A 288,358-nucleotide genomic window follows, 5' to 3' on the forward strand; every position below is an offset into this window, starting at 1 on the left:
TATGCATATATAATTGTTTACAATATTCGAGCCAGGAAATATATCAACTAAAATTTTGATCGCCCAATTATTTAATGGTTGATAAAAATAAATCATCACATAAAATATAGGCTTCCGATTTTCTGACTATTTTTAAATATTATCGTATAACAACTTCTAGAAATTAGAATTCGAAGCTTTATACAAAATAAAGTTTCCTTGATGTAATTTATAAAAATTTTAATGGGAGGAAACCTCTAAACACAAAATCCATAATGTAATACCGAAGTACAAAAATTATTTATAAAGCAAGAAGTCAACCACAACGTACGAATAATATATCATTTTCATATTAATAATATAGAACTTCCTATTTTCCGATTCTACACAATACACATTCACTTAATTATACATAGCTAAAATAAAACATGAATTAAACAATAGCACACAAACAAAACAAAGAATATACAATTTAACATCAAAGTATAAAAAGTCTCTCACTAATTGTAACAAATCCACTACAGTTCCTGCACAATGTGCCATTAAAATATTAACAAAACACGTCTCGTTATTTTCATCTCGTGTACAATGCGTAATTCCCTCATCGTGTGCGTTTACAAAGAAACACTTGCACCGTGGCAAATAAAACCGAAGAACCATGGAAAAGGAAGCAATTGTTTTTAACCAAGCAAAGGCAACCGTAGAGGAGCGGTTAGAACAGGGGCGCCACGGATAGTTTCGACCCTGGTTCGCGGTTCTGCGGAGCGGGGGCGGCGGCGACGAAGTGGAAGGCAACTAGGAGGCACCGACAGTAGCTCCCAGACAGTGACTCCGCGCGTAACGGACATGTAACCGGTGGATAGAACTCGCAGTGTTATGTCATCGATGACAATTCTTCGACATTCAGGATTCCGACGTAAATGATTAACACAGGGTCAAGGATACGTGCAGTGTTTTCTTAAACTGAAAGAAATTACCGATGGGAATCTAAGGAAAAATCCTGTCGTTCCCAAGAAACTTTGACAAGAATTCGACAACACCTAGTGATAAAACGGATCAAAGAATTCGTCGAGTGGAGGAACACTCGGGACACGCGTCAGGACCGTCGCAACCACCGGGCAAGTCGAAAGAGGGAGGGACAGAAGCAGAGGGACCACGGTGGAGAGAGAAGCGGATGGTTCGAGAGGAAGCTCGATGGGTCGAACACACTCAGTGCTGCCAGCCGTAAGCTCGACGGAGTCGACGCCGCAAGCTCGATGCAAATCGACGTTGCGGATGTCCCGATGAAAATCGACGTCCGTGTCCCGATCATTCGTTGCTCCCACCGACGAGCATCGTGTCACGGTTCGATAGCCGAATGAGCGTCGACAACCTCCGGTATTGACGAACCACCTTGACGACCAACGGAATTATCCTCGCCGGAACCACGAGCCTGACCAGTGTCGACGAACTCTCGGAACACGTGCGGTGTACTGTTGACGGCGAAAGATAAGGTGGTGAGAGGAGAGGAGAGAAGAAGCGGAAAGAATTCCGCGGTGAACGGCAACGACGGAAGCGTCGCGGAAGAGGATAGCTGCGGCGTGGTCTGTGTGTCCGGGGTGCCTGGCTCGCGGAAGTGCCGGGTCAACAATGTCAATGCCCTTAAGATCGATCGTCGCCTGCTCGAAACCGACTAGTTTGTTAATGGACGGTGAGAAATTGACTTCGGGGTGAATCGAAGCCGGCCGTGGTGAGTCCCGACACCCGTGAGAACCGCCCGTGATCCGCGGCTAATTACTTAGTCGATGAAGCCGTGCGCCACGAGGATATCGCCGAACGAACGTTCGGGGAGCGCGATCACGATCGAGGTGACTGTCCGTCGCGAGCCACGCGGATTTCTGCGCGAGGGATAGTCGGAAGTACCTGGTGGTAGTTAGTCAGTTCAAGGTATCGCGAACGATTGGCAGGCTGAGGATTGTTGGCGGAAGAAGTCGTCCCGGTGGACGAGTGGCAGAATAATAACAACTCGTTGGATGGAGTGATGAGCGGGGCCCCCGCACGGGGCACAGCGCCCCGTCGTCAAAGACGTCATCATCATCACCATCATCATCAGAAACATCAGAAGCAGCAGCAACCACGGGAAGAGGAGCCGGCTGATCAGTCGGAGGAGAAACGGCCGAAAGTGAATCCGATTTTCCTGTGGGCTTCGCAGCGGGAGCAGAGGATCGTCGAGGTGAGATGCGAGGACTACGACAAGAGGAACCGTATCAAGCTGACCAAGACGGCGCAGGGATGGCGTTCGATACCGAGGACGGCTTCCAACATGTACTCGACTGGCTTAGGGGTCACGTTCCAGAAAGCGAGCAACAACGCGAACCCTTCGAACACATCCGACACAAGCGACGAAAAAGAAGTCGGGAAACAGACGGGCCACGTGGCGACGGGTCTTCAAGCGAAAGAGTTGACGAATGGTCGGACGAATGGCTTGGTCGCGACGAACGCTGTTGGACGGAAGAGGAACTACGATGAGATCAACAGAAACGAGCATCGACGGGATTATGGGTTTCCGTTGGATAACTCGCGGAATAATGGGAGAGTGACGTGGGACGAGGAACGACGAAGAGTGCCATGCTCCGACGACGATGAGAAAGAGGATGAGGATGATGAAGAGGATGAGGACGAGGACGAGGACGAGGACGATGACGATGAAGAAGATGAGGAAGAGGAGGACGAGGAAGACGAGAACGAAGAGGAAGCGGAAGACGAGAATAGATTCGAGAAAGACCCGACGAGTGGCCACGGAAGAAGTAAGCTCGAAAGGCTGCAGAAGGACAAGTTGCTGCAGCCGCGAGTGGTGCTGGAGCAGCTACACTTTTCCCAGCTGCCCGAGGGCGTTCATCAGAATGTCCTTCAGAGCCAAGGGAACGACGAGAAGGGGCGAAACGAGGATGATGTTATCGCTGCTGAAAAGAAGGCAGTCTCCGCGGATTGTGATAAAAGGAGACACGTGAACAAGGCGGGTATTCAAGACATACTCAACATGATTGACGCTACAGCCTCGCCAGTTCTGGCCACCGATACGCCTAGTGCTGATTTGCCGGTCGATTCCACGAAAACGTACGAGGTTCTCAACGAGAATCTCCACGCGAAGTCCTTCGACGGAAAGATCAAGGACTCTAATTCGATATTACTGGAGTTGTCCAGCAAAATTAACGAACAGTCGCGGACGAACGGGATTTCCAGCTACCAGCACGACAACGCGGACAAAATCAACGAAAATCTCGTCGATGATAAAATAGAGATACACGAGGAGAAGATTTTAGGCAACTGCGAGAGCGAAGAGGAGAAGAATCGTCAACTGAAGGAGGATGTGATCATCGTTTCGATAAAGAATAATTCCGACTCGAAACTATGTAAAGTCGTGGAAGCGGACGGTGGTCTAGACAGTCGATCGAAGTGCAGAACGAACTCTCGCGCGAAGTATCAAAACATGATGTCGATGTACGACGACGCGCCGTCGGAAGTGGAAGAAGAGCGACCAGACGAGCCCGGCGAGCCGATTAAAATAGATTATAACGATAGCTCGAAGATTCTAAATGCGCTCAGGAATACTCCAGGTCTTTCGGTGTCCATAACCAAGACTCACACACCGGAGAGTTCGAAGGTGAACAATGCGGTGCAGTCGACGAGACCAACCTCGAAAGCGTCGTCGTCGAGCAGGTCACCGGATTCCCAGGCAGAATGCGCAGAGAGGATGTTGAAGAGCGCTGACTCCGCGATGGAGACACAGAGAATTGCCTCCTCGTCGAAGAATCTGCCCGGTCTGTCTATCATTATACCCAGCTACCGGTACAGGAATCCTCACGCGGTCGCGAGCCACTCGGCCTCGCCGAACATGAAGGCGCGAGTCGAGTCCCCGGAGAGCACCGTGAACTTCACCAAGACAGAAGCGTATCCGGACGAATCGAAGTTGGATGGTTTTCCCCACGAGGAGGACCATGACGAAAGAGACATGGAGGAGGACGAGGACGACTGCGATTCCCAGGTGCTGGAAGATCTGAGACGACAAAAGGCGGACTCGTTGGCCTACGAGTCCGACAGAGATTACTTTCACAGACAGGGCATGGGTAACTCAGAAGATCGGAGGACACCTCTAGAAAGCAGCAAGAATCAAGCCCACTGGATCAGCTCGACCAGGAACAGCGAGGCTCAAGCGAAATGCAAATATCAGGATGTAGAACACTTCGACGAGCAGGTGCTCGAGGAACTTCGGACCCGTGGCACGGTCGTGTCGCCGCAGCCGAGTGGAATTCCGTGTTCCCCAGCCTCCAGGAGGCCGTCGTCTGCGTACCTCGAAAGGCTGCTGCCGAGTCCTCCTTGTTCGGTGTCCTGTTCCGAGGATGCAAAGAACGACATCACTTTGAAGGGTATTCTGTCGTCGCCAAACCAGCTGGAGGCTAGGGATTTCGAGAAACAAAAGGAGATGTTGAACCGTTGTGATCAAGTACCTGCTGAGCACCACGTGGTTCGGCTGGAACAGTCAAAAGACGTTGAAAGGACTAACGTGCGCAAACGAGGCAGACATTTCCAAGATCGATCCTCTGACCGCCAGGAGATCAGGAGCTCCAGCAGACCGTTGTCCAGTGGTGACATTCACAGCACGTATTACGTGACCGATCGTGTCGCGACGAAGCGTCCGATGTCCGCCGAATGGTCGGTCAACAGACAGAAAAGCCAGTTCAGTCCGTATCAGAAATTCCCTGGGAAGCATCGGGTGCAAACGTTAGAGGAAGCTTGCGCTACGTCCAGCAGCACTGATAAGCTTCTGGATCCTGCTAGTCAACTCAGAGAATTAATTGAGACGTCCGGGCATTTGATACCGGAGCCTCTTCTAGTGCCCAGAGACTATTTGCCAGGCTTGGCGGCAGCGCCAGCCACCGAAATCCCGAAACTGTTGGCGACCAGGCCTGAGCTGAGACTGCCAGAGGCGTTGGACAGGCCGGATCTCGTGAGAGATCCGGATTTATTGGTGATATCCTTGGCTCATCTTCAACACGTCCTCGACCACGGCGAGGGACCAGTCTCCAGATCGCGATCGTCGCATCCGAGGATCAACAACGGCGCTAACAAAGGGACCGGTCACGCGAGCAACGGGACGAGGAACGCCTCGCAAACGAGGCCTAAGCTCAGTTGCAAGCCGATCGGCACGCTCATGCCGGCGCCGATCGATCTGTCCAGCAGCCGGCGGAGCAGTCCTTACCCGCCGCTGCTCAGGGTGCGGAGCGGATTACTCAAGCAGGAACCGGAAGTGAGCTCCACGGCTAATTCACCCGATGACTCGCAACTCTGGCATCCTCTCTTCGGCAGGTAATTCGTGATTTTCTTTTGACTTGCACGGCTACGCGAACGATCGCTTCGTTTCATTGCATGCATTCGTGGACAATGTAATGCGGTTGGTGCTTTTAGAGGAATTGATAAAACGTGTGAAAGAAAGTCTGTGCGGTAATATAACAAGTGTTATATTATTCTTTGAGCCAATTGTTTTGTACAACAATTCTTTTCCTGCTTATTCGAAGCAAATCGTATGGACAACTGAATCATTTGATGTGAACGTTCGTACGACCCCTACGACCTCGATTTTGCATTTTCAATGAAGAAAGTCAAATTAATTTTATGCAGGTTGCTATTCGAAATTATAATGCATGGCGTGACGTTCGGAAAGTTAGTCACTGTCTTTTGTCAGATTTTTTAAATATACTCTGACGTGACAGAATATTGTTATTGGGAATATTATTATTAAAACAGCCGGCGATAGTATCTGCATTGGATCCGATAGTATCCTAATTAAAATAGCCGCTCATCCAATATCTTTATTAATGGATGCGCATAAAAGCTATAATTAATAGTGCAATAAATTCATAGTATAGAAGATTAAATACTTATATCGATACGTTAAGTGTACGATAAATATTCAAAGATGATGATTTTTAAAGAAAACAGGAAGATTTCTTGTGCAAAATAATTGATTGACTTAATTACGTAATCTTAATTATATAATGTTATCCCATTATATTTCCTATTATATAATCTTGCCATCAAGGACTGTCTTTCACACAATATCCTATTATTCAATTTTCTTGAGAAAGAATTATATGCGTGTTTTATGAATAAAATAAGAGGGTAACAAAACGAAAGAAACCCAAATAGTAAGACAAAAAAGAGTTTTAATAAAGAACTAATTGCTTTAAGATTTTCTATACTAGCTCATTAAATTTCTGCGATCATGCGTATTATAAAAATTAGTCCCTAGATTTAGAAGTAGTGTTATCACGCTATAGCATGAATCTTTAGGCTTTTATTTGCGCTTATATCAATTTGGAAAGTGTCATTATCCATTTTCAAAAGTAGAACCAATTAATTCAAAACAGGACTTGATTCGTAGTTTTTATATTAAAAAATAATTCATTCACAATTATACGTTGAGAAAGTTCTATTTCATCAATAACTTGTGAAACCCTTAACCCACATAAATAAAAGCATAATATTTTCCATTTATTTCATTTCTACATAATTTATCACATTTTATAAAATTAAAAAATGAAAATAATGAAATTAGTTAGTACAAAATCAGATACTTAGTAACAATTTCTTGTCCGCATCAAAACAAAAGGAACTTTAAAGCGACCTTAATCTTGTAAAGCATCAAAACGTCTCGTTGATTGATTCCCTTAAGGACACCGGAACCCTCATAATTAATTATAAAAAGCCATTCTTCGACAATCCTACACGTACAGAAGCATGATTTTCATGTTAAGCAGATTACGCTCGCCTAAATCAGCCAACTCACGGCACGTTTAACATTTGCCAATAATCAATTCTAAATGAATTATGACGTCGGAAAGTAGTTCGCAATGTACTGTGAAGTAGCTCGTGCAACGTTTCCATGCTTAAATTCATAAAGCGTGGGATTAAGCCTCGCCAAAACGAAACATACATATACCTACATATCTACCTACATACGTAACTCGTTCAAACGATACGAAGTTTCGTGACATCTTGACGGCCGGCAATATTAATATAAAACGTGACTTCCACTCGCGAGCATGCAAAGCAACATTTCATACAGAGAAATTGCGGTGCAACATGTTACGAGTGCCGGGTGTCGTTTATTTTATTCAAGACGGAAACGAACGGCACACATCGGGAAACATTGACGCATGTTCCGCGAGTTAGCGAACACCGCTACCAGTTGTCGCGTTTTTTTATCTCGTCGAACGCTTTATCCTAGGGGTTCGTTGCTCGGTATTGTAGATTATAGGATTAAGGGGAAAAAATTCTAAAACCATTTCTTTTGTTGGTCGCAGTAGTATTTTCTATGAATTTTTAGATTCTACGATGTAACCGGAATAAAATCGATACGATTATAGTAGCTCTATAGTGGATTTATTGTATAGGTAGGTCTCCATTAGTGTGAATATTAAATCCAAAATATTGATCGTATTACTTAAATTCGCATTAATCGAGTATTTGGAATGTAAGAATTGATTCTAATGTAACAAATATACAACTAACATTTTTAAATATACATTTTCACGTGTATTTTCTTAATTTATAATAAAATAAACATGTTCATTATTTTATACAGTATTTTAATCGTGTGGATTGCACTTACTTTTGCTTCTACATATTTTTTTGCATGGGATGATAAAACGGCAGTACTTTGTCCAAATCTCTTTCAATTCCGTGCTTCGATCCATGTTTAGATGATGCGATTTTTTTACAAAAACCGTATCGATAGAAAAAGTTTCGTAGTCTTGGTCACATTACAATTTGAACTGGATGAAATATCGCATTACTTAAACTCGAATTAATCAAAATGTACCTGTATAGTACTACTATATTTCAGAAATTCGTAGCTTACTAATGTTATTACCAATAGTGATTTATTAATAGTACAATTCACTAATGGTGATTTACTAAGAATACAATTCAGTAATAATGATTTACTAATAGTACAATTCAGTGATTTACTGATAGCACAATTCACTAGTAGTAATTTAGTACTATTTTCGTGATTGTTACTTAATGTAATACCAGAAATCACTATTCGTTTAAACAACTTGTACAACGTACGAACAGTTTACTGACACTTTACTGACTCTTTTACCTTCAAATTTGGACTTCTTTCCTCCTAATTGTACTCCTTAGACCACTGTGCGCCGTGTATCTTTTTCACCAGTGTCTACCGTGACACACCGAGCCCATACGGAACTTTTTAACCGCGTTTAAGTATACGGCGGTGGTACACGGCTGAGCAATAATTTGAATGGGCCAAAAGCGTAGGAGTGTTCGCATTGTCTTATAGCATTCGCGAACGAACCGGAATGGAACGGAACGAAACGAAATGGAACGCTTTTCAGCTACATTCTTTCTCCCACGGGGACATTATTCGATAAAGATAATTATGCACGGTTATTTTATTTACCTTCTGGTATGCAAACGAAGAGAGGAAAATATCGCATGAAATATGTTGGAATGAAATACGTCTGGTTCTGTGCGACGACGACTGTAATTAATGCGAAAGGGGGGTGGGCTGGAAGAGAGGAACGAAAAGGGGAAAAAACGCCACCATGAAAAGCATATAAAATTGAGAGTCCATGGATTAACCTCTCTCTCTCTTTCGCTCTATCTTTGCGTCTCTCTTCCACTGCATCAGCAATCTGCATCTAGAAGCAGAATTAACTTGCAGACGCAACGTTGCCAGTTAAAAGGAAGATGTTAAAGCCGGACTAGGGCTACTCGGGACCATTGTTTCTTTGCTGAAAATCTTTTCGTTTGACGACAAAGTAATAATTGTTAGTTTGGGATTTTTCAATTAACTTGCACGTAATTACTAGGAAATTTGTATTCGACAACAAAGTGATAGTTGTTGATTTAGGATTTTTCAATTAAGCATATATAATTGTTAAGAAATTTTCGTTTGATGACAAAGTGATAATTGTTAGTTTAAAATTAAATAGGGTATACGAAATACAATGCTAACACAATAAATCCATTGTTTCAGTAAAAAGATTATAGTTATTATCTAAGTATCAGGTGAAAGAAAAAAATATTTGTTTCCGTGTGATGTTTGTTCGAAAATGAAAATATACTTCATCTCAAGAAATCGAAGTAGTCTTCACCGGATCCTACGTTATACCTTCTGTAAAGAAAATTTTGATGTTAAATAATGTATATGAAAGATAATTCTACAAACTGTAAGTAACGGTTTGAATTATATCAGTCTACGAACTCTGGCTACACATTATGCTCTAAAGACATTTTTAGTGTATTATATTTTATATTTAATATAATATATATTTTATATTTATGAAACAAAGTATTTCAATGTTGAATTGATGTTAATTAAACAAACATTTGAACTTCATTTAGATGTAAACTAAAATATAAATTTCAACGTTTGAGTGAACTATATGACATAAAAGTTTCGATTCTTAAAAAACTAATGAAATAATAGCTTTCATACTAAATTTAAACCAGTGAACTCAAACATTGAAGAATATTTCTTCTAAAACGAACAAGGTACAAACAGTTTTGAAAAAACAAGACACTGTCTTGATTTAATTTAAAATTAGAATATTTAAATACAAAGAGTTATTTTCGTTCTCTTTATTCATGTTTTCGGTGAGAAAGGTTGAAATTCATACGATGACAAGCAATTTAATCAGCATAAAATTATATGTTATAAATGAACTCTAGACGTAGGTAGAACATTCCACCTGAAGTAACCACTTGTCACTTTCAACATAAGAAACATACACCGTCCACATGACATAGTTGCAATCAATAATTAAATGTTAATGGCTCGTAATGTAGGTATTATTCAAAGGATGATGAAATATTATTCACAAGAAACTGTAGAGTTCTATATGCCATTGCATCTATTGCGGAAGATGGCAATTAATATTTACTAAGTTATCTCAAGACTAGCTTCTGAACACAGGTGTAAACAACAACACATGTACAAATACAAATTTAATTGAAGAAAGGGTAAAAACTGTATTTAGCATTTATAAATATATGGACTATTTTTTAAGAAATGAGTCTTCGAATTACAATCTCAGGAAAATGCAGATACACACGCGCATGCATGTATACTCGAACACATGTTTCTTTATTACTTGAACTAGGTCCAAGTTATGTAACAATGTTCAACAAAGATTAAAAAAATGATTTATGCACTACATAGGAGATATTTATGTATATACATATATATATATATTTTACTTACTCAAAATAACATTTACTTTTCGCTTATTTCAATTATTCACATTATACTTTAAAGATTACATGCAATTAATTCAATACGAAATAAATCCATGATTACAACGTAATGCTGATTCTAATTTTTAACGTAGAATTAATACCGTAGTATTTTTAACGCAGTACAATGCTGACTCTGATTTTCAACGTAGTACTTACGTTTAATAAAGCCTTAATGTATCGAATTATTGATATTCTACTTCAATATATACTTTGACTTTATAAGTGAGTCCCGTAATTTTCTCTGAACTTCATCCCATAATTGCTTGACGGAATTTAAGTTTACATTTTGTAGTGTATGTATTCCGTCCATATTAAGGTATACCGTCCACAGCACATTATACAGTTATTTTTATAGCATCATACAATTTACGTCTGTTTTAATTACAAGTGTATCACGTGCATCTTCATAATCCTATTTTTTACCTTCAGTTAAATTACTACATATAATTTTCAAATAGTTTAGTGTACTTATATACATCTGACAAGGTTTAATTGTGCAAGTATCAATTAGTTTTTATTGAAAATCATAGACGCAAATATAAGTAGGTATTCATCAAATAAAATCCTCCAAACCTTTTACGAATTGGTAAATAAAAATTTGTAAAAAGTATCAAGTGCTCACGTGTATTTCTAACACTGTTCTGCAAAATTATAATGCTAAAAATATAAATTAATAGTCTATTAAATTTGAACAGAGTTTAATTGTGAAATATATTATCAAATTTGAATGTAGAAGTATAAGATACATTATAGTTATTCTACACTGTCATAACTTACTATCTGTAGATAATAATAAAAATGCTGTAGAAGGAATTTTTCAAATATTCTCGTAATGTGTACATAATTATCTTATTCATGGAAATTGTCCAAAGCGAAACAGTTGCACAATCATGATGCTTATATTCTGGTAGAAATTATATAATGGATATGCAGGCTATTCCACGTTTAGCAACGTAACAGTGATACAGATGATTTTATCAAAGGAAATGAGAAATTATAAAAAGACATCGTAAATATTTAGTTCTTCGAAAATAATATTTTATAGGAAGAAGTTTTGTTCTACCCTTTCGATTTATTTTTAAAGCTAAATACTCTATCTAGTATAAATCTATTGATTTTCATATAAAATTGCTAAATTCACTTTAGATTGACTAACTAATGTTCAAAAGGTCTTCACTAGTGATTACTGAGTTTCATGCTTTTATATAATACTAAAGATGTTAAGATATTACTAAAGATGTTATGAAACTGCAAAAAAATATTAAAGTATGAGTTTAGATAAAAATTCTATTTCAGAATATTTTTAACTCGCTAAAATTACCAGTATAATGAACGAAATTCTATTAATTTTAATTATATATATCTACATACAAACACATGCAAGTCTAAGAGTGCGTGAATAGCCGCAATCTACTACCAATTGAAAATGTGTGCCAAACTAACATTAATCATATGTGAATTAGAAACGGAAGAACGCAAGTTATTAATGATCCAGTCAAAAATATACAACTGCACATGCTTCCACTGTACCATGTCGTAACACGTTGCAATTAAGCAATTCATTCCCGAGTTAACACTAAATTCACGGAACTTAGATACTAATTTGACGTACTTCAGATTCCATGATTATAGTTAGGAAATCCATAAATTTCATTTCTTAGTATTTACGTTAACTTTGATTGATCTAGCGACACAAATACATGCCTTAATGTTTAATAATATTTTACCTGAAATCCTTCATATTGATGTATTGATCACATAATTAATCCTAATAAACAAGTTTTACTCATAAAATAACAAACTTACGAATAATATTTGCATCCATTACAAAGTATACCAAGATACGATTCGACAAATGCGTCACTGATTCACATCAGTATATGAGTCGAATGCTCTAAATCGTTCACGCTTGATGCATTTGTCAAATCACTTTGAATGGTGTAACTTCTAAAGCATCCAGATTATCAATTCCACGCATCGTCTGTTACTAATTTATACACGAAAGTAGTACTGAACAAATTTATATTTCTAAAAATCTGTTAACTTTAACTTCAACAAGCTAATATATGTGGTTATTAACCTTTAGCAACAGTAGTAGTGTCTAATGGATATATTTTCAAATTGATTTATTTGTACGAATTCACTTTCTAAGTAAATAATAGTGCTTATAACTTGTATAATACACTAACAATAAAATATTTACTTTTCTTTTGATATAGTATTCAAGATTTTCAGTGAAATATTCACTGGATATTACTGATCATTAGACAGCAAACTGTATGAGTTTATGGTGAATATGAGTGCATACAATTTAAAGTGGAGTAATATTACCAAGAATTTATTCAGTTTATTATAATTTTGAGGAGAAGAAATTAATTTCCAGTATATGCTGGTTTATTTGAATTGCTCTGCGATCCTTTTATTTTGTCCAAAAATGTCGGTGTTTACTGATTATTCAAAATGCGAAAGCATATTAAATTGTTAAAGGTTAATACAACACGTTGCACTGAAACATAAAAATGTTAAGTTATTATATAAACAATGTCATTCTTTTAATATTAACTTTTAATATAAAAAATTAATATGTACTTACGTTCGTTTTTAATCATCAACGTATTAACCATCGTCGTGTTAGATCTTTCCCATTTTTCGATCAATCTCTTCGAAACGATGTTATAGAATACCTCACAAAGTAAGGTAGGAAACGAAATTACTTATAGGATGAATACAAAATTAGAATCCATAAATCTATCATTAAATCGATTAAAGTGATTTTAACTCCTTGCCTTATGATGTCGAATCAGGTTCACAACAAAGATTTCAAATAAACTGTAATAAATAAAAATGTCACTTAACTCTTTCAAGTTCAAATTAAATATTATTTTTCTCTTATCAACCCTAGCATTTCAGAGCAAACGTAGGTTCAGTAGAATTTGTTTCTTTCTCTAATAAATAATGAACAATAAAATAGTTCTGTCATGTACAGTTCTAGAAAAAATTGTACTGCTAAGAATTAACGATAGAGTATCTCTTTCAAGCACAGTTATGAAATTATAGGGCAATGAATTAACCCATTTGTATCATTAACGTATATATACGCTCAATTTTCCTGGTCACTATCACCAGAGCGTATATACACGTCTAATTTTATTAATCATTACCACAAAAGTGTAACATTATATTTTCTGTTAGCTAAAAAATAAAATTGAGGGTGTTATCGGAAACAAAAATTCTTTTCTGTCATGATTATTTGAAAACGTTTCTATATTATAAATAATGCTATCCAATGCGGTGACATCCAGCTAGATGAATGTGCAATAATAACAATGCAATTCAATCAAATGATTTAATATTACACTTTTTCCATTTTGTGTATTTTGCTCTATAAAATTGTGCGGCATGTAACGTGTCAAATAAAATTTTTTAAAATAGTGGTGATAAGGACCTTCTTTTTCATACCTCCTTATGGTGCAAATAATTTGAGCGACAAATATCTTACCCTTGCCGCAATCGTCGTTTGATCCTGACGCGTCCGCGGTTCGTGATGCGAAGGACAATTAAATTTTGATCCACCCACTCGTAACTGGCATCCTCGGACAATTAAATTTCTATCGGGATCGGTACCCGGTGCCGCAGTACTTCATGCATAGGGAACGGGAAAAGAAGGGCGAGAAAGATAGAGAAATAGAAAGAGAAAGAGAGAAAGGAAGGACACACGTGTGTCAGGGTGTTTTGCGAGTTCGCGGCGACTCGGAGGTAGCGCGTTGATACGGGCAACACGGCCGGGTGATAGCGCGATCATTTGCATTTTAATACTGGTACCCCACGATAACGCTGTATCTTGCAGATTCTACCTCCGCCCTGTCAGTCCGCTTATAACGAGCCGATCGACGCGCACACACGACCGCCGTTAAATATTTAAACGAGATCGAACGCTGTAAACTGCTCCTCCGCTACCTCCTACGTCGAACGAGCGGACCGTGACCGTCGAGCTTCTTCCTCTCGCACGCCGTCGCGTCGCCAATTAGCCGGGACCATTGAATTCGAAGTTTTCCGTGAATCCCGCGACGCGATAGGCTTATTTGCTTGCCACTGAACTAGAACGATTTTAATCCCCGTGCTACGGGAATAACGATTTTAATTGCGGCTCGAAGTGTTGGCCGGTCGCTCGCGTGTGTTTTTAAGAGTTACGGGGGCGTTAAGCGCCTGTAAATTTGAAGTAACACGCGTTCTTATGGGTTTATGTTGTAGGAAGTGTTGCCCGTAATTAACTGCGAGGTATCTTGTTTGAGAAATTGGACACAAAGATGTTAGTCTTGCAACGTGTTTTATTTAAATGCCCGAGGAGGTTGAAAACGATTCTAAACTTGAGTTTAGAAGCGATTAGCTTCTTCGTTTATGATTATATTTCATTAAATAATGATTAAATATTGGGTTAGTTTTTAGAAATCTACGAATGTTTGATTTGATAACAGAAATAACATACCTGAACTTTGATTTACGCGAAAATCACGTGGATTCGTTTTGAGCGAATGAAAATTACGTAAATAGAGTCTATCGGTACAAGAAAAACAAAATAGTGGAAAAAGAAGTTATTATAAGTTTTCGGAAAACAAAAGTACATTTTATTCGGAGTTTCTAAAATCACCAGATGGGTCAAAATATCCCATTCCTGATTTCTTCTTTTTACAATAATTAAAAAGATAAAGATGTTTCTCTGAGTAATTATTAAAGAATTTGATTTAGTAATACGCAAACTGAATTATAGATCAATTAAAGTCTCAATGGATGCACTCTTGGAGTTTCTATAGAGGAATTTCAAAAAGTCAGTTTAATTGTTCGGTAGTTTTAGTATTAAGATCGCGCGTAAAAACTACCGCGTAAAAAGTGTTCTAATTTACCGCGTGAAAAGGTGACTTGAGTAAAACAAGTCGAAGGTCAGGTGTAGGTAAGACATTTTGCAAGCACACAATAGAATTTAAAATAGTATCGTTCGGGTGAACGAAGATTCTTGTTGTATATTGTCAGGTATGATAACAAATGAATTGGCAATAACGAAAAGAATGTTTTGCGGAATTATAAGCAATACGGAAGTTAAAATTAAAATAAGTTTCAATAATTGATAGTAAATCGTTAAGTTGAAAGTTACATATTGTTTATAATTGATCAGAAGAAAGAGAAATGCGTTTGAGGTCAGAGAAGAACTTGGAAAGAATACGGGGAAAGTATACAAAAAATGTTCCATTCGACCATCATGGTTAATTCACACGACAATTTTGTACCCTGTCGTTATAGATATTAAAGCAAGCAGAAGTTAGAGTTCTCAGGTTTGTTCTCATTAGTTATTTAAGGTCATATCAATTACTGATGCAAGTTGCCCATGATATAATAATAGTATGAGAACTTATAATATAGTTTTATATCGGAAGAAATTTTAAATATTTATTATATTTAGACAGAAAATAGTTAGTTATTAATATTATTAATTTACAATTATATATAAATATTGAATTTTAGACATTATTATTGTTTTGTCAGAATGTAATGATTGAAAAAAAACTTGACTTGGATAAACCTTTAAAATACAAGCCCAAATTTTATCCAATTTTTTCCAATTTTCTACTAAAACATATCTAGGAAAATGTATTTTTTGATGTATAAAGAATGAACTTTATTTTCGATACAGAATGTACCGTCCCCGCCATTTATTTGACTGTCAGAGGTTCCACCACCCGACAGTTAAAAATACCTACACATTATTTTTCGTTTAACCTTGAATAAATAGTACACGAAATAGCTTTTTTGCAGTTTTTTACTATTAAAACATAATACTTTCGCAAACATCTAAAACGTTTTGTTTATATCATTGTATTTCACTGTTCTCCTTTTTAAATTCAATTCAAATCAACAGGGTAATTTTTCTTTTCGTTAATTCCTATTATCACTGAATCCCATTAACTTATCAGAACACTACTAATAAGAAACAAAATTTATAATAATAATAATATATTTCACCAAAAAATGAAAAAAAACAGTTATATACTTGATCCACTTTAATTCTTTAGAAATTCCAAAAACAGTCTCGAATAAAAATTTCAAAATTCCTACAGACTGGTACAAAGACTTTGTACATAAATAAACATTACAATTTCAAGACTCCCCATCAAGATAACCACAATAATTTGATTTAAAAGCAAGGAAATTTCTCTAAAAATACTATTACAAAAAGTAACCGAACACTTATATACCTATTTTATTAAATAGAAGTAATCTAAAACCGTAAAACACATTTTGTAAGACAATGTAACAACTTCATTTCCACTTCTAGTTAACATGTTCAACAAACCCACTTCGCCAGCTTAATAGAATAATGGGTGAAGGGAAATGCTTCGATCTGATCATTCGTTCCAAGACGAAGAACCCGAATTCCGGAACTTTCTAGTGGCTAATCCTTGCGAGTATATGAAGACCGAAGTAGATCAAGCTATTGCCTCGGCAGCAATTTATTCGAAGACCCGAAACCGTCCACCATATTAATTTTCACGAAAAGTTGATTTCGAGCGACTGGAATAGAATCCGTGGGTAGTTCGGTCGTTATCAGCCAGACGTCGAGCCGTACAAGAAACCGTGCTCCGAGTTGTTCGGCGTGTTCTTCTCACGAGGTGGTCGAATTCTGATGACCGATCTTGTAACACACGACTTCTAATTGGTGATCGAGACTTCTCTAATTAGGACTGCGTGTTCCACGATCAGCAATTGGCACGACACGAAAGTGGGTCGTGGCTCCGTGTTTCTCCCTACGTTCGTTGTCTACGGTTGACTGTTGCGCAAGCAGACATTTCAAATTCATAGTCTTCATCTTGGTAGCGAAGAGTGACAAAGGTGTTCTTTATGTGAGCGTCGTCTGTTCTTCAAGGAAACGAAATAATATATCTGTTAATTCTTCGGGCTTCGATTGCGCTTCTTTCATTCTTTTATTCATTTTCTCAACTTCTCTACTACGTTGGACGAGTTATTATTGAAAAGTTTTAAATCTTTTATTCGTTTTGATGTGAAAATAAACAACCACAGAGATATTTTAAATACACCTTAAGGAGGACAATATTATCTAGAATTAAATACCAATCGGACCACATTTTAAATAAGCAAATGGAAAGGACCCCAGTGCAAAATGTACTTTATTCATAAATGAGACATAATCGTTGAATCAGCAGAACGTTGGCGTGCTCTTAATTAAACCTTAATGAAAATAATTTTGGAGTTTCAACTTGTCCTTCATTTCTATGGAAAAGTCGTTGCTTACGATTCACCGTAAGTCATTACCTCCCTGAACTCTTTCATTGTCCCCATTAGGTCTTATTATATCGCTCTCATTAAAATTACCTTCATTGTTGGCACAATAATGGGACTTATGGCCGACAGAAACCTTTATTTCGAATTATATATGCTCCATAAAAAAATGAAATTAAAATTCGATGGAAACTTACAATTGGTCTGCGACCCTAAAGTATTATTAATTAACTTAGTCCTGAAAACATTCTTGACTTTGACAACAAACACAAAATCTTAAACCAAAAAACTATATGGCAGTTGAATATACTCTAATAACATTATTTTTAGTACTTTATTGTTTTTTACTATTTTAACAAATAATAGAATTTTATGGCTTGTAAATACAATAAAAATCAGAAACAGTTAATAATCACCTAACTCATTTTTTTAGATACATTAACGAATTTTTTATACGTAATAATAGTTTTAATAATACGTATATAAATATATATAATAATATTTATACTAGTATTAATAATTTACAAGTTTGAACAGTAATATAACTTTCTAAGTTTAATAACGATATAACTTTTTAGTAGTTTATCTAATTAAACAAACATTTCCAAGTAAATTATAGATCTTTACATTTATTACTACAAACATAAAATTTAATCACTTTTATTTTAATTTGGTTGCTGTTTTCGAGTTATTATTAATTCTTTAATAATCGATTTGAATAATAATATACTACTATTACATGTATTTCTATTGGAAAGATATACAAAATATAATTCTCCAGCAAGTCTGATATTTGCGTTAAAAAAGCATTAAATTGAAACTATGCAAACTAAATATTGCAGTACAGTTTGGAGTGTTCAAATTTGAAATTGTATGATTCGAATAACATTCTTAACAAGAGTTATCAAACAGCCTTTTCCAACTTTTATCAGTTAAAGACATTCACTTTTCAAATGTTTTTTGCTGTTTAAAGGATAAAATGGGTGCTGTTGGAAATTCTTATCGAGTTAATCCTCTTCTACCCCGACTACAGAATTCTTAAAATATTCATAAAACGCATTCCTTACTAAAAGTGAGGAAAAAACCACGGCATAACATAACTTCCTGATAATAAGAAGATTTAAAAAATAATCGAAGTAAATATCTTAAATCGCTGAATTAAAAATAACCGCTTGACAATTCTTATTAAAAATAATATGCGAACAATTGGAAATATTTTACACAATTCGACGTTTGAACTACTTAAACAATAAGTTTGCATTTCATATAATTCAAATTATTTGAACAATAAATTCGTATTTCTGTTGATTCGAATCGTTCTTGTAATACACTTCTTTTTTAAATAGTTTAAACTCTTCGAGCTATAAATTCTAATACAAATAGTGCAAACTCTGTATGTAATAAATTCGAATTCGAATAATTCACTTTTCAAGCAATGCAAATTGCAAGCAATAAATTCAAATTCAAATACTCCAAGCTGTTCGAGCAATAATTTAGCTTGCTACTCTACTCTACTCCAAATTTCATTAAAATTCGGATAATTCACTTCCTAAGCAACGAATTCAAATTCGGATATTCCGAGTTATTCGAACAATTCGTCCACATTCGAACCACTTTGAACAGTTCACGCAGAACTATCAGAAGAAGAAATAACTCGAATCGGTCGATTCGATAACATGTTTGCATTTCACGGTGGTTAGACACGACGTACAGCAAATGGATATTTTATTGTGACACGCTGGTACAGCGTCGCGATGCGAGGCACTGTTCCGAACGCCCTTTCGCTCCGACGGAGCACTTGTGTAAATAGCATTAGGATGCTACACTCTGCGTTCGCGATGAGCGGACGGCTTTAATGAGAGGGAGAGGTATTAAAGGAGGGTTCTCATGTGACGACACGAACGTCCATCGATCGTGCCATCCATGGGAATTCGAAATCCGTAACCCGCTAACTGGGGGAGTGTATAGGAAATTAAAATCAGAACTCGTTTAACGTTTTTCCGGCGACTCGTTTTCTCTGACGAACGACGGAATTGTTTCCGTGTCGATGCGACGAAATTACGTCTATCTCCATCTGTATTTTACCTCGCGGCAAACGTTCCGCGGATTAAAACGCGTTCCCAATAAATCGTTCGCCGCCTACCCTTTCCTTTTTTCGTCCCGTAATAGAGGTGCAAGTGATAAACGATTTTCTTTTTTTCCTCCCTTTGCACGTCTATTCTCTCGCTCAACACGATTGCTGCGATTAATTTTTATACGCTCCAGAGGCGAAATAATCCTGCCACGTGTAATTACTGGTGCTTTACGCGATGACGATTTAAAACTTCATAGAAAATAAATGGACAAAGAAGTTTTCTTATATTTAAATGAAATTTAATCATAATTATTACTTTAAATTATATTACAAATTTTATAAAGATTTCTTCTTGTTAAAAGCAAATTGCTGAAACATTAAATAAAAAGGAGTAACATTGTTGTAGTATATATTTTTGCCATCTACATCACTATCTTTCACAGCATCACTAGCATCCAAAAACCATTTAAATGGCCACTGCAACATCATTATAATTCGTTCGACGTACAAACATTTCCAATTTTCTCTACACAAGATACAACAATAAATAAAAACGAAACCTTCCCTCATCACTTAAAAAAGATTGAACACCTACTCAATTTGATCATCTCTTATCTTGAAATCCATTATACCACTAATCAACGTAGATATTCATCACAACGTTGATACATCAATTAAACACATGCAACTTTTCCCAATCTACATCTTTCATCAACGCATAACACCAACCATTAAATCATGTAAACAACCGTATTAAACATTTTTGATCGATGCAATCCAACATGTCTGGTCGGCGATAACAATGGCCAAGAATCGGTAAATTATTTAGTGATAAATCCAGCGCGGAGTTTCTCACGAAAGAACCAGTTTCGTGATACACTCGACCTGCAACCACTGATTTACGTTGAACGAGAGACAGGGTTCGTTTTCCAAGCGGAGTTGCGCCATAATTTGGCTGTTCTACAATGAAAAATCGTATCGACGTGTCTATCAAAGGTAGCTGAAAATCACGAGGTTCGACGCGATTTACGATGCGTCCAGTTGGATCGGTCGATGCTCGTCGGCCCTGAAGGCTTACCTCGCCTACGTCCACGCCCACGTTTCCACCGCAGAAAGGGAGAAGAGAGACGGAGGGATAAAAAGTAAAAGACGGCAAAAACTTGTCTCTATCTCTCTTCTCATCTGGATCTGCGTGCTCTCATCCCTGTCCCCCTCTATCGTGTATTCTCCTTCGTTTATCCGAGCCTCTTTAAATTCTTCTTATTTTTACCTCACTCTCCGCTTCAATCTTACTCCGTCCTGCTCGTCCTTTTTTTCCCGTTTTCCTATATAATTCTAATTGGTTCTTTCCTGCTTTGCCGCATCGTTCAAAATCCCTTCTCGCTTTTTACACCGCAGGAAAAGTTGATTGTTAGTAACCTTAATAGAGACGGAAATTGCGAATTCCATATTAGCGAGCCATGAAAGTAGTCGAATGACGGAATGAATCCGAAGATTTATTGCAAGCTTGAAAATCGTGTGTAAATGTAACGTCGAGCCGAAGAAAATCGTGTATGAATTAACAGAAGCATATTAAGCATCGAGAAATTTGAGGAGTAATAATAATATACTCATTGCGAACAGTTTACTATATAATGTTATTAATATGTAATATCCTGTTGCTTTTTGAGAATTTTGAAGTATGATGTATGAATTTTTCTGGGGTTTTTAAAGTAATATTTGTATTGCTTGCTGTGTTTTTGGGTGAGTTTAACGATGAAAGATAGTTGAATCCGTCTAGATTGCGTTCGTAACTTTTGTGATTCACAGTTCATGAGAAGTAGTATACTTCAAGTATATTCTTACAGAGAAGTTAATATATAAATATGTCTACTTATTGTATATTACAGTTTCACATATAAAATATTTTGTTAGAGAAAATTAAAATCAGTTAGATAAGTGATGGCATTTATTTATTTTCTTGCAAATAAAGAAGTTGAAAATATTTAAGTGTAATACTATTTTATTTTCCATTCTTTATATATCTATTGCAAAATAGTTGTTATGTATTGATATATATATTATGAACAAATTTTTCTTTACAAATATTTCAATCTTTTTTTTAGACTTTCAATTTTTTGGAACCATTTAATAATTTAAGAATTTAATAGCAATAGCAATTTTGAAATGCAGATGGAATATTTCTCAAATTTAAGGAAATTATTGTAGTGGAAGAGCAATTAACTAGATCTACATCTTTATAAGATATACAAATTTTGAAACATTCAAAAATGAAATCTTCAACAATAAGTGAACAGAAAAGTTTAGTTATACTGTATAAGCTCTTTGATAGAAATTATTACATGAGAATTTGCATGGAAATATGCTTGTGACTAGATCGTAATTTTTTAAAATTTTAAGAAAACGATAAAATACTAATTTTAATATAATTTCATATATTCTTATCTTTGCTCCTACTGAAATCATTATTACGTGACATACGATTTCATTCAATTTTATTTCAATTCCTGAAATTTCCCTATGAAAATGTAAATACTGACATTTAACGAGAAATCTATAGTTGGACTGTGTAAAGCTTTAAATAAATTACAAAAAGGTCAAAGTCATAGAAAATGTGTAGTATATTTTGCGCTATCGTACAAACATGGCTTTCTTATCTCGACCATTCACACGAACACAGTTAGGCCACTCCCTTAGGGATTTTTTCGAATTTGATCTGTGTTGAACTTCTCGGCATTTATGTTACAATTGAATTACACATTGCCATGCTAATATCACGTTATAATTAACACTGTTTACAGGTAACGCAAGACTCTTGTAAACCTATAAATATCACAGGTGTATTAAAGCTTACGGAAAACCCTTCTATCGGTGAACTAAGTTTTCTTTGGCCTTTTATTGTAAACATAAATAATTTATGTTCACAGATAAGGGTTCGTTTGAGTAATAACCTTTATTCTTAGCTTATTTTTATTTTTTGTGATGTATCAAATGCGTGCAAACAGGTATATAACAGACACACTTCAAGGTTAATATACGGTACTCTTCCAATTTTTCGAAATTCTTTTTTTACTTATTTAATCCTCTATAGGCACGTGTGACTTTAAAATCACATACCAATATATTGGCATCTTGTTGATTTCTTTCATTTTGCATAGAAAAGTGGCGAATAAAATTATGTAATTAATTAACTTTTATACGTTCAGGCGTGAAAGTTCAACATCATTGTAATTAGGAAATTACATGGTATATTCGTTTTAATACAATTTTTAAAACTATTGAATACATTATTAATTTGTATTTACAGGTTGATATTTGTTAATTTTATACTACATACGTCTTTTTACAGTCACGAAAAATATCTGGCCTATAGAGGGTTAAAATCACATTCATCGTTCAATTATTGGAAATTGCACACACATTTGCATTATAAGTGTATATACTATGTATTCGAATATATCGATTATATATATTTAATTACTTTTAACATACTAAATTGTTTTATGTAATCTTATATTGCGATGAAGATGGAATTAAAATTTGTCTTATGCTTATTTATTGGATCTAAACGAATTTTTTATCGAATAGACATAATTACAAATTACAGTACTTATACATAATTACAGTACTTCTTCGATTCAGTTTCAGTTATTGAATTCCTATCTGTGAAAAACATCAGTTCAGTTGCCAATCTTGTAAATACTGCAATAAAAGATTGTATTTGAGATTAATGTTCCTTTTTATTCCATTTTTTATTCCATTGACAGTTACAGAAAACGATATTTTTAGGACATTTTATTCATTCCACATAGTATATAAAATTTTACGTAACACTCGAAATTGATTCAAAATTGGTTAAAATTACCCGAGACTGGTTTTCTTAAAACTTTGCATATTTGTAGCCCTTTAGGTCTTACATTGAAAATCATAAGAAAATCATGCTTTCCGGCGGTTTATACATTTACGTAATTTATTTATTGCTCACATAATTTTTTCATGTTTCTCGTATTTATCAAAATGGAAAAAATTCAGAGAAGTTGCAATTCCCCAAAAAAGTACCACCTGATGTTAACAAAAAACGCTGCATTATTTGTTTGTTTCATGCCCTTACGAAAGGTGTTTGTCAAACCTTAGGGAAATTATTCGTTTTTGAGATTTTTATAAAGTAAAACGTGAGTAGAAGTTGAGCCGCGCGGTTAACTACTTGACCTAAATATTCGTTTCAAACGTGGAGAAAACGTTTCCTATGATTACATGTACACTGTATATAACACAGGTATGATTTTGTTATCAATTTTACTGTTTTGGAACAGTGAAACACATTGGTTATATTTTTACAATAATTATATCAGAATGCAGATATTGTTTATCTTCTTTATACCTCATTATACACCTAACAGGTAACGTATCTTCTTCAATTTATTTCAATTTATATTCACAACACTATTTAATGGATTGAAACAAAAAATACACTATTTTAATATTTTCTGAGACGTAACTATTGTCTCTTTCATTGATACCCAGAATCGAAGGACTAAAAGATACAAACATTTTCTTGGGCCGAATCTGTCTAGAACTTGAAGGGAGAAATGAGGTACTGATGAGATGTGTGATATTGAAAGATTTGACATAAATTTTCAAGAAGTATTCAATATTTGTTTATATTTAATTAATTAATCGTTGTATGTATTTTAACTACTTTTCTTAACGAATTCAAAAGTAATTTAATATGTTAATAGAATTTATTTAGACAAATGGTGTTGTTCGAGCGTTCGATAGAAGAAATGACCTTTTGATTTCTTTATACTCACGCAATGTCAATGTGAACGCCCCTTTAGAATCCGATCGATAAATACAAGCGGCATAGTCGTCTCAAAGCAAAAGGAGAATTGGTTTGAAAGAGTTTTCTACTCCTTCAATCGATGAAATCCAAGGTTTCTTTTTCATTCCATAATATTGTTGAGCACATATTTGTCATTCCTTCGTTTAATCAAAGAAATTATATCAATTCCGACGATCAACACTTTGATGAGAATAAAATCTCTTTGGCTGATATATAATGCGACACTATCTATTATGTTTCGTGGAATGTGTATTATTAGCGAGAACTGACGTTCTGGCATTACTACGAATCCGGCTGAAATTGATGGATCAATATGGAACAATATAGAAACAAAACACAAAATTATATAACGTTATTTTGTAGTCATTATTGGCATTTTTTAACTCAAGTTTCTGATTCTTCATTTGGAGCATTGATAGAAAGAAAAAGATATATAAACAATAAATATAGATACTTACACTATTACTGCACTTTATGCAACTGCGTAAACCTTTCATAATTCCATATAGAAATCTCGTAAGTCTATTAATCCTTTAACCTACGATTTATTTCATAACTGCACCACCAAGAATTATTTGGCCATTAATAATTTACTAGAAAAAAGTAGAACTCCATATTCGTCTATATTACATGTTTACTTCTGATACAATATTGTATGGTAAGGAGTAAACACAAACGTTATAAAGATAAAAAATTTAACGCGTTTTAACTGTCCAATTTTGCATAAACGTGCTCCTAAATTACTAAATTGATGTTACGATATTGATCTCAATTGTATTTTCTGACAAAGGACTGCAATCAAGATCAATGTACTATATAATCTCCTTCAGCTATAAATTAATACAACAGAACGGAGGTTATTGATGTAATTACATTTGTACGATATCAAGATATACTTTTATACTGAAAACTTTCACATATTATGTACATTATACTCGTGAAATCATTAAGAACTCCTTTACTTTACTGTACTGATCTAACCAAGCATTGCAATAAGATTATTCATTATTAATGACAATAAAAATCCAAGATTTATATCCGTAAATATATCAACCTACCAATCTATAATTCAACGTAGAATATAACAAAATAAGGAAATGTATTGTTATAAGTAAACAGTGAATTCTCTGCATTTAACAATTAGTTTATAGTTGGTAAACAGATTTAAAGTTATTACTAAAAGAAAAGTTATTACTAAAGAGACGGCAAGGTGAACAATATGGCTTCATTATTTCGTTATTAAAAATTCAAATAAATAATAGAGTATTTCCTTTCTCATCTACGTATTCCTACGTTAACTGACAGTGATTGAGAAGGAATAAACGTGGTACGAAGGTACAATCATCTTATCAGTTCTGAATGATGCCAGTATATGGAGAAAATAGTACCTACTCTAATATTCAGAATTACGGTACAATCTAATATATAATAATGAACAGAGTGTTTAAATAAATCGTTTTTACGAAAATGGTTAAAAATGTAATTTCAGATTCGATGGAAATACATATTTAAATAGCAAGAATTAATATAAAATCATACATTTATGCTGATCATCATTTTAATTTAAAAATTATTTTATATTTTAATAACCAAAACTAGAATAAAAATTGTCTACTTATTAGAAATGGAAATTATGTTCATTAAAGGTAAAAATAATCACGACGTTTTTTCTTATTATTAGCACTTGTGTGTAAACGAAGAATAATAAGATAATTGACAAAAAAATAATTACCACTATAAATTATGACTATAAATACAAACAATAATAATAAAAAATAGTAGTGTTAAATACGTTTACGTTCAATTATAATTGTTGAATATAATAATAATAATGAATGATATAATTATAATAATAAAGTAAGGAATATTATTTGCAATATCCTTACCCATAAATTGTACAGGATTATGCTTATATTCATCTTATAAGCTTATATAACTAAAAATTGAATACAAATTTATTATTCCGTCTAATAAGTATATTGAACATTTTTATTTAATGTAAAGTATTTGTAAAAAAAATCTTTCGAATTTATTTACAGTTTGAGGATTTAGTGAAAATTTCATAATTTCGTCTATATTAATACATTATTATAAAGTAAAGTTAACAAACTTTTATTTCAAAAGTTATACGTGTATTTGTGGAGTCTTTAAATTTAGACGGCTACTCGGTAGGCATGAAAACAGCAATAGATCATGTCCAGCATTAAAAGATCAAATTTATTTTTATCATCCACATTTTAACCCTTTGCACTCGACAGTTTTTCACCAGAAATATTTTAACATTTGATGATGAGATAAAGACGATATTTTGTGACATTAACTCGAAGAGAAATCACACGTACATCGAGGACCATAGTTATTCCATTTAAATATTTCTCAAATTGGTGCATTATACGTAGTATAATATTAAATATCAAATTTTATAGTGTTACTATATGAAATCAAGTGGTAAGTGAGAGTCACTTCTCGAGTGCAAAGGGTAAAACGAGCAGCTTTCAAAATTTTGAAAATAAATAATAGCAATAGATATGTTAAACGAATAATTAAATTTTTCTTAAGAAAAAGATCGCTTTTTCCGTTATAACTAAAAATTGGAAACTCGAATTAAAAATAAAAACATCGTTTAACGATTCTGAATCTTATTAACACTATGTTCACGGACATTTATCGTATAGTTTATTCTATTGTTCCTAGAAAAATTGATGTTCCTTCATTTATATTTTAGAAATTAAAAGTATGAAAATAGACAATTAGGATACATACTCATGTAATTCAATCAAAATCAAATTAACACGATCCATCATCAAGAATGTAAAGTCAATTACTTTACTCAATTTTTTAACGCGCTTATGTATACAGAATTCAGTATGATATGAAGTTAATTATTTTCACATAGCGAAGTTGACAAACTACCTGAATTATTTCATTCAAAATACTAGATAATCCTCCTTTTCACATCAACCTTGCAATATCCTTAATTCATGCCCCATCTCAACAACTCTCAAATCCGTAAAATCACCAATTTAATCGCTACCCCAATCGGGTCTTCATTTTTTCGTTGAAAATATCCCGTACAAGTAGAACGAACGAACCCAGTGAAAAAACGAATCCCCTTACAGCGTCGTTAAGCGATTAAAAGGGGGACCGGTACTCAACAGGTCAAGCTGAACGCGATATCATTGGCCCGTCCGGCGATCTGTTCGCGATTGAAATTAAAGAAAAATGTGTCAAGGCGACGGAGACCTGGCGTTCGCATAAATGTATTTACACGTACGAGTACTACTCGAATACTCGAACGTTCGGAGTGTTGATCCCCGGTTGGCGGCGATGCCGTCTGGGCTACTTGAACACCGGGCAACGTGTGTACTATCGAGCAAAGAGCCGTACCCCACAAAGAGCGGAGACGATACTCGAGTTACGCGAGATACGTGAGATACTTGTCGATACTCGAGATACCCGGCTCGAGGACACGGACAAGCGCGGCGGGGACACGCCACCTGAGGTCGGTTTTAAAAACGTGCGGATTACGAGAAGACACTCGAATTACAGAAACCGCCGGGATGTGGGAGCACGAATCTCGGTCAGTGGTCACGAGAAAGTGTACGATCTAGTTTTAATGACGCCATTGGCATTCGGCACACACTCGGGCTCTATTTCTGGAGCTGTTACTTAACGACGCTTTATGAAATTATGAACTTATCGGACACCCTCGGGAACCGTGTTTCCTTTTGCTCGAGTTAGCACTGGGTTCTAGGTTACGGTACGCTCGCTTCTAGCCGTTCGCTTTGTTATCGGACTGGTCAAAGATAAACTTAGGTTTTAGGAAATGATGGGAATATTGAGAAATTATATGACTGAATCGATATTGACTTCCTCCGGTAATTCGTGTTGATCGTGAGGAAATAGCTCCGTGGTGATTAATGATTCTTCAAACGCACCTACATGTAGGATTTCCTGATAACTTTTCTTTTAATCGTCGTGAAATTCATGTCGTCATAAATGAGTTCTGCGTTAGTAATGTTTTTTGTAGGAGTTATGTAGACAACGTATTTTAAAAAATTGTTCTTGTAGTGTAATCGGTACTTATGTAATTAATACAAATCTATATATAGTTGTCGAATATTTTTTAGAACGGATTTAAATTTTTTCCATTGGTTTTATTATTGTTATAACTATTGTAAATAGATTATTGTTTTATGATTTTATAATTATAGTTAAACATTGAATTTTTAAATTAAATTTAGGAGAGTGTGGGTATATGTACAATTGTTGCATATTATAATATATCTATAAAGTTTCTTTCTACGAAGAAAGAATATATTTATGAGGAATATAAAATAATTTAGTACATTTGTCCTAGGTAACAATTTCGAAAATCATTAGATTTTAGAACATTTTTCTATAAATTTATCTTCTTTATTATTAATACAAATATTTATATCGCATCCCTGCCTTAAAAGTCATTAGTAAAATACTTCCGAAACTTTAACTAATTAATATAAAAATAATTAAAAATATTTATATACGCATCCACTTTATTTGTAATCATTTAGAATCGTAATGACTCCGTGATTTAATAATCTCAATTTTATGTTCGGTGTGTTCAATTCTAAACAACCTTATCTTTACACTAATACATGCAATTTGAATACGAGTTTGTTACTTATAATAAAGTTATTTAATCAAACGAGACTGTCGGTCTGATTAAGTTAATATTGTTCTTTATTAGATACCGAGTGCTTTAATTATCTCAATTGCTACCCATTAAAAGATAGTTAAGTTTCGTATAAGGCTTTTCACGATTCTTCTGGTATCTGTTATTTCTCAACACGATTAGCCCTAATTGATCTGACTAACGCATCTGACGAATGGGATTAAATTCCGTCGTATTTGTACATCGGAGGATTCAGGGAAACAGACATACTATAACACGTGCCAGTCACTTTAGGGCGCGGAGATTTGTACTCTGCCGGGAGCCATGAGCCTGTTCTCACGGATCGATATTCGTATGATATACTAGCTGCACAGACAATATGTGTTCCCCGTAGCTAGGTGGGTGGATTCTGCTCGATATGTTCGGTTCATAGACCCTGGTCAATGCTCCAACACGATTTTCATGTTTTAAGTGCTTTCGTGTGATCTGTCGATTGTTAAACTACTTCCAATAACACAATTCAGCATATACAAGGTATCCTGTTTTGACACTTAATCGGTGTCTAGAAATAGAACTACCGAACGTTTAATATGATTTATACGTAATCCTTGCAACAACTGTGACTTCCGTTCAAAAGTAAGTCAAAGGTTCTTCAGATATTCATTGCAGTATTCAAGTGAAACTATTTATTTTTTAAATCATTTTAGATATTTGACATTGTTAAGTTATCAATAATTAGGGAATAAGAAAACTGAGACTCGTCATTGTGACGGACGCGGTTGCAATTTATTCGACAGAGTAAGAAACTCTCGTTTTACTGGAAGAAAAACCTCTAATGCAATATTTTATCGTAAAAATTAGTATTTAGATTTGAACCAAAAATTCTATCATTCATGACAGTCAAAGAATTAATAAAGTAGTTAAGAAGCTACATTTATGCATAGTAAAAACACAACTTAAAAAATTTGTCGTGAAGTGTGTCTAATCAATACCGTAAAATAATACTTTAAGTTAATAGTATTATTAACATACCTAGAAATTAAAAGTCATATTCATTGGAACTTTCTATTTATATTGTGAATAAGTGATATTCCGCAAAAAAGTTATTATTAAGTTACAAAGAAAATGTGGCATTATTGTGTGGAATAATATTAACGTTGAATAAAGTTTTAATAAATGATTTGTACAATGATAAAGGTAATACACTGAATAAAACATCTTAATATTAAGAAATTAGTGTACTTTGTCAAATCCTTGAATAATACAACTCGAGTTAATTTTGTACGTCTGTACCTTTTCATTTCGATATAATCGCACAAAGGTCTGGGGACAAAAAACATATGTCACCAGTGTCACCACGTGGCTCTCTTCACAAATATTTTCCTCCCTTCTATCGTAATTCGTTGCTTGGAAAGGGGATGTTCCTTCAATATTATTGATTCCTAAAATACATATATCCTTATAAAACTACTATCCAATATTTAATATTTGACCACAAAATATATTGTGCACCGTCAAACGTAAAAAGTCTGAAAAAAGATTCTATTTTTGTTTTTGGAAAAGTGTGTTAGAATTAATCATTAAACATTTTCAAATAAATATTTAAAATGAGATACAATGTTAATATTCCATCAAAAGAATGAACTTAAATATTTGATGTCATTAAAAAAGAAAAAGTAGAATAACTTCAATCTTTTTTAGAAAAAAGAAATTCAGAAAAAAGCTGTAAAAAGAAACTTTCTATTAAACTTTCTACTTTAGAAAAAAAACATATCTTTTTATGAAATATTTGTTTTTATTAAATACTTTTATAATTAAATATTCTTCATGAAATATCTTATTTAATTATATTTTTATTAAGCTACTAAAACCAACACAATCCGCGATTTAATCTTATGTACCGGTATCAGCTAATGATGAATTGACTTTCTAGAGTCCGCGTTCCGTTCAATGCAGCCACCCCCCATAAAATCACCATAATTTTTCAATCGTAGCTACAATAAAGAATGAATGAACAAGTTTTTTGCAAAATTTATGAAATTCCCCCGTTCCCTTATCGAAGAGAAATCTGAAGGGATAACCAACCGAATGAAGGTTCAATATCCAAGGGAGGGCACGTGCGCCCGAAGGTCAAATGTCTTGCGAAATACGAATATCTTCTGACGTCACAAGCTTTAACGCAGTCGGCACACCCACGAGAGTTTAATAATCCTAATAACATGTATGTAGAACACGTAATGGTTGGTGAAACATACGAAGAAAAGTCGAAGCAACACATTAAGGGAAGCTGATAAAAGAATGCATGCAAATGCAGCAAAGGTTCTTCAAAAGCTTCCAAAATACAGAAGAGGATATTGAAACACAAAAAGCGGATAGAGAACATTTAATGTTGCTTAACTAATATAGTTTGTCATTTCCTTCATTGAAAAAAGATTATTAAATAATTTACTTATTAAATCCAAGGAATCTTACTTAACGAAACACTAATAATTATGAGATAAAGTATCATGTTAAATTGTAATCTACAACAATTAGATTTTAATAACTTTCATTAATAATCAAGTTACATGACAAAATGCTGTATTTCCTCCGCTGAAATTTCATTTCCTGGAGATATTGAACTAAACTTTAAGGAAATTGCTTAACTCCAAACTGCATTTAATGCGTGCACACAAAAAGGTATAGAGTCTCAAGTTAACAAAAATTTAAGCTGATCCTGTGTTAGCTCTCTCTCTCCTACGAATCACCACTTTCAAGAATTACAAAATTGACCTCAAAATGATAAAATATTTTCAAATGAAAACAAAAGTTCTACATTTGCGGTAAATCCCAAGAATTTATTTCAGGACTAAAATTACTCAAAAAGGGCGATGAACGTATGACTCACGTGCGATAGACATCGCGCGGGTTATTCGATTTCACCTTCGCGAATTCGCGAATGCGGCACAGTAATATGTACTGTATTTACGGAATCCTGTAATTCGATGGATTTCGCGTTTCACAAATAATATCGTACCGCGATTAGTTGACTTTGGTCGATACAATGACACGAATACATACTCTGATTTACTTCCTATAATTTCGAGCACCTGCATTCTACTATAATATATCCACTTTTCCTGAAAAAAATACAATGAAGTATATAATCAGCGACCATAAATCTAGGTTTAAAGACATGGGCTGTCGATCCATATGCACTTGAAGAATGTTGATATGCGTGAAAAAAAGTGAGCGGTAAACGCAGATGAAGTTTAAGTCTCGATCGATCTTGTTTCTAACGGCGACACAGCGCGCGTACACACAGCCAATCAGTGTCTTTCATTAGATCAGCAAATCGCCCCTATAACCGTTCATTAGGGTATCAATGTTTTTGCATTTGTACTTACTAGACCATCAGTATCCAGTAAAATAGAATGTTAAGCACCAAAAACTGGAGTCATCTAACTGCAAGGAATCTTACTCTTAAGCATGTCTGACCATTAGCTCACTACTAGAGGAACATATGAGATTGATTGAATGGAATAATAAAATAATAATGACTCGGGTAGAATATATTCATAGATATTCATTTAGAGTTCAACATAGTTACCGCCTCAGGGTTAGTATAGAGTTCACACATGTGGGATCACGACCCCCAAGCCCTAAAGCATTAGGAGACTGAGGAAAATCAGAATGGCACCGTGACTATAATGGTTAATTACAGAACATTTAATCAATGATTATGCGAATTACGTGTATTTATTTTATTTTTTAATACTTTACTTTAAAACAATTACTGATAAAGTAATAAATGTACTCTATTGTTGGAGTTATAGTAGTAAAATAGAATGAAGTGTATTTCTCGCTTTGAAACTTGCATTAACAATATTTAATTTAAATATAATTCGACACCTTACTAATTTATTTGAAAGTATTTAAAATTATATCAATAAACTGATTATGACAGTACTATTATGATATTATCATATCTAAAATTATTAAAATACAGTGTTATTGAAATAAAACTCTATGTTGAACCCGTAGCAAAACAGGACCGCGAAGGATTAAAATCGAGAATTCAAGTTATTCTCGTCCGGGCCCTTCTTTTTCTTAGGATCCCACATGCGAACAGAGATTTGAAACTGTCGCAAAGCTTAATTGACACGAGCGGCTTTATTTCCTTCATTGTTCCCTGTATCTCCTTAATGTAATCAGAGAAACGATCCTTCAAGTGAATTTTGATCTTCAGGGGTGAGAGATCTCGAGAATAACGTAGATGAGACGAGACACCTGCCCAACAGTCTGTTCGATATTGAACAGCTATAGAGGACTATGAGAGAACTCATTAATGTGCAGTAGGAACCTGTCGTCGGAGTTTGTTATTTCTGCCCGGATTCGAGTAACACGAGGCAAGTGTCGGTTTATCACAATTCTATGTAGAAATACATTATTTCTTACGATTTGTTTGAGGCTTTCACAGCCAGGAATACTGTAACAAATGTTTAAATGCTCCGGGTGTAAACCGCGTCCATTAGGAATAATATTCCGACGTTTTGCTACCATTACAGCTGGTATCATCAGGGATTTGAGAACCCATTGATACTAGATAGCCAAAATTTAATTTAGTTTCATTTATTTGGTCAGCTGGCCAATTAAAAACACCTGATTGGTGATCATGCATTTGCAGTCGAGCAAAGCATACGATTAACATTAGGTTTACGGACATTTATTGTACACTTTATATCATTGTTCCTAGAAAGGTCGATGTTCGTTCATTTCGATTTTAGAAGTTAGAAGTTTAAAAGTAGACAGATACACTTACCAAATAATATTTACAAAATTCAATATGCCTCAAATTGTCGCGTTCCGTAAACCTAGTGTTAAATAGGAAGCACTGATTCTGGCTAACCGGCATCAGTGAGTCCTCAAACCCCTCTTGCTGCCAGCTGCAATGCTAGCGAAACGTCGGGAAATCATTCCTAATGGATACGGATTACACCCGGACACTTTGAACACTTATCACGTTATTTCTTGTTTTAACCCAGTACGTATATACAGTGAATTTATATTCACTTATGTGCTTACTTCAACTTTTTCGCAGACTTGAGCTGTGCAGGGAGGACGGCTGCTTCGTTCGCCATCTTCCAACGATTCTTTTCCTTTTTTAAAACTTCGATGTCTCTCGAAAATTCTGACCGTGATGAATTTTTCTTTACGTATATACTTCTGTTGATATTAAAATTTAATGCTTTTTATAAACAATTTCTTTTGGTTCCTCACATAACTTTATTGCAGGGTATTGTTTCAACCCTTAACAAATTGTAAATGAATGAATTATACTATTATTATTATTATTAGTATGACTTAACACTCTATAAGTCCATGTAACTTTGAATTCATATACTAATATATTGACATCTTGTTAACTTGTTTCATTTTGCATAGCAAAGTGGCGAATAAAATTAAGTAATTAAGTAACTTAAACTTTTATACACTTAGAGTTCAACGTTATTGTAATTTCAAAATTACAAGGTATATTCGTTTGAAAACAATTATTAAAATGATTTGATGCATTGTTAATTTGTATTTACAGGTTGACAATTATTAATTATATACTACATACATGTTGATATAGTCACGAAAAAAATTCCGCCTATAGAGGGTTAAGTGTAAATGAAACAGAAATTTGTTAATTCTACGAAGAGTTTCATTAAATTAAAAATTGAATGAAACTTCATTGAACTCTTTTAAATTTATTTTATTACATTGTATGTACTTATATATAACAGAAAATTTGCGATCTGTGATAATATTTCGTGTATAGTTCGTTTTTATATTTGAAATTATTACATGTTTAATTTTTATGATTGATGTTTGTTAAGGAAACTCGTGAGGTTAGTATTATTATAGTAAAGAAAATCTTTTTTATATAATTATGACGTTTACCCTTCTCTAAAGGAAACATTTATCTTCTGATGTTTTTTGTAGGTTTTACTGTTTCCGTTAACCGATTCGTTAATTAGTTACAAGAAACTATAAAACAAAGATGTTAGTATGCAAATAAGGAAGATTATCGCGGTAAATTAAAATATTAGTAAATTGCTTATACCGACTATAAATGATTGAGTTGTTCACCTATATACTCCTTTAAATGCACAGTAAATGTAAATAGTTTCTAGTGATAATTATTACTTGTTATTATCTTTTTTCTGTTTTATATGCTTTCTATTACTTTCCTAATTTGTATATAATTAAAATAAAATGTAATAATACTTGTCATTTCAAATAATTATAAATTCTTTAATATTTATATTACAAATGTAATTATTATGGAACTTGATTTTTTTCTTTTTGTTATGTAGTGTGGAAACATAGAGTTACAGTTTAATTAGGGATTAATGATCAGAAATTTTCTATTTTTAAGATCATAACGATAAAATAGATAAATAAATGTAAATACAGAAATGTATAGCATGTAGTAAAATAATCTTATGAGACGTTGAATAAAAGTTTCAATTATTAATTGTGAATTTGTTTAAAAAAGATGTTTGCTTAAATATCGAACAAAGTAAAAAGACATCTGTATAATTAAATGTACTGTACAAAACAAATATTTAAACTATCGATTAAATTGCCATATCAAGTATTAATTATGATTAAAGGTCTGTTTTAATTAAGCAATGTAGTTACGCAAATAGTTGTTTGAATCAAACCATTAGAAACTGGTATCACAGTTTAAATTAAAATCTTGGAAAATGACAATAGTTATTTTTAAGTCAACAAAATTTTTTAACTTTCTTTGAAAAGTAAATAATTAAATATTACAATATGTTTAATAAATTGTTTATTAGTATTTGGAATAAATATTTAATGATATCGGAGTTTGTTCGAAAATATGTTTCAATGCTTCACGGTATTCGAAACACAGGTCACCGAGTTATGTGTAAAAAAGTCATTAAAATACTATGCTCTTGGGAATATGTATGTAAGTATGTGAGTACATTACATATGCAAGTATTACACAGTATAATTCTAGCATTTATGCCAGGCTATAATACTGTTTCAAGTGAAGTTGGAAGAAAATTATGAATAAAAAATTGAACAGTCGTGAACTTTAACGTGAACCTTACACGTGATTATCCCTTAAAATGCAATAGCACCTACTTTTTCAAGTAAAAACTTGATATTTCTTGCGCACATTGATCCCTGAAATCATTTTACATGTCAACAGTATAAGATAAAATACTTAATATACATTGGTACCGTGATAATAAGCGTTCACTTATAATTCATCACAATTTCAGTCATAGTTCTTGTATAAGAAAAATGCACGATAATTGGGTTATCAATAACCTTATCTTTCACCACTCACGAACAAAATGACTCGAGAAACTGATTCACGTTGAACAAAGTGGTATGTTCCTATTTAAAGAACAGGTACATACAATAGTGCCATATAATTAATGTACTGTTGATTAAATCAAACTTTGATCAAAATAACAGCTACTGTATAATTAGGAGTAATTTTTAATATAATCAGTTTATTATAACTTAGACTTTCAGTCGTGTGAACAGAATGGTAATATTAGTTTGGAGAGGAAGTAATGTATGTTTCGTAAATATCTAAATAAATTATTTTGTTATTTATTGTTTTATTTAACCAATGATTCTAAGTGGACCAAGTAAACGGAATTATATAAACATCTCCTACTTCCACGTATATATGATAAAATTATTAAAAACATGGTGAATATAGTAAAACACTCTTTTTTTAAATACCTATAACTATTAGAGTTTTTCGTGAGCTCATTTTCGCCATACATTTTGAGTAACATTTATTACTTTGAATTTATTACACCCTTATGTAAGGCTCTTAAAGCTGTTCTCGCCGAAAAATATATGAGCCGTATGAAACCTCTTATCCTAGCACATTCAAAATCTCTGCACTACTTTTCCACCAACCCAATTATTTGCTGCTTTGAAATAATTACAAAATACTTACATTTAAAACAACTGGAAGAAAATTATAAGAGAGGTAATTTCTGTTTACGACGAACCAACCGTCTTCTCGCAACTACAGACTGAACACGTTAATTACTAAAAGCTTGCTTTGTAGAATAAATGAGCACTAAAAGGTAATATCAACTCAAAGAAGCAAGTTAATTCATCATTATCTAACCGTGGAGATAGGACGATACTAAAATGAGTAATATTAAATGCAAGATTTCTCTTGTGACTGTTATTAAAAGTCTTGCTTGTTTATTAGAAATACAAACTTCAGCTTAAAGGTTACATTATTAATATACACAATTACAGTATAACAAAAATAGCGAAAATAAAATCATTTTACAATACTAAATCGTTTATTTCGTGCAATTGTAGATTGTAGGAAATTTAATAAATGTACATTTATGTTCTTTAACACAAAAAATTATGCTTTATGCGAAGTAAATTTTATATGATATAATCAGCGAACTGTATGTGTTGAACAGCGATAAGGGTAAAAACATGTATCAAATTCAAGTATATAGTCATACGTTCTTTACTTATGTTGACTAAGCATGAAAAGAACAAAGTGATTAATCAAAAAAAAACAAAAAGTAACAAAATAAATTCTGTGGTTATAATTTTCTGAATTAAATTATTTTTTAATAACATTTCGGTTTCAGTATAAAATATAATATTGTATTATGAGACTAAACGTTAAAAATAATATTGCAAGTAAAATGAATTATTTTACAATAAATTACAGAAATATAATAAACAGGTGAAATAAGAAAAATTTAGCATATAAAGTTTGATTGTAAATACTTTATTAGAAAATTGCTAAAAAAATGAAATATTTCGTTCCATTTCAGTGTCTATTTCGCAAAGTGTGGTGGAAGGTTTCGTAAGTCTAATAGACAATTAATTCTCATTTAAACGTACTGTTACTAGAGCATATACCTTGCTTAATAACAGTGCATTAGTGTATAGGGATAATTAATATCTGACAACGGTGTAATAAATATTTATTAAAACAGATTATGAAAATCTGTAATGGTCGAGTACTTTTACATGTCACATTCTTATTATAACTTCGTAATAAAACATTTATCAGTTGATTGTAACATGACATATTAATCTGATTCTAAAGAAATATTAAATCAACTCTGCTGTGTTCTTCGTGTATGTATAATTTAATCCTGTTTCCATCTTTTCAAATATATTCGCGTTTTCGTTATTAAGGATGCTTTTGATAATAACTGAAAATAACTGAAGATAGAGTAGAATATTTTTATTAGACTATGCATTTCTATTTTTACAATTTTGCAAATAAAATCATGACCACAGCAGAGTTAATGCCGTTTATTATGGGAAATAATCAAATAATAGTATGGGACTAATTTATGGGAAAAAATTAAACTATATTATAAAATAATAATTCAGTAGATAGAAACCTTCCTATTTTTACATATGATTCTAAGTACTTACATGTACAGTAAGACCAAAATAGTCCGGCCACAGTTACATTCGGCAAGTTTCGACATTTTTAAATATATTAATACGGAAACATTTTGCATATCTATAATTTAAATAAAACAATCATTGCAAACCAGTACAATACAGTTATAAGCTTAATTTTAATAAGCTTAAAATTTTATGAAAACGTAGTCGGACTATCTCGGATATATCCTCCAAAAACTCACGGAGGCGCCATTTGGCTTAATACAGTAAAATCATAAAATTTAATAATCAAAATACATTTAATACTCACAATAACACTATTTAAAAATTATTGAAGAATAACATAAAAATGAAAGTTGTCTTAAAAAAATAATAGAAGCAGAGACAGAAGTTGAACCAGTATCGGAAAAGAAAATTTAACGCGACATTCCAAAACGTGAAATCGCTATAATAACTACTATAATGCAATTAAGGTAAAAGCACCAATAGTTGACCAGTTAAGAAAAATTGTCTGCATGAATAATAGTAAACGCTTGTTTCTTTATTAAATAGGGAGACTCTGTGCGCGAAAATGCTGTTTCAAGCTCTTACATTATGTAACAAAGCGAACTTTTTTGAAACAGTTGTATTATCCAAATTTTATAGATTTTTTTGAAAATTCAATACTAGCGTCAGAAGTTGACCATCGTTTAAAACGATGAAAACTAGTAATTCACTTTATGCTAGTTAGCAGCTGACTACTTATAGCAAGACCAAAAACACTAAAAGTGATTACTTTAATATCGCTTATTTTATTAATGATTATGAAAATTACAAGTAAAAGGACAAATACAAATGAAGAGAAGTTAATTCCATGTTGGAAATTGGAGACACACAACCAATGTCAACGAAATAAATTGTTACTTTCTATGATAAAAAATTTTATTCGAGCAAAAGTTTTTCGGAGTTGAGTCGGTAGATGCTGCAGTATATCTATCGCGCCTTATCAAAAGATTAGTACTTTTAAAAACCTTATTCTTTGCGTTTTCCTGAAAAATGGTCAACTACTGATACCGGTCAATTACTGGTGCCTTTACCTTTGGCATAAAATATTCAAATAAAATAGTTCTATCCATTGATTCATCTATTATTTCTATTCAACAATATGAATACTTTAACACTAAAACTATCGAGCAGTGAAATTAACTTTTTAAAATTTCTCTATAGAAACTCCAAGAGTGCTTCTATTGAGACTTTAATTGATTTACAATTCAGTTTGCGTATATCTAAATCAATTTCTTTAATAATATTTCAGAGAAACATCTGTTATCTATTTAATAATTGCAAAAGGAAGAAATCAAGAATTGGTCATTTCGACCCGTCCGATAGTTTTAATGTTAATCAATGTCTCATCAGAAAATAACGAATGCACAACGAAAAACTTTCGAGTGCAAAGGATTAATATCCATTGCAATTAGCTCCATACACGTATTCCTTAACCTGAATCCCCGGTATCACCGTCGAACTACGGTCAACAATGTCCCACCCGTCTAATAGACAATTAATATCCATTTAAACGTGTCGTTTTCGGCACGAGTGACAACAATAATGCAGGTGGTCTCGTACTTTCGGCCAATAGTGCATACGCGGCTCGCGCGCACGAGTGGTTCGTATATAGGCGCGTGGGTGGCGCGGGTACATAGCCAGAGAAGGGTGGGTAGGTCGGTTCACCTCGATGTGGTGGAACGAGACCGAGGGGGTACGGGAAAAGAGAAAACCGTGAAAGGGAATAGGTAATAACGCAGGAAAACAGAAGAAGAGGGTAATCGTAAATAGATGCGGAGAAAAAAAAAGATACAGGAAGGGGGTAAACGAAGTGGTGGCCGATAGAGGGGGCGGGTTAGAGGGGTGGTGGAACACGATGATAAAGATAGGGAATGGAGAATGAGAAAAGCCGCGGCGGTAACGTGTGAGAGGGGAGGAGGACCGCCGGATGGACGGTTCTGCGCACGTGCGGGACCACAGGCACCTCGATCGATCCTCCAACGTTTCGAAGAGTCGTTACGAACGGAGTACCGGCACTCTACGACCCGGCATATACTAACAGCCGCACTGTCAGACGGCCATAGTGCCGCTACTCGAAAATTTCGCAGCCATATGAAACTAAAGAAACACTCCGTCTGTAATGGTACTCTTTTCTCTGTCTCTCTTTTGCCCGAGTACAATCACCGGGTACAGGATACGACAGCTCCTTTCAATTCTTCCGCGCGACTGCCGCCGCGGGAATACGCCAGAATTATCTGAACTTATTGGGGACCGCGATACGCGGATAATCGAATGATCGTATCTACTCCCAATGGAAGACCCTTTATTAGAGGATATTGGACTTTCGAACGCAGCGCCACGCCACCGCGGGTCCTCGGAGTGGAAAGTTTAGGGATTGTTAGCGTTCGAGCGTTCCGTTTATCTTTCATTATCTTTTCCAGATATTAACTGACGTAGCCTTTTTAAATTCCCTTTCTGTACACGGTTGTACGGTGATGCACAGTGGCTCTCAGTACTTTTACACTACGAGTGTCACTTGGGGATGTATTTTCTTGAATTGTAGATTCGTGGTAGAACGGTTTCTGGTGAATGAAATTATTGCCATTTTGAATTTGTACGTGTAAATGGATGATTAAGGAATGAAAGGCATAGTATATATATATTTTATAAAAGTGATATCTGTAGTACTTTTTTATAGTTATGAAGGACACAGCAAATTATTAGTATATCCCGCGAGCTTACAATTAATTTAAAACATATTTTTTTGAAGTCAAGTTCAACTGGAACTTATCATAACATGCAATTGTTAAAAAGTAGAATATAGAAAATATAATTGTATTCCCCAAAAATTCGACGTGGTATCCGTACGGGTAAATAGGTTGGGAACCACTGTCACATAGAGTATTTAAAAATTATTGATTTGAAACCATACCGTAAAACCAAAGGGATTCATGCTTACACAATAATGAAAATCTGTATAAACTGTCATTTCCTTAACGACCCTGCAAAAGTTAATGAATGCTTCTTATATCGTAAATGATACGGTAATGTTCCCACAATATTGTTTTCAGTTTGTACAGCTAACAACATTTTATTTATTACTATATTAAAAACAAATTTTGTAAATGTCAATTAAACGTTGCAATGGACATTTTAATAAAAAATTCAGAAAATTTTCATCGAGATTCAGAAGATTATCAGCATCAAGCAGATCTCCATTAATATTAACAAACGAAGACAAAGGAAACAATTTTTCAATTCGAAATACGGAAATCTATGTCTTGCAGTGCCCTACGATTATTCTGTCACGTTGTAGAGATAAGATAAATTTGCATGAGAAATGATTTTATTGATAAACATTAGGTGATTAATATGCAGTATTGAGCAGTCTTAAAGCTATTAAGTGAGAAACACTACAACAAGTTAGATGTTACGCGTATTTCCATTCTTCCTCACTTCCTTCATAAATATACAGGAGTTTCAGAAAACAAGACTCAGGATGATGTAAAATTACGAATTATTCATATAAACACTACAATAAGTGGTATTATGAGTTTAACACATAATTTAGTACAACATGAAATATTTATTTTCATTAAACAAAGAACCTTCAAATCACGATTAAGATCAGTAAAAGTGTTTATAAAAATAAATAAAATAACGTTAAAAAGTATTTATCAAGTGTTTATACTCAATATTTTTTACAACTACATACTATAATTTTGTAAATGAATCGTACATTTATGTTGCATAAACCTAAAAACGTCAAGTATAACACAGCGCCATTTCTTTTGAATTTTCCAATTTTTCATTCGAAACATTAGCTTTCAACCTTCTACACACAATGGGACTTGAACAAAATAATATAAAGTCCACGATAAAAGCAGAAAATAAATGATAAAAATGAAGAAATACAATCAATGTCGGGCACTGCAAGTTTTTAATTTTCTCCGTCGGAAAAACTGGAAACCTTCAAATCGGCTGAATATTAGTATTGATTTATTGCCGATTTAATGAGACACGAAAGGGGAGTAATCGCACAAGCAAAATATTGTTCGGCTCCACGACGCGACGGTGGTTTCTCGCGACCGAATCAACAGGGAGTCATTGATGTTCAATGAAAAACCCCGAGTTCTGCCATTCCTTTGATCGATAATTCATATTTCACAATCGATGTGCTTGTTTGAAAGAGAGCAAGAACAGAGGCATCATTTGCCATGGAAAACTCGACTGGCTTTGTTTCTTTATTCCCTGGTTTATTTATTTGTCGTATAAATTACTGGCGACAACAGCCAATTCATATTTAATCATTGACTTAATTGATTGTGCAAATATAGCCAGTATTTTCTTCAAAACGTTTTTTTTCATTAATTAATAGAAATATCAATTCTCATACCTTCTCCGTAATATTTTAACATTTTAAAACGAAAAATATCATAACATTTCACATATAAAAGTTACATTGTTTACATTCACAGTGTATCTAAAAATAATCGTAAAATTCCAATTTCAATAATTTTCCTACAAATATAAACTATTTCAAGTCATTATAATACATATTTCATTGTTAGCGTAGGTTACAGCAGTCGCAATAACGTTACTGCGAATAACAGTTTCAATTAGATTTTATTCAAATCACAATTTCTATGTGTGCGTATTTAATTACATTATTACGAGCAATATTTTTAATTATATCACGATGAATGATAAACGATGTACATATGAAACGCAAAATCTAAACGAAAGAACTTCTAACAGTTTATCGGTTTCGTTCTGGCGATATATCACTCGAGAGTATTAGCAAATTAGCGGTATAATCCAGTGAAACAGCCATTAAGCGGCAGAACAAATTGAAGAAATGGTGGACGCTCACCGTGCAACCATATCGAGAGAGTCATCGGCGAGCTCGGAACGATGTTTAAACTCGATATGTTGTTACGTCTTTATTGCTTAAAACCGTCGAGGAGCTTTGCACTCGCCTAATACCGTATGTGCGTCACGTAATGAAAGGTATCGGTGCTCCTCCTAACCTTCGTCCGCGACACATCGACGGCGACAAATCTGGTTAACCGACGAACCCGTTCTAAGCGCGGAGACAGCGCGGTTGGGCAATTGCCGAGGTAATTCGCCATTATGTTTTTGAAACCGGACGATCTTCGGCAGGCATTGCAAGCTCTTATCTCATCCCCCGCTCCCTTTTACTTACTTCTACACGCTTTTTACGAGCTGTTTGCATGCAACCCTGTACTTTAAGTCAATTAGGATGTTTAAGGTAACAGTTCCAATACATGATCAAAGAGTTTCATGATCCCTGAAACGTACTAGAATAGAACAGGAAATACGCTGGGAGAATATTGAGCTTTCTGAACGTTTTCACACTTCGAAAGAAAATTATTGAATGAGTGTACAAAATTTTGATGAGTTTCTGTGTAAATGGATTGTAAGTTTTAGTTTACTGAGAATAAATTGTTCAGTCAAGTACTGTTAATATTATTAATATTATTGTATTATATAATATACTGTTATTATGTAATACTAATGTTATAATATTGATATTAATGTTATTGTTAATCGATTTGCACTGGCTAAATTGTGTATTGGTTAAAAATCAGCCCATTGGTTTAAATTCCGCGAACTATTTTTCGCAAGTCAAAATCGACAAAGTAGACTCTGCAAACACGACATAAATATATTTTATGGTACTTTTAATATTTGCTTTTCCGCCAAACTCGCGCATGTTATTCACACGTAATTTATTAATGAATTTGATTAAAAAAGGCTCAGACGAATTTAGGGAATAAAAAGAGATTGCATGGACAAGACAAAAGGGTTCATTTATTTATTTTAAATAATTAAATAGTATATTCTATTATATTCCATACTCCCTTACAAATCTTCTTAATGTTATCATTATCTCAAACTCTTCGTTGTGCTAGTTTGAAGTTTTTTTCGTACAAAATAATTAATAATAAACTAATAAGAGTCGTAAGATATTTTTATTTTAAATTCACGAGGTATTATATATACGCAGCAGTTAAGAAATCAGCATACAATTAGAATGAGAAATTATTTCTTGTTTGAAGTTATCCAAATAACGAAAATTTTAATATAGATAGAGTATTTAAGTTTTGAAATTTTAAATTGTACTTTATGTCTCATACTTGTACTGTACAACGATATACTTCTTAATTCAACATTTTTAATATCAGACATGCATACTGAAAGATTTTATCTTTAACTTCTGCAAATTAATGCAATTATTTACAGTAACTTAAGTATGTTTTTTTAATCTTTATATTAGCAACCAAAGTGTCTGTATTTATTCAAATTTTAGTATTACAATATTTTCATGTAAATTCCTCATTTTGTTTGAACTTTTTTTCGTTATCTTCTACCGTTCACAAGATAATCTACGGGAAAGAAAAATTTGCGTTTTGTTCAAAAGATGGTTTCATCCCTTCAAAATAAAATTCGTCACAAAAAAAAACTCAACTTATAGTCTACTTACACACAGAATTTCCGGGTTCGATAACTTCCGTTGTTAATATTTTTCTTCAACGCCAATTGTTGTATTGTGACCATTGTATTGTTTTCAACCAATTTGGAAGCTCCTATCCTCGGTGACCATCGCAGCAGTCAACATGTTCAACGAACGAAGCAATTGAAAACATAAAAAGAAATTCTTACACCTACGCTTACCATTTATCTCCATTATGAAAGAATCAATTTTTATTCCTCGTTCGAGCCGTTCTTCGCGAAGCGAGCCTGAAATGTTATTTCTCTCGAAGGAGGAAGAAGTATCGCGCATACTACGAGGCGAAGCCTTGTCCTTGTTTCAATTAAAGCGACACAGTTACAGAGAGAAAAAAAGCGACACGATTCAGTCTCGTCGTGTCCCCCTCTTCTTGTTTCATCGGTTCCATGGCCGACGCATGAAAATAATTCGGTTAATAGGAATGGAGCAAAAGACGCGGTCGCGGCGACAGATTTATCAGTCGTTTAGCAACGGCGAAAAATGTCGGCTTTAATCCCCAGCGGAATGAACGCCGCGATCTCGTTAGCCACGGGATACACGGACGAAAAAAAAATACCCCGACGAATCACGGAGTCGCGTAATTACCGGGTATTGCCGAGTCGGGGTTGATTTGCATATCGATGCAATTACGATTCACCGGCGTAATCCCATTTACGTCGATTATTATGGCTCGCGAAAGCTCACGAAGTGTTATTGTTGTAACCCGCGTACCACGGTACGTCAACGATGTCTCGTGCAGCGAATATTAATTCCCCGAACACGTTTATTGTTATTTTACGACATAAGACGCAGAAAGACACTTCTCTCCACTCGGTCGTTTAAGATTGAACATAGTATGCGCTACTGACAATTTTAATTACCTTGTTTTCGTTCACCGCTACAACACGATATAGTTGTTATTTTTATTTCGATAGAAACGAACCTTGCGAATGACTGTCCGGGCGTTTTCCAACGCACTAACTATAAATATGCAACAAACCTCCCTCAAGCTGTTACACAACACCACTAAAATCATATTACACTATGCACGTGCAATTAATTGCGAAGAGAAAGTGTAATTGTAAGGTATGAATTCGATTTGTCAATGAATATCTAGGGAACTTATGGAAGCGAGTGCTTGCAAGAAATGTGTGCGCAGAATATAAATTTAATAAAGAGTGGGAGACAGTATCAGGACTTCCATCGCTTTAATTTGCTGGGAAAAAGTAACACTTTACCGTAATTGATGTAGCATGAAACTGTGAAAACAGCTTTAGTTATGTAATAGATATTGAGTTCGTACTTTGGAAAACATATTTCAAATTATGCTACTGAATTATTGTTCAGATTAATGTGCGATAAAGCGTGACATAATGAAATTCGTTCTGTACCGAAGGTACTATTACCGGGTATTCACTTCCAGGAATGTTAACAAGTTACTATAAACGTTTCTTATTCAAATCTTCAATTTGTTCTATCAAATGCTCTTTATTGCATTTACAGAAGTGAAGTAATGTGCAAGAAATGTTAGAATAAAATCATTCAACAGCGGTGAAAGAAGTAATAATCTTATTCTATGACAAAAAATTGACATTTATGATTGGCAAATGATAATATCGCTCCAGTGCACTAACCTCTGTTCTTTAACTCGTAATGCAGGTATTCAGTTGAATTTTTGCAACATGCAGAACCGTATTGCTAATCATCAATAAACCAGACGTGATTTTTTTTTCATATTCAGTACACCTTTCACTTCAGTACTTCAACCATCAAGAAGTACAAAGTATATGTAAACAAGTTAAATGTATCCACCTAGGAGAATGCTAATGTTAAATAGTTATTGGAGAAATAAGCTTTATTATACACATTTAATTTTTAATACAGTTCGTTATATAAAATTTGATAGTTTACATATATTTAAGGATGTAGAAGGTGTTGATTCATAATAAACGTTCAAATATTTTTCACTAAAAAAAACAGGACTAAAACAATTTATGTAGTTTCAAATTCTGCATATTTTTTACGTTATTTACATTATTTTCCATATTAGTATTTTCAAAATTTATTTTCTCCACAAAATATTTCATCGTTTGAAATTGTCTTAACACTTGGATAACCGTCTAAAAAAATTGTAGCTCTAATCTTTTTCGTTAACTTTAATTTAAACTCATTTCACCGATTTTATTAAAAATTGTGTTTCTATAAAATCAAGAAAGGTGTTTGATGAATTACAAATAACCCTAGCTCAAGACATAATAATTAAGAAAGGAAAAAATATACAAAATAAAAGGCAATGAGTTGCTAAGGGAAAAGTGAGAGACCTCCTCATTTGGTTGGCTAAGTGTTAAAATTATAGGTCATATGCCATCGAACTTGTTTTAATATAAGATACAACCTTACATTATAAAAAACACAACAGATGTTGATATGCATAAAGATGTCGATGACTTTGGAATCATCCTCAAAATAACCTTGGGGGACTTTTTCTATCATCGCCTGATGCACATGTTGAAATCATATTAAGTCTTATTCTATTTATTTTACTTTTCGAAACAAGTCGAAACAATATCCATACATGTTTATAAGTAAGATTCAGCGTTTTATAAATATTTAATCAGTTTTCCACTTTTCATGCGTAAATCCAAAGTTGGGTTCTGTAATAGTATTGAAAACATGCCTAAATTATATTTCATATTACGATAATAAGTTGCAAGAGAAAATTTTCGAATTTTTCACAAACCGACACATTAAAATTACATCAATAACACAATCGACATACTAATACTCTAAAAAAATAAACGTAATTGTTAATAAAATATTATTGCATCATTTTCAATATTAAACAATTCATAAAACAAGATTAAAGTTATTTAGTTTAAAGAGATCAGTAGAAAACTTATTTTATGTAAGCTTTGCGTATCAAATGAGACGTTATATTTTATAATTTGGTAAATTTCTAAAGTTTATTTACATAAGGTGGTAAAAGAAATATTATTTTATTACTTTTAAATTCAAAATGAAGTAAAATAAACAACAACAGTGATCTAATTTTTTACTTTTAAAACATATTTGAATATTTATATTTTATATTTGAAGCTATAAAAAACGTATCTTTATATTTGATAGTTAATTTTAAAATGATTTCTAACATATTGTGTAATCCTGTTTTTACAATTTACATATTTTTAGTCGTATATCTATACGACCTTCTTCAACAAGTTAAGTTTAAATCCTCTTTACAGCTAAGTTATTTAACATTTTTTGAAAAGTGAAGGAATAATTATAAATTCTCTTCGTACGATTTTAAAGACAAGAAATCTCGAGGACTCTTCTGAAGAATCATTTGTACAATCAAAGTAGAATAATTTATATATTTTTTGTTGCTTTTACACGAAGAATATTTATGACCACTCCTTCATTTCTTTCAATTTCAAGCAATTTTATTCTAAAAAGATTTAAATCAATTTTTTAAGAAAACCATACAGTATAAACTATATAAATTATACACAGTGAATCGCATAATATATAACAATTTATTCTATCATTAATCATTAAGGATAAGGACAAACAGTTTCCAGTTTTATATTTCAGGTTTACAAACTTTACTCACACTACTGGCTCGACTTCCCTTCGATGACATATGTTCGTAATATCAGGGATCCTCAAACGCGATAATTAAGGTTATATTTCACCACAACTTTCCTTACGTTATACTAGACATTTGCGATTAAAATTGTGGTAGTCGAACGACTCGACGCCTACGCGAGTCGAGTATTTAAATCGGAATCCGACAAACGCTGTGAAAGTAATCGTACGATCCTGTTCTTGGTTTTTCAGTCAGAAGAGGCAGCAGCAGCAGCAGCAGCAATATCACCAACAGCAACATCAACAGTATCAACAACAGCGTCAGAGTCAACGGCAGCATCAGCATCAGCATCAACAGCAACAACAGCAACATCAGCAACATCAGCAACATCAGCAACATCAGCATCAAGATCAACATCAAAATCAGCATCAACAGCACCAAAACCAACACCAGCATCAACTTCAACATCAACACCAGCATCAGCATCAGCATGCCTCCTGGCACAGGACCACTTTAGCATCCTGACCACGGTAACCTTGACCCTCACCATAAACCAAGTACTAGCTGTGCTGTATATGGAGAAAGGATTGCTGCTAGCCAAGAAATACGTATTGGTGCCGATCCCTTTTGCGGGTTCCGTCTTGAAAACAGCCCTTAAAGTCTTATCATTGCGACGGAGACACGGAACGAACCTTCGACCAGTGTCCCTACACACTGAGTATCTATTCCGTTGAGTTTCCCGTGATTCTCTTCGTCACAGCTCGTCGCTTTGATCACCTTTGACGCACAGGTTTCATCGTGGATGTCACCGTCAAGAGCTCCTACACTCGTGATTTTCTCCGTAAAGAGAGTTTCTATCGTGGTTCCGTTTCTGACGTGTGGTCGATATTGTATGGTTCCTTTGTATATACCTTGAAGTCTCTTTTGTCGAATCCTAATTAATTTAACAGTAGAACTATGGTATCCGTCAAAATGACGGGTTTCAGTATTCATATTTCACAATTATTGATATTTTAGAAGTGATGAATATCCGAAATGAGTTTAAAAATAGTTTCACTTGGATACTAGGAGAAATATACGAAGAAATCGAGATAAAGATGTTGGCGCCATTTTTAGAAGATTATATATTAACCGTATTAAACGCTCGATATTTCTAGTGTTAATTAACTTGTTATCGTGAATAGATGTTTAATACTATTTCTATCGATGGTGTCAAAAGACATCTTTTGAAATTGTAACTTAAAATCATTTTCCAAGTTTAGTCGAATATTCTGTATTGACTTTCCGAATTTTCCAATAAAGATTATAAAGTTAACCATAGGAAATATCCAAAATTCGATTAAGCAAAATTATTAAACTGAGAAAATCAATTCAAGTTAAAATTTCAAAACGTGCCTCTCGGCACCTTCGGTGGAAATAGTATTAATATATTATGTTCAACTTTTTGATCACCATTCCATTTGCTTCGTTAATTCGAAAACATTCGAATGCTTATGGAAAATCCTTTGAAATTGAAATTATTTAGTTTGTATATATTGTGATAAAAAAAATACTTTAAATACGTCGATCATATAATTGTCGTAATGTTCGGTTTATTTCTAGAGATATTTTAATGATAACCAGTACTTGGTGACGCAAGTTTTTTGTACTTATTCAGTTTGGCAGTGCAATATTTGTATTTCTCTTCAAAGATCAAAGATTCTAAACAAACTCAATAAATCGTCGAGTCTACAAAAGCTGCTGTGTATTTGATTTGGCGTTCGACGTGTGAGGAAGATTGACTCGAAGAAAGAAATATTGAGTACACCTTCGCGTTAAGGACTCTCGTTTTTATTAGGAATTTTTAACACTTCAATTCTGAATATTAAAATTCGAGAATCAGATAAAATACATTGATGTTTAGAATTAAAATGTTATTCAGGCGTGTGATTTACGATAAGCAAATTAAGTGTTGAAAATTGCTAAATTGACCATCGAACCGAACAATGATAAATAATGTATCGATGTAAAGATGCTGGTATGTGCAATATACGAACACTGTGGTAAAATGAAAGTTTCCATATCACATCCATTTGGATACTTCGACGATTAATTCCTTAATTGTCTGTAATCATTCATTTGCAATGCCATTAAGTTTGCCTATAAGTTTGTGCATAATTTTACAAGTAGTTCATTGAAAATTATGAATAGAAAATATTAATAAAAAACCGTTATCTCTTATTTTCATATTTGAAACATGGAATGAAGGATTACGGCTTTGATACGAAAGGCGTTCATTTTTGTCGATAATTTTAATTTTATTAATCGTGGTTCACACGTGACGCAAACATAAATCGCCAATGAAACATAAAATTCAAACGGTTCATTGGAACTAAGACACTGTGACTAGAAGTCAACATATTAACATGTTACATATAACTGAAAATTAACGCCAAAATTACCATTGATATTAGGTGATGAACACGCAAATTTAGGGATCGACGATGTGTGACTCGACATCGAACGAGTAAAACTGAATTTAGAAAGGCGAGAAAGCTGCACAGATCGTTACAAGGATAAACATTGCCAGAAATCAGATTTCGAGGCTTGATCTTTGTTCTCGTAGAGCGGCGAGATGTGACTCACTCGTTCCTTTTAGAAGAAATAGAAGAATCCTGCGTAGCGAGTATCAAAAGGTATTTACCCACAGACAGATAGAATGTTAAAATTCTGATAGAGAACGCAAATTGGGAGCGGAATGTAAATAAAGTGTTTCTCGTGCTGTGCGAAGTGCAATGTATCATAAATGAATGTAATTTCATTGATATCCAACGCAAATTTACATGCCCATAAGTGAACTGTGTAAATGGTACACGTTATCTTCCGAACACACCGAGATCTTTATATTTTAGATAACTTCTGTTCGTGTGCACGATTCTTGACAGATTAGAATTTCGATGTTATAAGTATATATCAAGCTGAAAAATGTTCGTTTGGTAATCGATGTATGGTAGAGAACGAATGTATTGACATCTACAAGAATAACGAAACATCCTCGGCAAGAAGATTCAAATTATGAGAACAGTAACTATTACATATATTTTATATACTATAATCTAATAACAATATTTTAAAGTAGATTGTATATTGAAAGTCATGATTGGAAAATGGAAGACGAGGAGATAGAATTAGTCTTGTAGATGCTAAAATATTCAATTTTCATTTTGAAAATTAGTACGCACTTGGAAACATTACCTCAATATTTTAAGTATTGATATAAAGAAACTAAATTCGTTTTATTTAATTACTGTGGAGACTGTATATTTGTTAATTTGACACGTTATGTGTCTTGATGTTTTTGTTTCAGGCTTTCCATTCGCGTTAAGTGAGTCATCATATGCCCACATATTAAAAGATACCAAAAAATTACAAATATAAATAATATACATTATTGTAACGATAAAAATGCAAATGGTAATTATGTTAATGAGAAAATGCGATGTATAAAGTATACTTTGTAACGAAATTAGTGTTTTTGTTGAACGATTAGAATTAATTGGTAATATTGCATTGTCGTAGAAAGTTTTCATTGTCTGATCATTCAAGGATTGTTTTCAAGGATATTTTGTAAATTTTCTGACCAGATGTTTCAAAGTAATTATACAATTTACAATTAACATAAAGAGGCTTATAAAGAAATAAAAGTATAATAAAATACGAATAAATAATACATATATTGTCTCCATTTCATGTTATATTGTAATAATCTACATTTCCGAGAATAATTGGTTCTAAATGTTCAAGCGACGGTATATTTGTTGTGTTAACAAAAAAAATCGTCACCGGTCAGATAGAGTTATTTATCGTAAATTACTAATAACATATGGAGCACAAAATGCGTGATATAATTAATGGATTTAACAAATATAAATTGAAAATGTTTTGTTATTTATGCCAGTAAGTAAATTTTATTTTTAAAGGATAGTAGTTTCAATCAAATGTATCTTCATGAATGTTTATTTGCATTCGTTCGAATTACATTAATCCTAGAGCTATTTTCTAGATGGTTCTGCTGCATGTTCTAGGGATATTGTACACAAGTGCGTACTAACAAACATTTGTTAGCATAACATGTTTCGTGCAGAAATATGTATATTCGAAACTACCGATGGAAGTTCAAAAATAAATCAAAACGTGAATGATAATATTAAAAAAGTAGGTTTAATTGTAAAAAATACAGTCATTTTAGATTCGTCATAGCACAATCTATTTCCTTTTTTAAGATAAGCTGAAATAACAGACGACACAGTTGACAATGCTATCCATGTGGCACGAAACGTGTTAAGCGTATATTTTCAAATGAATACTTTTATCGAAGACTAATCTTAGTAGAACTTAATCGATTATTTAGTCAAACGAAATAATGGTTACAACCGGCGAAAAAAACGATTAATTTTATTATCGGTACAAAATGTGTTTGAAATGAACCTAATGTTTCTTGTTGATTATTTCATTCAAACGTTGAGTTTTTCATTGAGTTCCGTACTCTATTTTGTTCTCACGTTTTCCAAACAATATTGTTATTCAACCACTGTTACAATCTGTTCATAGTATAAATAATTCTCTTGTCGAGAATTCGATAAACAGACAGTACGTATAAGTAAAAAAAAGACAACAACGTGCAATAATAACCTTTTCATGTGAACATTTGACGTCGTAGAAATACGAAAATCCATGCGGTCCAATCGGGACGAACATCAATGAAAAATAAAAATAAGAAATATTTCGCTTACTTTCTGCAACAATGACATAGCTCGAAAATCATGACATTCTGGAAAACGAGTTTCGAGGTTTTAATTGTTACAACTTTATGAAAACATCATATACCAAAGCCAAATAGGTATCAAAAAAAGTACTACTCCGAGGCAGAAACATTATACTATCGTCATACGATGACATCAATGTTCAAGGTTGCTTTTTCTACACCCATAACTCAAAAATAAAAAATTGAACATCGTGCAATTTTTTCCACAAATAAGTAAATGATCTTACGTCTAAGTCGAGTTTACATAGAAAAGGGTACAGTCAAGAATTTGTGGGAGTGAAGATAAAATATGTCGCGAAGATGATGGATCATCGATACAGTAATCCACAAAAAGCATTTAACAAATTAACTGCGACGTGGGTTCCCAGCGACCGGCACTGAACTTTCCATTTACGTGGCGCTGGTCCTCAGTGATCGGCAATAGAAAATTTAATATATAATGGTGTAGAATTGAAATGATATTTCAAAAGAAATATATACTTTCTTAATGGATTTTATTGAAACACATTACTAGAAATGTAAACAATAAATTTGCGGAACAAGCTAATTTGACTATTATTAAATTTTATAAACATTATTTGGTAAATGCTTGGGTCGACTTTGATTGATGCAGTTACATAAATATGTATCCTAATTGTCTAGTTTTAACCCCTAGCCTTATAATATCGTATGAGACTCGTGGTGAAGATTCTGAAAAAATTGTATAAATGCAAATGTTATTCAGTTGTTGTGAGTTCAAAGTAAAAATAGTTTATTTGTTATCAACCGTTATGCTTTAAATTAAACATAGAAATAGAAGGAGCAAAAATTCCTTTTTTTCTAGTAAATTGTTAATCACAAAATAGTCCTAACGAGTGCAATTATAAAGAAAATCGTAGGGCAAGGGGTTAAACCAATAATTTTCTAGATCTAAATGAACGAATATTAATTTTTCTAAGAACGATAGAACAAACTGTACAGTAAATGCCCATAAATCTATTGTTAAACAGAGGTAAGGTTTTTTTGGGCAAGTATTACGAAAAGTGACTACGTTCTTGATACAAGTTTTAGCTTAATATTTCATGCAAAAAATGTTTTTACGTGTACATGGCGCGTAAACGGAAAGTTAGCTAAAATCAACGCCGTAGTAGACGTGTTAAAAAATGCGTGTAACGAAAATTGACTGAAACGTTTTATGCAATCCGTCAAAAAGGCGCCATATTGAAACTATCATGCCTGAAAATCGATGGAGACTCTTGTATCGCTTGTCACGAAGGACTTAATATAGCCGCTACTAATTAGGTCAGATCAATTTTTTATAGCCTAGATCTGTCGAGGTTTCAGTTGACCCGTGTGTAAGTACTCGTTCGTCACATTTTCGATTATTTATATCAAACGGTATTTACATTAAAGGTTAACGAACGAGCACAACACGAAAGAGAACTGAGAATATTAATCATGTAAACGTGCAATCTGTTAAGCATCAACAAAAGTTGACACAAATGCAGGCAACTACAATTACGCAACTGGTCGCCAGAAATATTAACGACCAATAAAGACCGACAGCAGTAAAAAATGAAACCATGTTGCCTCACGATTCGAACAGAGGAACGTGCTTGGAAGAGCGTCTCATAAAGCTGTCGAATATGTTAAAAAAAATTACCAAACACGATTTGATTTAACACTAAAAATACCAGACAGGTCAAAATGACCCATTCCTGCTTTTTTCTTTTTGCAATTATTAAAAAGGTATCAGATGTTTCTCGGAGAAGTTACTAAAGAAATTGATTCAGCAATACGCAAACTGAATTGTAAATCAATTAAATTCTGAATATATGTACTAGAGTTTCTATAGAGGAATTTCGATAAGTCAATGTAACTGTAACGATTATTTTCGATTTCTTCAGACATTCATTATAGTATTCAAGTGAAACTATTTATTTCCAAGATCACTTCGAATATTCAATGCTTTTAAGATATCAATAACTGCGAAACAAAGAAACAGAAACCAGTCATTTTTACTAGTACGGTAGTTCTAGTGTTAACGTACTCCAATTTGTACTCTAAACTTGATAACAGGGACAAACATCGATCAAACATTTCATTCAATGTGATTTGTAGCACTTCTAAGATTCGTTTTGATAACAATAGTCTTAACGCATACTACAGCTTCGTTTTTTATTAATCCTTTGAATTCTTCATTATGAAACATATCATACCTATATACCGTGTAAATAATTACCATTTTTATTATCGACAAACAGTCCTACGCGTGCTGTTAAAAAGTATCTTTAACAATAAACGTACCGCGACCGATCGAGTAACCGGTTTTAAAATTTAATTGAAAATTCTGCGTTTTTCTTCATTCGCTTAACTTTATATCAATTCTTATATTGTCCGATTAATCGGTTTTTCAATTTTCCTTTTTCTTCTATTTCCGTTTCCAACAAGAAAAATAGATCATCTAACTTGTTTCCCTTTATTTTATAACCAATTATTTGACTGATTACGGTAGAAATGTGTATATAAAGTGTCGGTACGTTTAGTGTTAAAGAATAGGAAAAGAACTAATTGAATTACTTTTCGTTTCATCGAATGTACGAATAGCTACGATTGTTGAATAAATTATTTTCGATATGCTTTAGTTCGATTAAGCGCTTGGACGAATACATTAAGTATGCAGAATTTATTAAGTAGCCATTTCTTGCGTACGCCATACGCCAAGCGTTTGAATGTTTGCATAACAAGAGTTCGAAATACTCTATTTTCCTGAGAGAGTTAGTTAATCGTATGCTGGTTGTATTACTTGTAAACTCGACTCCGACAAGCAAGATCGAAGTGTTGAAGACTCGATCTGCGGTGCGACCTTGTATCCAAGAAAGAAGAAAAAAGTGTGACTATGCGCGTCTGAAACGACGAAAATAGGTGCTATTCGATAGTTAAATGGAAACGGAAAATGTATTTCGATGAACAAAAGACACGGGAAGAGCGTATAGGTAGATCTTTTAGGTAGAAAATATTTTACATATTGTATACATAGGACACACAGATGTACCGCGTAACGATGTATGCACATTTGAGTGCACCTATTAAAGAGGACTTCTAAATAACGTTTCTCGGTGGTTGTCAATCATTTGCGAGCAAAAAACGTTTAACAATCATACACTTTTTTTTCATTGATTTATGAAGAGGCAGTTAAAATATTACAAAGATTTTATTAATTATTTCTGAAAGTTTAATTTAATTAAATTATTTATTGTAGTTTATACGTAATACTCAAACCAAGGATCACTATCACGTTCTTTTATATTCGAGGAAAAAAACAATATAAAATATTATAAATTTCACAACGAACAGAATGAAAACTTTTATAACTGTAAAAATTATTCGTGTAGAAAGGTGTAATTAAGATTTTTATATAACATGTGAAGCATACATTGAAAATGTACTAAAATATAGTAAAAATAAATATATTTAACTTCTTCAAAGGTATCAGAGGTAAATACAGAACATAGTATACAAATTTAACGTAAACATATTTCTATTGTAGTGTTTGTATACCTTGAAATTTTATACGAAATCGTCAGCAATTCTTATTATTAACGCAATTTTTCAATTGCATAGACTCTTTCGACTACTTTTTTAAGTTATTTAAAAACATTATTTTATTTCGCTTCCATGATGTTAAATACTAATTCATGAATAATAATACGAATGTAATAGTAAAGAAATTATTAATCATTCTCGAAAAGGAAAGTAAATTAGTAGCTGTCAGTCTCTTCTCCACTGTTATTGTTGATTATTTAACTTAATAGCCGAACATCTAGAAAAATCAATTGAAATGTCGCTTTCACTTTCTTAGCGCACGATAAAATATTAAAACTCATGGACTAGCATAATTCCTTTCAAAATGTATTATTTATTATTTATTACTTAATATTAGCTATCACTTACGAATTAACCAATTAAAAACACGTAATGATGTTTATACGGAAATATTGGAAAATTAATATTTAAGAATCTATTTATTAAATATTGTTGGCATTGTTGGTGAGGTTTCGCAACTGGGGTTCGCAAATATCAAACAGACAAGCACCGAGAAAGTCGATTGTTATCAAACGGACTACAATTTACTCGATTGCGATGAGAATAACAGATGGACACCTCCGACATTTGTACCAGATGGAGTTTTATAACGGAATTGTATACTATTATCGCGCGTATAAAAATAGATGATACATTCAATGTCCGATTATATGTTCCCGATTTGCAGTTAACAGGTTGCCGTGTACTACCGTTGTTCACCGAGGATTCATATTATTCTTGATTTATGGACAATAAAAATGTCCTGCATCACGCAATGAAAGGTGGGCGTGTTAAATAATTCAGCAAATTGCGAGCATTATAATCTCAACGAGTTCAGAGAGAATGTAGTTGGTGGAATGCACGATTTAATTACCTAAAGGACGAGAAAGATCTTCACTTATCGAAGATCTAGAAAATGTCCAAGATATTAAACAAAGGTAATTCGAAATTTGATAAGTTTCTAGTAATTACTAAAGCGAAGGAAACGGTCAATGATAACTCATGAACTAATACTATTAAAGAAATCGCGTTTTCTATTTTTACAATATAAGTTAAATAATAACCGAATTATTCGATGTTACCAATCACTGTAAATCAAACATCCAACTTACTTCAAGAGTGCAAAGATAGATGGAAATAAGTATTAGAAATTTTGTGGGAATATTTCGTCTATTCATTTTCTTAATACCTTACAGAACAAAATTTAATAGTAATAATCTGTCTATATTATGCTATTAATTCGTCTCAGTAAGCATAAGACACTTACAAAAGAAAGACCTCGTGCATTACACTAATATTAAATACAATCGTGTCACATTATCATCAGTATTATCTTAATTATTTAATTTACAATATTGAAACAAAGAAATACTATTTGCTTTAAATAGCATTATGAATATAAATATTTTTGAATCGCCTTTCTTTAAAATCCCAAGTAAATGCTGTAAGGATAGAAGTAATTCTGAAGAAGCTTACAGCTTCTTTGTAAAATGCATGTATTACTTTCTCTGAAACCAGAAATTAGTATTTTTTCATTCAAAGACCCATCATTTTTTTTAGTTACATTCTTTCTTCGGAAAAAGTGTGCTGAGTGATTTAAAAAATTGACTGGTTTCTTCATAGTTGTTTTTACAGTTTTTAATCCTTTTGGGTGATCTTGATGTTGGATTAATGTACTATGTGCGGTGAACATGTACTAATGTTTAGCAGCCATATTTAAGAAATATACCTATGAGATTTTCGTATAATGTAGAGTTTAGCACCAAAAGAATTAGGAACTGAGCATTTCACCCATTGGAATGAAAAGTAAAAGCTAAGGCAATGATCATTCTTTTATAATATAAATAAAACTTGTTCGTAAGTTCGGAAAACTTCGAGGTCTGTAGAAAAGAAGTCATTCGGGAGTCTATTGTGTAACTAAACAGATCTCATGTTTAACACGAAAGAATGCCTTGTATATTTTTATTCAGATATACTTAAGAAGCATTTAGATAGACTGACAAGAGACTGCTCGACATCGTGTTCACTGCGATCGTGGTTCACAATATTAATTATTATCACTACCCACGTAACACGTGGAATGTATAGATTTGTACTTGTTTGTTTATTTATTGTTAGGTAGCAACCATGAAATGAAAAAAGAAAATAAACCCACAAGTGAAAAATTTGTGGCGCGAGGAAGATCCAACTTTTAGATCATCCTTGACTGTTTAGCCTTTAGATTTTATTAGCCACATAAGAACGACTAAAGCATTATTTTGTTGATATATATTGTACGACATTATTGATTATAAATCATGAATAATCTGTAAATATATGAGACCAACACAACTTTGTCTATTTTTCTCGACAAGCAACCGTAAGATCCTTATTATATCGAGATAAACAGAAGTATTTATTACGATCTGTTTATTTAAGATGTACAAGTTATTATTACATTTGATAATTTATTTCATTTAAAACTTTCTCATTTATATAAAAGAGGAAATAACTGTTTATAATGTATTATTTTCCAAAAATTTGTAAATTGTTCGATAAAAATGTCATGAATTTGAAACTTATATTGCCAGTAGTAATAATAGACATTCTTAAATAAATTTGTACATTTTTGCACGTATTATATATTATACGTTAACACAAAAAGGAGAATATACGTAACGCAAAATTTAATATCAAATACCCACATATTCTCTTTTTTCTTTTTCCAATGTAAATATTTTGTTTATTGACAGAGTACATAAAAAATGTACAGAAGTTTTATATTTATAACTATTTCACGATTATATAACTTTTCAACAAAATATACATACTGTCAATAGAAACAAATCAATAATATTATAAGTTAATGAACGTATAAATTAGTATATTATTTATAGAAAAAGAATATTCATTTCGAAAGTCTCTATTAAATGAATTTAAAATTGGCGCCACTACATAAAGTTCCCACAAGATTGATTATTGGTTTTCTGGTTATTGTTATTTTAGCTATAACACAAGCAATTCATTGTGAAGTAGACGCCACTTATTCCATCATACGTAAGTAAAAATTGATTAGAATTATTTGAAAATAGTAAATATTATCGGAAGAAAAAAATGCCACTAACAAGTCGCGAGCGTTACGTTTTGTTGGCAGCCATTTTGTTGAAAACACGCGCGCGCGGCTTGGCCACAAACAAAAAATAGTCAGTGAGCTACAGTGCTGTGAGTACGTAGAATTTTTCAATCGTTCGAATGTTTTGTGTCAGTTTTTGTAGATAACTTGTGTTATAATCTGCGGTCGAAGTTTCTTGACAATTAGTATCGTGCTGGTAGTGTACGAAAGGCGTCGCTGTCAAAGAAACGTGTGAACGCGTTTGATTGGTCGAAACAAAAAAATCCGCGAAGATACCGACTGCATGAAATGCCACATAATGCGGAAGAATTTCATCGATGCACCTTATGTCTGGTTTAACCTTACTTATAATATTGCTCCCGATAAGAGTTATAATTCAACTTATATTTGAATTGTGAATATTCGCGATGTATACAATAGGAATAAACCAGAGTCAGCACATTGAAGTACTATAATGCATGACGCACAGGGAATACAAGCATGCACACATAAACGCACACTTCAAAGTGATAGAGGTCACTAGCCTTACGCACCACAGGGTCGTGTTCTCGTTTTACCTCGGTACCGTGGAAACTTCTTTTAAGCATATCACATATTGTCCTGATCGGATTGTTTCTGTGACCGTCAGCCATAATGCGAAAATAAGAGTTCTCTTTGAGAACGAAAGAGGGGCAAAGGGATAGCACGAGAGAGCGAGAGGGAGAAAAGGAAAGAGACAACAGAGTTGATTGACACGTCCCTGTGGTTTTATAAACTCATACCAGTGCGCAGTATTTTATGTATCATCGATTCAATATTTCTTTTGAACAATAATTAGCTTTGTTTAATGTTATCAATGGTTATTATTGTTTCATTCTTACGGTCTCTCGCTTCACTGTCGTAATCAGATTGTCAAAGGGAGGATAAGTGAGGTTATAAACGTGTCGGCCAATAATGTTATACTCCGATGGTGTCATTAAGTAACTTGCGAGTCAAACAAATGTCACGGTTTTCATGAAAGTGTGATTGACTTGTGATACAAAGTGCATCCATTATTATACAGTGACTACGTATAATTGAAGGTAATTCAAAATGTGTAGAACGCAATTACCTTAACCTTTTGTTAAGTACTCATTCAGATTAGTAACTCACAATAAAGACTATACGAATATATAATTTTTTTCTTAGCTTGAACTATAATATCTTAATTTATTTCTTCAATTTATTTATCCGAATTACGAATGCTTTCGTTTCTGCAAATAAATATGGTGACATACATGTTGGGACATCATTAATGCAGATTTTATTACGAAATATCAGTACTTACGAATTATGAATTCTATGTTATAATTTAATACGATAATCTTTATATGTTATTCGGTTAATATTACAAATTTTTTTACTTCAATTGATATCTAATGTCATCGAATGTACAAAAATGCAAGATATTTATATTATATGTATAAATTGTACAATACTGGTATTTGAAATTGATATACATTGAAGAGACTTTTGTTTATACTTGCAAAATATTGTTTCCTATATCGTAAAGTAATTCTAACCTTAAAACAATAGGTAAATTGCATCTGCGCGATCGTTTTTATCGACTATCTGTCGATACAAATTGTTCATGAAAAATTATTAACCGTAATTTTTATAATGATGCCCTATTTATTATTCTAATTTCTTTTTTTATTTTTCAGAATAAAAATGAAGAATACAAATCAGTAAGAAATAATGTATTTTTTAAAAGAACAAATATCCAACTTCTTATGAGATGAGTGGATACCTGCTCACATGATAATATGATCACATAAGATTGAAACTATTCTCGAAACTTCATTTCTTAAAATGTTTTTACATGTTAAATTACTACAAACGTGTCTTTGAAGAAAATAAACATAACAATGGCGGATACTAAAATAGAAAATATAGATTTGAAAAAAGCAGGGAATGTAACGGATGTATTAAATGATTCAACTACTTCAAAAGATAATAATGAAGAAGTTGAAAAGCATGTAGAAGATGTTCCCAATGAGAATAAGGTAGATGAAAATGATTCTTGTGAAAATAAATCAAAGGTGATTAATGATATTGAAATAAAGGAACCTGGAAAAAGAGTTATACCTGAAGACTTAAAGGCATCTGAGAATGTGACGAGTAAAAATGATTCTGAAACTTGTAGTAAAGAAGAAATAAAGTCAAGCATGGAACATGAAGAAATAGATCGAAAAGTGGAAAAGCCTAAACCTGACCACTTAACTGTAAAAGTTAATGATTCACAATCCATAAATAACGTTTCAGAGGAAGAAAAAACATTAAATGAAATATCAAAAGCCGTGCATGAAAGTTTCAATTCAAGTGATGTTTCTTGCTCTATCATAAAGTCTAAAGATGTTAAAGAGGAAGATAAGAGCATTGTTGATGAAAGTCAACAAAAAACGGATAAAGAATCAAAGTCAGAAGATGTAGAAAAGGAGATAGTTAGTGAAGAAATAAATGTTCCTGTAGAAACTGAAATAAAACAAAATGTAAAGGACATAGAACATGCAGAAGTTGGAATAGTAGGACCTCCTACAACTGTTAGTGAACTTATTCACGAAGAAGAATTGAGAGCAGAATCTGCATTATCGACAGATTCAAAGGTTCAAGATCATGTTGCTGAGTGGGTTCAAAATTCTTCTAAAGGTGAAGAATTAACAGTAGAAGATGAAGAAGAAACTTCTGTTCAACATATTCAAGAAGAGAAAAAAGTTAGGGAGAAGAGGACCAGAAAGAAGAAAAATAATGACATTCTTGCCTTACCTACTAGAAAATCTCAGAGAATTGTTAGCAACATCATCAAAAAGAGTATTAAATGGTAAGTAGTATTTATAATTTTTTATCCCAACTTTTTACACACACACAGATATATATATATATTTGTAATAAAAAATATTTCGATATTAGTCACAGCAAAATTTTTTACTATTAGCAGAAATATCACAAATTAAGTTAAACATATATTAAATGAAATTTCCCCTACTAATCCAAAGACATGAATGAAATGTATCTAGCATTTCAATTGACTTTTATGAAATAACATTTGTTTCGCAGCTTAAGCTGATTTTTCATTTATAATGTTGAATTAATGCAATATTTAAAAGAATACATTTTGTTCAATAAACTATTTATACAATAAAAATTACTTCGATAAGCTTAGGTTGCATGTTTCAAGTGTATCTTAACTTTGCGAAGAAATGTAACATTACATTGTTCTATCAATTCATTAACTTAATCATACTTAATACATAATTAAAGAAAAAACATTCAATGTATTAGAATGCTCATACTGTGTTTTCAGTTACTAATACTACAATACATTTTTATGATAATGTAAGTTTAGAATTTTATAGGTAGTTAATAGGTATGTATTCAACTTGGTATTCTCATATGCTGGCTAAATGTGTTTTCTTGTTTATATTTTATGATTTAATTTAAACAGATCTTTATTCAGCAGTGAAATTTTTACCATAGTTAATAATAGTATTGAAAAACCTAATTAAAATATTTGAAACTGTTTCAATTCTGCTCATATACTATCAGACTCTGAATCAAAGGATTGTCCTCAATTACACTAATGGAAAACGTTTGAAGAAAAAGAAATATAAAAAATAATGATAAGATTAAAACGAATCACGTCTAGTTTTGTGACATACTGGAATATTCTGTATAGTTTAAATTAAATTTAATTAAACTCATTAAAAAGGGAGTAAATATATACTACTGTTTGTACACAAGTTTTATACAAAATTGATTTTCAAAGGCCGTAATTCCGTCGAATGCAAGGGTTCTTTAATTCTATAACTAATTATGGTTAAGTAATAGCCCGGAAGACAAAGATTATTTTAACCAACTTCCTCGAACGCAAAAACTGATGCCTTCGAAATGAACAAGTGTAACGAAAAATCGAAGTAGACCGTAACGTCGAATCGTCCTTTGTACATAAATTGGGTTGCGTGCGTTCTCCGCGCGGAGAACGGCGCTGCTCAACGGATACACGGACAAATTCGTTCGGTGAAAACGTGCAGCGTCGGTCTGCTTCTTTTTTCGTTATAATCGTTGATCTCATCCGAGATTGACGTTATCGGCCGATAAAGTCGGGATAAAATGAGCAGCGACGAGCGCGCAAACGCGCTTTAACAACTGGTGGAATCAGGAAAGTGGGAGAGGAAGGGAAAAAAAAGCGGGGAGAGAAATATTGACCGTAGAAAGATAAGCAACGCGGTAGTGTCGATAACAGGATGACTATTTCTGCCATCGCCTCCATCCTCGGACTTAACCTACTCCGGCCGAGTATAGAAGCGGATCCTCCGCTTCCTTCTTTCGCGGCGTCTTGCCCTTCTGTTCATTTGTTTTTTTCTTTCTCGAATGTTTCTTCCTTTTTTCTCATTGAACAAATAACGCAACGTCCGATTATCAGCGAGATAATACCGATCGGTCTTCGAGCGTTCGTTGGTATCGTCCCAACAGGAAATGCAACAAGAGCGACAATCGAGTGTGGCCATTAACCCTTTACCGCTTGGAATTGTACTTCCTCGAATTGATTGGTTACTTGGAAATCTTGCGGTTCGAACATGATTCCGCTCTTGAAAATGTAATTTAAACTACGATATGGTTTGTTTTAGTCGGCTGTGTTGATTGTTAATTTGTAACATTGATAACTGGAAACATAAAGACATCAATTTTATACATTGAATGTTTTTTCTCTTATTATTTTAACCGTGTTGTTGTTTTTTTATTGCAACTTGCTATTTTCATCTTTGTATTTCTAAATTTAAGCAAACGGTAAGTGAACTTTAAGCGGTGAAGTATATTATCTACAGCGTAATGAGTGAATTTTTTATATAAAAAGGAAGCTTTTTTAGTCCTGTGTAAACATACTGCTCGTCGTTTTTTACCATTAAATGGAAAAATGTACGACAAATACTAATCCATGATTTTTTTATCTTTAATGTTGCTGGTTGATATTTACTATAAAATTTTAAAAGATAAATAAGAAAGATTACTTGAACAGAAATGAGATAAGGTTAACGTGCAATGAGAGTACTCTAAACAATTTAATAATTATTACATATGTCCCATATTTTTCATCTATTATTTTAACCATTTTTAGGGTACTGAAATATTTCTGTTTATTTTCTATTTGGAAGTTACCTACAAAAGATAAGTGTACTATTCTCTAATAAGATATCAGCGGAAATAACTTTACACTACGTTAATAAAAAACTGAACATTTTATTAACTCACATTGCGATTACACGAAGAAATCGTGAACCAATTCAATTTTTCCGGAAATATGAAATTTATTAAATTACAAGATCCGTTATAGATGTTCCAGTTAGCTACGTTACATAAAGGTTAAACGAGACTAATATGAAGGTCATGACACCAGTCATGACAATCTCGCGTTATTACTTCTATTTACTACACTTACGTTAGCGCCATCGATAATGTACATGTTAGTAGGGGTAACATTTGGTATAATACAATAGGCATTTTATTTTATTAACGAAAAGTTGACTGTAGGAATATCCATTCATATTGCATTTACATAAGCTACATAACTGGTGTGTTAAAATTCTAAAATATTTTTAGCACAATAAGAAATAATATATTGGTTAGCTCTACATGAAAAATTGAATCGAAGATATCAAATCAAATATTTTTCGAAAAATCAATTTTATTTTTATTTGCAGAACATTTTCTCTTAAAATTTATTAATCATTTCTATTCTGAACTTTTATAACGTTTGTGACCAATTTATCGACACAATCTTTTTGAAGCAAAAAATTAAATATTTGCAAGGAGTTTATGCATTAATCAAGATTTTCGAATTAAGCATATTTATTTCTGTAATCAATTTTCTCATAATAGAATACAAAAGAGTTTATTTTTATTTTTAGTTTATTTCATGGAATCTGTTTTTTAATATACTCGAAAGGCATCCTACACAAAATAAATATTACGTTTACTTATATTTTCACCATTCTGTATAATAATTAATTATTTTTTCTTGGTAGACACTTTACTGAATTGGTTATTCCAAGAATAATCTGAAATCATAAGTTCTCACAATTGCCGACCAAAGTTTATTTTAAATTGCGACCGGAAGCTTCCTGGAAGCATCATCCCGGTCACCCAGAAGACGAATTCTGCTTGCACAAAAGGTTCCATAGCCTTGTCGACGCGTTCAGCAGCCATTGAATGATTCTGTATACCGCGTGAGAGTAGTCTTCTTTCATGAACACGAATGCAGCTTGTACAGGGTTGTCCTAAAATTACCGACCATGTCTGCGTTTTCAATATACAAATTAAAATAAACTAAATATAATTACACTTACGTAGTATTGTTTACAATTAAATCGTTAGTAAATACAACTAATGAAGAATATAGGTATATAACATTTCAATACATTTCATTCAAATATTTGTATAATATTTTTTTACAATTATCCAGTAATTAATTATTTTTACATAACAATGAATCAACAATTTCTTCAGGATTCTTCCCAAGACCATCTTTAAATACATGCTTCCTTACCGAACGCATATTTTTCACAAAGTTCAAATACTTACCAATTCGCAACACGTTATTTACAAATAATTATTCTCAAAAAGCATAGTCATCTCATAAAACCAACCCGTCTTCGAGCTATCCCTCGCACAATGTTCATGAATACATACCAATCAATCCACGATCCGTCCACCGTAATTACAAACTAATCATCCAGTCGCACAAACTCTTGTACATAAAAGAATTCCCGCAGCGGTTCCCGTAACAGATTTTCATCAGAGTCCCTCGAAATTGACGCGTTCAACTCGCCCCGCGGGTAGTTCGCGACACCGTCGCATGAATCTCCCGTGGTGTTCCCATAGGCTCGGCCGAAAAGTGCCATAATTACGACTCGTCTCGGTTCCATTAATTATTTAAAGTGACCGTTTGCTTATCCGTGGTGGTTCGAAAGAGCGCGGCCACCGAGTCCTGGTCCCAGGCCAAGGCTGGTCTCACCCCGCAGCCCGGATGAAAGTGGAGCGGTCTGCGAGCGGGAGGGGCGTTAATCCCTGCGAACGGTACCATAGAAACGGTACCGGTGGGATCGTTACGTGTGCCTGCAGACCGGCGTCGAGCAACCACTCCGGGCTTGCTCCGGTACCACCAGATATGCAGGCCGGTGTGCGTGCGTGCGTGCGTGCGTGCGTGCATGCGTGCGTGCGTGCGTGCGTGCATGCGTGCGTGCGTGCATGCGTGCATGCGTCCATTCGGTGCGTTCGTGCGTGCGTTCGAGCAAGAACCTACGATATAATCCAGCCCAAGGCCCCCTCCTAAGAAAAGGGGAAGGTCTTCTTTGTCCCTCGGTCCCTGGGGCAAAGGACCGTAGCCAGATGTTGGCTGACGATCCTTGCGACTGCGTCGACACGCGCGTACACTTCCTTATCGGTGTACACGTGTCTATGTATGCGCGTGTATACCGGCGACGTAGGCGTACGCACGCGTCGCGGCCGCCGGTGCACGGCTCACGGGTATTGCATATCCTTCGTGGGTATTTTTGGTGACCGTGCGCGTACGCGTTGGTTCCTTCGCACACCGAATTCCTTGGTCGCCTTCGACCAAGTTCGAAGCTTCTGGGGACACGCACGGTCCTCCTCCGCGCTAGAGGTGGCGGTGCCGTCGGGGACCGGGGCGCTGTGATGGTCGAAGCTGGCTCTCGGTTTCAGGGTGTACAGCGAAACTTAAAGGGACAGGAGAAGTTAATGAGAACGAGCGAAATGGAACCGCGGACCAATTAGTTTTGGTCTTTTCCATGTCTTGGGCCCCGCGTTTTTAACCTTTTCAGGCGCGAGTTGTCGAGTTTTTGTGTTTTTTTTTTTTGTTTTAAAGGTTTTCTTAGTGTAATTATTTCTCGGTAATGTCGAGTAAAAGTATTGAGGCGGATCTTAGAGAACATGCTTGACTGGAGGTTTACTTGGTGTTTTAAACGTATTTTTAATTATATGTGTCGTATGAATATGTTTTTATTGATTTTTTTTAATCGGTTCTTCAAATATTTTAGATTAAACATTTATGAGGCAACAACGAGAAATTTGTTGGTTATGATTTTATTAATAAATTACTTGGTGAATTCTAACTTTTCGTCGTTTAATTGATTAATACTGTAATTTATTATGTTTTTATGTAATTGTTAGTTTTTTTTTGTTTTTACGCTGAATAAGAGATACACATGCATATTTTAGCAAGACGAACATTACGACTTGAAACACTCCCGATGTTTTTGTGGTACAAAAATGCAGTGAAGAACATAACTGCATCAAGACCGGTACTTTTTATAGAAAAGATTGTTTGTTGTCGTATAAAAGGTTTCTTAGTTTTTATCATTATACAATAATGAATACATATTCAAATTCCAATAATCATTAGTAATTAGTACTGAAATTAATTTTTATTATTGTTTAACATTATAAACGATTAGATAATGATTTCTGTTAAATTGATTATTCATTCAATTGCGACTTTCATTGATTTCTATGAAAAAATTTCTTTCCGAAAAGATAAAGAATAGTGCTTGCAATAACTCAATATGTATAATAATAAATTAATTAATAATAAATAATAGAAACATATTTAGACACAAATTAATGATAAATATTTTCACAATTATTAAAAAGTTAATAATATTTCTTATAATAAATATAAATAATAAATTATTCTTTAGAGGTACAAAAAAAAATATAAATTATTTTATTTACATATTTTACACTTACTGATTTTCTTATAAGTATTAACACTCAATGGAGGTAATTTCCTCATAGGTACAGTAAAACCCCCAATAAAGCGATGAAAATATGATTGAAAAATAACTATAAAAGTAAGATTGTTCACAAGAAAGTACAAGCAGAGACAGAAGTTGGACCAGTATCAAATAAGAGAATTTAAGCCAGAGAATTTTTTAATTTCGTTATACGAAGTTCTGCTGTATACATTATTTCATGGTAATCGGGTCTCCAATATGTTCCGTGCGCGCGGCGGTACCAGGTCGGTGGTGAATAGCGATCCGCGCGTTGCCCATAAGGATTTCTCTTTCACTCGTGTCTAGCCTACTCGAGGACCCTTGTTCGATGGTATAACGGTTGTTTCTTGGAAGTTCCTAGGTATCGGAGTCCGAAGTTCGCCGATTCAGACGGTTCCCCTTGCGGCCTTGAAGGTTTTGGTACCTGAAGCCATGGAAATGCTTTGTCTTGGAGGGATAAGACGTTCCATAAGCGTTCAATTCGAAAGGATTTCAAAGCGGACCCAGTACACGTTTATGAATATAATACCACCGCAGTATTTATCTAACAAGAAAATATTCGCAATAAACGTTCTCCTCATTCACAGAGCTTTAAGTCCTCTGGAGGGGAAAACCGAAATTGCTCGAAAAATTTCGGCTATTCGGCGGTTCGAGCTAACACAGTGCCGTCGAGATTTCATTACTTGTTATTACTGGGTTTCTGAAACGGTACCAGCGGTACCATTCCTTCATTTACAATTAATTCCGTCTTTGTGCAAAGAATTCGTGTCGATTCTTCGAAATCGGAGAAGGAAAGATCGCGCAATCCGTCCGCCTGACCTCAATTTCGGATCGCGTCGGACGTAGGAAGATCGAAGTCGAGTTGCGTAGGCCGCGAAATTCGTGGATCTGTTGGAATCCATCGGTACCCTGTCGGTCCATCTCGGGTTTCATGGAACTCGTCGGAATTCCGAGGCAAATTAAGACGAACCGAAGCGTGACCGATGCAACCGGTATTTTGATTAGATGGTAACGCGGTGGGCTCCGCGGAAAAGGATGTTGGTTCTTTGTCGAAGTTGTTAGAACATGAGTAGTTTGGTGGTTTTACAAAAGAAATAATTACTTTAGGAACCATCTTGTGTAATTATTCGCCAGCATAATGTCTCATAGTAGAACTGTTAATATTTTCCGAAAGAATAGGAACCTTGATATCTCTTCTAAAAAAAAGGCATAGTTCCAATATTTCTTTCTTATCCTTTTTCGAATAATATTACCGAAACAGTAGCCACATAAACTACCAAGGAGAAAGCGGGTTAATCATATTCATTTAGATAAGTAATTTACTTCAATACACGCGACAAAAGGAAGAACTTAAGATCTTATCGCGACGCCTGCGATCCCAAAAAACAAATCATCGTCGGCGAACGTTCTCCAGTTTCAGGGAGAGCACATACGCAGCTTGGAAGAGTGACTCGGAAGCCCCGAGGTCGAAGGTTAAACTCACAAAGCAGGACAATCTAACGAATAATTACCATAAATTATTCTAGCGCGCGTCTCCTTGCGTATTGGTATCCTTGTTCCGATATCTAGCCGAGTATATAAATAAAATATTAGTGATCGATGTCGCGTAATAGCGGCGAGAGATCCTCGCGGTCGAAGCTGTTCGGTCAGATAGAGATCGAGAACGAAGACAACAGCAGATATTATTACCATAAGTACAACGGTTCGACGTTGGGAGACATGAGGAGCAAAAAAAAAAGAAGGAAAATCTATTGTCGGGTCGACTTCGACCTCAGGAGTACCCCGGGCAGAAGGTGACGTTTTCATTGGTCTTTGATCTTTGGTATCCTGGTAACGCAGGAATGACGTCATCCGGTGATCCAAGCCCAGTCGGTTACCATCCCGTTCTCATCGCGCAACAACCACCACCCTCAGGCGTGCCTTCCAGCCCCTGCGTATGTCTCACCACCACGGTCATCCCCCTCCTGGATATATCCCCCTCGCGATTTCGCCCTCCAAACGGGCTCTGACCCCTCTTGCGCTATCGCGTTTGTAGCAATAACGAGAGGAAAGAACGGCACGTCCCCAACGCGCCGCGAGACGCATCGGATTCCATCCTCCGATGCGAGCGATCATCCCTTTCAACCCTTTCCCTTCGACAATGGAAAATACAGGACGTATTCGATGAAATTTCGTGTTTAAAATTGATCACAAGGTGGCTTGATCGATCTGGTATCTTCGCTTGAATTAGCTTGCCGAGTTTGCTCACTTTGGAAAGATTTTAAAGGGTTTTGATGGGTTTAACATTAGAACTACCGAGTAATTAAATTAGATTTTCTAATTTTTCTATAGAAACTTCAACATTGTAACTATTGAGATTTTAATTGATTTATAATTCAGTTTGCGTATTTCTAAATCAGTGTCATTACTCATTTTGCAGAGAAGCATTTGTTCCTTTTTAATAATCGCAAAAGAAAAATTTAGGAATATGTCAATTTTAGTGTTAAGAGGTTTGTTAGTTGGATTTTAATGTCTTAATATTTGAATGCGGATATTGATGTCTGGGATTATTGGTAACTTGAGTGGACTGAATGGTGGATGTTTCGTTCGTTATTCGGGATTTGATTCGGGATTTCGTATTGCTTTTTGGGGTAACGAGTAAACTTCCTTGTGGAAATGAATGGTACCTTATATTTTATCAGATAAGTAGTAAAACGTATGTTTCTTTTGAATATTTAAATATTAATTATTTTAGATTGAAAGCAATTTGAACGATAAAATCTATGGGTTGAAATTTTAAGTGAAATTTAAGATTGAAGGGAACGGTTTTATGTACTACCGTATGATGCATCGCGTGATTTCCGACGCTGTTTCACAAGAATATCAGCCGCCATTTTGAATATCCTGATGCTGGTCGAGCTTGAATATAAAACCAGACCTGATGAAATGGTATTCTATTTAACGAGACGCAAGGGACAGATTATTCTGAGAATTCTAAAACGTGATATGACAGGTTTTGGCAATATGCATGACAACAATGAAAGTGGCTCCTGATCTTCACATTACAACTTGCTAAATACAAAAGTTAATTCTTTGAAGATCCAAATATGAACTTTTTTGTTTTTAGAATAAGTTGAACAATCTTTTAAACGTAACTGAAGTATTGGAGATTTTGAGATGAAATAATTTTTCCAAATATTAAGTTTTCGATATTATATTTTTAGAATGATGTTTTCTGTTAACAAAATTTCATATTATAACGAAATGATCAGATTTTTTCAACATTCATAGATATGACTTCTTCTTCTTTTAGAAAACTTGCTGATAAATTCCTTAAAATTCACTTCGTGCCCCAAAAATTATTTTTTTTCGAAAGTATTACGATCCTCAGTTTTTATATTGAAAAACTTTTAAAAAATCTCTGAGAAATGTATCCACCATACCGCATTGCGTTTTGGTATACGAGTCTTTGGTCCCGCAAGTGACTCTTCGGTGCGTCCGAAACGTCGGCTTTGTACCCGATAACGGGGACAAAGGAAGGATGAATTAAACATAACTTCGTACAACCGATCGAGTGGTCATACTTTATACATTACTAACGACGTAACTACACATCGATGCATTCGTTCAGTCTTTTCTTCGCGTTAGCGCGAGATATCGTTCTGGTCTTTTCCAGAGAAGTGGCAACGGAGGAACCAATTAATCTTAAATAACGTAGTAATGCAAATTCCTCGAAACAATATCTGTGTCGAAGTACATCTTACATCTTACATCGTTCACATTCCAATGTTCGGTTGTAGCAACAGCTGATCGCGTTTAATCGGATCTTATGTTGATGTAGTTGACTCACCAAAATTAAGTCGGCGGAAAACAAGATCGGTAACTCTATAAAAGGTATTTAAATAGGAATGGATAAGACTGCACGATTCTTATACAAATTTTGCAATGCTTTATTTACATAATCAAATAATTGACTATATAACAGCCCACTTGACACGTGCATCCGTTACTTAATTATCGCCGAATTCAACTCAATAAATAGTTCTCGAAACATTATTCAAATTTTTATCAAAGTATAAATTAATCAAACATCCTCAGCATTTGCGACGATGAAATATTTCATCGAACCAGTCTTCTTCTTACTGAGACCTTATACCACGTTTCCATCCCGTGACTATACACATCGTGATCGATTCGACTTATCAATGGTTCGTCGAAGCCGCGCCGTTGCCGCCGCGGTGTCCGCGAGACGTCGCCGTCTCCACGGGCGGCTCGAAAGCATCCGTCGTGACGGATTCGGGAAGCCACTCGAATTCCCCGGAGACTTGGGTAGACGCGGACCGGGGCAGGTTTTGGCAGGCAGGCAGTCAGGCACAGGCAAGCAGAGCGGCAGGCAAAGAGAGGGTGGTTCGGACTTCGGTTCGGATGGCGGGTATTGATCCTAGCAAACCTAGCAGCGGGGTAGCCGGGACCCCGCCTCAAGGATGAAGGGTGTCTCCCCTTCTCTCTCGTCCCCTCTCGCTTGAGCCCAACTGTCAGCCGGTGTTAAAGCGAGACGAGGATAGGAAGAGCCCACGTGAGTGGGGTGGTTGCCCCTTAAGAGAGAGGGGTGAACCACCTAGAGCGCGCCGTGTACCAAAGATACCATCCCTTAGGCCGCCTGTAATAAGCGGCCGAAGTGGCCGGAAAACAAGCCGTGGGGTGACCCGGAGACGATGGAAAATCTCGAGGAGCCAGGTGAGCCCATCGAAGCCACCTTTCCACCGTTTCCGTCATCAATATTCCGCCGTGTCGATCCTTCCTTTCTTCTGCCTCCCCTTCCCGGTCGCTTGGAGAACCGATGCTTCTCTTTCGCGACGCACTTAATGCGAATTTCGTCTTCCGCTTCGTTCACGCTGGTTCCATCGTGACAACACGTTTGTTTGGAACTAGAAATTGACCTGGTCAAATGTGTATCTAGTTTGAAGAAGAATACGAACCGTTCTCCTCCGTCCATAGGATGATTACGATTAATGATGACGGGTCTTAGAATGAATACTAAGGGATCAGTGATGTCACGGTGTTATCTATGGTAACGCAGATACATTTTCTTGCGTGCAAATACCTCGAGCAGTGAGTCACTTTCTCCATTGACGTACTTCCTCGCCTGCTACGCCCGCATGCTCCGCTGATCACAAGTAAACAGGATTAAATGAGCGTGCTTTCATGCCGGTATTCTTTAAAAATAATACTCTTCTGAAACCGATTATTTAATGACGCCACACGTTTTTCTCTGATACGTGAATCGTAACTGTCGTGACATTAGGTAAGATTAGGATAACTAACATTCGTGTTATCGATACACCAATATTATTATTTTCCCTGTGTTTTGTATTTTGCAAATAGGCAAACACAAAAGATATTTGAAATCCAGCGACAGCGAGGAAATAAAACGAAGATGTTTGGTACCATTTTATAGCGGGCTTCAGGAGGAAGAAGCACCTTTCGATCTTCCGCGTGCTCACTGAGTCTGCCGTCTACTACGCATGCTCCGTTCATGCTCAGGGTCTCATACGTGAAGATGCATTAACACCTCCAGTTCCGATTACGGATTCTAGTGCGCAGAACACATTTCTAATGCTCTTGCGATTGTTCTCCCTCCTTGGTAGCATGTTATATAATCAAAATTATATAAAATATAATCGAAAAATATATCAAATGAATAGTAAAATTCTCAATTATATTAATCAATTAATATTACTAAATTATTTTTATCTTTACATCTATTACTTTATTTATTTCCAATACGTTTTGAATATAATACTTATAATGTACAACAAAACATTATTTCTAAATAAATTTCATACGTTTCATCGATCTAAATAAACAGTGTTTAGCCGTGAAAAGTATTTCGAAAATAAGTTTCCCGCGTATGAATAATACTCTACTCGAAAATACCTACAATTTTGAGAATCTCGTGTCTATCACTAATTAATTCTCCATAAAAGTGCCTACTTCGATCGACGCATGATCACCGATAACCGTCATTTTATCGCGTTTACCGATACATTTTCCACCGGCACAATAACCTCGTATCAGTGTCAATTGACTGTGGAACGCAGACACGTTAATTCGACAATGGACTCGCGGAGTAGAGGAGAACCAGCATTGCCGGAGCTGATACTGGTGTGGATGAATGCGCGGCACCGGCCTATCGGCGTGTATTTCCGTCTAACAGATAACGGCCGGCCGCCAAGATTAAACGGGAAAAAAAAGAACTGTAGGGATCGCGACGCTCGATTGTTGACCGAGCCCAGGGTCCGGGGTCCCGGCTGGTTCGTTCCACGAAGGAGATTTTTCGACCTGCGGCCGGTGTTACCGTGTAAAATGGGGAGAACCGGAGGAAGGAGTCGCAGCTGCGCATCCTTCTTGGTCGGTTCTCCAGGCAGCCGTGTCTGATGGCCCCAAGTCGGAGACGCCTCGGCTTATTTCCCTCCCGTGCCAGCTGCCGCGGATCGCCCGCACACAGGCTGCCCTGTTTAAAAGACAAGCGTCAACGACGAGGACAGATGTAGAACGGAGATGGACTTATAGGGTCCGGTGCCGGTACAAGAAGGACAGGTCAACCGTTCTAGCCTTTCGAGAGAGGTAGAGAGCGTTAGCAGGCGAAACGTGCTCTAGTAACCAAGACCGATAGAGACGAACGATTCTGTAGAGTCGGGGGGGGGGGGGGCATCGTTTCTTTGTCGCTCTTTCTGGCTCTCTTTTTCCTTCTTCATTGGACGTTGGACCAAGAAAGAAGAGGGAAAAGCGACGGAAGGAGCAAAGAGGGAGTGAGAAAGAGAGAAAGAGAGGACAACCCCGATCAGTTCATAGTGGGGTCAGGTTGCTGCAGAGGTTCGGAGGGGGGAGTGAGACCACCGGAAATCGGTCTGTCCTTATTCGAGAGCCCGCGTGAACCACACCGAAGCCTGGACGGTCTTTCGTGCCTGTCTGCTTGCCTGTTTGCCTGTTTGTCTGCTTGCTTGCTTGCTTGCTTGCTTGCCTGCCTGCCTGCCTGCCTGCCTGCCTGCCTGCCTGCCTGCCTGCCTGCCTGCCTGCCTGCCTGCCTGCCTGCCTGCCTGCCTGCCTGCCTGCCTGCATGGCTTCACTTTGGCTACACGCGGTCGGAAAAGGGACGCAATGGCACGCACCGAGGCAAAAACCCTCGATAACCTCCGCGAAGATGTTTCTCCGTTCGGTAGCGTTGGTTCTGGTACCAAGACGTTCTCCATTCGTTTCTACGGAATCGTTCTCGAGAAAACGTTTAGTCAGCCCTGGTGGGAGAACCAGCGTCGGAAACGTGGGGGAGATACTTGCTCGTCGCGATGGTTATATGATATCGCGAAGGGGGAAAAAGATCCTTCGTGGCGTGGACCGATGGGAAGCTGTTGCGTTACGGAGCGTTTACTTTGGAACTGGAGCATCTACATCGTGCCTTATTAAAGACCTTTTGTTATTGCGCTCGACGAGGAAATGGGGGATTATTTTTACGACGCGGTAAAAATGACGACATGGTCGCTAATTTTCGATTTTAGTTTCTCTTTTCTTTTTATTTTCAAATTATATTAGGTTTCTATCTTTGGGCACATTTGTCGAAGCAGCTGTCGTTTGTATTATGACCGTTTTTATTATTTTATCAGTAGTTTGATGAGTGAAATGATCGATGATAATTTGTGTAAAAATTTACGCGGCACCAATCGGATGAATATCATTTAAACCAGCGTAATCTGTTAAACCGAAGGTAACGAGAAACTTCAACATCGGAGAAACGTGAAGCAATGCAAACACGTGATATCGACCGTCGAACATTTGCTTATACTTTATCTGACTAAGGAGATCTACCTATCGCACATAGTGCGAACTGCTAATGGAACAACAGCCGAACCATTAATCCCAGTAATATAAGAAGAAACCTTTTATTATCTGGTACGCGTGTCTTCATTATCAAACCAAAATGGCCGACGTGGTGAACCGAGTATTGTTGGAACAGACTGTTAATTTGTTATGCTCGCCCTTGAGAATTTTCCTCTGACCAGTTACTTGTCAGAGCAATATTGTATAATGTACCGTGGACATCTATATTTTGCGGGATCGAATTCGTGTGCACTTCAAAAGATTCTCCACGCGCTTAAATGGCCAGCGAAGAATCACCAAGCATAATATCACACGAATCATTTTATGTGCCAACAAAAATAACATTTATGTTTTATATATTCTTTACATACAAAATGTTGTGCAAAACATATTATGTGCCTTTAGTTACCGATGTTCTCCATTTTGGTTGGTCTTTCTTCTCTTTCCCTGTTTTTACATGTTGAACTTCCAAAAGTATGTATAACCATTAAACAACTTCATATGTCACAAAGTTATCGCAAATATTTGACTATGAAAATTGAACTATATTGCTTTATATTATATTACTGTTTATCACTTATATTCCACAAATTCTGAAAAATTCTATTGAACTATTTTTCGAGGAACATACGTGTATGAAGTCTCAATAAAATCGAGTAGTAATATATTTATATAAATAGAAGTCATACATTTTGTTTTGCTTTAACTTAGATACCGTTCGGATCAACGAACCTTGCAACCAAAGATTTAGGAAATTCAGCGCAGTTTCGTTTTGCACTAGTATCGTATCTTCTTTCTTAAAATACCTTTATCATATTTACTCTTGAAACATCCTTTGAATTCAGTTACCTCTTAAACCTTGTAGCTACATCTTCTTTAGCAACATTTTCTTTTTTCAAGCTTTATTTTAAAATCCTGACTTAAGAGTGGTCTAAACCCAAGCTAAGATCACGCCTCACCAACAAGTATTTCGTCCACGAAACGTTGGTACCTTTAGACGTGTACCTCGAAGGTTCACTTGGAAATCAATTTTCCAATCTTCAGTAGCTGAGAAGGAGTCGCTTCATTTACTCGATGGTATAGGAACGTTCGCCAATGTATGACACTAAAATATACCCTTAATGGATGCGACAGCATGAGCAATTTCCGGAGGAATAGAGTGTCGGATGAAGTATTTAAGGTATTGCTGACTCTGAGAGTAGTTGTAAGCCAGCATCCCTGGTGACTTCTTGTTCAATGCCAGGTCTCCACCCCGTTCGTTTCTTTTTTCATGTGAAAGGTTGCCCTTACGTCGAGCCACTTACATAAACACATCTTCAGAATTGTCTAGCAGTTGTACCAACGTTGTCATTTGTCTTTTGCTTTACGAGATCGGAATGATCTTGATCGATTCGGATGAACGGATGAAAAGCACCTGCTTCATGTGATCGCTGGTCATTTCACCGAAGTTTTCTCCTATTCAGACAATTAGCTTGACTTATTGATCGTATATGGCAATACAGTTTCAGTTCGGTTACGATCGAACGGGGTCAAGTTCTCCTTCCTTTGTGCTACATAAGATGCCATGAGAACCTGATTAGCGGCAATAGGGGAGAAATAGTAGTGTCTCCGTCGAGACGCAATAGAATCCTGTCGAAATGCAAACAGCTATCACGTACGATAGAATCTAATTCATCGATAGCCCCGGTATTGTTTAATGCGAGTGAAGACCCAAACAGAATAACAGTTTATGACATTTTGCAAAATTAAAGTTTGGGCCATCAATAATTATCTGTGACTCTTCGTTGCCATTAATCACGGTAAATCGTTCTTTATCGCGTAGAACAATTTATAAAATAGGACAAAACTGAATAATTATTTTGAAATAATAAGATTTTAGGAAAATGTTATAAATTATGAACATTACCAGTTTTGCGACTACTAAAATTTTGTAGTTAAGAAATTCTTTAGTTGGAAAAGGATTGTTAAAAAATTCAGAAAGAGTTCTTTTAAAATGTTAACGATATAATATTTATAGTACACTTTATTCACAATATGCATGAATATTTCTTATACATAATGAAAATACGATGTCTGTCGATTGCGTTTGATTACAAGTACCGCAACGCATGCGAGACTCTTTGTTCTCCGCTGACGCCATTTGGCCACGAAACGGCGACTTCCTCCATGTTCGCCAGGGCGTTTCTTACCTCTGCGTGCAAAAACACATTCCATCTTCTTTATAAACTATTAACTACTAACCTCTCCAGTTCTTCCAAATTCGTATCAAGAATAGTACAATTTTAATAAAAACTACTATTTATCACACTGTTGTTATTAGTTACTTATTATTTTCCAATATTACATTGGTTAAACACTAGGAAATATTAAAAATCTGAGAATTATTAAATATATTTATTTTATTAATCCATCCGTGAATAGAGCTATAAAAATTGTTCATTCAAAGGTTATTCGATTTAAAAAGAATTAAAAATGTTATCAAATATGCACATTCCAGCAGATGCGTCATAGAGAAATATTATGCGTTTATAGAATTCGATCAAAGACCCCTTCTTGAATTCTCTTTGCCGCGATCGAACGTCTCCGGTTTGCCTATTTTTAGACGGTGTAATCCCATAAGAAATCACGATTCGGGAATACCCTTCTGCAATTGAAAGGAATCGCAATGTTATGCAATATTCCAGACCTGCTTTACGAACAAGAGCCGATCGTGTTCGAAATTTCTCAGACGATAATCGGTAGACAGAGAGATGAGGAGTGAGAGAAAGAGAGAACACGCGATGCTTCTCCTCGGTCGCGGTTCCATGTCGTCCAGATCTATAGATATACGTACAAAGCAAGAAACTGCGACAATTCTCTTAACGCGTGTTTGCTCGGCGTTGGTACAATGGTCGTCAGCGGGTTCAAGCGTGTTCGCAGACAAAGCGGGCCGTTCGTGGGGATGAAGAGAAAAAGAGCGCGTAACCTAACGCCCTGCCGAAGACCAGGTCGAGGAAACGTGGCTAAAGGAGAGAACTAGGGGTGCGCGAGGGTCGGCGGTGAGGAGCGAGCGAGAAATAGAAAGAGTACCAGCGAGAGAGAGAGAGAGAGAGAGAGAGAGAGAGAGAGAGAGAGAGAGGAGATCGGTAGCGGTTGGTTATACCGGATAACAGACGCGAGGAGGACCGCGTGGTTCGAGGGGTGGCGAACCCCTGAAGGACCCTAGTCGGTAGCGGTGACCTCCTCCCTCTTTTTCCCTGTCTCCCTGGTCTCTCTTCCTTTCCAACCCTGCCCCCTCCACGACACTCGTCATCCCTGCCGCGACGGCACCGGAGCACGATCATTGGTTCACCGGTTTCACGCAGACACGAGGAGGCACACGCAGCTGCCACTGGCTGTCTCTTGTTCTACGGCCGGACCCGATCGGTCAGTCCGGAGGAGAAGCAGCGCGCGTGCAGTAGTTAACACGCTGTCTATCACGCGTAATATACAACACACGGTTTCTTCTCTCTTCATTTGTATTCGCCGCGCGCGCGTGTGTATACCGGGTGCTTCCCCCAATATATTTTTTATTATCTTTCATCTTCTTTTTTTTCTTTCTAAACGTTGGTACCACGCACACGTTCCCGAACCACCTTCCGGGTGATCTGAGACCGCGGCGGTTTCCGTTCTTCGGTAGGTCCCGCGAAGAGACGCAGGCCTGCCCCTTTGGTGTTTTCCCGTGACTTAACCCACGAGAACCGTGCGCGTACGCTCACACGCAACCGTTCGGCGATTTTCGTGCGCGCTCGTCGACGGTCGTCGTTTGGGGCTACCGTCGTCCGTCGCCATCTTGACGGTCCACCTACCAATCAACGTCACGATCGCCAACCAAGTCGCTGATCGTCACGGACGGAGAAAGGTACACGAGGCGACACCTTTCGCCGACGACGCGGACCCGTCCGCTCGTCCTTCCACACACGTGTCGCGGAAAAAGACGTGCGCGACACACGGGGATTTTTCGACGGGATTTCTCTCCGTTGTTTCCTTTTTCTAAATTACAACCCTCCACCCCCGTTGCTGCTATCCTACCCTCTCCTGGTTTCTGCCATTGCTCCAGCTGTCTATGGTGAACTGTCGGTCGATTTACAACGTGCCGGGGGACCGCGTGTAAGCGTGTGCGTGTGACGTTTTGAATTTGAGCCGAGAAAGTGGTGGCGTCTGTCGGGAGGTCCACGCACACCAACGTTTTTCTGTACTCCGCCGTCTGTGGTGCTCCCCTTCCCACCCCTCTCCCTCCAGCCGTCTCGTCGTGTCTGGCCGTCTCTTTCGTTCTTGCGGCCGACGGTGGTCCCCTTCTACGCCGCTATCCACAGTTCGCAGGGCGTCGCACGCAGGGCGGTACCGATGCCCTTTCGACCTCCCGCGGTCATCGAGAGTACGCAAGAGTGCTTCCGTCGCGCGGCCGTTGTCTCGCCGTCGATTCTCACGTACCACTGCGTCGCGACATTTGCAGTCAAGATTTTTCTGTTCGCGACGCTCATCCTTTGAGGATCTACCTTTTTCTATCTCTGGTGCCGTATACGCGCATAACACGCTCCCTCTTTCTCCCCCAAACGCGTATCTCCGCGCACGTGTCTCTCAGTCTCCGAGAAAAAAGGATCGAAGAAAGACGAAAGAGAACGATCGAACGACCGAACGACCGAACCGGCGACAACGGCGGCGGATTTATAGTTTCCAGTTTTCGCCGCGCGCGCGATACACCCTATGCGTGCGTCCGTGTACACCCACGTGTGCCTGTTTTCAGTATTCAGAAGTGTCATACGGTGAAGATCCTACGGTGGACCAAAGTATTCCGAGTGTTCACCCGGTAAAACGCATCTAGTCACACGGCGTGTCCGCCAATATACCAAAGCAGACGAAAAACCGTCATCGTTTATCTGCGCGCGGCCGTATCGTTCTGCGACCTTGAAGTGTCGCGAAGCATCAAGAAAACAACCTCCGAGTGTCGTTCACCGTAAAGTGGTGTATGAGCGAACACCTCTGGAACGCATCGAGACGCTGTTCGATCGAAGGATTATATTCGGGGACTAGTTAATAAGGAAGGCAAGCAGGCAGGCAGGCAGAGGCGGTTCACGGTGCGTCACGGAAACAATTTCGCATCGTAAGAGCTCTACGATGAAGATCGGCGTCGGAACGTGAGGATGGAGAATCGTGTACGGTAGGGGAGAGGACCTCGAGAAAGCAGAGCAGTATCATTGAGGATGTCACAGAGAAACGTTATCGCGTGTCGGCTTCGGTGTGAGTGAAACGTGTGCGTGGCGTGGCATAGCGTGGCGTGGCGTAGCGTGCTGTTCCGTGTATTGGAATAGAGGAAACGAAGAGTGAGAGAGGAGAACGGCAGAGGAATTAAGAGGTTAGGATGCCGCAGTGCGCCGTGGCTACGTGCCGCAACAGTCATCGTCGGACCCGTGGCCGTCGTATCCGCTACCATCGATTCCCCCAGATACCGGAAGTACGCTCGCGATGGGTGCGCGCGTGCGGTCGCGTGCCCCTCTCGAACGGCGAGATACCGTTCAACATACAAACCGCGCGTATATGCTCCCTCCACTTCACGAACGATTCCTACGAGAAGGATATGGAGCACCTTGTGCTCGGTCTTCCTGTGCGCAGTAGGTTGCGTCGTGGCGCTGTGCCGACGATCGGTGTGCCGGTGAACGTGCAGCCGGTGACCAAGATGCTGGTCGAGGACGCGAAGCGCTCCCTCCTCAAGGTCACCCATGCTAAAATGCTAACCGGCCAGAAAGTGACCGGCAACAACGGTCTGGCGGACAGTAAGCAGCAGCACCATCAGCCGGCCACGGAGAGGCGGCAGCAGCAGCAGCAGCACCATCACCATCACCACCACCACCACCAGCATCAGCAGCAGCACCACCATCAACACCAGCAACAACGTGCTAAGAGCGGCAATCAAGTGAACCAGGAGCAAAAGATGGCGGGCATCGACGTGCTGCTCGCCCTCGGTCTCAAACCCGCGCCACGGTGAGTCGTGTTTTTCCTACGGCGTGCGATCATCGACGATTTACGTTACCCGGACGGGGCTCGAAGACGACGGGATCTCCTGGTACCGGAAGCGATAACGAATTCTCGATACTTGTCCCGTTGTATTGTTAATATCTGACCACACGATTCAATTTATACGTTGCAATATCGTGTGATCGTTGAGAAACAAAGGGACGCGATGAGATATTTTTTACTTTACCGACAGCGACGTTTGTTTTCGCTTGCGCGGCATTTAAAAAGTTTTTAAAATTTTTATTTTGATATTTTTCTTTCTTTTTCTCTCTTTTTGTTTGATGAAAATATTTGTAATTGACACAGAGATGAATGAAATTTTTTTAAAAGGCAACTGGTAGTAGTCGCAGCGTTCTGTCGCTGCGACAAACACGAATACACCTTTCGCGCGTCCTCCATGGAACGGCGCATTGATCCGCAACCGCGGATCATTCGAAAGTCTGGCTAGTTTCTCCTGAATTGTGTACAACGGAAACTGGTATCGCGGAGAAACTCAGCGGCGGCTCGTATTTTCACGGGTTTTTCTACTGGTATTTAGTTTCAAGGTCAATGTGGTTACGCCTCAAGGTCACGCGTTACTTTGACATCGTAACGAATTTAGGGCCTTAACACGATAATGAACGAGGACGATATGTATATATTAATAATTTATTAATGGTATCACCGTATAATTGATAAATAACTAGGAGTAGTTCAACTCCCAATGACAAATTATAACGCGCGTACGCTGAATAAGCGGGCAGTTACATAAATTTTTACATACAAAAGACAGTTATTACATGATTATACTTCGCAAACTCTCGTTAGCTTTACCCGGTATAAATTGATCGCAGATTTTAAAATCGTGAAGCGGACTCGATCTTCAAGTTGAATTGAAAATATGTACTTTGTTTCAGTCGTCACCTACTGTTACGACACCATTTTTCTTTTTCCCTTTCGCAGTGGAATAAATTTCCTCTATTCATGAATCGTCATCGTGTTCGGTTGATGAAGCTTCAAGTACAAAGTACGTACATACATGTCGTTTAGCTGACTCGCGAAATAAAATTTGCGTGGGTAAGCGCAGAACCAGAGACGCCTCAGCAGTTGGAGAACGCGTCGTCGACGCGGAAGAAACGTCTCTTTCTGAGAATAGTCCACCGTGATGGTTCGACCAATGAAATCCTGAGGCTTTATCTTGCCCACAACGCACGTGCAGATAATGATTTTTCAACGTTTACTTTCGTTGGTAACGCGTTTCGAACGGATCACGCCCATCGCGCTATGGTGTTCTCAGGAATTTTAACTTTTGACATTGTAATCGGGCCATTGATAAAGGTAATTTTATTTTCATGAGCAGATAATGGATATCTGTCGCTTGGAACCCGTTCACCAAGCGTTTCGTGTACTCCTTTTCTATCTCATTGACGTCGAAAGTGCGTCAGATATAATTGGTCATGAAAAATATGAAATTATCAGAACTTTCCAGGGAATTTTGGACGATAAGTTTCGAAAGTTGAGACAAAAATTTTTAATAGATATTCTCCCTCAAATGCTTCAATCGGATGTTCAACGCCTCGCATCATCCGCACGCAATTCACATCCATATTTTTTCACAATACTCTTCTCCATTATACTTGGTATCTTAGTATTAGCATTTTTTAATGAATGCGTCTTATTGTGTAACCTTAACATCATTTCGTCATTTTCTGAGCCTCTCAGAAGTGTAAGTTTCTTGATTTTGAAAGCGGATAATGAGTTTCGAAAGATTTGATATTCTTAATTAACTTCTAGTAATCGGACTGTGGAACATTATGCATTTGTATACCTCGGAAAATTAGTAAATACCTATAGATTTTAATAATTCATTTTTAATCTATTGAAATCAATCACAGATTAAAATCGTCCTTGGACCCAGTGAGAATATATATTTGCATACATTTTTGCAATTTAATAATAATTTATATTACATAGTATTGTTTGCAAGAGTTTTACATTTACATCTTTTGTACCCATTTGGTTACATTGCAAACAAAAACTTTCTCTGAATCAAAGATACACAAACTTGATATTACTTAAAGAAAAAGTAATACGACCTTTACAATTTTCTTAAATACTAGAATTTTTCATTCTTCAATTTTTATCACCTGCACAGAATGCAAATTTTCTTCCGTGATATTTATTCGTGCAATAATTATCTTCAAACTTTTTATCTTCTATTTCTACTTCTTTGTGCCAAAAAAAGCGCGTCTCTCTGTGCGTCATTTTTAAATCGAAAGAGAAATTTTGAACCGTTCGATCGGCGCAGTCGGTTCTTAACAAGGGAGGAAGGTCATTATTTGCCGGATGGCCGGACAAAATTACGTGTTACGTGTCGAAAATCGGCCAGCTGAAAAGTATGTGCGAACGATCCGTTGGCCGAACGACTCGACCATCTTTGGTGTACAAACAGCCAGACCCAGGGTCGTCTCCGCGACAGCGATTTGACCTACGGGCGACCTCGGGCCGAGAATCGACCGTCCTCCTTTCGTCATTCCACCTTGTGATATACCGACGTTTCTCGTAGAACACCGCGTGTGATCTTGTGTGGAAAAAGCACAAGAACCGGGACACGAGAGCCTTGCGAATACACATCCTCGCCGATTCCATCCGCGCACATCCTTGGATGGTCCAAGGATCGCCTGGAGAACCATCGTTCGCGCATATCGTGGTCATCCAAGGGGAACACGTGACTGGTTTTCGGGAATTCCAGCCGGCGGACGAACCATTTTTATTGCAGGACCACCGTCGTCTTAAATATCTCCCCGGGTGTAACCCCAGGACGCACGAGGTCGGGAGCCAGTCGTATTTTAGAACGCATTTGCGAATTTCAAGGTACGCATCGAGAAAGGATCGATCGTTATCTACGCCGGTTCTCGAAGATGCGTGCAAGTAGCGTTCAGCTTATTACCGTTCGAAAGTGATGACGATTTATTTTCGGGCCTGGATAACATTGCACAGTATCTCTCGGTACCCTCCTCGCGCCTGCGTACACGACTCGGACGGTTTCTCTTCTGCACGGCGGTCGCGTTGAGGCGAGGCGAGCGTCTGATTTCGCCTCGCGATGGAATCCGAAGAATCGGTTGATTGTGCGGGATGAATGACGAAGTTTACCGCGTTTTTCGTCATTTTTCTCGCGCATCGCGTTTGTTCGCACGGGTGCGCGCGGTATCGGGCGCAGGAGGTTACGAAATGTTTTGAGAAATTCGCGATTCCGAGTACAATCGGCGGCGACCGGCTATTATTTCTCCTAACGTTTATCGATTTATCGTAAATGGCCAAGGTCGACGGAAGGCAACAGCCAACTTTTTTTCCTCCGCCTTGTTTGTCCGCGCCCGGCGAAGAACGTGGCGCGCGATTGAAACTCGACAAAATGGCGTATATGCCAACGATCGTTTTATTAACCTAATTCAACCTTCGGCCGCTGCAACGGTGTTCGAGAAAGGCTTTCGCGGTCACGGACAAAGCGACCGGCTCGTTTCTGGCAAATGCACCCGGCCTTGTCTTTTATCTTATGAAATCCGAGCCGTTGCGTGTGTTTCGCTTGTTCTGTAATTCGCCGCGGTTATCGGTGAAATCGAATTTAAAACACCGATCGGAAATCACACCGTTATCCGGCCCGTATCAAATTTGACTTTCGAGGAGAGCTCAGAGAAGGAAATCGTTGGACGTATCGGTCTGGTTTCTCAATTCTCCCGATCTCCGTATCGGTTGGCCAAAAATAGCGGCTCATTAGTCGTGAGAAAGAAGACACGGGTTCTTTTAAGGGCAACGATGATCCTTCTAAGGGAAGAGGTCCGGGACACCGGGCCCGTTCCAAGGAGACTTCGACCTCGCCACCTCCGGCGCGCGGTTCACCAACGCGCTCGAAAACGTCCTTCGCGCTCAGGGACACGTCGAGCCAGGCGAGAACGCTCCTCCGATCGTCAGCGTCCGCGAATTAGGTCGAGAGGAACGTGAGAGGGGCGGGAAAGAGCATGTTCTCTCTCGTAACCATTCGATGTCAATAATAATAGCGCCAGGTCTCGGACTCACCTAGAGTTTCCTTCTTCCCTTTTTAACCCCGCCGGCGTTTTCAGGTGTTTCTCCGATGACGCGGCGCCTCCGTTTCCCGGAAACACGAATAATTTTGCCGAAATTCGCCGGCCGGTCCCACTTTCGAAATAACATTCGTCGAAAGTAATCGCGATTTCGTTTATCGCCACTCGGTACACACCGTTCGGTTGGATAGCGAACTTTATGGTAAATGCAGATCTCGCGGTGTTTGCATGAGTTGATCGTCGCGATAAGCTACAAGCATTCTTTGGCTCGTGAAAGATTGTCCGTTATCGGAGGTTTGTACCGCGGTACGAAGTTTGTCGCGAGATTTGAAGCATTCTCGAGATACTACATTTTCGTACTTTTAAATTCTCTATGTAAATAATAGTTAAGATAATAATACATTTTGTTAATTTTCTAGCAAAATCCTCCAACGTAGACTTCCTGCTTCTGAATGCTTAGGCTACGAGTTATAAAGTAACAGATATTCTGATTATATATATCCACGAACATTTCTACCAACTATAAAGACTATAATTGTACTTTTTGAATCGTTTGAGAAAAAGTATTCGATTTGTTTGAACGAAAAAGAAGTCTCTCTCGTAACTGTTCGATGTCAATAATAATAGCACGACCAACCGTGCAGAAGTTTCCTTCTTCGTGTTCTTCCCCCACCTGAGCCGAGCAGTCGACCTTTCCGGCGCGTCTTTCCGTGGATTGCGAAGCTCACGTCGACCTCTACGTTGACATTATTGTTCTTATTTTCACTTTTGGACTGTATTTTAATTTCGCTTGCAACGATTGGTACCAAGTTCAACATATACAACTTTCCCATACAACGAGAACGCATCGGATTGAACATTCAAATTTCCATTTAAAATTTTTAATAATAAACTAGTTCGTGTTTCATAAGAATAACATTATACAATTTAAAATTTACAACTTGTCGCGAACGCGGACAGGTCGCTGACTTCAATGAACTCGTTTCCAACCGTTCCTTTTTCCTCGCGTTACCCATAATCGGTCTTCCGTATGACAACAAGACGAACTAGTATTATCGTTGGCAGTCAGGGTGGCAAACAAGTTACCAAATGGTCCCACCGATAATTCTATGTTCAGTTAAATGAATAATTGCTCAGAAACGGTCGAACGTTTAGAAACGGGAAAATTCATATTTTCAGCAAATCAGGCTTGTAACCCTTTTATATTGCATTTATCATGGTCGCAATCGCTCTAGTAAGGAACACGGTACAGAAAACGCGCGTCTCTAACGGAAACGTTGCGTTTTGGTCGTGCGTGTAAACGTCACGAAGTTCGACTAGGACAATAACAATAACAACGACCTCGACTAACAGAGAGAAGGAGGCAACGGTAGCGGAGGACAGTATGAGACGGAGGACGAAAGCGCGTGCTCGCTAGCGCGAAGAAGTAGGACGCCACTACAAGGTTCCCTGGCAAGCGTTTAACCTAACCTAACCTAGCCCAATCTAGGCGCGGACGCACACGCGCGCGCGCTTCTATCTCGTTTCTCCGTCCACACCCCCTGCCCGACCACCTCCCGTCCCCTACCTTGCCGGAGTCACCGCATTAACCGCGGCTACCCCACCTATGCTGGTCGACCTGCTGCACTCTCCGCTCTCTCCCTCTTGCCGTCTCTCTCTCTCTCTCTCTCTCTCTCTCTCTTCTTGGGGTATGTCCGTACGGTTTCTACTACGAGCCTTCTCCGTCGGCGTAGACTCGTGGCTCTCGTACTCGACGTCGGTATTCACTGTACTCGTACACGCCTCGCAGTCGGTCACAGACGTCCTTCGTCCTAACCGTAAATGCGTGAAAACTGGCTTCGCGCATCCGAAGACAAGAGAGCGTACACGTATACGTATCCGCGTGTGGCTCTAGCAGTCTTTGCACGGTCATAGAACTTTCGTTCGTAAAACGTGTGCCGGGTGTTTCTAGAGCCGCCTGCTTCAGCTCGGCTCGGAGAAATTGCAATGAAAAGGGTAACGCGATTCCAGTCGTCGGCGTACCGACCGCGCTAACCGTACGCGATCCACGGTTCGCTCCTCCGTGTCCCGGTTGTTTCTTTTTCGAGGCTGTCTCATAGCGTGCGTGGAAAATTGTTCTTCGCCGGTGATAGACAGATGGACGACCTTCGTTGACCTCTGACGTTTCACCACCTGTTCGGAAAAGAGATCGTGCATGGTGTCGTCGGTACACAGTGATAGAGGGAGAGTGTGCAGAGAGGAACGGTAGTGTACCTAGAGAGTGCGCGGCGTGTGCGTATGTCGGGTAAAGAAGACGCGAGCCACGGACGATTGGTTGCGATCGGCTTCGATCGACTACGTCCGGCTGTCTCCGGGAGGCGGAGGGACCGTACAGAAAGAAAGGATCGTCGTGACCGGCGAGCCAGCCCCGCGTTCGGTGAAAAGTGCAAGTGGAGTGTGAACGGTGCATGCGACGCGTGTTCACGCCACTCGTCCCTGTGCCAACGGTTTTTCTCGTAGCGAGAGCTCGTTGGTTTTTTTTTCTTCTTCTTCGGTTCTTGTTTCTTCCTTTTTTCGCGGGTGCACCGTGCTTGATTATTCGTGAAGCTCACTCTTTATACGTGGAGAGATACTTTTAGGAAGATGTAACGGTCTGCCGCTCTCTTTGCAGTTTCGTGATATATATTGTGGAATGTATTGTACGTACGTTTCACTCTTTACTGACACGGCGATCTTTGTAACATGCTCCAATACCGACACCTCTGATTTGTTTTTAATTTATTGAATATTCGTCGGGACAAAATTGATGTGTTCAATAGATGGCTCTGAACGTGCGTACTCGGAGACACCGTGAAGTAAGAAGGAATTACGAAATACTTCGGTTTTATATATTGTAATGGTGAATGTCCCTATCCGGTGACCGACATAGAGAGGCCAGTCACATCTCATGTTTCATCTTGTTTCGTGACAGTGATCGTTGCACTGGTTCGCGGAAAATGTTGATGGCGTGGGGTTATTTAAAGAAAATTCAGACGTTACTTCACGTCGCGTGCTACGATTTCGTCGTGTGAAGCGTCGCCTAATTTACCATTCCTGCAACCTCAGCAACTATGTAGTATGTACGTTGCCTGCGTATTCGATCTTGAGTGAAAAATGATATTCGTTGACCTTTCCGAAAACTTGCATGTCGGATGCTTCTCGCGTGAATTGGTTAACTTCACTCGCAACAACCGTTTTGTCCGTTCGGTATGAATGAAGGGGAGGAAAGACATCCACCCTACAACATGTACCGCTAGATTGAATGTGTGCCTCGACGCATCGAATTCATAATCGGATTTTCGATATTCAATTTCTAGCTATGGAATTACTTCTTTTTCTTTCTGTTTCACGCGTGTTTGCTCTTCCGAGAGATTTCAGTTACCGTTTACCAGCCGGTTTCGCTTTCTCCTTCGCTTTCGCTATCGCTACAGTTAAATAGTTGGTACGCTCTGTTACTATTTCATGCGGTCCATGGAAAGCGTGAAAGGTACAATACCCCGGTGAAATACGGATACTTTACTCTGCTGTATAGCATTGTCGACATCACGTGTAGTGTAACGTACTTCCATAGCCAAGTTTTGACGCACACTCAATAGTCGTAAAATTACATACCGAGAAAGATTTCCAACGTTGGCAACTCTGTTGAATAATAGATATCATGAGTACGGTAATATAAAGTGTACTCATTTCTGTCATGGCTAGTCGTATATTTGGGTTTAGTGTTTCAACGGATTATCGATAAAATATACATATTTATCGGAGCTTTTAGCCTTCATTGAATTTTATTTCGTTACGAGTAATTAAATAGTGAAAGTAAAATAAGAAGTAAACAGTAGCACCAGTCATGGTAGACAGCATCTGTCGTACCTATAAATGGTGTTCAATCGTAATTTAAAAAAATTAAATGTATCTGACATTTTTTGACCAAATGTTGTCGAAATAAACATTTAGTTATGAGCGAATTATTGAATACTGAAATTGAAATTCAGTATATACTTTTTTCATTTCATTGTAGAAAATACACGAAGATGTAAACAATAAAATGGTCATACAACATGGACTGAGTTTTCGTATCTGTATTTGCATCTTTATTTGAATGGGAGCGTAAATCACAATATTAAAACATGCTTACTTAAAAAAAATTTTAATTTTCATATTCTTTCTCATTTACTTTAGTTTAACAGAGAACACATTAAAATGAAGAAAATTAAGTATTATTAGTTGAACAAGGCTATTTCAATTTTCGAATCAGAAAATGTTTTATTACTTCATATGTAATTAATTTTTCTATAACCAAGAAATTCTTTTCAATTTCTCAAAATGTTATCAAAATTGTAAAAATATTTTATGTGTATAGCCAAGCTATATTTATTAAATTATTAAACAATAAAAAATTATGCGATTTTTATTATATTCTCAACCTATGGAGAAAAAAATTAAATATTCTACTTAATATCCATCTTTCTATGAACGAAAAGTCAAATAAAAACATTGCGAGAACAAATTAGAAGGAGTTACCATTCGTAAGAATCCTTTTATTCGTATCAAAAGATTCGAAGGCGCGGAGAAGAGTTCCGAGGGCTTTTTAGAATTGGTACCGCGAAACCTATATCCGCGTCTATAAAGTGCAGTGAACGCGAGCGGGTGCAACGAACTTGCGTTCTCCCCTCTCCTTTGTTCTCTCTCTCCAACGCGGCCTCCCTCTCGCGCGCGCAATTTCCCCCACCGAGCTCAACTATGTTCCCTTCTTGCGGACGAGCGCGTTCGCATCGTCGCGTCTCGTGGCAAACGAGGCAAACAGGCGTAGCCGCAAATTTCGGCCGCTTTGGCGAAAGCGCGCGCGCGCACCACTCGTCCGCTTTCGCTTCTGTTTACATTTCATTTGGCCAAGCCAATTCCGACTTTAATGCCGACATTTTTAATAATTGCGAGTATACGATTTCACGTGATTTCACTCGTGGCAACCTGCTGCATCAATTCGACATTGTTTTATTTATTTATTTCTTTTTTGTTATCGACGCAAGGAACTGGAAGTAATCATACGGAAATGTCGTGTTGTATCATCGTGTAAACGGGTATTGATACTCTAAGAAAGTACATTGAAAATACTAAGGACATTAAGTTAATTAATTATTTTTGTTTTGTTTGCAATGATTTTTTTTGCGAACGAATTTTTCAAAACATTTATAAATATTTAAACGAATAAAATAGTATTTTATTTTTGAAAAATATCACAGTTAGACGTTTAATCATTTATTTTTGACACTTAATTAATATGTACGAGTGTATATCATATATTATTGATATCCATCTTATTATAAATGTTTCTGTAATTGCCCCGCAATTATGAAATTGAAGAAAAATTAAGTAAAATATAATTTGCTATCCAATAATATACATTTTGCCGTGTGCTAATGTTATTGACGAAGACATTCGTCACATCTACAACTCAAGCCATTTAAATTCCTGTAGATGTTGGTAAACAGGAATGAATTTTATGATTCCTTTCTAGAAACTGTGAAATACCAGCCTGGTTTAGTACTTCTCAAGTAGCAGTTTAATTTTTCTTTTTATGAAATTTCACAACCCCTGAATGTCCTAAAATAATTTTCGTAATCGTCGTGTAGGTTTCTAAGAAAAAGTGAAAGGAAAAGGATTTAGCTGATTCAGACGGAGAAATTCTAATAAAAAAGTATTGATTTATGAAAATGTTTCATAAATCTTTTGTAATTACCTTATATAACAAGTGCTCTTATGTTAACGTGTAGTCTTGAATTATTATTTAAAAAGAGCAATTTATTGTCTCTAAATTATTAATTAAATAAATGCAGCCAAACAAGCTGCATGTTTAATGTAATTATTTTGTAACACCTGATCGTCAGAGCATATAAAAACGTACCTATATTATACATATATTACCTGTTTTAAATTATATATGATTAAAGTACTAGTAACTTTTCTGTTCCTATATTTAAGGTTGCAGAGTTAGGTGACCTACACGAAAATTTACGATAAATCGATGACCCGAATGTCGCGAGGTCGCTTCGCGAGACCTTTAAAGGTTACAACGAAGGAGGAGTAGGCATAGAGAACAAGAAACGTCGCAAAGATTTAAGATAGAAGGAATTCACTAAGTATTTAGAAGAATCAATTTTGCAAATAACAAATTTCTGACAGTGTACAGTTATAATTTGGGGAACATTTTCCTTGAAGTGGGTAGAATGCTTGATAGGCGCTAAAGGGCAAAGTAACCTTGCATAAACGAAACTTCTACCGGATCTTTTGATATCAATGTCCTCAAATTAGGGAACCTTGTAATTTAAGTACAAATAACGTTACGGGTTCTTTGCATCTAAGTTTTGAATCTGATTACCGAACAAAAGAAAAATGGGAAATTATGTGCAAAGTATTTAAAACTTTGAATGCATCATTATAAAAGAACAAAATCTCTTCAGATTTTCATGTTCAAAAATTTCGATTGAACCAGTTTACCATCCCTCTATAAACATGAAACTATCATAAATTTCATTTTACTTGAAATATTGCTTTTGTTACATTGTATCATATACATAATAATATTGCTATTACATTATTGTTATACTTATTAAATATGTTATACTTTATAAATATCATTTTCATCTCATAAATATTCCAGTTCGTTAAACAATATATTAAAGCTATCAAACTTTGCCGTTTCACTTTAATTTCAACTTCAACACTGATACGCACGTTTCCGTTTTATTAAAGTTATTTATACAAATTACGAAAAATCATACGATCTAGTTCTTCTTTCTGAAATTGTTAACATCGTGATTTTTATAAAACTGGTAGAACTAGTAGGTTAACTTTTAAAAACTTTGTAAAGGAATATGTAGATTGGAAACTGATTACAGGAAAGGACTGGAGTTTCGTCTTTGCGAAGGTCCTTGTGGCGAAAGCGTTAACCCCACCGCGTGGTCACCTTCTATTCTAGTGCGTGTGCTAAGAGTACCTCTTGCTGAGGGTAAACGTTGAACGGGAGCGCACGTGTTGCAAGGACCACCCCGGGTCATCCTCATCGCCGGAGTACCCTTGCTTTTATTTGCAATCGATTTAACACTAAACGTATCGCGACCGGTCAAATGACCGGTTTTCAATTTTCTTTAAAAATTCAGCATTTTCTTTGGCCAATTTATCTTCATATCAGTTCTTATATTGTCTGATTAATCAGTTTTATCATTCCTGCCTTTCCTTCTACTTGTTTTCACTAAGAAAAATGTATCGTTTAATTTGTTTACCTTTATTTTATGACCAGTTGTTTAACTGGTTACGCTAGGAATTGGTGCGTATAGAGTGCCCGTACGTGTAGTGTTAAATCATAACTAGAAATATTCTATCATCATCATAACAAATTATTATCATACATTTGACTTTTAAATACTGTAAAAGAAAGGAATTATGTACTAATCTTTTGTCATTTAAAAAATGAAGATATTTGTTTACAATTTTCTATTCTACTATGAAAGTCGTCCTCAAATAAGAATCGAAACATGTTTATTTACTGATGGAGAAGATCTTACACAACGTATCGTTGAACAATTTAATAAAAATATTTATTGCCTAAATTATAACTATAACTCTGCTTTAATAGAGCTTAGTCAATTGATATAATAATTAATATTTTGTAAATTTCATTGAATTTAAGTTGAAATTCGTGACATCATTGAATAATATTTGATTTAATGCAAGTTGCATAGTATTCTTTTTTGTCTAATTTTTAATCATTTTATGTTACACATTTCTGAACTATTAAGTACTTCGAATGTAAACATAATTGATTAACATAAGGATGTAACGGGTTACACAAAAATTTGAAACATCGAAAATGTACTAAAGTTTATATTAATAATATTATTATTTATGAAAAAAAATGGAAAATAAGATAACGAAGTATTATTATTTACATTCATTATTCAATTTTAGCTACTTTACCGCGCGCGACTCTTAGTTATTTTTAGAATAATAGTAGTGAAATTATTTTCTTGTGGAAGATTGTTATGCATAACAATAAATATGCTAATTAGTTAATCAAGAAAGATAATTAAAACTGTTGTTTATATTGTGTGTTTCATAAGATCTTGAATATTTTCTTTAAAGATATTCTGTAACGAATTGTCTTCTACAGTTGTTTCATCTTTAATTCCGTTTCATAAATGCAGTTGGTTTTTTCATTCTGAATTTTTAGTTTTTTAAAAGTTCTCTATTAATTTTTAACAAATACGTTTTATTGAGAAAAATGATAAGGTTGCCAGTAAAAACTTTATGAAATTAAATTTTACTGTATTTCGTTAGTGTACATTAACATTTGCTCGTTTATCTTATTCATTTGCATTAACATGTTATATATTAGTATTAGTAGCAGCAGTAGCAGTAGTAAGAGTGCATTGATAATAAGAAGATCTACCAGTTAATTTTAATAATATTGATGACATCACTTCCGTTTTTATATTATCAACAGTTACCAACCGATAACTTGTGTGCTAACACATGTTTATTCACTTTTTTTTCAAAGAAACATAGTTTAAATTACTTTTAGTTCTATTTAATGAAGATTATATTATCAATTTAATATAATAACATATATTTTCCATGATACTTTATAGCAGGCTCAAATTTAATTTTATTTTGAAATCCACTAACACAGTGTAGTTTGCAATTTTATACAATTTGTTTGAAAACCAATAAAAAAGAGAACATTAATGCATAATGGTTTTGTTTACGTCATATTGAGTTGGAAGATCATAACGTTGTATTTTGTTTGTACATTTGTCACATACAAATTCAATCTTGGTTAATTCCGTGTTCCAGTAAAAACAAAATTGCCGTTATACTATAATTAAATATTATATAATTATTCAAATTTTTATTGTTACATATTTACTAAAACGCGTAACCATATACTTAAAGACCATTATTGTCGGATAGTATTGTAGATCAAGCTTATTATCTCTGATTTTTGATCGAGCAAAACATTGTCGCTTGCTTCAGCTTAATCCGCTCTGTGTTGTTAACAGTAACAAGTGTCCGAGTATTTACCAACGTGAACTGTTTTGATGGATCCTACGTGAGATCCTCGTTATCGACCTCCATCAGTGATACAGTCGCCACGGAAAGTATGTTGACATACCTGAAAGATGGATATTTTCTTTTTTAAATAAAGATCTAGAAATAATCGGATAAGTAAACTTTATATATTTTTTAACATATTTAACGTTACAGTTAAAACAAGATATATAACAATTATAGACAAAATTAAACTATTCTTTTTATTTGTTTGCGAAGAGTATGTTGACAGCAATGAGAAAATACAATTAACAATAAATTAAATAATAGAAAATACATAATTAATATTAAGGTGTAAATCCCCTATTTTTAATAACTTGTTAAAGGCTTTTTGGTATACTTTCGATAAGTTTATTTATGGTATTTTGGTTAATATTAGATCAAACTTGCTATAGTACTGTCTTGAATGCCGCTTTATTGTTACTGCAAGTTTCATTATTATTCTATCTAAGTGATTTCACAAGTACTCGATTGAGTTTAGATCAAGGCTTTTTTCAGATATTTTTATTATCGATTCTTGCAAATTTTATTATAAAATATTTATATACCCACAACTTGTCAATATGCCATCTATAAAATGCGAATTGCCAACGGCGCTTGAGGGGAAACAACCCCAAACATATAGCAAGTCTTCACCGTGTTTAACTGTAGGTATTATTGTGGTAGGTTTAAAGTATTCGCCATGTTTTCTCCATACATATTTCCTTCTATCATGGAAACGAAGTTAAAATTTTGAGTTATCACTAAATATAATATTTTTCTAAAAATCCAATGGCTTGTTTATAGACTGTTTTGCGGATATTAAACGTTTTCGAGCATTGGTTTTATTTATGCAAGGTCGTTTCTCGATATTCACCTGTGCAATTTTACTTCTTTTAGTTGTCTTCAAATTTGAGTTTCCTGAATCGGTAAATTAAAATCAGAGTTTAATTGTTTGGTCGAAATGAAACGGTTTTTACAAACTTCTCGTAAAGTAATACTATTTTGTCTGGGTGTTGTTTTTCGTGAATTTCCAGATTTTGGCGGACTTTCTGCAGTTCCATTTTTTTCTAATCTATTTATGATCTTCCTAACACCTTCCGCGGAAATATTAAACCTCACTACAATCTTCCTCAAAGAATCTCCTTACATTCTTCTGTTACATATTACTGATCTTTCTGCAGGAGTGAGTTTTCGTATTTTCGGCACTAAAAAACAGTATTTTACATACGAATACAACACACTGTGCAGAAAACTGCTCCATATAGGTAATTCGACAAGTAAATTGTAAATTATCACTTATTGTATAAATATTTTATAAGAGAATACTAGTAAAGATATGTGTCAACTTACTTTCTGCGTGAGTTTTGTACGTAAACTTAGAATTATACGTCTGCCTTTCGCAATTGTCTGATTCAAACTACATGGTAAGGTGACGAATGTAAACAATAAGCAATATGTGAACCAGAGCTCCAAAAAAGTATAAACAGATTGTTTTTTACGATAGAATATGTATTTTTGAAGCGTGTTCATTAATAATTTTAAATAAATTAGGAATAATTTTATAAATCAATGAATAAGTTTATAATAAATTTGTTAAGAGTCATGGAAGTTTCTGGTCAAATAAACAGAATTAAATAATTCTTTTAATTATTTTCAAAATAAGAAAATCACTAGTGAACAATGGAAAAATTAATAAGAGATTTAAAAATTTTAATGGATAATATATGTTCATTACATAGTAATAATCTGTAAGTATATTAGGTAATATTGATATTTTCAATTTATTTTTATTTGACAAGAATTAATCTCAAATCAATTAACACAATATTGTTGAGACGAATAATTTCACTCTTTTGCTAGATTGGCGATTATAAACGGGATGGGTACAATTATTTTTGTCGAAGTGTATATTTTAATTCTGGATATGGTTATCTTATTTCATTATTTTAGAATAATTATTCTATAAACATATAACATATTTCATAAACATATGTAAAATTTATAAATAGCTTATAAAAATTTAACTAAATTACACTTAAATTCACGGTGAGTACATCAAATAAAGTTCCATTAAATAAATTTAGTGTTACAGAAGATCTAGTGATTTATCAGATGATAAAAGTTTTTGCTCAATATAGTGTTTTCGATTATTACTCTTGTAACTTAGATCAAGTTTTGCCTGTGACGAAGATGTGTTAATATATTGAGACCGGTTACATATAATGACCTACGTCATTTCAACACTAAAAATTACTTAGTATTTAATACGATTAATATTAAGTTTCATCATATATTCATTATAGTACTCAAGTGAAACAATTTTCAAAATCATTTCGGATATTTAATACTTTTAAAAAGTGAAATCATTCACTTTGAAGGGTGCAGTAGTTCTAATGTTGAATTCTTTAGCTGAATACCGGTAACGTAGCCCTACGCTATTTTTAATTTTTTTAGAAGAATGTCGGTAACATAGTTATACGTTATTTTACATTTTTAACACTAGGTTTACGTATTTTTATTCTATGATTTTCGTTCGTTTAGATCTTGGAAATTAGGTATTTCAAAATAGTCTATTAGGATACATACATACACATAAGCGTTTATTAAATAATGTTCATAAAATTCAATATGCGTCAGTTTGGCGCTCTCTATAAACCTAGTGTTAACATTATACTTATCAGATGGGTCAACGTGACCCATTCCTGATGTCTTCTTTTTGAAATTACTAAGAAGATAATAGATATTTTTCTGAGAAATTATTAAAGAAATTGATTTAACAATGCGTAAATTGAATTGTAAATCAATTGAAGTCTCTATAGATGCACTCTTAGAGTTTCTACAGAGAAATTTCAAAAAGTCAATTTAACTGTTCGGTAGTTTTAACGTTAAGAAAAATATCGCTTGCAAAATTCTACGTCATTACAAAATCTGCAATTAAGTTCGACAACACAGTTGTACCATATATTTTATATATTCGTATACATATGAATAGCAGACCCTTACGGTATTTAGCCGCAAACTTTCGGAAATTATATGCGACCGCGAATACGTTAATACGTATGTAATTAGATCGAAGTTACCTTGTAGTATGAAAGCGAAGATGACTTCGTTGCACGAATTCAAAGTCCTTTATGCAATGTCTCTAATCATGTAGTCCATTCGTACAACTTGTGATAGAAACATTTGTGTACACAACGTCATGAAAATGATAATGTGGGCATATATCAGGCAGTTTCTATTGAGCGTCCTTCACGTCGATGATATTTATTTTCTGTGCGAGGTCGGAGGAACTTATCGTTCTATCAATGTCATCGATAGAAGAAAACGCTTCATAATCAATTTCCCATTAAACGGTATGCAACATCATATCTCTCAATTTCACGGATTTGTAACGTTAAACGTTCAGATGCTTGTCGGGCTTCAGTAATCTTGTCACATAAGGCTTATACAATTGTCATCGATTATATTAACACTAGAACTACGGTACCAGTCAAATGGACTAATTTCAGTTTCCTTATTTTACAATTATTGATATCACAAAAATGTCAAATTCATACATCAATCATACTCAATACTTGGTAGTTCTAGTGTTAATAAATTATATTGAATACTACATATTATAAATATGTACAATACAACGATCTACATTATGTTCAAATATGTAAATAACAGTCTGTAGCGATTACAGAAACGAGAGTATAATTAACATGCCTAATTATAAGTGAGTAATTTAGTGATGAATACTGCTACTTGAATTATAAACCATTACTATTGAGATATAGGATATTCGGCAACAGGTGGAAGGGAATTTAAAGGGTGACTTTTCACGAAAACGTAAGATGAACATCGAGCGTAATGGAATTGCAGTTTCAGGCTGATTCTCGAGTTATTAACGATTAAAGTCCACTAAATGCTGCGTGTGAGTTAGGTCACTGTCGTTGTGTGTCGTACTGTACACCAGTATCCGTGCTTGTACTGACCTACCTCATGTGCTTCATTGTTGGCGTACGGTCATAGTTCAAAAATATTTTCAACCTTTAATAACTTGAAAACGAAGTTGAAATGCACATCTTTTTGTTCTTGTCTTCCTTTTATTAATTTAACCATTCGTTTATTAGTACTTGCAATCCTATATTCTGAGTTGGTGACAGAATAATATTTCTTAGTACTTTGTATATAGCATTTTAATATTTTATACTTTATATTACAATTATAGGCCGTATTAAAAGTATACTTAATTTTTTACTATTCAATTGAATTTCCTTCTTCTCTAAATTAAAAAAAAATAAATTGAAAAATTTTATGAATCACGTATAAAAATGTATAAAACGTGGTATATTTAAAAATTGAATACAATTCTAAAAGTGCTAATTAAAATATTACTAAATTTAACATAAATTTAATCTGTTCTTAAAGGTATTGTTACAATAAAAATTTCATCCTGAGTAAAAAATGATAAATCTTTTTGTTCTTAAGCGATGAGGTTAATATTATTCACAATTTACATCATGCACTGTGTTCAGTGATTTTGCCATATTCAAATGTCAGTAGGAAGCTGGAAAATAAATGAAACACAATAATATCTTTCGGTCATCGTCATTTAAGTCATTCCTTTCGTTCACAAGTATTTGTATTTTGTATAATATAAATACCACAAAAATTGTACATAAACTTTTCATGTTACTTTCCAATCAATTAAACTCTTCTTAAAGAAAGTAAGTTTTCGATAATTAGAGTTTCCACAAATTACTCTGTCAAAATATGAAGAGACATGAAGATCCACAAGGCATATAGATCTTCATTGATCAATACGCCTCCTTCTCGTCATCATTGGGAAGATAGAAACAAATTGCCAATGAAATCACGTCTATTACTCTCTATAATCACATTACCAGCCCCGAGTATGTGACTATAGAAACGCATTACATTGTTGCCAACGTGTCGCCGACACTTCGTTGTCAGGCCATATGCAGATAAAGTTGAAGACGTAGGAGGGTGAAAGACTCGATGACTGTTTCTCGTTTGCCCTCTCCTCCAGTTAGATCTTGCCTCTCTCTACTCCAGTAGTCCTTTACTTTCTTGAAGTAATAGGAAACCACATTGACTTATAAAGAAAATTTGCAGAATATCAAAATGGTGAAAGTGATAAAGATAATTATAAAAATATGCATGTGTATACTTAATTATGTGACAGTAAAAACAGGAAATGTCTAAAAAATGATATTATATTCGTAATACTCGTAATAGCTTTTCAAAACACTGATTATGAACCATTGCTTTATTTACCATTCTATTTAAAAAGTTTCGAGACAAATTATTTATATAATATTCATATCTTTATATCTATACGTTTAAAAAATGACACTTGTTGAGCAGTTTCTATAGAATAGACACTTGCGTGACACAAGATTTCAGTGTTCGATGATTGGACGCTTTTTTGTAAGTTTCTTAGCCAAAAAAGCTTCCTGTATGGCAGAAGCTTCCAACCTGGTATATTGCAGCTAGTCAAATCATTCATCAATTTGAAGATAAAACTTTATCTGTTTATCTCTGACGGCAACCAAAAGCTCTGCCTCCTATAATCGTGTCTTCGATTACTTCTAGGCTTCCTATCTTCTTTTATAAAAATCATAACATTAAAATTGTGAAATACGGATAAACTAAATCACTAAGTAATACCATATAACTTTGATGTTAGTTGAATACTTAAACTAATTACATCTTACAAATGTGGATTAATATATAAACATGTACACTGTTTATTCGTCTTATCATTCCATTGTGATTAGTTCCATTATTGGACCATTCGTTTCCTGCAACACGGAAACACAAACCAATAGCAATTACATTGATTATAAATATTCCGCTAACATCGAAGTACAATTTAGAGAAATATATTGTCAAATGGTACACAAGAACTCACAAACTACTGATCGCGATCGAAACAATAAAACAAGCCTCGTTAAGCGACCCGAGAGCTTAATTAGCTGCGTCGGCAGAATCGCGCAAAAACGCGAAAGTATCCCCCGCGTTATCAATGACGTACCACCCGCCGTAGGCTCACTCTAAGCAACTTTTAATCATAATTGTCGGTTACTTTTTCTCGTTAGTACCGTTGACATTTTGCAATATGGAGTCGCTCAAGAGAGTAGATCAAGGCCGGCGGCATGGCAGCTAACCCGAAGGGCACAGGAAGCGCTTACTCACGGCAGAAATATTTGTTGTTTGCTTGCAGTTTGAACAAGATGCACGCGATGGAAGGTGCTGCCGGGAACGGGAAGAAGGTGGACTCGGCCGAGAAGACCAGGGAGGACGACTCGTTGAGGGCCTCGCCGAAAGTTCCTCAGAGCCAGCAAAATGGCGCCGCCCTGCCGGAAGAAACAGCGGCAGTGCCAGCGACCGTCGAGTGCCTCCGCTCGACCTCTATAAAAAAGGAACCTCTCTGTGATTCGGAGTCGGAGACGACGACCAAGACGACCCTGTCGGCGGTGGACGGGGCACAACAGAAGCCGATCGCGTCCCGATGCGCGAAATCCGAAACAGAAGGAAGCGGCAGAAAACGGAAGTCCACCGATGGACAGTTGTCCTCAAACGGCAACCCAGCTCCTAAGAAGTTCTGCCTCGAGCAAAGGGAACAGTATATATCGTCCCTGGTCGGCTGTGAGAAAGTTACCGCGGAAGAGCTTGCTGCGAGGGCTGATCAACTTCGCGCCGAAGTACAGGTAAATAGGGATTTTAAGTTGATGGCCCTTGACCCCTTGCTGTGTAATGTCGAGTGAGACTTACATATGAGTGCTACGACGTTCACTGCTAGACGAATTTTTACGTGAATTTTCTGAAGTGGTACGAAGAAACGAAGGCTGAGTAGAAAGCAATTTCTTCTTTTAACACTTACTCGGCTGGTCGCATGAAAATACCTGTTTAACACGTTCCGTACCACGTGTATCATTTGTGGTACACGCGTAATTTTTGTACAGAAACATTTATTGTGAGAGATGTGGCAAAGAATAGCGATACACGTCGCGAAGCGGCGAAAATATAAAGAAATAATATCAAAATATATAAGAATCGCCAAAAACTTGAACGTAACTTAATATTTTATTTAAAAAAAAATTAGTACACTTTGTAAACCAGATACAACCGAAATTTCCAGTGGCACGGAATGTGTTAAAAAATCTACGTAAATGGCTTGGCGGATATTAATACTTACATGGAAACCTTATCAACCAGCACACGCCGATTTTAATGAAACTTATGTGAGATATAGTACTTCAGAAAATATTTGAAACGTATTTTTTTTATTGGACAACATCCACTTTGAACAGGCTAAAACGCTCGTCAAAGTTGAGGGTTGAAAGTATATTTTTTACAATACTTCTACAACTAGAGGGTGTAGAAAAGAAATTAACAATTTAGATTTCTTTTCTACACCTCTAGTTTCAGTGGTATTGTAAAAAATATACTTTCAATCCTTAACTTTGAGGAGTGTTTTCACTCGTACAAAGTAAATGTTGACCGATAATAAAAATACGTATCAAATATTTTCTTGAGAACTATGTCTTACATAAGTTTTATCAAAATCGGCGTGTGCTGGTTGAAAAGGTTCCTTTATTAGCCAACCAAATGGGGAGATCTCCCACTTTTCCTTTAGTAACGCATTTCAAATTATTATGTTTCTTTTTTTCTTCTGTTATTTAGTAAGTCTTGAACTGGGAGTACTTACAATTCAATGAATACCGTGCTTGCTTTTTTGAAATACAACTTTTAATCAAATTTGTTGAGTGAGTTCAATTAAAGTTAATAAGAAAGATTATAGTTATAGTTTTTTTAGACGGTTGCGTAAATGTTAATACTCGTTTAGGCTTGGTTGTGGATTGCAGTCATTTATAAGTTATTAATCATAACAATTATCGGTTTCTTTATAAATTTATTTATTAGACAGTAGTAAGTATCGTGGAACGATAATAATCATATTAAATATCATTAAAAAATACTGATAAACACGAAAGTTATAGCAAAATTCATAGTTCGTCTTTTCTTTTTGCAATCTTGCAAAATATTGCAACGAAAATTCTCTCATTTAAGCATCGGTCGATTGAGAAGTATTAAGAATAATAATAAGTTAAAAATCAAATAATGGTATTTTTAAATTCTTACTAACATTTTTTTGTTTTATATTCTATGGAGTCATATTCGTCATAAATGCATAAAATTCGTTTTCATATAAGTCTACACTTCATCAAATGATTAAATTATTATCATTTACTTATTGTGATTTTTTAAAGGGTACAACATGCTTAGGTGTCAAGTATTTATCCCATAATTGATTTCTTGAAACATATAATGATTTTACTCCACATGGATCCTGTCAAATCACATTAATTTATAGTTAAAACATTTCTTTTAAAAAGGCCTCAATTGGAAATTCAAAATCAAAAACATCTACATGTCAAACAGATAAAACAGATATTTTCAAATTTTATCAAGAGGTATATTCCTATGCGGAAATTTTGATTCGGATATCATCACGAACAACAAATTTCGTGACTTACACTTAGACCACTCTAATGTTTAACGGCTCAGTACCAGCAAGTAATAAACAGTTATTTGCTGTTGTATGGTTCGGTGCAAATATCTGGGCTGCTTGTCTATCTGTTTGAAATACAATTAAAATACCTTTTCTTTTTTGTTCCGCATAGGCCTTGGACGAGTTAGCACGTGCCAAAGAAATGGAATGGAACGAAATTCTGAGCATGAGGAAACTGAAGGAGGAGGCGTACCTGAGAATCGAAAGAAGGCGGCAAGTGATGGGATTTATGGAGGGCAACGGACAGTTAGCGGACACGTTACCCCCAGCCAGCTTATCGCTCGGCCCGGAATGGGAGAGCAGCGGGAATACGACACCCGTATCCAAAGAAAAGCTGAACTTCGGCTCGAAAGAGGATTTGCCCGAGGAAAGCTCTCGGGATTCGCCGGCTTTCAAAAAAGAGAAAACCGGGAAACAAGCGTCCCAGCGACAATCGACGCCCCCGAAACAAGGTGGAGAAAATGGTCGGAAACAGGCTGAGGCGCTCAGCCCAGAAAACAGGCAGATCGGTGAGGGCCGTCAAGGATCTATCGTTGATGTTAGATCTATCATCGCTGATTACAGGCTGAGGCATCCTGAGATAGTACCACGAAGGTACATTCTTTAAATGATTGTTAATTATTCGTAATTGATTAATTAAGGAGGGGCATGAGTTTTATTTGATACGTTTTCAACCTTAGGAGCAATCACTCTTGTGTTTGCAACCGAATAAACACACGATTTGGTTCTATCATCGTTTCATAAAATACTCTCTTAACTTTTTATTTGTTTTTTCATTAAATTGAGTTTGACTGTTTATTTTAATAGTATCCCATTTCCTTACGCATTTGTCAGTATTTGTTTTTCGTATTCACTGTTAATCCATAGTATGTTTGATTCAAGTACATAGCGTTTGCAATTCGTAAATGAACGTTCATGTTATTGTATAAAAGATATTTTAGAACAATATATGTATTTATGTTACAACAGGGGTCGCAGAATGAGAAATTCGGTGAACGTTGGCCTCGGCGCAGGTGGGGCTATGGTAGAAACGGGACACAATGTTGACTCAAGGCCATCTAGTACGGACTCTTGCAAAAGCAATCCAAACATGTCGGACCCTAACAATTCCATGAGCTTTAAGGATGTTCTTGTACAATTCGCTAAATTGAGCCAACAACAAGGTACATAAACATTATTGTTAAAATATATTTCGAACGTCATCCTTCCTTTCTTGTACAAAATCATAAGTAAATGGCAAAGTAGAATTTATAAAGAATGAATGAGTAAATAACTCTCAAATCTAATTGAAATTGTAGATGATGAACATAAACTAAATTTTACTTTTAATGATATTATTTTGATTTTGAATATTTTAAATGATTCACAGGTGAACCTGTGAAAACACCTCAAAATTATCCAGATGTAACGCTTCACCCCGTGGCGCCGTCTCCAGCACCTCAAAACACACCGCCTCAACAGAGCTGTTCCTTGCTCCATGGAATTCTCACAAAATCACAATCTCCAAGACCTACAACTTTTTCACCTACTTTAGCTAGATTACTCACCGCACCTGAAAGAGAAAGGAATGCATCAACAGCCGCGTCCATGCCACAGCAAAGTGCGGCAACCCAGCACCTTTTGCAGGCATATCAAGGTTCTAATCCGGTTTCTATCAGCGACCTTCTGTCTTCTTCCAAGGTGCGTTGCAATTCCATAAAACATAGATTATTTATATTATAAATTGGAGAAAGTTTCGGCATCATCAACTTTTATTATTTTTATTTCCAGGCTCGAACTGAAATAACCATAACACCTGTCGTTAATACCCCGGTACAATCACACTCAAATAATTTAATCCACGTGGTAAGAGAAATGTTACAATTTGCTAATAAATTTAACATATTCGCTATTGTTTTTATCTTGAAGAAACGCGGACTTATATGTTAGAAAACATCTCGCACATCAAAGAATTTCTCATATGACATAAATTTATTGAAAATATCTTTTAAATTATTAGTTTATTTTTTTGTTTGAGAAATGTGATGTAAGAAAAAGATATTTGAAAGAAATTTTATGAATAATCAATTAACGGGACAAACATTGCGCAGCAAATATTTCTTCATATTATCTTCATCGTTTATTTCTTTTTAACTAAAATTGAACATGGAAATAATATTAATAATTGATAAAAATGTAGATAACTTAGTCTATAGAAAAATAATTTTATCATAAAGTAGCGAGCACGTATAAAATGAAATAATAATTTTCGTGCTTATATGTTTGTCTTTTCATTTTTAGGATGATGTAGAAGAAGAGTCAGCAGTAATTGAAGACAGAGAAACGCGCATCTCTTCGGGTGGAAGGGATGCTAGAGAGGACAGAGATAGTCCTCCGCGATGCCAAGGGTGTCATGAACGTGCAGCACAGTTTGTTTGCGCTGGCTGCGGAAATCAGTGGTACTGCAGTCGTGAATGCCAGGTAAAAATTGTAATAAAAAATTAATTATATTTACTAAATTGTATATTTTTGTTAAGTGATTTTTGGTTTTTCAATTTCCGTTAATCTGTCCTGCAAAACAATTGATTTACACCGATTTTTTGAATATTATTAATTGAATCATTTGTTTCAGGTTGCTGCATGGGATGAACACTCAGAAGTGTGTTCTGGCTAAAGAAGATCTATATATCGATCTAAAACGTCGTACTCGCGATATCGAGTGAAATACCTATCCAACTGAGAATAAATCTAGTCAAAACAGAATGGCCAAGAATATAACGTGTATTGAGTACGATAGAACAAAAGGAATGAAGCTAAGAGAGCAGTGTATATTTTTAAGGATCCTCAGATGTGTTTAACATGTAAAGAAATAAGTTTTATTTCATAAAACTGGATCAATAAGTAACGGAAGAAAATGCGTCGAACTTCAAGCGGTACAACGAGGAAAAGATCGGAGTTCGAGTTGAAACGGTCGTTGCTTCACTGTAATCACCGCACGTTGCTTTTATTCGATATCAGTATCAAACGACCGGGAGTCTTTAACAAGATCAATAGAGTATTAACCCTGCTAAAATTAAGCATTTAATGTGTATCTTCCAAAGGATAAATTGTTCAAGAAATTCTTAATTATAATTCGCGTCGGATATAAGCATACGCAAGAATTTCATGTATCGGATACTTTTTGTTTTACATTTTAACTAATGTATCGTGTACAACGTACGCTAGTTGAAAATTATCAACTATTTCCGAGAGAAGTAAAGAAGGAAGAAAGCTATTATCTCGCAATGCTGTACAGAATTTTATACATGTTAGCAGGGTTGTTCAGTATCAGATTTTAAACAAAAATGAAAATTGATTAATAATTGTGTGCCATGCGTAAGATTCATTTCATGGTCAACCGTGTATTCTGAAAATAATCTATGATATAGATTACTTGAGTGTCTTTATAATACCGTCACTTTGTTTCGTTTCTTTATTTTATTTTTTTTCTAAGCAAAACCTGTACACATTATGATAAAAGACGTCATATTCGACGATCACAGTGCGAGATACACACAAGCACTCAACCTTCATGTATTTTTGTCGTTCATTCAAGAGAGGCACGTAAAATACGTACCTAATACCATATTTTATACCATATTTGTTACCAACGTATAAATCTAGAATTAATGAAACGTTAGCCTTAGCGTAGATTTAAGCTATTTCTTTTTCCCTTCATCTCTTTCACTTGTTCGTTGGTAACGTATTGACACGATTTAAGTTCACTTCCTCATTTTTTTTAAATTAGTATGTTACCCAAACGACAATTGTCCCAGATATAATCTGTAGTCCAAAGTTCCTACAGGTAAACGCAACATTATATATATTTTCCCAATTACGAAGCAAACCAAAATAAAATAAAGTTTTTAAGTGCATATCCCGATCTTTTTATTATTCCTACCAATGCATGCATTTGAATAAGACAACCTCCAGTAATTCAAAAATTATAACTTGTATTGTACCAGACAACTTCTTTTCCTACTTTTCTGATTTACAGCAAGGAAATGTTTTTTAAAGTCAGTATTTACTTTTTTATTTTCATGCGTGTATTTGTTAAAAAAAACTAATAGATGTATTGAAGGTACTTACAGATGTTATGTAATTTTATCATATAGCTTTAAACAAGATAAAGAACCATTCAATTTTTATTGCAATCACTAACAATGGTAAAGATTTAATTGATTCTTTTAATGTAAAGTGTATGGAATATTTAATGTTAATGAAAATTAATTTTATTCTTAATTATTTATTATTTTTTTCCTTAATATACATTAACAATTCTTATTTTTATAAAAACAATCTTGATACTCAATGAATTTTGATGGCTTTTTCCTTGGTGATAATAAGACTCAGTGTAAGAATAAATTAAGGATTTATTTAACTTACATGTAAAAATTGCGTTGAAACAATATAATTTTACATCTGTGAAATAAAATTTTTTATAAAAATAACTAAAACAAACTTTCGACTTTAAAATGCTTTCAAAAATTTCTTCAAATATGAATGAAAAAATAAAAAAGTAAAATAAAGATAAGTTTAAATGAAAGTGATGCCACCGATAGGTGTCTCGTCGATGGTGATCGTATAGGTTTAGTCTGGGGTTCTGGGGTTCGTCTTTAGTACACACTAAAATTTATATTTACTTATATGTAAAATAGAAACCTTTTATTATATTTCATATGGTTTTACAGTTTTGAAATACTGACCCTGTCAAAAATATTCTATTATATCAGCGAACTCTATCCGTATAGAACGCTCAATTTGTGAAATATGTCAGATCGTACACAGACTTAAAATATGTAAGTATTTACTTAGTTTTATAGATGACTAAAAACATTATACTTTAATAATCTTTTGTTATTTTAATTATTTAACATTTAAATCGATATCCCAATATTCTACAAAATTATTTTTGCGTGATTAAAATATTTAATCTTGAATATAATATTGAGTTAAAATACAATTTTTTTTATTAGGTATAAAGACTTACTCAATTCCAAATTATAATTCAATATGAATATTGAATCCTTACTGAAAATGTATGTAATATTATTATATGATCTACGGAAAATTAGTTTATTAGACAATTTATTTTTATATCTGGTAAGATCCGAAATATTATTCCATAAAAGTTGTAAATATTATTTTTCATAAAGTTTTTCATTACTAATCTGTAATTTATGTTATTATTCGATATATGGCGCGTTTAGACTTATTTTCATCAGGAAAACATTTTCAATCGATTAATACCGCTTTTAGAATACCATCGATTTTAACGAAAGTTTCAGTTTTAGCTTACATGGTTTATCGAAGACAACATTCTCAAAAGTTGTTTCATTAGACTTCTTCCCTGATTTGTCTCATTTTCAAATCAAGGACTTCATAATTCAACCTCTTTGCTTCCTGTTCTGTAACTGCGGCACATGTTAGTATAAGCTATTTATTATAAAATAAAAGTTAGGACTACATTAATTTAGAATTAAGTTTGCGAAAGAAGACGTCGACCGTCCGCCGTGGGACATTTTCCTTTATTGATTTCAGTATAGACTCAAGAAAGAAGACAGCCGCTAAGGGATTAATATTTAATCCGATAGTTCTAAGTGCGATAATAATAAGATTTTGAATTAGAGAGAGAGGTCGATGGAATTCAGTTTCCATCCACCTCCCTGGGTCTCGTTCGCAGCAACCTCCACGTGGTGAGACCTGGAAACTAGCATTGTCGTCGATAGAGTAGTTCCTATCGAGGATCATGCTAGGCGAATCAGCTGTGAAATTATATGATGCATGTTACAGTATGCCCAGTAGTTATTATTTAGCTTCATTTATCTCCTTTTTAATCAGAGACTCTTCTCCGATTTCTTTCATTTTCGAATCAAGGACTTCTTTCTTGATTCAGTCATTTTTTTCTCTTAGATCGATAATTCTTCGACATATACAGCGTCTTTGTATATAGTTTAAGATAAAACTAAGTCTCTTTTAAGTTAGCTTTAAGCTTAAAAAAGAAAACATCGATCATCCGCCGTAGAAAATTTCTTTTTTCATTTCAGTATAGTATGTAATCTTTCTAATACAATAAATAATTCTCGCTGTTCTGTACATACCATATAATGCATATTACAGTAATAATTATGTATTGTATTGTATTTATTTAAAAAAGTACTGAGCATACTGCTCATGAATATATCTGGTGGGTATAGCAAATTGGTAACGTAATAGTGTAATACAGATTAGGTTATGCGCTACTTATGTCTAACCGCTATGTGGTAACTTGTAATATTCTACGGGGTACGTACTAATGACGGGTTTCGTAGAGTTAGGATGATTGTGGATTGTCTAGATGTTATATGAAGATATTGTTTTCACGTAGGAATCTAGTGATTATGGTGTGTTCTTTTATACGTGGCTTGGATAGGAGGCACTCAATACGCATGGGTAAATTGCCAACCGAAACAGTGTAGTTTGTGAATGGGAGTAGTTCCATATGACACCGTAAGAGGGCATTGCCAGACGACGTGTTGAGATTGTGTTTAGGGTATCCACAATTGCACGCAGGATTGTTTACAACTCTGATTTTGTGTAGTGATTTATTTAGGTTGAAATGACTCGATCGTGCTCTGGAGATCCATTAAGTGAAGAGCCTTGATAGCGGGAGATTATGAAACCAAGGTTTGGTGGTTCTTTAGAAGTAATGTTGGGAATATTTGATGATGCTGGTAGGGTTTGGATGTTTGACACTTGTTTCTTGCAGCCAGCTGTGAAAACAAGTATTCCATTGGTTTTTGGAAAAGTATTCGTTCTGGTCTTGAGGCAGAATTTTCCAATAGGGGTGAGGTGGTGTGGTGGTTACTTTCTTGGCTAGCGTGTCAAATGTCTCATTTCTCTCCAGCCCTCTGTATAAAGGCACCGATATGAACATGAATCTGGAGAGAGCATTGTTCGTTTTTATACATTTTATTCTATATATAATTTTGAACTGCAGCTGCCTGAGGATAGTGAGGTGTTTGATAAAATTGAGAATTTTGGTGGAGATGCAGAGTGAAGAGAGTTTGTGCAGGAGGATTTTGCATAATTCTCATGTTAGTGGTTGATTATAGCCTTTCTGGCTTGAGAGATGATTATGCCTAAGTTATCCTGGCAGTATCTGCCTTTTATGAAGCCAGTCTGTACCTTATTTAGTTTGTAGTGATGTTCGTATCACCAATGCAGCCTATTTAACATTCTCTCTAATAGTTTGCAGAGGCATGATATCAAGGTGATCAGTCTGAGATCTTTGCTATTGGATTTGGGTAGTAAAATTATTTGAAATGTTTTCCAGTTGTTTGGTAGATAGTTGTTAATATAGATAGGGTTTAGAATGTCAGTTACTATAAGTAATCTGATTTTTACAGACATTATCTTTTGCGTTAGATCATCTATTGCATAACTTAGCTCTAAGAGATTGAAGTTGCTGTCTAAAAAGGTATCATTGTAAATCTCCTTTGAGATTTTTGTTTGTTCTGGTACCCGAGGAGGGCAGAGTTTTTCTATTGCACTTTGAAATACCTCTGGTCTATCTGAGTCTTTATGAGGTGTGCTATTGGTATTTGTCCATCTTGACTAGAATGTCTTGATTTTTTGCCAGGTGTAACCAATACTGGTGTATAGATTTAGTATGGAGGTGAAATTTTCAAATGATTGTCTCTTTTTGGATTTAAGTAACTTCTTCGTGATTGCTACCTATTTTTTATGGGAGATCCAATCGATCATTATGAAGCTGTGTTTCCACTTAAGAAATGCAGTTACCCTTAATCTTATAGCTTTGAAGCATTCATGATCCCACCAAAGGGTTGGATTGTGTGGTAAGCAGTGTTCAGATGTTTTCCTGTTTGTTTTTGGGGTTGCTGAGTTAATACACTTTTTTAAAATTTGAGGTTTGCAGTAAAATCTCGATGAGGTAGTGTTCCAATCCTAAAGAGTCTTTTTGTTGAGTGGTGTTGATGATATGTGATATGTCTTGGGTTGACATGAACAAATCCAGGTTGCTATTGGGTGATGTTGAGGTATTAATTTTTTAGCATCCTTGATAGTTGTGGATGAAGATATCGTTTTCTTCTATAGCTTTGTCCAGGTTGGTTTCAGAGGGATCTGTGTTTTAGCCGTTCCAGAAAGTGTGGTTTACGTTGAAGTCTCCAATTATAAGACAGTTACCTTTATTACATAAGGTTTGAAGGAACCTGTTCCATATTTGAAATTTGAGATTTTGTGTCAGAAGTCTACGTTGCTACGATGGTTGGTGGTTGCTTAAATTCGTGAACTTTATTATTAAGGTGTTGGAGTGTGGAGCGACCAATCGACTGATTGTTTCTGAAAATCTGCGCTTGTAGTGTTGCCGATATGATAGAACACTTCTTAGCCAACCTTATTGATTTATTGTATTTAACGATTGTTATGTTTTTCGTTGCTAAGATTGTCAATTTTATAATATGCTTTTCAGTTGTAAACGTTCAGTTAATTCATTAAAAGTTCCTCAAAGAGGCAAGTGAAGTGTAAGACTGCTACGTAGGTATCGTGTACGTATGTGTCCGTGCCTAACTTCACTATATTAGCGAGTTCGCCTGATGCATTCATGATGTATATATGTTTGATGGCGCGTACGTAGGGTCCACGCTATATCAACGGCTAATGACAAAACAGAGTTGGCGCAAAAAAAGGACGAACGCCGTTAACCGAAAAACGGAGCAGATTATTAGTGGGATCGTGTCAGAGGACAACGCAGGCTGAGAGAGATTGTGTAATTCGTGTTGCATGCAATAAAGTCTGTATTATATGTGCGCAGAAGATCCTTTTCGAAGTCTCATATTAATCAAGTCTTATCAGCGATAAGACTAAATTCAGGTATACAATTCTCAATTTAGATTAGACAGTTCTATCATTTGCATCAGGCATTCTAAGTAATCCTCCAGAAAAAAGGAGAATAGGAAATATTAAAAACGAGAATCATTACCTCTTTTGATGAGTCAACTAAATTAAAGTTAAGAAGACTTTTGAGAAGAACCGAAATTGCTGATGAAAAACCATCAAATTTTCTATAACCTTCAAGGAATTTAGCAGAAGGACTTTGCAATGAAAGTGTATTGAGAACAATATTTTTGGAATAAATACCCAATCAAGTGAGAGGAATTCTGGCTATAAAAGAAGTTAAAGATCCATTCAAATTAGTTCTTCAAGTTGATAAAATTGTTGAAGTATTGAGACCAACAATTTTGGTGGTACACATGGTTCAAAGTTCTGATAAAAAAAATAAATTAAATAAATTTCACGAAGACCAATTAAATGAATTAAGACACATGATAGAACATCAAAGTCAAAAGGAATCAGTTTAGAGGGAGATCACAATCAAGATGCAATTTCAAAAGAAATAGATTCAGAAGTCGATTGATATTTCAAAAAGAAAATCCATCATTTTGTTTATACTATTGAAAGTTTGGAGGAAAATAATTTCAATGTAAACAATCATGTTGCTGGACTGAAAAAGATAGAAGAAAGGAGCAAACTGATTTGGAAAACTAAATGTGCTATCAGAAGTATAGGAGACTTACAATGGCATCAAATTCGATCATCTTCTAATCATTTTGGACAAAACAACAGGTATAAAATACTTAATTGATAATGGAGCTAATATTTTAATTATTTAGAGGAAATTCATTAAAGAAAATCATTTGCCATCAAATTTAATGTTATATGCAACAAATGGGTCGATTATTAAGACATACGACTAAAAATTAATAACAGCAAACCTAGAACTTCGATAATCCTTGAGTTGGAAATTTTTAATAGCTGATACAAATCATTCAATTATTGGTGCAGATTTTCTAAGCCGTTATAAACTTGTGGTAGATTTACGTGGCAGAAGAATTATTGATGGAAATACCAAATTAAATAGTTTCGGACATATTAAATATATAAATACAGTATCAGCAATTTCCATGGTAAATTCATCACATAAACATAATAAATTATTACAAGAATTTATAGATATTATAAAACCAGTTAGGAAAGAGTTTTTAAATAAAGTTGAAATTATATTATAACGACTGGTCAACCAATTGCCAAAAAAACTAGAAGATTAAGTCCTGAAAAATTTTAAATTGCCAAAGCAGAGTTTGAGGATATGATAAGAAAAGGGATTTGTAGACCTCTGAGTCAATGGGCAAGTCCATTGCACATGGTCCTGAAGAAGAATGGAGAATGGCGTCTATGTGGAGATTATAGAAGATTAAACTCAATCATTGTTCCAGAAAAGTATCCAGTTCCCCATATTCAAGATTTTGCTCGCAAACTATTAGATTTTAAAATCTTTGTTGGCGTTCCGAAGATAGCCGTTATTATCCTTTTTGGATTATTTGAATTTTCTACAATGCCATTTGGTCTTTATAATAGCATCGAAAGACGAAGAGAAACATAAGAAACATTTAAGAACCATTTATTCAGGAATAAAGTTTTTTAGATGTATGGTAGAAGGTCAAAATTTAATTATGAAAACAGATCATAAACCATTAACTTTTGCATTTAAACAAAAATTATCAAAAGCTTCGTCCAGATAACTTCGTTATTTAGATTTTATTGGACAATTCACTATAAATATAGTATTTGTTAAAGGAGAGAATAACATCGTTGCTAATTTCTTTTCAAGAATTGAATCAACAGATATACTAATTAACATTAATATTTAAGATTTAGCTTTAGGTCAACAAGAAGATGAAGAGTTAAAATAACTTATCGAGGACAAAAATTCTTCATTGTAATTATAGAAATTAAGAGTTGGGAATGAAAATCAAATTTTATATTGCAATATTGAAAATGAAAACATTAGACCTAATGTACCTAAAACTTGTAGGGAAAAGGTTTTAAAGATGATTTCGTTTGGCTATATACGGCAAAACAAGTTGCAGATTGGGTTCGAATATGCATATCCTCTCAAAAGAATAAAATACATCGACATAATAAAAGCATGCCGGAATGAATTCCTATGCGAAGAGGAAGATTTCGACATGTATATACTGATTTAGTGGGTTCATTGCCACTATCACATGGTTATCGTTATTGTTTAACAGTGACGTATCTGTTTTCTCGGTGGCCTGAAGCAATACCGATAGCAGATACTTCAGTAACTACTATTGCCATGAAATTTTACGAAACATGAATTTCAAAATTTGGTACACCATCAACGATAACGACAGATAGATGATTTCAATTTGAATTGCAAGCTTTTACAGCTTTAGCTTCTATTGTGAAATTTAAAAGAATAAGGACAACTGCATACCATTCAGCTTCCAATAGGTTAATTGAACGTTGACATCGATCAGTCAAGACTGTTATTAGATGTCAAGGAAATCAAAATTGGACAGAAACTCTACCAACAGTTTTATTAGGATTAAAAACTGCATACAAAGAAGATGTTGAAGCATCTACAGCAGAATTATTATATGGAGAAACTCTTCGTTTGCCAGGAGAACTCTTTATTGAGGAGGAGCATGCAGTTAACGACAATTTTTTTTTACAAAAATTACAAAAACACATGAAATTAATTAAACCGATACAAGCAATACGTCCCGGAACTTCCTCCCTAGGTGTTGAGTTTTTTTGCACTTGGGTGTTACCCACCTTACCTAGCTTTAGGTAAGCAGGTAACATACTTTCTGGAATGAATATTAGATTTAAGTAGGCAGGGGCCGGTGCTGGCCATCGTTTCTGCATGATGATCAGTTACCGGGAGACCTTGAAAAATCGATTCCATATTGATAGTAAAATGGAGCATGCCGTTTGTTAATCATCAATCTTGACTTCGGCTTTTCGAATTTTGGTTAGATACCGCGGTCGTGATCGGTACCTAGCGCGATTAGGCGAAATGTCTGAAATTATTCGATTACACTATCGAAAGGTCGATGACATTTTTCGACTTTCAAAAATGGCGGACTGTCGAAGAAAAGAAGAGGCATATGCTGAAGAGACTCCAACAAAATGTCGCTCAAGAGGGCAACTACTAATGGCGCTGCATCTTAGCATGAAGATGGAGTGTCATTTTATATTACTACTTCATCGCTGCACTCACTTTAGCTTCAGTAGACATAGTAGTGGTAGTAGCAGAAGTAGCTGTAGTTATATTGGGCTGGCCATAGCCACCTCAACGTTCAGAGCATTTCGTGATTTTTAATTAGCGTTACGAAACAAACATTACGGTTTGATTTAGAGTTGCGAATGATATAATCGTGATTTTAATTACAATTATTTTTTGTACTTGCCTTTGAAATTAAATCAATTAATTTCTTTTGATTTTGGGATAGTGTTGCAAATAATTGATATTAGATACAATTTTCATTTATTAAAGTAGCGTTGTGATATCAATCCATCGCATGTTTTTAGTGTCGTGACAATGATTTTTCGCGCTGTCTTAGAGTTGCGTGATATTCAAATGTTCAAAAATATACTGGAACTATAAGAACTGCAAAGCAGTTCGCATCACTGCGAACATTGGTTTTTCGCGGCTAAAATAGCTGCAAATTATTACCAACAGCCATAATGGTTAATCCATATTCTTAAGTGTAGTGCTACATATAATGAAACTAGTGCACGCGAGTTATTCATTCTGTATTACATAAATTGAAGTTGCGATCGATATTGAACTCCTCGGGTTTTTTGATTATTTTATTTATTTGATTTCATTAATTAATGTTACGAAAGAAATGGTCCATTTTCGGGATTTTGATCGCACATATAATATTCTAAGTGGACACTCCCATTTCTTAAAACATTTCTCCTTACATTTAGTTTCATGTAATTGAACATAATTAACTATATTATAAAGTAACTTTCTGTTTCGGGAAAACCTAAGACCTCTTTCTTTTTAACTTTATTTACTTTAGTTCGAGTCCCATTTTATTTTCAGTGTAATTTAATTGTACTTCTGATTTAAATAACTTTATCCTACTATGGCATCTCTTCATAATTTTAACTTTCTCTAATCTTAGATTCATCTGCTTTAACTTCATTTTCATTAAGACACAATCGCACTTTAATCATTTTTATCGCAGCTGGCAAAATGTGTTTTTTTAATAAATTTTTAATTAATGTTACTACAGCTCATTTACAATTACCATATAACTATTTTATAAATATGTTATTATTGTATTTCAGTATAGACTCAAGAAGGAAGACATCCGCCGAGGGATTAATATTCATCGCGATAATTCTAAGTGTGTTAATGATAAGATTTAGAATTAGAATGGGAGATCGATGGAATTTTGTTTCCATTCACCTCCTTGCATTATTGTCGATAGAGTAGTTCCTATCGAGGATCGTGCTAGGTTAAGCAGCTGCGAAATTGTGTGATGAGTGTTACAGTAGACCGAGTAGTTATTCTTTAGCTTCATTTATCTCTTTTTTAATTAGAGACTTCTTTCTTGACTCAGTCGTTTTGCTCTCGTTAGTCCGATAATTCTTCTGCATACGTGACATCTTCACGTGTAGTTTAAGATAAAACTATGTTTCTTTTAAATTAGCTTTAAGCTTAAAAAAGAAAACATCGATCATCCGCAGTGGAAAATTTCTTTTTTCATTTCAGTATAGTATGCGATCTTTCTAATACAATAAATAATTCTCACTATTCTGTGCATATCATATAATGCATATTACAGTAATAATTATGTATTGTATTGTATTTATTAAAAAAAGTACTGAGTATACCGCTCATTGTAATCTGTCGGATACAATAAATAATTCTTACTGTTCCGTGCATACTCCTCGTAAAGAGGTTTCTCGAGGTGGTTCGAGAAGTTTCTCGATGGGGCAGGATCGGTTTTTCAAGTTCGAGGGGGTTTGAGGGGTTTCTCGAGGAGGTTTGAGGGTTTCTCGAGGGGGCATGAAGCTGAAACAGTAGGAAATTAAAATTAAATTAAAATTGCCGTTAAGAGAATAATGGAAAAAAATTTTTAATCTCATTTCCATATGCTGTGGCGTATTTCTTTATTCGATATATTTATTTACAATATTCACTAAATTATAAAGTTGAAATATTTTTATCGACCAACTTCTATGACGGCTTGTTTATAACTGACTATTTACAAAAAGAATATTACGGATATTAAGAAAAGAATTTTTAAAATGTATAGTTAAACAGTTTCTAATAACAAACAGAAATTGACTTTATCTACAATCTACGTTACCGACACATTGGCACAACTATCTCTTTCCTTCTCACTCCCATGTATCTACTATTTGCCTCTCACGTTAATGCCGTCAGCCTTCTGTTTAACCCCTTCCGGTAAGATTTAACCCTTAGCACTCCAGGTTGTTTTGTAATCTATCAGCAACTGCAACTAATTTTTATAGTATTCCTAGCGAAAATTAGAAATGCTATAACATTTCTTCGATCTTTTATTTTCCTTCTTAGTACAAAATTCGGAAGTGTAGAAAATTTAATAATTTTAGGGTAGTTTCTTTAAGATTCATTAAAATATTTAATATTATAACTGGTGCAATATTGGAGCCTACAGAGTTCAAAGGGTTAATTATGAAAAATTGTACATGGAATAACCATCTAATTTTTATTTCAAAGAAACATGTTCTAGTTTATTTACTTTTACCTAGTAGTTCTAACGATAAACAATATGTGATAATAATCTGTGATGTTTACACAAATAATAAAAGAAGATACAATATTACTAGATTCAATGAACTAAAAATTTTAAACCAAATTGATTATTATAACATTCAACAGTGACTTTAGTCACATGGCGAGTATAGTTCGTCATCGTGCGGTATGCATGAAAACCCAATGACGAGCTATATTCGTCATTTTACCGGAAGGGGTTAAAAATTCACAAAGGCAATAGGAAACGTGCACTCGCTGCGTTTGACTCGATTGTTATGCTGGCTCAGTTTTGATATGTTCTTGTTATTGACCGTCTGCTTCTTTCATCCCACGGCTCGGTCAGGAAACAAAGACGTGCCAAATCTAAGCCGCCATAACAATCGGGTCGACGGCGGCGAATGGACGTCTTCCCTTTTCCTCCAAGCCGCATAGTCAACTGAGCGGGTTCTTGATAGTAAGAAGCGAATTGTACGCGACCTCCTTACCATTTTCGTGTCACATATAACGTTATCAACAGAGTACAAATAACACAGACTTAATCTTGTTTTTCGTTGGTAGTGTAATTTTATGCTACGTTCTGTCGGCATCATAGGAAGTGATACTACAATGGTAAAATGCGTTTTCGCAAAATTGAGTGCCTTGAATTTTTAATTGTCAAGAATCCTTCTCGTAAACATTTTTTCTATGCAAAATGAAGCTATTAGTAGAATATTAGAGCATCATCAATTATAATGTAAAAGTTTAAAAAATTACAGGAAGTGCCACTAAAGTAATGAAACATTTTTTCTTGAACCTTTGCATCTTAGTCTTCGGATCGCCAAAAATCCTTATTATTATCATTGTTTCTATGGAAACTGAAGTTATTTACGAAATTTCAGCTCCATCGGATCTGTCAGGTTTTCAGAAGTATTACCTGTTTATGTTTATACATTTGAATAGTTCTGTGTACAGATCAAAGTGAACTTTATGCAGTTGTGCAGCCGTGTGTGCAGGGAACACTTCTATAAGGCGTTCACATAGCAGTTGGGTCTGGAATAGTTGAAGTCACCAGTAGTGCACGCGCTGTGCTCCTCACAATTTCGATGGTCCGTTATACGTTTCTTTCACATGTTTCAGCATCTTCATTTTTTATTATAACAATACGTTATTTCGCTGAAAATAATATCTTAGGGTTTTTAAAGAAATACAGACAAGATTTTTTCATGGAGTATTCGATAACATCGTGATAATTCAGTGTGTTGTGTACATTATCAAGATACGTGAAATTTTTAATGTTCTATGACAATGTTCAACGATAATTGTGATAAATAAAATGTAATAATTGAAATTTGTGGTATTTCTTCAAGCCAACGTCAAACTGCAAGGTAATATAAATTTTCTTTAAAACATTCACCAAACAGTTATTAAGTGTATGTAAGTTTCATAAATACTTAATTTGAATAAAGATTATTTACTTGATTTAAACTTCGAAGTGCAATTGTTCAATCTCAGTACAATTAATGTTAAAACGAAGCATTTTAATCGCTGCCGGTTTGAATATTAAAGATTTCGTAAAGTAAAAGCGTCACGAGAGAAAGTGAAGGGAAACAAAAGTCGTCATGACGTTAGCCATAGCAAGTCGTTGCAGGATACTTTTGGAAGTACATGTGAAAAGGGCTTCGTTTTTTTGTTTTTGGTTGGACTTTTTTTAGGAGGGGGAACAGCCGTTACCTGGCCGCGAAGCCCGCATCTCTCATTGAACGCTGACTCGACCCATATGTCATTCTGTCAGTTACATACACATCGTTTCTTCGATTCGGTTGTCCATTTTTTCTCTACTTGCGTCACCTATAAAAATTCGATGGCAAAAATTTAAGCAGTGGCTGGTGTTATTTTTCCATACGTTGCTGATATTTTGAAATTCAAAATATCTTCAGGTTAAAGAATATCTTCTTGAAGTTCCAAATTGTACGCAAAAATAATTGTTGAATAAAAATACTAAATTTTGTACAACGATTCTTACCGTTAAGCTGCTGATTTTTAAATAGACTCGTTCCTTAACATACTAATCAATGAGAATGAAACTTATAAAAAAATATTATTTTTATACTAAATAATTTATTAATTTAAAAGTATGACGATACTCTACTTATAGCAGATTGTATCACTTACGCAGCTGAATAATGGAAATTGCAAATTCATATTTTGTAAACGAATTATTTATACAAAGCAGTTTACTATTTTTACACAATGAATAAGTCATGTTTCATTTTCGTTGTGTGCTGAACATTGTTAGATGAAAACGAACCTAGGTTATAATCAACCATCGTGATTTATCGTGAAGTTCATTTTATATTATACACGTAAGCAACTAAAAAACAAGGAATGATTAGGGATAATTACGTATAGTATGAATAACGATGACTACAAACACCTGTAATTATCTTTCCAGATCTGATTTACATAATTAAACTGAATACTGAATTCGAATGATCACTGTCATTAATTAATCAGCACTATGCCATCCTATAAAATTTATGTCTTCATTAGCATTACCATATTTCATTTTCTAAATAAGATGCAATATAAAATAAGAGTGACAAAATTCTTTAGAAACTATACTTCACTCATTCTAATAGGTTAACTGGTCATTACTACTACGGTTTAATTAAGATTAACGACTAGCTAATACAAACGCGAAATAGTAAAGTGTTTTACAAGTTTAAAGAATAATAATTCTGATTAGATAATATCCTGATAAAATGGATTTATTAAAGTTTTTACCGTTAAAAGCAAGAGAAGAGCAAATTCAGTTAATGGATTTGCTATAATACATTTGGCCAATAAATGATCAAAATATAATTTCTTTGTGAGGAGTTAAGTGAATCTTTAAAGTAATTAATTTTATCCAAACTGATTAGAAAGTAATGTGCAAATTAATTTTAAGTTAGTCTATATTTGGTAACAATTTCGTCTGTCACTTATTTTATTCGAAATATAGGCTAAACGTCACAGTAGTTTATAGATACATAACTGAACTATCCTAAGTCACATGAACTATTGAAGGTGGGAATATTTATATGCTAAACTGTATTCTTAATATTGAAATAATTTCCAAAGGTATGTGTAAATGTATATTGTTTGCAAATTAAATGTAATCACTTGTTTATCATTCGGTATTGCCAGTTAACGATGATCGTTGTGATCGTTGATTTATTAAAAGGTAAACGAAAGAAATTAAGAAAATGATTGAAATCAATAAGGGAAACACGTTGATTGACCTTTAAGTTGCACAATTCGTTTGTTTCTATTTATAGCAGATAGATATTTTAAGATATTTATTTTCCTTACCTTTGGTAGCTGTCACACGTGTATACTTTCTTCACGAGGGATCACCAAGAGTTTCTCTTTTGACATTCTCATTTAAATTTGCGAATGATACTGACCTATATTCCTTCATAGAATTTATTGTTGCCATTTATTCAACAAATACTTTTAATCATATATCAAGATTAAAAAGTGAGTCATAGTATAATAAAACTAAACAAAATTTTATATAGTTTGCTTAATTTAGATTAGTATCTTGAACGTGATTAACGGTTTCCAATGTCAATAAAGTATGTAATTTTCTTATGTTTCATTTAGTATCTTCAGTTAGAATGTTAAATTAATTAAATCCAATTGATTCAGCTGAACGCGCATAAATAAAATTGGTTCATTATTATATTATTTTGCAGAAAATTTCAGTAGTCATATCTTCGGCGAACGCTTCTCGTGCATTAATCGCGATTGTGTCATCAACAAGTGCTGTGCCTATGCAAAACAAGAGAAGGAACACTGATGACAAATGGTTTTACGTTATATAATTAACAGCTGTCTACATCCTCGTGTTATTTGTAGGTAAATTAAACTAAACTAAATTTTTCAAATACTATTACAAATATTTATTTTAGATTTGCTTAAAATGTGATGTATATGCTTAAATATTATATCAATCAAACTGAAGACCGACGAAATGGTAGGCTGAATTTTCTTTTAAATTATTAAAAGAAATTCTTCAAAGATTTTCTTCTTCTTAAATCAATTTGCAAATGTATACGTTTCTTGCACATACAGCTACTAATTAAAATTAGACAATTTATTAATCTAAATAGTAGGTGTAGATATTATTTGCTAATTTTATATTACCGAATTGAAATTATCTCAATTCTTCAAGTAATCGCCATTATTTTCAATTACTTTCTTTCATTTTTCATGAATAATAAACAATTCCAAAATGGCGATGGTATTATTTAAATTTCAAAAGGATTTGTAATTGATTAAATGTAAAGGCTCTGTATTAATCTCTATGCATAGTAAGTAAACAAAACTCATTGAATAAATAAAAAAATTAAAAAATAATTATAAATTAAATATTAGACAAAACAGTAATATCAATTAAATATAAAATTAAATATACAATTATAATGTAAATTAAACACACCGATCGAAAGTTGAAGACTTTCTTTAAAAATTGTTTACACAATGCTTAAGTACAAACAAAGTTACTTTACTTACAAATTTGTTAGTTGTTTCTGTTGGACAGTAAACTGGTAAACCTCTATATAGGTTGCCTGACATTTCTCTACCCAAAAGTTAAAGCTGTTTAATTAAAATGTTACGACCATAACGCACAGTCTTTCGTTATTTCGTAAGTAAGCTTGTTGACACGAATGAATACACTCAATAATTGATTAAAAGAACCATGGAAAATGTGTTAAATCGCGATTTCACTGTCTCACAATTTCCTTCACGGGCATTTTTAAGACTTTGCCAATTGCCCCAGCAAGCATGCTAACGAAGCAATTAGGAGTTACCTCTAATTATTTCACTTCTTACTTACATTCGTATAACTAAGTTCAATGATTGTCGGCCACTAACGAGAATCAGAATCAATTAGGAAGCCATTTAATTGAACGATAATTCACGTTGTCCTGCGATAAATATCTATTTGTAAATTGAATTTCATCATTTCGACATGCAGCGAAAGCAGAATTTTTGATTGTCATGTTTCTGGGACGCCACTCTGAATTTCGCAATTCGCAATGGTGTCGGATTTCAACGTTTACCAATTTTGGATTGTCAGCCAATTAACAACTGCCGTTAATTGAAACGGTGAGCACTTTTTCTGATCTCGCATTTGAATCACAAACGAAGGAGACTGTTTTTTGTTTTCAACTGAGACCAGCATACATTTTTACTCGCTTACATAACAATGAACAGGTTATTACAAACAGAAAAGAATGTCATGACAGCGGCACCTGTTTTTTCGACATTTTAACAGTCTCACTGAATACGTATAATCACCGATGAACTCCTTCAGATCTGATTTTGTACGAAATTCTGTTCACATATCTAATAACAATGAATCGTCATTCAACGTACCATCAGTAATGATATTTTATCATAAAAAATGTGCATATACAAGAGATATCAAATCACTTTTGAAATTATACAATGTAAATGACGCATAAAAAATGACTTCTAAAGTTAAGAGAGTGAAGAATGGAATTTATTTCGGATAAGGTGGAGTGGGGTAAGTGCATAAACGGGCTCTTATTAATACATTTATTCTGATTAATACATTTGTTCAATAATATCATTTTTTAACATTTAACATTGTACCATTACTATAAATAAATTTTAAATCTTTTTATATTAGGACTTTATTTCACTAATTCCTTTGTATTTATTATAAGTATTATAAAACAAATTAAAGATATATGGGTTGAAAGTCAAACTTACTAAAAACTGGGGTGCATTTACCCCCTCCACCATAGTACGTAAATTAACAGTTTTTAGAAAGTAACTAAAACCTGATTTTTATACAGGATTATGTTTACTTATATAATAACAATGAACCCTCATTCAATGCACCATTAGTGACCACATTATTTCGAATAAAATAGAGATAGTAAACTACTTTTCTGATACAAATAGGCTCGAAGCAAAGGTGTATTATTATATATGGCTGCTCATCACAGTCTTAATATTCTGTTAGATACTGAACTAGTAAAACAGTGTACATTATATTGTGCTTCGGGTTTGAAAAGATTAAATAAAAGTATGCCAAATAAGGACCGTTTACCTGCATTTCCTTCAAGGATATTTCTTTACCTTTTCTTGATGCTTGAAATGTTATTCATTGCTTGGAAGAATTATACAATAAATAGTTAATAAGTTAATATTGATAATTAATGGATTATAATTAATTATGTAATACTAAGTGTATGGATTATAATTAACTATGTAATAATAAGTGTATGGTAATAGGTGCTTAGGATAATTAGAAAATCATTGACATTTCAGACTTCAAAGTATTCAATTTGAGAAATACAAACGGATGATCGATTTTGTTTGTAAAATAAATTATGAAATTTAGTTTTATTACCAGTATAATACTCAGATGATTAGGCATAGTATAACTCCGAGTGATATGGCTCTGTAGATTAGATGGCCCGATCTTATTAAGATGGTCAAATATTTTCAATTTTTTATATAATTTTTTATCTTCTTATATAAGTATATTTATTCTTATACGCATATTTTATGTTTCGTTATATAATATTCATGATGTATTTGTTCTTTTTAAAAAAGTGATCCATCTCTCCCCGACTTACCCCAGCACGCAATCATATAATTACGAGCATTTGAATTTCAATAATACGTAACCAAAAATAATTTTTCATTCGGATTTTTTACTTCTCGAAGAACACAAAATATTCTTACATCTATCATACAAACATAGCAACAAAGTAATTTCAATGTTATTGTCTCTTTCTAATTGAAACTATTTTTGATCCGATTTTGTCCGATGCCAAGAATTAAATTACAGTTTAACAGTAGCTGTATTTGGGACTTAGAACAAATACGATACCTTTGTTATGTACATAAAACTGGTAACTGTATTAACACTAAAACTACCAAACGGGTCAAAATGACCCATTTCTGATTTCTTTCCCTCGCAATTATTAAAAAGGTAGCAGATGTTTCTTTGAAAAATTATTAAAGAAATTGATTTAGCAATAGGCGAACTGGATTGTAAATCAGTTAAAGCATCAATGAATGCACTCTTAGAGTTTCTATAAAGGAATTTCAAAAAGTCAGTTTAACTGCTCGGCAGTTTTAGCGTTACAAAGAAATCACGAAGAAAAAGTAACGCAAGAAATTAATGAATGGGATTACGAATTTCCCCACTTTCTCGTTTCTCCATGCACGTCCAACTTCGTCCAAGTTCGTGACGTATGAAGCCACCTGCATCAGACGTAAAAGTGCAAAAATGCGATGATGACGCGTGGTCTTATTATCAGCATCATTCCGGCGTGGAAATAAGCCTTGAAAAATGATAAAACAAACGATTTAACGCGCCGCTGCGCACACTCCTCGAACGATAATCGACCGGTCAGGCCTCACCGTTGATAAGCGATAATTCAACAAAAGTATATTACGCGTATAATGTACTATGTGGAACAAGTTACGCGACAGTGACTAATGAGACAGACGCGTGTTAATTACGATGAAGCCCGACTTTCGATTGGGAGTTCAGGAGGCAGTGACGCATTCATCGGTAAATTCATCTCGTTCTCTACGTGTCGATACGTTTCATTTTTAACCCCTTGCCTTAAAACAACGCGACAGACTCGCAGAGAAGATTTTAAACAAAATTTAACACTAGATCTACAGATATTTACTGTGCGGTTCGTTCTATAGTTCTTAGAAAAATTGATATTTGTTCATTTAACTTTTGGAAATTGGACGTTTAAATATAGACAATTAGAATACATATTTGTGTAACTGGATCAATTACAATTAATACAAACATTTAGTGAATAATATTTATAAAATTCAATGTGAGTAAAATTGACTCGTTTCGTAAATTTAGTGTTAATAAGCGTAAGTGTAACTCGATTCTTTTGAATGCAAATTAAACGTTATTCTTCTGTTATCAGTCATTATAATTTAGATCAAACGTAGACGTAGAATATACATGGAATTTTTCTTCTTTTCAATAAATTGTTCATAGCAAAGTAATTATATCGATCATAGTTGAGAAATAAATCGTAAGGCAAGGAGTTAACGCGTCCTCTCACAAGGTTTCTAGACATTCCACTGTTTAACCGCTTGTCTTATGAATTAATTTTGAAAATGTAATAAAAAATGTGATAATATTTTTATTCATACATTTTGATATTTGAATGTGTGACAATATATTGGCAGAAAAGAATAAAACCATCAAAAACACCCAAATTAATATCCCGAATTAACTCGGATTTTATTGTAAATGTTTTTAGTAGGAAATAAAACATTTAAATATTTTAATATTTGAATGTAAAAGTTAAATAAATTCAGTGCAAAATAAAATCTTGAGTATATTTGGAATAGAAAGGCAAGCGGTTAAAAAGTAGTGAAATCTTTGCTTCTATTCAACACGGTACTTTATAATAATATTTCTAATGTATTATAAATTTTTTTAATGTAAACAATGTAGTGAAATGAATATTTCATTGAAACATTTTTAAATTCAATATATTTTCAATTAGTTTCAAAACAATTTAGATAAATCAATTTACTAAGTAGCAAACTCATTTTATTGCCTTCGTCATTTTCACAAATATTTAAAAATAATTGCGAGTTTTATGAATGTTAATCATTAGGATAATATATGAAGGAGCATTTTTATAAACTTTTCTAAATAAGTTTCATTTTTTTAGTATGCTTCTCGCGATTAATTTTATATATCGGATTTAAAATCCTATACTCTACATTTTTCAATATCGTATCTATGAAATGAATATGACTGCTGAGATTAAAGGAAGACATTGAAACAAACCGGTTAGTTACATAGACTCTCAGACGATAATTGAGCAGTTGCTCAGCGTTGATAATTGATAATCAACCGACACTCGGAAGAAGCAACCGCAGACACTGAGTCATTAACTTTTTCCGCAATCAGTTTTAATTGACTAAACACTGTTTTTATAATGCTGAATGCTAAGTAAATTTAAATCAAAGAGCTTCGTAACTCATCGAATGCGTACGTTTTGTGAAAGACATTGAAAACTAATATACATTAAATCATTAAAACTCTTAATACTCAAGATTGAAACAAATTTGTGTACACTGTTAAATAATTGATAATAAATAGTGTGTTGAGCAATGCAAATATTTTGTAAAAACGAAAACTGTATACCTATGTATTCTATTTGACGTTTCATTAAATATTGTGAAATAGACAATATTCGCTATGTATTTGACGACTGTCGTGATGATACGATGATAAATAGTATCCTAATGTAAATGATCGTGTGTCTGTTGTATATTGTGACAAGTACAGCATATCAAAGTCTTAATTATGTATACTATAGTACAGGTTTTTTTTCATTTATAAAGTTTTAGTAATTTTTTCTACGCAATAATTATAACGATAATGGTAATGATGAAATTCTGTACATATTCAAACTACGTAACTATTAGTACAATGAAATGAATGAAACAGACATTTTTTAATTAAAAAAAATTAAGTAGTACTGGAAAATATATCTTTTGCATAGTCTATGGAAAAAAATTAAATATTATTTTAAAAACCTAGAAATATGATTTATACCAACTATTTAAATCTGCTAAACTAAAGGTATTAGGTAGATTTTAGACAAAAATAAATGACTTTACAATTTTATTTAATAAATAAAGATGTTTCGTTGCGATAAAATTATTAAATCTCGATGCAATAAATTCATAAAATTGTATCATAACTTTATATCTTAAATAATACATTTAAAAACGTAAAATGCAAAATGTAATAATAATCAAGCCATAAACAAATATTTATAAAAAAATATATAGACCAGAATTGTAGAAGGAAAGTGTGTCTTTAATTTCGTGCCTGATTGCCTTGTGTTAACGAAGTTATTAACACTTCGCGTATCGTGATTTTTTTAATTAGCACAGGTTGTTTTATTTTGGCAACGATACACGCGACGGTTAATCCCGCGAGTTTTAAGAGGGCAAACGACAGGATAGAGATAAGTAATACGCACACAATGGCTGTGTACATTCAGACGGCACAGAAAGCGCCGCGAAGCATGTTAAATAACAAGGGCTGAATAAGGCTTCCAGATAACAACAGCTGTGTCCGCGAATGGAATAATAATTACTCACAGTACCTGGTGTGAACGCACCGCGATCGGTGTGGTAGTAAGGACAGAAGATTCTGTCAACGTTCGCCTTCGTGAGCGTGTGCCCCGTGATTACCATAAAGGGACTTGGGATATTCACCGATGCCACTCGAGGCTCGCCTTGACTTCCAAGGAGAGATTCCTGAAGAATTTCATTGTTACCAATAAATGGACAATTTCATTGTTTTGCTTCTACAGTATAATATGATCATGCAGAAGAAAGTAGAATAAGCACTGTATTAACCAGTTAACTGCGGAATTTAGTTTGAAAAATCTCTTATTGTGCGCGATAAAGTCAAGCAACGAAGTATGTACTCGCCAAACGCAGTGCAAATGTACCTATAATATATTCTGACGAAAAACTAAAGCGAAACGAAGAATTACATGTGTATCTGGAAAAATCACTAATTCATCGTTGAAAAGATTAGTATCATTTCGAGTTTTAGGATGACGCGTATACTCGCCAAACGCAGGTAATTGGTTAAAATATCATAGTGCAGTGCAGTTCTTCGTAGTCGACGAAAATCCTTGACATTAAAAATATAAAACAGTAGATGTGAACTCTTGATTTTCAAGGAAAGATTCCTGAAGAATTTCATTGCCACCAGGAAATGGACAATTTCATTAACATATTTTCATTATTCATTCATGAATGATTAATAACCATTAATTTAATATATAATACTAATTAATTTAATTTTAAATGTATGTAAAATAGTTATTATTAGATTGTGAATGCTTATATAAACGCGTACTCTTAAGAAGCACATGTGTAGAAATAAAATCCTAACAGTAATTTGCTTTTTTCACTAGAAGTTTGTTGGAATATATTTTTCATTTAGCAAGTTTTACATAATGTATAATTTGCATACTGACTGATTTATGCACGTTGTATACACTTTACATGTTCTGTGCATATTTCTTACATGTACCATGCATAGATAGTCCAACAAAGCAATGGTGCATTATCAAGTAGTACTATTCAGAATTATTCATGTTATTCTTGGTTAAACACAAATAATATTATTTAAACGCAGTGTGAAAGGAACTTACATTTGAAAAGTGAGAACTTGCAAATGAAAAGAACTGTGGATACGCGATTTGATTTAAATGCACAAGACTTTAAGACCTTACAAATTTAAATAAGAATATCGAACGTTGAACAATCTTCCCTAACATACGACTTAAATTAAATCACAATAATTCAAATAATAAACTAAGGAATATTTAATAAACACATACCCACACTCTCACGCATAGTTTGCGTATTTATATACACTATGCTTGCATAACCGTTCGCAATTTAGTCGTATTAATCGCATCAGTTCTTGCATAAATCTTGTAACAGTTAACAAGATAAGGAGTGAATCGCGATGGTACGCGGGACATCGGTAAATACCATTAATCCTTTTTTCCTTGTAAATCCATGAGTTCCCAAGGAAAATACCGAGTACAAAAATTCCTGTTATTTTTATTGTTGTTCATTCAATATACTCTTATAGTACTCTTTCAAGTGGGAAGTTGTTTTTAAAGTACATTGAAATTCTTTAAGCCTGAGAAACCTGAATGGCAGGAACATATTGCGGAGGATTCTTCAATGTCTGGATTAGTCGGTACTCTACGCGGCTTGGAGGAGTTTTCCGGAAGCACGACGCAGTCTGGCCGAAGAGCTAGCCTCGCTTTATCTTTGCATTCGAATTTGGCTGGTTTCACGACACCTAACAATCCAGAGGTTTCGCCTTTCCATGTCGTCGATTCAGCGAGAAGAAGATTCAGCGACGTTGTCTCGAGGAAAATCTCTCACACGATACGATGGAGGACCGTGTCCGCTTCTGTTGAACTCACCGTGTCGCAGGTAAAGATCCACAATTTACATTCATTTGCAACACATATCTTTTACACGATAGTTGAATGATTGAAAAATAACACGATGCTTTTAACTTGTTGATTTGTGTAGTATTTCATTCCCAACGGTGGTTGAGTATTTAAACAGTTATAGAAATAACGTTATTATAATATTAAAGGAACGAATATTTGAAGGATTAATTAAAGATTGTTAAGTGTATTGGTGGAAATGAAAAATCTTCTAGTATTTATAAAAATATTTGAAACATTTCCGTTGAGAAACGAGGAGTATTAGAAAAATTTATTATTAAATATACTTACATTTAGTTAGGTTTTTAGCAGTAGATACAACATAAATGTTAATAATTTACTTATTATTCAGTAATTCTTTGCACTTGAAGACCCCGGAGCGGAGCCATTTAAAATTTTTCATTACAAATTGTAAAATTTTGTCATTAAATATATTATTACATTTATATCTATGATCGATAAAAAACAGATATGCTTTTTCTATTAAAATTACTTTGAATTACTCTAATGTCAGTGAGAAAAAGTTTCGAGTGCAAAGGGTTAAATATTTTATTTTTTAATTACATGAGGTTCGCCATTTTTATATATCAAAATAGAGCCCTTTTTGACCGATTTAAGGGAAATTGGATATTCACTGTCGTATTTTGTCTTCGCAATCGTCTAGCATTATCGTTTATATTAGTATATAAAATAGTATCATTGTTATTGTAAGTTGTTACTTACCAATATTTTGTACAAAAAGTTTTAATAGATGCATTCTTGGAGTTTCTATAGAGAACTTTCAAAAGGTCAATTTAGTTGCTCGGTAGTTTTAGTGTTAAAATTAATTTTAACGTCATCTTCCAATGTCCTCATATTTCTACCACACACGCAACGTGTTAATATTATTTAATATTATAATTATTGTGTTATAATATTGTAATAATATTATATAATATTATGTTTATAGGGTTCATCGTTATGCGGTCAGTACATACGAAACCGATTAAAACGGTCTGGGATCTTTCATCGGAAGCTTGGCTTGAAGAGGATGAGGAGCGCCATGTTGCTTCCTGGCGGTGCAGTTGTAGGAGAAGTGTATCCAGAATTGATATCGGTCGGGGCGGAATTAGAGAAAATGCATCCGAACGTGTTCAATCGCGTTGCTCGGCAAATCGGCTGCGGCAGTTTCTCCTCGGAACAATCCGTCAACGAGGCCATAGTCGACGTCTCTAGGGAGATGATCAGAAACGGCGAGATGACTTGGAGCAAAGTGATAGCCCTTTACGCCATCGCAGGTGGCATTGCTGTGGATTGCGTGCGCCAGGGCAAGCCTGAGTTTTTACCCGCCATACAGAGAGGTAATCAGTTTTTTTAAAATTATAATGTTGTTCTTTTACTTCAATTTTTTTTTTATTTTGGCAACACGACGTAACTAAGAAGTATTAAATGTGTACTCATCATGTAAAACAGCTAATATTATTAAAATGATGTGCACTATTCTTGCTGTTGTAGCTGTACGAATGATGATTTAAAAGCAAGGGTATTAAAAAGAATTCTGATAATTGACACTTTCTGTTTATTACTAAATGGTATGAATAAAAGCAATATAAAATACTATTGTTCGTAAAATTAAAATTACTTGAAGAATCATAATAGAAATATTTATTCCTGTTATTTTAAGAAATAAATATTATAGAAAAAGAAAAAAAATTAAATTATAGAATTTTATTATTATTAAAAAATTCTTGATGTGGTTTCAGGTATGACTGATGTTTTGGAAGATGATCTCGTTGCATGGATACAAGCCAATGGTGGATGGGTAGGTTGAAATATATAGCGTAGTTTAAATAAAGTAACTATGATAATTTCGTTATGTAAACGTGTCTTATTAATTTCAGTCCGCCTTGGTAACTCGTTATAGGCCAGTAACAAAAGAAACAACGTGGTACACGCATAAGGTTGTGTTATTATTTATATTTTCCATGTTAATCGTCTTTATATTTTTACTATTTTTAAAAGTTTTAATTTTTTAACGTGTACTAAATATATTCTTATAAACATTTATTTATCCAGTAATTTATTGTAATAAAAATTTTCACAGTATCCTTCTGCATAAATTTTTAATTATTCTCAAATTTTCATTAAATGTAAGTAATGTTCCTTGGTCTAATAACTTAGACGATCCTTTTCATTCAAATAAGGACTCATTATATTTAAATTTCAGATATTTTAATAAACAATTTGTATAAACGCTAGCCGTATTGCTTTTTCACATATGCATTTCTTGGTCCAATGTCTCATGTTTCGAAAATCCTTGTTCCGACAATTCAGGCTCCTCTCGACTTATTGTAAGAGATTTCTCAATAGTATCTCGAACGTGGCCTTTATTTGTTTCATTAATATCCTGGTAAAAACAGTTATTCTCACTGTTCAGAGAAAACAAATTATGTGCAACTGAAGACAATTGTGCAATTTAAAAAAATGACTAGCTTACTTGTACTTTTGCGATATTCGCAATATACGCAAGGAAACTTTGATTTGTTTCTTCCTTATTGATCACTTGAAGATATTTCTTTCTTGCGTTTAAAACTTCTTCTTGTTGCTTTTTGTGTCTAATAGCCAGCTCTAATGCTCTAAAACGTAAATGTAAATGCTACAAATAAATATACTTTTTAAATTCTACCTCTGACTAAAATGAAAAAAATACCTGTTCCAATTGTACACTTCGACGTTAATACGTATAGCTTCTGCAATTAATCCATTCTGCAGGAGTATGCCTTCTGCAGTCAACAAGTCACCCGATAGTAGCGCCATTTCTGCTAGTCTTTCAGTTTTATTCGTGAAACTCTTTTAACGTTTGATGTATAAATGTCATACAGGTTTAAAAAAGTAATTTCATTTTTCCTTTATACACTATCGTTACCTTTATGTATTGAATATAGTCGACTTTGTCGTATCTCGAAATAGCTGCATACGCTTCTTCCGCGGCATTCAGCTCCTTACTCTCAGTTGCCATTACTGCCATACACGTCCACAATATCTCATTCTGCGTAGAAGTTCCATGTTTCAATAAAAGTATTACACAATTACATTATTAAATAGAAGGATTCTAATTACTTGCGCAATTCGACAAAGAGATAACGCTTCTTTCCACCTCTTATTTAATATGTGTTGATGAAGACTAATGAAGAACGTGTAAAACGAAGACGCCACTAATGCTCCGTCTCCACGTCGTATCATTACCATACCATTATATACACTCGAAATACTTGGTTGTTTCCCAAATTCACTGAAAATTTTGTTAATAGTACATTCGAAAATAGATTTTTCGCAAATATAAGGAATAAATAAATTCAAACCTGCTTTCTTTGTCAATTCTTGTTTTCCTTATTATTTTCCTATCGCTATAATGTAAACAATTAGGACACAGCCATACAGACAACATTGCATCCAGCATCGCTGCCAGAACATTTGCATCTGTCGCCCATGCGATATCTTGCGCCATTGCAGCTGAAGGAAAAGCAATGTGTAAAAGTATAGTTTTAATGGACTGCAACGAGGTACTGTCTCTTTTAACGACCTGATCCAATTAATCAGGTATAATAATATAAAGGAACACTTGAAAACAATTTAATAATATTAAAGTAATTTAATACGATTAAATAATATTAAAATTATTAATACAATGTAATAACATTATTTTATATAGTATTTGTCTATAATCAATTAATGTTTAAAATGTTGAATTTACGTAATTGTTTACAGTCAAATTATGAATGCTAAATTGCTTACCTATTTTACATACTCTACCAAAGCCAGTAGTTCTGACAGAAACCAGAAACAAATCTTTATTTGCGTCAATTAATGCCACTTGTCGATCATTTGGCCCTCCTACCTGATTTAATGCTACCCTTGTGATATTTTGAAGATGCATGTAGGGTTGACTTTCTGTTATTGGCTTATTGTACGCGACTTCCAAGACATGAAGCACTAAAAGGAAAATTTCGTGACAATCTCGAAATAAAATAATTTTCTGATCTCCTGTTTCGTTATACATTTTTCGTTACTCTGCGATCTTATGATTAAAGTGTCCGAACATAATGATATGCAAGGAGGATGAAGTCGCTCCTGCGTCATTCCTTTCCATTTCGGTGTTCCTAATAAACGTCCTTGATAACTGTACAACGATATGCTGTTCCATTCCACTAATAAAAACTGTCTAAAAATAATCAATATTCATATACCATTCAGGATAATTATTTCTATTGTTACACTCGAATTAATGCAAAATAATTTATATAATTATTGTATACTTTTCTGCAAGAAGCACTGCCGATACACTGGTACTCTTTAAATCAAATATTGCCGGTGTATTCCAATTTACTACCGAATAAATGTGACATTGAGCTGGCGTGATGACAACCAAATGATCAAAACCGAATTCTAACTGGACCACGCGATCCGATATTTCTAATGTCTCTCGGATTTCGTTACCAATGTGCCTGACTTCGATCACTTTTCTTTTCATTAATGTAGCTTCGTAATTGTTCCATTCTAATCTCCTGCGGTACATTTATATGAATGTGTGCATGTAAAATTCATTTGCTGTTCTAAAATTGTCGGTACCTGTCTATTATGTGTCCAGTTAATACAGTTCCATTACTACAAGCCATAGCGACTTGAGTACTATCGCTAGACCAGGCAATACAATATATGCTTCCAGAATTAATTTTTTCCAATGAATAAGACCACTAGAAACATGAACATTCTTAAAAAATGCTATACATATATGATTATTTAATATTTTTTATAAGAATATATTTTTATATAAAATATAAATTTAAATAATATATTATAATGAAATATATTATAAAATAAACGAACCCCGGTTTTGTCGCAAAGTTTGATTGTATTAAACGATCCTACGGCAAAATGGTTCCCTGAGTAATTCCAACTCACTGATGTGATAGGATGATCCCCTATGTTACTAGAGAATAGTTGTGTGCCATTAGAGTCCCATACCTTTGCAAACAAATTGACTGCTTCAATGATTTTATTTGTTGTACAAAGTAATCTTTCATTTAACATTATTAATTTTATAATTATTGGTACGTACCTTATACCTGCAATCTTCTCCGCCGGAGATTATGAGTCCATTGGTGTGACTCCAACACAAAACTAAAATGAGTCCTTCATGTGCCAGTAACTAAAAGTTTTCTGTAAATGTTACATTATTCTTCATTTATTTAAATGGTATATACATGCATTATGTTGTCTAACCTTCCGTGGCTTGGAATTCGAGTTTAAAGACTGAAATATTATATGCGCTCCCTGGGAATATAGAACTGTTGTACAATCTGGACTCCAAGCAGCAGATAGAACAGGAAATGTACCTCTGACTACGACAGAGCGAAGCATACCACTTCGTGACCAGACTTTTATTAAACCATCCTCACCAGCTGAAATGGGATAAAACATTAGTTGAAAGATTAACTTTCGTTCAGCGCGTTTTGCTTACCCGTTAAGAGTGCAGAGCCATCGGTACTCCATCTGCCTACTGTAGTTGCTCCTTTATGAGCATCGACACTTTTTTCTATACGACCATTCTTATTAATTAAGTGGTATTTTCCTGTAATAATGTAATACTAATAAATATACTATATAATAAAAAATGGTTTTGCTACTTGAACTGTACGTTTCGAATCACTTTTTAATATACAAAAGAATATGTATAAATTTTTTAAACCTTATAGGATTTATATGATGAAAACAAAAATGTATACAGTACACAAACTGTGTAGAAAGCATAACATTGTAAACATAACAGAGTATTTATTTTAAATATTTAATGTTAATATGTTTTTATTCTTTTAATAAATATTTTTTATTTGTGTTTTATAAGTTTCTAGACTTTTATAACTTTTTCAACAGAATTTTGGAATCATACAATTTTTTAAATTAATAATTAAACAATTTTTACGGCTCTCGTAATAACGATACAATAAAGACTATTTTATTACTATTATGTCACCACGAAAATATGAACATGAAAGGTAAATAAATAATAAATAAAAATTTGTATAATTGTGACTATTAAAGTATCCAAATATTTTTATGATTAAAGTAGAAAATTTATATAAAGTAGAATACTTATATATTACAAACGAAATGTTGTTGCTTTGCTTTTAATAAAAAAAGAAAAAAGAAATTATCATGTAATATATCATGAGAAATTTATTGTTCATTACGGATTTAGTAGAAATGTGTAGCATAAATCATTAGTAATTTTATAATATTGTAAATTTTTATATTTCATTTGGCTTCTAAAACTTTATTATTTTTCACGAATAAATCATCCAAAGACCGTTAATCGGACATGCATTCAACTTAAATTCAAAAACAATAAATTAATAGAATAGAAATAAATAGAAACTACAACAAACAATAATACTTTGTGATAAACTCAATAAAATTATAATTTTCACTAGAACCCTTAAAGTGTAAACTAATTTGTAATAATAATTGAATTTATGCTGAAAATATCTTAAACAAAGAAATAGTATTTATACCATCTGCCGTAGTAATTAACAGAACATCTAACGTCTGTTTCTTGGAAATTAACGCTCCATAATTCAGCCGCGGATGCCATTGCATATCAGTCGGATAAAAATCATCGGGAAATTGCGTGATGATACTGGAATGCGCTAATCCACCTTCCAAATGCCATGATATTAATAAATGATCTTCTCTGTAGAACAATAGAATTCGTTACTTTGTAAACACAAGCTTTTACGAATGGCAATACATACCCGCAGGAAAAAATTTCATCCGCTGAGCCCCATGCTACACAAGTCACCAAACGTTTATGGCCATTACGATTTTGTACAGATATTTTAAACCTCATTTTACACTAACACGTGAACTTATGCCTTTAAATAAAATTCTAAATTCAACGTCACAGAACGTGAACATTCTATGTACAAATTCGATCGCGTGCTCCAAAGAACCTTGAACTGGCATATTTGTTGGTGCACAGTTACTATGGTGATAGGGTAGAACATGTCTATTCATATTATCTCACGCAAACTCTTATAAAATCTTCGCGTAAAGTAATTTTTATAAGTAAGGGATAGTAATTAAAAGGCAAAAACCTATTTAATAGGAAAATATTGAACATAGAAGAGGAACAATGATTTTATGAACAAAAGGATCAAGGATATCCTTGGATATATTGAATTAGAACATCGACGAACTATGTTAATTCGTGCAAGGCGTAATAAACACTAGAACTAACAAGCAGTCAAATTGACTTTTTGAAAGTTGTCTATAAAAACTGCAAGTGTGTCATCTATTGAGATTCCAATTGATTCACAATTTAGTTTGTGCATTGCTAAATCAATTTCTTTAGTAATTTCTCAGAAAAGCATCTATTACATTATCGATAATTACAAGAAAAAAAATCACGAATGGCTCATTTTGACTCGTCTGGTAGTTTTAGTGTTAAGTTATAACTGTAATTCCTCAATTTCACCAAATTGAATAATGCTAAATATAATAATTTCATACACTTATAATTATCACTATGGCACGTGTGAGATGAAAAAGACCGAAAAACCCATATATGCGCAAATACACAGCGATGACTTTCGCCGGATGCATATATGTACCCATAGCGCTCAAAGAGTTAAATGGAGCGAATGATTTATTTACAGAAACTCGAGTGAAACCCAATTTTACACACGTTTATTAAAGCTTCCTCGATACAATTCATTAATCCTCATTAGCACAACCTCGTACTCTCTTCTTCCCACAGTAGAAATAAATCCATGAAGCTGGCGAACCTTAGTCGGGGTACCGGGACCATCGGGCCTCACAACCTTGTTTTCCCTCCTACACTTTACAAACGACCATGTCTCAGAAGTGTTACAAACATTTCTCAACGCGATGCAATGCCGGCATTGGAAGATATCGCTTACATTGAATGCAATGTAATAATTATATATAAAATAGAACATTTTGGAGATAACGCTCAGATCTGTACAACCGAGAAATTATACATTCATCGTGTATACATACTATGTATATGTATATATATATATTGTGTGTGTGTGTGTGTGTGTGTGTGTGTGTGCGCGCGCGCGCGCGCGCGTGTATATATGTCTTTCTATTTATGTAAATCTATTATAAATGTACATACACGTTAGTTTTTCTCCTTCTTCCTTCTTTTTTTCTTTTTCGTTTGTATTCTTAGTACATGATGTTTACAGACTTTCGCGCAAACCTCACGGATGAATAGTTAGGATAGTTAGTCACGTGAAGATAAACGAACATGTAACCGTGAACCACGATGATCGCATAAAAACTATGCTAGAGATAGATAGATAAACAGACAAAAATAGACAGAGAGAGAGAGGGGGGGTGGGAGACAGGAGAGAGAGAGAGAGAGAGAGAGAGAGAGAGAGAGAGAGAGAGAGAGAGAGAGAGAGAGAGAGATTCCAGAAGACGAGACTCATAAGAACGAAACAGGCTAAGATTCAACGGACAAAGACGTACTGCATTGTCATATGCACATTCAACAATTGTACAATGTGTTACAATTCCTAATTAAGGAACAACATTGTATTCTTCCAATATATTAGACGGCATACGTAGAATGCTTCCAAAAACAGTTTAACTATTTTTCACTGTATTTGGAAGATTTAACGAAATTAAATATATCGAAATTTTGTTTAAGTGATCTTATGTTAATTATGTTTTATGTCAATTACATGTTACAGCAAGAAAAATAATTCACGTTGAAGGTTTATATGGTTGTTGAAATTTCATAAGAAATTTCAGAAAAATACAGTGGAAAATATTCAAACTGTGTAACAATTATCCCAGAAAACATTCTGTACAGAATATATTAAACCTGTTTGGTACCGCGTAACATTATAGCAAAAAACACTCCTTTGTATTTACAACTGTTTCACTACATCGCTCACTGTTTCGATTAATTTGCTTACATTCCTCTTAATAGTACATATTAATATCATTACATCAACACCCTATCGTTTCTATACTTTTGATTAATACGTAACCTCGACTTAACATCTTAAATAGAAGATGTATTCCTCTTTCTGTTCCTCAACGGACTAAGCCCAATATCAGTGATGGTAAATAATATTTTACAATCAGGATATATTCGGTGTCGATAAACATTTGTAAATGTGTACCTCGCGTATTTACAATTTCTCTTTAATTTATATAACTTCTATCGTTTCTCTTTTGCCATAAATAATAATAATAATATTATTATGCTACAACGCTCGTTATTCCTCATCAGTTTTTGGCATAGGAACCTTTTCGACTCACGCATCATCAAGCTTCTTTCTAATCAACGATACTAATACTGTTTGTTTAAATTATGCAAATACAATTCGTTCCTCATGGCAGCATCTACGATACCCTGAAAATCAACATACATGTATACGTGCACGCGTTGTATTCTAATATCATTCTGTTTGCCAACAATCAGCAAGTTGAGCCTGTCGGCCGATTATTATTGCATTTCCATTACACTGAGAGTAATTGTTGGCGGTATTTACGCTGAAATACTATCACATCAAGCTTTATAATTTGTTCCACAGCTGACACCTCAATATTTACACTCACGATGATGAACGTCATCTGTTATTTTCGCTTGATCATAATTGAGAATTTTCGTTTCATTAAAAAATTTTGATTTTCGTTTAGAATTTCTATTGAAATATGAATCTGGTAATGAGAGTAATACTTGTAGTTGCTCTTCCCATTATTTTTTCCTTTTTACTTAAACCTTCGTAAAACGACTCAATAAAATCATCCACTTTCCATGGAAAATGGCCACGAAACGTTCCAAGACACAAAACCATGTCCGGTTCACATAAAATGCTTCTACAAAACTGTGTAAATTACAAATACATAATTACAGATTCTTATATACAAACATACAGTCTCGTCATGGAATGGTATGACAATATATATTATATATTATCACCTAGCTTAAATACCCTTATAATTGTTTTTTTCTTTTGTGTCTATAATACAATGTTAAACTAAAAGTACACATTAGTGGCGAATATTGAACAATGTCGACGATGGCAGAACAAATAATAAATCCTGTTAAAAAAGAAAACGTCATGGATGATTAGAAGTGAAATTTACACGAATTGGATAAATGTACATGGTATACCCGAATTAACAAATGATAACCTTTCCAATTCGTGTAACGAGCATGCATCAAACGACGCGAAAGGCCGAATAATTACAACGAGAGATGAGATCAACGAAACCGATTCGTGAGGGTAAAGAATAAAAATGGCTTTCTATATTTCTCTGCCTAAGCAGACTTAAGGATAACGGAAAGAAATTCCTGCCGATTGAAGTTCAGTTTAACGCGTGACTGTTTCTACGTCTTAGGAACACCCTACTATTCACCGGATAAACTCTGGTCAATAGTATCAATGAGCTGCCAAGAGCAAGTTTAACGGGTGCTTGTCGACCACCCGGTAATCTGATAAACACGGTAGCTACAGCCGCAACGCCATCGTCAGTTGGTTCAACTGCCACGGGTCTCACATCGTTATGAAAGCTAACTAATTTATTTCGCCTACTTTTCCGCTGTGGTGAACTTGGACTGCAGTCGGTACCATCACGATCATAAATAATTGTAGCAGACGCGAATGGTCTTTTGGCCATGTGTAACATTTCAACAACGTGTCTCCTTCGTGCTCTTCGAACATCGGCTGCCTGTTTCGTTTTCCAAGCGACCACGCAAGCAGCTAAGAATAAAAAGAAACAGGAGAAAAACACAGAGAAAAAAACGAAGAGATCAATATGAAGTTGATCTTGTCGGAAGAAAATCATTCCATAGGCAGCTCGACCATTTATTTCCGAATTGACGGGATCAATTGCTCTTAGAGCAATGTGAAATTTCGTTTGATGAAGTTCGTGTTTATCCTGTGGTAAGGTCAATACCAATCGGTTTGTGAGATTCCTGACGACTAAAATTGTATTCCTCTTCTCAATTGTTAGAAAAGTAGCGAGACTTTCTGCGTAACATTCCATTACGATGTATTGTGGACCAGTGTTCCAATTTTGTTCAGGAGTGGTGCCATTAGAATGATAGTCAACGACTCTCATTTTACTGCGAGTATGTTTGTCAATCCACGAATTTCGTGGATCTTTGCGCAATACAAATCTGTTATCAAGTTCAACCTAGTGATTTAAAAACTTCTATAAAATTGCACATTTCGTAACTAGTAAGTGGAAGAAATATTTAAGTAAACATACATCCTGGTACCCCGTTGTTGTATTTATATTAACAACGAAAGAATCGTCGCGAGGACTAAAAAACAAATCCAAACCTCCTTGAGTTACATCGACCATAACTCTGATGTCAACATTCATGAAACGAGGTTGTACCATATAAAATACTGTCTGACCAGGATTCAGTGGTTTTGGTTTCATTTTGCATTCATCTGTAATCGATTTGAATAACAAGTTATGAATAATAAATAAAAAGTGTTGTGAAACATGTAGTAATTCCTTATTGGAGGAATACAAACCATAAGATCCTCCAAATATAATAGAATGTTGCAATTTGAGAAAAGTATTACTTAATTAAAGTGCATAGTGCACGAATATATGAATTTTACATAGTGTAAAATGTGTAATGTGTGTTATGAGAATGACGAGGATTTATATTAACAGAATTTTTTAATGGAGAGACAAAACATAAAATAGTAACGAATAACAATTTACTAAAATTCATTACCTATTAGTTTGGAGTCAAAACACATTTTGTTATCAAGTAACACTGTTTTATAACATTGATGACCCATAGTTGGATTTCCCGCATAATTTTCTTTGCATTTACTACATTGTACCATCCAGCATGGTGGTGGACCACCAGTATTTGTACCCTTTATAGGGCCACTAGTACAAGATGAATTACTTTCAGTATTATTACCACAATTGCATTTTTCTCCAGTTACAGGATCACAAGTGAATCCATGACCATGACACTCGCAACTAAAGAAATATTTCGTCAATATACTTCCCAACATATTTAGATATAAAAACTTTAAAAAATACTAACGGTCGACACACATCACGAAGATCTTCCGTTCCTCTGAAATAACCTGTCATGCATTCTCCACATTTGTCACCCTTTGTATTATTTCCACAGTTTATACACTTTGCTTTAGCTACCGGACCTTCAACTAACTGCTTCTTTAATAATTCTATAGACATTTTATTTATAGAGTTTGGATCCTGTAAATATAAAATCCGTTACTACTGGGTGTTTACTATTGATATTATATAAATTTGAAAGAAACTGAAATTACCGGTACAGTCATACTCTCGTTAATGCAAATTTGAGTATGCCCATTGCAGTATTCTAGGCATGGTACACACTGCCCATTATCAGCTGGATTTCCAACAAATAAAGGTAAGCATTTATCGCATTGTGGCCCCATTGTATTATTATGGCACTCTAGGCAGACATCTAATTTATCTGGACCTGCGCAATTACTATGGCCATTGCACTGGCACTGAATTGAACAATTGGCACCTACATAACCAAAATCACAACGGCAAACATTTGGTTCTACACATGTTCCTCGAACACATCCTTGCGTACACATTGGTACACAGATTTTTCTAAAAAGAAAGTAAAGTAAGAATACTTCATCGCATAGATAAGAAATAAATTTATATACTTTCTTTGTGATTAAATTATATTAAAATTTTACCTTCCAAATTCATTGATTGACGCTGGACTGAAAAAATAGAAATAAATTAATAGACTCTGTATACCGCGTGGCCAGATCAGGGAAATTGAGGGGAATACAGTTTACCCTCTCCTTGGAGTTACCGTAGGGCTCTGTGATGTTGCAGGGGTTGTTGAGGGGTGCTCGCTGATGAGGAATAGGATAGTGGAAAGGGTAAAGCGGAGTGAAGGAAATAAGGTCGTTTCACCTCTTTCTGGCTTCACTGTCTATTATGACATAATCAATATTAGAAAAGGAAAATATATTACGTTTCAGTTTTGTATCCATCACCGCAGATACACTCAAATCCTTCTTCCAAATCGAAACATTTTTCACTTTTCGGTGAACATGTGTGGTGACCATTAGTACATTCATTTTCTGGAGGACACCGTACATAATGCCAAGAGAATACCGGTTTCGATGTTACACTTGGTATTAACATTGTTACATTGTCTGGATTTTCGTATGTCTCTACATAATGTGGAAATAATGTAGTTATGAGCGCTGAAATCATTTGTAAATAAACATGGTTAAATGGAGCAATAAAAACATTTAAATAATTATATTCTTCCTTGATTATCTTACGTGGTTCTGTCTGAGGAAATTGTTGATGGTAAAGCATGTCGCATGTACCACCAGCTGGATGATCTGTAGGTGCTTCGAGTGAGCCCTCTATACATATTCCTTGACCAGTTATATTAGCAGAATCTAAAGAACACCATCCACAGTGTGAATGTTTCAGACATATACTGCATTGTTTAAAAACTGCACATGGTTCCGGACAATGATCAATATCAGAGCTACGCAGTACTAAACCACATACGCCACCAGCACAATAAAGCGGTTGATACGAAGGAGAGATGCACTAAAATTAAATTTCAAATAGATTTGCATTGTATTCTATCACATGTTTTAATTGTCTGAAGACATTACTACATATTATAATTTACTTCGTTAAGTTGTGTTGACCATCTACATTCCCGCCATCCTCCTTCAGCTCCTGTACCCTTCAGACAGCTTTTACAATCTTTGTGTTCAGCACATCTTTTTTCACATTGTGTACTCCCCATTTTAATACTGGATCTCTCAAAAATATCATCCGGTACACAATTCCAATCGTACACAGGTACACCTGTTACTGTAACTCCCAACTCAGCTAACAACATTTATAAAAGACTATAAAATACTATGTTTTATAAATAATTTCTCTGTTTCAAATAATTTGTATAACTTACAAGTCTTTAAGACCTGTCTTGTCCATGCGCAACCTTCGAGACTGTTACATTTTTCGCAGTCGCTTGCTGGACATTGTCGTTCACCACATTGATTTACATCTGCTACTGATATTTGCCTGACATAGCACTTATTTAACTCATTACAAACTTTCTCGTATGGTATACACTTTCCATTTGGACAATTTGTACACCATTTACACACTGGTTTCTCATTTTTATAATATGGCCATTCTGCTAAACATTCTGTACATGTTTTAAAATTTTGACACTTTCTGCTTGCCATCCATTCTGCATTGCAAACGATTCCATTCGATAGTTGAGCTTGAGTAACATTAATATCACATCTAAAATAAAAGAACTTTTAACATTTTCTGAATGATACAGAAAATTCGTTTAAACGAACATATCGATATACCTGTTATCTTTATTATCGGATACATCATTAGAGAAACAGAAAGAAGCATTGTTTCCACTAATTGTGGTAACAGCACAGAAGGAGCATCCAAAGTATTTTCTACAAGTTATTTTGTCTGTCCAGAGATTGCATAAATCTTCGGGTATGTTTATAAGAGTTACATGACTTTTAATTCCACCATCAAAACCGCCAACAACGTATACAGCATTAGATTCTGGATCAGCATGAGTCATAGCATGAGCATATGCTGGTGGTGGGGGACTTCCAATAACTTCCATATCTTTCGTTATTAAACGAATCCATAAATTACATGAATATTTATAAGCAATTAGTGAATCAGATGTATTGTGAGGATTTTGGCGACCACCAAATATAACCATGTATTCATCAGTGGTAACAGCAGAGTGAAGAAATCTAGCTTGAGGCTGTAATAAAACATTATTATTACAATCACTCTTCTTTAGTAAGATAATAAATAAGCATTCTCATACCAAACTATTCCCATCAGTAAGATCATCATCAAATGGTGGAAGTACAGACCACGTGCGAGTTGTATAATTTAAAGCATATAATTTATTCGAAATAAATGTTCGATTTATTGCATACGTATATCCACCAAAAATGTAAAAGCTATCTGACTTGCTGTGGTATACTGTTGAGTGGCCATAAACTCCTAATGGTCCATTTCCAATTGTGTTTATAGTGTCCCAAGTTTCTGATTCTAAGTTGAACTCCCATACAGTGTCCAGATAACCATATTTAGGACTAAATCCTCCGATCAGTATTAGACTCTCCGATTCTCCATTTCTACGTAATGTCAATGTATGCCCAGCTAAAGGCGGTGGTTCTCTTTTAGATTCATCTTGCATAATTTGCATCCATCTCTGATTTTGCAAACTGAATTTCCAGAAATCGCTCAACGTATTGTTAGATAATCCTTGAACATCCTCTTCTTTCATCGACAAACCACCGTAAACGTATATCTGCTGCCTACTGTGGACTATTTCAGTCGCATGGAAATATCTACCTTGAGGCATAGAAGCTTCCGAAGTAGATTCTACAGTAATAGGCATCCAAGTGTTATTTTTAGTGTCAAAAAGTCTAATATCATTCAAAGGACCATGGCTAAGAGAATATCCACCAAACATCCAAAGACTGCCCCTTCTGTCTGCGACTAGTGTGTGGCCAAATCTTGGTAAAGTTTTTCGTAAATGGTCTAAGTGATCTGTTAAATACTCAGAATTAAATAACTCAGTAAAGATTAACTGATGGTCTTTAATTTTAATTGAGCAATCATGTCCTCCATAGCCAACTGCACATACACAGCGTCCGTAACCCTTATCACAAGTTCCTTGCTTTTTAGATGACGTACAGTTATTTGGACATATTTCAATATCACAATTGATTCCTATAAAACCAACTTTACATAAACAATTTCCGTTTCGACATTCCCGATTTCCAGGACAATTGTTACACGTTATTATTACGTAACTTGCATTGAACCCTTCCACCTCATCCAGTTGTTTATAGTGCACGGTAAGGAATCCAGACTTAGCTTCTACTGTTACCGGATAATCTGTACTTTCTGTACAATAAACACCTAAGAGTTGACTCTGATGACTAGTAGTTGAAGAAACAAATTCAGGAAGTCCGTCGTATACGTAAATACTATTCTCTTGACAACTAACATTAATATCATCGTGTATAGTAAATTGTATTACACTTTGTATTCCTGAAAGCATTGTATCCGATGAAAGATCCGTTTTCGGACTGACTATCCAGAGACATTCTCTTGTTGGCGATTCTCCGAAATGACTTTCCCATAAAGACAATTGCGAGTGTCTGCTTCCGAGACCTTGTTTACCAGTTCCTTCACCTCCTAACATACCCCGTGATATACAACCGTAATAACACATTCCACCATTTCTCGGATCACCATAATATCCTTTCTTACAGAACTGACACATATATCCTTGAGTATTATCGCGACAGAAACATATACCAGTCTGTCGGTCACAAATACCTAGATCCTTATCTCCGTGTTCATTGCAATTACATTTTTTGCATCCAAGTGGTGTTGTGGCATTACCGTAACTACCCGCTTTACATTCCTCACAATACCTGCCAGTCGTCCAATTTTGACACTCGTCGCAAATACCTGGACCTTGCACACAAGTAGAATGATTGTAACAACCACAATTTGTTCTACAGTCTGGTCCTGTCCAACCTAGATAACATTCGCATTTGTAATCCGGTGCTTCGCTACAATAACCATTAACACATTTTTCGAAGCATGTTTTTGTGCAATTTTCTTTGCCATCTCCGTTGAAACCTCTTTTACATTGGCAGCTGAAACTTCCATGAGTATTAGTGCATAATGCATCAGGATGACAGTCATGCAAACCTAAATCACATTCGTCGACATCTGGACACTGAGCATATGCCCATCCTGCTTCGTCAGCTTCTAACGTAGTGTTTTGATATTCATTAATGACTAAGCTACAATTAACATGCGGTTGATTGAAGTCTCCTTGCACACATGCTCCCAAAATAGGATTTTCCAGACTATAACACCAACCACAACTTAACGAATGCAGGCAGTTGGAACAGTTTGTATGTCGACTACAGCTTTTGCATTGGTCATTGCCTGTTAAAGATGATCCGGACCTTGAGGTTACTCCCATAAGACCGGCTTGATCCATCCATTCTCGACATAAACCAAACTGATATTCGGACGTATATATCGAAAAAGAAAAGCATTCTTGTGTAGCTTCGCACCATACACATCTTCCACGTTCATCTAAACACTGAGTGCAATTTGAACGCTGTCTGCATGGAATTGGACATTGGTCAAGACTAACAACGGCGTTAGGCAATCTACCTATTCTTGCGCACCGAGCTTCTTCTGTCCACCATTCGCATAAATTGCTACCAACGCAAGATTCACAGGAAATGTAATTAGAACAGTTAGCACAGGCAGAAGGTGTGATGGTTAGATAATGCCATTCACGAATCGGATTGCCATCTTCGTCCCATTCCATGTCAGCCACGCAACTTTCTGTTTCGTTGATTGATCTTGAGAGGCATTTATTAATAATATCGCACCAGCCACATGATGAATCAGTCAAGCAATGAAGACAATTTTTATACTGATGGCAGGATCCGTTTTGATATGGTTCAAGATATTCGAATGTAAAAACTTTTGGATTTTCAGTTTTCTTATTGTGAGTGATTTCCATTTTACTTGCATACGCATAACTTGTAGTAACCATTCTTTTTGATTCAAAGTCTAATAGATACCGACCTGGCAGTAACATCATCTGATGTCCATCAGGCCATTTTGTTGGTATACATTGTGATGTTTCAGCAGTTAAATTTGCAACTAATTCCTGAAAATGTGTGAAATAAAAGAATTTACATATTATACACATAGAACAATACAGTGGTTTAGATTAATAAAAAACGTGACGATAATTTACCAATTCTTGAGGATCGTCGCTTCGTGATACGTGTAGAGTTGCACTGTTATAACTGACACAAATCTTTAAGTGTTCCACTGCACTGTCCCAATAATATTGCGGTGGTCTTAAGAATCCAATTAACCTAGCTATCATTTCTCCGCCGAGGGCAGACTCAGTTTTTGCTCCTTGCATGGACGGAACATTAAAATCAACTGTTGTAGCATTGACTATTGTTACTGAGTCAGGTTGGCTAAAATTTACTGGAGGCTTGTATTTTAAAAATGTTAGTCCTGGCCTTTTATCCATTTCACGACATTCCTCTACTTTTATAATTTCAGTACCCTTAGGACCCCACCATCCAGGTATCTGAGATAGCGTATCATCTCGAAGACCACAGACCCCATAATTATCATCTTTGTGATGACATCGAGCGTTTTGAACACACCAAGTACAAGTTCCTAAATTTAACTTGTTGGAAATTGATTTCTTTCCACGAGCAGTTGTGCCCCATCCTCCACCAGGTTGACCATGTATTAAACAAGAATGACAATCTCCGAGTGCAGGACAAACGCCTGGGCAACGAGTTGTCTGAAGATTAGTCGTACAATTACTACCAATAGTTCTACCATAGCATATCTGGAATAAATAAAAAAATATTTGGAAGTTATTTATTTTTTGAAAAGGGATACAAAAATTATTTGGATATTTATTATATTACAAGATACCTCGTCCGCTGAGCACCAACCGCATTCAGGATTGGCTGAACATTCCATTAGACTTTTATGCCTTGAACATATTTGTTCAGGTTCTATGTAATCTTCATCTCCTGGCGCGAGCATCGGTGGTAATGTGTAAGCAAGTAAATCTGCATTTACATTTCCATGATAACCACCGACTAATAACAAAGTGTTTCCATTACGTACATCTGCTGCATGTGCAAAAACTCCTTGTTGTTTCGGATAACGCGAATCTAAAAATAATATTAGAAATAATGTTTGTAGTAAAAGTATTTGATATTTTTAGGATTTCTCAATAAACGTATCGAGATTTTAGCTTACCTTTGTCGTTTAAACCTAGTACGTCATGACTTACCCAGGCGTGACAGCCTAAGTGATAAAGATACATTTGATTATCATAACAAATTTCTTCTTTATTATGTCTGTGAGAATATCCACCAAACACAACTAAATAATTCCCTGCAAAATCAATTTAACTGAATTTGTATTGTATATTATTATAATCTAGTTGGAATGCAATTGAAATCCGTCAATGTAATTACCTATAATATTGCTAGTATGAAATGCCCGTTCTCTGGGAACATAAGTGTCTCTCAAATGTGCTCTTGGATAATGAATTTCAGACCAAACTTTTCTATCAAGTTGAAATACAAACATTCTATCTGATAATTTACTGAACCGTGCTACGCTAGCCACTACTCCCCCATAAACTAAAAGAGAGTTGGTAGCACGGTGGTACACAGTTGAATGTGCAACTACACGTACATCTAGTTCTTTACCTCCTCGAGGATGTACTTCTTTCCATCTTTCTGTAGTTGCAGTAGGATCAGCTAAAATTTAAAAAAATACGAATGAAACTTTTCTAAGATAGCACACGCATTTCTAAGATAGTCCAATATGAGCTTACATAAATTCAATTTAAGTTTATACAGACTAGATGAAAATTCACCATCGACTGTACTACCACCGAAAAGGTAAATATGATCGTTTGCTAAAGTAAGGGTATGTCTTGTTAATGGCGGTGGATAAAATGGAGAGTTTTTAGCTCTTAATGTCCAAATACGTGTATTAACGTTATAATGCCATAGTTCATTTGATAAAGAACCATCCTGCACCTTTCCTCCATAAATAACAAAACCATCTGAAAGTAGAAAGAATTATAAATTGTACAAATTTTCATTTTTTATTTGTAAATATGTGAATGTGCTATTGACCATCGTATCTACAAGCAGCGTGACCATATCGTGGACTTGGTTTAGGCAATTCATCAATAGGCGATTTAGTAGATTCTTCTTTGAATGATTCATCAGTTGCTGAATTAGGCTCTTGAATAAAAATATTCTCTTGAATAGGGTCTTCGACGCTCTGCTCTTCCCAATTTAATATATCGCTTTTTATATTCGGAGCATGAAGTTCTCGATATAAATCGAAATCTTCAAGGTTCCTTCGATGTCTGATATAGTAAACAATTAATAAATATTTTCAAGTAATAATTAATATTAAAACGATACTTACTAAATGTGAAATATACTACGTCCCTTACCTCGTAGTTTGTGCATATCGAGGTTTCGGATGCCTCGAATGTTTCTTTCGAAAATCATCGTTCCTTTCTATTTTAAGTATACCAACTTTTCTGTCATGTGCTTTATGTTCTGGTGTATTCCTAAATTCTGACCAACCATGCCCATTTTCTACATTTCCACGATTATGTAAGCTAAAAGTGTTATTGTCTTTAATACTGTAGAGTACCCTCCACATGAGGGATGTACGGCGAACACCATATAATTCTTTTGCACCAGCATCTATTCGCTCTAATTCAGTGCCAATGAGCATAGGATCTAAATATTCTGCAGATGAAGTGCGTTCTGTTTTGAAAGGACAATTATAACATGTTAGAGACATGATATAAAACATAATATAATATATTATAATATGTATTAATATATAATATGTTAATTCTTCTAACTATAATAAAAAACTTTAGATCTTACCTAATATATTACCAAACGCATCTTCCCACTGACTTGTACCAAATTGATACACTTCCAAATCACTGAGTATATTGTTGAGATCATAGCCACCAAAAACATAAAGAGAATCTGTTTCCTTTATGTAGACTGCAGTATGTGCTGCTCGTGGCCTTAATCCACCTTCAGAATGCGAAAGCCAGTGCCACCTATTTAATATAAATTATATTTAGAAGATAATATTCAATCATTTTTAATGAATTCAAAAGTTCAATGACATACTTATTCCCTTCTGGATGAGTTTTATGCAATGAACAAGACTGTCCTGAATATCCATCGTGACACTGACACCGTTTTGTATTACATTCACCACCATAACTACAATTGTTTGGACAAAGTGCTCTAGAGCAATCTCTCCCGCCCCAATCGTTCTCGCAGACGCATTTATTATTAATACATTTTCCATGATTTGTACAATTATTTGGACAATTTGTAACTGAGAATTCTGCATGAAAACCATCCAAGACGTAATTTGTATCACTATATAATAATATTAGCATCTGTAAAGGAAAAATAAAAGTATTATTTCTCCTTCTAGATTAAACTACTTGAATTATTCATAAGAATATAATTTGTATCATTTATTCTGCAAGATCGCATGTTCGCTTACATAACCAGATGATGATGTCACTTGCTGTGGTTCCGTTTTTCCACTGAAACTTCCTAAAAGAGGAGATCTAAAAGAATCTCCATCGTAAACGAAAACATAATCATAGCTACATTCTGTTCCCATGGTACGAAAACTTAAAGTAATAAATTGACGGCTGTTGTTCGCTGCAAAATAGTAAATGCATATTGAATAACTACAAATAAAACAAATAATTATGAAGAAGTTATAAAAGTTCAAGAAGATCTTTACCTTTTATGAGCCATTCACAGTGAGAATCTTGAGTATAATTTGAGCCTAAAGGTCCATCGCTAATGATTCCCCAAGAATCAGTAAAAACTTTCCTTGTTTTATCACATGGAATCTGTTTTGGAGATGTTTGTGGAGCTAGTTGTAAGCCCCGCAAAAAGCAACTCCACATTGCAATCCATACTGTGGTGGACAAGACCCACCCCATTACAGTATATTTGCCTCAATACTGCTGGATAAAAGAAAGCTCATCATCCACACTCATTGGAATGTTTCTTTGAGCAATTACGTTGCAAAGATCTCACGGAATAAGTTACATCTAAAAAAGATATTTTTACATTAATTCCATAATTTTATAATAATTTAGTTCTTATAAAAATTATTTTTCTTAAAGAAATTTAAAAAAATAGTTTTGTTTTAAATAATTTAAAAATAATTTAAGTATTTCATTGAAAACAAAATACATTAAAATCTTAGTGAAACCAAAATTGTTTTTATATAAAACAATCTATGCAATTAGTGTAAATGAAAACATTAGAATATTATTATCTACAAATAAAAATATTTGTATAATTGGAAAATAATTGATACAAGATATAATTGTCATTCAATAAGTAGTGTGCAATAAAATTTATATACTGGTGATTGTTTATAAAAATATTTATTAATTCGATACCATAAGAACAACTTCAATACACTGTAATAATTGTCGAAGTGCACGCTGTCACAATGACACTGTACAATAATAATGCAACGTTGAACATACTGTGTCCAGAATGTATACACTTATTCAATAAAAAATATTATACTATAATAAACATCAGCGCACAAGTAATATAACGCGAAACCTGTAGAGTTCAACGAAGAAAGAATTAAAAGTTGACTACACTGATGTTAGCAAAAACAAATCTGAAGAACATTCTTTATTGAAATAGATACAAGAGAATCTCAGCTGCGATTGAATCAAAACATTATGTACGTATACACACATACATGTCAGAAAAATCTGCACCGTGCTATGTTCTGGATAGTTGCATTCTCTAAACGCCAGTTATATCGAAACCATATACCGCCAATACCGAGGTTCAAATATTTAGTGCGATACGATAAGCATTGAAATAAATGTGTAAATACGAACAGATGAGAATTATCGCGTAAACTCTGTTCGGCCTCGCCTGTTGACACCTTAACTGTCTCTGCATACGAGGTCAGGGTGGGGGGTTCTTCGACCGCCATTAAATTCTCCTTGTTTCGAACGCGGTTTCGATATTCGAAAGTTTCCAGGGACACTTCGACTGAGAAACTGTCATACAAATACAGATAGATACAAAATATACACTTCATATTGTAAATAGTAAATAGGCAACTTTGTTTTACTTGCGTTATAGTAAAAATGAATTTTATTTCATAAGTTTTAATTACATAATAAGCAAAAATACTAGGAATACTGGACTGGAATTCGTGTGTTTTAATTCATTAATTGTTTTCTTCTTATCTATAGTATTTAATTATACTTTTAACATATTACATAAAACTGTTTTATGTTTTTACTAAGGAAAATAGAACCAATTGCATTTGAAAATTATAGGAAAATGAAAATATGTATAATGTAAGAATAAATGTATTATATTTATTAATTCTGTATAGTCTCATATGAGTTATTCGTAAAAATTGAAATCTGATGAAAAACTGAACTTCTTTGTGAAATTTATCCTATGCCAAGCTTATTATAATAAACTCAGCCTTAAAGTGCGGTATGCAAAAGATTTTCTTAAGAATGCACATTTTCAAAAGGTAATATTTTCCATAATCCCTAATATAGGTTTTTAATAGCTATTAATTTAATTTTTATTGCGCAAATAAATATTATTACAACAGTCGTTACACTTACATTTTAAATGACTGATGTCGTGAAGATAAGTTTTTAATTTGGAAACTGTTACTGTTATCACATTATGATCGCATTTTTTTATAAATTCTTTTGAATTAAAAAATTTCAAAATATCATGATCGAAATTACACATTTGTAGTATCGTGTAATTCTTTTATTAAGTTTTTATTATTCGTAACATTTTAATGGGATTTGGAAAAATTTAGAATACGTAGTAGTACTCATTCTCTTTCAAGTTAATATTACGAATAAAGTAGACATATAAAATTCTCAGTTGTTTATTGTATTGTAATGTAAACGACTCATAATGTGTTAACCATATATTACATTGAAAAACTACTTTTAAGTCAGGTACTCTCAGTAATTAAATTAAAAGCTTGAAATGCAAATGCAAAAATATTATTTCTTACTTAAATTGTCATATGTACGTCGATATATGTAGAATTTTTACAAAAAGTCGATTGATTATCGCATAATTTATAATTATGTACTTCTTGCACATTTAATTTATCATTATTAATAGGGAAAGATAAAAAGAGACACGTGATTATAAATCTGAAATATATATGATGTTTATCAGTATACATTTGGAGACTGTTAACGCATTAACCTATGTATCGGAATTTGCAAAATTCTACGAATGTATTAGTTGTAAACATACTGAACCAATTAATATCCGTCATTGGTTTATTATAATATATAGCTTCTATGACAATAGAAAAAATTAGCAATTGCTCTGTTTTAAGCACGTTAATCCGTGTAATTACATCACACATGATCCATTAACATATTCGTGGCATACTTTTTTAAACCATTAACAGATGCTTAATATATTGCCTGAATCTTAACGATTGATACAATCGCTCCCTTTTTTAATTATATAGCATACTACCAATGCGGTATAGTGATATAAATTATCTTCTCTGTTAAAAACTCTGAAAAGATATTTGCATGCTACTTGATTTTCCACTGATGCAGTTATTACAAGAATAATCGACATCGAAATTCAGGTCAGAATTTCACCTATAAAGTAAGTATGTATTTAAAAAATTTTATGGTTTTTCTTGCTTCACTAAAGATATCTGGTAAATATTTTAGAAACTTACTTCTGTATATAAATGAATTTTAACAATACCATATTATTTAATATGGACGAAAAGGCGATCCTTTTAGTAACGATCTTTCATTTAGCGATGAAACATTTTTCTATTCTTTTCGTGGTTTAGTTTTAAGAATATTATATTACAAAATAGTTTCAGACATAAATAAATAAACGTGAAATGTTTCATGTCTACTAAAAATAGTTACCCTGCAGCTTTGTCAATGTTTCATGCTGTTGAAGGTAATCCCTATTTTCTGTTTATTTTCTGAATAATTTATAAAAAAAAGATATATACTCATAATGTCATACATTTTTCTTTAATGTTGCTTCACTGTCAATTTGTTTCTTAAATTAATTTTCAAATTTTTAAGCAAGGAATACAGAACAGTGATACTTTTATAAATTAAATTAAAATATAAGGGTATTTGTACTAAAAACTTATAACTTCAATATTTACCTACCACAGGCAGAGTAACAGGAGTTAAAATCTTTTTTCATAATTAACATCAGAATCAATTAATATTTTAAGAAAAGGCCATTATATAAAGTTTTAAACAAGATGTAATTATAAAATGAACAATCAAGTCGATCGATCACAAGAATGATAAAATGATGTGAAATATGCAATCGTTCAACTTTTTTGTGCATTATATACAGGATGTAAGTATACAATTTAAGTAATGGCCGGTAAGACGATCCAATTTTGCGGATCCTAGGACTGTACAGAAATTTTAAATTATTTAACTCCTTTCATGTAAATATTGTAGTAATTTATGAATTACAAAAGGCTTATTTCCATTTTCTTCTCCCGTTTGTGATAGGTCCTTTCCTAGAGAATCTCTTCTGCATTAAAACCAAGACAGAAATGGCTTCTTAAAGGAGAAACATCAAAGACAGTCCTTTGCAGACTCATCCTCTTCGTAAATCTCGGTTATCGCAGCCGTTTGTCCATGAACTATGCTTTTAGCTTTCGACGAATGGCCGAAAGATTTCGCACAAATGCTAAAATCTTTTGCCACTTCACTGATCTCTTTGCTCTCCTGATGGTCACATGTACTTGGTAATTTAACAGTTGACATGGGATATATATTATCGCCACCATTAGTATTCTTACCAAAAGATGCAAGCGAAGTTGTACCCGATGAGGTTGTAATAATGTTTCGCGATTTATCGACGTCCATGTAGTAATCCTATAACAAAAATAATTCACTGGTTTAGTTTTATAACAATTTAATTTTTCAAAGGATATTAATAGGCATAGTAATTATATCGAATACCAGAAAATTATAGTGAAAGCTTTTAATATACAGTTACCTTTTCTGCATTGAGGGAATTAGTTATTTGAGGTTGAGGTGGACAAGATTGATTGCAATGTGCTAAAGCAATCAAGGCTTTCTGATTTTCTCTAGCATCAACCAAGAATATGCTCTCCTTGACTTCTTTTGCGTTATACTCATCAATTCTGTAATTAGTAGAAATTATCGGTATTATAATAATATTACTTAAATATGTTATAAATAAAAATTCTATATTTAAAGATTATTTACTTGTCATAAATGACTGCATGCAATCCGAGTTTCTTCAAATGTTGAATTGTAGCCTTATCATTATTATCATCTCCCCAGCAAAAAATGATCAATCCAGCATCCTTTACAAATTTAACTTGAGATGGATCCCTAAGAATATCTTCTGTATGGACATTAATTCCTAAGATATCAGCAGCCAATGCATGTCTAACAGCCATTGAAATTGTCTGACACCTCGGATCATGATAAGTAGGATATTTCGAGGTGATCCCTTGTGTTAAAAATACTACCGGGTATTTGTTTTGTTTCAGACGAATCATGGCACAAATATCTGGATTAAAAGATGAGAAAACAATTTTTCTGTTTCCTCCATATTCTAGCACAACTTTGAGTATTATGTCCAAATACATATTGAGATCAAAGGGATGGTTAAGTTCGAAGGTGCCATCCTGCGCATATACATCATGAATTTAATATGTAAGGTCTATTGAAACAAAGTATGCAGACCTAAGTCTATCATATTTACCTTCAATTGCATAGTCCATTTAATTTCGATGTTAAACCCGACGTGTTGTTCTAATTCTTGTAACGCGGTTTTCAGTGTAGGAAAAGGTTGGTGATCTTCTAAATCCTCATCGAAAAATCTTGGATTTTTTTCTCGACCTTCAGCCACATGATAAACCTGCGAAAAAATATTTATTCAATAAGGATGCATGAAATGACAAAACAGTTCAATATGATATATTTTTTTAAGCCAGATGAATTAAACACTCTGAAATCATGTGAACACGTTAAAAATAATATCATGCTCATCATGATATTATTCACATTCCGTGAAAATGTGATTTATACACTTTTCGATGAAGTATACCTTGCACTTTACCTTCTGCACGGTAACAGATACGTGAAAACAGAGGGTGTGAAATCGATGAAGATTACTCCAAAAAAAAGTTGATCCTAAAGGTGAGGATCAAGAGGTACTTTCATAAAAATGGATTTATGAGATCATATTTATACAACGTGATTATCAGTGGATTACCTCTAATACTTATAATACCAGGGTTACATCTTTTAGCCTTAAAATCGAAGCATAATGTGCATATTGTAGCACTATGATGTGATTTTTACAAGTCACATATTGCGGCAGTATGATATGATTTTTGAAAAACAATTTTAGTCAGTTTTAGAATGCATTTTGTATAAGCATGCATCAAGTTGTTTAAAAAACCAATTTGTTATAAATTTTGGCGACAAGTTAGGTGGCGCAAGCGATATGAAAGCTCACCAGTTGGGTAACCCCCTGTTCAGCTTTATCAACGAAATACAGCACCTTACCCAACGAGTCTCCCGGGTAATAAAAATCCTGTTGAATATTAAAAAGAGACAAATACGAATACGTATGCTACTCCTATAAGTTCATGATTTTATGTCATGTATTTCTACCTACGATAGAATTCCCTGTGGCTATCGATTTTTCCTTCAATACAAAAAAGGACATAAAAAGCGAAATATTAATACGCGTAGCAATATAGGGAAGCTGCATTCCTTAGTGGTTAATATCAGGCAAGAAAGATTGTTATTAGATGCACCTTAATATTGGAAAGAGTAAAGACTTATATACTCAAAAAGAAAGTTTAATGATTTCCATTTACATTCCCTGTTGTTGCAGAATGTAAATGACAGTGCAATTTTATGTTACTGATGCTGACCTATTTTATCATGTGCTGTTTCTATTCATACAACTCGTGAACAAATTGTTAAATTTAAAAGAATTATCCGTGTCTGAAAATGACAAACATTTAACAATAAAATAAAAAAATAAAATTCCACATTTCTACTCCAAGAATATTTTAAATACTGTAAAAAAAAACATATATATATATATATATATGATATTGATGATAATAATAATAATAATAATAAATTATTGCATGTTTCAATATAATATAAAATAGTATATATATTCTATAATATAGTATATATAAATTCTATTTTATAAATAAATAAAAAAATATATATACACATATATTTTTTTATTTTGCAATAATTATGCAAATGAGTATATGTATTTATACAAAATGTACCTTTAATAAATGTAACTGCTCCAATGTGAGATCCTTAACAGGTATTTCCAGCATGTCCATAGCTTCTATCTGCTTTTTACGTTTCAAAGAAATAGAAACATAAAAATCATGGTAAATAACAGGTATATGATCTTTAGACAATTGGACATCAAATTCGACCATATCAGCGCCGTGATACGATGCTGTTTTCAAAGAAGCTATTGTGTTTTCGCGTACATTAGCGCAACTGTAAACAATAGAACAATATGAATTTTCACTTTTAATAATTATGTAAAAATCTAACAGTTTTCTATGATTGGAAGCCTGATAATTTACTTTTTTGTATGAAAAGATGTACCCAGTCCTCTGTGTCCGACATCCAGGCCAGACCACCGTTGTTCCCAATGTTTCGCATATGAAATACTCATATCCCATGGATAATCGGGAATTGATTTTATTACAACATATTCCACCGTGAGTTGTCCTAAAATGTAAAAAAACTTATATATTCTTTCTTTCTAAAGTAGTAAGGAAAAATTATTAGAAAAATTTTAGTTGGTTGTCTTACCAATTGGTCTGTGTTTTGTACTTGTAATTGGTACTGTTAAGAGGCCAACACTAGATTGCAATGTGCTAGGCAAGATGTAGCTAAAACCGATATGACTTGGTGGTTCTCCTGGGAAACACCTTGAGCTGTACACGTAGTAGTCCACTAGGTATGCCTGAAAAAACGGTCTACTTAATATATATGGAAAAATACTTCTATTTACGACAACACCAAATGCTTGCATCAGTATTTTTTGTTTATCCATTACAGAGCTTGCTTCAATATTAATTGAATCCAATGATCAAGATCATTCATTTTGAAGAATCACTCTTTAAATTTCTCTAGACTAAGAAACAAGCAGAATTTATGGTATATTAATAATGATCCTTGATCACTAAAAATCGTAGGAATTAAACCATATTGTTCAAGACATTCGTACATCTTTTGTTTCTTTTTATCTACTAAATCTTTTAATCTTCTAGTAGTTTCAAATGTTCATCGGCAAGAGCAACAAATACTAGTGAACAATGAAACGAAATGAAGATAATTTATTTCCTACATAATCTAGCAATGAACCAGACCAATAATTGCCAAATGCTGTATTCTGCCTGGTGACGCGTATCCCGCAACACCTGCCGATCATTCATTATTAAATTTCGATATCAAGTCTGCAAAGCTTATAAATTCGGATTCAGAAGATTGACAGCTTAGTCTGACATTGGCCGCGCAGCGGTGCCACGTATGGTACAGTAGAGTTGGTCAGAGCTAAAAAATATTAGTAGTACACTAAAAGGATATAGGAGTGATGGGAGCCTCACCATTTTCGACGCACACAGATGGATATGAGGTGTGATAGCGTTGACATCTCTAAATTTTTAGGTTTGCTTAGGATAGCTGCGACTCACGTAAATCGACATGGATGTATATACATCACAAACAGGTCGTGTCTACGAAATAACTGCATTCAATTGAATCTTAATAAATTTCAATGATATCAAAATAATTTGTATCATAGGAATTTTATAGATTTACGAGAGGCTAGCCTCGGGATAGGTGCGGTAGGGCGAACGACAATCAAAACCATCATATCTCTGTGTGATGTCATGTGACACAGACGTAAAGTGGTAGACGATGCTTAGCATCGATACATCAGATTGCATGTTAGCATCATCATTTGCACCAGAGGTCTTGCTTTGTACAAAGCTGACGGTTGTCTTCATTCCAGGGCAGTGCGCGTGACATCGCTTCTGGTTTCCAAGGAGGGCAATAGCTGCTGAACAAGTTTAATTATCTTTTACCAAGTAATTTGAATAAGTCGCGAGAGAAGACGTGGCCAGCCTACTCGTGGTCTACTGAAAACTCACATGGTATGGTCAATGCGTATTTTTAGCGTGTCTAATTCTCTCATGAATTACCACCAATTTCTCATTTATTGCTCTGGCAAATTTATAATTTCGTAGTAAACTTTATTATTCATTTATATAATATACATATTAAACAAAGATGTACTTTTGTCATTTGTTTCAAGGTGAGAAATCAAAAGAAGACACCTTATTTTCTTGGTAGTAGTAATAAATACATTTTTGAAGATAGATGCATTTAATCTTTCCATTCGTAGAACTGTCTATATAAAATGTTAATTTTGGCAAGAATACTAAAGATCTATCATGCGTATGTAGTGCATATTATAAAAATTACAAGTGATGCAAGCAATAAATACCAACCAATGGTTATTCATCGAGTCGTGTATTTATTATGATTTTCCGGTGAATCGTCTTATTTGATTACTTACAACAGTTTCAGGATATCGAACAGCAACATTGAAAACAATGAAGTCATCTTCATTATAAGCTCGGCCGAATTGTTCTTGAATCTTGAAGCGGGCCTCTTCATCATTCATTACCTAACAATTATAATAAATTATACGAAAGACTTTCATTTAAAAAAAGAAAGAATATTTTACATACCGCGATTTCTGTAATACTAAAGGCAGGTTGATCAATAATATCTTGTGTATCCATAGAAAGACTATCGTCTACACAATCCCCTCCAAATTGTTGTAACTCTAAGGAATTATGTCTAACTAGATTTACAGGTGTCATCTAAAATATAAACGTATTTGATAAATTTGAATTAAACCTGTTATAAATCTATAATACAAAATTGATAATAAATTACTATTATTTATAAAGTAAATAACACAATTCGATAACATACTTTAATGTGAAGTTTCCTATTCTGTAATCGGTTTTTCCATAACTTAATTGGATTATCAAATAGCTTAAATTGTATCACAGTTTCATCTGTTAACCATCCCCGTTCAATTTTACAGTAACCATTGTAGCACCCAAACTTATCTGGATCTGGCAATGAGTCTTGAGTAAAATTACTGGGTACTGTAAGAATTAGTTTATTTAGGCATATTATTTTAATCGAAAATGTCATTTTGTCATATAATTTTCTGTATTTAATCACATACTGTTTTTCTTAATAAGACGAGGTATCATGTATGTTTCCCATCTGCGAATAATAAGAGTTTTGGCAGAATTCTTAGTACCATTAGATTGACAGATCACAGCAACAAAATATCGGAATTCTATGTCAGCATCAATGGGAAGCGAAACCTTTTGTGAAAATATTTGGCCTCCTCTGAAAGTTATAAATTTTAATATGTACATAATTATACACTATAAACAAATTAATGTATGCACTTAAAATAATAAGAAAATTTTATCCATTATTACTTACTCATTATCATCATCACGAAACATGTCCCCTGCGTCATCATTATAGAATTCTCTACTACCATTACCATCGAAAAACATTGGAGAATCTTGACTGCCATGTTCTTGCGACATCTGAATTGCTTGATTGTGATTCCAAGCACCCAACTCAGGTAAATTACCCACCACGTACAAAACTTCATTTTTTTCTAGCTTGCGCACCTAAATAATTAATAAATTCATATAAGGAAATATAAAATCAGTAATTTTAAGTCTTTGCACTCAAAGTAGTCTTTGCACTGTAAAGAGGAGTAATACGAAAATTAGAAAACAGAAATATTTTATTTCCATATTCCATGTATTTGTATGTTGTACAAAATTTTTAATATGGAATACTTTATATTTTTAATACATTGAATTGAATGGCAACTGAGAATCGCTTCTTGCATGCAAAGGATTAATTACATTCACTGAAAATATCATAGACGTAGAATCGAATAATTATGATTATATATGATTACCTGTACTCTAAAAATCCAGTCTCGTTTCGTTCCCCTCATGTCTGATGTCTCCTCAGTCGCCACCTCTACGAAGTTAGTCTCACGTGGTACCTCAAGCTGCTTGAATTGCTCCTCGTTTTTGTTCTCTATAAAGCACATCCGCTGCATATTACTAATATTTTCTTTTTCTCACTGTTTATCTCTTTCAATTTTCTGTATTTCAAGGTGTGTTCAATTCACATCAGCTAATTTTCTGTAATAATGGGCTTGTTGTAAGGAATGCCTTATTGTAAATAATTTCTTTAATTGAATTGTCAAGTTTATTAGACATAAAAAATTATTTTTCTTTAAATATATACTTGTTGTAGAACATACATTTGCAATGCTTTTTTCAAAAGCATTATATAATATAATATTATATAATAATATAATAAAATATATTTATTTGTATCATACGAAAATAAGATTATCTTTAACATGAATATATTTCAGATGTCATTATGTATTATAAATCAAAGTTTTAAACTTTATCAAGATTTTAAAACTATATTAAACATTAATTTTAATTTATATTTACATTTGTGTAAACGGATAAAACATGATTGAATAATTCATTGATTACTTTTGATACCAAATATATGTTGTCTGAGAGATTAAAGTATAAGTATTTATATATTTAAAACTTATGTCACAAAATATTAAATTAAAGAACAAAGCAAGGTGTATGTTACAAGATTGAACAAGTACACAGGCTAACATTGAAAAGAAATTTATTGATGATAATAGAACAACACATGTTTTAGTGTACCTACATTACATACTTTTATTAAACACCAGGGAAATTGATTTTAATAGGGCAACAAAAAATTCTTAAAAATAAAACAGTTCTTTGTATTCGTACTACAATATAAATTTTTATAACATGTATCAGCCAATATAGGTATAAAAACTAGATGAACAATAAATATCAATTATAATACAGTGAAGCAACCATTAAACAATTAGATCTTAATGCAAGATGTTAACAATACGTCTCTAGTTTTTCATTTAACATTATAAATAAAAAAAGGAGGAATTCATTGCGGTAAATAATAATCAGCTAACTAAAAATCTTATTGGTAATTACAATCATGCAATTCAGTAATTGCACAAGGTAAACTACATAAAAGGAGACCCTAACAATAGTTTGAAAACAACGTTCAAAAAAATTGTCGGGCATGGAAAACTAGAAAAAAATACTAAGTACATGTAATAAAATGAAAGAAAATATCATTTATTATCGTAAATTAATTTTATATACGTTATAACGTACTTTTTCTAAAAATGTGATATACCTACTTCAACAAGAAATCTCGGTGGGTTTTACTTTTAAAGTTTAGTTGGCAGGCTGGTCTTCACCTTGCGTAATAGTATACGTGTTATTTAACGAATGCACAAGGCAGTCGCTTCTTATTTTTTATCGTATTTGTCATAATTCTCCACTTCGCGACGCAACACAACTATTTTAACCGTCGCAAAACGACCCACTGGCACAACACTAACCGCAGAAGGGTTTGCTTCGTGAGAACGAAACAATGGTCGATTTGGCAACGCCGTGAACACGGAAGTGACGACATCGATGGCTCAATAGAACCACTAATTCAAACAGTCTGAATTTACTACTACTCGAAATCTGTCAATCTTATAGTTTTTATATAGATATACATATGTACCAGCTATTCACGAAATTAAAAATTGTACTTACTTAATCATTAAAGTATATAATCTAGCAAAACACCTACAAGTCCTTATTTTTTGTATGTTTTAATAATATTTCTCGAAGCAATTACTTCCTGTCCGCCATATTGCGATTCACACAATAATTTTATTACTAAAATCTAAATATATTTTCCAAAAATGTATTACATATAACAATGTTTCTCTAGATTCTTCATATGAATTTTATTTCTGTAAAAGAAATTTTATATTTACTTTTAACTTTGTTACACCTGAAGTTCTATTGCGCACTTTAAGTTAATGTTCAATTCGATAGTTGCAAAAATGCAACACACTCGAAGAATATTCATCAAATTTTTACATGATCTTTTAGTTTCAACAATAGATGAAAGTTGCTGTTGTTCTATTTTGAAATATCAAACAAAGAAATAAATTCTTAATAATCTTTATTTTTTATATAAAAGTATGAAGGAGAATAAATTTTAATGTATTTCAATGGTAGGATGGTAATAACTGGCTACAGGAAAGCAGTCGTTAAAAAAATGTCCGCATCGATCACGGGGGGAGGTAGGCTCACGATAAAAGTCGTGACGCATTAAAGGAGGAAATTCTACTCATTGCAAGTTGATGATAGGTCTGAATTATGGTTGCACATTTTGCTACGATCAAATGCAATAGGACGTGTTCAACGAGTTTGAACTGAATAAAAGTGAACGTACTTGCATTTTATGAAAACAAATAATCATGTATTATAACAAAAAAAAAAAAAAATAATCATACGCATTTGTATGATTAAATAGAAATAATATTTTTTTAATCATGAAGACGTCTATTATTTTTTAAATTTCAACAATCATTAACACGTTGACTGCCACGAGAATTTTCAGCGTCTTCTATAGTGTTACTTTTATAGCAAAAATAAATAATATTAGAAATAATTATTAATGATTTGCTATTACAATTCATACGTTATACTACTGCCTAATTGCTTACGTCACTAAATATTTTTATTCGATATCAATTTTCTTGTTGGAATCGTTTTCAAGCTATTTTGAAGTCTCCTCAGCGGTGTCGACTGTCGCAGTTAACATATTAACAATGAACAGACATATACGTTTTTAGCTAGAAGCAATATAATAGAGAGGGAAGAAGAAAGAAGACTCGTCAGCTAATCAATCATTGTTCTCTACAATCATGTTACCAGTATTGAGCGGTTGGTTTGTTATACTCTGAACCATAATATAACAAAAATCTAATTGTAAGCTTCAATTGGTCTTCTGCGTTTAAGTTATATGGAAATATAAATTATGTGATTAGTAATAGATAAATAAATAGTGTTATTAAATCTGCAAACCAAAAAATACAAGAGTATAATATTATAAGTAATTTGAATATTTATTGTAATTTTTTGTCCATGTCTATAAAAGTATTATTGGAATTCTTGAATATGGTTTGTTTTTACCTATTCACATCTCAAACTTTTTCAACTGAAATATTGAGCAAGAAAATAGATAATAAATAAAAAATTTGAACCTTTAAATTTTTCATTATATTTTCATAAAGATGTTGTCAATAGATTATTGGAATTTCCCAATAAAAAATAGTTAAAAGACAAAAAAAAATAATGTGTATTATAAAGTAGTTGAAACATCTATACACGTGTCGCATACATATGTACATGCATATGTATGAGCATCGTACGTCGTTAAACTATATTTTTATCTCACTCTGAATAAGTCTCGCTTATACGTTGAGCAACTGACGGAACGTTATAGTTTCATGTGTACAATAGAATGGACCTTATTTTTCGACCATCATATTTTTGTCGGGGTATCCTTTAGAAGTTGTCAGACAGGATGAAAAAATAATAGGTGCAAAATTTGAAATCGATTGGACAACGGAAAATAGTGACACGTCGTGTTTGAAAATTTGTTATTCTTCTTTCGTTTTTCTCCATTACAGTATATCGTTAGCATACAAAATTATACATCGTTGAATTTGTCTTTGTATACTCTACAATAACATAGAAATAAAATATAATATTATCTTAAAAAAAAAAATCGTGACCTTGAAATCTGAAATACTAACATTCACACAAATTTATTCTCTTTGACGTTATGTTTATCTTATCAGACTACAATTTTCTTCTAAGACATTTTTTCGTATATTTACAAATAATTTATTTGTAACTATTATATAAGATATTCAAATTTCTTTCTTTAAACAAAAAAAGGTTAACTGAAAAAAGACCACTTTAAAAACTATAAAAAATAATATTTAGGGAAGTAAGAACTGAAGGTATTATTACGGATTTAAAATATTTTTTTATTCCTTAAAATATTTTACATCTTTTGTAAAAATATATTGTAATGGAGAAAAACAAAATACAAAAATAACACATTTTCAAACAATTCACAATTCTAAGGGGTGTCCCGAAAAAAATGCGGTGTTCGGAAAATAAGGTCCACCCCAATGTACATACACAGTTGCTGTTTCTTATTTAAGTAGTGCATGCACGTTATTGTCGCACGACCGGTCCTGCAACGAATTACAATAACGCGAGATAGGTTCACGGAAGATCATCGGGGACCAGAAAATTCTGTCTGTAAAAATTGTAGATTTGTACGATAGAAAAAATTGTTTTACTCCTTGCCCTCTAATTTATTTCTTAACTGTGATCGATACAACTACTTTGCCATTAATAATTTATTGAAAAAAGAAAGAAATTTTAATTATATTCTATATCTACATTCACTCTAAAGTATAATAATTGATATCAGAAGAATAATATTTAATTTATAAATATACTTTGTAAATATACTTTTGTTAATATACTTTTCTCGGTATGCAACGTTTTAAACATGAACTTCAAATCAACCATTACTTATGTTTCCATTTGATTATCAAAATAGAATTGTTACTATTTAATTTTGTTTAATAAAAGCTTTTCATTTATATAGAAGGAATAAATTGTGTATTAAAGAACTATGTGTTAAGCGGTTAAATTCTGTTTAAAATTTTGATCACGAATCTGACACGTCATTATAAAACAAGGGGTTAACAGTATATTTTTTAAAGTAACTTCAATCATCACTTTTATTATATATAAACAAGAAAAGTGGAAAGTTCATAAATTCTTTTGTAAACGGAAACTTTTAAAATAGACCATGTAATTTTTTTTAAAAACATTGCAACTTCAATTCATTAAGAGCAGTTAATGTTCATGTCAATAAAATTTTAGCAACGCTGCGATTCTTATATTACGTCTTAAATTACAACCGGTGTCCAATAACGTTACACCATATTAGAGCGGACCTATTGAAACGTGAAAGGTGCGCGAAACGGTTAACAGCCGTAGAAAATATAGCCTGCTATTATCAAGTTGTTGAGAATTGCAAATTGTCGAATTTAAATAATTTAGAACGTAGGTATGCGTTGTTAACGATAATAGTTTTGTATAAAATGTTTATCCTTAATATTTTTTTCAGTATCTCCGACAATGGTCAGAGTTTTACATTTTCAATTAATACCGTTTTAAGCTTAGTCAAACATTTAAGTTATAATTAACTTGATTAAGTTTAACTTAAAATAAATTATATTTACATTAAACATTTATATAGAAGTCTCATGCAAATGATTGCTATTTTGTTATTAAACACAATGAAAAGACTTAATTACAAACAAGATTAAAAATTACAGTAGTGATGCACGATTATTTTGTTCTTCCAGTTTATAGGTCTATTAATTTATCGAGTTTGAGTATACTATTAAAAATTATATTTTCTATTTTACATAGTATTATTGTATGTACATATAATATTTTCTTCTATACAGTAGTATTTTATATAAACATATACAATCTACCATATAGCAGTTAAGTAATAATATATTAGAAGTCAAATGATCTAAATAAAATTTCAGTTTCAAAGATATTGGCAATAGGTTTTAACGATCTTTCGAGTAAGACTGCGCTCACTGTCAACTGACAACGCACTATAAATTATTTTGTACAATAATGCCATCTTACAGTCGTTATAATTAAACACAACACAACACGTAATATTGCATGTACAGTTAAGCAATGAAAGGCAGTTACACAATGTTAAGCACACTTGTTGCATTCTGTTTATGCATTTTCGTTTTACTTGCTTCACGATAGAGAAATTTGTAATATATTGTATTTAAGTAATTAATTTGATACAGATCTATATTTATTAATTTATTTAATTTAACATTGCCTTATAATCATGTAACCTCTATTTGAAACTTAAAAATGCATTCACAATTTAATGTATCATATACTTTGTACTAATAAATTGTATTATTTTTATTGGCTACAGCTACGAGATTTACAGTTATTTACAACATTTCAGGTTCCACAACTCTTTCGAAATTTATTGTACATCGAAATGTCACGTTTATTTACCGAGCATCTGATAAAATTATCGATGATTACACGTGTGATAATAAAACGTTCAACTATTAGGATACAATTCAAAGAGAAAGATAACATTTTTTAATGATATAATTCGAATGATCGAATAATACAGTCTAATGCAACGTGTCTTACGGAATTTAAATGAGGTTCAACGTGTTGATCAGTGCACCTCAACCTGTATTGATTATGTTATTCCATCCACATTGAAATTGATATTTTAGCTGGTAATTAAATGACACAAACAATTTTTCTCTAACAAACTTATTTTTTTTCATGAAACTTTTATAAGAAATCGAACCATTTTAAATTGTTTATTATACCGTTTGAAAATAAAATAAATCAATATCAGTGACTAACGTTTATTTTGAAGCGAACATTGCAGCTGAATATTCGAGCGTATAGCGTTTCTTTCTTGCAATTACGTCTTGTAGACATCTATATTTACAAATTTATTCAATCTTTATAAACGAATTGCGTAACTTTTTCCACAAATTATTAGAGAAAACTTTCTTTGAGCATTTACAGAACTCGCTTTGTGTATACTATGTCGATTTCAATACAATTCCGTCATTATTCTTGCAACATCTGGAATCTATAACTGACAGGGGATATTATGTATTGTCTGCTGTATAGAAAGTTTGTATAGAATGAACGAAGAACCTTTGAATCATCAATATGATCCAAGCGGAAAATTGCGCCTACTTCTCTTTATAAACGTGTATTTGGTTTGAAAATATCGCAAACATTGTAATTGTTAACTTTACAAGAAATGTTGCAGTACAAAAAAAAAATACTAAATGCAATGTATTTCAATGTTTGTCAGAGGACAAGATGTTATGTCCGTGTATTTTATAGAAATAAGGATACAAAGGAATTTGACGACATTAAATAAAAATACTCTTCTCGCACCCGATATAGTACTCTTATCTATAAACATTTATTGGCACGTGTTCTTCCGCCTTGCAATATTTCACGCCGTAAACCCATGTATTAAGCAATCGGTTAAATATAACTTGCAGAATTACTTTTAGTTCCTTTAAGGTAGACAAAGATACGTGTACTACCGTTTGTCCGATGAACAATGAACTTGACTGCTGTAGTAAAAGAGAGGTAAATAGGTGTTTCACCACTTATGCAACTAAAGTTAGCACATGTGACTTAAGAAAAGTGATAACTCATCAATTATAAAGCAGACGGTGGTACTACTCTTTATAATTCCTTCTTGTCTAGTGAACACTATAAGTGATCAAGTGTTTTTTCACACGGTGGAAAAATAAAGGACCGTATTTGAAAAGCAAACGGGCAGAACGGATAATTATTATTTTTACATTCTAAATTCGATAGATTCTTTTATTTTCTTATTTTTATGATAGTTACTGCTGCTGCAAATATTTTCCTTTTATTTATCAGGAATGTTAGATATTTTGTTTGCGTTGCTCTAAGTAAAACTATAAAATTGTTCACCAATGTCGCATAATCTACTCCCTAAAAGCAAATTGTTATTTGGTATTATTTGGTATATAGATTTATGTGAATTATTCTAATATCCAATTAAATAATTTAACAAGTAAATTATTGATTCTACCAAACGTTTCCACGTTAATATCAACATATGTTTAAGCTGAATAAATCATTCTATGTCACGTATTTATGTTTACACGTAAAGTGAGCTAACATATGTAAGAATTGTATACTCATTAAATACATATTTTTCTAATAAGTTATGAGATAAACTTTCTTTCCGTGAATGGAAAGCTAACCAGTTTTGAAGTTGCTTGGTTACTAGAATTACTGAAGTATATTCGATTGCATTTAAGATATTCGTTATTTACTGATTACAATTTTGTATAATTTTCACTGTTCACGGAAAAATATCACGCGATCAGGTAAGTGAGCCATTACGTAATAAAATTTGTGTTTTAGAAAACGGTTCGAGCAGGGGAACTGCTCGGACTAGAGTGTCGCATAATAGTAAGCCGTGGTGGAAGTCGTACAGTATTACTTATCGATCTGTTCAGATTGTAGATACAGTGATGCAAAAGCGTGTTAAAAGTTTCTAAAACAAAACTATATGTAATCTAATATTATATTTTTATTAGTCCTTTTTTATTAACAAACGTCCCTTATACGTTTTTAACTACCACACTATTAATATTTTTAACATATAATCAAGGATTAATGTGTAAATTAGTATAATTAATTATCCTATTATAATAGTGTTATAGCTTAAAGTATAATTCCTGATTTTCGGTTTACTTGTGTGAATTAATTTGCTTCCAAAGTTAATCTTTGAGCTTTTGATTGAATTGAAATTAATAAATGTTCGAATGATTCTTGGTTATTAATTATTGATTGGAATGATTGTTTAATTAAAGGTAATAAATGTTTGAAATGTTAAGAAAACGATTGCTATACAATTACTTATAGCATCATTTAATTTTTCCCTCCTTAGTTAGGAGTTCTGTAAGCAGTCAAATATTCTTGAACGGCTGCGAATTTCAATTCGTCATCGATTTCAATGGATAATTTATGAAATTTGCTTCGTACCCTTGACACGATTCATTATTTTTTTATCCACTAACATCGATCAAAAGTACTTCCTCATTGCGACTGCTTAGCGTCATTGTACGAATACGTAAACTATGTTACTCAAAATTTGTAAGTATTATTTATAATTCATGTAACTGGTGATTTTTAACACGTTGAACGCCGCACGATTTCGCAGGGGAAAATACACAGAATGGAAAAAATATGATATTAAATCATTTGATTGAATTGCATTATCACTATTCCACGTTCATCTAGCTGAATGTCACTGTATTATGTAGCATCATTTACAATATAGACATGTTTTCATATAATTGTCGTTTCATTGAGTGAACTATACCAATTCGATTTAGTCGGGGGTCACTGGTGACCCCCATGGCATTCAACGTGTTAATTTAAATGGTACTGTTACGGACGTGAAACAAATAACGAATTTATTTTAATTTTTATTAAGAATATTACATGAAATTAATCAACTTTGTTTCATAAATGTGACACACATTGCTGTATTTAACAATAAAGCGGAACACGCAATATTTTTGACATTATTGTTCTTATGCAATACCTACACGTGACGAAAGCACACACATTCACGGCATGACGTGCGTTATTTTATGGCTGGCGAGATAATTACAAAAAATTGCTTTGCTTCAAAAGTATTCTTTTTTCACTATGTACTACTTCAGTAACACAGTATGTTATAACTTCATTGTAAATATAATATTGTTGATTGCATGTTGAATTTTATGAACATTATTTAGCAAATGTTTACGTCGATTTTGATTGATACAATTGCACGAATATGTATCCCAGTTGTCTGGTTTTAAACCTCTAATTTTCAAAATTTAAATGAACGAACATTCATTTTTCTGGGAACAATGGAATAAACAGTACAATAAATGTCCGTAAACGTAGTGTTAAGTAATTTAATGAAGTCTTAGATTGTGTGTTATTAATGCAATTTACAGTGCGTAACTATGTAGTATGTAACTGGAATATGTAAGTGCTCCTTTACGACTCTACTGTTAATGCGACCACTTTAATATAAATAAATAAATAAGTAAATAAATAAATATAGTTCAACTGTACCATTGTTCCAAATTCATTAATCCGGTTGGAACATAACATTTTCTAATAAGCATACATAAATTGTAAAGAAATGTTAGTCAACTAACAAAATTTTTCATTCGTTTATTTTAAAAAAAATTAAATAGAAATCAGACCGTTTCTAATTTCACACTTTAGCTCAACGTGTTCATTTTTCAGCCTTGAGACATTGACGGCCATTCTAATTTCCTCTGAGCGTTTCTAACTGAATGATTCGACGCGATCAGATGCCAGAGACATTTTACAATCGAGCAACAACTATGTAGTACATATTATAATGTTACTTGTTTAACGTAGGCAAATAGAATAATCAAATTATTTGACACATTGTGTTTTACATTTCTTTATTCTCCGTATGTTATCAAGAAACAAACTTGAAATATTGGTACATATCAATGATAAAATAGCAATAAATATTGTTGACAGTTGCTTATGACGTATATGGAATCAGAATGATAATAATTTTTCAGATTATCATTATTGTCAATAATAACTTGCTCAATTATGTAAAGAATAAAAAAATAGAAAAACAAGCGTTTATTTTGGTATTAAGACACTTATAGTTCAGCTTTTGAATAATTGCATGCGTATTATGGAAATCTATGAGTCCACTATAGTCAGCTGACGTAAAGCCAGGAAAAGTTGTTTGCCTTTATCAGCAGTGTTCGTTTATCAAGTATACCGCACATTCTATCGAATAAAGTGTGTAGTTCAAGTTCAAAGCCTGTGAAGAAGTTCGAGAGATTTTTGTCATGATTTTTTTTGTATTAATTTTATTGTCGTTAAGAAATTTTCACCCGAATCACGCGTCATCGTGAGTAATTTTTAGCTATGCAAATTAATAAAATAAAGTAAAATAAAGTAAAATAAAGTAAAATAAAGTAAAATAAAGTAAAATAAAGTAAAATAAAATAAAAATATTTCACATTTTTAAAAAAATGGGGTAAATTTCTAAAGTGGTTCTAAAACTTAAAGCGTTGACACTCGCTTTCTCAAATCGCAACAATCGACCGCGCAACAGACTATACAGCTTGCATGATTCTAAAAAAAAACTGCAACCTATATATTCTCTGACAGTATTACAAAAAATCCTTAGATAAAATAAATGTGAATTGAAACAATAATCACAGACATAAAATGATAAGAAATCGAGGAATAAATACGATATTGTGCTTAAACTTGATTTTTGCTGTGATAAATGTTAATACTATCAATCGAATGGGGAAATCTCCTCACTTTGAAGTCTTTGGCGCGCGCGCGGTTGTGAAATTATTAATAACAACAAATGTATTTTTATCCGTTTCATTCGAATACAATGTGGACGAAATTCTTAGCTGAAGAAACCATTCTGTGCAACGTTGGCTGAGTCAGCTGTGGACTTTCGGTTTAGTATAAAGTCATTTCATTTTGACTCGCATAGTTTCGTGCACGACTTTGTATATATAAATGTATAATATGATATAAAAAAGATCTAAATATACAAAAAAAATGAGATACTAAAAACACTGCCATATGTGAGAACAATAGATTGTTGAATTTATTTTTAACACTGAGCAAGCATGGAATTGCACATGTGTGTGTGTTGCATGGGTGAGTTTCATGTTACATCTGAATACCCGCGCTATGCATATTCATGTTAAAAGGTGTTGATGATTCTTCAAAATATTACAATACTCAGTGAAAAAAAAATCAATCAATCAAACGGTTACACTTGTTAAGAAATAGTCCTATTTCTATTGACTTTTGTTTTCAACGTATCGGATAGACAGCTTCACGAGAAATTCGATTTGAAACACACCTTGAAAAACAAATTGACGGAAACAGTCACGTATCGAAAATCAAATAATGTTTCTTGGCTTGTAGGTATGTTAGTGATAGCGATAATGCCTAATGTTACTCACTACGTCTTGACACGTGCACTCAAATCAAGCTCTTCTTCTAGTGGGTATCATAGCAGACGAACTAACTAAAAAACGCGGGACCGATGTGTTTCACCAACGAATGATAAACGCGGGCACGCATCGCAGTAAAAAAATATATTCTAGCAAATATTAGGAACACGAGTTACACACAAGTGAACGATTTAACAAAAGAGAGACAAAGGGAGAGTCGATGAAAGGGACAGAGAGAAATCGTCAAAACACAATAACGCAACCTCCGTCGGCGTCGAAATACTACTGACTGTGGAGTCGAGTTTCAATCGGGTTATACAAACCCCACCACTTTTCTGTTCCTCTTGTGTACACATGCACGTGACTGCCCGATACGTTCCACATTTATTCAAGGCTTGTGCATAATGCTAGATATGTCAACATAATTTGATTATCATACCACGTACAAACATATTGTAAAGGGACAAACATTTTATGTTACTTCTATCAAGTTAATTTTTTTCTGTTTGTACTTCCACGATGAAAACTGTAATAAAAAATTATTGCTGTTTTATGGGGAGATAAGGAAAATTGTTGCGTAGAAAAAAAAATGTTTTTCCAATCTTTATGTCTTACGTTGTTAACCATAGATAACTAAACATTCGTCCTAAATAATCTACCGACCTTTACCATTTTTGTGAATTTCAATTCGGGAGCACACTGTTAAGACATGTCAAAGCTGCAAACGTTACTTTCGAATGGTTTTCTGTTTTTTAATTAAAAATTAATAATACATATCCTAAGCTGTGCTACTTTTTTTGAAATAATAGATAAAAGAAATATAAAAATATGCATATCTTTAATTTGTAGTATGAGTTGAATGTTTACTTACGGAGTAACACTGATTTAAGTTTAGTTATCTAGGATTAAAATGATTGTATCTGAAGCTAAAGCGGCTAATGAGAGATACGTTATGGAATAGAATGGTTATAAAAATTGTATTATCGGAAATTTCAATGCTACAGTACCAGTGATTTTTGTTTGAATCATCTCAAAATCAAATGTGTGCCGATAGGCTAAATATTTGTAATGCACTATGATTTATATTAAAATGAAACAATTGTTGATTGTCAATTGCAATAAATATCTAATAAACAAACATTATATGCAATATAATTTCTAGATTAATTAAAAATAGTATTTTACGAATGGATATGGATTCTTGAATAAAGTGTTTTTAAAGATTTGTCCTGGATATGCAGCCTATACTTACCGAAAAAACTGATATCTTTCGGATTTGATTATTAGATCATTACGTAACATTAAGTATCTAGATTGGAAATTGTAATCAACTTTCGATTGTATCTTATTTTCACAAGTAAAGTATTGAAGAGTTATTATTATCTGACTAATGATTTTTGTTTTAAACGATTATTTCATGTGATCGAATAAAATTCTAGCTCTAACAGATATTTATGAAGAGGTATAAGTAATATATAAATATTGTCTTAGGTTTATAAAATAAAAAAATATTTTTATAATAAATACTATATAGTTAATGAACAATAGTACAACATTTTTTTCATTATAATTTTTTGGATGTTATCAGTTATTATTATATGTTATTTTTGGTTTAGTTAACAATATACATTTGTCAGCCTACAATGATAGCAGCGGCTAAAATAAATGCAATAACCACAGACACATTTTGTAGATATTGTTTTTCTAATTCTCGATAGCAACCGATATTTTTGATGACCGGATTTGTTGTCGACTCAGCCAAAAGAAAACAAAACCGTATCGCTCTTGCCGGCATACTTAACTTCCCTATAAATGAAGCGTAAGACTCTATTTGGCAATTAGTTCAAAATATCAATACATTTATTGTACTTCTCTTACTTCCAACTACCCGTGCAGTCTAAATGAATTACATACAATTTTTTTTGTCATTCAATCCAGCAAAATTCTTATGTAAACATATATCTATATTGTTTTAAGAGTGTTATTGTTATAAACAGTAACAATTTTGTTAAAAGAAATCTGATAAGGATAAGCGAAACATCGCACTTCGTTACATAATATTTAATTTTTTTATCGTCTTTGCAGTAATATAGATTTCCTGACCGACAAACTCTAAGTATCTTGTAATTGATCATTTGTTTTCAAAAACATCATAAATGTAAGAAAGATATTAATAATCTGCATTAAACACGAAAGGTAGTGGTTGGAGAGTCAGTGAATTATTCAATAGTCTATAAATATACTGGCAGCCTATTTTTCAAGCGCTGGGGGTGTGTCACAGGCAGTGAATTACTTTACATAATAAAGTCATTAATTTAATCTAATTATCTGTGTGGCGTGCATTACGCAACGCGCGTAATGCTTTTGTAGTAATTTTTAATTGCATAATAAGCAAATTTAAATAAATCATTTTTCCTCTGCTTACGGTTAATATTAATAATCGAAATTACACGTATAATATATTCATAAAATACTAATTAATGCATGGTATCTGTATATTTAAGTAATTACATATTTTCGTTTTAAATATTTTATTGTAGAAGAGGCTTACATTACAAATAAATAAATCTAAATCAATTTATTAACTTATAAAAGACATATACAATTTAATAAGTCAAAATATATATATATATACACGTTTCACTTATTAAAGGTAGTACTAATTTACAATTAAGAGTTATCAATTCACTGAGATCATCGGAGTAAGTTTATCTTCTGAATAAAGACTTGATCAAGTTTTTGTTTTAAGCTTTATGCTGAATTGTTTATTATTGATGTTAATGCGGAAAATTGTATTGCTCCGAACTTTATGTCGAAAAAAGAACAATTTACATCGTGTTATTTATAGACGTACAATAGTGATACAAACTAAAAGAAAGTACATATGTGTTTACTTTTCTTTGCAACCATATCTTTTAATCTGTTTCAACGACTCCGTAAAAAGTTCATTGCGGTAGACGGATAGTTTCATACTGGTCGACAAATAAGATAATGCTTATCAAGGTCACCATTAAGACATTAGATAGCGGAAAAACAGAGATAATGAATGATGTTTGGAAATTCATGTCTGTTAATTTATCACCCTAGATTCGAAAAATTTGCGAAACGATTATATGATTTACTTGCTTCGGGTCAATGAATCAGGATATCAATTCTCAATTTGTAATTTTATTTCACTGTAAAATGCAAAAGTTTTGTCGCTTCGATCGCTTATTTCGTAACTTCAGGTACAAAAGTCGCCACTTTGTTCCGGTACAAAAATATATTTACGTGAAATCAAGAATCTACTATTACACGATCCATGTATTTTTGTGTTATCATTTTAAGAAAGATTTATTTTAGTATTATTCTTAATTAATTTCTCCAACTTACTATACATAATCACGATTTCCGTATAAATACCGTGAGATCGTTTCATTCATTACTCGAACAGAATGATACATCATGAAAATGTTTAAATGTTTGTAGTTTGATTTTACGATAATATATCTTAACCAATTGTTTTCGACATATACGTATATATTTACATTTTAATCATATATATTCAAATGATTTACGCATAATCTTTAAGTACAATGTTTGTTAAAGCTTCCTCGTGTATAATTAATGTCGTTCCTAATTATAAAGATATTTATATTTATATACACTTACATGTTACATTTTATACTTAATAATTTGTTCAGTATAAAAGGTTGGCTTCTTACTTAAACAACAACCACTTATTCAATTACAATAGAAAAACAGTTTTTATCCCTTTCATTATTCAAATGATTAAATAATTTCATAAAAGTTTCGAACATGAAATTCATATCACTTTATAAATCTTACGATTAAAGATTCTAATGAAATTAATCGTTTCCATCTATTACAAAAAATTGTCGAGTAACATGAAAACTGATAATTGCTGTTACGCAACAATATTTTCATTCGATGAATTATAGTCTACTGATCTTTCAACCAATCACACGATTCATCTAGAAACTTATGTATTTCGTCTTAACGTACACCTCAATTTCGATTCCTCATTAAAAAATGTGATAAACACGTTGGTGTTTCGTATTGGCCATTAATACTGATAACGTACATCTTTCAACACCGTATCACAATTTCAAAACCGGAAGCGTATCGTTTCGCATCAGAGCTCGGTCGTGGCTACCCCCCAATATTGTTGCATCCGTGTGGTATCCTGTTCCAGGGAATCCAATCCGTTTCTTTCTTGAATGACGGCGAAATCGTATTCTAGATTATACGGCATCAACCTTTGCAGGCTGCCGAAGTAAGCCGCATTTGGTCCTCCATTCAGTAATCTCCTACCGCTGCCGAATCGTACGATAGGTGGCCGCGGAAGGGAAGGATTAAAGGATCTAGCGCTTCCGAATCTCTTCGATAGAAAAGGCAAATTGCCTCCTAATTGAGGGGTGGATCTCGATTGACCTCGGCGCAATGGGGTTCTCGATAAAGTGTCCAATTCCTTGTCGAATAAGAGCTGAGTATTCTGCTCGAGCATATATTCCCAGCAGCGAAACTGCTCCTCGCTCAAGGCGCCGGATCTCTCGGAGACGGTGTCCTCTTGTGCCCCGAAACTTGAAACCTATTAAAACGTTCCTTTCATTGGTATTTTACAAATATTTAGGGTAAGCGGAGGGAGATAGTTCATTTTTACAACACTAAAACTACCGAACAATTAAAGTGACTTATTTCCAATTTTTTATCAAAATTAAAACAATACGTTTCTTGAGATTCGAAGGGTATCTTAGTATTGCATTTATATAAATACACGAATTCAATTGAACATCTTTCGCTAAAACGTCTTCATAATTTAAATACTTTAAGAAAAAGGAATTCTGAAGAGAGTCAATTGGACCGGTCCAGTAGTTTTTGTGTTAAAAGGGCTGTTACATCATAAATATCATCATTACCTAACATAAAGAAGATGTATTTATGAAAGTAAATATATACAAAAAGGATAGTTAAATAGACTTCTGTGCAAGATTCAAAATGTCACTAAAAACAATTAAAAATATAAATATTTTACGATGTAAATGAGATCCGGAATTACCATAACTTTTAAGCAGTCGGGTGAAGTGTTTTATACTGTATAATGGGTCTTAAGACGTCTTGCACGTGTTTGGCTGTCTGAGTACTTTTATAAATAACATTAAATCACTTTTTAGTAAAACCACAAATTATTAAACATGCTGGCAATATTATAAATTACTCCGACTATTGACGCAAAAATTTCTCATTTCTCACACCTATAAATGTTTATTTATTATGGTGTGTTGTAAACACCTCACCCGGGCACTTACGTTAAAAAGTTTAACCTTACTTAAGGGCTAACACTAGAACAACCGTGCGATCAACATAATTAATATGTAACCCTTATAAAAATTGTAACAATACATTTTTATTCGGTTCCTTCATATATTAATTATTGTGTTGAAGTGAAACTATTTATTTTTCAAATCATTTCGGATATTTAACGCTTTCAAGATATCAACAATTGTTAAATAAGAAACTTGTAACCCGTAATTTTGATGGGTGTGTTTGTTCTAGTGTTAATAAATCATTTTATTTCAATTGTCTTCATTTACAGCGTGCCACGTTTCCTTGTTCGTTTTCATTTACCTTCCTTCCTCCGTTTTCGTGTACCAAGACGGTTTGTCTGGCTTTGTTCGTGGCCCTGGATGCCGCGCTTCCGGACCAGACCCTACCGGATGGATGTCTCGATTTAAAAGTGCTATCGCTGGCTTGATCGGATTGCCCGCTTGGCGAACTTCTGTCATCCTTGTACGGCGGGCTTTCGTTTTCTTGAGCAGGTCGACGGTTCTTGAAATACCTGCCGGATCCGTTATGAGCTTTGTTGGACCTGTATCGGAATATCGCGAATGTTTTCAGTTCTTGTCTTTGCATTAATAATGTGGCCTGGAAAGTTTTGAAGAAACTGAAACACAGTGCGTTGTTTAGGAGATGATCCCCGAGACGGCACGAGGGTAAGAGGGCTCTTTCACTAGGTGTATTGTTTATGGTTTTGATTGGTGACATGTAACCGTATTGACAAATATCAACTTAGTATCGAAAACGAGGAAAAGATAAAAGTTGACCGATTACATCCACATTCCTTCCAGGGTTCATCTCCTGAATACCGCACAGTAGGTGGAATAGTAGCGATGCGATCTTGTTCACCTGTTTACTATACTTTTCAATACGCCATTCAGGTAATAACCCTCATTCGCATGACAACAGCAAGGTCCCGGTGGCTTATGCGCAGCCGGCGGCACGCAACAAGGGCAAGGACAAACGCCGTCCGTTTGGTTTCTATTTTTTCCGACAGCGTGTCTGAGCTCTCTCATAACTTGATCCAAATCGCCCTGATTCGGCCCAGTTAATCGAACGACCACGATGCTCAAATTGTCTTCTGCACCGTAAGCCTGTGCCAGGTCCTGCAGTCTTTTAGCAGCTAACACCGGACTAGCTTCTGCCCTGGCTTCTCGCACGGCTTCCTGGATGCTTAACACTTCCCATAATCTTCGGTTCGCAATTATCACGAACTCGTCGTCATCCTCTAAATCGACCTCTTCGAATGTTGGGTCGGGAACTACTAAAGGGAACATGGCCGCGTTTCCTAGCTGATTTTTAACGGGAACTTTTTTGGGCGGGGCCAGACTTAATGGGCCAGCTGCTCTGCAAAGAACAGCTTTCGCGTCCCCGGAAGAAGCGACTTTCAAAGAATATCTCATTGGCGCTTTAGAGTAACCTTGTTGGGGATGAATTCTGACAATGTGAACCAGAGTCGTATCGATGCCATATTTCTGTCCTTTTTCCTTCAACTCTCTGTGAGCCGACAGCAGCGTATATTTTAAATATTCTTTCGATGTTTCCCGGACGGTTCGCTCCTCTAACAAGAGGCGCGGTATCATTTCTTGAAGCGCACTAGGCGCTTCTTGGTTGGAGCCGCCGTCGAATATACCGAACAACCCTTCCACGTTGCAGAACGATGGCATTCTGACTTGTGAAACGTATAATCTGCACATACGAATACATGAATATAATGGAAATAATATTTGTTTATGATTTACTTTATTTTTATCATTGCGTATTCATTTTGAGGAGCCTGAATTGCTTCAAGCATAATTATTTCTCTTTACTAAGTTTTATTTTATAAAATTTAACTATTCGTCGTTAGTAATATTTAAACAGACAAATTTTTAAATATAATATACTTTTGGACTCCATCTATATGTATAATACTATGCATATATATTCATTAATAAAACGGAAATTCAATTTCATCCTGCGTATTTTTTAAAATATTTTAAATTATTAAACTAAGTTAACGGTAAATGTGATCACAATAAAAAGTCTTATCTTACCCTCCATGCAATGGAACATAATTTTTACACGGATCATGTAATTTTAATATTTTTTTAAAATTATGTTTGATACGTTCTGTTTGATTAAAGATAGTACGCCGTTTTTTCTTTTAAAAGATTGAGATTTTTACCGTTCCCTGGAGCCCGCTGTTTCTGAAAATCCTAATCTCCACGGCTGTTCCGCACCCTTTTCCGTGGATACAATCTCCTGTTGATGAGGGTGAGAAGGTAGACTTGGTCTATTCTGTCCCGATACATCGACTAATGATATCGGTCGTTGGGATCTGTATACTTGGAATTGTCTAGGGTCCACATGGAGTCTTGAATTGCAGGATATATCCAAAAACTGTAGTTGGGGTGGCACTAAAGTAGCCAGATTTACTCTGTCCAATTGATTATGGGCTAAATCCAATACCTATATATCATTCATTTATTTAGCGTTTTTAGATTTTTTTTCGATTATTCTTTCAAGATTAATATTATTCAACTGTTGCTTTCATGACATTACCTTCAATGAAGTTGTTTTATTAAACGTTGGACAAGTTAAAAGTCTGTTAGAATGAACTCGTAACACACGCAAATGACGCAAATTGCCAACGTTGTCCGGCAGGTACTGAAGTCTATTTCCGGATAATACTAATTCCTCCAAGTCCCTCCATGAAGCTGTGCAACTAAAAATGGATTTTTATTTGTTATAAAATTTGAAAAAAAATGTGGAACATTTCTAAAAATTCATTATAAACTATATCTTATTACAAAATATATTGTAAAAATTTTATATTGAAAAAAAAAGAAATATATTGAAAATACTTTAAATCGGAATATTTTCTTATAGTTGGTGAAAGTTTTATATAAGGACAATTGATTTTTTATATCAAGGTGTTAATTAATCGTTTCCTTTTAAATATTTCCTGTAAAATATTCGCTGTAAATTGTAAGTTACTATAATTTAAAAGTTAATAAGCAGTTTAAAGGTGTTCTAAAGTACCTTTCAGGAAGGGTATCCAAAGTGTTGTATGCTATATGAAGAACCCTTAGGGAATTTAATTTGGCGAGAGTGTCCAAAGCGGTGTCCGTTAAACAATTTGCGGTAAGATACAATTTCTCTAAGCAATGGTTGGTCGATCGGTTTTTATTTCCATCCGCCAACGAAGGAAGTTCCGATAATCGATTGTTGGAGAGATTAAGAACCTTCATTCTGAGAAAAGAGTTACATAAGCACATTATCATTTTTGTCATCCCTAAATAGCAATCTATCAGAGAAGATATGTATTTTTTGTGTACTTTTCGGTATTGGCGAAAAAACTCGTCGGTAGAACCGTCAATGCATTGTCTTGCAATGTCAGGTGAACGATATTTAGGGGTTTCCTGGGCGGTGGTAAAGCCTGCAGCCTATTGTGAGGTAGATGAAGAACCTCTAGCCTGGACGGTTGGGTTAGCAGTCTGTCTGGGAGGGCTGTCAAAGCATTGTGAGAAGCAAAAAGGGCACGTAGCACTGGCAAATCCGGTGTCCATTCTGGAAGGGCATCTAAATTGTTACTGAAACAGATCCGATTTTGAAGATATGAGATGTTGCGACGTTAAAATTGCGGAAAATGTATGAATAAACAATTAGCTGTGGATCACGTGCATTTATGGCCAACATAACTTTGTAGAATGTAAGACATATTTATATTAATTAAAAAAGTGAAATAAATGTTTTATTTTTTTGTTTTAAACAATTGCTGACACCAATTTATGAAAATTAAAATTTCTTTAAATACCTACAATCCAATAATCAGTATCTTATCGTAATGTTTAAAAGAAATAGAAATAAAAATCAACTATAATATCTTTATAGTGCATTCTTTTTTTAATCTTTTTATCAGTATTACCGATAAAAAATTACTTTTCTACATTGTTTTACTATTATTGAAAGTATGGAAAATATTTGCATTGATAATTAATGCTTACAAAGTAATTAACAAGACGAATGAATGTTATGATTAAAAAATATTACATTTCTACATTATTTACGTTGATAGTTTCATTATTTTTACTTACTAAGAAACATCTAGGTGCTCGAGGTTTACTGGTATAGGTTCTATAGTCAATTTTTTTAATTCTGTAAAAAAGAAGTACTTTGAATTTTAAGTAAACTCTGAGTTCTTTTACAGTATACTGCTGATCGATGATACTCAGATTCAAGGAATACAAAAGAAGATCTTACTGTTATTTCCAGCAATAAGGGAAACAAGGTTTCTTCCACAGACTGTCAGTTCTGTTAAAATATTTCGTGCGCAACGAATGCTTCTTAATTCTTGAAGAGCACTGATGTTCAGTTTTTCAATGCTATTTTCACTGACGTCTAGATGCGTTAAATTCTTGATTAAAGCAGAAATAGAAACAGAGATGGTCAGTAATTGTTACTTTGAACAATTTAAATATAAATCTACATTTATTCCATTATTCGATACTTACTCCATAATTTCCTAAAATAATGTTTCCCTTCAACTGATTATTTCGTAAGTTGACTTTATACAAATTATTTTGATTGCTTCTTTCGTCTTTGTAAGTTTTATTATGATCGGCCTTTGGTAAAACATCCTAAAAACAATATCAACTTTATGTACGAAACAAATGTATTTAGTTATAAAATATTAAAAATTAAAAATTAATTGAATAGCTATATTACGAATGGTAATACTTCAAATAACAAAATAATTATTTAATTTTAAGAAATGCAAACAAATTTATAAAATTAATTCAATTGTATATAAATGTTAATTATTATTAAGAATTTATGAACATTATAAAATATTTTATGCACGTCGCAACTTGTTGTGTTAGTACGCTCCTGATGGTGCCCTGTTTTATAGTTTGACCGCTAGGTGGCTTCGGATATAATACTATTCTCGAAAGTATGATTACGTCGCAGACTTATATAGGCAAGTTCACAAGTTTGTATCGACACTCTGGTTTCCCTTCAAATCACGCATAAATCTTTCGCCTTTTACTAAAGATTTCCGTGGAGGGGAACAATTGATGAGTCTATGAACTAATTTTTTGTGAACCCGGCGCAAGCTGGGTCGTTATTACAATTCAAACAAAATTTTTCTAGAATTTTTAAAATGTACTTGTTGATTGCAACAACTTCAGTTGTCCCAACAATAACAAAATGTAGGGTATGAAATTACGTAACAGAGTTGTTATGAAAACGTGAAAGAATATTTCGAGAAGAAAAATACAAGTTTACATTACTAAGTTTAATGAATGATTTATTATTAATATCGAAATAATTATTGCATTGGTAATAATTATTTTGTTGAATATGTTTTTGTTTCTCTAATAAAAAAATATGATAAAAGAGTGTATAGTATTAATGCTGATTTAGAATTAGGACCTTTATATTTAACTATGAAAGCACTAGCATATTGCAGTTTTACAGAAAATTTCGTAATTTTTTGTCTTCAAAATAGACATTTAACTAACAGTTTGCCCCTGTAGTACTATAAAATTTAATTAAAACATGTATCTAGTGATTTCGATTTTCATCAAGACTTTATAGCAATATCTAAGAATTAGAAACTGTTTCTAAGTATTATTTACAAATAAAAAACATAAAGAAAGTCTCAATATTTTTTTTAGATATTTTACATTGAATACTCAGTGTTGTATGAATACTTTGTTATAATATGATAGTGCCTATCAAATAGTCGAAACCTTAGCATTATTATTTTCTTCTAATTTCAATAGGAACAAAATTATAATTTTTCGGTTACTAGATACACCTACAATTAGTACAACTTGTTCTCTAAAAAATAAAGACAGATAGTCGTACTACGTAAACATATGTAACGTTTATTTAACTCTATTTAAAACCATTTGTTATCGTTCCTTTCTTCAAAAGAATAATCAGTTTAACTACTTGCATATTTTCATACTTTTAGAAAGGATAACAATTTTTATTTTGGCGTAAGGTTGCATCAATTCTGTGAGTTACAAATATGAAACCAATCATAATGTTGACATATATGTTTCGAGTTTCGAAATTCGAATTTCAACAGTGCTTCGAAAACAATTTGAAATTAGAAAATACTATAACAAGATTCATTAAATGCATCGCAACATACCGTTAGCGTGAGGGCTCGCATGTTGAAGAAGGACGGCAGATTGCTGAGGTAATTTCCAGCTAAAGAAATATTTCTCAAATTCTTCAGCTCGCAGAGTTCGTGCGGCAGATGTTTGATTCCATTACGATCTAGGATTAACTCTTTCAGACTGTAAAAAAGGAAATTATGCATTTATATATTTGTTTTTGAATATCAAAACAAATTCGCATAAACGTTCCCATATTGCATGTTTGTCACTTAGACTCAAACTGTTTGTTGAAAATATAGTTAAATCAAATTAACGTGATGAGAAAGAAAAATTTAAAAGACGTTCCATATACTATGCCTAAGAATGTGTATACATTTTAAAACAAAAATTCCAATCATAAACTTATTTTCTTTTAATTTCTCTTAAATTAATATTCAAAGAAAATAGAAATAAACTGTTTGGCTTGTTTAAACGCTCACTTAGAACGAGACAGCAGATCTTTATGAAAAATAAAGCTTTTGCAGTTTAGAGGAACCCTGTTCAATTAGAAACTGATTTCTTTCTTTAAGAATTTCAATAAGTTGAAGTGAGTAGAAAGTGATTGTTTCATCTAAGAATTTTAATACGTTTGAAATAAGGTAACAATATTCGTAAATTGTTACGAACATTTCTGCACTTTATATTCCATGCACTCATATTTGTCTGTATAAATGCATAAAATCCGTTGTCTACTTACAATATTCATTTCTATTGTATAATATTTTCGTAGCTGAAGGAGTGATATAACTTTTCACGTGAACTACGAAGAATTTACAATAGCATATTTAACTGGATTATACATACAACGTGTTTAGGAGATTTGCACAATTTCATTTTCACTTCCGTTAAATAAATCGCGTGTGAATTCAGTTTCACCTCTCTGTAATTTATATCATCTGACGCAATTGTTGTTCATTAAGCTCTTTTCGAAAGTTCTTCGCCGATAATCAATAAAAGTCCCAACTTTTTCATTTGATTATTTGTTACAAATTGCGCGGCATTTCCGGCTTTGAACTCGATTGAATAAATCCTGTTAAATTAGCATTACAGTTATGGCGCAACGTGGTTTAACGTGAATGCACGTTGCACCCTCGTTGCACGGACAAACGAATCGGTGAACCTAAACGGACGTGCCGCCCACAGGATGTGCACTTGAGTAGAAAGTTTCAAATTATGGTGAAAACCTTCCTCTGGTCATAAGCATCTGTGTCATCGGACGAACTTTCAGTTTTTAAAGTAAGATCGAAAACATTGCGTAGTAAGGTAAATGGATTGAAAATGGAAGAAAACCTACAAAAGATATACCGGCGCGCAGGTTTCTCTCTTATAGTCTCTTGTAATTCACAATATAATGCACCAAATAAAAGTTATGTGACTATGAACGTCAAGTTATTTTAATTAAACTTATAAAGATGAAATTATAAAAGTTTAATATTATTCGAAACTTTTTATTTTCTAAAGAAAGTCTTTAAAGTGTAGAATTTTTACCATATAAAATTTGTTTCGTAGTAGAATATGTTTAAAATCAAATTTAGAGAATATAAAAAGTGGAAGAATTAGCAGTGTTTAGAAGTTTCTATACTGGTTTATTGAAAATGATGAAAATCAAGGAAAGCTGTAACTACGTTAACTATTCCACAGTAAATTACATCATTTTGGAAGAATCCATTTATCATGTTATTGTGTTCTATTTTAAGCAATGATGTACATTGCGATAACAAAATTTAAGAAAACTGTTTCAAAACATTTAATAATCAAAGATGATAGTTGGTTGTAAAACATTAGTAGCATTTCGATAATTTCGTAGTGTGTATCGAAACTATCAAACGATTTTCATATTATTTCACAATAAAGAAAATGTAAAAGGCAATTTCAATCTCTCACATTGATCGTGAGTTATAACTATACCCAAATTTGATCAAATAATACGACAACTGCATATGTAATCCCTTATTCTTCGAAAGTCCTCGATCTGGATCCTTTTCTTCACTTTGTAACTTCATGAAGTTGTTATTAGATTCTTTCATACGGGCAGAATCCTCAAGCACGCACTTGCTTCCACAACACGCAGCTACTTCTCACCTTCTGCACCATTCCTAGTCCTCCAGCCACTGGTGTTTAAAAAGCAAAGACGCCTCTGTAGATCTGGAGTGTCCTCTCAAGTATGCCGAGATGCTTTTTATCTGAGACACTGCATCTTCAAGGAAATTTCCTTCGCATTTTCCAGCCGTGCATAATGTATTAAAATATTCACCGATTTCTACGGAAATCCCCTTGTCCAGTCTGAGTGCACTCCTTGTTAAAGAATTCCTCCGCTGTTTCTAGGCTCCGTAGACAGTGGAAATACACAAACAGCAATAAATTTTCCACAGATCGTAACATCCGTTGCTATGTCGAAATTGGAATATTTAAATACAGTCTTCCATGGATCAAGCGAAGTAGTTTATTTCCTTTGATCCTCTAAGTTGCAAGTTTTCAGATGTCTCGAACACTTCAACGTAAGTATCTTGTATTGTGCTACCAAATGGTTTAGAGTTTTTCTTCGCAGACACGTCTAGTTTTACCACAATGAAAGTATGCTGAATTGCTTCAAGGAATAAGTCCGTAACGCGATAGTGCACACTCGCGCAAGTTCTTCGGGGGACTAAGAAGTCCGGCGTGAGGCGAACCATGTTCGAGGCAGTCCTGATACAAGGAAGAAAGAGGGAGGCTAAGGATGGCTGACCAGCCTGACGTAACAGAACAGTCGGATTAGTTTCTGGTTGTGGAGCGCGAATCGGGTCTATGCTAATTCCTTGCCTTGCGGTCTGGTTGTGTACCAACAACTAGCGACCAGTGGTCGGCAATTGGTTGTTCAGTAATGCATCGGCCCAGTTACATTACGGAACCTTGAAGATTCTTCACAGTGTACTACCAAAGAATTGGGTGTAAAAATTGGTCAATGAATAATTTAATGTTGGCACTGATTCGCGTTCAATGGTACTGCGGAACCTTACTTATCCGAACCTCGTTTATACGAACCAGTAAATGCTGAAGCTCTAATATATGAATTCTTAACTGAACCTCTTTTAACCGAACTATTGCCAAGCGTTATTCTTAGCTATGCGAACATGTAACATATTCTATGCAGGGATGGCTTGATGTCTAGCAGAACAGTATAGAGGCAAGAGGTGTCATTCTAATTTATAGTTTTGTACTTTTGATTGGTTACGTATAGTTGTACTGAGGAATAGTAAATTAGCGATTGAAAATATTAGGCATTAGGAAATAAAGCTAATAGGAAATTGAGTGAGAACAAATGATGACTGATCAATCAGCTGAATTTCAAAACCTAGCCATTAAGTGATCTCCTAGGAGTATGTGTAGTTAAAATATGTACGCGCTGATATAACTGAGAGTAAATGGGGTTGTATATATTAAAAACAAAAAAGAATCAAGTATGCAAATAAATTCTATTATCCGAACGTCACCAAGGATCGAGCTCTTTTATTGGAATAAATAAGATCAGGACGTAGGGATGGTAACATAACGTGGGCAATAGGACTTAAAGATATAACGAAAGGAATTGAAGTATAAAATGAGATTATATATAATTCACGTTTCGAAGAATAATAATGTTTAATACGTATAATGCGAAGCGTTGAATTGTTGAAAAATGAAGATAAGTAAATAACATAAATAGAAAATTACGTTTTTCCCAATAAATAATTCTAAAACTTTGTAAAAATTCTACAACTGGTTATAGACGTTAGTCACGAAAAATTGAATATGCATTAAAAATTGTTGAAGATATATACGAATTCAACATTTGAGCATTTAACGACCAAATAGAAAAATAAACATTTCTATTGTTTGAAAATACATATTCTACCAAACAATTGTTTACCGTCATCAACTAAAGCAGAGCTATTTCAATTATCCAAAACACAAACTATATTATCCAATGAAAGAATTACATTACAAAATTCGAGGTAATATGAGATAATCGGGTCTAAAAATACAACAAATAATAGGATCACTGAAACCAATTAGCATTAGGGTTTTTAATGTTTATAGCAACAGTGTTCTAGTTAGTAAAACGACGTTTAAAGCGTGTTCACGCTTTTGTGTAAAGGAGACCAGGGATACACGATCTTTCTGATCAGACTCTACGATCGGGAAGCGATTGCACGGTTTCACCGGTTGGTCTCTTGTATTGTTCCGCGAATGTGGAGCAACCGGCCTGTTTAAAGAAGAAATTCAATGATAAGAAGCTTCTAAATGACGCTTCTTCCGAAAGGATTTCGTTCCATAGTTGGGAAACTCGAGACTGTTAGATACTTCTTTAAAATTCCCTTGTATCTACAACTTCCAAGAGACACCGTTGAATATTTTAAATGGTTCTTCTGCCCTTTCAGGAAACCAAAGCTCCGGATCCTTTCGGGCATTTTCCAGTTATGATACAGCTCCACCTTTTTTTCTCAAGTTCGTATCATTGAATCGTCGTATACATTGTTAACATTAATTGGTTATAAGGACGAAAATCTTTCCACCTCTTGTAAATAATGGAGTTGCTAATGAATACCAGTCCTTTTTTTATGATTCGTTTCTGCATACCGCTCACCGGAGACCCCATTAATGTTTTAAACTATTCTTTTGTTTCGTTAGAAGAGCAGGAGGCCAAACAGTATGAAAGCAGCTGATCCTTTTGCGAGTCTTCGCTTTAAATTTCTTTGTGCAATGAAAAAATTCTGCCTTTGTGTACACACTGATATTAAACTTTTAAATCACATCCGAAGCTGCCTGACGTTTTCAATTATTTTAACGGAGAACGAACGTTTTGCTGTGAATATAAAGCAAATCATTAATTCGTAATACTTACGTAGTGAAATATAAAAACTTGACAGTATGTACTTATACAACTGTACTAGGAAGCAAAGGAATTAAAAGTAAATATGGCTACTGAAGTTTTTCTTCGATATAATTCTTAAATAGAAAGCTTTTGGATTTTGTTGCATAAAATATTTTATGTATTCTTTTTACCTGTAAATCTTGAATTATTTTTATATTTTCCATACAATAGTCTTTTAAAGATTGAATAATTTGTTTAATCAGTTTGAGATTGTTTCTTCCTTTTATAAATAACTTTATGTGCACGTAATGGAGAAAACATTGGTTACAAGAAATAATATTTTCTTACGCTTTTCAAAGGCATAACGTCTGCATATTTTCAAATGATTACTGTATTGTGAATGTAATCTGAATGATTAATGCTAACTAAAACCGATCTTCCGTATTTTCGAAACAGAAGAAAGTTGGTTATTCAATTCCTATTTTGATCGTTAACTAAACCGCGTTTACTGGAATACTTTAGTAACATAGAATTAAATATCCAGTTACGCTATTTGGAACAGTCGTTTCTCTCTTCAATCTTTGTTAAATATTTGAAACTCCTTAAGTTATTTCTATTAAAAGCGTTCAAAGTTAGAAAGTCTTACTAGTTCAAGATTGTTATGCAACTTTTCGAAAACTATTTTTCATTGATAGTACGAAGAAAAACTTATTGTCATTTAAAATTTTTTATAATAGATATTATAAATATATTGGCATATATTTTAATTCTAAAATTGGTGAAAAGTGTAGGAAAACATGAATTAATGTTTCTGAAATAGCACAGAATTGTAATAATTTAAATACTGATGATAGAATTCGAGTAGGAGTAGTAAATTGATTTATTGTTGCAACTAATATCATTGATACTGAATGTAGAACACTTAGAGAAAAACGTAGAGAAATGGAGCATTAATTCTTAGTGTTAATTACGAGAGGTCATGGCTAACAAAATTTTTATGCTATCATTAAACTAACTCGTAAAACGGCACGATCGAAATTATCGTAAAAAATAGAAATATAAGGTCAGATAAGAAAATGAGTATGTTCATCGTTAATCAGTAACATAATAACATGCTTTTTTAAAACGCGTTTTTCAATACCACACTATAAACGCCACTATTATTCACTTTTCAATTTATTCAACATGCATGTTGCGCATTTCATCTTTACCCACCAATTTGTTTGAGCACATCTGCGAGCTGGATTTCAATTTACAAATAAATTCAATGTTCTCCAAAAAGCATTGTTCCCTCAAACTCCGGAATTAAATTACTATAATGTTTCTGCTGGTATGCTACACATTCAGGAACTCCTTTTCTAAAATTATTATTATGCCAACGCGCCAGATAGGTTAGCTCGAGCAAGTTTTTCCTTTGAAAATAACATGTATTTTTAGGATTATGCGCAGGTTTAAAGACATTTTCAACGTATTTTTGTGAACATATATTTTATTTAACAACAATGGAATTTAACAAAAAATTTTAGAATACGTCTTTTAATTTTGACTTGACAATTTTAATTTGAGAAATTGTGTAATAATTCTAGGAATTGTTACTCGTTTTATTTCTTTATTTGAGAGTTTGTAAGATTGTCAATTCATATCCTAATGGAAAGGCTGCTATTTCCTGCTATTTTCTGCTGTTTCCAGGTTCAACTTCAACACTTTCTATTATTTATTGCTTAGCAGCGTATTCATATCTTTTTATTGCTTAACATTACAAAACAGTAGAGTTTTTCAATATTTCCAGACTCCATGCCCAACGGAGTCGTATTAGTTTGTAACTACTGTAAAAAGAATCTAAGATATAACAAATAAAAAGCTTTTCTACCTTCTTAAGGAAAAATAGATCATCTTCAAAATAACTGGTTCCACTGAAAATGATGTCAGGAATGTTTTATTATTACCTAACTAAAACATCGTTTAACCCTTAATAACCCAGTAAGTTTTTGTACTGTGATTAATTTGTAGAAAATTGTTCAATTAAAACGAACGTGTTTTCTTCGAAGAAGTTTTATGAAGAATTACATGTTTCTCTAAAAAAATAAATCGTCTATCGTTGAAAAAGTTAGCACCATTTAGAGTTTTAAGATGACGTGTTTATTCGTCAAATGCAGTTAACCCTTTGCCCTATGACTCATTTCGTAACTATGATCGATACAACTATTTTATTGTTAATAATTTATTAGGAAAAGGGGAAATGTTTATACTTATTCTACGTCTACGTGTACTCCAAAAGTTAACGATTGGTAATAGAAAGGTAATTTTTAATTTATATTTAAAAACAATAAATAACATTTAGATTTCTCAAATTGAGTTTGATATTTTGGTCACGAGCCTGACACGATATTGTATGTCAAGGGATTAATTGGTTAAAACTGATTGAAACCGAAATCCGAGCAGTGACGGCCACGCGATTATTGGAAAGTTTCGCATTAACTCGCGGTTAGGTCGTTCTAGCTCCGCAGTTTCTGCACCACTGCCCCCCGATGCATGACTTCTGCCGGGCGTGTTGCCCAACTCCATTCTACCGGCAAGCGGAGAGCTAGCTTAGCTTTTACAGTCGCAGCTGTGTGCATACGCTACGCCTCGTGCCGCGTTTTCTTTTTCCGCGGAGGCTTCGTTCGTGCACGCGCGTCTTCGATGTGTAACCGAGGCCCGTGTATCGGCGCGAGCTCGTGCTCACACCGTAGTTCCTTCTTCTCCGGGATCCTCATTTCCGTTCAGTGGAAAGCAGTTTTCGAGAGACTTTACGTAATTTCCGCTTTAATTACACCGGCCTCCGGCCATCGTCGGCCCAGATCAACCGAATCGGGGATTTTATTGGCGCGCGACGCATCGCGGATCGTCCGCGCGGAAAATAGACGCAAATGACAGTCGCGAAACCGGAGCACGTGTTCCAACAGCTGACCGTCGCACGGACTAACGAGCGCGAAACTTAAGAGGTTTCAGGTCACGGAAGCGTAATTAACACTGAAACGACTAGTCAAAATGACTGATTTCGGTTGTTTTGTTTTGCGAGTATTGATACCTCCAAAACATTGAATATTCAAAATGACCTTGAAAATAAATGGTTTCACTTGATGACTATAATGAATACCTGAAAAAATTGAAAATAATCTATGAAAATGCTCGGTAGTTCTAGTGTTAAACTGATGGTAACCGATACGTCCCAATGCATTTTAACCCCTTGTCCTATGAGTTATTCCACAACTGTGGTTGATACAAGTACTTTGTTATTAACACTACATAAGTTTACTGAACGCGTCAATCTGACGAATATTGAATTTTAAGAATATTATTTAATAAATGTTTCTGTTGATTTTGATTGATGCAATAGCATAAATGAGTACTTTAACTGTATAATCTTTAAAACTCTAATTTCCAAAATCTAAATAAATGAACATCAAGTCTTTTAAGACCAATAGAATAAACTGTACAATAAGAGTCCGTAAACCTAGTGTTAATAATTTAGTGGAAACAGAGAAGGATTTGATGATTATTCTATGTCGACGTTTGCTCTTGAAGTTGAAGATTGATACTAGTATTTAATTTGTATTAACCAGTTAACTGCATTTGGCAAGTATACGCGTCATCTCAAAACACAAAATGGCACTAATTTTTTTAATGATAAATTATTTATTTTTTCAGATGAACATGTAATTCTTCTTCGTTTTGTTTTAGCTTATCGTTAGAATATATTATAGATGTATTTGCCCTGCGTTTAACAAGTATACACCTTATTATTTGATTTTATTGCATGCACAATGAGAGATTTTTCAACCTAAATTTCATAGTTAATTGGTTAAAAATAAATAAATAACATTCAGATTTGTATCGAATTCGGTGTAATATTTTCATTACGATTTTGATACGATATTATAGGAGAAGGAGTTAAATGCGAGCGTGTTGTCTCGGTATTGATCTTTTCAGGACGAATGCTGTTATATTGGTTTTAATAAGTTGTGGAAAAGAAATTTAATTATTCGTACGATAAGAGATCAATTATAATCCTAATTATTGCAGGATAATAATGAAAAGTGGTTAAGGTTAATAATAAGTTAAAATTGTATATATAATTAATGAAAAATATGTAAATATAGATTAATAATTTTAATAATTTTTTAATAAATATTATTACTTTAAATCTTTTAATGTATAGTATTATTCAAATTTGCATTCATTTTTTTGGTATATCTATATTTTTCATGTTTCAGATAATAATATAAATTACTAGTATTGTGGTAAAGAAAAACCTTTCTCTACTGACGATTGTGTACGTTTCTATTCAGTAGAAAAATTATTCAAAGATTAAATTAATCAAAATAAAAGACTTTTTTAATTATTATTAGATTTCTTCTAAATCTAGTCCATTCGCATAAGTAAGTTTCTAGATGACATCGCGACCTTAGATTTCTCACATCAATTCTTGTTACACGTGAGTTCCAATTATTCATGGTGCAGGTGATTAATTCTAATTAGTACTCTGTTGAACAGATAAGAGCTTTACCGGTATAACAAAAATGGGCAAATAATATACTTGGTCTAGAGGTTTCTTCGTTCAATTAACGGATAACTTCTTGTTATCGTTGTTTGTAAGATCTCTTGATTTATCGATAGATCGACGATAAACCTGATTAAGCTTAATAAGTAAACTGAATCTTATGTATCAGTGAACGATGTGTTCTAAGAGTGCGATAGAATTTCCAGTGTACACTATGAATCAGAAAAATGAAATTTGAGATTAAAAATGTTTTTTTGAGCTTATGGTTCTATTATTATAAAATAATTATTTTAAAATATTATATTGATATAATATAATTATATTTAATTAACTGTATTATAATATTACTGTAGAATTATTATAAAATAATTTGCACGTATTAAAAAGAATATGATCTTGTGTTTCTATCGTTATAATGAAGTGTTTATAATTCTTTTAATTCTCATCTCTGCATGTTTTAATTTATATAATTTAAAAATATATGACAGTATTAGTAAGTAAATAACAACTACTTTATTTGCTTTTCTAAGGTGTACAGCAGTTTGATTTTATGGTTTGAATTTTTGAATATGGTCTGAAATGTTTTTATGTTATGAATTTTTGAACGAGAGTATTGAATATATTTTTCACTAACAAAAGAAGGAATTTAATTTGTTAAGATCATGTTTGGCGATCGATCTGCCAGTTGGATAAGTATTTAAAACTGAATAGTATCTATACATGTTTTTTTTCATCTTGTAAAAGAATATTAATATGCTTTCTGTTTGGAAATACTTACTGAAGTTTAATTATTTACATTCATAAACAAATGTTTCGTAATTTGAAACATTAAAGGTGTTTCCAATTCTTACAAATGTCACGATTACCGTACTATTTGTTATGTTATATTGATTGTAATAAGTAGCTTTAAATATTTTAGACAATACTGTATACGTACATAGTTTATGAACATACAACTTTATAACTTTTGTAAATAATACAATACTATATGATCGTGAATGATTGAAAAAAATCGTATGCTGACATTTAGTATTTCTGTTAAAGTTATAATAGAGAACATATGTAAATAATATATCATATTTTCATTCTTTCACACGACTGAAAACATTCCTTTAGACAGACATTCTCTATCAACAGACACACTACTTCAATGTTCTAGGCAAGATATAAAATAAATTAAAAACAGTATATGTTTGATTATTATGGTTTGTTATTTATAAACAACGTTTTTATTTATAATCAGAATTTGTATTGTAATATATACTGATTTAGACACCTGATTTTAATAAGTACATCTTCCAATGTTTAGTAACTTACTCTGACTTTGGCACATCGAAACTTAGTATTAAATGATCAGAGAATTACGATGACTTTGGAGAAGATAATTACATCTATTTTATCAAATCATAAACCACGTTGTGACTTCTAAAGTAATATCAACAAACATCTACCAGGAAATAATGCTTTGGGAATAAATAATAGAAATAAGTAAATAATAAATTTTCTTCAAGGGAAAAGGAATGATGCAAAATTTTATCCACGTCTGATTTTGTGCATTGATTTTTTGAGGAAAGAAATCATATATCATTTTAACTATTTATATAGAATTTAAAAATTTTATTTAAGAATTTTTATCTAAGTGTTTAAGCAATTGGGGTGAAATATTTCGAATTCTTTATAAACATTAAAAAAATACATTTCTCGATCTGTATCTATAAAAATACACTATATTTTATAATCTGTCGTAGAAGAGTCTTCTTAATATAAATACTTGAAAAATAAAAAGTCTGGAATGAATCAATTTATTCGGTCTGGTAGTTTTAATGTTAAGTATAGTGCATAATTGTAATAAGAAAAATTTCATTTGTTACTAAATTGATGAACTATCGGACAATTAGAAAGCAGTCCGGTATTAATTTGATTGTTCGAAGATGATGAGTTACGGACCTGAGACTTTAATTGATTTACAATTCAGTTTGCGTATTGCTAAATCAAATTATTTAATAATTTCTTGGAGAAACATCTGTCATCTTTTTAATAATTGTAAAAAGAAGAAATCAGGAATGGGTCATTTTAACCCGTCTGGTAGTTTTAGTGTTAAAAAAGTAGTTGATTAAATTTGGATTTAACTATTTAGTTCTCGGTGGCATCTCTTTGAAACCACATATTTCAATATCACTAAATTGCGAATCAGTAGTCTAATCACGAAGCTACCAGTATAAAATTGATATAGTAATAATCGCCTATTTTTTTAACAGTTAAAATAGCATTTTTTAGAAAAAAATTGTATTTCTATTAAAAATGATAAGTTAGTCAATGTATATTGTGAAAATAAATATATTCTTCCTAAAAAATTTTTATTTGGGACGTAAAGGATCAAATTGTAAATTAAAAATGGTTTTCTTAATGAAGAAAATGTAACATGAGTTTCTTGCAGCAGCTACTTGTGGAACGTTACTGCGAACGCAATTTAACAAAATTAGTTTTACATACTTGATAAGCTGGCTTATGTCAGCCGGAATCTTCTCGATTTTGTTGTCTGATACATTGAGGTAAGTTAGCCCCCTGAGCTCCAGTAATTCCCGTGGAATTCTCTTCAGTTCGTTGCTCTCCAGATGAAGGATATGAAGTTTCGGAAATCTTCGTTAACAGAGAATTTAATCAAGTTACTATCGCAATAGTTGTAAACAAAGTTTCTTTTATAAAATCTCATGGTTTATAAAAAAAAACTGAAAATGTGAATACATATAAATAATAAAATTCATACAGTTCTTATAATTCATGGAGAGTTGAAAGTTATTAATTGAAGTTGTTAATTGAAGACATTTCGTTACATGTTTAATGATTGTTGTTTTGCAAAAACTATAATTCTTTAACGATAATGATTTGAGGCTTTAATTATTTCATAAATGAATTACTATAATCTATTATAAGAATAAATATAAAAAAATAATAAAATACTGTTACAAGATTATTTAGGTGTCATTATATGTTTATTATTACTTTTTTGTACGATCTATGTAATTATACAAATTGTTTCGCGGTTGTTAATTAACTAAAGTATCAGTGATTGTTATTTAGAAAAGAAATTGAGATATTATAACAGTGTGTTTATATAAAAATTATTGCAATTTCTTATCATTTTCTTTGCAGAAATTAAGGTCATTATATTGTGTTTTGTTAAATTGATGAAGTAATTAGAAATAAGTGTCATTGTTTACAGATTATTTAAAACAATATACTGTACCTGTGTAGAAGTATTAAATTGTTGTTGGCGTTTGTAAGTTGATTTTGGCTTAATACTAGTTCTTCAATGGCGGGGAATGCTATAGCACTCTCAGGAATTCTCGACAGTCCTCCGTTGCTAAGATCCAGCTTCTTTGGGTACGATGACAATTGTATAGCCTATAATATCACGAAATCTCGTTAACCTAATAAACTGAATGAGAATAGAAGCAATTTATACTTGTTGTTTATCGTTTTAAAAACTGTTTAGTTTTAACAGTCAAGTATATCTACTATTTTTACTATTAGAATTTGTAAAAAATATTAAATAAAAATACTAAGAACAATTACTATTCAATTTTAGATCTTTATACGAATTGACTATTGTTGTTTTTACAAACGTTAATCGAATTGAATGATTTTATTGAATTAAGAATAAATTGAATGTCTTATTAAATTTCATTAATTATTTTTATATGTTAAATATTATACTTTACATATTGCATGTGTTAATAATTTGTAGTTTATTCATTTGAAGTAGCATGTAATATTGATAATAATCTATTAAGTTAATATATAATAGGTAAATATATAATATATACGTTAACAAATTAAGCATACGTATATAATATTCTGTGTTTGAAATTTGTAAAATTCAGTATATAGCTTAACCTTTTTTAATGGTTTACATTAGACTTATTATTGCAGTTTCCATTTGAAAATTTTATTTTAAACTTCTTTAACATATACAGGATAATTCTTTTAAAATGTCATATGTAATACTCCGCTATGTACTTTGTCTCATTTTAAATCACAGCATTTAATTACCTCGAACTCCAGAGAGTCTGTATCGATGGTGTCTCTATCAAAGTCTTGTTCCTCCATAATGGCGAGTAAATCCCCAATGTATACCATTTTTTGTACACAAATACACGCTCACACTCACACTCACACGTATATCACACTTGCGATGAAGAAATCATAGCTGATTAAGGAACTGTTAACTATACTGCAATAATACTTTTTTCTTTAATTTTTTTGTTATTTCAATAAATACTATAGTAAAGCATTGGACCAAACGGCTAAGTTTTATGAAGCTCGTGCACATTTCGTTTATTAAAGGCAACATTTTTATCTATGATCGATAGTCTTTCAAAACGTAATTATAATTCACAATAAAATAGCTCTCGTTTCAATACTATGGAAAGAAAGAAATATTCAAAAAGGAATACATATTATGAAATACTTATCACATTTTTATATATATATTTCATATTTTATAAAGTATTTATAAAAGTATAGAACAGTCATAGAACCTTTTTATAAATTTCTTTTATATAATTAAATTTTAGATTTTTTTAAGATCATATACTTTTATACACGTTGAGAATATTATAAGGAAAAAAGAGTAAAAGCACTTTATAACCCACGCAGCGTGTGTGTAAGTCTGAACGTAAGTATACCAGTTTTACCGGCGGTGTCGATAGTCGCGAAAAGTTTTATGAAATTGCGGAACACCAGTTTGTAACCATGAATTACGGACAATCAATGATATATGTAGCTCCGGCAGTTTGCGACGTACATATGTACCTCATGAAAAAGTAGTCGTGTTCATACGGAACTAAGGTTCCAGTGTCTTGCTCCACTTACAACTGACTTGAACAAACTTCTTTCTCTTCATCCCTTCCCCTGCGGATACTTTCTTGTCCAGTTTCTATTATTTCTTATTATTTGCGAAAATTATTGCATCTATTACTTTGTCTGTCTTACGAAAGGTTTAAAGGTTTAAAGTATATTTTATTGAATTATCTTATCTTTCTTAAAAGATAACTAATATATGTTTTAACAGTTACACTCGAATTACGAAGCTTTTAAATCAAACTGAATCGACGAGGAATGATTCGATACTTTATCACGATGAAATACTGTTAAACTTGAATCTGATACTTTGATTGGGATGCTAATAACTGAGGGAATTCGGATTATATGGTTTCGTTAAATTTTCTTAATTAAACGACGCGCAGAAAGTATACAAGTATTTGACGTATCCTATTATTGAAATATATTTTTTCTCGATTGTTTAATTGAGAGTCTTAGTTATACAAAATTAGAAACACTGACGGTAGATGTGGGTTATTCGAAACGTCGAAATTTCGAAATATCTAAAAATCTCAGAACGTTTCAAGTGTCGAAAATTGTAAAATTTACACCTTTTTTGTGATTGCTCTAAAACCAATGAATAAAGAATCATTCGCCGTGTAAGTGTTAATGCGAAAGGATTTCATATCTGGTCTTTTCAAAGGTGGTAACAAATCAAAAAAGATACATCATGAAAAATGTGAAAAAAGTTATCTTCCGGTCTTTATCGTTAGTAGCAATAATAATAAAATTGTATAAAAATGTGTAATGGGTTAACAGTTTTTTGTAGTATGATGTAACATCGATGTTGCATTTAAATTTTTCCATTTAAATCGGAAACTATTACACTAGGGATTTTTGACTTACTTTAACGGTAACATATACATTCCGGAAGATAACTATACCATCAGTACAGTTTTTAATAATTCTGGTATTTCCAGCAATAGCTTTAAGTGTTAATAATATCACAAACAAAGTATATTAAGATATTAAGAATTGAAAGTGGTGCTGTAGTTCTGCACCTCTTCGATTATATAACAATATATATATATATATATAACCGAATTCAATGATCTCCATTTAAATATGATTATTTGCAATGCTTTTCCATATAGTACAGTTAGTTTTGACGTGTTACTTCTTTAAAGTCTAATAATTGTGAAAATTTCAGTGGTGCTATAATTATGTTCCGCAGTGCAGATGAAAATACATTAGTAAGACTTTTTGTAAGTGTAATAAAAAAATCATGATACTAACGTTTAAAAGGACATGAGAGACTGAATTTCTGGAAACGGTTGTCGCCCGAAAAACAACTGGAAATGGCACACGTATCGGTTCGCAGACACACGTCTGGCTCACAGTGAAAACGTGAAGGGAACGAGACAAAATGACGTCTAACGGGAAGGAAAGACAAAAAGGACGAAGGACAAAGAGGCGAGGCTGTTCGCGCGTTTAATGCTTCTCGATGGGTCCTAACGAGCGAGCCGACTTTTTTCTGGCGACGTTCATGGGGAGCTCTGTTAGTGCTTTGATAAAGTGGCTCCTGATATACGTCGGGAACTTCTATGATTCGGGTCGACGCGACGCCGCCTCGCGGGAGACGCTCGCCTAATTAATTTGGTTAATGGGTAGCCGGGTTCGTTTTTCAGCGGGTTTTTCTATGGGGAAATTTCCATCGTGGAGCTAATGGCAACTTGTAATAGAAGACACTTTGAATATTCATTTCTGTGCATGTCTGTTGCCAACGAAACTAATGAGGTTATGATCACGGGAATATTCAGAAGTGTGAATTTGTTGGGACGATTTGGCGATTCCAAGATACTTTCAGATTCACAACGAAACAATTTCTTTATGAACTATATTTTTCATATGTATTGAGGATAAAGTATAAATACTGAAAATAACAATGAAATAGTACTTCCTTTCCTCTTAGTAAGGTATTTTTAGTGTAAAATGAGATACCCTGTTTCCCAATATCAATATGATAAGCTAGATTTACATGTAGATTCAATAAGGAACTAATTTTTTAAGAGTTTATCAACAGCATCTTGTTAGCGGAGGTAAACAAAGTCATTTGAATCGAAGATAATGGTGTCATGTAATATTATGAGAAAATATTGTATAGTATACTTAATAGCCTCTTCCATTAATATAGATTATGTTAATATACAGAAAATATTGATATGTAGCAATTCAGTGTTTTAAACTTTTGTTTGAAACGTTTCTTTATATATTAAACAATTTGCAAGTAATTCGAAGTGGTAAAGTCAAGTACATCACTCTCTACACCTTTGTACATTCGAGATCAGGATTATTTAAAAGATGGCCACCAAGGGTTAAAACTCTTTTTTAGTTTATATTGCAAATTTATAGATTTTCATTGTTTTAGTAAAATTCATTTTGAAATCTTACTTTGGAACCTACACAAGTTTTAATCCTCGCTTGCCTTTAATTTTTATTTCATTTCGGTGTGATTAGTTCTTTTATCTAACAAGGGAAGTTATCGAACCCAGAAATTCAAAAAAGTGTGAAATTTTGTGTGTGAGTAGAGTAAGTTAAGCCTAATACATTACAATTTTTTTGTGTCGAATTGTACTTTGAAGAGTTGACACCACCCCCTTGAAAAAAATATTGAGAAAATTATTCAAAAAGCGTAGATTGTGGGGGCATTTTGAAGAATTTGAACTCTTTATAAAATTTTATTTTGCAGTTTCATAGACGTGAAAGAACAATGTATTGAGGATATTGTATTATATCCTAACTATTTTTCAAGGAGTGATTTCATCCCTTCAAAGTGAAATACGACACGAAAAAAATTGCATTGTATTATGCCTGACTTACTCTACTTACACATGAAGTTTCACAATTTCTTAAATTTCCGAATTTTATAACTTCCCTTGTAAGTACTGCATTACGCGCCTGGTGTGCAATTGGTCTTAATTAGGTTAAAATCATATATTGGAAGCAAAAATAACACTCTCGAACCATATTTTTTCCCCTCGAACCATAATTTCTTAGCATCAACCTGACGATCGAAACAACGAACTTCATGAATACTTCATTTGGATGTCTTCATCTAATCGCTGGACCATTCGACGAGCAAACTGCGCGCAGGTACCTACGTCCGCCTATGTAAATAAGCTTGCGATAACAATCTTTACAACGAGCTGTCCAGGAAATTAGAGAGCTTCGAGGTTGTAGGAAGAAACAACCCCTTCACCCTATTCGCCGTAATTACAGTTATCTCTGTTCACCTACGTATTACGGTTATTGTTGTAATTACTAATCAAATTAATGTGGTTTGCGCGCGTTCGTCGGGCCGCCGAATATTATACGGCGATAAAATGCATTCGACCAGAGATTTTCGTGAACGAGCCGGCTAGAAGTAACGGGAAGATTAATCCCCAAGTCTTTCTCCTGTAATCCGTTACTGGTCCGACGTAACATTATCATTTTTAAGTATAAATAGGTTGTTGCATGCATGCCGGCTAGGTAATTAGCGGACGCTAATTAAGGATACTTTAATAAGTTTGTGGAGATCCTCGGCTGGAATATTCGAACGACTCGGTTCGTTAAAAAATATACCGCTCGCGACGGCGACGGTTTGAATACCGCGCGCTTTTTAACGTTCGTTTTTGAATTTCCCGTTTCTCGCGTAAAGCCGCTCTAATTAAGTAAGAAATATTTAGTAATGCGTCACTTTTTTATTCTATTTTATCAGTTTCGTAGGCGTTGTTTTAAAGAAAATCTACATTTTCACGTATGACAGACTAATTTATTTTCATATTGATTATAATGTGATCCATTTTTTCTTTTTCTTGTTATTATTATTATTATTATTATTCTCATTATATTGATTTTAATATATTGCGTAATAAATATAATAATATTTATATTCATATACTGTTAATATACAATTAAATCGCATATTACTAATTTCCTGTTTAATTTGATTTTAACCCATTTGAATTAAATTGAAGAGCGCATAGATGTTTACTCAATAAATCGAGTGAAGCGATTTATAAGTAGATATTCGAAATTACTAGAATTTTAGCTTATAATAAAGGTGCTTTAAAAGTTTGAATGATCATTTCTTCGTTTTCATCGTTCTAATATTTTCCAGCCGGTGTTCGGTCAGCAACCGAATAAATTCAAGAAACATGAATCGCGCTTTGAGAATCCTCTGCAATGTGCACATATTTCCTCACTTATAACAGTACCCTGGACCGTTAAAGACATCAACATTTTCACTTCACAGGCGAACTACGAGTGAATTCATTTAATCCGGACAATTTCTTTCACACGTGAACCGTGCACACGATTTCCGGCATCATCTTAAATTCGTTGATCTCTTTATTTTCCCCTGAAACTATCCACCGTGATATCGAACACGCGAATTAATGGTGCATCCATCCCGTTCCCCGTGTACTGCGCCTCCGCCGAACAGAATTTCGCAACTCCGGCGAAACACCGTGCCCGGACGCTGTTCGTCGCCGCGAAAGCGTTCCACTTGGTATTTCAGTGTCTTTGAACGCGTCCGCGAACCGTCTCGAACATTTGCCGGATACAGTACATTATTCATGACTGGCGACAGGATCGTCACTGAGGAGCCGTCGGGTTTGTCGCGTGTCTTGCCGGTACGCAAACCGGAAGAACACGCTCAGCTGACCACCATCGCGCAATATGTTCGTGTGTCTGGTGCCATTTCGCTGGCTAGAACAATTTCAACCGTTTTAACAGAGGCGCGTCGAAAAACGGTACTTTTAGTAATCGTCACATCACACTTGTTCGATTTGGCCGGCCAAAAGTTCATTTTCAAAATTTTACCTAATCTGTAACATTTTTACTGTTTGACACGTTGTTGACCGGTCACGAATGAACTCGTGTTTTCATGCCTAAACGTTGTTGACCGACCATGAGTTAACTCGTGTTTGCACTTGCATTAGTTATTTGAATTTTTGAAACGCAGGACAATATAGAATATGACGAAAACAAAATATTCAAAGTTGTACAAAAGATAAGTTCAAAATTTCATTTCAATTCATTATGTATAAATAAAGTATATTGAAGTTTATTTAGATTGATTCACTTTTATATTTAATTACGGAATAATAACTTGTGATAAGGGATAGCTTCTGCGTAAAATTGCCGGTCAACGATCTGTTAAGATAGCTCAATATGTGTGAATAATAATATCCTAATCATTTTCGTATCCTTGTAGCATTCGAAAAGTGCAGAGCTATCTCGAAAATTAAGTATTTTTCGACTACGCGTTTTATTCTTGAAATTCCTCCTAGCATTTCCCATACGTTTTGAAAATGTATGAATTTTTCTTCAGTATCAAAGGGTATAGCAGGATAAGGAGGTTAAAAGTGCTCTTACACCGTATTTTCTCGAGAAAGTTTCTTTCGATAGCTTACCCGTAGAAACATTGTACACCGATTTTCAGTAATCTATCTTAACTTTGGTGTTTATATAAAAACCATTATAGTAGTAGGAACTTACTAAATATTGTATTATACAAATTTTGTATAATCTTAGTAATTAGAACGTAAGTAAATATTACGTTAAGTATAAAAAAAACAGTAAAGATTTCCATTTGTTTCTCGAAAGTAAACCTCGCCAAATTATACATATTGAATATTGAATATAAAGATTGTTTTGTTTGAAACCTGTTGATTGCGGTATTCCGATTGTCGTAACCGAGAACGTAAGCTCGTAAATCTTCGAGACCTGAATCCTAGGGTCCCTTGATACATTGAAAACAGCTTTCCTGTTATCGTCATTTACAAGTTATTTATCATCATCTCTCACAAGAAATGTAAACAGAAATCCATAAGAAATTTAGAATTTCATGAAAAGTTCTTCCACGCTGTCAATCTAGTTTACCATTTTTATATCTCCATTTATAACCTCTGTTTCATCTAATCGTTGTTCTTAGCGGCAATCTCGATTTATAAGTCATTTAAGTGGAATAATAAAAGATTGAATACAATTTAATGAGATTTTTCTTTTAATTTATCTTTAATAAGATACTTATTAGAAAGTTCAATTTGTATAAATTAATATGTCAATATTAATAATAATGATTTAATAATATTCATATTAATATTATGTATATATTTATATTATTAGTGTTATTAATAATACTTAATAATAATAATAATAACTGAATACATGCTTGGAGGAAGAGAGTTCTTTAGGAAAAAAAGCTTTCTTGAAATGTTCTTGGATTAATTGAATACTAATATTACAATGTTATTAATAATACTGATTGTTATTAATTATTAATATTTTTAACTGTAATATTAGCATATATTTCACAAAAAGTTTTTTTCCCAAGAATTCAGAAGCAGTAGTTAAATCATTATTATTCCGAAGAAGTCATGTATGCTCTTTTTCCCCACTCCAACTCAATTACTTTCAAATTTCATGTTACAAAGGGTAACTTGATTCTCTTCAATTCTGATCGGTGTTTCAAGCAATTTTCGTGATCCGGGCAAGAGACTTCTTTGACGACCAATTTCAAGATCAATTTCGCGTAGTAGTGTACCGTTAAAATCCGCGTGACTAACGGTTGGTTTCTGAGTTTCTGCTCCCCCCTTCGTTCTTTTCTGCTGATGTGAAGCATCTTCTTCCTCTACATCGTTCAAAATCGTTCATCGTGAAGACGATTTCTTTTGCGACAATTTCCAGCTATGATCGATACAACCATTTTGTTATTAGTAATTTACTGGAAAAAGAGAAAATCCTAGGCACATTCTATATGTATGCTTACTTTAAAGTATAATAATTCATAACAGAAGAATAATATTTCATTTGAATTTTAAGAAATTGAATAATATTTATGTTTGTTCAATTCTGTTTGAAAACATTTGTCTTACACAATGTTATGAAGCAAGGAGTTAACTTTGAGGACTAATGTCGACATTTTAACGAGTTCAAACTTTAATATTTGGAATATTATGTTACGGATAAATTATTCAATTACTGAAACAACAGAAGATCAATATATAGTTTCTGCTTTTTTTATTATTTAAGCATTCGATACATAATTTGACTTTATCTATTGAACGTTTTGTATACTTTAACACTAAAACTACCGAGCAGTTAAAGTGACATTTTTAAATTTGTTTATAAAACCTCCATGAGTATATCTATTGAAAATTTAATTGATTTACAATTCTATTTGCGCATTGATAAACCAATTTCTTTAATACTTTCTTCGAGAAATATCTGTTATCTTTTTAATAATTGCAAAAAGAAGATATCAGGAATGGGTCATTTTTACCTATCTGGTAGTTTTAGTGTTTATGAATATTTGTTCGCAAAGGGGTAATGCGCCGGCGAAAGATTCACGTGAAGCTCTTTCGTTGCTCAGTGAATTGTGCTCCGTTTCTTCGCTGCTAAAGCATAACGGACGGGGAAAACAAAAATGGCCCCGAGTATCATCAAATTCCTGATTCAGTTACCTCGCAAATGGTGGTTTCATGGTAATGGAGGAAGATTAGCGGTCATTCTGCATTCACCTTTCTTGCTTCGTGGTTTGCCATAGTGAACCAAATATTGCCTTATAGAAGGCGATCGCAATTTGTATTTTGTAATTTTATCGAACACTCGGTGGCTGTGAACTTTTTAAATGCTTCAAGTTACAGGGTCGAGAAACATAGAGTATCTTATTAAGTTTTAAGTTTTCTCGATTTTTTACAGAATATGTTTAGATTTTCTGTTTGCAATTATTATATACGTATTTTAATATATAAACGTAATTACTTCTGGAACTATTCGTTATTTAGTAAATTTCTCAAATAGAATTTTTTGTTTTGATAGATTAAAAAAGATACAGGATTATACTTGAAAAAAATACTTTTAAGATATTTTTTAAATGTTATAAAGTTTTGGAAATAATTGCATTTAGAGGTTGAAATAAGATACTCTCTATACCAGGGAATACTTTAATATTTTCTTTTAAACTAATTATTTATTTCGAAGGTGTTCAAAACTTATTAATTGCATAGGTATTCATTGGGTGGTAATGGACTAATTGTAAGCTCAAACTGATTTACAAAAATAGACGTAACGTTTCTTATCGTTCTTTCTTTTCACATTTCCACTTCGCTTCTCCTCCATATTTCATATTCCGTTACAGCTGCCAAACGCTAGTTTCAATGATTCACATCTCTCTGAAATCCCTTCAAAATAGGCAGTAGATTGATTATACAGAAAAGAAAATTGTTGCAAAATATAACATGAACAGATTGATATTTATGAATAACGATGGTGGAAAACTTAATATAGCAGATATTGGACTTGGTATCCAAGAGCAATTAAAAATGATGACAAGAAGTTAAATCATTTAAAAACAGACGTTAAGTAGGCTCGTAGTCAAATTGAGTTTTAATTTTAAGAAAACTAATAAGAAAGAAGCAAATACGTCGTACACTTTAGGGAATAAAATATTTTCAGAATATATATTAACTTCTTACTTACTCTGTAGATAGTAATATAAATTAATCTTGTAAACATTACCTATAATCTTATTTATATTAAAATCGTTAAAAAAGAATAGAGTTACCCTAAAGAAGAAAATAGAAAGTATGTTACTCTTCTGTATTTTACACTAAGTGTAAAAATAATTGAGAATTGTTTTTATAATAAATATGGCGAAGATTTCAAGTAGAATTTAAGAAATATAAATATTATTCAATTCGTTCAGATTCAAATTAAATATTGTTCCTCTGTTATCAATGATTATAGTTTACAGCAAACGTTGGCATAGAATATGTCTAGAATATTTTTTTTTAATTTTTAATAAGTTATTAATAATAAACCAGTTAGATCGATTATGGTTCAAATAGAAATCATAGGACAAAGGGTTAAGTAACATTTAATCCAGTCACATCATTTCCGTATAGATATATCTCTAGGAATGTTCTTAGACTAGATGTTCTTATCATGTTCTTATCATGAATAGTTAATACAATATTACTGTATTATTACACTATTATTATTTTCTATTGTATTATTAGATGTTATATTACAATCTATATATTTGCATATTTCTATGCTTTAATCATTCAACTATGGGCAATTGCAAAAAAATTTGCTGATAACAGAATATTTTTCATTCTATCGTACGTTGCAAATAGGATGAAAAAATGAAACAGAAAGTACAAGCTAAGAAGGCTCGAACCACATTTTGGAAAATTTATCTTCACGAGCAAACGATGGTTACAAATTGTTTACTGCGGAAAACCGCGCGGAGACAGTTCGCCGAGCGGAAGATTCGGCGACAACGTGCCTTGGAACTTGAAGCGGGAGTTATGGAAGTTCGAGTGGCGTGGATTTTACATTTTAACTGCGAATTTCGCTGGATGTTTTGCGAAGTCACTGCTAGACGTTCTGCGCAAGGAAAACGGTCAGTGAATAAAGTTTAATTAAACTGGCTGAGCCGGACCTCTAATGAAGTTGTAGACTGCTAATAAAGACGATGAAAACAAGCCTTTCGTCGTTGAAAATGGGCAACTTTGTTATTCATTTTCCTGTCTTCTGATAACCGAGATAATGAAAATATTATTGTAAAGAATATAGGATGAATGAATACTGTAAATACTTTGGATTGCATTGTTGTTAACGGACATATCCATAGGTTTTAGTACCTCATAATATAATGGAAACATCGTAATAATTTTTAAGATTATTATAGCACAGTCTTTATAAGGTTTCTTTTACAAATTTTGAAGGGTTACTATCAGTTTTGAGTAAAATAAACTAATAAAATTATTAGATATTTTTTACAGTCATGTTCTAGTGAAAGTTTGCAATGCAGAGTAACTATAATTATTTAATATAAATATATATTATATTATACAAATATTTTTAAATATTGTAAATATTTCTAATATTATATAACATTATTGTAATGATATAAAAATATTTGTAATATTTATCGATAGTGTAAATATTTTTAATATTATGTATATTATTTAATATTATTATAATCAAATAATGTAAAATACTATTAAATAATAAATTTTAGATATTTATAACATTATATTAATCTATCTCACTGTGTAGGTACATCTTACAGTTTTTTAAATATAATAACTGGTATTTCTATTTGCATGAATGTTTTACAATTTATATAAATATATTTATATTTATATAATATATTTAAGTATATCTGTCGTCGATCACACATGTGGCTCGAACAATAAGTCTTATGAGAAATTCTGAATACAGAACGATAATAATCGCTAATAAATGACAAATAAATTGTCATTAACACATTGTTCACCGGCAATTTTGCGTAGAAGCTATCCCGTGTCACCGGTTATTACTCCGTAATTAAATATGAAAGTGGAACATTCTAAAGAAACTTCAATATACTTTATTTATACGTGATAAATTTAAATGAAACTTTGGACACACTTTGTATATAACTTTAAATATTTTGCTTTTGCAATATTCTATATTGCCCTGTGTTTGAAAAATTGAAATAGCTAATGCAAGTGCGAATACGAGTTAACCTATGACTGGTTGACAATATGTTAACACTAAACATACTGCGACCAGTTAAATAATCTGTCTTCAAGTTTCATTAAAAATTCTGTATTTATTGTCTATTTAACTTTATGTCAGTTCTTATATTGTCAGATTAATCAAGTTTTTTAATTTTTGTCTTTCCTTTTATCTCTGTTTTTACTAAACAAAATTGATCGTTTAATTTGATTACCTTTATTTTATAACTAGTTATTTGATCGATTATAATAGGAGTAGGTGTATGTAAAATTATTTAGTGTTAATATATAAGGATAGCACTGATATCCTCATTGATTTTTCGTATTTTTTTCTCTTCTGATCAGTCAAGTGTCCATTTGAGACAGTTCTTGCTCACACGTGCCATTCAATAACCGTCCATCCTTCTTCCCATCGGTCTAACGTATCCATCATCCTCTTCTCCACCTAACATATATCCTTCTGTATCATGCGGACTGGATTAAAGCGGTTCAATCCGCTGAAAAATGTGAAAACTCTTGTGTAACTCGTGGCCATGCTTTCTTGATGATACGCGACTCCTTTTTTAATCTCTCTCCGACGGAGTCATTGATTTATGGTTCAGCTTGACAGGAAGATTATTATTTATTCCGTAAAATTATTTCAATCATCCTTCCGGAGAGGTCGTTGTCGGATTGGCTTTCACTTAATCATAAATATTTAGGGGATGAAGAAAAATCTAAGTGAAAGTATGTACATACTGTGCAATGTGCATTTTCATTGTATTTTTTTGAAGAATTTTGAGCGCATTCCTTTTCTCACTAACGTTATTATTATTTTCAGATTGTTCATTTTATAAGCTCATGAATGTACGTGAGTAAACGCGATTAAATGGAAAACGATTAATAAGATTAAGAAAGTTTTTATAATACTTTTAAGGGAACAGGTATTCGACAGGATTTATATTGAAAGTTTTAACTGTTCAGGAATTTATGTAGGAAGACGTAATTATTACAAGAAAATGTAATTAAATTTTAATCATCGTTTTGTTGAAACATTTGATTTTAAAAATTCAGTTCTTGAACAATTATTACGTATTCTTGTGAATTCTAAATTTCGTAAGTTCTTGTCAAAAATCACTAAATAAAGATGTTGATTGATGAAAATACTTTACAATTTAAGAATTGAAGAACTTAATTCGTTAATTATGTAATTAGCTCGATTAAATGTAATATATTGATCAAAATTATTAATATTATATCTTGCTATGCTAAATTTTTATAATATCGAATAAAAAATTTGTGTTTGTGCTTATTTGAAAAATTCAATTTGATCAAAATTCTTTGTATTATTTCCTTTGTATTATTTGTCAAAAAATGTTTTAAGAAATACGTGTTACTTTACAAATTTTATGTAATAAATTTTACTTTAGTAAATAAATAATTTCATATAATTATATGTAATAACGTTACTTAAATGTCTAACGTTACTTAGTCATTTGCATGTATTTTAGGTTTTGTGCAAAACTGATGAAAAATGTTATGACAACGTCCGAATCTTTGATCGATCGGGAAAGAAATTGCTTGTGTTTGCCGATAAAAAGTTGCAAACAAACTTAGACTCGTGGGGACCGTTATGGTAAACTTTGAGTCTATCGAAAAGTTATCTCGTAAGAACACTGCATGCACGGAACGTCGGTTAAAATATTTATGGAAGTTTATATATTTATTTGCCCGACGGCTTATAAAATCCATTCGATAAATTTGGGAAAAGTACGGAGGAAATTCATGTACAAATTAAAAATTAAAATATACATCTTCTGATGGTGAACAATACTTTCTGTTAAAATGCCTGAATCAAAAGAAGCACAAGTATAGAAGGAATAAATGAATAAACTTTATGACTTTTCGCAGTTAATAGAATTTCATAGGTTTTACGAACTGTTTAATGCTTTCAGGCACGTAATTTCGTATTCTTTTTAAAAGAAAGGGTCAAAATCAAAAGATCTCCAAGGGTGCCGGGATAATGTAGCTACTACACGGGGCCATGCAGATTAGAATGAATATTCATAATGTATAACATGCAAATGTACTATTTTTTTCCTGTGTCTTCTGACACGCCCAAAAAATGTACTGAAAGATTCATTAAAAGTGTCGCACAATTACGTTTCCCTCTTTTTAGAATACCTGATGTATTCATTCAGATACTGGGACTACTTGTGACATTATTTTCCTCTTTTAATTAGTTTTTAAAGTCTCCCTTTATTAGACACGAGAATAAAAATGATATTTGTGAATTTGCTCCTTAATGTTGTTTGTTTAACATCAATTTTTCATTGTTAAGTTCGGTGTATGAATTCTTATCTTTAATCTCAAAACAGGAAAGAAAATACAAGAAAAACTGTATTTTGTATCAAAGTAAAATCAGATTTTTTTTATAATGATGTAAGTAAGTTAACCCTAGAAGCTATGATTTCTTTTTCAACTTTGATCGATCCAACTACTTTGTCATTAATAATTTACGTCAACATTTTTATTTACAACAAAACAATTTAAAACAAAAAACGGACAATTCCGTGACATACCCGGGCTCGAAGGATATACAAAGGACTATATTAAACTTTACAAATTTATTTAAATTTGAGATTATAATTTCTTTCTTCCATATAAACGAAAAGTTTTTGTTAGGAAAAATTGGATGGTAATAATTTTATATCGATAATCAAACGGAAACATCAGTAACGGTTGACTTGAAATTCATATATAACACTGCACACACAGAAAATTTGTAAATTAACATTAAAACTACTGAGTAGTTAAATTGACTTTTTGAAATTCCTGTATAGAAAATCCAAAAGTGCATCTATGGAAACTTTAATTGATTTGAAATTCAGTTTTCCTTTCTGATCTGTTGGGTAGTTTTAATGTAAAGGGTTAAAAAGATAATAGATGCTTTTCTAAGAATTACTGAAGAAATTGATTCAGTAGTACGTAAACTGAATTTCAAGTCAATTGAAACCGCAGTAGCAGCAATCTTGAAGTTCCTACAGAAAATTTGGAGAAGTCTATTCGATTGTTCGGTACTTCTCCTGTTTAAACAAGAAAATTTTTATTTGATGGCTGTTTTCGTTTCATGATGCGTGTCGAGCGATGCGGCAGGAAAAACGCGTCTGCATCCGCGCGGAGATCGTAATAAACGGGCGCAACGTAGTTGCGTATTGCTTGTTCTGGTACTTGTTCGAACAACTGGAGATTGGATCGACACGCTTCACTCAGCGTGAAATGCAAACTGGGAGAATATAAAACAACGAGGCGATCCGATATGTTCCGAGCGATGAAAAAAATCGAAAGGGAGAAAGGAAAATACGGGGTTTCGGCTGTGGGTCAACTATAAAAAAAACATGGCTTCCAAGGTTCGAATGCTGGATACAATCCGTAGCGAGTGGTTTACGATGAAATGTCTCGTGTTCTAAAAATCGGAGATACACTGATTGTTTCGTTGAAATAGATCGCATACAGCTACGGAATAAGAATAAGACATATAAGACACTTAGTGGTTTATAAATTTAGTTCTTATAGTCCTATCTGGGTCAGAATAGAAATATTTCTTTTATACTGAAACTACTAAATAGGACAAAGTGACCCATTCTTGATGTTTCTGTTTGATATTATTAAAAAGATAAGAAATGTTTGCCTGATAAATTATTAAACAAATTGATGTAGCACCGCGCAAATTCAATTGTAAATCAATTAAAGTCTTAACAGATGCACTCTTGGATTTGCCATAGAGAAATTTCAAAAACTTAATTTAACTGCTCGGTAGTTTTAGCGTTAAAAAAGTATAGGTATATACTATAAAGAGCAAACAGAAAAAAATTTTAACTTTGAAAAATCAGGTTTTTATTTAGATCAGTATTTAATTGTGTTAATGATAAACTCAAGTTTGAAATATTTACGTTGATTTGCCTTATTGATAAATTTTGTAAACCATTTATAATAATTCGAATGATAAGAGGTTAACTATAAAAGTGAAAAACTTTCAACTATTATGATTCCATTGTAGCATCATATGTATTAAGTGTATTAGTGAGCAATAATTTGTTTCTCGTCAAATGTAAAGCATAATTTTGAAGAAATCAAGAATTTCTGCTACTCCTATCATATTATGTTTCGTATTATATTCTCTTGTTTTCCGCTATCATGGCAATATTCACGGTTTTGTATTTCAGTAATACTGATTTCACCTATAAAACAATAGAGTATTAGCTAATAATGTAGAGAATATGTAGAGAAAACATTGACGGGACCCTTAATACAGCAGAATACAAAACATATTTCAAACTACAGTAAGTATAGTAAACAAAAATGAAAACAAAATTTTCTATATTTCGGTATAGTGTAATCTTTCGACGTTTAAGGATTAATTAATAATTTAATTATTGATGTATCTAATATAATAATAAATAGAGTCTGAACATATAAAACAAAACGAAATATTGCAAAGAAAGGCTGCTATAAGTTCTAGAAACACATATTCCTTTCACATAACCAATCAAAAGAAGTAATAGTAATGACATTTTAGAAAACAGAAGTACATTTTATTCAGTGTTACTGAATTCAGCTCACGCGTGAAAATTACAGCGTAAATAGCGTTCTAATTTACTGCGTGAAAAAGCAACTCGTGTAAAGAAGGTGCTGCATAAATGGGGGGACAAGTGTACATCTCTCAATTCATAAACATTCAACAATTTTACCTGACTACACGTAGCTCCTAAAAATATTGTCTGTACACAGGAAAAGTTTCCGGTGGCAAGGAGTAAGATAAGACCTTTCTCTGAAACGGTATCTAGCATATCACCGGTAATTTACGGGGTAAGTAACGCTGGGAGGGCGGGGGAATACGAATAGCGACCCAGAAATACAGTAGCACTCGCGAAAATATAGGAAGTGTCCTGGGGATACGAACTTCGTTTCGAAGAGGGTTTTCAAGGTAGCGAGAAGTCTTATCGAAGTGGTTCGCGAGAGTGGGAGGTGGGTGGGGGTGGAAAGACTTCCCGCCTCGTGAAAGGATTGTCGCTGGAACGTATGCGAGGAAGCGCGCATGCCGCGTAGATATTTGATACGCGCGTTTGAAGCTGAGTTTGGTATTCGAATATTGCGATGCACAGGCTTCCCGGGCCCGTTGATATAGTTATTCGCTAATTTTACGATCTGTCGAGGAATCCGCTAGGACGAACAGGATGTTCGTAAGATGGCGATTTATGGATGTTTCAGTATATTTAATGTTTATATTTTTAAATATTTTTGTTTTAGTATATTTAGTATATTTAGTTGGATTATTGGATTAAGAGATATATAACGTTGAATGAATTATGTATTTTGAATAGTGTAGATTGAAAATATGATTAATGAGATACTAGATCGTTTTACTATAATAAAACATGAAACATCCTGAAATTAATGACATAATAACTGATTTAATTATGTCGGATTATTAAACTGAGGGATATACAAAGTTGAGTAAATTATGTATTTTGTATAGAGCAGTTGCAAACATGGTTAATTAGATATACATGTATACAGATATACATGTATATCGTGAACATTGACATTTTATTCAATACATCATGATTTCAGTTACAGTTTAATCTTCAATTACTGAAACAAATAAATATATAACCAATTACAATAAACATTTGCAATCTATGAAATCGTTCATAGTAGTTAAGGTTCAAGTAAAGCAGTTTTAAGAAAGACACGATAATCGGAAATGTTATATAACTAGAAATCCCATCGTATAAAGGAAACCACGCAAAATCACGGAGAAAGAACCCAAAAGGGATGATGAAGACGTTTCTCCATTCCTCTATGTAACTCGTTATTTAATATTTTTATCGGTATAGGGAGTATCTTAGCGGAGTCGACCGATTCTAGACTGTCGGAGCAAGATTTTCGGCTCCGCGTTCCGGCGAGCGTCGACGGAAATCCGGGAAGAGCTTTCAAATCGATGAACCGCGCGATGAATTATGAAACCCGTAATTCAACAGAGGCTTTGCAGGAACGTAAAAAGGGATCGACGGTTTTCGTGGCCACTGGCCACCATTTTTGCAGGGTCAATCACTTCGATCAGGAACGACCGTAAATTTGAAAAGAAAATATGCTCCGTTTTGAGACATTCACGGAGCAAAGGTCAATTTCATATTTCCTAAGGATGAACGTGAAATTAGCAGAAACGGCGAATTATAGGAACGTCGTGTTCAATTTGCAATCTCGGTTTCGAAGTAATCGGTACAGTTTCAAGGTAGAACGCTCATCTTATCGTGCTCTTTATGTGAGTTTTCTCGTGAGAATTATATATCTTATCGAATATGTATTGGATTTCTTCTTTTCTTGTAATCAATTTAATAGCTTTCCTTTGAATCATTTTATTGGAAAACTAATTTTATTTTGTAATTGATATAACATGGCGTATTTCAGTAATTTATATTCAGTTGTACCGTTTATGTTAATATATGAATGATTGTGTTATTTTTTCGTGATTATACCGGAAATGAAAATTTCTATAACCTGAAATTAAGTATAATTTAAGTTTGAAAACAGTAGATAATGTAATTGATTACATTATTAACCAAAATTTTGATTATTCGCTTTTTGTTATTAAACCGAGAGAAAAAGTTTAATAATAATTTATTACAAAGTACGTTTCGAATTATTCAAGATAATTTGAAATATATGAAGTCTTCCTTCTATTTATAAAACACTGGGAGTCCGCGATCACAGATTATAACGTAAATGGAACGTGAACAGAGCACAAAAGTTATGGTAAGAAACTGCAGCGAACGGGAAATATTTTTCTAAAAGTCCCTGGAGTGAGAAAAAATATGTGAAACGTAAGCTTGGAAGAATTAGATCTCTGCAGAGCATCGAAGGAAATTACACGAAACATCGGATACGAAATATATAACCGGACGTGTTACACTGTATTATTCGAAACATTAAATTTTTATTATTTCATCAACAAATAATAGATAAAAACAAAATGGAGACCTATACGTTTGACTTATTCAGTTTGTAGCAATACAAATTTTCATTAATTTTATGAACTTATAAATTGTTTCTTTCTTTATTGTAAAAATGATATCAATCAGGAATACCAATATCTATTATTCATTTTTTAAATCAAACATTCAGATTTTGAATTTTTTTGGACTTTCATATTGAATATTTTTAAAGAAATTAATTCAAGAAATATTAACAATAATATTACAAATATCAATTAAATTAATTTGGTTAAGATCATTTTGAATTTTATTTTAATACAAAGATTTAAATTTTATTTAAAGTTGAATCTAGGAGTTAATGTCACTTCGAAATATTTGCAGATAAAGATATAAAAATTCTTTGTTAAAGAATGTATTAATCTATCTTAATGGTAGTTCTTCACTTATTGTTAAATCCCTTCTTCCAATCTTTATACAGATTGCTGCATGTACGACGTGAATAAGTTTTCTCGTTTTCGCTACTAACAGCAGATGGCACCACTCATCATAATTTTTTATTAAATTTTCATTGTATTTAGAGTTACATGATTTTCTATTTTTATTAATAATATTTTAAAGTAAAGTTTATGAAAAAATGGATAATACTCAATCCTGTAATGTTTTCAATATATTCAGAGTATAGAATATAAAAATAATGCTTTGTATGCTCAAGTTTACATAAATATTACATCTATTTCCAACATAAACGTAGAGTGTGAGATTTTTTATATTATCGTTTTGAATTAGGTTAATATTGTCATCTATAAAGAGAAAGTGGATTCAATTAAAATAATACAGCTTCATAGGGTACATAACAGTGCATTATTTTTTAAACAGATTATTTGCATTTTATTTAATTAGTAGACAGATTCTTCTGATAAACAAATATTAAGATATATATGCTAAGATGTATTAATATTCAAGAGATATTATAAATTTAACGTCGATTAAATTCTAACTTTCAAACTGAAGAACGTATTTCTGAATATCACCTTTGAGAGAGGTAACATTACAGGGCTAATATCACTTTATAATGTTAAAATTAAAATATCTTCTAAATTAATTACTTTTTTACACACATAGTTTGAATCTATTTCTTATAAAGAGTAATGACGTGCATCTATTAATACACAATTTCATTAAAAGAATATAAAAGTTAATTTTCATATATCTCCGCTAAACGTTCATCACAAAAATATTATTCATAGTTATGTACATATTATTTGTAATCAATGAACTTAATCAATAAAATTAAGATTAACGATATTACAAATTAAATTACTTCATTGCAGTAATCATAAATTACTGTCTAGATTCAGAATTACACACAATAAAGAAAAATATATTCATTAATAAATTTGCACTTTAAATCTTATATAATTGAACAACATCGCCGAGAAGAACTGGTAAAACTTTTTTTAATAACAAGATAATGATGTGGTTGTAATAAAAATGTTATAGTATAATTATGAAAAAAATATGTCATCTAATGTGTACATCCAAATGGACCAAACGTATAGAAACGTAACAAATAATTCGTCACTGTTTCTACAAAACACCAGGTATGTAGTGGCCGGATTTCCCTTAATGAGCGCATCATTATCGTGCTCGTCCTTGCACAACTTTTTTCTTTCCCTAGTTTTTCTCCCTGAAACAGTCCCCTTCCGCGCTGAGAAGCCTTGGGAAATCAGGTAGAACAGCAATAAGTATTTTTACGGGTTTTTCATTTGTTTCCGGTAAACAAGTATTTTCTAACTTCTTCACTTACTTTTTCTTCCCTTTTTTGGTACTTCCAATGAATAATAGAAATAGTTTAATCAGTGGTAGTAATAACAAATTTATTTAATTTTATTTATTTCATTTTATTTGGTACAGTAATTTAAGGTTAAAGGTAGCAGCTGCAATGCACGGTAAATCTTGATATTTACACTTGTTAATTTACTATTCCTTGATTGTAATTTATTTATAATTACAATCTTATTTTTTCTCTCCTTTATTTGATTTCTCTATAACCTATAAATCGTAACTCTCTGATTTATATTTTCTACTTTTTATTTGTACTGTATCTATACTGTAACAAAGAGTTTACGTCAGTATCAATATTTTAATATTTATAGCAAACATATTTATTGTTCAAAAACTACAAAAGAAACTATAGTTATTATAACAGTGAAACAAAACAATTGTTTGTGTTTATTATTTAAATTAGCATTACAACAATAATTTTAATTATTCTTTAAAAAAGGTACCGTTGACAATTTCTACAACAATACGAAACTTCTCGACTTAATGAAAACAGTATTAAGATAATAAGGATTCGGTACATGATGAGTTCACTTTATTTAATTTCGTACAAATTCGAGCGATCAAACTTTGATGTACCACTTGTAGAGCGATTTTATCGCCGCTCAAGGAGTCAATGGAATAACGAAGACCAGAAGAATATTAAAAAGATTATAACTAATTTCGCCGCGTGTAAAATTAGAAGTAAGTTCGCGTCCCGAGAAATTTAATGGCCACGTTACGTCCGAGATTCCGAGATGTTAAGACTTTTAAGGGTATCGAGTGTGCAACCGGGCGATGCGATGCGATAGTGTGGGGATCCGTGTGCGCGGGGCGGCCGTGCGAGGGAGGAAGTTGTAACCAGTAACTTTCGCGAAGTGCCTTTCAGCGATTAAGAAGAAACTTTCGCGATTTACAGTGAATTTCGCAGGGAGCCGCAGACTTCGACGATCCAATCGAAGATTTACGACTGAAATCGCCATTTGAACTTTATATCTTTTCGAACAACTTCAGAATTGCAGGGGCTTATAAGTATCGGCCGGATGAATCGTTATCCACGCTGTATGTAAGTAGCTCCCTTTACATTTAATTGCGCCGATGACGTAAAGTTTCCATTGTTCGAGTTGGTCGAATTATTTTTCGATATTGGGAACAATAACCCTGTATTGTATGAATTTTTATGAAAGTTAAAAACGAATATATGACTGTTATTCTTATGTTGATGTGGTGATGAAATAAATAAGAAAATATTAGTAAACAATGCTATTTATTGCATTTTAGGACTGTTCATATACAACAAAAAAATTAAGTTAAATTAATCCTTTGCATTCGTATGTCATGCTGGAGATGAAAATACAAATTTGTTAATGAACGTTGGGAATTGTATTAAAAAGCACCACACTTTGAAAGATTATAAAGATAAAATCTTATTACAATAATAATAAGTAAAATAAATATAAAACGTTAAATTCTACCGCTGTAAATTACTTTAATTCATTCCCTTAAAAATAAATACAAATTTACGCCCAATAACATTGAAGATAAATCGAATGCGAAGGGTTAAATTAAGTTTCTGATTGGAAACGCAGTGCAGTAGGGAGTCAATATACGAGGAAAATATATATTGAATATTTTGAGAAATATATGAAAACTTAGAATAGTTGCAATAAATCAAGGAAATTATAAATTATTTATGAAATTTTGGTTATTTCTATAACTAAGGTGTGTAAAAAAGAAATTTTTTTCTTAAATTGTTCGCCTCAAAATGAACAATTTAGATTTCTTTTCCGCGATCCCTAGTTTCAGGGATATTGTAAAAAATATATTTCCAATCCATAAATTTGAAGGATGTTTTCATCCGTTCAAAGTCGATGGTGGTCGATAAGAAAAAATACGTGTTAAGAATTTTCTTGAGAATTATATCTTACATAAGTTTCATCACAATCGGGTGTGCTGCTTGAAAAGGTTACCTTGTGTTTATTAAATAAAGTTACGTCATATTAATTCTGTGAAGTTTTCTCCCTCGAAGCGCTCTCTTCTCTTAAAAGTGTTCTCTTCTAGCCTTTTAACACTAAACCTACCGCGACTGGTCAAATGACGGGTTTTAAAATTTGATTAAAAATGTTGTATTTTCTTTCGTCCATTTAACTTTCTATCAATTCTCATATTGTCCGATTAATCAATTTGTCAGTTTTTGCCTTTTCTGTTGTTTAAGTTTCTACTAAAAAAAATGTTTGTTTAATTTACTTATCTTTATTGTATAACTAATTATTTAGCTGGTTAAATAGTTATGTATACAGTGCTGGTACGTTAAATATTTCTTTTTTGAAACGCGCTCTGCGGCATTTTCTCCGCGACAAACTATATTATTTATGAAATCACATAAATACAAAATTAACTATTTCTCCAACGATAATTGAACTATTAAATGAATCCACTATAAAGTGTTAAATAACTTCTTAGTTCGTGAGTCGGCTCTATAAAATCCAGCGTGATTTTACATTACGCAAGTAAGCGTATGAAACGTAGAATTCTGTAGGCACGGTGAAGCTAATCTACTTTATGCGCTCAAGGAATCTTACTTTTAATTTTACGTTCCATAAACTAACAATGCACGTAACATTTTATAGTTTAGATCTTAACGTGAAGCACGCGTGTATCACCCCCGCATGGCAACCGTTGGAGTGAAACGGTTTATAGTTCATTTTCAAGTGAAAAATAAACGAAAGAGAATATCGTTTGTTTTAATGAGATTCGCATAACCTCGCGTGTGTTGCCTTCTTTAAACTCAGAAATGTAACGATGTAATTTTCCTCTTAATACTTGTCCATGTGAGTGTAATATTCTTCTTCGTAATTAGCAACTGTATTTTTTTACATGTAATATTTGTATATGTGGAATTATATATATTAATATATAGTCTACATAAATGTCACGAAATATTATAAATGTCCTATTTTACAGTATAGAAAATGTTCACTTTGTCGATTTTTTTGCATACAGTCCTTGCTAATAAACGATTATGTCTCAAAGAACATATATATTTGTCAGATTTTTCCTCATTCTTAGTTAATGTACTTCGAAAATATAACTTACATTTCTATACAAATTTTATACAAATTTTTCTCTATCATAGTAATATTAATCGAATATTTAAAATTTATCGCTTTTAAAGTGATCGTGTGAATATATTTTTTCTGTAGGACCTGCATTTTTACAATTTATATGCAGCAATTGTACCTATTTTAATTCATTGCAATAAAATCTATTTTAAAAAGTACGGTAATCTCGTTAGAAAAAAATAAAGAGTACTGTCTACTTCGTTGGAGAACTTAAGGTAATATAAGAGTATTCTACAAAAATTTTATACTTGAGTATACTGTAATTTCTGTGAAAAACTTTGATAAGAGTTTTTAATTTTTTGTGATGCTATTTTTGTGTCACACATTTTACATTTACGATGTTAAAAGTTTCGATGTTGAAAATGTCTACGACCGGTGGAAATTAATTCGATATCTGGTAAACAATGATGTGTAGAATAAAATCCAAGTATCGGATAATATACAGGGTGTAATATTATACATGGAAAAATAAATGAAGAAGATAAAACAGAACGTACATGTACCGAGCATTATTAAAAAAAAATCAACTCTGAAAATTTATCGAACATTTTTTCCCTTGTAAGTTCCGATTTATAATTAATTAATTTAGTTATCCATTATTTGATCACTGTTTTTATAATACTTATATCAAAATGACACATCATTATATTGTAGTGACAATTACAGAGTAATATTTGTTCTTCAACAATCAAGTTATGTTTGTGAGAGTATAACATATTCTTTTAAAAGAAAAAGTGTACTACGCATTGGAAATTATCATACAAAATCTAAAAAATGGACATTCCCTAATAATAAAAATCTTCTACAAACAAGAAGACTGTCAGGAATAGGTATAATCAATTCACATTAATTAAATAATACTAATAATAATAATAATAATAATAGTAAAATTGCTTTACTTTACAACTTTCTATTAGTTGATGTACCTTAAATTACTGTAACTACTTATATATTTATAGATTATTCAAAAATATTAGTAATAGACATAAAAACAGCTATTCACCGATAAACATATAAACTAATCACAATTCTGTACGAACTTTATAAAATGAATTTTATAATTCAACTTCTTAAAAGATAAAGCTTCACACAAACAAAATATCATTTCTGTTCGTCAATAAATTCTTCTATTCTATTGTATCTAAAAAATTTTCGGTTTCTTCAGACATTCATTATAGTATTCAAGTGAAGCTATTTATTTGTAAGTTAATTTCAAATATTTAATGCTTGAAAGATATTAATACTTGCGAAACAGAAAATCGAAACCGGCCATTTTATAACTGGTATATACGGTAGTTCTAGTGTTAATAATTATGTAATTAATGAACGGTTAGTGCAATAAGAAAAACATTTCCCCGTTTTCATATCATATTTACGTAACGCTTTTCAAAGTAAAGTGTTTCTCATTAGTTGGTTGTGTCGTATAAGCGCATACATAAATCGCATTCAATTTCAACGTGATATCCGGTCAGATTCATTTCAGCGGGCTTGTGATTCCATTGTAACCAGGCCATAAAATTTTGCGGCTGTATAATTACAATTCGCGGTGCATCTCGACGACTAGTGTAAAACGGGGAACGCTGCTAAATATTTAATCTGCTTTTTACGCGTGGCCGCATATGAATCTATGCGGACGTCGGGTTCTCGTGCGCGGTCCACGGAACATGTAAGCGTTGAACGAGGTGTCGGCCACGCGAAAAAAGATCAGTCTTCGAGTTTCGCCCTAATTCCCGCCGCCCCAGAAAGGACGCACGCCTCCGGCCAGTAGGGACGGAACTAAACTATTAACGAGAACCTGGAAATTAGGTCCCGCCATTTTTGATATTTATTAGTGGAAGTTCCGGGCCACTAGGAAGCTTTTAACAATTTATGTCAGCGCATGTCGGTCATTTCTGATTCACTTGAACTTTACACGTAATAGATTGCTCAGAACATGATTTTTACCGATCCTTAAGCTTTACGAGATTTTTAGTCTTCAAGGCTTAAGAAGTGATGTTTTTTTATTGCGTGTAAGTACATGGTTTGTAGATTTTGTTCAGAATTTTATTATGGATCTTGTGAGAGTTTTTGATTTCAGCTTTAAGAGAATTTCAGTTTTCAGGAGTCAAAAGTTGATATTTTTTATTTTAGGAAATTACACAGTTTGTAGAATTTGTTCAGAATTTTATTTTGGATTTTCTAAGAACTGCTAAATCTACAAGTGCCCTGAATTACTAGTTTTTTTAGTTTATATCAGCTAAACTGTATCTTCGAACATTTAGTGCTCCAATATTGAAAACGAAACAAAATGATCTGTATAGGCGTAATATACATGGGTGTTACGTATACACTGTATGTATATATTGTGCATAGGTTCTGTTATAGGACATTGTTTACGATAAAGGGATATAAACTATGTCCAGAATAATTGACAGCTGCTTCAAACGAACCTAGCTTTGATGGACAAGGATTAAGGGTCATTTTCCTGACATCTTGAATGTAATAAAATTAAGAAAATGATTCATTATTCACATAAAAATTGAAAAAAGTTAGAACACAGAGAATTGATATTTTTTCTTATAAAACTTATTGTTAGCCAACTGCGCAGTTCACCCAATCCTTGCAATTAAATCAAATAATGGAGTATACTGGTCTAACGCAGGACAAATGCACCTATAATATATTCTAACGAAACGTTAAAACAGAAGGAAGAAGAATTAAATGTTTATCTCAAAAAATAAATAATTTATCCTTGAAAGAATTAGTACCATTTTGCGTTTTAAGATGACGTGTATATTCGTCGAACGCAGTTAACTGGTTAATTGATAAGAGATGCACTTTGAGGTCAAATGTATAATACACACGTGCTTTGTGGCAAGATATCGCTGCTGCGATTCTTTTAGAGGAATAAAGACGTGAAGTTCTCTTATCCTTCTTTTCGTGAAACAGAAGAGCTTTGTTCTAAAAAAGACATTTTGTCTTAAAAAATACCTTTGAAAAATACCTTTGAAAAAATAACTAATTTAAAAGGTAATGCTCTGTTAAGCTAAGAGGGAGATCTTTCTAATCGGTCAGCTAGCGACCTGCTTTAAAGAATTATATTCTCAGATTCTTTGTACTCCTCTTAACCCTTTATCCTAATGATTTCTCTCACAATTACGCGGAATTTTTATCAAATTGTTTATAAAGTACTTTTCTTTTATTAAATTATTTTGTTTATTATAGTTTTATTTGTATCATCTCTGTTAAATTTAATGTGTATCAATTAAAGAATTTTCAAATACGCAAGTTAAGAAAATAGAAAAAACACGCTTAGGAAAGTCTGATTTATATTTTCATAAATAATATTCAATATATCGACGGATATATTGGGTATACTTGTATTCAATTATAGTGAATTAATTCTTCCATGTGAGTGCACTATTACCGGTACAAAGCTTATGTTTGTTTCTGCATCGAATGCTGTGACTGCTTTACAAACTGGCTTCGATCAAGCACTATTTAGAATCAATACGAACAACAAATTAATTTCTCTATGAATACTTACAAGCAATTAATGCAATACTTTAAAAATTAAGAAAGACATTTTCAATGAAAACCTGGAAATTAATAAGAAGTATTGTAATTGATTAAGTTAAGTGTTTTAAATATAGGTTGTTGGATTTTAAATTAATTAGAGATCTGAACATCTTTATGCTTGCGAATGGTTAATAACGTTAGTTAATTAAGAATCGAAACTATTCGGATTAACAATTAATAATTTAATTGAAGTATATAATATGTTGATACTATTTTCGTTTTAGATTTTGCACAAATGTCACTTTTATTTAAATTTTACACTCTTTAAAGGGTGGATCGTACATTATATACAAAAAATAAGAAAGAAATATAAATTAAATCTTTTTATTCGATTTTCAAAAGAATCAAATTTAAATATTCACTCTGTGAGCGTATAGTTACGATTAATTATAAGATACGATTTTCTGTGCAATATACAACGGTTATTTTGTTTACAAATAATATCCACATGACATTTAAGAGCTATTACATTCAAGAAAGAACAGGAAAATACTTCATCAAATATATTTAAATAAATTGTTCGTCATAATAAAAATTCCAATCCTAACAAGTATCTTCTTAATTAAAGTGAAACCAACAACTAAAAAAGTCCTTTGGATTACACCTTAATTACTGATAATTTTTGTTATTTTTTCAAAATTTAGTACGAAAGTCATAAAAAGATTTAATACGAAATTATACGAAAAATCGTATCTTCACAATTAAGTTATAATTGCACGCGTACGTAGTGAATTTTCAAATTCGATTTCTTCGAAAATAGATCACTAAATAACAAAATTTTATTCTACATTTTTTTTATGATGAATTATCTTTCACTCGTTTGACATATTATTTGGACATACCCTGTATACTTTGTCACGGTGCTGGATAATCAGCATCGTGATTCATTTTCCGAAAATTCGAATACAGTTCTACGTTTGTCGTTAACAGCTGTCCGAGTTTAGCACGGTTGAACATATGGACTTCGGTTTTGGCACCGCACCCCGAATTCCCAGCGGCATGGAACGCAATGAATACGATTAATTAATGATGCAATGATACAGAAGCTGCAGACGATCGTAGTTTCCGTGTTTCTATACCCTATTGGACGGTGCTTGGGGACACTTTTCGGTAAACCTCTGATTGTCGCTGAATCTGTCACATTTGTTTATTTGGCATTTTCTAATTAATCAGAATTAACGTCTGTTGGAATGAAAATTCTCGAAATAAATATTGCGTATTTTATAATATTCTTTAAGGTTTATAACCTTTTCACATGAAATTTATTTTCAATTTCTACTGCTACTTTATTGCGATTAATTACTGCAATTAACTTAACGTGCCAGGTATTTTTTAGAAGAAGGAACTTTGGTAGCTGAAAAAATTCGGTATTTTTGAAACATTGTATATTTACTGAAAATTCTCAATGGAATTATTGGAAAGTTATCTTTTCTATCATTTTTTATTTTTATAGAAAAAATAAACTCTTTATGCTTTAAGAACTTCTTTTTAAAAAACCAATTTTTTAGAAAAATTTTTTATACTATTTTTTGTACAAAAGATATTTTATAAAGTTTAAAAGATCAGTAATGGTCATTAAATTTTCACGTGAAAACCTTTTTTATATTTACAATAGTTGTATATGTACATATATGTATATAGAGAAAAAGTACGAAAACATATTAATCATTAAGGATTGTTTTCGTCCAGCAGAATCGAAAAGAATAAAATACTGCCCAATACGCCAAAGAGTAAAAAAAATAGAATTTTCGGGTTACTGTAACCTACAGAACAATATACAATAAATTAAATCGATCCAAATAGATTGGACTTGTGTAAACGTTTTACCGACTCCATAAATAATTCAAACGCTTTATAAAAATAACGGAGAATTTGAAAAATATTTGACGCCCGGAAAAATATTAAATTTCATTCCAAAAAGAAACTATTTCACGAACATTGAACTATATTTCTACAGTGCAAACGTAATTGTGTTTAATCAAATTTCACCGATATCTTGTATACCTCTATCTTTCTTCAAAAATAGACTTATGAAAGAACTTCATTATTTGTAAATCAAATTATAGAATTACCCTTCCTCAGCAAGATAATAATGATACTATTCGATTGAATGATTTTATAACAATAAACAAATTTAAATAGGTAAGAAGAATATATTTTTCTCAGTGAAAGAAGAAACGAAAAAATAGAAAAAAATTGAGAAACTGATTAATTAACTCTATCGCATTCCGTTCCCGATCGAAAACTTAATAGAATTTAACTTCATTGTTTATGTTGTACCTGTATATGTATGAAATTTCCATAGGGGAACAATCGTAAAATACAATAAATAACATTAATAAATAATTTTATTAATTTCATTATCACGCCAATATTTAAATAGAATAACAGTGTTATATATTTTTTAACTCATCAAAATTGATGTAATAGAGTAAAATTTATGTAATAAACAACATAAGAATTGACATAAAGTTTAATAAACAAAACAGAAGACACAATTTAAAATAAAAGAAAACCAATCACTGTGGCATGTTCAATTTAAATTGTTGCCAATATGCAATATATTTCTTTTCTTCAATCTTCAATCTTTTCTTTCATCAACGAAAGAATCTCAGTTGTAAATCAGTTTCCAGAATTCCCTTTTCCAACCAGATAATGATGATACGCTGTTTGATTGGACGTTTCTTGTAGCAGCATTCCAAACAGAACTTTGTATTCTCACGATTGCGTCGTGCGATCACGGACCACAATGTGTCACGGGAATTCGTTACGAGGATATTGATTTCGGTTCCGGCGGCGATCCTGATCGAGCACCGACATCGACGGCCCCCGCGCGCCGCGCCGTTTTCACGGTGACCAACACGAACGTGACTTCGACCGAAATAGGAGATCATGATTCGGATAAATTCATTGCTAAATATTCAGCGATCGCCGATACAAATAGGAGAGGCACTCTGATTCACGTGTATCGCTGGAATGCTCTGAATAATTCAATGCTCGCGCCACGCGTTTTCCTGCTATCCCTAGTTCATGTTAAAGTGTCGAAATGTTGCTCTCAACAGATGTGTAGCACAGTTTTTCATTGGGATTCGTGTTCGTTTGTAATAATTATGCTGGTACATAACGCAACAAAAACGATTGATGTCTGAGTTGGACGAAATATAAGTTGATTATAGGTGAGTAGGGGAAAATAGAGTAAAACGAGACTAGTATTTTGTATTTTAATATGATTTTATGTGAGTGTTTCGTTTTACCGTACCATTTTTGCGAAGTCGATATTTCAATACCTGTAAAAAATCATATTTTCCTTCATAACTAAATGTTTTTATTAAAAAAATTTTTTACTTCCTTATAGCCGGAGGTCTACTTGAGATTTCTAAAAAAGGTCCAATTCGTTTCTTGCTTCAGATACTTTGTTATTACTATTAAAGAAAAAGCGTTCCATTTTACCCTACTTTTCCCTACGTTATTGATAATATTTGAACTGCGGATCTTTATGCATTTGTAAAAGATTTGGAATTACAAGATTGCACACGATGCGAAAATATATATGAAATATTAAAAGAGTAGTGGTTTTTGTAACATTATTGTAAGTAATACTACTGTAAAGATATATTATTAATTATATCCAGAAAAAGTTGAATTTGCATAAAGAACCACAGTCTAGCAATGACTAATATTAAAATTACTAAATCAATCGATGTGGTCCATTTCGAATATTCCTTTTCTACGGTTATTTAAGTTATATATATTATTTGTTTGAAAAATGTTTAAATAATTTATTGAATACATTGACTGTGTTTCAATAATTATACATAAATAATTTAAAAAATCTGAGTAGTTTTAAAATTTTGTAAGTGCAATGAAATTTCTATAAACATACTCTTATAATTTCTAAAGTCAATTGAAATTAACAAACATAATTTGTTTAAAAATCATAAACTAGTTAATTTTGTTTTTTAGCAGCTTTAAATGTTAGTTAGACTCTAATTATTACTAATCTGCCATTGAAGTTGAGACGATTCTAACAACTTAATAATCACAGATAACAGTAATTGCAATTGAATTTAAGGGTGCATTTTAATCGTCAATTAATACATTATCAGATTACATTTCATCTAATTCTGGGTATGATTTGCCTAATTATTCTGATGAAATGCCGCTCCTACACATAGCTTAATTTAGCGATTCACCTGGCTCGCAGATGAAAGGACTATCAACCAATTGGAAATGATTATTGTAGAACGGTACAAATTCTTTAAGCTGCTTAGAATCAATAAAAATTGCAAGTGGTAATTCATGTTGCGTCAATCATATTTTTTAATATAGTATCAATAAAAAAATCACACGTTTCAAACATAGCAGCATTCTTTGATTAATAAAAAGTTCGAGTGCTTAAATTCATGTCTGGGAAAATTGTCTTAAAAAAATTATTTAACTTAAATAACGTATTTCTCATTGTTGATAAATTGAATTTTCCTTAAATATAGAAATTGGAACAAGTATTTAAAGTATTACGGTGTAAGTGAGAATTTTACTAAATTTGTTATATTCAGTAGAATATTGTAGTTTAGACAATTATGTGTGTAATAAATGCATAATATTCAAGTTGTATTTTTACAAATTTATGTATTTAATCCTGCGAATGCAGGAATACAGCTTTATCCGTGAACACGGACAGAACGTTTCAATCGCAGAATAGTTTTCAGATACTTGAGTGTTCGGAATTAATTCATGTTATTTGGTCGTTTCGATTTAAATAATTGGCATTTATAGGCTGCAATGCGCGCCGCAACATAGATGCTTGAAGCCATCAGACTTGTTCAATGGAAGGAAAGGGATAAATTCTCCTCCATAATTCATGTTACATCCGGCATCTAATATCGTTAATGTCGAACGGTTCACTGGGGCACCTGTGCCCGAATACTTGCGGAATTCCACGCATTTACATTTACCGGCGACACACGGTCCACCATTTTCCCCGTTCCATCACTGTTTACACGCGCTAGTTTAATTTTGGACCGAGTTAATATTCGACCGGATTTAATATTCCATATTAACTTCTGCGCAATCCTAACAATAATAATTATGCAAAACTATGCATAATTATAATACTATTATCGTCATCATAACGATAAATAACAATTGTATAAAACATGTTTATAAAAGATTGTGTTATTATTCTTGTTATTATTATTAGTACAATAAAAGTAACAAGAATAATAACACTTACATAAAACTGTATAAGTAGTATTATTGTTATTATTACAACGGTAACGATCGTAATAATAATGATAATATTAGAAAATGGAATTGTTCTTTAATGCATGTATATTATGTACATACAAAGAAAAAATAAGGTCGCAATAATATTGAGCGACACGTTGTAATATACGAGTATATATTTATCAAGAAAAGAGGTGGTATAAAATAAGGGCGTAGTTTAGCTCCGTAGTTTATGCCTAGCCTATATTATCTAACGTATAATTATGAAGAAATATCTATTTGTAAAAATCGTTGTCCTGTTTTAAAAGTGAAGCTTGAACAGAAAAACCAGTTATGATTTTGTTATTCTATAATATACGTATTTTCTTTGGTATTTTGGTATTATTAATTTGATGATTTTCGAAATTTAAATCTCAACCTTCAAATTTTTGGAAACACTGGTTTGTACATTCTATAGAACTCTATAGAACCAATTTTTATTAACGTTTCAGTTCAACCTCCAGGAAAATAATATTTAGTTAATGAGATAGAAAATTTTTAAAATATACGTATTCATAAATTTTATTATTGATCAAGGTATAGATATATAACTATAGAAGGGACAGATCTATAATTATCGAAACTGTAAAAAAATATAAAAATATAAAATTCTATATTGAGAGTACATTTATAATATATTAAGAGTAAGACATAACACTGTCTAATGTCTTTTACACTTCTTTTAAGCACGTTATTACACGTACTCATTCAAACGATTTTTATTATATTACTTACTCTTCTTCTTATTATTATTACTATTTTAGAAGTAATAAAATCAAATATACATTTAAAAAATGTACGGCTCACGATATTATCGAAAACAAAAACTGTATAAATAATTTTGTTAATTCTATTGTTATGAAACTTGCACGTGCAATACTTATGCAATAAATATTTCCAGCGCAGCATATAACCATGAAATGTTAGATTCACGTGAGCATAAAGAACGTCAGGAATAATTACTGTTTACACGCGAACCATTATGTAGAGTCGAATTTTCTTTGCAATCAAGTTCCCGTGTGGTAACCTTATTTGCAGATACGTTTTCTTCTCGCGTGCGCACGATATAGAAGCAAGCAAGCAATAAATTAATATGGTATGCAAAGCTGTTTATCAAGGAAATTTCATAAAACGAGGTATGCTAGATGCGTTCGTGAGATAAGCCGACGCGTAGTTAAATTTGCCAACCGCGAATCAGGAAAAATTACGAAGTTGAAATCGTTGAACGTATCTGTGGTCGTTGAAAAATACTGTATTATAAAGTGTTTCGAATAGAGCAGTTGTTTGCTTTTAGTAACATTTCTGACACCTATCCATTTTCCCTAATACCCCACGATTGAAGTCTTTTTTAAGTATATTGCCGATCTGACACTTAACTCTTTCAGATCCGGCGCATATTATATGATTTAAAAAATGATGTGATGTCTCTTACATGTGCATGTTTCGTATGGCAAAATATTTTTATTATTCATAATTATGTGTATCACTTATTCGTGCCAGTAATTGAAAGTATTTTTCTTTTCGTATAGAACGTTTATTAAAGAACGATATATTGAAAATACATAGACAATTTTTGGAATTTTAGAAGTTGGTAATGTTTTAGACATTTTACACAATTGTGGATACTACAAATGCACGCAATCAGCAGTTTATTAGTCGTCTTGGGAAATGGATAAATTCTATACATCTTAATAAAAGCAACTTCACAAATCAATCTAGTAAGTGACGATGACAACAGTTAAAAAAATGTGAATATAAATATACAGTGTTTGCTATGTTCAAACATTACGCCCGATATGTAATATATAGATAGCGGATTTTTATACACTTATGAGAAATTAGAAAGTGAAAAATTGCATAAAATGCAGATACGAAAATATACACTAAATACCTAAACTATGGTGATTTTTATAATATTTGCTCTGAAAAATTATTTTCTATCGCAATTCTAAATATTTTTCGAAACATACTGTTAAAAATGTGAATGTACATAAACATCCGCAGTCTAGTAATATATAATACATAGCACAGCAGTACTTAATCGACATTGTTTTAGAAACAAAGTTTATTTACTTCGATCGTCTTCGTAGTTTGTCATTGCTGAATCGTTGTTCAATTGTGCCATAAAACATTACGTTCATTATGTTAACACTTAGACAACCGCTTAAAAAAGACCATGATTATACCATTTTATTAACGTCAATCGACTTTATTTAATTCATTCAATTAAAAACTCTGTTTTACAAAAGTAACAAAAGTATTTAACGTATTACAAGTAACCCTACTTCAAGACTCAATAATCTTATAACTTAAAATATCCTATTCAACCCTGAATTCGAGGCGAATCCGATGTTCCTCATTTCTCAATTTTTTGCTTATAAAACTTTATAACTTATAAACCTATAAGACTTCCAAGTTTTTAAACATTTCTTTTACTGATATTGAAGCTGAATATGTATTAATAAGAAATTTACGAGAAACACTGATGATTCTAAGTTTTAACTATTAGTCTCTGGCTGTTAAATCTAAACTGATCGCATCGGTACCTACTTCAAATGAGAAATAACCACGAAAAAGTAATTTCTCCACAGCTTTCCTCCGACTGCCGCGGTTCCTCCCGAAAACACACCCCTAAAACGGAAATAATAATAAAGTGCAGTAGACCGAACGTTGAGAGAGTCGCGTTATCAGTGAATCTTCCTCTCGCGCGGAAAAACCAAAGATTGATCGGCAGCATCATGAATAACTAGCAGCGCGCCAGGAGCAGAACCAATAACGCAGAATGCTCGCGTATTGCTCGACGGAGAATAAAAGGCGCCCCGGCCCGGCCGTTTCCTTATCTTTTCCTCGTCTGTCGCCAATAGCCCGGCGTTCCCCTCCGTGTGATCTACATTTGGATATTAAAGTTTGTTCATCGTGATTTCATATTCAGACTGTGCCTTTAGGCCAATGTTTGCATCATTCCGAATTCCTCCCGTCGCCGCCGCCGCCGCGCATTGCCAGGACTTCCTCCCTCATACCTCGAATCAGCCACATCAACTATCGCCTCTTCTCCTCTCAATCGTCGATCTTTTCGGCGTTATGGCTGGATTTGCCCTGGAGGATGGTAAATCTCCTTCCGATTTTGGCTGTGCATTTAAACGTCTCGGCGTGGTCCCCTCGCTAAATTACTTCTTTAAATGGAATATTAAGAGTTCGGGGTTTACACTACGTTAGGCAAGCTTTTCCTTTTTGCTTTTATTATTGAATATGTTATGTCATAGTTTCTGAAAACTATTCTGCGATTGAAGCGTTCTGCCTGTATTTGCAGATAAAGCTGTATGTCAACAGCTGTTTATCAACAATGAGACATACGTTATTAACACTACAACTACGGGACGCCTCAAAATAGCCCGTTCCTGACGTCTTCGTTTTGCAATTATTAAAAAGATAATAGACGTTTCTCTAAGTAATTATTAAAGAAATTGATTTAGCAATATGCAAACTGAATTGTAAATCGATTGAAGTCTCGATAGATGCACTCTTGAAGTTTCTATAAAGAAATTTTAAAAAGTCAATTTAATTACTCGGTAGTATTATTGTTAATGTTCGTTAAGAATTACAGTTACGCGTAAAAATATCTGGTAGTTTATGTATTTAATATATTGTGATACTTAACGAATGTTAGTACTCTATAGGCCAGTGTATACAATATACTGGGTTAAATTGGTTTATTTAATTTTTCTACCGCAAAATAACGAATGAAATTGAATAATTAATCCACATAAACTTTTATACACATATTACTACATTATCTCATTTTTAATTATTCACGCTTCGATTATAATTTTTTCTTAGATTTTAACGAGGTTAATAATTGTACTATAATAGTAGGTACACAAAAAGTTACAATAGAGTCAATTAAACAGTATAAAATTTATTTAAGCAATAGTTTTTAATATTTTCATTGATAACGATGAAGATAAAGTGAAATTATTATTAGTATTTTATCCAGGATCTTTGTTCATTTTCAAACTGCTAAACACGAAAATGAAACATTTGTCATTGTCAGACGTTGAAGGCAGTTTCCGACGATTTCTGTTATTTATCCTCATTTTCCAAAAAATCAAACATGTTTTAATCTTTCCAGATATTGTTCATGGAATATTTTATCAGTTTCACACCTAAATGAACGTTATTTTATTATAATTTTAACGAACAATGATCATTATTCTGGGACAAAAATGTATAAATATATATAAATATATACAAAGATATAAAATAAAAACAATAAACGTCTTTGAAGTTTCAAAATTACAAGGTATATTGGTTTTAATACAATTATGAAAACTACTGAATATTTTGTTAATTTGTATTTACAGATTTTTATAGTCACGGAAAATGGTTCGGCTTATAGAGGGTTAATTCTCATCAAAATTATAGTACGCATTTTTTTCTGAATGAAGCCAATATTTTTAATAACAACTATTAAACATCTCATTTTTTATAAATTCAGGCAATTCGAAGTTGTTAAACGTTGTTAGTTCAAAAAGCATATTTTTATTTTTATCAATTCAAGAAATTTAAATGTCCAATCTTTCAATTGATAATTCATTTTTATTCGTTCACTTACAATTACATTTTATATTTTTAATGTCCATGAACATTTCTCATTCTACCACTACCTACTACTTTCTCTGATTACTATCATTACCTACTATCGTATAACATTCTTATCTTTTAATTAACCATTGAAAATATATATTCTTATCATACTTCAAACAAATATTTTTACCCTCCTACAAACCTTCTAGAGGTAGTAAGATCAATTAATTTCTCCTGATAAAACGTTTTTGCCTCTAGTCACTTGAACGATACAAATTTCCCTGTAATATGGAGCACGGTATACGTGGAGTGTTGTACTTTGCGCTATAATCTAAACGATTTCACGTGATTTGCACGGTTTTTTTGTTAGTTGGTATTACTACGCTGCTGGTTATCACAACGAGCCGCGATCTCATTTCGACGAAAACGTGCAATTTTCCAGCAACACAACAACGCCGGTGCATAATCTAAACGCAATCAATTGCTCTATACACAGTGGTCCGCGATAACAGCTGGCGTTCCACCAAATCACCGGTTGCGTTTGCCGGACATCTCTTGTCCGATTGATACTTTGTCCACGGTTATTGCGATACGTGGATCGCATCCGAGCAATTTCATGCTTCCGCGATCCATTTTTCCGCGGACTTTTATACCCCCCTAAATAATTTCATCGCTGCCTCGCGAGAACGCTGTTGACCCGACATTATCCGGCTAAAAAATGTCAACTATTTGTAATTACGTGATCTCTACTGACACACCGTTTGTCTTCTGACACGTTCAGAATTTCAGAAATAGTTACCTCATCTCGGTTTCATTGAAATTAATGTAACATCGTAAATTCTAGATACTGCGTGTTTAATTAGCACGATTCGATTGGAAAACGTTGTTTGAATGTTATTGGAACTTTAAATAATAATTGGTAGGTTATAATAATATTCAATAGAGCATCTATGTATTTTACTAAGGAAATATAGTAATATTAAGGAATTATATAATAATAAGGAATATTGTAATAATGCTCATTATTAGTAATCTTATAGTGAAATGTTAATAATAAAGTAGCTCAGTGTAAATAAACTTAGTAAAGATAAATATTAAATATGACTCTGTAGAATGTTTTTGTAACTTTCTAATATATTACGTATAAGTTAATCTCTTTCAGAATATTATGTAGTAGATATTGTTAAAGTAGATAATAAATTTCCGACAGTAAAAATCTGGAAATTAAAAAAACCATATTTCCTGGACTTTTAATACCTAATAACAATAATAAAAAGGAATGTGTATCTATAATTAGACATAAAAGTGTTATATAGGTAAATACGATTATATCTGTGTATGTTTGAATGTAGTTAATAGTGAAGTAAATAGCAGTCTTTTTAAATTTGTCATTTTAATTACTCGAACATTTTAGTTACTTATTAAGGAACTTATGTTTTTAAACTGTACGAAAAAAATAGAAGTACATACTTAAGAATTGATCACTGGATTATAATTTCTTTATAAATATTAACTGAACATTAATATCTCATTAATAACACGAATCATTTGAATAAACAGTAGTTTCAGAAATCCGTTTCCGTATTTTAATTACACTTCGTTGTCAGCTACACCGTCGTAACGATTTTAAACAAGTTGCTTTCAATGAAGTTAAATAATGGCGCAGTCGTTTCAATGGTACTACAAAATTTGAACTACGTAGATGTAATTAATTCTTCGACAAATATTCAATATGTAAGCTAACACTGGGGAAAATGATACGTTGTTTATATAAACAGAGACTCATAATTATATGTAAATAATAAATGACTATAACACAATTTACTAGGAACTCTTAATATTATTGATTTATGATATTTTAGATGTTTCAATATATACATTAAACGTTGAAAAAATTAGAAAATGTCAGAACATTTTTCTATGATAATTACTATAGTGGTGTTTAACTATTAGATGATATTGAAAATGTGGATCTTCAGTAAAAAGAGAATTAGGAAAACAATAATATATTTAATAAGATAAAGAAAACAATACGGACAACACGTAAAAATACAACACACGACTCTTGCACCAAAAATGTTCTTCTCCGCTGTCGCTCACCAAAATGTCCCCATGCACGCATTTCCACTCGCTTTTAACACACACCCCCATTCGCTCTGTCTTTCTCACCCTTGCACCCTTCTCACTCGCATCTTTCGTCCATAGTCCAAATTCACGCAGTCACGTACACGCTTTTCTCACGGTTCAGTCGCTCAGTTTCAGACACTGTTCCTCGCATTCTTTCAGCCACTCGAGATTGTCTAAACGCAGTCACACTATTTCCCAAACATCCCGGCGCCGGTCCGTCGCAATACGACCTGGTCGCCCTTACGCACGCACAACAAACCATTCATCCTACAATAAATATTCTAGATACTACATTATTGATTAGATTACAGTTTTAAATTCCACAAACTAATCACATGTTTCGAGATGATCCTATGATACAAAAATTTATTGTGTTAACAGAACTCATTAAAAGCAAAAATTGTAAAAAATTGTAAAAAGATTTCTAAACTTAACTTTCCAAATTATACAAATTATAAAATGATAAATATTTCAAGTTTATTGGTAACTAAATAATATCTCCAAAACTATAATTATGGATTATTAACATGCACAGTTTTAGTTGTAATCAAGAATGATTTTCTAATAAATAATTATAAAATCCCAGCATAACAAAAAATATTTTGTTAAGAAATTTAATTTAAACTAGAGATGCATTGTCATTACCAATGTTGGGTAAAAGTTATTTAAAATAACGAATAAAGAATGGTGAATAAATTCAATCTGTTTGTTATTTTATAACTAATATATTCGCCATACACAATTAATAAATAAATAAAATTTATACATCGTTTTGTATTCGAATTCGTGAATGCCAACAAGAAATGTCGAACAGTAAATAACGAATAAAGCTTCGAAATAAATACGAATAGTGAAAACAGGAATATTGAATCACTTGAGTAACAAGTAACTGAATAATGATTAATTATTTATTCGTGATTGTTATTCAAATAAAGTTCTATTTGAATAATGCCCAACATTGGTCATAACGTTTATATTTCAAACCTAACAAATTAAGTGTTTCATCAAGTTTTGATATCCTAGTTTCATCTCAGCAGTCGTTCATCAATAATTATGACGCAGTTTCGGTTTAGTAGATGCGTAAATCGAATTGGTCTCGGTGAATTAGTGACCGCAACACCTAGCCGGCTATCCTCAACACAGACAAGGGAAGTGGCGCCGTTATTGGCGCCACGATTCGATTATGTTGCATCAAAACGCAGCGGACGAACGTGCTTGGCCTCATTTACGATACAGCCTTCTGATTCACTGGCCTGTCTGGACTGACTCGCTTAATTAAAGTTTAAAATTAAAATTTATCCTCCTTCGAACCCGGTTTCTTTAAGCCATTCGCACAGAATAACGAGTAAGTTTCGTGACGTATGTTTGCATTTTGTCGTGGTGTATTAACACTGTTACACTCGAGGTGTATTCACAAATAATCAGGCGACGAAGATACGCCCCAAAATATAATTTACAACCACGCAACTAGCGCGGAGAGAGTAAGGACGTTTCCCGAAATCTCCTTAATTTTTACGGTCTCCATACCTGGGTCATAAAACACCTGGTCACCGCATGCGATGCAACAGCTACTTGCGATTTACCACCATAAATCATCATAACGACGAGACGAGACGAAACCAGACGTTGACAATTTCCCACCCTAAGAAGTAAAATAGACACACCCACGACCAATTACAAAATGCAGCTTTTTTCCACCTAAAACTGCAACTGACTAATACGAAAAAACCCGAGGTTACATAAACTGAAACGCTACGAGGCGACTAAACGTTAAAGATCCACCTATTTCACCAGTATTTGTACCAACAAAGTTCAGTTTATACAAAATACAGTGATAGTCATTACCTCTTGCCTTGTCTTCTTCCTTCGATCGGGACAAGAACCTTTCCGTAAGTTGCGGCGACGTAACAAACACTAAAACTACCAGACGGGTCAAAATGATCCATTTCTGATGTCTTCTTCTTGCAATGATGAACAAGATAAACAAACCAAAACTACTTTTCAACGTTACCCTAAAAAGGCACCCTCAAAATTTCAACATAAATCAAAGAAAAACTTCTCCAGAGCGTCGTATTTCAAAGAATCCCCGATGCCGAACGGGTTCAACGATCTCACGTTAATTATATCGACTCGTGCCGAGAACACTCCTCCACCATAGCATCCATATTTTCGCCCTCTTCTAATCATCGATCGGTTGCCGTTATTGCCCTCAAGTCCCGAGCACTGGACGCGGAAACTACTCGTCGAGTTTCATGCCGCTAATATCGGGAAATATGAAATATTGGGCGGGCGATGCCGATTGAATTCTAGAGCGTTCTGCTTATTGAACCTGCGGAGCTTCTTTATTCTCGGCAGGATCGACGGTTCGGCAAGAATGCAGCCGGGAGTCGACGGTATCCTTTTAAGGGATGCAAGACGACGGCGGCGGCCTCTCTGGGTCAATGGCCTACCGATACAGGAAGGTATAATCCCATAAGTCAGACCAGTGACCCGCGTTCAAACAAATATCGACTGGCGTATGAACGACGCGGTCGTGGACCTTCCCGGGTAGCTAACTTTTCTCAGAGCCCACGAGAGGATGGATCCTACGCCGAGGATTCCCGCCATCGATTTATCCGCTCCCTGGTGGCCACCTTCGGCCGCGGTGACTTTATTAAATCTCGCCCGATGAAGTCGGGATGCGTCTTGGGAATCGTCGATTTTTAAATTGACTCCGGTAGATCTCGGAAATACCTGGCTGCGGTATCGAGGAAAATCATTCGGTTCCTGCGGCTGGGTTATTTGTGTTGTTAATGGGAATAGATATATTTTTATATCATCTTTGCAATTAGACAATATTTGTGCCGGTATAGACTATTGTAGACTGTTTTATGAAGTATTTATGATGCTAGTGGTTGTGAGTGGATAATGTTTTTTTAGTTTGGCTTTTGCGAGTGGTTTATTTCTGAAGTTAACGGAAATAAGTATATTTTTATGTTATTTTTGTAGCTGGTTTGTGAATTGTGAATTGCGTAAAGCGTTTACGATACTGAAAGTTGGGGATGGAGGATATTTTTTTATGTTATTAGGTCGTAGTACTTATACAAGGATTAAAATTATGTTATTTCTTATGCCTAAGTAGCGTCAGAATTATTTTAAAGTAATGCAATTTCCATAACTATTGCTATGTATTACAAAAAAGTTGAGGAATGATCTATAAGACTATTTATTATTCTCCATTAACATGTTAATTATACATTTTCTACGTTATTAACGAGATCAGTTTCCAATTTAATTATTCGTGTTATTTCGTTTCATAGTCTCGCATTCGAATTATTCACTGTTTATTCAAATCTCAAAACACTGTAACTACCATACGAAACAATTCACTATTTACAAACTAGCGTAATAGCTAAATGGATCGCACGGATTTAATCTATCGTCGAAGCTCTACAACAGCTCGCTATTTTCCTCTAGGACAATAGAGCTGACAGCGAAGACGACGGGCGGTTTGGAAAATTCTAGAGCAATATTGCAAGAGCGCAGTTCCTCATTTTGCCGTGATGAAGCTTTTAGCCTTGCGCTAGGCGAAGACAATCAAGCATCTTTCGAGACCAGGAAACGGGGGCGAGATATTGAACAACCGGTGGGTCGCGGGAGAGAAAAGGTACGCGGTAGAACGTTTGGCAGAGGGAAACCTCGAGTGCGTCTTTATCCGTGGTTCATTAGCCCCTCGTATTTGCTGAGAAAACGTCGCACTCTACGAGCTTTGCTACTCCTGCGCGGGGGAAACACTCGCTAATACGTCTGTCGAGTCTTTAAATGGATTACGTGGCTCGTTTAATCGCCCCGGTCTTTAAATTTTATCGCTGCGCGCGGCTGAACTTCTTACACGTTCAGTTTGAAATTGATGCTTGGCTCGTGTTAAACATTGTTTAGTAGAAACCTGTTCCTTTTTGCTGTCACTGGATTCGTATTTTCAGTTATAAATGCAGTAAGGACTTTTGTATTTGAACGACCATGAATATTGCAATATCTGAACGTTTTATTACTTGGACATTGTGTTTCTGGTAATATGTAAATGTTTCCATTGTATGGTCGAAGAAATTTTAATCGTTACTAGTTATGTTGCTATTGTTACTGATTAACTATACCAATTGTAATTTATAATTTATAAGTTTTTCTTTCAGCACGATTGGAATAACGTATTATAAGTAATAGATAAGGACAGTTTGAAGAGTTTCAGATTTACTTGAAGGAATTTTGTACAAGTACAGCAATACATGTACACTTATCAATTTATTTTCTTTTAAATATAATTTATAGTAATTAAATATAGTTTATAGTAATGGTTAATAGTGTTTTATATGACTTTGCTGCATTTTAAAATTTACAAATTCACTACCAGCGTACAGAATAGATGTCATACTGTTTTTAATCCAATGATGGCATTATATTTGAATAAAGATGAACAGCTTTTCAAGAAATATTTCAAAAAATTTAATGAATTTTCAAAATTTGTATCGCTAACGCGTAAATGGCAACTGCTTGAATCATATTGAACATAGGATAAACATATGAAAAACTGAAAGAAAAGAACTTTATATTTACGTTTTTATCTAACTTCACACTAGTTAACGTTATAATATTCTTTATGTTTTAAACACATTTGAACGTACTTTAATATTAGGACAACAAAATTTGTTATTCAAGTTTCTTGTTTCGGTCGTATTTTAGGTCCTTGAAACTAGAAAGCATGGTCTCTTATCACGAAAATAAACGGTTTTATAAATAGAATATAAAAACAACAGTAACTAGTACCATATCTCCAAAATCTTAACAGAAATAAACGGTTTTATAAATAGAATACAAAAATAACAATAACTACTGTAATATCTCTAAAATCGTAACAGAAATAAGAGGTTTGATAAGTAGAGTAAAAGAATTGCAATAACTACTGTAATATGTATCTCGCACAGAAAGTTTCCATTTGAATATCTGATATTTGTTATTACAATACAGTAGACTTTCACGTTGTAGGGGTAGATAACTAATAGCAATTTTTTCCTCGCGTTATACAGGAGTCCACTGCACTTACACACCTCCGTCATAACCGCATCTTTCGCACTCGCTGAATATTACAACCCGACCCCCGTGCGGTTCATCCGGTTTCGCGGGGTCGAATGAACGCTCATTTCCAGGATGTCATGCAAAATTCAGGCGGGCTGCTGCGAAGGATAAAGATCGCTCATTCTTCCAGGAGTTACCAAGCCAACTTCCCGGGAATTGCTTTCAGTCGCGGAGGCTTAAAGTTTAAGTCGCCAGCGATTGTCTGGCAAACATTGACTACCGCTCCTCGAAGATTGACTCCGACTCCGAATCTCTCGAAGGAAGTCACTTTTGACTCGTTCCCTCTACTTTTTCATTCACCCTTGCTTCTGTTTGACAGCACTACAGAACTTCGTACTCCGTATAAGGTTAAATTTAATTTTTCTTGGGGTAATTGTACTTTTCTTTAATCCTTAGAAGATCAGAAGGGTTCATTGTACTTATTTTGACATTTACGTTTATTGGAAAGTCTTTTATTAGCCATCAAAATTATTGTTTTACTTCTTTCATTGTCGTTTTATCGGAAAGACAATATTACGTATTAAATGTGAGAAAGTAACTAATGAATTAAATAAAATATGTATATAAATATTTTTGTTCTAACCATTTTTCATGTGTCGAACCATTGAATACTTTTATTTTGTCCTTTAAGGGCTAACTTGTCGACCTTCTAATTTTTTGATTCGGATACAGTATTATCTGTAAGTATATTTATTTATTATATCTGATTAATAAAATTGGAAGAATATATTCATATCTTTGTTGCAATATATTGAGTTGATGTATAAAAAAGTGTCAGTATAAGTGAACAATGAATCTTTGTTTCTGGGAGATTGGTTTCAACTTGTGGTATGTAGTTGTTAATTAAATAATTGGATCTTATTTACGTATCAACTCAATACATATATTAATGAAAAGAATGGATGTAATTTATATGATTGACATAAAGCAATTTTAGTACGTATTGCATGTTACAAATTTTATCAATGAGTAGATGAAAATGATTAAATACATTATTATTTAGTAATTTATTATTGGTTATTACTTTTTATTTATAATAGTTAATATTAAATATGTTTATGCATTATTTGTAAACATTATGAGTAAATAACAAAGATATACTATGCGATACTGTATTTATGTAATTTTTTATTAGCATTTCTAATTGGAAACATTGGAATTGTTCTGTGCAAGTATCCATAATCTTAAATCATATTATAAATTTCTATGCAAGTTTTTTTTTATCGTCACCGTATTTTATAAAACCAGAAATTAAATAGAATTCTATTAACAGCTTTGCATATTTAAAATGGAAATAAAAATTTCATTAAATTTCCTTTAAAAGATACATACATTCTATCATATTTTCTACATTTGCACACGCTGTAATTGTAAAATAATCGCTGTCTACTTGCAGGAAACGTATGAACTGAATTTTAATCGAGCAACCACGAATTTATGACTCGACTTCTACTTTGTTTAACATTATATTCCACTTTATATCGTCATCTATTTATGAACATTTTCATTTTGATTGCAATTGAATTAATAACAAAAATAGAAGATAAAAATGAATGAGACGAGTAATTAACCTGATCTTAGTTTCAAAACTCTTTCAAGTTAGTAAAAACATGCTTGCTTTATTTTAGGTAGCTTAAAGTTTTCCTAAACTACTTGCACAATGACCAATTTCAGCCGGTGAGGCAGCAAGGGCAGCCGAGTATTCCTGCGAGGAAGCGAGCGTTAAAAATTAGATTGAAAATTAAATTGACCGTGGGTGAATAGATTTTCTTCGGGGTAAGGCGTGGCGGCGGTTTCTTTGTTATCGTGTTCTTAATTGAAATTGGCAACTCGTTTAATCCTCCCTCTTCATCTGGTTAAACGCGTTCAGCGATTAAACGCTTCGTATTTAGGGCAAATAACCAAATAAGTTTTTAATTAATAATTACCGTTGTTTGAAACTGTGAATATTTCACGTTTAATTTTTTAATTAATTCATTGAAACCTATAATCGACATATTAATCGAATAATTATAACAGGCTTCATAAAACTTGTCGAATGAAATAAATTTGCCCTTTTCAGTGTTTAAACAGAATTGAAAATTACTTCTGAATTGTTTCTGAATAGTTCAATTTTCGATCCCAGTTCAACCCGAAGTTTCGCGGAATGCACTGTACAATGTTACCAATTAAAGCATAATTTCTATGACTAATGAAACGTTTCAAATTGTCATGATAGAAATATTCAAACATCAAAGCATTTCAAAATATAATATCTTTGACAAACTCACTCGATTATCTAATTAACTTCTTAATAGACAAAATTGACGAAATTGACAAAATTTGAACAAAAATTACAAATTCAACACAACAAATTTATATTATAATTCGTTAATATTTGTTACAGGTAAAAACTTCGAATTTTAATTTGTAATACTACAAAATTAAAAAAAAACTTAATTATGGAATTTTAAAACGAAAAAGACTACTATAAAATGTGAAATCAAACCCTTGCCTCATAATGACGTGTCAGATTCGTGGTTTTAAACAGAATTTAACAAGCATAAATATTACTCAATTCTTTCAACATCCAATTAAATATTACTCTTCTGTTATCGATTATTATAAACTTGACAGCAAATATCATAGACATGCCCAGAATTTTTCTCGTTTTTCAATAAATTATTCATGACAAGATAGCTGTATCGATAACAGTCGAGAAATAAATTTTATGGCAACGGGTTATCTCATTTGCGTCATTAGCGTATATATACGTTCAATTTTTCTGGTTACTATCGTCGGAGCCTATATATTCGCTGAATTTTGTTGGTCATTATCACAAGAGTATTGAATGTGATGTTATATTTTCCGTTAGCTACAAAATGAAAATGGAGGGTGTTATCGGAAATGAAAGTAGTAATTCTTTTTACTTGTAATTTTTCTACCTAAATAAAAGTAAACAAAAAAATGTTGATAAGGGCCTTCTTTTTCATACTTCCTTACGATGCAAATGGGTTAACGAATATCGAAATTTACACGTGAAAGCTGTGAAAGACACTTAGAACCAAGGAGAAATACACCTGTCCTCGTCGCGGTACAGTAAATCCGATTCTCCTTTTTTTTCTTGAGGAATAAGACAAGAGAGTGGGGAAACTGTATTCGAAGCTGAAAACAAAGTTTCTATTGTGCCTGCATTTGTTCCGACTTACCTGTTTAATCCAACTTTTCCACAGATCTCTGTCCCAGGGGTGATGAAAACCGAGGTACAAGTGTCTGGTCTCGCGATGCTGACTATCCTCTTGTTGCTGAGTTTGATGACACTGCTGAGTGACCCTTGGAAATCCAGTGATACGCAGCACCAGTTTACCTAGCCGTGACGGCGCATAACACACTGCACCCCCGCCGCCGCCCAATTCCATCCACTCCGGCCTCGAGTCCGGACAGGCTGAAATCAAGATGATTGATTCGGGGCTGGAGTTACGAACAGTTTGACTTGTATATTGCGACACTTATGAGTGGTTACTCGCATCATCGTCGGAAAACTCTGATTTTTTACTTCCACGATAAGTACGCTTCACGTATTTCAAGATTCGTTTAAAATTCTCTTAGTTGAATTTCTGTTTTATAACCCGGCTATGTGGTTTCTTTAGAAATTCAGCTCGAAGGCGTTAATTTATTGTTTATTTATTGTGATTTTAAATTTGTGTTTATTGTGCAAGTTCAGTATACTGATAATAACAGAAATGATATTTGATTTTTTGTTTGATTTCGTATCAAGGGAGTAATATTTATTCAATCCAAAATGTGAAGTATTACGGTAAGAAAATTGTAGGTATAGGTATAATTAAATAAAATGATAGTATTATTTCTTTTTTTCCTGGGTTCTAGAATCTACACATTTTTGCTATTAACGTTACTGACATTTGCCTTTCGTAGAAACTATAATCCATGATTGTATGAAGATAGATTATAAGAAATTATAAGAGAAAGTCATCTTCCCAATATTTGTTCTTCCTCTCAATTCCTGAGCAGTGATATTTTGTAATTTAATCAGAAGATGTTTAACAGTAGGTTTACAACGACGCTTAGTATGGAACACCATAATATTTTGGAAAATAAGTAACTTGACGTGTCTGTTACCATGCAAAATACTTCATTAGTAACAGAAAAAAGTGATGTTAATAGTTGGACAGCAATTAAGAATTTGTCGTTGAATGCGAAGCATTATTGTGCTTGGTAGTACGTAAAATTATATTTTGTCGTGGTTTGTCATTGAACACGTATTGTTTTTCACTATTCAAAAACAATTTGCTGCTCATTGATTTTCCTGGAATAGTTATTATTTTTCTATTGGAATACGTGGGTTTCTAATATAGAACACATTCAATATTGGCTGCACATTCTTTGTTAATGTTACATATTATTATATTATACTTTTATTTTAAGGTGGCAATTACAAAAATGATGACAATGCAAAAAAACATGTCCAATACATTCTGATGCAGAAAAATATAGTAGTCCCGATGTGTTATTCATATATTCGACGTATAAAAGGAAGAGAAGGAAAAAATTAACATAATATAAGCTGAAAAAAGTAGAAAATTCGTTTATTTATTTAGTTTAATTCCATAAATATTCATTTTTTAGCAACTATTTTTCAGATCACTGTTTTTGACTTTACTTATATTTTTTACGGTGGCTTGAAGGCATTTAAATTCTTGAATTGTTATCGACCCGTGTACGAATATTTATTAATTTCTTTATGTTTTGGTGCAGGTTTCATGGAAAGAAATTTCTCGTCTTGACAAGCTTTTGAAATTAGGTATTCCATGTAAGATGTAGTTACCCTATATGTTATGTCATCATAGCATTACATGTTATGATGCACACACGTTTTTTCATCGGTTAATCATTTACCTCAGTACAGTTTTTGTTAATGTCAAAATGCAGCTACGTTGTTTCAATCTTACATGAACACTACAGCATTCACACTCCGCGAAGGTGTTAACCGTCCATTTTTCGCAATGGCCGTCCATTCGTCGCGCGAACACGATGTATTAAGATTTACAGATCGTCTCGGCGGTAATCCGCATTTCAATTCTTACCGCGCTCGCGGCGCATGTTTATTCCGACGAGGATACCTCTGGGATGTTCCACGATTCTATAATTTCGACGATAGTCGCGCGGCGCGCTCCGCGATGAAATAAATTCCCGCTTTACATCGAATGTTTCCGCGAAAACCGTCCGGGGGAAACTCGATTACGCCGACAAGCACGTTGTCAAACTGCGGGCCTGTTAGCCCAGTGGTTCGCGTAGTCGTCGAACGAACGCAGTCGGATTTAAAACTCGCTCGTTGCCGTGCGAATATCAATGGACAGGTGGTTTTCCAGGTTGAAGATTTTTTTCGAACATTTTTCGCTCCTTTCAACCTTTTGCTGTGTAACGACGAGTGAAATTTTTAATCCCTCGCCTTATGATGTGTTTCATAACTATCACCGATATACAGTGACTCACGAAAGTATTTGAATACTTATCATCAAATACTTTATTAACTATAATAAGTATATTATACAACTCTTACCAAAATATTATGAACATTGTAAGGAGGCATAACTCTCTAGATTATATAGGTAAAGTTCGAAGAAAATAGAAAGATATATACAATAGTTATGAATCATTTCATATAAATATAAAGATTGCTGAAGCCACAAAAGTATTTGAACAGGTCCTTTTCAATCTTTAATATTTGGTAGGTCCACCTTTGACACAAATAACATCTTGTAAGCGATTATGCATACTGTTTACTAACTTTTCTGTAACACTCGGTGATACAGAAATCTATAGTTTCAGTATTTTTTCTTTTAAACTTGACTTGGATGTCCTAACAAATTTGACAAAAAATACTACATTTTGGGTATTACATATATCTTTTCGTATTGTATACATTATGTACAATTTTACACTGTAGGTATCCAATATTCAAACTAAAATACAATTTCTCTTGTCGATAATTACTACGAGCAACGATAGTTGTCAGCAGTGAAATCAAATTTGAGTTACTCATATGATTATCTGTGACTAAAAATATTTCAGTTGAAAATGTAATTATTACCCTATGCATATTTATTATATTAGATATAACAGTTATAGTCTCTACGAATATCAATGAGCAGGAGACATTTGTAGCCCACTATGTTATTAGATAGTCTGACCGAATAGAACCAGGTTGGAGAGAAAAATCCGTAGCACGGTTGATCCCGCAGAATTTACCGTTCGAGAGGTTGGCACTAATTGGTCGACTGATGTTTGCTGCCTTGTAACCCGATTCCCCGGCTCGTAGCCGCGATCTAGGACAATTGCCTCCGACCGAGCTCTCGATACTTTTCCAACCCTGTCTTTGCAGATGCTTGACAGGCATGATGTTGCCTTGATTTTTGTGCTCTTAAAAAGTTTCAGTAATTTTGTGGTATGGACGTGATTAGACAGAATGATTAATCCCTTCCTTTGTAATAACGTATCCGACTCGCGCTGAAGATTTTCAATATGATTTAACAAATATTACTCAGTCCATCCAAATTCAAAGTGAATATTATTCTTCTGTAATCAATTATTATATTTGAAAGGAAATATAGGCATGTCCTATGCCTAGAATTTTTCTCCTTTTCCAATAAATTATTAATAATAATGTAGTATCGATTAGACTCGAGAAAGAAATCATAGATCAAGGGGTTAATACGTTCACGGATGTTAATTCACATAGGGTATTGATATGAGAACTCTTCAAAATGTCAGGTAACAGCCTGAAAAGAAACTATAACCCTTTTCATTCACTTTAATGGAACTCATTTAACAGAGTTTATTAAGAATTGTGTTAAATAAAAGGAAGAAAGAATTTAATGATCTGCAAATATTACCAGTTCAAAGCTTACTAAATAATAAACAGAAAAATAAACAAAGCAAATGACAATGCATTGTTGACTGAAATGTGAGAGATTTATCCATTCAACTGCCTAACTGTTAATTTCGATGTTTGTTAGGCAAATTTTCAATTGTTCTTGACAATGGAAAAACCGGAATCGCATTCTATTACACATGCTGAACGTATATTAAACAGATAATTTCATTTGTAATTTTTTTCATTGTGTTAACTATGAAAATTAAAGGAGGATAATGTATTGCATATGCAATGACGATCCACCAGAAAGAAATTAAAATACTGCATATGTAATACCCGTCCACGAATGTGTTAAATTTGCTCGCTATTTTGTACGTGATAAAATGACAACAAATTTTTGGTAAATGCTACTTTCGAGGTTGTTTATGTACTTTTATATATTTCTTTACTTTTTCGTTTTTATGTTATTTGTTCATTTTTAGACGAGATTAATTTTCATTTGTACAGGACTTATTATTGTGAAGAGAATTTAACATTGCTTTATACTTTATACATGATTATTTATTTAAACTGAGTATATACATTAGGAAGTGAAACTTCAAAATTGATTGCAATGTTCATAGTTTACAAATAAGAATAAAGTAAGGAATAATATAATTCATTAATTATACTTTTTATTACATTTGCTTGTTTGTTTTTTATATCAGGAAATAGTAATACATGACATCTCGAAGACATTTTCCCCTCTAATATTATTTAAAATAAAAATTCTTCATTTATCGCACCATTCAATGGAATTCACAATGTTCAATACATCTGTATTGAAATTGCAATCATTCCTCTTTTCTTTAACACTAAAACTCCCGGACAGGTTAAATTTTTCCACTTCAGAACTGTTATTTTGCAAGTATTTAAATTATGAAGGCGTATTTGCGAAAGATTTTAATTTGTGCATTTGTACAGATACAAAACTAAGAGACCCTTCGAGTCTCAAGAAACGTATAGTTCCAATTTTTATAAAAAATTAGAAATTAATCACTTTAATGGCTCGGTAGTTTTAGTATTAATATTTGAGAACAGCTATTTGAAAGCGTTAATTCATCTAATGAAGCGATGGTATATGTCTATCCCTTTAACAAAATTAGTTTTATAATTTACTGGTACACTTATTAAGTATTATTGTTTTTGAATAATTTATTGTTTCTCGACTAGTTTCTCGTTTATTCTGAATGTATGTGCGTTATGCATTATCATGCTCGTCGCATCACGCTTCCAAGTCGAAATGACAATATTCGCTCGTGTGAATCGCAAATACACGGTGCAATAAATCCGAGAATGCAGTCTAATTTGAAATGTGCATACTCCACACATATATATTCATTATAATTTTCACCTGCACCATACGACAATATCGTGTTTTACGTGCCACCCTTGTGGGATCCTGTGTTTCGTGTATTCCGCTCGGTAGAAAATTAATAATTGTTTCGATTTGCTTCCACGAAAACAATTACAGGCCGAAGAGCACGTTCATTTTCACGAAATCATTTGGGGACAATTAATTCGAAATTTTTTCGAAAATTTGAACAATTCCCCACTGCTTCCATTTCAGTTTCCATTACAGTACCTTAATTTATGGCATTTTTACAGTAATGAAACATTCCCTTTATTTCGATGAAAGTACGAGCTTCATTTTTTTTATAACAGTAACGATATAAAAAGAAATTATTCGGAGTCGGAGTATATGATTTTTGTATATTTTTAATTATTGATTCCATACATGGAATTAATGATATTTACGAAAAAATTGTTGTTTAAAATAAGCAAGAAAGGTATTTGATTTCACTAAATTGGGCGAAATATGTGCGACGAATTATAAATTATGTTTTTAGAAGATTTTATATCATTTTTATATCATATAAATGGAGTAAAATTAATGAGTTAGTTAATAAATGAAGTGGACGAGAAGTAAATTCGAAGTGGGAATCAGTTAATTTGAGAAACAGCGTGAGGAAATGTCGAAGAAGAATTGAAAGTTAGCGGAAGGTTGGCTGAATGAAAGCTGTTCGATTGATTGGTAACCTCATCAAGGCGGCAAAATGTAACAGGCGCCCATACCAGGAATGCAGGCAATTAAAACTTTTCGAAAAGCTTGCCAGTACGGAGTTGGTCAACGCTTTGGCTCGTTATTAAGCAATCTCGACAACTTTTCCTTCGGCGCCCATCTACGCGATTGCAGACACAGTCGATCAGTAAAATGAATTCGTCGGGGAATGCTTCCCCTTTTGGAAATCTAGCGACTGGCTCTGCTGGTATTAACCTGTTAGCTGTGGAATTTAGTTTGAAAAATCTCGTGCGAGACATTTGAAAGATTCTAGAAACAGATGACATGTTATATAAAATCAATACTTTCGGAAATTAATAGTTTTAAAATGTTCCAAACGTAGCTGAAGTATGCAATGTATGAAATTTGTGAAAACGATGGAATGCTCTGGAAAGTGTACAAATGAGATGAGAATGTATTTCAATGTTTGTACGAGTAAGATGAACGAGTCCAAACGTATAAATAGAAAGCGTGAATTGATTTGGTTGTTCATTGTGTAATGAGTCAATAGAAGCGCTGCAATTTATATTATTCCTATAAAAATTGTAAGTTAATTTATCTATCACTAAGTAAATCTCATAATAGTTTAACCTGTTAACTGTGGAATTTAGTTTGAAAAATCTTTCGTTTGGTACACAATAAACTCAAAAAATGAAGTGTGTACTCGTTAAATGCAAGATGAATGCATTCATATATCCTAAGTATATGTGAATGAAAAGCCAAAGCAAAATAAAGAAAAATTACATATTTACCTGAAAAAATAAAGAATTCATCATTGAAAGAATTAGTATTTTTTCAAACTGTAAGATGACCTGTATATTCGTTAAATATAGTTAACTGGTTAAAATAATCAATGTAAAATAGTTCAAGGCCGTTAATTCTATTCTGTACACTTTTTCGTGAAAATTGTGAAAAAAATCCTTGATGGAGCTTGGAATCCATTAGTGGCACTTTCAAAGTCCCATTAGTTTATGAAGGGAATTAAGCAGTCTTTTGTCTTCAGAAATTGTGAACTGTGAAATTGTTAGAAGTTAATGTTCTGATTTCTATATTCTAAATGGAACAATTCTGCAGCTGTAGTTATGAACAAATTGAAAACAATTTTAACTCCGAGAAAAGATTATTATAGTTGACATCCTTTACAAAAATACTAATTTTATGGAGGAAGCCGTTGATAATTTTTGTTAATAATTTTAATAAACCTTTTATGGTTATACATACATTGTGTGTTAAAAGGATTTCATGAAAATGGTATCTGTAGAGTATCAAAAAATGTGTGCTGTTAAATATAGTATATTTAAATAATGCGACTTTGCAGGTAAAAATTTTTCATTTTTAACCACGAGTACTTTGAAATATGTCTGATTGATTTGTAACTAAATGTGAAATTTATTTTAAAGAGACATCAAATTAATTTGTACGCTTATTTAACAAATGATGAAAATACAAATTTTTTGTTTTTTGAAATTGTAATAATCAATTTTTTATCCATTGGAACAACAATTTCTCTTTTATGGGTTTTTAAAGATGTTATAAGGGTAGTAGGGTGTTTTTTGTAGGCAATGTTCTGTAGATATTGAAACAGCGCTATAGACTGCAGTCGTATTCAGTTTCAATTAGGAATTGCTCAAAGTCGATCAACTCTATTCATTAACGACTCTGAACCAAATTTTGCGGATTCGCCTCCGATAATGGCGACCACGTTCCGATTAATGACAGTTGGAGAAACTGTTTGACTTTAACGAGTTTCTCTAATCTAGACAGCAAACTACTAAATAGCTGCTAGATTCTCGAACGACAGTGCGTTAATGGCAGCTTTTAACTTAACTACTGATTTAATTTTACTGGTTACACAACATTTCTTATATGTGAAATTCTTAAACAATGTTAAATTATGAAATTTATGTTATTGACATTAATGAATATAAAACGTTTATCAATTTGCATTGGACAATGCATAATTATAAATTTACGTCAATTTTCTGATTATTTTTCAGATACTTTGCTCTTATTTTTATTGTACATTATATATATTATGTTTTGTTTATATTTATTATACACTATATTAGTACGTAAGATAAGTTTGTACAAATAATTCCATTAATTTACATAAAATACGAATTAAAATTTCAATACATGCTAAAAATATTAGTTTCTATTTCCATAAATGTTTACACAGTATAAACTTCTTGAAAGTCGACAAAAGATTCTAAGCTTTAGTTATCGAGAAAATATTTGACAATTTATGTACCCTGTTGGTAGAAAGTAATTAAGCTGATCTCAAAAAGGATATCAAGAATATTTTATCAATATTTCATATTAAAACATTCATTATAATTTTATCCTACAATTTCCAAAAACACGATCCGTCTAATGAACAAGAGTCACAGAACAGTGAACGAAATTCCTAGTAAACAGCGGCACGGCCACACATTCGCCGGACGATTAGAAAATTTCATTATCCCACTAGAATTCAATTGCTGTCTCGTTCGTCCGTTCTTCAGTCCAGACGAACGAAAAAAACGCGACTTTCCGTCGATTTGCGTGGGAGGTTATGAATGTGGAGCATTCGTTGAATATTTATACGGTTGCCCGAGTGTTTTCTATTATTTTCAAAGCCTTTGAGAACGAGTGTCGTCTGTATTGATGGCATTCATATGTAGAATTGAAAGTTGCAAAGCAGTAATTTAATTACTTAAACAATACAAGATCACTATATTTACTTTTCCATAAAAGAGATTTTTAATGTTTTGCGTTTCGATTCCGATTGTGACTCAACTTCGTTCTATCCTTCTTAAAAAAGTTGATATTCGTTCATTTAGATCTTGGAAATTGGAAGTTTAAAAGTATGTTTTTTTGTACCCAAAGTATTTGGGATACACATTCTCGAAACTGTATTAAGTAAAATCAACACAAACATTTACCAAATAATGTTTATAAAGTATCAGTCAAATTGATTCGTTCCGTAAATCTGGAGTTCACCAGTTAGTTGTCGCGATCTGTTCGAGAAGTATTTTATATACATCATCTTTAACTACCTCCGACCAACAATGACATGCCTTAATAATCGATTACTTGTTTCAGATTTTAAAATAAAATACTTCGTATCAATAATAAAGATGCACGCGTTATCTCGTCCATAGCATTGTACGTACATCATGATGACGAGATATCTCGTCGATAGTATCGTACGCGTATCATGGTGATGAGATATCTCGTCGATAGCATCGTTTCTTCAACATCGTGGAAGGGTTAAGAAAGTCGCGGTGCGAGTAACAACAGGCTCGGTCAGCTGGCATAACGTGCGTGTTTATCGGTGGATCGATCATCGTCGTTTTCGCGGAGGGTCGGTAAAAATCGGTCGTAACCTCCCCGAGGCGTTTGGTGGCAGTAAAAGTTTTAGGTGGCCCGTAAACCGCATTAACGGCGCGACGGCGGTCACTTTAAAGCGGCCCGAGGGCCAGACGAATTCACTCTACGCGGACAAAAAGACCCGTCCCCCGGTTGGTCCCGAGAGTGTTTTCCGCTTAAACGGCTCGAATTCCCGCTGTCATTGAAAAGTTTGATCCTCTAATGAGCGGCTCGCTTAAATTCATTTAACTGCGAGCAACAAATCCCCCGTGACTTTACCGCCGGGTCACCGCGGGTCGCTAGATTTAATACACCGTGGACGCGGTTGATAGCCGAAACCTAGCAACTTCGCGTCAATTAAACATTTACGCGTCGAAGAGTGAACGTGTTTTCGTTTTGCACTCGTTTTTGTAAGGGGGCCCTTGGCGCTGGGATTATTTTTATTTTTAGGCACTGCGTTTATATGGAATGTGAAGGTGAGCAGTAGAGTTTGCTGCAATTGCTATGCTCTTCTGTCGTTGCCTTTAACACTAAACATGCCCACACTTTGTACTAAAGGAAGGTAAGGTAAAATGGGACGCTGTTTTTTGAATCGTAATGATAAAGTATTTGGAGCTATAAACGCATGAAATCTTTTTTGGAGGCCTTAAGTAGACTTCTCGCTATAAGGAAATAAAAGATTCTTTTATTTAGTTACGAAGGAAAATACGATTTTCTGAAGGTATTCAAATATTTGATTCGCAGAAATGTTACAATAAAACGAGACACTCCTCTAAAAGCATATATAATTACAACATTTTTATTTATACTAAATCAAAATTGCTAGCTGAATGTATTTTATTGTTAACTGATATAAATAAATTATGAATATATATGTAGGGATGGAAAACACGATACGATGCCGGCAACGACCACCCGCAATTCGAAGGGTCTGTCGATCGGTCACGACGCAGTACCTACATTATAATGCATAGTTTTTAAGTAGTTTATATCATGTTGCGACGAGGTGGCGCCGATGTGTTTGGAGAAACTGTGACTGCAGACAGGATGATCTCGAGTGGCTGAAGGAAGAATGTTTGGAACTGAGCGACTGGATCGTGAGAATGACGTGATTTGGAAAGTGTATACGTGACTACGAAAATGGATACAAGGGATAAGGTGCAAGTGAGAAGGGATGCTTGTGAAGAAAAGGAAAGAATGGTTGGGGTGACTGTTAAAACTGCGTGCGAGTTCAGCGGAAGGGCAGTATGATAGAAGACAGTATGACAGGATAAGCGAAGAGAGTATCAGCGAAAATGGTATAACGTAGTTTAAAGTAGTCGTCGGCGAATATACAGTAGATGCACAGTTACTTTATTTATTGGTCATTTAATTAATAAATTTTTGGTAATATTAAAGCCAGCTACGGTGTCTCAATCCTACATATATGAATTTATGAACAAAAATCATAAATAAATTGTGTGTTCATCCGTTTCTGTACTGCTGCAACCTAATTGGTCAGTTTTTATCTCATCTTCGATTCTAATTTGCTATAGATCAATACGACTGCACGCAACTAATTACGCAACTAAAGACTATAAACAAAGCACATAGCAAGAGACTCCTGACAAATATTGATTATTCAACCGAATAGATTTAAAATTTTGCGTTTTCTTTCGTTCATTTAACTTTATATCGATTCCTACATTGTCCGATTAATTAGTTTTTCAATTCTTGTCTTTCCTTTTACTTCTGTTCCCATTAGAAGAAAATGTATCATCTAACTTGTTTATCTTTATTTTGTAGCCAGTTATTTGACTGGTTACGGTAGGGAAAGTGCCGGCACGGTTAGTGTTAACACATTGTTGACCGGAAATTTTACGCAGAAGCTATCCCATATCACTGCTTATTACTCCATAATTAAATATGGAAGTGAAACGATTTAAATAAACTTCAACTTATAGGAGTTTGTATTCGCATATTTTACGCCTTTTGTTTTAGGACATGCGCGTTCCGTGATTCCGGGCGATGCTCTGTTAGGTAGTTCTTCGTTAACATACATATTACGCAAATGCTCCAGACACCGAGGTTCCTTCATTACGTGTGATACATAACTTTTTTAAATATATCAATATTCTATTTTCACTTAACCTTTTCATTTACGTCTTCTACAAATATACTTTATTTTCATATAATGAATTGAAATGAAGGTTTGCACATATGCTTTATATAACTTCGAACATTTTGCTTCCGAAGTATTCTATGTTGCCCTGAGTTTCAGAAATTGAAATAAACTAATGCAAGTGCAAACATGAGTTAAGTCGCGACCTGACAAAAATGCGTTAACACACTGCGGTATGAACTTATGAGACGACCTAATACTCTCATAGACCAGTGCCTAACACCAAAAACAGGTTCGTCATTTCCTTATCAGTTCTCGAGTACTTAACCATGAAGCAGCGAATAATTCATGCTCATAAAACCAACACATGGGACCGCAAGCGCAGTTATTACTCGCCGAACCTTGAGCATGGCGAAAACCTCAAGAGTGGTTAATGGTAAACAGAAGGTTTCATTAGGGACGCTCGCAAAAGACTCAATCGGGGAATGGATCGTGCCCGCAGGTTACCAAGCCCACACTGAAATTTAGCTTTTCCGCGGTATCGCGTCATTTGAAGGAGGACACGCTTTGATGGCTGCTGCTTCTTCGGGACCGGGGGCTTGATTAAACTCAAGATAGCTGTCGGTAACAGGTGTTCGCCATCGGCGAGCGTACTGAATCAACAGCAAACAACCTCCAGAGGATGATCCCGTCTCTGTTCGAGCGACTTTCGCCGACGCCACTTTCGGCGGAACTTATTTGCTTTCTGGCTTTCACGGCCGCAACACTGGATGAAAGGGGATTCCTGAATTTTCCTCGGTGATTTACTGGCGCTCTGCGGTTGCTTGGCTGGTTCCTCGGCATAATTAGCAGACCACCAAGCCGATCTTCTTATTCCGACGGAACTTATGGCTTCGACTAAAATTCGTCGCTACCTTTTTGGGATTTTCGGTATACGTTTTTCGACTGGTTTCGTTATTATACTCTGGTTTTCACCGGGAATGGGTAATGGACGGAAAATTGATCTAGTGTAAATCCAGGTGAGGTGGCCTGATCTCATTTATTAGGTCGTTCTAGAAGTTCATGCCGTTCATTTTTCTATAAAACAATATTTTATTACAAAATTCCTATAACTTCAGAATCTGTCTTTGTTGAATACCTTTTACTGACTAAACGGAAGCTTACGTGAAAATTGTAATTATTTACAACACTGATTCCTCACCGACTTAGATGACCTTCAAACATGTTGTTAGGGTTATCATTTTGAACAACTTAGTTCTCCATTATTTGCAAAAATATGTTCAAGGAGTTTTCGTACTCATATACAAAAATCGTAATTCTTGTGTGACCTTGAGTTTATTGTTAAGGTCATTGATTTGTACATCCAGTACTTAAAAATTTTTGACAGTGAGTATTGGTTAAAAAGTTATGAAGCATTAAAGTTTCGCATTATGCTAGAAATTTTTGTCTTCATTTTCATTTATTGAAGTAGTTCCTTATGATATGTGCACTCGAACTTCATTTAGATAATAGGAATTGATATTAATCAATTACGGAACCTGTATCCGCGTCCCGGAGAAACTAGTCCCACTAATGCTAATCTCAATTACCTAAATGAAGTTCGAGTACACATATCATAAAGGACACAACTTCAATAAATGAAAATGGAGACGAAAATTTCTAGGGCAATGTGAAACTTTGACACAGCAAAATGCTAAAGTTTAATATTAAACTGTGTATAATGTAACGATACGTGCAATATTGAAAGAAAGTAATTTCGTTCCTCAATTTATATGCGATTTCTCGTTAAGATAGTTTGAAAAAATGTCATCGGTATCTCATTAGAAAAAGTTGAGTATTTTCAGTGAAAAACTTCTGGAGTGCAGAGTTAAGCCTCAACAGGGATAACATGTATGAAGAAAAGTTGTTCAGAATCTAGCCCCCACAATATATTTTAAGATCATCTAAATCGGAGAGAAATCAGTGTTGTAAGTAATTACCTGTTCATATATATAGAAAAAGTATGTCATCCAAATTTGACATGAAGATCAACATGTTAAAGTTTCGTTTTCGACAAAATTTGCCTTTAAATATTTGCTGGATATGTATTAATTTTCTATAACTTGGTTGAATCAGACTGCCTTACACATTGTGTCTTTGTGCTGTGTTATAAACTGCTGTCGTAGGTTTATGATTTCAATTATCAGTTCCTTTTACATTAACGAATAGCTAATAAGGTGAATCGTTTTTTTACTTATTTCGTCATTTAAAAGCACCCTTCGGCTACTTGCATCATGAAAACTGGAATCCCCTGTATAAGATAAGTTTAATATAGCTTGACCACATTAGCATAAAGTTTTAAATATGACTTATAACTTAATTACGGTTTTGAATTAATTGTCGATTCAAAGACTATAATACTGATTTGTTCCGTTTAAATGAGATACAGAGTCCCCTCAGTTTCAATTCATTTTAAAATACCAACTGTGGTGGATCGTTCTCCCTGGTCGGATTATCCTGGACTTACTTTACAATAAGACACAAAAGTGTTTCCACAGTGGGAGTTGGGAATTATTCTTATTAATCGTTAGACTATGTAAATTCTCATTTTTATACAGAGCTCTGTGACCATCAGGATTAAATAAAAATATGATTCGATAATAAAATAAATTTTTTAATTCAATTTTTTGAAATATTTTTTCTGATTACTCTTGTCTACAGTATAAATACAGCGAATTATTTTAATTATCGAAGGAGAAAAAACCGACATGATATTGTGTTCATTACGTTAATTCAATTTATAAAATCAGCTAATAATAACTTCTCGTTAATGAAAAAGATTAATTATGCTGAAATATATCTTCGACAGTAGCTGTATTTCACTTTTCGTGGAATAAAGCTTTATTCTTCGTAATACGATTACATTTCTCTCATTAATAAAAGTGTTCCAGTTCGTATTTTATCATGTAAATTTCGTACAGTCGATCTGCTTTGTGCTCCTCTACAACATCGAAAGGAAAAAAATGATATGATTATATTGAGACAAATAAACTCTATATTATTTCCTTAATAAAAAGAAATATTTTGCGCGTCTTAATTATTATTATTTATTGGTAAACAGAAACAGAGAAAAGAAGATCATAAATTCATATGAACTACAAAAAATGCTGTTAATTCATATATTTATTGATAAAAGTTGTATCGATTAACAATTATGATTTATTAATAATTACTTCGAGCATAGAATTTTGTCACGTAAAACGATTGCATTCAAATAAACCAAAATATAAGAAAAAATTCTAACATCTACAACCTGTATTGAAAAGTAATTTAGTTCTTCTAGAAGATTATCAAATACCTTACATATACCTCCTAATATTTCAATTCTAAACTTTCGACGAACACTGTACCATACCTTTCATTATATTATGTGGCATTTTATTTCATTATAAATATTTGGTGAGCAATCGCTTATGCAAATAATTACCTATTTTTCTAACATGATACATTTGATTCTTCTTTCAATCAACTGTATCATGCATCACATAACCCACGCGATCCGTAGTATCATTTTTAAAACAATACAATTTATATTGCTGATATCGATGAAAATCTTTTGTATTATCCATAAAACAAACATTAAGCAGAATAACGTCTTCTGATCCACTTTGGTAGTTCTGGATCACGGTCAAGCGGCGCACACAAAGCGGGCTCGCCTTCCTTTGTCCCGTCGCAGCCATTTATCGGGTTATATCGGGCCACAAACGATACGATTAGCTTTGAACCCATATAAACGTCCATTGATTCAGACATTTTTATCAAATGACAACGAAGTTGAACGCAGCCTTGTCGCACGTGACTCGAATAGAATCGCCGGTTTTTCGTTTCTATAGGATGGCACGGTACTCTCCAAGCTATAAACGGCATACAAGGGAACGGAAAACACACAAGTTATAGCATCCCTCTTCTCATGGAGATCCTCGAAGCGATCGAAACCATTTCACCTCTTTGTTTCTTCGTTCTCTCTATCGTAATCGAAGAATATTTTTACTTTCATCGACATCACTACAGTTTCCTTTTATATTTTCGATCCCATTGGATCGCCAGTTTCGGAAACTATGCAGTACCTCCACTGTTCGTTTGCTTTAATCCTGTTTCTCTCTTTGATTTCGCGTCCAGCCGGATATACACGAAATACTGCCGATCGATTAATTCCGAACAAGACATTCCGCTTTTCGACAGACTCGTTTGACGAGTGTGCTTTTTTTCACGCAGTGTTTTTTTTTTTTACGGAATACAATATACGATCGATTGACGTTCTATGTTTCTGTACTACCGAGTTACAAATGACTCGGTGCTGTGATTAATTTTGGGTTTACGATGTCCAATAACTTGCGTGGTACATACGAGAAGTCGAAAATTTTGGAAATTATGGAACTATGGTGAATATGCTAGTTAAAGTTATAAAGTTAGAATATTTATATTTTAAATATTAGTATTTGATTAATATTTTAATCAAATTTAACAATTAAATCAATTAAATTAATAATATTACATAATTTATATATTTATTATAAAAAAGATATTTGGAAAATACAAAAAAATGTATATAATTAAATATAAATATGCTTGTATGTGAATATAGATACTTATATTGAATATTTTATTAAATGTTAAGTATTTATATTTATATAACGTTAACTGATTACTTATTAATGTATTTACCTTGTTTTTGTAAGTAAAAATACTTAACGTAATAGAAACGTAGTTGTTTGTTTTTTTCTTTCTCGTGGAATATTTCATAGTAAGCAGTAAAAAATGGTACATTTTTTATATATTTGTCAAACTGTGAAAAATAACTGTTGAAACATCCTCATTTTTATAATTAGTTTCATTCCGAAACCTTAAGAATAAGTTTGAATAATAAGTAATTATTGAAAAAAATTAGTTAAAAAATAATTCTCGTTTATTTGAAACGTGTGACTAATTTTAAAAGTTGATACAAGTTATTAGTTTGGTTATAAAGAACAGTGAAAACTTTTTATCTTTTAACTTTCTACATAGTCACTTTTCATGAAAAAATTGGTTAGTATTGCATGAGCACCCGGTATATTAGTTGAGAGATTCAAGTACTCTATTTTAAGAAAGGTATCGGTTTTCGAAATACGTTTATAACTGGTGAAGATATGACGGATAAGAAATAAACATTGCCGCTATGTCTGCCTATTACTCATTGTTTCTACTTGCAGTAAGTAGAAATACCAAGTAATGATCAGACCCAGGAGCAAAATGCCTCAAGAGTAATAGACAATTTTTCGAAATAAAAACCTGAAGTAAGAAAATTTTAAGTCTCACCGTGAATTTAATCTTAAATGTGAAATTAACTATTTCATGCTCCTTAAGTCATTTATGAAGCATCCTAGATTATTGGTACTGAGCTAAGTAAACACCAGCTAAATAATTCTTCCATAACTCGATTTTCGGTTACATTTAAAATAATACATACCCTGAAAGCAACGGGTGTTCGTAAAATGACATATACAAAATTGTAAACGTTATCACTTTTTAAAAAAACTGTGAACAAGTAAACTATTACATCAAATTTTAATATAAATACTGTGTATTACGATTGTGCCTCGTTTTCTAAAAATTGTTACCTATACCTTTTAACAGGTTGAATGCCATGTTTCGGTCACCGGTGATTCCCAAACCAAAACGAATTACTATAGTTACTATTCGATTAAACGATAATTATTTCGAAATATTTTTCTACTATAAATAATGCTACTTAATGCGGTGACATTCAGCTAAATGAACGTGCAATAATTATAATGTAATTCAATCAAATGGTTCAGTATCATATTTATTCCGTTTTGTGTATTCTGCTCGATGAAATCGTGCGGCATTCAACGTGTTTATTCTACATTTTTATTACTAAACATATAATAAAATCGTATTATTGTTATTCAGTTATCTAAAATTCCTCGAAACAGACCATACTCATATATAAACAATTTTGTGTAGAATATATCCAAGTACGGTAAAAGAAGAAATGGATCGATTTTTTGTTTTCAAATAGATATAAATTACTTTGCATTACATTAAATTACACTTGCATACTAAGTACCTGCACTTTAATTACTTTTCTCCAAATTCACATCTTCTAGTGTACACTGACCACAATAACTTTTTCCAGTGAGTCGAAATATTTAACTATTCGTAACCGTAATTGCATGTCAAGCCGATAAATCTCGGCGATAAAAGAAATTCCAGATCCGCGGCACGCATCCGCGATGGTGACAGGATCGTTCTACGAGAAGGATAAAGGACAGGACGTAGATAAATCATGGTGTTTCGTGGCAGTAGACGGAAGGGGTGTGGGCAAGCCGACGGTTGAACAGGATCAACCTATAGATGTTTTCGTTCCACCGTGGACTGACACGCTTTTATCTTCCGGAAAGGACTTTCAGGATCTTGAGGACATTCCCGCAAACTGTTCAAACACAGTAATTCTATAAGAAGTGCTGGCCACGTAGTAGAAACGATTTACACAGTGAGACACCAGGATTCGCGAGTGTCTGATAAATCAGAAATCTGATCAAGAAAGGATGAAAAATTTATTGGAACAAATATTTACCGCTGAGAGTTCTTATTAGATAGTCTATAATAGGCTTTTTATCGATTAAGTATTTCGAATGATGTTTATGTGACTTTTATTTTATAAGAAACATTAGTTGTATGCACTATTTGTATAGATATGAGAAAGTACATTTTTTTAAAGTCTGTGCTGAATATTTATTTTATTATGCGAATGAGAAACTTTTAATATTGCAATGATTGTTTTTCCGTTTATTTTTATCGATCGTTGAAAATCAATTTTATATTTATACGTATACTCTGTATATTTCTAGAAAGTATTAACTTTTTGTACTATTAACCCTTTTTACTTCCATATTTCATCTCTAATTTCATTAGATATAATTCACATGTTTTAAGATTAACTTGTCCACAAATCACACATAAATTAAAGAACAAGACTATTTCATTCCAATATTTCACGTATTATCATTGGAACTACCATACCTGTCAAAATGACGAGTTTCTGTTTATTTATTTCGCAATTATTGATATTTTAAAAACATTCTAAAAATATTCATTATCCGAAACGATTTTAAAGATATATAATTTTTATATAGTATTGTTACGATCTTTATAAGCTATTTTTACAATCTCCATATCAATGTAATTACATATTAATTTAACATATTAACACCTTGTCCTATGATTTCTTTCTGAACTGTGATCGATTTAAGTACTTTGTTATTAATAATTTATTGAAGACAAAAGAAAATTCCAATCTTATTCTATGTTAAAGTGTGCTTTAAAGTGTAATCATTGATAACAGAAGAATAATATGTAATTTGAATTCAAACAAATTAAATAATATTTATGTTATGTTATGTGTATATTATGTTTGTTAAATTCTATTTGAAATCTTCATCACGTGTCTAAGTGTCTGATAATGTGAGTCTGGATTGTAGAGATTAATTAAAGAGATTGCATATTGTACAAAGCTTCATATTAAGTATCAAACTTTCTAATCTCGATATATCAAATCATTTGGTAACTGTGAGTTGGTTACCCTGTTCAAACGGTTAATATTCCTTTCCGTATAACGGCGAATCCCTCGTCAGCATAAGATCCATTGGTTAGTTTCTTTTTCCGCAACTTTGCTGACCCCTACTTTTCATCCGGGGATAACCAAGCAAGCATACGCAAACAAGTATTCCCCATTCCCGTGGTAAATAAACAACGACCGAAAAGTTGGCCCGACGGTTGCAAGAACCGACAGTGTGCCGAACTGCGGAACATGGTTCCACCATTCGGTTTCCGTGAAGAAAATGAAGTGTTTTTATCCCATCTGACAGCTTCTTATCTAACGAAAACGCGTTCGATTGCGTCCGTGGGAAAGAAATCCAATTTAAAGTTCACTTATCAGTCACGGAGTTAGGTTGTATCGGTAATGTTCCTTCCTGTTCGACGAGTGGCTGCCGTCTGACAATTGATCGGCGTAGAAACTTCTTTCTTATTCTTCTTCCTGGCCGGAAGATGCATCAAAGTTGGAGATAAATCGCGTACAGCTCGGATAACGAACATCCGAAGAGAAAGATGTTCTCCATCGCGGATACACTTCCTATTCGCGGGCCGCGGTTCCAACGATTTTTCAAAGGCCTGGTGTATGTATGGAATGCTATTTATTACTCCGAAAGCGGGTTCATCGATATTCACTGTAATCGTTGCGGAAGACTTCCGTATTTGGAATTGCGTGGTAATTGGGGTATTACCCATCGCACTCGAAAGGTAACTCGTGATTGCCTTTTCGTTTGAGTAAAATTGTAACATTCAATATTTAATATCGTATATATTCTATAATGTACTCATATAATAGATATGAAATATTAAAGTATCGCAATAGAATATTTTTATCCATAGATTCGTTATTTCCATTTAATAGAATAAGTATTTTAATAAATGTTTGAATAGAACACATTTCAACAGTAGATCTTACTCAGGAGATTGTATTAGCATCATTTCTGTAATTTCTAGAATATAAATTGTTTGCAAATCGATGTTTCCTTCGTGTTTTTAATAAAAATCAGGTAATACGAGACTAACAGGCACTTTTTTTCAATAAAAATTAATGACTGATTTACAGTTGTTATACATTTGTATAATAGTTGGAATATTAATCCTCTTCTTAATGTTTTCTTACTCAGAAATCGATAAGTAGTTATTATATTTTCAAATACTCATGTTTATATGACTCCATATTTCCGTTCTTTTATTTAATAAATTGCACTAACGGATTTGTTTCAATCTCCCGATTACTTTTCCTAGATTGTTTCTCTATAAAACGAGGAATGGCCTCGACTGTTCTCGCGAGAAGTTGAAAGTATGAAAGTCGCGGAGAGTTGAATGAGGGAAACAATCGAAAGAAGCAGAGTCGATGAGTAGAAAGAACGAGATTTATAACTGGAAACTATCTAGAAACGAGTTTACCGAAGTTTCAATCATTAGACGAAAATTACAAAGTTACACTGCGATTTCAAAGCTACGCTTGCACAAATAATAGTAATGAAAATTCCACATTTATTTGATAATTAAAAGTAGCAGTTTGTACGTGGATCGAAAAATAATTTCTAATTTTCTATTCACTTATTAAAGTGATTAAATTCCTCTTAGTATGATAATTGAATTTGTATTTGTAATAATATTTTCTGTTTTTATATTCAATGTTAGGGTAACTTCATAATTCCATATACCTGTATCTAATTTTTTATCAATTACTTTTTGTTTCCTAAGTTTTCCTTTTGCTTTAACCCAAGCTCTTACTATACTAATGCTGTACTATATAAAAACCTATGGAACATTTTACATACATGAAAATATTAATTTTATATCTTCATTCATCCACTGATGTAAATAACAAAATCAATTCACCAAAATACGTTAATATGTACCTATTACGTTCTCATACATTGGATTGATTTTAATGTGCCGTTTATATTATTATACACAAATAAATGTTACTGATAAATATAATAGATTGAAAAATAGTAGAAACTTGTCGAATAAAATGGAGAGCGCGTGTATACTTAGTTTAGTATATCAAAGTGTTGTTAAATAAAATAAGATTTGTCTTAACTCTTAGCTAGAAAAATTTTTCCCTGGCTATGGCCGACAAATTTATTTTACTATTAATAACTTTTGAGATCACAAAGAAATTTTCTGTTAAGCGTACATTTACTTTAAGGTTATACATTGATGATAGCAAAATAATCTTTCACTTAGATTTTAAGCACTAACGAAAACAAGTTCGGTTACAAGTATAAAAACGTTTTAACTTTCAGAATTTAGTTACGACTCGCTCAAAATGCGCATATAACTAATGAATGAGGAGCTACTTTCGGACAATCTGAAAACAACATGGCTATTTCACAAATGCATGTAAATAGCAATAGAAAAAAGCATACAATATATCTGAATTTATTTATGTTACAATCAGAGATTGAAAAGATTAAAAAAGAATTGTTCGAAACTGTAATATAGATATACATATAATAATATAATAATATGGAGAACCAAAAAAAAGACAACTGTTATGAGGTATATCGGTTCTGAGTAATATCGGCTTCGATTCCGCTTCTCCAGAATCAATATTACATCAATTCTATAACGGTTGTATAACTGTTATTTTTCGGTTCTGTATCAGTTCTAGAACTGTTATTTTTCAGTTTTCTATCGGTTCTGAAAGAAATGAAAAACCAAAATCAGGCATTAAAAAGGTTTTAAAAATAACTGTTTGAAACTGTGATTTATAGGTTCTAGCCAATAGGTTCTCGCTGAGAGAGTTATTGAGAATCAAAATAGGATCGTCGAAAACAGTTAACTCGTTAAAAATATGTCAAAACATTTGCATCAACTAAATAATTCATGAATTCTATTCCTCGACTTTTACCACGATGATGCATGTTTCAATAATTGTGACTCAAAGAAATCTGGCCGCGGGATGAGGTAAAGCTGGCGTACGTTCTCGTTCCTTTTTTACTGATTCGACACGCTTTAGGGTCTATTCTTACCAACTGTTTCTTGCCTTAGGGGAGGCTGTGAGGATTGGCAGAATCTCGAATGGAACGCTTACCCGGGTAAAGGAAGAGCCTGGATCCGATGACAGCCAAGGGTCGCCTCTTCCACTGGGGAAAAACCAACCCCTTCAGCACGAGCGCGTACCCGCAACGACTGTATCCTGCCAGATCTGGTAATGGCGATGCGGGTCCTGCAAAAAAAAGAAAGAAATGAAGAGCTGCGGTTCTAATCAACGTAGAGGTGGAGGCTACGTTAGGTAAGTACGAAGTAGCCATGTGATTTATCGAAATTCGAACGTTCCAGTTTTCGGTGAATGGAACAGGGATGCAGTTCTTTTCATTTCCGATTCATACTTATTGTCCGTGTTGGACAAATAATAATTAATATTAAAACTACCAGATGGGTCCAAATGGCCCGTCCTTCTGATTTTTTCTTTTTCAAATATTGAAATGATAACAAATTATTCTCGGCGGAATTATGGAAGAAATTGTTTTCGTAATACGCAAACTGAATTATAAATTGGCCGAAATCTCAGTAGATGCACTTTTAGCGTTTCAATAAAAAAAATTAGGAAAAGATAATTTGATTGCCGACTTCCGAATTTTTATTTTGTAAGTATTTTATAAGATTATACGTATTATATTTTTTGTAAGATTATGGAGGCGTTTTTTTGAAAGATTTTTAATTAAATTTGTATGCTTGTACAGATATGAAACTTCGCACCTTTGAATCTAAAAAGACGTATTTGTTCTAATTTAAAAAAAAATTGGAAATAAGTCACTCCAATTATTCGGTGGTTTTAGTGTTAATATAATCGATGTGAAGTATTGCGAGTAAATTTAGTGTATACTTGAATTGCGTGTGTTTTTGTATCTTTTCGATGCATCATTGAATGTCGTATGTTATTCTTCTGTCAATCTGTACATTTATATACTTGTTTATTGAATGGTTCATATTACACTGCGTAATTCTATCAGTTAGTCGCTGTGTAATGAATATTTCATAATCAATCGCTTTCTATAATGAATATTTGTGAAAAATTTGTTATTTATTTATAATGTGTGTTTGTGGAATTTTTGTAAGTCATGTACAGCGAACAGTATTCTTTTAAAGTGACTTGCTTTACATATTCAACGACACCAAAATTTTAAGCGTTTTGTAGTATTACTTGTTCTTTTATATCAAAGGCAAATGGTATAAGAATTAATTATTAACGATTTAGTATTATAGCTTTGAATTTAAATTATTATTTAGTTACTTATGTAACTAAACGTTTTGATTTGACATCAGTTTTCTTCTTGTAATTGTTTTCAAGCAATTTGGGCGCTTCAGTCATTTGTTAGCACTGTGACGATCAACGTGTTAGTCAAATGAAAATAGATTAATATTGGATTAATTAAGCGATAAAATAATATTGTTTTTAATACAATGTTCTAAAAAAAGAAATCAATGCTAGAATTGATAGTGGGTTAAAAGTTACTTCTATTTCATTTGTTAGTTTTCTGGTAGTGGAATTTTATGAAAACTTACAAAAAATTAATTAAACAAATAGTATTTTTTTATTATTAATTAATACATATACCTATAACGATCTTTTAATTCAAATTTCTGAGATATTCAAACAAATATTATTCTCATCCTTAACTTTGAGGGTTGCTTTAACCCCTTGAATATGGATGGCGGCGGATATAAAAAGTCTGTTAACGTTATTTCACTGTGTATTCTTGCAAGCTTCATTTACAGTAAGCAAAGAGACTATTCAAAAGTTCATTGTATAAACATTGCACTGTAATCAAAGTTAGGGAGTAAAATTCATTAAACAATATTTAACACAAGTAAGTTTTCATTTCTATTATTTCTCTTAATACAAATTATCGTTTTGTAGCTATCGTTGTATACTTACATGGTATACTTTTAAGAAACAAACATTACAGAAACAAATAAATATAAAATAAATATAAAAATAAATGAAAAGTGTGAAGAAACAAATGGTATACTTTTAACAGAACTAAAATTCTTACAGGTACAACAAAAATTAATTAATACCAATTTAAAAATTAACCAAAAATAAAAAAGTTGATTTTAAAATTGAATTAAGATAAAACATGGGATATTATATGCACCGATACCATTCTACACTGAAAGAATGTGACACTACTCCCACCAAGTCGTTGTTATTTCGAGCAAACCGTTTCGAGCATTGAAAAATAGAATCCGAAATCCTTAGTAAAGTTTCCGGGAAGAAGTTGCCGGAACAGATTTCAAATTCATGAAATTGTAATTTTCCCGCTGCACGCCTCCTGGCGCGAAATATTATGTGCGTGAATTTAGTAACTTTGAGAAGTGCAGGGAACGTGGAAAATCAAGGGAGTAACCGATTTTATGAAACCGTGCATACCTAGATGCCATGGAAATTCTTGGGAAAAATATCAAAGGGTGCAATAACCGACGAATTTATTAAATTTCCCTTATTATATATGCATTAGAAAACGAAATTGCGAAGCGGTTACTCCGCGTCTAAACGTGCCTTTAACCCTTCGTCCTTGAATATGTATTTTTCCCCTAAATCAGAGAGGGCCAAGCTGCTTTCAAGTGAAATCGAAGGTTTTCAGTGGAAGAAATAAGATAACCACTAATAACAATAATGATGAGCATTTAACTTCTCAGCCATGAACAAAGATCCTCGTGTAGTACCATTTTCCTTTATCTTTAATCCTTTTAATACTATGGAGGTCACCAGTGACCCCCAACCGAATCGAATTACTATAGTTCATTCAATTAAACGATGATTATTTGAAAACATTTCTACATTATAAATAATGCCACCTAATGTGGTGACATTCAGCTAGATAAACGTGCAATAACAATAATGCAATTCAGTCAAATGATTGAATATTATATTTTTTCTATATTGTGTATTTTGCTCTATGAAATCGTGCGACATTCGGCGTTTTAATGCTAGATCTACCAGACGGTTCAAAATGGTCCATTTCTGATTCCTTATTTTTCAAATATTGAAATGATAACAAATTAATTTCTGAGGAATTATTGAGGAAATTGTTTTCGTAATACACGAACAAAACAAACATAAATTAGTCGACATCTCAGTAGATGCACTTTTAGCGTTTTTACAAAAGAATTAGAAAAAGACAATTCGATTGCTCGGTAATTTTAGTGTTAAGGTATTTCTTAGCTTTCCGGTAATTTAAAATGTTCGTGGTACCTATATGTACTATTCAGGACGATAGGGTTACAAAAATCTTTTTACGTAATATGATTCGTATCGAGCGAAATTTTGATAATCGATATAAATGAACGGTTGCATTAATGCACTTTCGTGTCGGTGTTCACAATTGCATTGATGTTTCTGAAACGCACCGTTAAATAACACTTCATGGTGCAAAGCATGCAAATCATCCCCCAGGGACTTTGTAGGCTACGTTCTCCTGACGTCATCATGTATATTTCATGGACGCGCACGAACGTTGATATCGTTCCCGAACAATTTTCGATCGTTCCACTTTTTCTTCGATGAACCTTTTCTTCTGTTGTATTTTAAAATTTGCCAATTTCGCTTTACGATGGAACTGAAATTGCAATAGGTGTTTTACGAGAATATTTTGTGGAAAATTAGATTATTGATGGAAACATTTAGTATCATAAAACTTGTTACACTTATTCATTTTTTATTATTATTATTCATATTGATGCTCTTTCTGTGATGGAAATGATTGTGCAATTAAAATTTATTGTTAATATAGATATTTGTTTACAATGATGTGTGAAGCAATTTTACATACGTGCATGCGTACAGAGTTGTAGGAAAGAGGAAAATAAAATTCTATTTTTTTCTTATTAATATTTAATAGTTAGAATAAATATTGATTTATTATGAATGTTGAAACTCTTGTTCTGTTTGATGGTTATTAAGAATGAAGTAGTTCTAGTAACTGCATCTTCAAAGGAAGTGCACGAGTCGTCTCTAATTAAAAGTGAAAATGAAGTGTGCCTCGGAACATTTTTTGAGATAAATTCAAATACGTCCACAAAGATTGATGCGTTTCGGGTGTAGTTTTGCCTTTGAACATTGTTCAAACGTATTTAAATACTAATAATATTATTATAATTTACATCATTGTGACGAGGAAGGTCTATAGAAGAATGCTGTGCAAGAAAACTTCGAGAAATTTTCGTAATTCAGACACGACAAATGTCCAACGTTGAAAATTTGGGTATTTCTTCAAAATTGATTTTTTAAAAAACTGAGGATGACGGAGAAAAACAAATTGCATGTTTACAATTCAAAATAAGAAATACTATGAGAATCATCTCTAAAATTTTCAAAACAAACAGAAAGGTAAATTTTAGACCAGTGTTATTAATAACAGAAATGAGAGAAAATTAATAATAACGTTGTTGATCAAATAACTTTGGTATTCTAACGTACCAGAAAGGTGCGTATTTGCTCGGTGAACGCTAAGCTGCAAGTAAATTAGGATATATTCTGTGGTATTCTATTAAATCAGAAGGTATTAAATAAATGTTGACATACGTACAGCCTGCTCTTAATGCGATTTCTTGTTTGCTCATAGATTAACGAAGGTTAATTATCGCGAATCACGGATAATATATTATGATCGGATATTATAATATTTGCGAATAAATTGTTTCTGTGTGCTCTTTGTTCTAAGAATTATTTACATTTATATCTATTTGTTGATGGTACATAAAATATATCTTGTAATTAATGGTACAATTGGATTTCGTCATTTTTTAAACAATTTTATGAATATCAGTGGTACAATCAACAAAATTGTATTATACGGGAAAAAATGATTCAACAATGTATAACGAAATTTTTTCATTTAAAATTCTATTTTTTAGGAAATCCAATTTAGAAACTCGAGCACTGACTATCTAGTGAACGACAGAATACGTTCAAATTCGATTATTTAGAAAACGAGGTCGCAATCGAAAAGATTATATTTCATATCTTTGAATTATATTCGTGTGTAGATTAATTCTTTATCAATTGAAGTATTTATGTAAGTTATAAATATATCAAATTGAAACTTTATTACATCTTTTTGATTGATTGTTTTACGCAGTGTGACACTTTTCTCGGTTTTTCAGTGAACGTTATCTATACATTCATTATTTTAATTTTTTTTTATAGAAAAAGTATAATTATTATTATTCATACGCAAACATAAAGTAAAAATTTAATTGCTTATTTAACGAGTACGTTCTACTTTTATTATTAATTACGAACATTGGTACTTGTAGGTTGTGTACCTACATAATTTATTTCATCTATGTTAAAAGTGTACCCAGTACTACATACGCATATATGTATATATATATATACATATTAATACAATTGAGTACGTATTACAAATTTTTACTTGCATTCTGCATAAAGTTTTTACTAATTATCATCTCCATCATTTTAAATATTCAATAATTAAATATTCAATTCCATTCAAGAAGATTAGAAAAAGATATTATATTAACACTACAACTACCGCATCAGTGAAGAAACAAATTAGAAATAAATGACTGGTTTCGATGTTTTTTTTCTCAATTATTGATATTTTAAAAGCATTGAATATACGAAATGATCTTGAAAATAAATGGTTTCACTTGAATAATAACACGAATGTCTGCTGAAGCTGAAAATAATCTATAGTTGCAATTTTTATAGGGACTGCATATTAATCGCATCAAATGCTCGGTAGTTCCAGTGTTAATATTATATTAATACTCCATTAATAGTTCATTAAAAAAGGAACCCTTGGATAATGTAGAACGGTAACTATTATAATCAGTAACTTGCTTAAAAAATAGACTTCATAATCTGAAGTTCAGTTCCTCTTAAAGTCAATAGCCCGTATAATTTTCATTTCAAAATAGGTCATTTGAACACTTGTACAGTTACTAAATTAAAAGTAGCTTTTAAATATTTCATCCTTTCCGGTTTCAATGCAACGTACACTGCAGGTCAAAAGTTCGGAACCACTTGATAGTAGCACATAGTATTAAAAGTTTTTCTTTTAACCAGTTAATTGTGTAAAATGGTACTAATTTTTTCAGCGATTAATTATTTATTTCTTCAGATAAACGTGTAATTCTTAGTTGTGCTTTAATTTTTCGTTGAAATATATTACAGATGAATTTGCTCCGTGTTTAATCAGTACGCACTTTATTATTTGATTTTATTGCGTGCAGAGTGAGAGATTTTTCAAACTAAATTCCACAGTTAACAGATTAACCGATGTATTATTAGTCCAAAACTTTTGACTGACAGGGTACTTAACTTCTTTCGATGTTACCAAAATGTGCATGTACCGGAATACAGATCATAAACATCATTAAGAGCGAAGTCGAATCGTGAATGGGCATGCGTAATCAGATTTCTCTAATTTTCACGGAATCGTCTACCGGAGACCTTTTACCAGTGCAGGTAATTATAGGATATGCTTGGATCTTATTACACGGTTACTATGCTTTTAATAGCTTACCAACCAGCCGCGCCGCCACCTTCAGCAGGTTAATTGCGTTAGTTGAGCACTTCGTCATCTCTCACCTCATTCGTCATCTTACCACCAAGTACTGCAACTTCGTTTCTGTATAGGGTGGACCATGCAAATAGGTTCACGTAAATACACTACCCTTCATAAGTAATTGCACACTTGCTGGAATCTGGTCAAGAGCTTCTTATAATTATCTGAATTTTCATGTGTAACAGAAGTGCACATTGCACGGTTAAAAGTGAATTTTTAACTGTTGTAAATGTTCAAATTTCACCTTTTGGAAAGCATGTTTTCAACGTTCTTATTTTGTTAGAAGTTCCAAGCACGTAACATTTTATTTACAGTAAAATAGTTGAAATTCATACAATTAATGATTCTAATTTAATTTTAAATACGATAATAAAAGTTTAGTTTATTTATAGACAAAAATGTAATACGCATATATTATGAGAATAATATGATATAATGTATAGAATTTGTGTAATACATATTATGATATAGTTTTTGTATTGAATAATTTGAAGAACATACACATTTCATAAATTACTTTTTGGAGTTTTGTGAATATAGAAAACGTGCAATTCCTATTTAACCTTTTTTAACAGTTCTCGAGATACTGTATGGGACAGAAAATTCTGTATTCTCTTTAAAAAATAATTTCACTCTCCAAAAACGTATCACATAACGAACGAAAGATAGTCGCGTGTTATGCATAAATCTTTTTACCCACATATAAAGTTTCATAATGTTCTTCATTTTTAGCTTCCGCAATTTTCTAAACATCCGTTGTTAAAGAAATATAATGGTATACACCTTTGTTAAATTCCATTTAAAATCCTTGTTATGACTCTGACACTACATTACAAGACAAAGGATTAATAGTAACAAAAACTGTTAGGACATTTATAAATAATATGGTTTCTTATGCTTTTTTCATTTTTACAAATTAATGTAAACAAAATTTTTGTTAATATAATATGTAGCTGTTATTAAAATTTTAAATAATAAACGAAAATACATTATAGATTGCAAAGGGGTTTGTTTATCGTAGTCTTTAAAAATAAAAGAAGCATTAACAAACCATGCTATTTATGAAATTAAGATAAACAAAACATTTGTTTAAATCTAAAATTATATTCTCCTTCATTGTCTACAGATTAACTAAGGAGAATATTAAAACAAAAGTTTAAAAACAAAGACGTATTTAACCCTTTCATTCTGAATGCTACACGTAGGTGCCACTAACATTAAAATGTATGAAGATTAAAGATAAAGAAAAATTACACCACATGGGGATCCTAGCTTATGGCTGACAGTTTAACTTATTTGCATCATACGAAAAAGTGGAAAAATTGGTCCTTATCACCAAAAATGTTTTTCATTGCATTAAAATAAAAATAATTCAAAACGTATAAAAAATTAAAAACAAAGTGTTGTAAATAAAGAATTCATAATTTTATTTAGCGCAATACAGTTAATACACATATTCTAATAGTTTTGAACGTTTGCGAGTTTTCTTCGATGTTTTAATGAATACTGAAAAATGTTGACCAGTAAATCTTGATAATAATGATGGACATGGCGTAACTTGTGTTCTTGTTCGTATGTGCTCTAGTTATAATGCCCCAAAAATTGGCGCACAAATACGTGCTCCGGTGATACAGACCAGGAAAAATCCGCGTGTATATATACTAGTGATACTAGTTATTCTAGTGACATTGCATAGTTTCCAAATTCCATATTCAGGGATGAAAGGGTTAAAAACGCATTATATATAGGGTGTCTCAATATTTACGTGAAACAGTGTACGTTTGCTTCGCAAGGAGTTTAGCGAGGAGTCAATTAAGCCGGATAAGATACGCGGCAAGCTGAATTTTCGCGCGAGGGACGCTCGGATGGTGTTTACCGGTCGTTACTTGAACCGGTTAAGGACCTTGCGAAATTTTCCACGACAGCTGGGAGCCTAGGCAAGCCGTTGAACGTAATTTTAGAAATGGACAAAGTATCGTTTGCGTCGAGACGCGTTAGTTCTGTTCCAACTTCCGCGTCGAGTTCCATTTGTCATTATACTAAACTTCTCCGCGGCAACTTTCCGCCGTCGAGCCCCGAAATTTCCCTGTACTAGGCGGGCGCGGCCTGGAACGCGCTAGTTTGCGCTCCCCGTTCACTAAATATTTATACATCTCGTTAACAATTTAAGCTAGCTGACTGAAAGTGGCACCCGCCTAAGTTTCGATTAATATTTCACCCATATGCGATCGTTTCGATAATCATCTTATAGCTACGACGGCGTTTCTTTGAGATCAAATCTCAGTTATAAATACCTGTGATATGGGGAATCAGCAAACCGATAAATCGAAACGATTTTTCCTTTCTGAACAGGTATTATTAACCAGTTAACTGTGTTTGACGAGTATATACGTTATTTTAAAGCTTGAAATGATACTGACTCTTTCAACGATAAATCATTAATCTTTGTAGAGAAATATTCTTTTTCGTTTTGTTATAGATTTTCATTAAAATATATTGTAAGTGCATTTGGCCTGCATTTGACGAGTATACACTTCATTATTTGACTTTTTAAAATTCACGGTACTTCATATAGAAGCCTGTGAGTCTATACTTAAAGGTTAAATATATCTTACAGGTGTAACATTGTTGTAAGCAAATCCATTGAGTCTATACAGCATGTCAGATTACGTGTAATGAGCATTTTAGAAGGTGACTTTTTTTAAACAATTGAAATAAAATATTCAAATTTAATAACGATTATTGCTTTTTTATTAAAATTTAATTTTTGATTAAATTATACTACAGTCAGTCATTGATATTGTTTTTTTATTTTTTTGTGTTTCGTTTAAAATTATTTGCAATATTACGAGTCAAAATAAGATGAAAATTAAAAATAAAGTTACAAGACAGATCTCTATCTTTGTCTACCTTACGCTGCATCGATGCTTGCGCCTGTACTGACCTACCTCACGCGCGGCAATATTGGCGAATCTATTTTATCATTGAAGAAGAAAGAAATTCAATGAAATTTTTAATCGTTAATAACTACGTCACTTTTGGTTTTCGCCTTACCTTGACATGTGAAATCATGGGTAAATTATTTACTATACGTAGTCGAATACTGTATATATTACCGGCGTAAGCTTTCGAGGGATAAGAGAGAACTGCCGGAAGTAAGACGGTAAGAAATAAGCAAGACGAGACAAGTAGAGTGAAGGAAACGGAAGACAAGACAAGTAAAGGCACGGAAGACAAGCCAGGTAAACAGAAGGTACACGTAGAAGACAAGATTCATGCGAGTTTGTAGTACACGCGCAAAACAAGTTCAATGTTGAATAGGGTTAAGTTAGGGAAGCACAGCCGCTGCTAAATTATTTCGTTTTCGTACGAACCCTACTGCGGAACGACAGTTTACTTACACTGTTTGAGCTAATAATTCTATTATTTGTTATTTAAATGTGTTTAAATATGTCGGATTATTTATTTATCGATTATTCATGTCGGAACATTTATTTATTATTCGCTATACATTTTTTTATTGAACCCCCGAGAATGCACATATTGAGATTTCAATTAATTTACAATACAATTTGCGTGTGATTAAATCAATTTCTCTAGTATTGTCTCAGATAAGCATCTGTTATTTTTTCAATAATTGCTTTAGTGTTAAGTTAAATGTGTTACTGTTAATTGAGCAATATACAGATTTGAACAAATTATATATGTAGGTATTTTAAATGGTATTGACTGCAGATATGATTAATATGATGCTAAATCGCTTTATTATAGTATACGTATAAAATATTTAAAAATCAATCATTTATTGTAAACGAAGTCAAATTCATACTGAATATATGCATTGATTAAGTAAGTTTATATTTTGGGATTCTAATATAATATTGTAGAATATATAATTGATTTTGTTTCTGCATTAATTATCGTTTGGCATTGGATATAAGTAATACAGGTACAGAATTATTTTTTAACAAAACATTTCCCAGTTAACAGTGTTGCTATTAACGATGTTGCGAATATTTTATTGATCATGTACAAACAGGCGGATGTGAAATTTTGTTGTAACCTGTATAAAATAATTTTAATAAAGATATATAATTTCTACAAAATTTGTACCATCAATATGTTATGACGAATATATCATTCAAATTGAATGCATATTTTTAAAATAAAAAGGTAATAAAGAGTGAATAGTCTTTGTCTTAATTTTTAGTGAATATTCCAATAAAAACTTTTTTATTGCAAAATGAACAAGTAGATATTATAGGATCAATTGTATTCTATGTATTAAGATTTAATAACAATTTTTATTCTTCCTTTGCTTGCTGTAAATGAGACTGCTTTGCGGTGGATTCATTTTGAATATTAAGCTAGTAAATTACATAAAATAACTTAATATTCTTTCAGCAGAGAACCGACACGACATATCCAATAATCTCGAGGCCGGGGATTAAGAGCGTAAGTCAGGTAACAGAAGTTTTTAACAGGCCTGCTGGAAGTTTCAGAAATATTACTTTAAAACGTTTCGCGTTGCGCTATTACCTGCAAAATCGATTTCAAGTTTCCCGAGGTTAATGCGCGGCCATGCTGTAAATTCAACTGTGGCGAGAATAATTTCAAATTTGAACGAGACAGTCTAAGCGGAAAGTAATTTCGGACAAGTTACAACTTCGATATTTAGTTTCTTCGTGTATACAAATTGCACGCGAATCTACACGAATACCTGTTCAGGACAACAGAATCTTCTGCTTTTGAATTTAAGTACGCAACAATAAACGTGCAATATTACATAAGCTTGATATCGCAATTATCGTTTTATCTCTTTATCACTCAATCTATTAAAACTATGTAAAACTATGAAAAACTATGTAAAACTATGTAAAACTATGTAAAACTATGTAAAACTATGTAAAACTATATAAAACTATATAAAACTATATAAAACTACATAAAGCTATATGAAACTATATAGAAGTATATATTGCACTTTCTGTCGTGGATCTCTTTAAATTTGTTGGATAATGTATTTAACATTAGAAGTACCGTACTACTAAAAATATCTGCTTTTTAATTTCCTATCGTGTGATTACTGGTATCATAAAAGCGGTAAATATTTCAGATTACTTAAAAAATTAATGATTTCATTAATTTATCCATTACAATTACATTTCACACTTACAATCACATTTCATAATTACAATTACATTTACAATTACATTTACAATTACATTTACAATTACATTTACAATTACATTTACAATTACATTTACAATTACATTTACAATTACATTTACAATTACATTTACAATTACATTTACAATTACATTTACAATTACATTTACAATTACATTTACAATTATATTTACAATTACATAATATTATGAATACCAATGGAAATTTTAAGAAATGTTCCTACTTGTACAATTGTTGAAAAGAGTATATATAAATCACATTAAATACTTGATAGTTTAGTGTTAAAAATACGATATCACTGAATTCTGCAATCTGCGCCTGTTTACGATAAGCGGAAATGATAATCGGTTTAAGATACATTTTTTTGTGTTTACAATTTAGTGGATGGAATGAATTTAATTGAATGCTGGAACATATCGACGAAGATATTGTTTCATAAACAGAGAAGAAAACTGATATAACAACTTGTCCGAGATTTCTAACAGTTCCAAGAAGTTCTTCATAGTATCTTAATTAAACTTTCTGGTTCCTGGACGCCCTTTCAAAGCCTCTGGTTCGTTATTTTCCACTACAGTAAACTTTACGATAAGAAAAATAATATTTCTACTACATCATAGCAATGAAAATATTTAAATTGTGACGATTATTAAAAGATGTATAAATGTATATTATTAGAGTTTCTATGATTAGTATTATCTAAAGATATTAAAAATTAAACAATATTAAACATTTTTATAAAACTTCATTAAAAAATATCATACAATATTATTTAAGCTTTAATTATATAAATTACTAATATAGATTTAAATTTACCAAAGCATTTGTACCTTAGTAATTATCCATGTGAAGGCACACATAAAATTTATATTGAATTAGAGAAATTATATCGGGTTTGAGAATGCATAAATATCTAATTCAATCTACTATGGTGTTATTGTTTGATTTAATCTATTAGTTCAGTTTCAGTAGTTGTAGTCATTTCATCGTATCGTTCTGAATATTGTTTTATTAAATATTATATCAACATAGAATACATGAAAATCATATGTATAGAATAATCATTAAAATTTAAATGAAAATAACGAATATTCTTTCCCCCGTGACAAAAAGATAAAATATATTGATTTCTTGCAACAGAGAAATTGTACAAAACTGTATAAATGACAAACATATTTAATATTTTTAACAAAAGAGGTAATAATAAAAATTATCAGAAAATTTCTTCAACGCTTTAACTATTTTTATAAGAAACACTGTTTTACTCTATTTTCGTTAGGAAATAAAAGAAGTTTATTAGACTTAAATAAGTATGTTATAATTATGTATATTATAATGTATCGTAATTAAAATAAATTACATACATAATATGATTTATAAAACAGATAAAATTAACTCGCAAGTTCAAAAACTTTCCGCTAAAAAGTGCAATATTATTCCATTATACCTTAAATTTATTATTCCTCCGACGAATAATTTCATCTGTCATTCTCGCGATGCCACGAGATAAGTAATACAACCCAGCAAACCAATTTACTTGATAAGCTGACGATCGGATATCTCCGTCCTTGACCAGTGAGTTGTGTTTGATGAGTATACTTGTCACAAAGAAATGGCAAGGTTTTGTGTTATGACGAGTATACTCGTTCAAAAGCAGCTAATTGCTTAGAGGAATATTTCTTTTCGAAATAACCGAATTTACAAGTATACATTACTTGACTGAAAATTTTTGAAAATTTTATTTATAGCATGAACACGTACACATATCAGAATAAGATACACACTTTTCAGAGAGGTCACAACAGCTAACAATTAACCCTTTTGCTATAATGGATAAGATATCTCGTGGTCATGATATTGTCGTACAATGCTATGGATGAGATATTTCCTGCAGCTTCATTATTGATATAAAATATTTTATTTGACAATCTGAAACAAATAATCGATTTTTAAGACATGTCATCATTGGTGGAAGGTGCTTAATGATGATAAATACAAAATACTTTATATGTTACGCAATTATAGTTTTTATGGTTTATTTGGTATGAAATGCTTAAAAGCATGGTGAAATGTATAATGCGACGGAAAAATTTATATAAAAAATATCTGATTTTCTTCCGCTGATCATTGTTCTTATAAACTATACATTCTATTGTTGGATGAGATGTTTTTCTGTGGATTGTATTTTTTTACATTAAATCTTCTACATCGATTACAATTGTCCATCTTACAGTACACGAATGATATAGGTACTGTAATATAGAAGTAATGTTAATAGGCGAGCTATTGACGCAATGAAAATATTTTGCAAGTCTCCTATAGTGTTTACAGTTCTTGTCATTCGTCAGACTCTAACTGTGTAAAAATAAAAATTCGAATTATGTAAGACATGGAGTATTTTATATTTATCATCTTTAAACACCGTTCACCAACGATATGTCTTAAAAATCGATTATTTGTTTCAGATTGTCAAATAAAATAGTTTATATCAATAATAAAGTTGCACGAGATATCTCGTTTATAGCATTGTACGATGACATCGTGGTGACGAGATATCTCGTCCGTGGCATCATTTCTTCGACATTATGGAACCAAGATATCTCGTCCATTGTAGCGAAAGGGTTAATAAAACAACTATCAATTTCGTTCGGCAGGGAGCACGTTGTCGTCGCTTTTCGAAAATTTAATGCCGCGTTCCACGCCTACGCCTCGGAAATACGAATACGACGGCCCAGTTCACGCGTGCCACGGTAATTATAACGTTATTGCCGCTATTAATGAGCAATTTCAGGGCTTCTGTGCCGTCGCGCAAAGCCGCCGTAAACTCCAAGTACATTATACAAAGTTGCCTTATACAATTTGCCGGGCTAATTAAGTTAAAGTGTTATGCCGCGCGTGGCTACGCGATACTCCCGGCTGTCGGCCCGGCCCGTCAGACCTTTCCGATCCCCCTAACTGCCTTTTTTCCCTGTCCGGCTCTGAAAAACCACCAAGAAAGCGCGTCGGCGAAGTATTTCATGAAAACCCCGTGCATAACAACCGGTAAACCGGAGTCTTCAACTTCGCCAAAGTTGCGCGAAGTCTTTTAGGATTTTGTAGATTTCTTCGGCGAAACGTTTCCTCGTGATTTGAGGCCGGGGACTCGTGAATTCCAAGCGGAGAATTACCGGTTTAATTAGCGGACCACGTGTTTTATGTAATTTGTTGAGTGAGCGAGTGTAAGAACGACGAGAGAAAAAATGTTTTAATCTTTTAGCCGCGGATCAAGCTGCAATAGCGTTCTGCTTCTCCCATTAACTCTTTCAGACTTGACGCATATTATAATGTATATTGTTTTACTGCTTTCAACATCTGGTAAAAAATTTAACCTTTTAGCTACTATTCGCCACTATAGTGGTTTTCGTGTGTATCATGTTTTTGTGCGGTCACTATAGCGGCACAATTCTTATGTCTATAACTGTGCACGTTATAGTGTAATCTAACGTAATTATACAGTAGAAAAATCTATCAGTCTCAAATCGCAGTACTACATTTATGATATGCAGACCGTGTCAAAGCATGCCATACAGAGGTGTAGCTTCGTGGCTAGTCCCGTAATAGCTAAAAGGTTAACTCTTTGCACTCCAGAGGTGCCTCTCAATCATAAATTGATTTGACATGGCAAAATTGTAAAGTTTGATATTTAGTATTAAAGTGTGTATAATGCATCAATATTTGAAATATTGAAAGAAAATAGTGTCCTTCTTCAATGTATGTGCGATTTCTGGCCAACTCAATTTTAGATGTCGTCTGCATCTCAACAGAAAATATTGAGTATTTTTAGTGAAAAACTTTTGGAGTGCAAGGGGTTAAACTATGACAGGTAGCCGTATATACACCGTGTATTCGAACCTGTTTCTATTATAAAAGTACTGTCCTCCAATGACGCTTGGTGTTCCGGCACGGTTTATTTAGTTTAGACGAAGAAGTAAATTTTGGAAGCATTTTATTGCTAGCTGCAATCCTTAAATCCGATATCATAAATGACCAGCTGTCGAAACTAACATGTCATAAAAAAGCGGCAGCTCAACCACCTAAACCCCCAAGCGCACAGCCACCGGTACCTTTGCAGGTCAGAAGGGACAACGTACCCTCTACCTCCACTACTAGTAATGTGAGCGTAGGTTAAAAAACTATAACTAGCAACACCCCGAGCGTTTTAGCTTCTGATTTGTCACTAAGGACACCGCCCTATCTCTGTATTTTTATATATATATAGAGAGACATTGAGACAGATAGACAGACAGACAAACATCACAAGTTCATAACAATCACGCTGTACTCACTGGACAACACACACACTTTAACCTTGTAAACACATACACGTTCCTTTCACTCAATATTCAATAAATACAGTCCACTTTCGAACAAGAAAAGGAGAAGCCTTTTTTCATCACATCCATTTCACACAAGGTTAATTCGGCGTGTGAAAGTGTTACGCCAAGTCCACTATTACTGCCTGGACAGCGTGCACGACCACTTGGTATCTTGTCCGTCGGATTGAAGGGGAAAGTGCGGCAAGGAGACACGTCCATTTATAAATACAATCGTGTTTGTTAGAGTGGCTGATTCGCGTAAACGAAGAACAAAGTCGAAGAATGAGTATAACGAAAAGAAGCGAGATAAATAGCATAGAGAGTCGAAACGCGGGACTTCAAAGCGATGCCGCACGCGTTAAATATAAACATACAATAAAGGAAATATCAATTTCATTCATTTCAATCTTACTTTCTCAAAAGCAGTGTCAGTGGATTGTTGAGATTGTCGTGATTAAAATAAGTCTAAACACCATGTACATCGGACTAGTTTTTCCGACTTACTCTAATTAACAAAATTGAAAGTTCATGTCTTTAAAATCGATATTCGGTTGCAATGGGTTAATATTACCGGCACTTTGTATAGATATTCCTATTCTCATAATACCCAGTTCAATAACTGGCTACAAAATGAAGGTAAGTAAGATAGAAGACATATTTTTCTAAGTGAAAACAGAAATAGAAAGGAAAGACAAAAATGGAAAAATTGATTAATCGGACAATATAGGAATTGATATAAAGTTAAATAAACGAAACGTATAATACTATCATTGTATAATCAACCAAATGAAAGATGAAGTAATAGAATGTATGAAAAATTTGATAGGATAATTTCGCATTTTATTTTTCTTATAAAAAATTGTGTGCTATTCCGTAACAAGTATGATATCACCTATAAGTGTTCATTCACTCAAATGTGTATAACGATATTAATAAATCAACGAATTTTATTTAAACTCATCCCACAAGAAAAACGTAGAAAACGAAGTTAGTTCGTAATTGGTCATCGAAAATTCTCCAAGAGAGAATTAATCTAATAAACCGAACCTTTCTTCGACGATGGGGCAAATACTTGAAACTAAGTGTGCAAGTAATTTCAAACTTCTGAATGATTGTATATAAAGCCATCCAAATTAATCACCATTATTTTCAATCCACGCATCACTTTTAAATTATAGTGTTTCACTGTTCTTTTTCAAAGTTTACAAAGATAATTCATATCGTAACATAACAATGGCACAATTAAAAGTTTCGTGTGACTAGAGATGTATTTTAGAATGTGAGATTATCCTCTAGGCTTTATTGTGTACCAGCTTCCGTCACAAAATTTGTTATAGAAATTTGCAAACCAGTCGGTAATAAGCAGCCTCTAGTTGGCAATAACTTTGTCAAGGTTTCTCTGGTTGCCGATCGATCCTTAAGTTACATAGAAACGCCGGAGTTGCACTGAATGCGCAACTGTCTTCTTCGAGGCGTGCCTTCAATCATATACAGCCGTGGAACACAGTGTGGTAGTCCGTGAAACTTCGCCCGAAAGTTCCTAATTTCACATGGACAGTCCCGACCAGAAACGGACTCTTTGAAGTGAACGCTGCGTGAAGGAACGCTTTGGCTTCGATCCGATCACGTAGATCGTTCAAATCCACGCTTTTGTCCCGCTTGCTCTGTGTTAGCCTTTGTGCAGCCACGACCACACTGTACATTTTATGCTGTTTTAACGGATGTAATTGTACCACATAAACAATCAGACAGACATTTTAACTTGTTAATTGTGGAACTTAGTTTGAGAAAACGTAGAACAAATGCACCCGGAGTATATTTTAATGAAAAACCACAGCAAAACAAAGAAGAATTACATGTTTATCTGAGAAATAAAGAATTCATCGTTGAAAAAATTAGTATCATTTCTGTCTTTAAGATGACATGTATACTCGTTAAACGCAGTTAACAGGTAAATTAAATTTCGGTAGTTCCGCGTAAGATGGCCATATTTTCTTTGAAACTAAAAGATTCGAATGAAAATTAAAAGAATTATGTTAGGAATATTCAAAACGCGCACCAAATCTCAAAGCATTTATTCTCTATCTAATCTTGTAAGCTTTTAATCTTGTTAGAAATGAAATCTATTTTGTTTCAAACAGTTCTTTCTTTTTTTAAATAAAGTTTATTTAAAATATACTTCGTTTTATCAAATTGAAACGCCAGATTTGATTTCTAAGTATAAACTTTAATTACTTTCATACAAAATAGTCGATAGGAATTAAAATCAAAACTGAAAAAATATTAATTGGTAATTGTAACTGCGTAAGCTGTTTGTGCAAGATAATTAATGTGAATATCTCTTATGAAATAATCCTAATGCATATCATTTCCTAAATGATTTTTAAAAATTTTCTTCAATTTCTTCCTTATTTACGGAAAGAATGTATTGGAACCGTATGAATTTACTTAGTTATTGTTTACTTAGTCATTGGTATGTACAAGATTTTATGTGATATTTATGAGGAAAATAATAAAATAATACGGGCTAATTCATTTTTTATGGTACCACATAATACTACTATACTACATATAATATAATAATACTAAGTTCACTGAACTCATTCGTCGCCAAGAACAGAAAGCTGTAATCATTATGAAAAGATATGACAATGCAATAACAAAAGTATTTATACCAAAGAAAGACTACCAAACATACAACAATTTTGCGGACACTATACAGATTACTTTAGAAATATAGTTTTATTAATTCATACTTCATTTACATACTCTTTATTTCTGCGTTTGTTGTCGCACATTCAATTAACCGCACAGTGTTATAATTTTAATCTTGCATTTGTTTTAACAGTCAGGTAATTCATATTCCAATTTCATTATATACACTAATTTTCATTTACCCTGTACAAACTTCATACGCGCAGTTCACTGCATTACATCACGGATAATAAAAAGTTTATCCTTGGTCTACATAGCGGACAAATAACGGTTATCTTTTTATTGTTATTGCGAACGTTACATTCAGAGGCTGTTAAACATTAAGCAACATCCTTTGTTACATCTGGTGATGGGTATTCACCGCGACGCGATGCATCACGCGAGGATCGTAAACGCGTCCATTACGCTCGCGTTCCGTACACAAGAATTCATCGATAACAAGCAAATGAGCGACACCGAAATTCTCGCGGTTAATGAATTCTATTTCGTCCGGCGACACATTAATCAGGGTAATGGAGGCGGGATCTTCGGCCGGGGCCCAACGCGTTGCAAAACGCCGACCGGTTGTCATGATACCGGCGCACAGCTCATTTGTTGTTTGACGTTTCCGGTGACGCGAAGTTGATAAACCAGAGAACAATTGACAGTCCGCATGAATATTACAACGGATGCGTACGAGCCGTAGCTAGTCGTCAATCTGCCAACGTCCGTTTAAATTATGTCAAGAGTAGGAGCATCCTGGATTCATCGATCGGATGGGACAGTTTCTCGATCTTCAAA

General features: G+C 33.3%; 7 protein-coding genes, 3 long non-coding RNA genes and 1 other non-coding gene across 36 annotated transcripts; 4 read left to right on the forward strand and 7 right to left on the reverse strand.

Annotated features, from left to right (window-relative positions):
* The first annotated feature begins 789 nt into the window (after positions 1 to 789).
* LOC116435260 (uncharacterized) lies at positions 790 to 49,370 on the forward strand. Of its 3 annotated transcripts, none has more exons than XR_012999635.1 (3): positions 790 to 5,325; positions 33,374 to 33,537; positions 48,951 to 49,077. XR_012999635.1 is itself a non-coding variant. In XM_031994707.2 (2 exons), the coding sequence occupies exons 1-2, from the start codon at positions 2,000 to 2,002 to the stop codon at positions 49,218 to 49,220; spliced, it is 3,600 nt and encodes a 1,199-aa protein (XP_031850567.1). In that variant the 5' UTR covers positions 790 to 1,999; the 3' UTR covers positions 49,221 to 49,370. The 3 variants fall into 3 exon arrangements, 1 of the variants encoding a protein (XP_031850567.1); XR_012999634.1 differs by lacking the exon at positions 48,951 to 49,077 and adding an exon at positions 34,226 to 36,801 and having other exon boundaries at positions 33,374 to 33,533; XM_031994707.2 differs by lacking the exon at positions 33,374 to 33,537 and having other exon boundaries at positions 48,947 to 49,370.
* Positions 44,754 to 45,497, reverse strand: LOC116435261 (uncharacterized). Its single transcript, XR_004236728.2, has 3 exons — positions 45,295 to 45,497; positions 45,104 to 45,206; positions 44,754 to 45,005 (listed from the first exon to the last, which is right to left on the reverse strand). It is a non-coding gene; the product is annotated as an uncharacterized LOC116435261 (long non-coding RNA).
* Positions 49,371 to 60,066: 10,696 nt separating the features above from the next.
* LOC116435183 (uncharacterized) lies at positions 60,067 to 108,509 on the forward strand. 4 transcript variants are annotated; one of them, XM_076371861.1, is made up of 10 exons: positions 60,228 to 60,268; positions 61,063 to 61,236; positions 61,858 to 63,014; positions 102,265 to 102,751; positions 104,729 to 105,210; positions 105,586 to 105,779; positions 105,986 to 106,296; positions 106,387 to 106,461; positions 106,897 to 107,076; positions 107,228 to 108,509. In XM_076371861.1, the coding sequence occupies exons 3-10, from the start codon at positions 62,062 to 62,064 to the stop codon at positions 107,267 to 107,269; spliced, it is 2,724 nt and encodes a 907-aa protein (XP_076227976.1). In that variant the 5' UTR covers positions 60,228 to 60,268; positions 61,063 to 61,236; positions 61,858 to 62,061; the 3' UTR covers positions 107,270 to 108,509. The 4 variants fall into 4 exon arrangements, with proteins under 4 accessions (XP_031850352.1, XP_076227977.1, XP_076227976.1 ...); XM_031994492.2 differs by lacking the exons at positions 60,228 to 60,268; positions 61,063 to 61,236 and adding an exon at positions 60,067 to 60,099; XM_076371862.1 differs by lacking the exon at positions 61,063 to 61,236 and having other exon boundaries at positions 60,220 to 60,268.
* LOC116435184 (uncharacterized) lies at positions 94,989 to 97,451 on the reverse strand. 2 transcript variants are annotated; one of them, XR_004236708.2, is made up of 4 exons: positions 97,380 to 97,451; positions 96,904 to 97,234; positions 95,894 to 96,111; positions 94,989 to 95,814 (listed from the first exon to the last, which is right to left on the reverse strand). It is a non-coding gene; the product is annotated as an uncharacterized LOC116435184 (long non-coding RNA). The 2 variants fall into 2 exon arrangements; XR_004236707.2 differs by having other exon boundaries at positions 94,989 to 96,111.
* Positions 108,510 to 120,247: 11,738 nt separating the features above from the next.
* On the forward strand, positions 120,248 to 133,416 carry LOC116435187 (bcl-2-related ovarian killer protein). Of its 7 annotated transcripts, none has more exons than XM_031994503.2 (6): positions 120,248 to 120,627; positions 122,980 to 123,142; positions 131,009 to 131,311; positions 132,281 to 132,671; positions 133,074 to 133,132; positions 133,212 to 133,416. In XM_031994503.2, the coding sequence occupies exons 3-6, from the start codon at positions 131,054 to 131,056 to the stop codon at positions 133,344 to 133,346; spliced, it is 843 nt and encodes a 280-aa protein (XP_031850363.1). In that variant the 5' UTR covers positions 120,248 to 120,627; positions 122,980 to 123,142; positions 131,009 to 131,053; the 3' UTR covers positions 133,347 to 133,416. The 7 variants fall into 7 exon arrangements, with proteins under 7 accessions (XP_031850363.1, XP_031850364.1, XP_031850362.1 ...); XM_031994504.2 differs by having other exon boundaries at positions 122,980 to 123,138; XM_031994502.2 differs by lacking the exon at positions 122,980 to 123,142 and having other exon boundaries at positions 120,249 to 120,627.
* On the reverse strand, positions 120,982 to 124,533 carry LOC116435189 (uncharacterized). Its single transcript, XR_004236709.2, has 3 exons — positions 123,800 to 124,533; positions 122,594 to 123,055; positions 120,982 to 121,090 (listed from the first exon to the last, which is right to left on the reverse strand). It is a non-coding gene; the product is annotated as an uncharacterized LOC116435189 (long non-coding RNA).
* A 148-nt stretch (positions 133,417 to 133,564) lies between the features above and the next one.
* Positions 133,565 to 139,632, reverse strand: Oseg5 (intraflagellar transport protein Oseg5). Of its 6 annotated transcripts, XM_031994499.2 has the most exons (17): positions 139,511 to 139,632; positions 139,055 to 139,203; positions 137,883 to 138,026; positions 136,832 to 136,942; positions 136,594 to 136,772; positions 136,430 to 136,519; positions 136,198 to 136,335; positions 135,940 to 136,064; positions 135,627 to 135,875; positions 135,369 to 135,532; positions 135,106 to 135,303; positions 134,673 to 134,823; positions 134,431 to 134,602; positions 134,237 to 134,359; positions 134,021 to 134,160; positions 133,808 to 133,946; positions 133,565 to 133,717 (listed from the first exon to the last, which is right to left on the reverse strand). In XM_031994499.2, exons 2-17 carry the CDS (start codon positions 139,092 to 139,094, stop codon positions 133,583 to 133,585), a joined length of 2,298 nt encoding a protein of 765 aa, XP_031850359.1. In that variant the 5' UTR covers positions 139,095 to 139,203; positions 139,511 to 139,632; the 3' UTR covers positions 133,565 to 133,582. The 6 variants fall into 6 exon arrangements, 5 of the variants coding, with proteins under 5 accessions (XP_031850359.1, XP_031850356.1, XP_031850357.1 ...); XM_031994496.2 differs by lacking the exon at positions 139,511 to 139,632 and having other exon boundaries at positions 139,055 to 139,381; XM_031994497.2 differs by lacking the exon at positions 139,511 to 139,632 and having other exon boundaries at positions 133,565 to 133,739; positions 139,055 to 139,381.
* Positions 139,534 to 155,125, reverse strand: Megf8 (multiple EGF like domains 8). 5 transcript variants are annotated; one of them, XM_076372265.1, is made up of 24 exons: positions 153,980 to 155,125; positions 152,845 to 153,160; positions 152,596 to 152,759; positions 152,208 to 152,485; positions 151,950 to 152,134; positions 151,502 to 151,823; positions 151,173 to 151,411; positions 150,866 to 151,099; positions 150,501 to 150,788; positions 150,280 to 150,417; positions 149,947 to 150,191; positions 149,240 to 149,857; positions 146,252 to 149,149; positions 145,761 to 146,185; positions 145,346 to 145,689; positions 145,061 to 145,266; positions 144,696 to 144,975; positions 144,380 to 144,614; positions 144,093 to 144,119; positions 143,685 to 144,000; positions 143,435 to 143,610; positions 143,111 to 143,367; positions 142,627 to 142,814; positions 139,534 to 142,551 (listed from the first exon to the last, which is right to left on the reverse strand). In XM_076372265.1, exons 2-24 carry the CDS (start codon positions 153,047 to 153,049, stop codon positions 141,721 to 141,723), a joined length of 9,099 nt encoding a protein of 3,032 aa, XP_076228380.1. In that variant the 5' UTR covers positions 153,050 to 153,160; positions 153,980 to 155,125; the 3' UTR covers positions 139,534 to 141,720. The 5 variants fall into 5 exon arrangements, with proteins under 5 accessions (XP_076228380.1, XP_076228377.1, XP_076228379.1 ...); XM_076372262.1 differs by having other exon boundaries at positions 153,835 to 155,125; XM_076372264.1 differs by having other exon boundaries at positions 153,690 to 155,125.
* Positions 155,126 to 155,279: 154 nt separating this feature from the next.
* Positions 155,280 to 175,194, reverse strand: LOC116435247 (glycerophosphocholine phosphodiesterase GPCPD1). Of its 5 annotated transcripts, XM_031994677.2 has the most exons (16): positions 164,532 to 165,356; positions 163,215 to 163,446; positions 162,719 to 162,915; positions 162,450 to 162,619; positions 162,188 to 162,366; positions 161,938 to 162,072; positions 161,763 to 161,873; positions 159,992 to 160,145; positions 159,760 to 159,907; positions 159,445 to 159,670; positions 158,646 to 158,723; positions 157,887 to 158,042; positions 157,382 to 157,809; positions 157,149 to 157,296; positions 156,949 to 157,024; positions 155,280 to 156,874 (listed from the first exon to the last, which is right to left on the reverse strand). In XM_031994677.2, the coding sequence occupies exons 2-16, from the start codon at positions 163,359 to 163,361 to the stop codon at positions 156,855 to 156,857; spliced, it is 2,373 nt and encodes a 790-aa protein (XP_031850537.1). In that variant the 5' UTR covers positions 163,362 to 163,446; positions 164,532 to 165,356; the 3' UTR covers positions 155,280 to 156,854. The 5 variants fall into 5 exon arrangements, with proteins under 5 accessions (XP_031850537.1, XP_031850535.1, XP_076228381.1 ...); XM_031994675.2 differs by lacking the exon at positions 164,532 to 165,356 and adding an exon at positions 174,903 to 175,194 and having other exon boundaries at positions 155,280 to 157,024; positions 163,215 to 163,339; XM_076372266.1 differs by having other exon boundaries at positions 155,280 to 157,024; positions 164,532 to 165,366.
* Positions 175,195 to 177,456: 2,262 nt separating this feature from the next.
* On the reverse strand, positions 177,457 to 199,160 carry Phlpp (PH domain leucine-rich repeat protein phosphatase). The gene is made up of 13 exons (XM_031994452.2): positions 199,007 to 199,160; positions 198,253 to 198,399; positions 186,379 to 186,526; positions 184,727 to 184,852; positions 184,476 to 184,629; positions 184,310 to 184,370; positions 183,551 to 183,805; positions 183,255 to 183,464; positions 182,775 to 182,937; positions 182,398 to 182,681; positions 181,080 to 181,919; positions 180,522 to 180,762; positions 177,457 to 179,484 (listed from the first exon to the last, which is right to left on the reverse strand). Exons 3-13 carry the CDS (start codon positions 186,397 to 186,399, stop codon positions 179,029 to 179,031), a joined length of 2,811 nt encoding a protein of 936 aa, XP_031850312.2. The 5' UTR covers positions 186,400 to 186,526; positions 198,253 to 198,399; positions 199,007 to 199,160; the 3' UTR covers positions 177,457 to 179,028.
* LOC116435267 (U5 spliceosomal RNA) lies at positions 185,216 to 185,336 on the forward strand. The gene has a single exon (XR_004236730.1). It is a non-coding gene; the product is annotated as a U5 spliceosomal RNA (small nuclear RNA).
* Positions 199,161 to 288,358: the final 89,198 nt, after the last annotated feature.

Source organism: Nomia melanderi, chromosome 11 (assembly GCF_051020985.1).
Source record: "Nomia melanderi isolate GNS246 chromosome 11, iyNomMela1, whole genome shotgun sequence".
NCBI classification, from domain to species: domain Eukaryota; kingdom Metazoa; phylum Arthropoda; class Insecta; order Hymenoptera; family Halictidae; genus Nomia; species Nomia melanderi.

Bases quoted from the DNA above. Each gene is read 5' to 3' on its own strand.
- LOC116435260 (XM_031994707.2), top strand. From the start codon at position 2,000: ATGAGCGGGGCCCCCGCACGGGGCACAGCGCCCCGTCGTCAAAGACGT. The intron at 5,326-48,946 runs GTAATTCGTGAT...TTGGTTTTTCAG, and splicing joins TGGCATCCTCTCTTCGGCAG to TCAGAAGAGGCAGCAGCAGC.
- LOC116435183 (XM_031994492.2), top strand. From the start codon at position 62,062: ATGGCGGATACTAAAATAGAAAATATAGATTTGAAAAAAGCAGGGAAT. The intron at 106,462-106,896 runs GTAAGAGAAATG...TTTCATTTTTAG, and splicing joins CAAATAATTTAATCCACGTG to GATGATGTAGAAGAAGAGTC. The intron at 107,077-107,227 runs GTAAAAATTGTA...CATTTGTTTCAG, and splicing joins ACTGCAGTCGTGAATGCCAG to GTTGCTGCATGGGATGAACA.
- LOC116435187 (XM_031994500.2), top strand. From the start codon at position 126,798: ATGAAGCCCGACTTTCGATTGGGAGTTCAGGAGGCAGTGACGCATTCA. The intron at 126,849-131,008 runs GTAAATTCATCT...AAATTCTTTAAG, and splicing joins AGGCAGTGACGCATTCATCG to CCTGAGAAACCTGAATGGCA. The intron at 132,672-133,073 runs GTAATCAGTTTT...ATGTGGTTTCAG, and splicing joins TTTACCCGCCATACAGAGAG to GTATGACTGATGTTTTGGAA.
- Oseg5 (XM_031994496.2), bottom strand. From the start codon at position 139,328: ATGTTCTATTTTATATATAATTATTACATTGCATTCAATGTAAGCGAT. The intron at 136,065-136,197 runs GTTCGTTTATTT...TCATGTTTCTAG, and splicing joins AACTTTGCGACAAAACCGGG to TGGTCTTATTCATTGGAAAA. The intron at 135,876-135,939 runs GTACCGACAATT...AATGTACCGCAG, and splicing joins ACTGGACACATAATAGACAG to GAGATTAGAATGGAACAATT.
- Megf8 (XM_076372265.1), bottom strand. From the start codon at position 153,049: ATGGGGTGGGTCTTGTCCACCACAGTATGGATTGCAATGTGGAGTTGC. The intron at 150,192-150,279 runs GTAAGCTAAAAT...TATTATTTTTAG, and splicing joins ACTAGGTTTAAACGACAAAG to ATTCGCGTTATCCGAAACAA. The intron at 144,976-145,060 runs GTAAATTATAAT...ATTTAATTTTAG, and splicing joins GGTCAACACAACTTAACGAA to TGCATCTCTCCTTCGTATCA.
- LOC116435247 (XM_076372266.1), bottom strand. From the start codon at position 163,361: ATGCAGCGGATGTGCTTTATAGAGAACAAAAACGAGGAGCAATTCAAG. The intron at 162,367-162,449 runs GTATGTGATTAA...TAATTCTTACAG, and splicing joins TCGTCTTATTAAGAAAAACA to TACCCAGTAATTTTACTCAA. The intron at 160,146-161,762 runs GTAAGTAATCAA...CCGTTTTTTCAG, and splicing joins TTCGATATCCTGAAACTGTT to GCATACCTAGTGGACTACTA.
- Phlpp (XM_031994452.2), bottom strand. From the start codon at position 186,399: ATGCGAGCCCTCACGCTAACG. The intron at 184,853-186,378 runs GTATGTTGCGAT...TATTGTTTTTAG, and splicing joins TGCGAGCCCTCACGCTAACG to GATGTTTTACCAAAGGCCGA. The intron at 179,485-180,521 runs GTAAATGAAAAC...ACGTTTTAATAG, and splicing joins ACGAAAACGGAGGAAGGAAG to GTTTCAAGTTTCGGGGCACA.